Source organism: Phaethon aethereus, assembly GCF_964289735.1.
Source record: "Phaethon aethereus genome assembly, chromosome: 13".
Taxonomy (NCBI): Eukaryota; Metazoa; Chordata; class Aves; order Phaethontiformes; family Phaethontidae; genus Phaethon; species Phaethon aethereus.
In genome coordinates this window covers 11,808,468-12,096,825 of record NC_138589.1, presented here as the reverse complement: position 1 = coordinate 12,096,825, position 288,358 = coordinate 11,808,468, and the positions used below count along the sequence as shown (strand labels likewise).

At 42.3% G+C, this 288,358-nt stretch overlaps 3 protein-coding genes across 3 annotated transcripts; 2 read left to right on the top strand and 1 right to left on the bottom strand.

Annotated features, from left to right (window-relative positions):
• Positions 1 to 95,053: 95,053 nt before the first annotated feature.
• PEPD (peptidase D) lies at positions 95,054 to 241,119 on the top strand (the record flags this gene model as incomplete). The annotated part of the gene is made up of 15 exons (XM_082005932.1): positions 95,054 to 95,097; positions 100,371 to 100,554; positions 101,830 to 101,957; positions 118,091 to 118,154; positions 120,517 to 120,564; positions 122,669 to 122,730; positions 130,128 to 130,172; positions 137,151 to 137,226; positions 138,660 to 138,706; positions 178,914 to 178,982; positions 185,740 to 185,817; positions 203,003 to 203,151; positions 221,066 to 221,250; positions 232,367 to 232,558; positions 240,878 to 241,119. 15 exons carry the CDS (start codon positions 95,054 to 95,056, stop codon positions 241,025 to 241,027), a joined length of 1,521 nt encoding a protein of 506 aa, XP_081862058.1. The 3' UTR covers positions 241,028 to 241,119.
• A 5,520-nt stretch (positions 241,120 to 246,639) lies between these two features.
• On the bottom strand, positions 246,640 to 247,092 carry CEBPG (CCAAT enhancer binding protein gamma; the record flags this gene model as incomplete). Its single annotated transcript, XM_082005576.1, has 1 exon — positions 246,640 to 247,092. One exon carries the CDS (start codon positions 247,090 to 247,092, stop codon positions 246,640 to 246,642), a length of 453 nt encoding a protein of 150 aa, XP_081861702.1.
• A 24,085-nt stretch (positions 247,093 to 271,177) lies between these two features.
• Positions 271,178 to 272,632, top strand: CEBPA (CCAAT enhancer binding protein alpha; the record flags this gene model as incomplete). Its single annotated transcript, XM_082005812.1, has 1 exon — positions 271,178 to 272,632. The coding sequence occupies exon 1, from the start codon at positions 271,655 to 271,657 to the stop codon at positions 272,630 to 272,632; it is 978 nt and encodes a 325-aa protein (XP_081861938.1). The 5' UTR covers positions 271,178 to 271,654.
• Positions 272,633 to 288,358: the final 15,726 nt, after the last annotated feature.

The window sequence follows — 288,358 nt, the reverse complement described above, 5'->3', positions numbered from 1 at the left end:
TGTAAAACCATCCAGTCAAAGCTTTCTAAGAATTGTATTTGATTACCTGGTATAAGCACTTCCCTTTTCGTAACCTATTTACGCTCTCCGCATGCCCACGGGGAGGAGGATGCTCCTACCCCAGTTACAGGACGGGCATGAGGCAAGTGTCTTGCCCGAGATGGTACAGAAAGGCGGTGCCGCAGCAGAGAGTTGGTGGGTGTCCCAGCCCCCGGCTGGCGTCGGCGGCGCTGCCCTTCCCTGCTGGGAATGCCCTGGCAGCTGGTGCGGTAGAGCTGGCAAGGAACGGGCAATCATCATGAGAGCGAGCGGCTTAAAAACATCCACTCCCAAATAACGAGGGGTTTATATTTGCTTAATGCTGAGTTTTAAGGTCATTTTTTGAATGAATTATGTTTCTAAAACAATTATTATTAGCTTAAAATGCTAAACCGTTTTCCCTGGTTTTGATTTGTTGAAATGTTTGTGTTTGAAGTAGAGGCTGCATCAAGAAAGAAGATCCCTAGCCGGTTTTTAATTACTGCAAGAAATGGTACAGTAGCAGTTTTTAACAGTTACAATGTTTACATTATTCCACATCCTATAGGACAACTGTGTTCAGGATCACATAACCTCTTAGGTTAGACATTACAGTGTCCTTGGGACACCTCAAGATGCAACAGTAACGAAAGCTAGATGAAAGCATATATTGAAAGAAGAAAAGGGCACGTGTACTTGCATAACTCTAAGAAAGACTTTGGTTATTGCCTGTTGCCATTGTACATCTTTGCAAGTGGTGAATATAGAGGGAGTCCAAGAAGGAAAAAGAACACCTCTTTCCTCTCAACAAAATTATTACCTCTCAACAAAACACAAACTTCAGGGATCTTTAAATTATGGGTCTAGACGTTTCACCTCCCTATTCTCCTGTAATTATTTTTTCAATCAGTTGACTTTAATTAACGGGTCCTAGGAGAGCAAAGCTGGTGAATGGGAACGGCTGTTTTATACATGCTGAGCATGTGCTTCCTGAGCCCTCCCAGGCTGGTCATTGAGTTACAGGACAGAGGACCTCTGAAAGCAGTTAGCACTGACTGATAAATGTGAACGAAGTATCCTCATTAAGGAAACATTTGAAAATACTGTTTACACTCAAATCACATCATTTTAAAGATGGGTAAGATAAAAAACCTACAAAAAAACCTTAGTGGAGCATCAGCTCACAGTTTCTTAAGGCAATACTTCCTCAGGCATGTGAGGGAGAGGGATGCTGTATGTGAGAGCTTTGGATTGATCCATGCAGAGCCCCGGCATCTGGGAGGCAGAATTTGGACAAATCCATAGCCTTCAACTTACACTTTGGATTTGCAGTCACATACCTTAGCTGTGCTCCTCACAGTGGGCAATAACATATTTTTATAATTCTTATTAGTATTAATGAGAGTGCAAGAAGATAAGGTTGCAAGCAGCTTCCAATCTAAACTCCATTTTCAGCTGCCTGAACTTATTAAACAGATGGAGAGCAGTTCACTAGAACATGCAGTAATGAATTGAAACATCTAACTTTTAATTTAGTCTTCGTTTATACATTTCTGTAGTGGATAAAACTCTAGGTATCAATATATGTTTTTCGAAGCTTTCCCATTACCATGGTATGTGAATGCTCTGCCCTTGAAAGCAGCAGAAGTATGTGTATATGCAAATAATAATTAGCACTCAGATAGCACTTTCTAGTTCAAAGACATTTATTAATCACTATAGTGCTCCTATGAATAGTGAGGTGAGGAAGTATTAGCATTGGGTAGGAGAATAGGTGTTGCATCATTAAAGCAAGCCGTTTAAGGAAAAAGGTGTACAGTTTAAGGTAAAAACCATACAAATACATTTCTGGGAAATATTTTTATATTATAGCAAAATTTTCAGGCACCATATCTTTTATTTACAAACACAGAAGCAGGACTAATTCCCCCCTGCCCCCAAGCAGTACTGAAAGCCACTGCAAACCAGTACGATGGGAAAGATTTATTTAACTCTTTTGACAAGAGTGGCACTGAAGGTGGTGCTTTGTAGGTCTGCTTTTGCTCAGTCTCTGCCTGGAAGCCCTAATGGCCGAACGTTTTAACTGTGAGCAATTTGACGTTATGATAATGGCTCAGTCCAAGAAAGACAAAGAGCCAGTTTTCTACCAGTGTCTCTGTTGTTGGGTTCCCCATCCGAGATGGGTCAGCCAGGCTGCGCTCGGGCTTGTGTCGGATAGCACATGGCTGTTCATGAGTTGTGCAGACATGACATTCTCTCCCTTGTCTGCTAACAAGGCTGTGTGAAGAATGGCATTGATAAGATAATAATTGAAGGGCATGATGTAATTCTTAGATGGAAACTCGGGGGATTGTCTTTGGTCCATCTAGAACTGGATCTTTTCCTAATAGTAGCCATGTTGGTGCTTCAAAGGAAAGTAAAAAAAAAACCTTGCAGAGCAAAGCGGTAGGATAACTTGCCCCCAGGGAAAAGGTTTGTTGATCTTTAGTTAAGGTCATCTTCTTTTTATGTGAGTAGCGTATCTGGGACCGGCTGTCTTAGGAAAACATGATGTCAGGGTGTGCAGCTTTCACAGCACTACCAACAAGTGCTTTCCGAGAGCTTGGTCACTCGCAGAGAACAGGAGGGACGGGGGGCACAAGATACCTGCAGCCCCTCATTTCTCTCTGTTGGGGGCTCACAGAGTCCCTGCAGAACCCGAGCTACCTGACCCTCTGTGCAATTGGGTGCCAGTCTGCTTTCGCTCCCCCAGAGAGGTGGTGACCAGCTGAGCTAAATTAGCCTGAAGATTAAAGGAACTGTGCCAAGATGAGAACAGAGAGGCTATTTTCCTGTGTGGAACCGGGGGAAAGGAAGAGGTGGGCCAGAGACCCTGTAAAGCTCCTGCCCACAGCAGGACACCTTTATACTCTCCGTTCCTGGGGCTTCACTGCAAGGTCCCGTGCAGCTCCCAGTGAATCATGGAATGCAGACTAATGCCAGCGTCAGGTTTACGTTACCATATACACCAGCAAGTCAACAAAACACCCAAGTTGTTTGCAAACATCTACTGATTGCTAAATTGGACAATTACAAATCACCTGTGAATGAAGGTAAAAGCTTGGTTCACATGTACACAGTAAACTTCATTTCTCATGCTGTGTGAGCTTTAGTTGATATTCCTCTAGTTGGTAGCAGGCGGCCGGTTCAGAGCAGAGTCAAAGCCGGCTGTTTCCTCGAAGGAGGGCAGCAGTATGCCGGTATCTTTGCCTTCTGACAGCCGGGATTGATGCGTTTCCACCAGGCGCTTGGTGTGCTGTTGAGTAACCAGGTACTAAGCCGCAGAGATTAGCTGTGCTTGTACCATTCTCGGGAGGCAAACTGGGCTGTCTGCGTGGTGCTGTGCAGCTCTCTGTGGAGGTACAGGTCCGTGCAGCGCTACCCAGGCGCTCTGTATGGAGAAACGTGGTGCTGCCTGGGCACAGCCTCAGCACCGTCTTTCATTTTTGCCAACCTGTCCTCAGTTAACAGCATGCATTGACTGGTAGTATTACCAATTCAGAGAGGGATGTTTATAAATGCAGAAATGTTTTTTAAGTCAATATTTACGTGATAGAAATAAAAACTACTCGTTAAATTTCAGCACTCCTCTAGCTGATCTGGGGAAGTTTAACTGTGAGCTGTTGGCAGCTGGGAGCCGTGATGGGTTTCTGTCTTCTATGGGATTTTGTTTTGTGCGTTCTGAAAGACTGCCGTACTTTATGCATTATTAAGATAATTTTACTTAGATCGTGTAATATAGTTAGAGTGGGATGGTGACTGTGGGCAATTAATTGAATAGAAAAAAAAAGGGAATACTATTGCTACAAGAATATTAGAAAAAGATTTGCTGTTATTACTGAAATGATCACTTCTAGCTACATTAGCTGTGTTTCTGAGAGTTGTGTGAACAATGGCTGCTTCTCATCTCTGAAGCTAAGCCAAGCACGCATTTCCTTGCTTCAAAGCACTTACAGAGACAAAAGGCCCTCAAACACAGGGCACTAAGTTTTCCCATCACTCAAGTGTCCACTCTCTGCTTTATCCCTGACTTCTAGATCAAGCTTGTCATGACATTTACAGAAGAAAAAAGGATTTATAAACATTATTCGTATTCACCAATAAAACTAACTTTTTATAGCAGTTTTACAAATGCAGGCACTGTACTAGAGGTGGAGATATTAAAAGTCATATTATTCTGTAGCTATCAGCACTTCTTCTTGGAAATAGGAAATGCAAATGAATCCCAAGTATTATGCCCCAAATCCTCTGGCTTCTTTAGCATAGAAAAAGTAGGAAACTATTAATCCTGTGGCTGCTTGCATTCACCAAACGTTCGTCTTTGGGTGCTGGATTTTCTGTCATTATATTCTTGCTCTTGTATCCATAGAACAAAAACTTTGATTTTTCTTGAGATTTGGAAAGAACAACTTCGTTTCCAGCTGATATTTCAGATCAAAACATTTTGTCTGGCTTCCTTCAACCTCATATGTTATTATGTTCTTCTTTGTGTAATAACAAAAAATAAGTATTTTCAAGAAGGGTGAAATCAGAAATTTTAGGTTGAATCTGTTCAAAATGCCCTGCCCCTGAAATCTCCCCAAAACTATTTCCTGAAAAAAATCTGGATTCTTATTTTTCCTTCATATGGGGAAAGGAATTAAACCTGCTTCAATGAAATCATAAGTGAAGTTAAAGGTTCCTCTGGCTCTGACAAGTCCTTGGAAATCAGAAGTGAAATACTTGAGTAATACCAGCCGACGTCCGAAGGGTGATGGTGAACCCTCGCCCCCGGGTAGCTCCACTGGGTATGTCCTGAAGCGCCCGCCGGCGCCGACGGGTGCACGGCCCAGTTTAGCAGTTTCAATTCAAGAAGCGAAAGCATAACCTGCCTTGTGTGATTTCATGCAGCACTACTTTGAGCTCTCGGTTTCCCTAAGAACCACTTGCAGAGGCAGGAATTGGCGCTCTGATCGGGTGGATCAGACCTACCGACTTGCCCGATGAGCTGGCACCTCTTCTTCCCTGCAGCTTAATTAGTCTTTTCTGTGTCCCAGTGACCCTGAATGAAGACGCTGAGCTGACCGCCTGTGTTACGTGCCACCCAGCGCACACCATCAGTGTTGTAGGAAATTGGGCAGAACTTATTGCCTTTTAACAGCTCTATTCTCCAGTCACTGATGTCATTATGCATCTTGGCTTTCAGCATCTCCTCCAATTATGCAAAATGGGGATTTCTCAATGTGAATAGAGTCCTGAAAATTGTAGGATCCTCTTTTGCTCACATATATAAATCCATATACCGCAAAAAGTGGGGAGAGGGGGGTTTAGAGGCTTTCTTTTATTCTGGTGGAAACTTGTTTTGTCAGGTGTCAGTGAGTCCAGTTCTACTCTGTTATGTTATACCAGTTTTGTCCTTTGGACCTGCACAGTGCTATGTAATGTGCCAAAAGCTGAATATTGGCATGACTGCAAAAAGCTATGATACTGTTTTATGTAGCTGAAGTAAGAGTGATAACATACGACCCCTTTTTCTCATTCCAAAACCCCCGTGAAAGCTGCTAAAGCTGCTCCTCTCATTTCCATCACATACTGCAATAGGAAGTGGACACTCCTGGTTTCCACTTTCATCTACAATTTAAGACCAAAAGGGACAGCACTCAGTAAACAACCAAAATAATCCTTTCAAAGTCGAGAAGATTTCTTTCCTATCTTTCTGGGCACAATTGTAGCAGAAGTCATGTGTTACTAATCTCCTCGGTACTGCAGCAGGTCCTTAGCAAGTTAATACATGCACCTCTCCAAGATCCTCGAGGGGTTATAATACTGTTCCTAAACTAAAATATAATCTCTAAAGCAGTTTGCATTTGAAATAAAAAAAGTCTTCTTTACTTTGTTTCAAATTAACATCTCACAGGAGATGTACAGTGACAGTGTAAATAGTGAGTGTCAATAATGAACTTGTCCAGCTTTCTTCCACACCAGCGCGGAAGACACACAATTTGTACGGCAGATCTCGCGCGCAGGCAGCCTGGCCCTCCCAGGCTCTGCCTGGCAGCAGGATTTATAGGGGTATTGTCCCACTTACAATATTTCATACAGAAAATTGTGCTGAATGCAGTGAACTCCGTTGTAAAATACAGTGGAAGGGTTCCTAGTTTTTGAGGTGCCTACTTGGTTCTAGTTAGAGCCAGGTCTGGAATGCTTCCCTCTCCCTCCGCTTGCCTCAGTCTCGGTTTTATTTGAAGTAACTACCACATTTTCAAAAGTTGTTTTAGATGATTGCACCATCGTATGACAGTGGTGGTTGCACATCCCTGAGGGTGCTTCATTTGCCTCTTCTATAGGTTTCCTGGCTATTCTGAATAAAAATGTCTTCTTTCAGAAGCTATGATGCACCTGGAGTAAGCTGGACTTGAGAGGTACCAAACAAGTAATTGCCTCAGACCTGTTCTCTCCTTCATGTCAGTATGAAGCATATGTACACTGGAGTTTGCTTTCATAAATTCATTTTTCTGTGCAGTTTTAGATGTCTTGTGGTAAGGAGAAAAAGATGACAAAGCTTAAAGATTTTATGAGCTGCTTTTATATATATATTCTTTTTTGCATATGTATATATACTTATATAAGCAAACTTAAACAATATGTTCCTAGCCATTGGGTAAAAGTTTTATTCACATGCCTAACCTCTTGACGTCACGAGATTTTAAATTGTTTTTATAACAACAATTTTGAGTAGCTTTAGGTACATATATGTGCAGGGCCCCATCCTCCAACATTACAGCTTAACTTTGTGCCATACGTAACACGGTTCATGTAATATGGTGTGGAGATTCATGATTCCTCAATGCTATTTCCTTTTCCTAAAAGATAGAAGTATCTGAAGTGGAGATTCTTTGTCTGGGAGTCATAAGCAACCAAGAAAACCAGGAAAACTGTGAAATGGTCCCTGTAAGCTAGGAATTAAAAACCTTTGTCACAAGTGAGGGTGGTTTTAATTCTGCACTTGAGGAAACAAAACACAGCAAAATTTCTGCAAAAGCAGAAAGAAAACCACCTCCTGGCTCACACTGTGCTGAGTTCATTGTGATGCTACTATGGTTACTTCAGGGAGAAGGAAATAGCCCTCGTAACCTTGAAATGGAACATTTTGCTGTGACAGTGGAGTGGGTTCCTTTATTGCCTTGAGCAACTTTTGTAACAGTGTACATCTGACTGTTTTCACCTAATAGTGGCTCTTAAACCTTCTAGCCATGATGACTAATTTGTTTCTTATTGAAATGTTATGAATGCTTTCTCCCTAATGAAAGATCACCATCTGTTTAGTCAAGGTACTTTTTCACTTAGACTATGCCCGTATGTCAGAGATAAATTATTTCCTCTTGTTCTTGATTTGGGCAGCTGAAACCCAGCAGCTAGTTGAAAGGAGATATTATGTAAGTAGATCTAGTTAGAAAACTAATTTTTTTTCTTCTCTAAAATACCTCTTACATTTTCTTTCCAGTTGAAAATTTTCCCCCAGGATATATTGCAAAGCAAACTGAAACAAATATTTGCATTTTATTTTTAAGTGCAATTTCTAAACAAAATGAAATGGAATTTGTGTTTTGAATTCAGTTGTCACGTTACTGCAGCGTATAAAGGGAAGCTGCACTGAGCACTGAAGGATTAGTTGGCTGGGTGTGCAGAGACATAGCGGTGACATGCCACCGTCTGGATGGGCTGGCAGGTCTGAAGCAGGCACTGAGCCCCTCCAGCTCCCATGCCATGGGGGACCAAAGGGAAAAAGACCTTCTGCAAGCTGAGCGATCTCCTAGGTGTGTATTAGGGAAGAGAAATATCTGGGGGTTTTGCCATCACTTAAAGAGGAGTGAAAAGATTCTGTATAATCATGAGTGAGGGAAAGTACCTGTGGAAGCCGGTGGAGTTGCAGAGAGGCAGAGCTGTGACGTGGTCAGGAGCTGCCTGGGGAAGCAAGCCGAGCATCTGCAGTAGATGCTGCCTGTTCAAAGGCAGCGTGAGGGTATGTTTATGCTCAGTATTATACTGGAGCATTGCTTACATTGGGTGGTGAGCATCTGTCCTACCCTCATACTCGCTGGCTTCCCAAAGCTTTGTATTTCAGCAAGGTCAGCTGTGAGGAAGGGGTGAGATACCACCTGCAGCTTCAGCACCGTCGTGCTTTGAAAGACAGGAGTGCATAGCTGCCGACAGAGCCACCGAGGAGGCAGACGTGTCTGTGTCCAGAAATGTGGCCGTTTCATTAGGTGGCGGGTGCAGTAACTGCAAGACTGGGTGAGAAAGGAAGCGCAAGGTTGCCTGGCAAAGGACGGTATGTCCCCATTTACAGAGGGGAGCAGAGACGCCAGTATGATGGTCGCTGTACAAGGAACTGGGACATCTATGTACGATGCACTTCTAGTTCTTCCTTATCTGTATGCAGCTATGCACCAGAATTTCAGACACTCCAAATTTCAGAGTCGTCAGAGGAAGCACATGGATTTTGGAGCAACTACTCAGTGTTCTAAACAGAAGGGGATTTTCAATAATAGGTTGTACAGGGTTCACGCCTATTCAGGATTCTCATTAAAATCAGTTCTGTAACGTGGAAGAGTAGAGTGGGAGAATATTACTATTTGGTTTGCTGTTATTCAATTACTTTTAAGCACCTTTTGTCAGATTTGTAATAAGAACAGATAAGGCAACTAGCTGCTAGGCATACTTGTGTGCTGTAAATATCGGAGATCATTAAGTGTCACTGGGGAAGTTCCTGTTGTTACATTGATACTCTATAGGAATGGATAGATTCTACTGACTGGATGCATTTGACATCAAACTTAGTTTGTAATTGCATCCCTTCTCATCTTCTGCATTCACTGAGGGGAAGGTAGACACAGCCTCAAAACTTCTGTTCTTTCCTCCCTCTTTTTTCTGTAATGCAGACAGGCATAATGATGCCTGCTCCAGGACATGGAACAATTGGCAAAGTATTTGTGACACAGGGGAATCCTCCTGGGGAAGAAAAAGGGTATTCTGGTATTCCCCTCCCCAGCACCAATCCTCTGGCTGTAGTGTTGAGACACTTACCAGCGTGGTAGTACTGGTGGATTAGGCTCAGATAACTGAACAGCAAAGATTGTATAAAATAGGGATCTTTCCCTGTTCAGTGTGTTTAGCTCTGTACCAGGCAGGGTTATTCAAACGCCAGGGGATGGCTCTCCTGTGGGTTGACACTGATCAAAGTTCTGGCTGAGGCCTGGGAGAGAAGTTATGGCAAACACAAATATTTGCATTCGTTACTGAAATTGGGTCATTCTCATTCAAAGAACCTGACTGAAATTATTGTTAGTTTTCTGAGGTCACTCATGTTTAATGGTTCTGTAAGAGGTACCAAAAGAATTGGGTTTTGACTGTAGCTACTGTGTTACACATCACAGGCAGTAAAGGAAGGCTGAGACTTAATAGGTGCAAAGATGACTTGCCTGAATAAGACTTGGTAAGACAAATTCCAAACACATTCTGCACACACAGAGGCATCAATACTAGTCCTGGCACCAATAACAAACACCAAAGTTTATCTTTGTTTTTTGTTTGGTTGGTTTTATGTTTCACATCAGTGTATTTATCTGTGCCTCACAATCTTCAGTGTTTCCGCCTGCAACACTTGTCTGAAGGGAAGAAGTTACTGCATTGACTTCGTATTTTTTTTAACATATAGATGCACTGTTGCACAGGGAGGAGTTACATGATTTGCATGAAGTTATTTGGGATATTTCTTTTGAAAGCAATAGCTGATGCTGGCTTTCTCATGGCACAGATAAAAACTAATCATGAATTCATTAGTGATAGATGAAATTAAACTACTATTTTTCTACACCTGTTTGTCAAAGGCTCGATCAAGTATTTGTCTTTTAAATACAAAACCCATATGGAGTAAAACGTGTATCTGAGGGGAGTATTTCCTACTAGTAATATTACTAGGGTAGCGTCACTATAGATATACTCTTAATTCCACAAAGCTTGAAGAACCTTGGTTACAAAAACCCAAATACTATTGTAATGCAAAAGGTGCCCAGCAAAAAGTCAAGGCTGGAGTCAAGGACCGGGGGTGCTGCCAGATGCTATAGGTCTTATTCTACATCTGCAACCTGCTGACCACTGCAGCTCTTGCAGAATTAAGGGACGTCTAATTCTTCTCCTTTCTGTGCAGTGTCTGGCAGAGATATGGTTCAAGTTAGTCTCACTGCTTAGCTTTGGATTTTGTTGGCTACATCACTGTAATATCCCTTTTGGACTTTAATTTCCCAATGATAGCCCATTGCTAAATGGTTTTGTTCCTCAGTCATACCAGTTTGTACTCCATGACTTCACTGGGGTTGCCTAGAGAACCCAAAAAAGGTGCAGTCCTGCAGCTCCAGCACAGGAGCTTCTGGGGCTGGGTGAGTTTATTATCCTACGTGCAGAGTTTTATAGGAAAAAAAAAATATTTCCACTTTCAGATCTAGGGTTTCCTTAAGCTTTCATTAAACAGCAGCTAACAATTACAAACAGATCATGGAAAACAGTGCCAGAGGGGCTGACAGCTTTTCTGGTTTGCCTGCAGTGTAAGTTATCCCCAGGATAAACTACATCAACTGTATTTAAACCAGTGCTAAAAGATGCTTCACTAACCTCCCCACAGAAATAGCCAGGCACAGAGATTCCACAGCCTCCTGGGACTTTATAAAGAAATGATCATTTTTATAATACCTTCTGCTTTTATCACTCTGTAATTACTTCCACGATAAAGAAATCGTGTGTGCCTGAGCCAGGACTGCTGAAGAGTACGCAGAGCTTGCCATCAACGTACCAATAACAACAGTTTCATTCAAAGCAGGATGATAGAGACAAAGTTTTAACTCATCGTTCCATGAAATTCAGTTTTTATATCAATGTCCACACATCCAGAAAACCACCTTAGACCCAGTCTGGTGCTTGACAGCTTCTTACATCTTTCTCTTTCACAAAAGCTTCCTACAAAATCACAGGTCTGTCCATTTACAAACTGATTATGCCCCCTTAGCCCCAACTCTGGTGCTGGCAAAATCCTCTGAAGCTTAATTCTGATTATTTGCATTTCCTACACTATCCACTAGTGCTACATCATTTCACTTCATACCCCTTCAGCAAGCATTTCACAGATACAGTATTTTCCAGTGAAGCAGATGTGAACATTTACATTTGCAGCTCAAAGCCTCTCCTTTGCTCCAGTTCCTGAGAATTAACCTTCCCCAATCCATCTGTGCACTTTCCTCTGTGAACCGTCCCACCACTGAAAGAAATTGCTAAGCCCACAGTGCATAAGTATTTCTATTAAGCTGTCCAAATTTAAAATCAAGATCTTAAAAATAAAATAGTTACTGACCTTTTAGCTCATTTATAATTAAAACCCGTTCTAATGTTCTGCATATAAATAATAGATAGCTGTTTTCACAGATCAATGCCTTCTTCTGGTTTATAAGAAATATTTTTAAGTAAAATTACTGTCCCTTTAAGTTTAATAGGAAAATTTGATGTGTTAGCAACTATGGTTTGATCTCCGTACATTTTTCAATTGTAAATTGCACTTTAAAAATGCAAACAATTATTAATATTGATTTGGACTAAAACAATATTGAATTTCAATATATTTCTGGCTCTTTTATGAATTACTCTGCACAGCCAGTGTGATTATGATGAAAGAGTATTTGCACGCTCAATTTCTTTTCAGCAAGAAACCTTGAGGAGTGCTAGTTGTGTTCAGGCTGATAATGATATACCCACGCATTCAAGGAAAATAAGACTACCTTAAAAATCTCAACTGAAGCATAGTAAATTAATCTTTCATCCTGTATGTGCAGTTCTTATATCATGCTAGCTGAACTTCTGTTATTAACAAATACTGAGGATTTAGTTAGAATGCAGCTCACTGCCCGAGCCCTTTGTTTTGGTTGTGCATCGCATGCAATTATAAAATGATGTCAATCCATCACTGCAATTTCCTGCGACTAAGCAAAGAGACGAATATATTCATGTCCTAGAATGCTGTAAGATGCCAATTTATTTAACTGCCATTAAAACCATGTTTCCATGCTGCGGCTGGAACAAACATTTCATAGCTCTGTTGGTAGAGGGTTTTGAGCTTTCCTTCCAATCTCAAGGCCTGTTTGCTAATTGCTTACTCGGATACCCCAGCACCTCCCCAGAGGCCTCACCTCGGGGACAGCCCGTCCCCGTGCGATGCGGCAGTGGCTGCGGCCAGCAAGGTCACTCCAGCGGCGTGCCCTCACTGCAGCGCGCGGGAGTGGGCGGCAAGGGGGTCTCCCGAGAGCCCTGCGGTACGTGGACAGAATCGTCTGGGAAACAGAAGCCCTTTCCCCTGGGGAAAAGAGGTGTATTGAATCAGGACAAAATGTCAAAGTGAGATTTTTGTAGAAATGGATTCTCAGAAAAATTTAATTTCTTGGGCCCCTAAGTGGCGTTTTCATTGTGCTTGGCTGCTAACCACTTGGACGGCTGTGCAGAAAACTTGCGAACTGCCAAGGGTTTTCTAGGCACGTGGAGGGCTCTAATATTCCCCACTTCATCCTCTTCCTCTCCCTTTGCAGCCGTCCGCGCGCCAGGAGGGCAGAGAGCTGGGGACTGTTAACCTGCAGCAGCGTGCCTGGAAAGCGGCTGTTAAATTCACTTTTTTCCCAAAGTGGAATGGAGGAGTGCGTAGCAGGCAGCAGCCAGGCGAGCCTTCATTTTGATTCTCCCAGGGAAGAACGTATTTTTCCAAACTTTCTTTTTCTACATAGAAAACTTAGGTTCTGTGAAAAGGGCATTTTCTTATTGAAAATCCTTTGGCTAGAGAATTCCCTAACCAGCTCTTTTTCTGGAACTTACTCCCACATAAACTGAAAATAACCCAAACTTGGTGACTTTCCAGTTATGTTACAAAAGCTCATGTTTTGCTAAAGTCCCTGGAGATGGCTGAGTTGTGCTACTTATATTAAGAAAGGGGTAGCAGCCATCTAGCAAGTGTCTGCAGGACTGGCGTGAGTGCTGCTGGCCCTTAATTCAATCACATGTAGTGAATGATTAATAATATTAAGGCACCTAACCTTGAATAGTGTTGTAATCATTTTGATCATGAAATAAAATCCATAAAGCGTTTATAACATTTACTGTTTTTAAACCTCATTATTTTGGAGACCGTCATTCAAGAATTTTGAACACTTGAAATCAGTAAAATAGAAAAATGAAATGCTGCATGATTTTCCTTTACCTGACACAGGTGCTCTCCAGTGTGATTTCTTTCTTTTGTGGTTGGAGAAGTAGGTAGGTAACAGCAAGTGCCCTTCTGTTCTTTCATTTCACAGGTAATCTTGTTTCACCATTTTAGGCTCAGATGCCCAGAAAAGTATAGTCACCTCTCTGTTATTTCATTTTGTAATAGCATTGTGGTTTTGATTAGAGCAAGTCAATTTTCTTTGCCAAAATGGCATTTTAACAAAATGGTACCTTTCAGAAAATGTGTTCTTTGGTCATAACTTTGTGGTGTAAGAGGTGCTTTCCTTGACAAAGTTAAGTTCTGTGTCCTATAGTGCCAAAACCAATACTGTGAATATTACTGTAATTTCATAATACATACATGTTGCATGGCATATAGTGTATTGATATAAAATACTGTTAAGGACTCCAGCCTCCAGGAAAAAACCTGGAGCCGTATCAGTTTGAGGCAGTAAATGCAAGCCGTAATACTTCTCAGAAGAGAGAAGTCTGGTTTGTAAGGAGGAAGGATATTCTTCCTGTTAATTTTTCCTTCGGTTGATCCAGATCCTGCCCAGTCATTACATACTCTTTAGCTAGATTAATTTTGGATACACAAATGTGCCTTCCAATCTCAAGAGCTGTGTCCAACAGCTAGTTCTGCGTTGCCTGAGAACAGGCAGCGTGTAATGGCTACTGAGGATTCCCCACCATGTGTCTATTTAAACAGGAGAGAGCATGTCAGGTGGTGGGGCTCTGTTACGCTAGAAGGAGGTACCACTAATAACCATGCACCCTAGCTTTGCTCTGTGGTGCATCTCAAGGAGTTCCTTTCATCGTCCTGGTTTTAGGTCACGCATTTTAAGATTCTCCGTCAGCGCTCTGCTTGGTGTCTCCCAGGGGACGTTTCCTGACACCCTAAGCTCGTATCACAATTCTCACTCAAGTTCACCAAGAGCAACTTCTGGCTCCGTAGCACCTTTCTTTCCAGACTGATGCCTCTACTTATCACAACAAGAGGGAAATACCCAGAGCCTGAAAATCTTACCTTCTAGTAATTACTGTACGTTCTGTTGCCTCATCAGATGACAGCTCATGGTTGTGTGACTCCAATAGAGGAAAACCAGCGTAAGATTTGAGGAAAATACATATTTTTTTAAAGTCAGATCAGGCAGCACATTGTTTCTATCCTACTTGCAATTAGCAATGCGTGGGCTGATGACTAGCAATAAGCTGTGGTTAGAACTGAAACTTAGCTGTGCCACTCTGGGTGTCACATGTTGCTGTAAAAGTTTAATCTAATAGACTGGAGAAGCCATTAGAGGAACTCCTGTGGTTCCAGATAGCAATGTTTCAGCTCTGCAGCCCTCTTTCAGGGCTAACAATAACTGGAGTTTATGTACATTCACCGCTGTGAAAATTACAGCTTTGCCCATATACTGACTTGCTGTGTGTGCCTAAGAGTGGCTGGACCGTGGTGTTAGATTCCCAAAATACCCAGGTATAACAGAGGGGTTAAGAGCACTATTTTAGACTTCATTCTGGACTTTCCCAGCTTACAGCCAGCCCACTCCATTACTTTTTAAAAAAAATTGTTAATATTTTTTATTACTTGTTTTTACAGATTTTGCATCCCTTTTCAGTAGCATCGTGACTGTATTAAATGTTGCACTGCAACATAGGGAGAATCTGAGACCTCTTCAAACCATTAGCTCTGCTTTAAACACTTCCAGCACACACTATGTGAAGAAAGCACTAAAGAGCTGCTTTCCCACAAAAGTATGCTGCAACTGCAGTATCATAATTGTGTGTAAAATATTATTAGAGATCAGTAAAACAGAATCAATTGAGAGCATCAAGACTAACATAAATAAACTGTGCAACTGATGGCTAATGGTTGTGATGTATTTGTGGTTTAGAGACCTACTGAAACATTAGAAAAGCTATTTTGGCTTGAACCATTAATGGTAGCTTCTTTGCTGCCTCTATTTATCTTTTTCTCCTTTGTGCCTCACCCTTTTTTTCCTATTCTGCCTGTGTATAATGGGCAGCTTCCTGTTAGAGTCTTTTAATGTCAAAGACATTAAAGTGATAACCCAGGGGACTTGGGAGACAATGCAGGCAAACAGTAACTGTAGGCAGAGCGCAGGGACTGCGTGGTAGAGGAATTTTCAAGCTAAGTGTACGTGGACTATTTCTGAACTGTTCTGAAAAGTGTCTGAGAAAAGCAGCCTTATTGTCATAGACTTGTTTATCTGCAGAGGCATTCGGGCACTCTTGAGAAAAGATTAGGAGTCCAGCAATCAGGAAAATAAACAAACCCCCAAAATGAAGATCTGTCTGAGGTGGTGAAAGGGTTGAGCCGCGTCAGCAGCACCACTTGACCCTCACTGCCGCAGCTCTTCCCAGTTCAGCTGCGGGAAAGGGTGAAGCTGGGCAAACAGATCCCTTACTGTTAAATAGGGCTTGTATTATATACTTGACTGACTGCTTACTACTGACTAAAGCAGTAAGTCCTAATGATCAACACCATCTCTTCCCTTCACACTGAAAACCACTATAAAAATTGTCTTATCAGAGAAGAAATACACAAGATTGCAAATGAGATGCTGAAGGATACGGTAGCACAGAGTGTAAGTAGAGCGTGGTCCTCTCTGAACTGGCTTCTTGTTGCTTGGCTGAGATGCCCAAGAGTAACTGGAGACTGTATCTTGCAGAATGAGGAGAAGAATTAGCAACTGTTTTTCTCCTACCTTGTGCTCCTGACTGTGGATTTGCTGCCCTTCAAGATGTTATGACTAATGCATAAAGCATTGCTCTTCTCCAGACTCTCAACTTTTTACTAGCTTGAGACTTAGGAAAAAAGCCATGAATCTGTCTCTGGCTGTAGGTCTCCAGGCATGTAACCTTTACTGTATATGCCATGCTGGCATTCGTTGTCTAGTCTGCGCTGTGTTTATCAGCCTCGTTTACTTGCTGTGTGCATTGCAGTCCCTTAGATCCTTCTGTATTTACTCTTTGCCACCCTCCCACGTAACTACAAAACTAAATGGGAACAGGATCGCTTGGAGAAACAGCCCAAAAGGACCTAGGCAATATTTTGCGCTGAATTTCTCTCCTTGGACCTTCAGATATCATTGGTGTGTCTTTCAAGACACCGCTGGGGTTTTGAAACTAATTTTCCATCATCATTAGCGAGAAACTTATCCTCGTGCTTCCTTTCATTAATGTCTAATACAGGAATGAGAAGAAGTGCTGTATATGCGCACTCTTTTTAACTTCACGATGCCATATGCAAATAATTAAACAAGAGACAGGAGTGGTTAAAAATTCTGCAAAACTTCCCCATTAAACTGAGCAATTATCTGCAAGAGTAGAGACATCTGAACCCTCTCCCTCCACACCCATGATAAAATCTCCACATCTTGCAGATGTTTAATTTTTGCCCAGGAGGAGAAAAATCACATTTAATTACCATCAAGGCTGAGGACAACATGGTGGGTTCATAGACGGTGACACTCAGTTTGTATCTGTCAGTGAGGTGGCTGTGACTTTGCATGTGATCTGGTTGCATATTGTATGCAAGGTCACAGCCGTATGCAAAATCAGTGGAAACATTAATTGAGTTCCAGCTATGTCATGTGCTACTGTGCAAAAAAATGATTCATGAAACTCCGGGGCCGTGATTTGCTGTTTGGTGGTGGTACAACTCAAGCAGTTAGTACTTCCAGCCATCTCGTCCTGCCTGCTGCATTACATTGGCATAATGTCTTTGAGCTGGGTAGTGAAGTGAACTGAGGAAACGGATTCAGCTGAGAAGCAGTCCATCAAAAGAGAATGGCACCAAAAGAAAGTCAGATTGTGAAGATAAATATATTTTCAAAACATTAAATCAGATTAAACCCCTCCATGTTCTGTTCTTGCAGTACAGTCTATCTACTTAGTCACCTGCACCATCCCTGTTACTGTAATAGCTGAGATTTTCACAACCTGTAGTTGTGAAAACAATGTTGTTGCTCCCATTTTACAAATGAGAAGCTGAGGCAGAGAAACCTGAAGAACTTGCCTAGAGAAGTGGGAAATCTGTGGACAAGAAGAGGCTGAGTTTGGACTTTCCACACTTCAGGTTAATATTCCAGCTACTGAATCCTCCTCCTTTCCCTTAGTTACTGGAGAATAAGAAAAAAGGTAAAATGTTTGGGTTTTATATGAGGAAACTGAATATACAAAACTGAAAACGGGAATAGATTTTTTTAAACTTAGAACTGGAAAGTGTGTAAATCTGCCAAGAACTTTAGTTAAGCAACTGTTTTGCACTAGCTAGGATGTAGGTTAGTGGTTTCAGCAAATATGCAGCTAATTAACTGGAACTCCTTTTGTTCTAGCTGACAACACAAAAGCAATGAGAGGAAGGAAGAAAATCACTGGGGACTAGTGTGGTGTCGTGCAAGGTTTCCAGTGCAATATGTACAGGATTACCTTCACGAGCTTTTCTAGCGCTAATGAAGGCTTGCCAGACTGGCAACACCAAAACCTGATGTATTTGCTGAAAAGGAACAATATGAGAGGAGTAGCTCAAACTTACTTTTCCAGACACCAGTGAACAGCCGTGAAGGGAAGGCCACGTGGATTTAGCCCGTCTGTCAGCAGTGGCACAGCCTGCTGCACGGGCAGCTGGCGACCGAGAGGTGGGCAAGTGAGCAGGTTCTTAGGTGTTGCCAAGGCTGTGGCATAGAAAAGCAGTTTGCCTGTAGGGAAGGGAATCTCAGCTGGATAAGTGCAATATATAGTGCTATATTATTATTACATATTATGTGCAACATATGGCACATAATAATTATATATTATGTGCAATATACAACAAGGATGTCGCTGCCATCCCTCTGGAGTGTCCCTGCAGGTCTAAATGTGTACAGAGAGGGTCTCTGTTCAGTGAGGATTGCAAGCTCCTCTCTTCCCCACTCCCTCCAACAGCTGGTAACAGATTACTAAAGCACCCTATTAATTTATTGCAATAGTGAATCCTGTGGTTAGCAAGATGTGAACTAACGAAGCACCTCCCAGAAAGCAGGAGGTACTTTAACCCAGCTTCTCCCATAGTCACCTTGCATCGTATTACGTTATTAGTAAAGTTGTTATTAATTTTCCTTATTGTAACGGCAAAGCCAAAACTTTTATTTACGTAACAGGAAGTTTTATAACAGAACAAGCAGTGACCGAGTTCCCTAGTCAGGTCTGTGAGGTGCTCAGCAGCTTTTTTGGATGTGTTCCCTCTAGGTGTTTTGTGAGGAGCAAGGTTAGTACTGCAGGATAAACATAGTTCTGAAGTTTCTGGAGCAGGCTGGCAGGTAGATGTAAAGTGTGTTTAACAGGCAGCAGCAACAAACAGAAAACTACCACTGGCAAAAGCACTTGCTGGGGTGTCTGTTGCTGCAGCTTTGTTTGCCAAATAAGTTGTCTGTAAACTCTTCCGTCATTAAAATTCTCCACGGTGGTGACAGCGCTTTCCCTGGAACATTTTGTTGAAGCTTGCAAATGGAATTATCTGCTATGACTGCTCTTTTAAGCAGTGTAAATCTTCAACAACAGTCCTAAATAAACCTGTGATATACAGTGCATGGAACACCTATTTTTATAACTATCTCTGCAGAGGAATGCTAGAGGTAGGAAAAATAAATTACTAGTAAGAAAATGGCATTTAAAAATGTCCTCCAACCCTGTTTGCTCCTACTCTCTCTTGGCACTGTTCTAAATTAGCTTAGCTTAAGCCCCTGGAAAGGCAAAGATCACAGCTTTTATTTACATAACACAAAGTTTCTAAATAACACACCTTAAAGAAGTGAAGCTTTGCAGGGGAAAGAAAAAAGTACAAATAAGAAATAATAGTTTAGCCTCTGTGGCCAGAAAGATATCAGCACTGGGAATAATACACCATTTTAACAGAGATACATAAACGCTATCACCTGAATATAGTGCAAATACCGGACTCCCTGCTGGGGAAATCATCTCTCATTTCAGCTGAGGGACATCAAATTACTCTCTGTTGCCTTGTAAGTGCTCAGTGCTCAGCATCTCACCATGCACTGGACAACTGTGTTTCTGCTTTAGGCTATGACTGCTCCTCAGAGATCTGAAACAACCTCCCCGAATTTGGGTGTAATCCCAGGTATGAAGTACTTCTTAGTCTAATCCTAAACTATTATTGCATGTAAATAGCCAAAGCTGAATTTAATGCCTGGAAAGCAAAGGGAAGTTTTTAGCAATGGCCCTTTGAGCCCCTCTGGCTTCTTACACTGTACAGCCCTGCCTCACATCAGTGAAGTTTGAGCTATTTAGAAAGGACCAGAAAGCTTTGGCACAACCCACTGCTGTAACTCAAAAGAATCTGCTTCATCTTGCACGTACAGGAACAGGGAGCTAGTGTTTCTCTCCCGCTTCGCCTCAGCCCTTCTCATTCTAACGCTGCTCATTTTGGTGAGTTTTAGGATGACAGAGTCTGGTCAGGCAAAAGAATCTATAAAGTTGGTGTGGGATAGTGATGGTCCAGGTGTCATCTTATAGAGCAGGTTAACAAATACAACAGGCCTTATCCATAAGAGAAACAGTTGCATTGTACTGTCCAAAGGAGATTCATAACTATAACCCAGTGTAGAGGTTATGATGCTGCTATACTGAGTTAGCTGGTATAACTCGTTATGCTATGCTATTGTACCTTCAAATAACACAGAGCAGGTAGGATAGATCCAGCCATGTGCTATGGAGCTTGTATCATTTTCTACCTGTCTGGAAGATGACTCTTGTCACCCTTGCAATATAACTCCTGTGCAGCTGCTGTGACTGCTAGATGTGCTGCTGCCAGGGGAGAACACACAGCTTTTTAGGCAGTGGCCGTGGTGAAGGATGACTGGGAAGAAATACAGAATTCATTTGCAGGATCACCTTCTACTCACAGCAAATGAGAAGTACATATGGATGTTTTCATTTTTCACGTTATACTGCTGTCCCATGTGGCCCAGGCTTTGTAACTACTGTCAACTCAACAGTCAGTTGGTATTCATTACACCAGAACCAGAGCAAGAATTTCTAAAGACCTTAAGGAAAGCATATTTGGTTTCTCATGCTAAAGGGAAACTTTGGAAAAGTCCCAAGTGTGGAAAGAAAATGGGGTAAGAATTTTTGACTTTCACTGAGCCCTGTCTACACATACATGTTTCCTGTGTTACTGTATTTTAGAAGGACTTTTGAAACTGATGAAACATGACCTACCCCCACCCTTTCCCAGAGATGTAGTGGAGCTCTGTTTCTCACAATTCAGGGCTACGGTAATAATACTTGCATCATACGCTCAGTTAAATTACCCTTCCCAGAGGCAGTGCTGCAGCCTGCCCCTCTGGGTACCAGAAAAAATGCCACCTGTGAGAGAACAGGCGAAACAAATTCTGGTCCAGGCCATCCTTACAAGCCCCAGCTGGTAGGTATTGCTCTTATCAAAAGCATTCAGAGCCCTTTGCTGCAGCCCCTCCGTGGCTAGTCCCTCTTATTTACTTGCCAAAGCTGTTAAGGTAGAGACAGCAGGATAGAGAGGAGGAAAGGGGCATGGCTGGTGCTGGTGAGTGGCACTGCAAAGGAGCCAGAACATCCCAGAGAGGATGGGAAGGGCAAAGGGGGGGTTGCTGGCTGGAGCACATGTGATGCAGGAGTGTAATGGAGAAGAGGCAGCTGGAGACCGTGTTAACAGCAAACGTGTGGAAATAGAAGGCTGAGATTGCAACAGGGAAACTGAGCCCCAGGTGGGGGAATACTGCCTGGATAGTAAAGCTAGTGAGGGAAGAAACGAAGAGACAAGTGGGACTCCCAGAACAGGAGACGCTCCAGTGGTATGAAGACAAAGGGAGAGAAAGCTGTGGGTTTTGTATCCTGACTGTCCCACTCAGGTAAATCACATTCTACCTCTTTTTTTTCTCTCCGTCATGTGTATGGCAGTCTCTCCTCCCTGACTGCACAGCTCCTGAGTGCTCTGCATCGCCAGGCTATTGCCGTACAATGCCTCAAAGGTGGTACCTTCCTGGGATGGATGATGCGATCTCTGCTAGCAGCACACTGCCCTCTTTGGTTTGGAAAACATTTTGGAATCCTCTGGGTTGAAAGGTGCAACACTGATGTGTTATTCTCTGCTGAAAGGATATACCTGAGAAAGAATAAATAGTGCAGCCCCAACACATCACTCCTTACATGGGAGGCTCTGGGATCCTGCCCAGTGCTTGTAAAGCATGTATAAATTAATGAATGTATTCATTATTAATAATGACACAAACATATGAAAACCCCTTAAATAAATACTTGAAAGAGTACTAAGCCTACTACCAGAATGAAGTCTATGCATTCTCAGCAGCAAAATGCAGTAGAAAATTGTGGCTGAAAGGAACAGATGTTTAAAAATGAATGTTTTCAGTGTGCTGAACAAAAATATAATTCAAACACATACAGAAGACGTATAGACTGGCTTTCGGTAGCACAACCCCTTGAAATACCTATACAAGTAACCTTGTTTTGGATCAGCAAAGCTTATTCTATTTATTAAATCAATAAGTGTAAAGCCCATAGACTATTTTAGTTATCAGCCTTTTCCAAATTAATATCCCAAGCATTTCTAATCACAACCACCTGATTTCCATTATTTTGACCTCCTTCTTCTTTGGCTGGATCAATAATGTCTGATGTAATAATTTATCAACATATACTAGGAAAATTATTGATTCTACTTGCACACATTAGCTAGGAGAAAAATATGCCAGGCTCTCCCGTAGTCTGAATGCCTTTCTAGATTTAAATTAAGCTGCATTCGGTATTTGTATGAAGGATATTAGCACTGTATGTAAAACAAATCACTGTAGCTGAAATCGATGTTTTACTTGCTCCAGTTCCCCTGATACTTTTATGGCACCCATCACTGCAATATCTGTTTTTCATACTCTAATTGCTTTGTGAAATCTCTCACTCCTCTGCCTCCCACCCCTGTGCATTCGCACAGCGTACTGCACGCAGTCTGACACTTTTCATCCAGCCTCTTGGGGAGGCTGAATTTAACGCCAACGGGAGATTTTATTTAGTTGAGAGATGTATGATATAGGTAGAAAGCTTTCTTGTAAATCCTGGATGTTCACAGAAGGTTCAAAAGCTTACATGTCTGACATGGTATGAGGCAAGATTAATATTTGGCCACGATACGTTTTTAGGTGTGGGGTTTATTGGTGAAAGTAGTATTTGAAAGAAGACAATGAAGAAAAGCTATATGTTATGTATGTTACAATATGCTATATTTTCTAACAGCACTTGTCTGAGAACTATCAACTGTAATTCATCTACAAAAATCAAACACATGGAAATATGGCTAATTTAATTTCTTAACAGCTCCGTACTAATATACCTTGGGGGGGGGGGGGTGAGGAAGATCAAAATACTAGAACAACGTGCTGAGTCATTAAGTGGAATGAACCACTAGAACCATTCTTTCCTCCAGCAGCTATAATCTGTCATCAAATTACTTACCTAAAGCATATGTTGTAATAGCCAACTGTAGTTTCTTTTTCATATCCTTGTGTTTCAGATGAAGTGACTTAAAAATTGCAAGTGTTCTCCCCTTAGATGCAAGAGCATAAATCACGAGTAATACTGAGCGCTCTGCCTCATATTGATTCTTTCGTGAACTAAGCCAGATGGGTTCAGATATGAGCATGATCTAATATTCCCCTTAGCTTGATTTATAGATTTCTTTGTGCATTACCTGACCATAAATGAGTCTTGCATTATTTCTTGTGTGCCTGTCAAATTAAAGAAAAATATTCTCATTGACCTTTAAACTTGGGAGAAAAAAAATCAGTCAGAGACATTGTACTGCATGTATTACAGTGATCTTAGTGCTTACATGCCAATTAAGAGTGTGTGATTATAAAAGAGGTCTAGTAATTTGTGTTCTGTGTAATGATTTCATTTTCCTGTAAAGCACGCAGTAGATACACAGACAGTAGCATAAACTACATTGCAAATAACACTCGAAGAGAGAAAGAGGAGAACAATTTGGCACAATTCATTCCTTAATTTACAAATATGAGCACTGATTGCAAGAACTGAAATGTTTTTCTGGAAGAAAATAATGTTCTTTAAAATGTAGGCACAGCAAGCAGAAATGACTGCCACACGAGGTGTTAATGCCATTCAAGGGAATGAGCATCATGAGGCTTTTGCTGACCCCAGAGACCTCTTCTATGAATGAGTTTAATATGTATGAAAAATAATGAGCAATGTATCATGAAGCTATCATTAGGGCACAACCCTGGGCTGAGGACTTGCAGCCAAACTCTGGTGAGAGATACTAAGTTTTGTCTGAGCAAAATGCTCATGCTTAAACTGGAGGGTCTGACCTCAAGGATCCAGCACCTCCTCCCCCAGTTTTCAAGAGTTATTCTAATAAGCCTTTTACCTCCTCTGTATTTATTTGTAATTAATGCTATCAAATCTAGGCATTAGGAGAGAAAACATTTCCATCTTTGCCATTCTTGGTTTTTGACCAGGTGAAGTATGGTAAACATGCTCTGAAAGTGCTCAGCAGACCAAATCCCTGTCATGTTTCTATTCAGGCTGTATCTCTATTCTGTATCTGTATCAGGAGATGACATTTTCAGTAAGAACAAGATTTTAGCTTCTGTCTTCTAAGAAAGCAGTTTTTTAACGAGTGTTTCCATGCTATGTGGGCATGCCACAAAACCTGGCTGGTAGCCCTGGCCTGGGCTTTTCTAGGAGCAGGCAGACCTGTTTCTGTTCTCTGCTGTCTCTTCCAGATACTCCCAGGTGTCTGTATTGCCTGAAAAATCACTTTTTAGATTCTTCTCCAGCTCAGGTGTGTTTAGACTAGCCAACCTGTTCCTACAATTGAAAACAGGGCTTCAGGAACATTCACGTTCCTTTCCACTCTCTTGTTAAGGTCATTGAACTATTGAGTACCCCACTTCCTAGCCTGAGGTCTTCATTATTTTATTCCTAAATGGCTCTGCTGCGGCAAGAAAGCTTTTCGTAACACTTCCAATTGGCCAAAGCTGAAGTGTAGCCAGTGTTTTACATCTGTGCAGGGATGCACCTAAACAGTATCTCTGTTTTGGGGGCCAGTATATTCATGAGAGAGGGTCGTAAGTATAGATTTTCTTTGGTTTGGATGCTTTATTCTAATTCCAGCGGCTGATCCCATTTCTTTATTTTTATTACAGTAAGCTTTCAGTCCCTGAGAACGGGCTCTGTGGTGCCAAAGACACTTTTTATTATATATGAGACTTCGAGTGATAGTCTTTGCCCTGAGGAGCTCACAATAAAAATAAGCAGACAGATAAAGAGATAAAAGACATGATTCAGCATCAGATGTAATTTGCTGTATGAAGCTGATCCAATTGTATTTGAAGGATTTATTTTACAGATGAAGAAACTTAGCCGCAATGAAATGAAATGACTTGCAGAAAATACCACAGAAGTCTATGGAAAAGTAGGAACTAAAACTCTGATCGCCCCATAGCTCCCAGGACAGCCCTTCTCTCTGTAAGCAGGGGGAACTATTTATGCATTATGTGAACACAACTACACGTGCTGTACATCCCAGTCTGTGGAAATTATACAGCCCTACACAGTTATGCCATGCAGCAGATTTTTTTTTAATCTCTCTGCTGTGCATAAGCCTGGCACTACCTCTTCTTTCTTCTGTGAGTAGTTCTTATTCAGAGATACTCTTGACTTCTAGCGTAAATGCTGCTTTGAAGAGCTATGTTAACTGCATAAAGACATAGAAAATACACCTCAATTCCCTATTCTGGTCAGTATATTTATATGAAAAGTATTGTGTCAATAAATCAAAATGCAGTGATTGCCATTCCCCTTCCCACAGTGATTTATAATTGTGGATTTACATCTGGCTAAATGACACTGTTCAGACTGTCTGGCTTGCGTGGTGACAACAGCAAGCGCTCCTCTATTTCCTTTTAGAATAGCAATGGAGACTGAGAGTCCCTTCACTTCAAACAATTCGATGAACACATAAAATGAGAGCTAAAATCTTCTGCAAAATACAAAAGTAATAAAGCATGATCAGTGAAACCCTAAATCATAATGACAGTGTTATCCAGTGTCAGCTAGAGACACTGACTGACTACAGTGGAGTTTTAAGTGAAGCATTTCTCTATCTGATAAACAAAAAAAGAAAAAAACAAAACAAGAAGACTAAGAGGAAAGAGGCAGGGAAATAATGTTCAAGAATTTCTTAATAGAATTGATGGATTAACAGCAGAAGAAAACTATCCACCCTCTGGTACTATGGAGTTTTGCTTTGCAGAAAAAAAACAGGACGCTGTAGGATCGAGACATCTTGTTCCCTTTAACAACATTTCTTAGTCTGGGCAGTATAAACATCCACAAGTCACCTTCACATTTATAAACTATAAACATAATTATCTTCAGTTCCCTTTGTTAAACCCACTCAGAAAGGTTTTTTCCTTCAGTTGCCTAGAAAAGCAAATACAGAAGGCTGAGGGCTGGTAGCTTGCTCTTGGTAAGAGCTGGATGATGGTATTCTCATTTGAAAAGTAAAACAACTGACTGACCTGTAAGACCTTTACTATAATGAATAGGATCTTAATAACAGACTGTCTGGTGGAGGAGCTTTGTGCGGGTGTCAGGTGTTCAACTTTTTTCCTGTCCTGAGATCGGTAATGGACAGCCCATGAACGTGCTTCAGGCTCGAGGTAGTCCTCAGGCTTCCAGGGAAGGGCAATGCTGTAAGCCATGCATTTCCCGGGAACTCTCCTTTCCCTACTTTAGTGTTTTTAGAGCTGTATGGACAATACACGAGTCCTAAGATTTGTTCCATACCGAAATACGTCTTGGAAAGACTGACGATAAGGACAGCAAGCCAAAATTTGCCTCTTAAGTTCATACAGATATTCAACACCTGAGCCATCCAAGCCGAGCATCTTTGCAATCCAAGATACCCTGCAGAGGGACTATGATATGCCCTGTAGATATCTTTGCACAAGAGAGGAATGCTGCTATTTTGCTGGACACATACTGCCCCTTATAAGGCAGTGAGGAGATGAACTAAGTTGAGCTTTTTGGTAGTATCCATCACTACAGTCAAAGCATTAAATCCTTCTTCTTGTCCAGCGGTTTATTCCATAATAGAAACATAGATACTAGTGACAGAGAAAATCACTTGGGCCATCTAGTTTATCCTTTGCTGGGAGAAAGATTGTTTCTTGCATTTGTTGTCTTTGCAGACAATACCTCACCCAAAATTACCACCTGACCTAAAGTCTGATAGAGAAATGGAATATTACCAGGATAAACCATGCTCGGGTGCCTGGTTTGTTGTTAGTGTAGCAGCAGAGAATGAGATCAGGGTGCAGCTTACAAGATGAAGGGGCAGGGTGGGGAGAACTGTAAACCTTCCTCCTGCCCAGGAATACCAGCTCAGGGGAGATGCTCAGGGAAGGAACAGGAGAAAACGCAGCGTTACGTGTCTGTGAACAGTACTGTCCTAAGGGGGTGGTAATCTGTGAAAACTGTTGGGAATCACTGGAAAAGGAATAAATGCAGTAGTGGTCTCTAGGGAGCTCCTAAAGGACTCTCCTCCCCTGATCCAGGGGATTCTCTGGGAAAGGACTGGGAGTCCTTTTCTTCCCTCTCCCTTTTCCCTGCAGGACTCAGGAAAGAACTCGCACTACAGTGTTGATCTCTTTTCTTCCTGAAGGTGTAAAGGGGATTATACGCCACAAGGCTCTGTACAACAGCAGGAAGTTACAGTTGCTCCTTAGCACCAGACCCTCAAAGACGTGATTTTGTAATGTCAGCAATGGTTTTTCAGGGCTTTATGCATGCTCTTATACCACAGGTTATGATTTAATTTCCAGCAGGTGTTTGCTTTCATAACGTTCAAGGTGACTCTAGGACAAGACCTAGGGCAGTGAGAGGGAAAAGCAAGGCTTTGCCATGCTTTGACTGATCCAAGGTCCAGGCCATGGGGAAACTCGCAAAATACCCTGTCCCTGCCACCGGGAATTGCTGCGAACTGAGACTAGGTCTCCTTGAAAGGAGATTTTCACGGCCGGGCTGCTTCCTGTTCTCCACTTCCCTTGCAGCACGGATGGCAGGTCTCCTTTCAGCTCATCTGGCTCCTTCTCACTCCTGCATTCAAGTCTCAGCTCTTGCTCTCAAATTTACACCTTCTCCTTGCATGCTTTTCCCACCTTTGCCTCACGTCTGTTGCCTCACCAGAGCTTCAAGGCAGCCCCGATCCCTCTTTTCTTGCCTTTAGCGGTTGCACGTTGTGCTGTCTTTGGCTGACTTTATTTCATGTATTTTGCAGTCTGGGAGGAGATACAGAACTGACTATGCTGAGAGCAATGTCCAGTGACAGGAGGTCAGGAAAAGCAAAACCAGTGAATGGATTGGTGTCTCACCATGGACCGTGTGCTCAGGTTCTCCCTGCCCTGCTTCACCCCTGCTCTTCACCCCTTCTGCTCAGCAAGCAAAGAGCAGAGCCATTCCCCGGGTTTCGGACCAGGGCTCGCGCTGGGGCCCCAGTCCGTGCTTCTGCTCCAGCTTGCCCAGGCTAAGCCATCCCTGTCATCTGCTGAAGGATGACAAAGACCTTAGTACTCCTATTGCACAAAGAACTGGGCTGGGCAATTTTTTAAACAATAAATTGAGAAAACAGTGATATTTCGGCCCAAACAGGGTGGAGATGGAGATAAGAGGTTCATGTTCTTGGGGACAGGGAGGAAATGCTGCTTTCCAGATAAGCTTATTTTGCTTATGTTTCATCACAGGGTTTTACCTTTCCTTTCTGAGTGCTGCCAGAGCACAGGGACAAAAGACAAAAGGTACTTTGGTACACTGTTGTATTTAGAACAGCCACAAAAACTAAGAATCCAAATCATATCCAGTCTATCATGTGATTACATGGCGAACTTGCATAGCCAGAGATCCTCTGTGCCACGCTCAGCCCTTGACAGAGCTCTTGCAAGCAATGTGAATGATGAGCTCCTATTTAGGAACTGACAAATTTGTGTGGATCAATGATTATTAAAAAGAAAATGTCATTAAAGAGGACAGTTTGGTGCCCTATCATCCAGGAACTGTCAATGTCTCTGCTGGGAAAATTAAAATAAAGTCGTCTTACAATGCGTATTTCAAACATTTTTAGTTTTATTTTAATTAACTAAAAGACAGAAGCAGCAGCCTATTTCCAGGGTGCATTCTGGTGTCCATTAAAAACACTGATCCTCTCAAAGGCAGGAGATTATAACTTCTTGTAACTCTTGCTAAAGCTTGCTGGGATCTTTCATTTACGAAATGTTTGTAAATTGAACTGGATGTTTTGGGTTTTTTTAAATGAGGGTAGCGAGTGACTAAACATCTTACAAATTACTCTAAATTTAAAATGTACCCCAGATGTTTTATTTTGGCACTTGTAAGCAAAAAAAGACCTTTGTATTGGAAATAATTTTTAATTTTGAAGACTTCTGTTTCAGTGATAAAAATGAAACAGTCGCTTGTCTTTTAGACATACCTGAAGCAATTCTTCTCCCCATTAATTTTGGTTCAACTACTGAACAGAAAAATTAATTATTCAGAGTGTTCAATTCTTCTCGCAGGAACGAGCCCTGCAGATGTTAGCAGTCCACTTCGTATTGTCATGTGAAACCTGTCATGGCTGTGCTGAAACAGTGAGGTGAAGTGCTAGTAAAGTCAGCAGTATTGCTGCGAATAAATATCTGTACAGTATGAAGACGAGAGATCTTTTTGGAAGTTTGTCATGTCCTATATGACAGCAGTCCTCATACACATTGCTATTATTACTTATTGGAGGAGTTTTTTCAATAAACCAATGTAGAACTAAGAATTAGTTGTTTTAAACACAGTAGTATTATTGCAGGTATTTTTCTTCTCATGATCTTTCAGAACTGAGACCCTAATTGCAAATCCAGTACAAGCCCAGGACAAAATGAGACAGTTGTTTCGAACAATAAGGAACTAAGTAAAAGCAAAGGACTGGTACAGAGTGATGGGGAAGTACAAGGAACAAGCTGGAGAAGTACTGGTTAGCTTGATAGATTGTTCTGTCTTGCAAGGGACATCATTAGTGTCAGGTTCTACACAGGCATCGGAGTGAATGGGAGATGTGCAGAAATCTAATCCTGGGCACATCCACAGAGCCACACATGCTACAGTGTCGGAAGCTTTTTCCATCTTGCAGTACTTTGACTTTGTTAGAAATCTTAAAATGGCCTAATTTTACACATGTAGGTTCAAACTTCTCCCTTCATCTCAACCTTCCTATTGCTCTGGGGGAGCTGTAATTCTTTCCCCATACAAAGGTCTCGCTCCCAGGCACGCTCTACTTTTCCACGATGTGATACAACCTCTTCCTGAGACTTTCTGCTTTTTACACTTGTCATTTGCAGATTTGTTAGAATCTTTAGAAGCAGCAGCAAGCTGAAAAGAGGCAGTGCTGCGTGGTGGAGCCCAGCGCCGGCTGAGCCACGGGCTTTGCTGGGGACAGCTCGGGGCAGGGTGGGCTGGGACCTGCGGCTCCTGAGGGGCACTCGGCTGATGAGCTGAGCTGAGAGGTTGCAAGGAGAGGCAGTGCAGCCAAATCATAGTACCCAGGTTAGATCAAAAACATCTAGATGGAGCATTCCTACTTTCCCAAAATTGAATTTCCTTCCCAAGAATTTTGTATTTCATGACAAGTTTTAAAACTGAGACTTTTAATCTTAAATGAAACCAAAATTAGATTTTTCCGTAGGACAGAAATTAATATTTCAGCAATAAAGCAGAGGAAACCATGCTAAATGGAGAAACTGCATGGCTGAGGGCAGGTAGCTAATTTTACTTTCCAAAATGGCAGATACACGGGGCACCAGCATAATCCGGAGGACAACCCTTCCTCCCGTGCGAGCACCTGCCCTGCACAGAACGCTGCACGCAACTCGGGCAAGAGTGTTGCAGCTAACAAAAACTGACCTTAGGAGTATTTACTGTCAGTTGCCTTCTTTAGCCTTACTGCCTTCTGTTTGTAACTCGGCAGCGAAATGGAGAGTTATTTGGTATATTTTAATTTGCAAAATTAAATTTGGAGAGGAGAGAGATATTTCATAAAGTAAACCAATACAAACAAAAATAGCCCCACTGGGTAAGAAAATACAGATAACTGGGGGAAGTGCATGTAAAGCCATATAAATAATGGCTGTGTAAAACCATGGTGCTGTGTGTGTCTAGTAGGCAACCTTCAAAAGAAGAAGATGAAAACAAAGGAGGGCAATGATACGTGGATTAGAGAACATAACGTGAAGAAGCTGAGAAAGCTAAATTCATAGAGTCCAGTGAAAGAGATGGCTCAGGGGGAACATGATCACAGTCTATAAATACCTTCAAGGTAACAATAGAAATGAAGGGAGGGGATTATTCACAGTCTCAGAAAATTGTAGGCCAGGGAGCAATGGCCTCAAGCTAAGAAAGAAAAAGTTTAGGTGAGATATTAGAGGGGAAAAAGAAGCCCTGACAAAAGAAAGCGACAGGGCAGTTTAATAGCCGAACAGGGAGAGTGCCCAGTGTAGCCTAACCGCCAGATTTATGCAACCAGTGAGATGGCATATTGCAGGCAAAAAAGAGGGAGAGGCTTTAATCAGGCACACAAGAGACACATCATATTGAAAGAGCACTACTTGGTCTCACGGGCCGTGCTCCAGGTAATGTCATATAGTGCTACGTGGAATTACAAGGCAGAGCTGCTTCTCTGAACCAGCCCAGCTATCAATCATATATTTCCCTTATCCATCACGCATCCTCCACATCCAAACATGGATGAATTCTATATTGTCCCCCTCTTACCAACTTCTGCTTTCCGTCCAGCTGACAGAGATGTCAGAACTGCAGGAAGAAGGAGCAGTTGTTACTAAGGCAAGTCCAGCCAAGAGGGCTGCTGATATGATGGATTATAGAAGGAAATCCCAAAGTCACTTAAGGATGAGGAGCTGGAGGTTTGCATGAATAATACCAGTAATCATATAAAAAACTCTCTGCAACACTGAAAAGTTGGAAGAAATTGCTGCCTCTGCTCAGAGCACCTCAAAAGCCAACTCTGGTCTCCACTGAAGAATGAGGAGATTTCCAGGGCTGAGTGGGACTTCTTGAAGAGAAGGCTCTTCCTGGAGGAAACGAGTAGGACCCTATGAGCTCTGGTGGTGAGTCCTCACTGCGCAAGCTCTCCCCACTACTTCTCTTTGTCCTAGAAATGCAAGGGAATGGGGTCAGCCAGGTCTGAGACAGGCGGATATTAATTTTCAAACATGTGGGAGAAAGGTGTTTCTGACGCGTGCCTAGCACGCTTCATAAGGTGTGCTAATAATAAATGACAGCAAGTTCACAGTCCAGAAGATACCTTGGAGTTTGGTTGCTCGGAGGAGTGTGGGAGGAAGCAGAAAGGTTGTTGCTACCCACGGGCACAGGGCTCCCGCTGCGAAATGATACACGATTATCACAGAGCTCAGTGTTGGTTGGCATCTAGTCAAACTCCTGGGTACACAGCAACCAGTACCCAGGATGGTTTACGGCACAATTACAGAGCTACTGCCAAAATAAATACTCAGTGTACAGCACAGGAACCTCTTGTATAGAAACCTTTCATAAATACTGCCCGTCGCACTTTCCCTTTGGGGAACCACAGCAAAGGTACCTGCACACCCAGCACTGCTACGGTCTACTTGTGGGCACTGCCCCTAACTTACCAGAGAAGAGAAGTCTTTTTGCATGACGCGCCTCTCTCGGTGCTTTTTTTACAATGAAGTACCCACAGAGCATCACCGCGTGACTGCTCGGCAGCTGCCACCACTGCTTGCAGGACTCGGGGGCAAACCAAGGGCTGCAGCACATTGTGCAAAAGCAAATAGGAGACACTAAATGTGAGCCTGCTGCATCTTTAATGCTAGCCCAGAAGAATCATTGGAGTAGCAACACCGTATCTGAAACAATTTTGTACTGTTTTAATAGTGCAATTTTAATTTTATTATTAGCAAACCAGAAAAACCTAATGAATCTATGCTGAAGTTCTCCAGTTGAGAGTCACCACTTTTTAGACTAATGCAGATAGCTGATGAATGTTTTGTCAGTGGTATCTTAGTGGCGAGCATCTTGCAGAGGGAGTTATCTTGGTTTCATTGGTTTCTTGTTTGCAAAGAACTACTTAACGTAAGGATTCTCTGATGTTTTCACAACAGATGCTAGTAGAAGCATTTCAAGAGAGATCTATGTGAAGTTGGGGGTACAACTGGGTTACAGAGAAGGTTCGTTTACGGTAAATGCTAATTGCTAAAAATATCAGACACAATACTTCAAAGACCAAAAACCATGATAAGTTGTGCTCTTCTTTGGTTTTAAAGCTAAATCTCTATCAATTGCTGTGCTGAAAATCCCTGACAAATACTCGTGAAAAAACAAATCTAAAAGACTTGAAATAATGATTTTAAAAGTCACCCTGTTTTATTAGAAAAGTATTCCTTATCCTAAGGAATACAGATAGGTATGTACAAACAAGTATTTCTAGAAGATATGTCCTTCAAAAATCTGGAAAAAATAAAGGAACGAAAAAGGCTGCATGGGTCTGCTGCACCTTCCCCAAAGTTGCTTTTGTTCAATAACTTTGTTAAAACAATCCACAGTTACACACAAAAGCTCAAATGATCATATTTCTGAGTAGCTATTTAACTGAAGGGAACTACAGTAATTCTAAAGACGTATCTCTGTTACAGCCTATAATGAATGTAATCTTCAAGGGGCAATAACTTTTCTCAATTACACAATTTTTCTGTTAGAAGTGGCGTATGTTACAATCTGGGTTGTCAGCTCCTCTGGCCATGGACACACACGTTTCTCAGTAAAGCATCTTAGGCACCCCCAGTACACTATCAGTGAGATGAGTAATAACGTCACAACATTTTTTTTTTTTTTTAATCTCATGTTAACATAATCTGTCAAGTTATTTTTCCATTATAAATATATAGGGTACAACAGCTGTTTGGCGATCTCCAGTTAGAGCTGTTCTGTGGCCATCTCTACAGAAAATGCTTTTGGCTAACATAATTTAAACCTCTTCTGTTAATTCATTTCATGCTTTGAAGTGAGCTAATAATTTCTGTCATTCAAGAACAATGTTCTGTGATTTGCTCCTGTTAGTAAAAGCGAGGAAACGAGCGCTCCCCTCGGCTCCCTGCGCCCCGCCGCCCGAGTGCCGGAGCCCCGGTGATCTGCTGCCCTCGGCTCACCCGGGGCTGCCCGGCTGCGGGGCTGTGCTGCCTGGGAAAGGGGCGAGGACTCTGGGATGGTGTTTTTCCAAAGAGTGCAAGCAGCCAGGGGAACTTCAGAGTTAGGTCCCAAGGTCACAGCCAAAATCGGGAAGGAGAACTACAAATTACAAAGCGCTGGACTGCAGCCAAGCCCATGGGAAGCTGCATTTAGCATATCATTCTCTAAGCAGCAGGATGAAACCTTAACTCTCTTTCAGACAGAATTTGAATGGAATTTGTTATAAGAACACTCTGATTGAAATATCACCAACTGACTTTCCATGACAACTCAGAAACAGCTTGCAATCACGGCGGGGTCCTCTTCCAACCAGCCCAAAATGATGATGAGGATGGTGATAGAGCCCTATCAAATATTTATGAAAACCAGATGAATTTCTAGCATCAGCTAGCGACATGCTGATACTATAACAAAGACCTCAGATAAACTCCTGACATTAACCTAAGCTCAGATTTCTCCCAGTGTAAATCAAAGGTTGAACAACAAGCTATTCCTAATATTTTGAAGCAAAAATGCTGCAGCGGAGGTTAATAGCAATGTAGTTAGAACAATACAGTGCAGGTAAGCATGATGATTTATTACTTGTAGATACTGTTTACGCAGTGCCGTCAGTGCTGTAGACCTTCTCTGTAAGGTGCAGAATTAGAAGAACTTTATGCGAGCTATAGGCTCCATGGGCAGCGGCTCCCATGTGTTACATACATAGACAACATCTAATGCTGTGGGGATATGCTGAGTCCTCCAGAAGTTGCAGCCTACACAAAACAATATGGCCAGTGCTATTCCAAAGCATTAACAAAATATAGTTTTTATGAGAAGAGGATGAATTAATTATTTTAAGGATGCAAGTTACTTTAGATTTTAAATGTTTAAAAAAATACAAAAAAGAAATGGTCTATGTAAATTTTCTGTATCACAATCATAAAACCTCTGCCTCTGCATCTCACTGTCGCACCATTACCTCCGAGACCCATACTTAAAGATGTGAGATAATATTATTGTCAGTCTCTGTGAGAAAAGGGGCAGCTTGAAAGCAAATCCCTTTCCCCTTGTCTGCAAAGGAAGAATACTGGCATTAAGTGCTGAGACAGCTGCTATCCTTCCGTCTTGGCACTAAGTTAGGTGATGGAAAGCAGTGAAGATATGCTGGAGAGATTGGGGAGGGCTGCGTAAAGGCAGGCAAGAGTAGTAATTTATTGGACAGCAGCTTCCTCAGATGGACCGTACAGCTGTAACTAATAAGTATATGTGAACTGTTTTGCTAGTAAGTTATAACTGATCCTCTAAAACACTGTCGCAGGGCTTTGTGCCCAGGGAAGGTACTATTAGCAGGAAATGCTAAAGTGTGTTCTGAATAGCTGTTGTGGAGAAAAGCCAGAAAAGAAAGAAATCAGCTTCTGTAGTTGGAGAGTTGGCTTTTTGGATGCGAGTGTCATAAAGTCTACTTTTGGGGAAAGCTGAAAAAAAGCATCTAAGTATTTGTAAAACATCGCAGAGATGGCAGGGAATGAACTTTCCCCAGCGCTGGTGGATGTGGAAGTCTGTGTTGGAGGGACTAAGTTCTGGAGTGGGAGATGCAAGGATGAAATAATAGTTGGTCATGCTCTGTCTTAGACCCCGATGCCGTGATACCCTCCAGATGAACAGGTTTTGGTCACTGCAGATTAGGACAGGATTATCCCTTCTCTCACTTGAGAAACCAGGCAAATACATTTCTGCTGCAAGAAAGGAAGGGCTGCGTTCTGTAAGTACCCCTTTCTCTGAGCCTTTGGCGTCTGCTAAAATGAAGAAAATAACTGCTCTTCTGAGCTGCGACACAAAGAAGGTTCACGGCATCCTCCCATGTATGTGCCTGCAGATTCATACGTTGTATTGACCGGGATGATACTTCTACAATTTCTTCCTTTATTTGATAGATCTTTTCACAAATGGATTTTGTGATCCCTAGGAAATGAGATGTCCAAAGGTTCACAAAACAACAATCTTCGCAGTTTTTTGCCAAATGAGAGCGCAATGTAGTTTTCATCCCTTATGCATTAGTCTAACTTCTGATGCACCCCTTAGATTTCTGAATTTATTCTACTAATTCAGCTCATACTGATTTATATCCTTTAAGCAGATCAAGCAGCTCATGCAAAAAACCCTGGTAAAGTATAAATTAAATAATTATTTATGTAAGCTCTTCCATTAATGAACTTAAAAGCAACAGAAAAAATAATTTATCATCTTTGAGCTAAGAAGTATCCCCATTTCAGGATATAAAAATGAAGGCATACTAAATCAAATATTCAAACATAGGTGCCTAAACTTAAACATCTAAATATACATGTCACTAGCTAACTACTGCTTTGATTCTCCTGACTCAGAAGGGGACCATTTTTGCATTTGAGGGTCACACTGAATAGAATGAGAAACCAACATTTCTCAGACTATTTCTGTGCAGGTATTAAAGGGATCCAAATTTAAAAACCAGGGTCTCCTGTGGCTTTGGCTCAAATTAGCAACTGCAAAGAAATAAAGCAACTTTCATTTAGCTCCTAGCCATAAGTGGATGTCAGATTGCAGGCATTCAAGTTCAAAAACCACTCAGAAAGTTTATGTAACTGATCCTGCCACCTTTCCCAACACGAGTAATTACGGCTCTCTCAACAAGTGTCATTTACTTACATTAACTGACTTCCATGAGGTTGGTTACTGTATGAATGGAGGTTGGAAGATCCGGCCCTAGGAGATTTTATCGTGGTCGTGCTGAAGACAGAGACCAGCCCCCCCGCCTGCCTTCATCACAGGCGCAACCTCCAGCCCGTCCTCCCTGGGAGGAGCAAGGACTCGCACCTCCCAGTGAGTGGGGCTGCTTGCTGGTGAAGAGGGAAAGATCATTTATGGATGCTGTGATACACATTTCAAATTAAGTATTTTAAGGGAGGTGCAATAATAGTCAAGCCTGCATATTTAATGGGCCTTGAGCTATAAAGATGCTCAAAAAGTGCCTAGTTAATATCGGTTTGACAGTGAATTGGCACGGTGCTGAGCTCCGATGCATCAAATTAGCATCGATCCACAAAATGTTACTGAAAGGTTTGTTACATCTGCCAAGTTTTGAAATCAATTCGAGAGAAGAGGGCCTCTCCCCCCACCCCGCCTTTTTTAAAGTCCTTTCTCATTCCCTACCAGGAGTCCAAGGGCATTCCTTCAGAACTGCTTTATAAATGTTCATTCTTTTCAAACTTTGTTTACCCATCCTCATTCCAGAGTGATCAATTCCTCTCCGGGTGTTTCTTCGGGGTACAATTTTAAATCCTCTCCCGCTCGCTCTGGGTCAGGAGGAGCAGAGCTGTGACCCCGCGGTGCCCAGCCAAGGTTCAGCTGGGCTCTGTGCAGATGAGGTGTGTTGGATGTTCTGGGTTGCAGGTGCTCCGCCGCCTCCAGCCGATGGCTCATAACTTCCAGGTGGGATTTGAAGGAACTGGCACTGGCCCCATTACATTCCCTTATGGCTTCGCTCCTGGCAACTTCAGCAGCTTCCCCTCTCTCTGCGTGGTACTAAAACAGCTGCGCTCCGCGGACCCGACTACGCTGGAACACCCTCAATAAACAGGAAAGCTGGCACGCTCTGCTCTCTGAAGGGTTCATGACTCCGCTGCAGTTTCAGCTCCGTCTGCCAGCGCTGGGGTTTGTTAACCTTCCTGGCAGCCTGCAAAGCCACTCTGCTCTGGGGCGCGCTGCTGGGGGACTGGCAGAGCCTGGCCCACAGTCTGCCACGGAGGGGAAGAGTTTGAAGGAAGCTTACGCTGCTGGAGGAGGCTCGTCCTGGTTGGTATTAGCTCACTTTGCTTGCATTTCGCTCTGTGGATTTTCAATAACTGTGATAGAAGAGTGTACATTGAAACAAAAGAATTATGATGTAATGGTGACATTTTTCTCCCAAATTTTTATCTTTGTCTAAGCAAGGATACAAATGGTAGAGTAAGGCTCCGCTGTCTAATCATAGAGCTTTCCTTGAAAACATGCTATAACAGCTATTGAAATGTTTTGCCAGCAAAAGTCACGTAACAGCACCTGGGAGAGAGGCTCATGACATTGGTTTTTATTCCTTGAAAGAATGGAAATTGAATGGGCTGATTAACGGTTGCTTGCTACTAGGGATGCATGCTGTGGCGTGGTTACCATGATGTGGCACACGCCAGCACCTAACGGCTCCAAAAAGTGGCGTTGCCAGACCTGGGAGGTTGTCCCCAGCATGTGTGCTGCAACAGTACCCCTCCTTGTTCCAACCTTTCTCAGCCGTCCTCCCACTCTGCTCTTCACCAGTGGGGTCATGCTGTGAAGACAGGGCCCTGCTGTCCCCCAGCTTGCTCTTCTCACGGCATGTACCCCACCGCTGAAGCCACGGCTCCAGGTTTCAGTGGTGGCCCTGGGAGTGGAGGCTGCGCCTGCAGAACACCTCCCTGTGGAATGGCTGCTCCTACGCCTGTTGGACTGCCATGGTTGTGCCTCCCGGAGACGGAAGACTCCCGGAAGCATCCGTGGGACCTTGTTTGTTTGTGGTTGTCCCCACCAGCTCCCACTCAGCATCAGAAACAGGAGAAGGCTGAAGGTGTTGCTCCTGTGGCTCATCTGAAGCCAGGGAGAAACGTCGGCTGCTGTGTGATGACTAAAGCTCACATGCTTATTACTTTTATCAGTTAGAGCTCTTAATCACGTTGTGCTGTTTCATCCTATAACATGAATTCACTTCAAGCTGTGAAATTCACCATTTTTGCCATGACTAATTTGTGAAATCTGCCACCTTCCTTCGTGGTTCGCTTTGTGCCCTAGTTAGGCATCATCTGTCTGACGAGGGAAATCTGCGATTTGTTTCTTGCAGTTGAGCCAATGCAATTTCATTCCCCTCCTTTCTCCTCTTTGCACTCAACTGTGATTTAATCGTCACTTTTGCCTTTTGATGCGACGGGGACGGAGCGGTGTGGAAGCCGTCTCTGCAGGGGTTTGCACGCAGTGGGTCCTGGCTTTCCTCCTCTACGTAACGTGTGGGTAGGGCTCAGTCTTGCGTCGGTGGGATTCAACCTGAGGCTTTAACCCTGGCTTTGGTTAAAACTGCTTAGGTCTATTATATTATGTTTACCATCTTATTACATTTCTCCCAGCCTGGCTGCTGCAATATTTTGGAAATCATTTCCCACCTGCCTTGCCAGTGCCTTGTTTCATGATACATTCATCTGTTACTCTTTATATTGAATGTTGCTGGCATTACTAAATGCTATAAATGTACCCAGTATACCATAAAAATACATAAGCAGCTGACTGGTCTTGCCTACAAGAAATACTATTAATCTTTCATTTTTCACATGCTCTGGGCAAGATCCAGAGGGTGCTCGAGGAACATCTCATAACCAAATCGGGTCCTAAATTCCGATTTTCTCACTGATTGGTTAATGTCTAAAAATATTTTCCCACACTCTTAATGTCTTAATTGTTCTTTGAAGACATTGCCAGCTCATGCATCCTTTTACCCATGAAGTACACCCTCTTACAAACCCAGTGAAATATTATTTTAGTATTTCTGTCACTGAAATACAGTGATAAATGGTCGTCTTTTAAGATCAGTGGGAACAGTATAATGGACGTGCAGGAGAGCTTATCGACTTGCTCTTGCCAAAATGGAGTCCTGCCATGAAGTTCAAAGGGATCGCGAGCTGCCCTGGATACTCCTCATGCTTCGAATAGTCCTTTTTAATGGTAAAGCTTATGGGTTTGTGCTACACAGAGTTTTATGAGATAATGATAAGAGAAAAAAAGAAACCTTCTTTCCTAGCTCTACTCGTTTTCACCAGAACTTTCCTTTCCATCTCTCCCTGTATTCTGCCTTTTTTTTACCAGTTTCACTCAGTCTAAGTTAATCACCTCCCTGTCTGAAATGCAATCATGTAAATAAGATCAGCAGCACCATTTCTATTAACAGATAAACAAATGGACAAATCTGTGGGAATCCCTGGCTGTAATTAACCCTTGATCGGAAATCTGGAGGAGGAGGAGGTTCAGGAATGTCCCATGAGCGCGTTCATTACTTTGTCCAGCTACGGGAAAACCTATGGGCCTGATCCTTCTCCTGCTCATACAGTTGATAAAATTTCTTTGAATGACTCTGAGAGCAGGATTATGCCTGGTGCTCAGCACGCTGTGCTGTTCTCTGTATCTGCTGCATTTAGCACAGGAGTCCTGCAGCCATACTAGCCCAAGCTATTTACTTACCACCACTGTGGACTAATCAGATGGCAATAAAAGCTTTTTCTGTGCCATCCTGTTTGTGATCAGCAGAAACATAAAAAGCATGTTAGCAAATTGATTTTTGGCATTAATTGTGAGCAAAGAGCATTATACTGAGTCCAGATAGGGTTTGTTTGTTGGCTTTTTTTTTCAGGCAGAAAAATTTTGGTTTAGTATTTTAAAAGTGATTCTGGAAGACGCTGAGCTAAGCCCAGTGGACATATTTTTCAAATACCATAAGGCAAAGAGTAGTTACTGAATCTCCTCAGTCTTATTAGCTTACATAAGCATAAAAATTTGAATAATATTAAAAAAGCTAAATTCTCCAGATAATCCATAATCAGTAAATGTTCATTACTGAGATGTAGCAAATATGCATGAGATTTCCCCAGTGACATTTTGGTTACGTGATTTAAAAGGCGTAGCAAAACCCTCCTCCACGCGGGGTCGGGCAGAAACTTCCACGGGCTCCAAAGGTCACTCGGCCACAGCTCGGACCTTCCTGGTCCCCTTCAGGAGCGAGCAGGAGAAAATCAGAATTCACTGTCTCATTTTACAGCTCTGGTGATTTATAAATAAGTCATCCCCACACAATGATTGATGTCTCCATATAAATAATTAAGTCTTGACCTTATGTTATGACACCTGCTAAATTTTTTGGCACTTGAAACCAGTGCTCAGGAGAGATCCTTGACACCAGATAAATAAAGGTGGGACTAGATTCAGGGGGCGGGGGGGGTCGGCAGGTTTTTATTCACCCTCATTTTGTTCTGTGTGATTCCATCAGCTAATTGATGATGATGATGATTATTAATCTCCATTGCCATCTACTCTATGGATTTAATTCCAGCCTGTGATTGCTGTTGGGAAGTTTGCTTCATTAAAAGCAGACTTTGGTTAGATTTCCAGTAGCCACAGTTTCCCAGAGCTCCCCCAAATCGCTGTGTGACTTTGCCTGCGCACTTTACACCTATTTTTGTTTGCGATCTACTTTGCTCGGTAGCAGAGCTCCAGTGGCCCGGGTGACGCTGCCATTCTGTTCAACCAGGCTAGGTAGCAGGTGTCAGCAAAAGTTTAATTTGGAAGCTCATGAATTCAAAAGAAGAGCTTAACGGCTATCCCCAACACAGAGAGCGGCTGTGGCCTGCTCCTGGAAAAGAGAAAATCCCAGGGACATGGAAGGAATTGATGAGACGCCAGGCTTCTGACAAAATGAAATCTTCTTGGGATAAACTGGGGATAGCTTTCTCATCAAATGGTAAGCATCATTAACAAACACAATGGATTTGGCAATTGCATTTCCGATTTTCACTTCTGAGACCGTTCAGGTTTATCTTTCATCCTCCCTCACTGGTACTGTATATACAGTCTATTCCCTGAAGAGCTGCAGCTTCTAATCTTGCAATAAAACACAAGCATTTCAGGGTAAACGTCTAACATAAAGAAAATGAGCATCTCTGGGTTTTTTTAAAGCATGTTAATCTGCACACAGCGCAAGTCGGCTACAGACAGAAAGCAGCATTATAACACGATTACAATAAGGGGCTTTCCTAACCCCCCCATAACGCTTAAGAAAATAACGACTGGGTACCGCCCTGCCCCGGCTCCGTCGCACCCAGCACCGGGGAATCCCCGATGTCGGCGAGGGGCCCGGTCGCCCGGCACACCGGTGCTAGCACACTTGTGCGGAACTGCTCGTGGCTGCGTGTTCGCCGTGTTTGGCCTGTGTACGTTTCTAAGGGTTGAGCGAGACGAAGGGCGGCATTGCAAGGTCCGGGTTGCCGGTACCAGCGGGCAGGGGCAGGCGGGGTTGCGGCGGAGCACCCGCGGCAGGGCAGCGCCTGAAGCAAAGCCCTGCTGCCCCGCAGACCAACTCCAGAGAGGAGGGAGCGCCTCGGAGCCCGCGGCTGCGTGCGCGCAGGCTGAACTCCGGGTGAACTGGGTTCCCGGCCCGGGGAGACGCCGGCATTTATCACCTCGTTGCCCTTGGATCACGTTATTTTCCTTGCAGGAGCCCAAGGCGGACCCGCACCCGCGAGCACCCAGACGCCGGCTCCTTCCCTCCCCTGAAGCTGGGGTCCCGGTGCCCCGCGAAGCCCCGTGTCCCCGCGGGGCTCGGCCCGGCTGCGGCGGCTGCGGAAGGGGGCGGGGGGACACGCCGCACCCCGGGCAACGACCCGCACCGCGCCCGCCCCGGTACCGGCACTCTTAGCTGCGGGGCCGCCCGCTCGCCCCGCCGCCGCGGGCCGGGAGGGCAGACCCGAGCGGGGGGACACGGACACGGGACGGGGCCTCCGGCGCGGCCCCGCCGCAAGTTTGGGCACTTTCCCGAAGTGGTGCAAGGAAAAGTTGGGGAGCGGCCGGGGGTCGCGGGGGGTGCCGGGGGGCGCAGCCCCGCCCGGGCCCGGGGAAGAGGAACTCGCCACTGACCTGCGCCGCGGCCGCGCCGCCTCCACGCGCTCAGCGCATCCTCCGCGCCGCTCGCGCCCGCCGCCGCTCTGCGCGCCGCAGCCGCGGCTCCGCGCCGGCGATCCTCGGCGGGGAGGAGAGAGCGAAGCGGGACAGCCCGCCCGGGAACGGGAGGCCGCCGCCCCCCTCCCCGCCTCCCGCCCCCCCACGCCCCCGCCGCCGCCGCCGCGCCCCGGCCCCGCTCGGCCCGGCCCGGCGCTCCCCGCCCCGCGCCCCGCTGCGCACCTCCGTGAGCAGGTGCGGCGGCCTCCGGCGGGGAGCGCAGCCCGGCCCTGCCGCGCCCGCGGCGCATCGTCCCTCGGCGCGGCACCGGCAGAGCGCGGGCGGGGCCGGGGCGCGCCGGGGCCGCCGCCTTTCCAGGGGTGCCGTTCGCTCCTCAAGTTAGACACGTTTCCGCGGCGCCGGCCGCCCCCCGGCCGCCTTCAGGGCTGCTGAATTATGCATTGTCTGAAGGGCGAATTACCGCCGTGCGGAGCTGGGGGCTGCCGAGAGAAGTGTCTGTGCGTGTGCGTGTGTGTGTGTGTGTGTGTGTGTGTCTGCACGCACAGGCGCGCACACAGCTCCTGCGTGGGGGCTTGTGGCTGGGCGTCTCTGACCGAGGTCTTGCACCCCCGAACGGGAGGTTGCGGGTGGGAGGACGGGTCCGGCAGGGCGCTGGGGGGCTCTGCTCCTGGCCGTGGTCTGGGGGGTACAAGCGTCCTACCGGGCACGTTCTCCTCTGGTCCGCAGTTTAACGTTATTGAAAATACATGTATTTTAAAACCAGCTAGGAAGATCGATGGCCGACACTTACTCCAAAAGAAGGTGGTTTTGAACACAAACCCCAAGGGGAGAAACAGTAAAAGTAGTGGGAAGCAAATTGAAGCGATGATGCTCTTGAACAATTGGAGCAGATGCGCCGTAGCCAGGGCACAGTGGGGACCAAGGTGCCTTGTCTAGAGCCTGCAATGTGAATTCTGGAGTAACTGTGCAGAAGGTGCCTCTCCCACTCTCTGCTGGCTGCTTTCCACCCTAAGATACTGAGAGGCTTTTCCCGCACAACTGCGCAGCAGAATAAAGAGTCTAATAAGAGCAAACCCAGGGTATGGCTATAATCCCCAAGAATGGCCTCTGTGGCATGCCTGGCTATTGCTAGGTGCAATGAAGTGGCCGCTGGATGAAATCAAGAAACACCAGAGTTAAGTGAAATAGTGCCCCCAGAGCCCATGCATCAAGGAGGTATCTGGACCCACTCCTCAGCTGCGGGAACGGCAGGTCGCAGGAGCTGCCCGTTCTGCCAGGGAATCGGGAAGCTGAGCTTTGGCAGCCCGGAGGGAGCGGCAGCGGGGCTTGCCGACAAACAAAGCCCGCCGCAGTATGCTGACATACCTGCCGTCCATCCTCAGTAAGGCGTCGTGCGCTTACGGTGTTAAATGCGTGTCAAGGTGGATGCTATCTACAACCCTCTGAATAGTTCCGGGTGTGTCTTATAAATAAACTATGACATTTATCCTTTGACTAGATTAGATTAGCAGAAATACATTATACTTAGTCTGCTCCCTAGCAATCAATTGTTCTGACTAAGTAAGTGTTATTTATTAAAGTATTGATTAGGGACCCAATCCTGTAGTCTTTAAGCAAGCCAGCTCTTTGCTGATGAATGGAATATTTGATTGAGAATTTTGAGATCAGAATTTATGTAATTCTGTTGTCATAGGAAAAAAAAGTGCACGTGATAACAGCTTTCCCAGGGGAGATGCATTCATGCCACTTGGAGTTCAAAGGAACAATAACACACGTTCCTTACATGAAAACTGCAATCATTGCTTTACCTGAGCTCCTTCTGTCATATTCTTTGTGACGCAGGGCGCATAGGCTTTAACAGCAAAAATAAGTAGGTCTAACTGGGGAAAGTGCATTGTGTTACATATTATAAACGTAAAACGTTCCTCGATGTCTGGTGCTATGGCAGGTGACCGGGGAGAATACTGTCCTCTGAGGGCCAACTCCTGTTCGTGTGGCATAAGGAAACTTTCCTGCTACATCTGTGGTGGACACTTTTGTGAGCAGGGTGAGCAGAATGTGTCTCTGTGTTCTTTGTTTAGGTTGTGTTATGAAAAAGACTTTAAATGAATGACCTTGAAAACAAAGCCCAAATAAGAGTCCTGGCAGCAGGTCCAGGTGCAGCGAATTCTCTGCCCCACTCCCTGCAGGACTCACGTTTTTCTTCAATTTTGTCTCCATTACTTACAAAACATTCTTGCAAATTTGAAAAAAAAGGTATCTATCTCAAAACAGTGACTTCTGGGGTTTATTTTTGTATTTGGGAGGATTGATTTTTATTTTTTTCCCTCTCTGTCTCCAATGGAACAGAAGGCAACGTGAATCCCTTTTGTTTACTTCTTTGTTTCTGCTCCTGACTGCTTAATAACATGAGCAGATACGCGTATGGCTCGGGCTGCAGTCTGGTGCTAGTTAGTGACTATTACGAAGTTAGGAGGAAGAGGAACAGTCAAAAAGCCTTGTTTTGTGAGGGCAGAATTAAATAAAAGGATAGAATGGAGAAAAATTTTAAAATATTCATATAAGAATATACTTGATACATGCATATGCTATAATAATAATAAAATATTTTCATTCAGCTATTTATATGAAATGAGATTTCTAATTATTTTGAGATTGAAATGTGTTAAAGCAAATTTGGTATTTACTGAAAGGAATCTTTTGTATTATTACTTGTACAGATTCATACACTCAGGGTGTAAAGAAACATCCCAGCATATAATCTCACATTGTTGTTGTAATCTAGTGATACTAGTACTGTGCTTGTAATCAGGATTGCTGGTTATCATACATCACAAATTGTTACTTAGAATCCTATATATAATCCCACTTCTTTTAAAATTGAAAGGAATTGTTTACCTTTGTTTAGTCACAAGCAAACGCAACTTATATTTTCAGAATATTTGCTATAGAAGGCTGGAAAACATTTGGGGGAGGATGCAATTAACTGTAAAGTTGGTTTTGGTGCTTAGACACATGTAAAATATTTCTGGTGAAAAAGACTGGAAATTATTTCTCTCAGTGATTTGGAGCCTGATATTTACAGCAATACTATCTGAATGCTTTGGAAAAAAAGATTATTTCCCCCATCCTGCCAATTATTTGGAAAAAAAAGTCAATTTTTTTTTATTACGTATTATAGGAAAGTTCATCTTATATTGAGTCTTTATTCATCTCTCAGAAAATAGCACAGAGAAAAAATGAAGAGAACATATGGTGTCTTCTATCAGTCAGTCATCATTACTGCTTCTTCACACTATGTCATCACCCCACAAATAGCAAATGAGTGTGAATTTCTCCCTGCTGAAAGAGAAAAGAGAAAACGGGTTAGTGCAGCCAAGTAAAAAAAATATTAATAAATACTACAGTAGCATCAACTGGAAGATTATATAAAATATTAAAAACAATGAGAATGCAGAGGGAAAAACCCCTAAACTGTCAAACAATAGTATCAAACCTGCAAATGTTGAGCTGGAGCAGAACTCATGAATTTCTCTTGATTTGATAACCAAGCTTGAAATATTGATGGGACACAGTCTCTCTTGCCCATTCTTTATGAATGATTCTGTGCTATTTGAGGTGCTCAAACAGACAGTACTCAAAAAAACCTGCAAGGAATGTAATGTAATAGTTTGTCTCTGGGGCATCCATAAAATCCTGAATTTCCTTTTTAAGCAGACATCTAGGAAAAATATAATTTTATTGAATTCCCTGATGTTCCTATTACACTTTAGTGTAAAGGTTGCAATTCAAATCCTTATCTGCAAATCCTCTCTGCCATTCTTAAAGTCTCTTGCAAAGAAATATATGACAAAGTGGCCTTGGAAATAGCTGCCGTAGGAACTTAATAAACCCCAACACTGGAAACATCCATCCCAGCTTTGGAAAGGATATTTCAAAATCAACCTATAGAAGCAGCAAAAGCAGTTGAGGTTTATGGGGAAAAAAGTATATATATGTGTGTGTGTATTTATCTGCAGCCTGGTAGCTTTCCTGAGATCAGGCAAATCCTCAGGCCAGAAAAATCTAAGTGCTCATTTTCAACTTCCACCTTCCTCCCCTTCTCCCCAGTGCTGTTGAAAAACTGCAGAGACCCAAAGGTAGACCCTGTCAATAAAGCTCCCTGAGCGGTACGTGCAAAGTAGTGCAACAAGCAGAAAATTAAAAGCCTTATAGGAAAGTCTAAAGCAAATCTAGGCCAGATTGTCTCCCAGATCTCTAATCCTTCATTCCCTTTGGATCCTTCCCTCGAAAAGCAGCTCGTAACGGGGTGCTAATGCACCTGGAATTGAGTCCCATACATGGACTACATGGGGAAGCAAGCTCATTTGCCAGCTCCTTTCGTTTTGGTGCCCAGCTGAAATAGGCGCATGCAGGTTGGTAAAACTATGGTTCAGACAACTACCTGGAACTATGTAAGTAAATTGGACTACAGTTAAATTTTTACTGTCACCTGATCTGATATGAATTTACTGATGCTGCTTTCAAGTAGCCGTGCCTGACTGTGGAAACAGGGCTTTCCTCTAAAGATAATTTTTAAAAAATTGTTTACACTGCGGAGAGCCAGTGAGGGTGAGCTTGGCGGGTTGGGGAACGGGACAGTGTCAGCTAGGGTCATGGAAGAGGGAAAAGCACAATGGTAGGTAATGCTAGGGATAGAAGAAAGCATCTGGGAGTTAATAAAAAATAAGAACTTTTTGATTTTCTGGAAGTTAATCAAAACTCTTCCATGCACTCTGCCCCTGGAGCAATGCTTCTGCGTGGGTAGTATCTGGAAGGTGAGAGTGGCAAGGCTTGTATGGAGAGGCAGTATCTTTATCAGACCAAGGAATATCAGTGGGACAAATTGTTGGGTACACAAACCATTCCTTGGGAACAAAATAAAAATCTTGGGAAAAATTATAGAAATCTCAAAAGGCAGAGTTGGAAGAGATGCATTAGATCATACGGTTCATCTTTGGTAGCAGCAGCAAATTGTCCCCTAGAGACAGAGAACATGAGTTATTTCATAAAATACAGCCAAAAGGCCCAGAAGGAAAAACATGGTTTAGACAGGGAAGCCTGAGAAGCATTTGATTTAGTCTAAGTGAGAACAGGCTTGGCATCCAAAAATCGTCCCCAAAACTACTCTTTGGAAACTCCACTGATAACCTCATTAGCTCATTTTGTCCTCATTACCCTGGGTAGGTGCTGGAAGGGATTCTTTCAGCGGGACGTACAAACATGTATGTTGAGATACTCCCCACGACAACGTATAAGGGTGCAGGTGTTTGGAGTATTTTACTGCTCCTGTTTTGTCCGTCTTGGAAGAACGGTGGTTGAGATGGAGTAAGTGCTGATGGCCCTTTGAAGGACTGAACCTGAAGGGCTTGGTTCTGTTGGGTAATGTCGCTCTCTTAAGACATAATTCAATGCGAGTGAAATGATGCGTTGTTCTAACTTTGAGTCTCCACTAGATGTATTCAAATCCCATCCAGTTCTGGCTTTCGGGGCCTGGGGCTCTTTAGGAATGACTTGGCTGTCCTGGGTGGATTTGCTGTGTCACTTCCAGAGATAGTAAAACTCAGAGACAGAATTTGTATGCACCTCGTATGCAGCTCCTTATTGTCCGTGTTTGGGCAAGAAATTGAACCCTGATCTATCAGTATAGCGATGGACTTCGCTGTGCAGCGGTTGGGATGACCCTGAGCATGTTTTTCCAAGTGGATGAGTGGAATGAATCATACTGGAAAGATGAATTGGAGAAAAATATGCTTAACGCTGGCCAGCAAAAGTGATCCTACTGGGATCATTTAATCACTGAAGAAATGTGTCACAGCTCTTTCCCAGGTGACACAAACAAGTTCCTTTTTAGACTGCCAGGAGCAGGGGCAGATCTCCTGACACTTGTATTCATCCTCCTTGATTTTATGTGTGTTGCAAGTTGGTAGCATGACTCAGCAGAGAAGGAGCACAGTGCAGGCATGTAACCCTGCTCCTGAAAAAGAACCATTCTGAGGACCAGCCAAAGCAAAATAACTGCAGTGGCATAAAGAGCGCTCTTCCTAGCCTCAGCTTAGGCCTGGCTCCTGCTCCCTTATCATGGACCTTCCCTCTCTTCAGCCTCTCTTGCCTTCCGCTCCTTTGCCCCCGGGAGCGTGCCGCTGCGCCGTCCGTCCCACACACCTACTGCAGAAACAACACCGCCTGCGACCCCATCTCCATGTTCTTTTCCCTCTCATGCTACTATTACGGGTTCGCCTTTTTTTTTTTTTTTGACATACAATGTGAAGAATTGATTTTGCGCGTGCTTCATGCCGAGGGGGGCTGAGTCTGTGAACAAAACCAGTATTTCTTGTTCTTCCTTCTGCCGTTCTTTTGCATCTGTCGTGCTGTTTTCAATAAACAATTAAAGGAAGCACAGGTATTGCAGTCAACTGGGATGTCACCTGGTCTGCTTGCTTGAATAGCCTTCCTGTGAAATGGGGACGTCTTGCTCTGGCACTGCTGTATGTTTCATTATATGGCACCGTTCATTGTTTCTCTTCTACTTTCACTGGCTGGAATACTGAGAGGAGAAAAAGAGGGGCTAAAGGGGAAGCCTAGATTTAGTTCTGGCTTTGCATAACCTGACTGGTTGGGTTTTGTTTGCAAACCCAAGGGTGCTTGAGATTCAGGTCACTTCTCTCAGTCCCCTTGCAGCGGTAGGCGTGTGTGTGAATGCATGAGAGAGAAGAGATAAATGACTCATATTATGATCCATCTTTATTTCAGATAGTACTCAGCAAAAGTGAGAGGGTGGCTTTTGTGTTGCAAACCCCTGTTGATTTAATTTTTATTTTGCAGAGCCGGGCGTGGTTTGGGCAGAGGTACTATATATCTTAACACACAGAGGGTGAGGGCCTGTGATTTTTAGCTTGGCCAACTTCTCCAAGGAAAGCTAGCAGATCAATTTAGGGGGGAAAAAAAGTAAACTCTCTTGGCCTGTAGATTTTTCCCTGATTCTTCCCTCTCGGTTTTCATTTCTCAACAGGCGTTGTCATCTCATCTCATTAGAGGTAGTAGAATCTGAAGGGTAAGAAGCCAAAAATCCTGGCTATTGACATATGTGATGCAAACTAGCTCCTATTTCCTTTGTAAATCAGGGATTGTGGAATACTGTAGCAGATGTCTTGCCAACTGGCGAAAGTCTGCTGTTGTCCTTTAAAAATCAGCTGCTGCCTAGGGGCACTGGTTTTCTTTAGAGCTAAAGCAGTGATGCTTCCAGCATCAGGCTTCCAGTCTTCCCTGAATTTTCAATCACAAAAAGCATCTCCAAGGGCACTTCCTGGAAAACCGTTAGATTTTCATCACTTTTGTCCATCTGGACTGGATGAACAAGGTGCTATCAGTGAACTCCTTTGTGAACAGCTATCCGTATGACGAAGAGAAGAACGTCTTTAAACATTGTGAAAAGGGGAGGCAAAAGCTCAGGGCAGAATCAGGATTTCAGTTTTATTTTCAACCGAGCAATGTAGCCTTTCAAATTCACAAAGCATTGTCAGCTCTTATAATCCTTTATTAGTCTGCTTGGTTTTGATTTCTGTTTGTATTTTTACTATCTAGGGAAAAACAGATTTTGGCATCCTTTAGTCTGAACACTGTCAACTGTCGTCGTAGGAATAAGACAAGTAAGACTTACTTGTGTGAGGAAGTTCTAATTGACTGGGCACTTAGGGAGAAGAAAAAAGGAGGAAAAAGAAAAGGGAGTATCTGTAGCTTGATTCAAGCATTCTGTCTGTTCTGGAAATAAAGGAAGAGAGAACACAAGCTGCCGCGTTTGTGTGATTGCACTAAAATAGCAGCTTGTGTTTACATTTTGACTTTCCATTACGAGGCTGCTGGCTGCGTAGCTGGCAGCACAGATTTAGGCGAGTACCTGTTTTGTGGGCCCTGTTACAGTGCCCCAACCAGGCAGCACACAAACACTTACCCTTCTGATGTGAGTGCAGCTTCTTGGGCAAAGGCTTATGGTACTGGGGATTTCATTTTGTCTTTGTAAGTGCCAGAAAAGGAGAATATTCAGAAATAAAAGACACACAAATAATGTTTGCTCTGGCACTCTCAAACTTACTTTCTTTGTACAGTCAATGTGGTCAGTGACTCCTTCTGCTACTGTTAATTCAACACAGCATTGAAATTCTCCTTTATATCATCAGACTCTGCCCTCACGTTCATTTGGGATGGTTTCTTAGTATGTCAAATGTCTTGTTAGGCTCCAAGTGCACTATGGTAAAGCACGAAGCGTGTCAGACCTGAAGCACTAATTGCAATGTAAATGCTCTCAGTCTTGTATCTCATCCATTCACACTGGTCCCTAATACAGGTGATCCCCTGGATGGCTTCCCCAAATACTGACGGCAAAAACACAGCTGTATCCTGGAGGTGCCGATGGCTTTTCTTTTTTAATAATTCCTGTACTAGTTCCAAAGCTGTTCTTCGGGTGGAAGGAACTCCCCTCTTTGCTCTCCTCTCTCCCCAGATTTTTGGAGAGACTGAATGAAGACCCGACTCTAGGTTGTGACTTTGCAAATCAAACCGTTTTCTAATCAACACAACACTCAATTATTTGCCCTTCTGTACCTTAAAAAGCAATAATACAGATCACTGACAGGAACTCAGTGACATGTCATCCCTTTTTCATTAAGCATGCCAGCTTGCATTGTAACCTCGCTGCTGCTGCTGTCAGAATACAGTAAACTTTTTGTTTGATCCCATAGGGTCTTTGAAGTTTATTTCATTACGGTATATAATATCTCCTAATGGAAACTAGGTAATAGACATACCAAGAACTAGCAAACAGGAGATTTTGTGTCAAAAGAGAATTAAATTTTAATTAATCTTTTCAGAGTAATTCAATTGAGTCTTCAGGAGGAACCTATTTCTGCTTTTCCCCACAGTCTCCTACACTGATTCTGCATATTTTAAATCTGCAATTCAGTAGTCCGAGAGTACCTCTAAATAGAAAGCAAGAGATACGTGTTAGACCACATCTTGGGAGATTTGCTTGTATATAAGGATTGGATCTTTTATATTAACAGGACTACTGCGTTTTGGTGGCAGCAGGAAGATCTTAGTTCTTCCTGTGTCTCATTCTCCCCGATTCTCTCCTGCAGTGTGTGTACAGGTATATGTGTGTATACGTGAATGCATATGAACACATATATAAATATTCTGCAGTTTTTCACGGGTGAGAAGACTTTACTTTTCTGAGTTTTAATTTAAATGTGAGAGACATGTTTCTTTCTTATTTCCTCTGCATCCATTTAGCAGCGCAAGAGAGACTTACGTGTCGGCATGTATGGGTGCGGTGTATGGGTGTTTAGTCTCTGTATCTACAACCTCCTGAGCCTGATGTAATAATTCACACACAGGTAACAGCCAGTTTAGAAATTATTCTCTGTAAAATGGAAAGAAAATACACAGAACGTATAAACTTGTAGTATTACCTCCTTCTAGCTAGTTCTTCTCCACTCTCCAAACCACTACTTCGTACATTTTTATTCTGATCATCTCTAGGGCTGAAAACATGATCTCTTGGCATCACTCCGATTTTTCTGACATGGCTTTCAATTAAAGCATTTTTATTTCACAGATGATATTGTATTGATTATGATGGGAATGCATGTGTCTGATGTGCTCTGCCCTCACTGCAGCTGGGGAGGGTCTGTCCTAAAAGGATGTGGGTAGAAGGTAGGTTAGGATTCACTTGCTTTGGGTGTAAAAAGCACAGAGTCATGTAATCTCGGCCTATTAGTTATTTTCTGACACCCGCTTTATGCAGAAGTATCTAAGGGTTTACCACGAAAGCAAGGGACCGGTCGGCCAAGTGTGTGCAGGAAGGCAGAGTCTGTCTGTGGGGCGACGCGTGGTTCTGAGCAGAAAGCCAAGAGCAGAACACGCTCCCTCTCCCTCTCTCATTCGTGCTGCAGCCTGTAATAGGAAATAAATTAACATATTCATTTTAATCTTAGGCAAGGAAGAGCGACATATATTGCTTATCTGGAAATACAGGGTGTCCGTATCATCTTTGGAAGAATGGGGAACACGCAGGCGAATAGAGACACCTCTGCAGAGCCGGAGCCTGATGAAAGGTGTGCGCTACGGCTATTGAAGTGAGAGGAGCTGAGTGCTCTGGAATCAGGCATTAAATGCCCAATTTATTTTCCATTTAATTCTCTCCTTAGCTTTATTTAAAATTGTTTTGATAATGGGAGGCTTCTGGATTTGGGAGTTTAGCACAGGGAGGGAAGAACGCTAAGATTATGTGTTGCTGTTTCTGTAGGTATATAGAGTATTGCTTTTGTTGTATAGTGCAACTTGAATTCAGATGCTTTGCTTCCCCTCACCGCAGAAGGTAATACATCTAGCTGGAAAGCTTCAGTGGGATGGGGCAGGGAGAAAAAAGAGAAGCAAAGAGGTGAAGGGAAGAGGGAGAAGAGAAAAATGGATCAATATAAAAATGGGGGAAAAAACAGTAAAGGGAATAAGAGTGGTGAGCAAGAATGAAGGGATAGGGTGTATGTTAGAAAATAGAAGGGAAAACATGAAGTGGCTTGAGGGTGCCGGGAAATCTCATCCTTCCAAAAAATGAGACTCTCCGGGAACCAGAACACGATATGATGCTAGAGCATTGTCTCATGGGCTGAGCAACGGCAGGAGTGAGAAGGGAAGCCTAAAAGTAAATTGAAGGGAAAAAAGGGAGAGTGCTTTTGAAAGTAGGTGCAACTGGTTAAGAGGGAAGTGGTGCAGCTTTCTGCTGGGGTGCAAGATCTTTTTGCCGAGGATCGTGATGGATACAAATGTGAAGCTGGACCTACCATGAGAACTCCCCATTTTCTAAGAAATGCATTAAAAGAACTTGACTATATTGTACTTATGGGCTATTTGTTTGACATGCTGTAGAAATTTGCTTTTCATTAAGTGAAGAGAGAAAGTGAATCTGAGCTAATAGCCTAATTTATAAAAGAAAGTGTCTTTTCCTCAGCATGCTTAATGAAGGAGTTGAGCTAAAGCAGAGAAAGCAGCAGAAGGCAGCTTCAGTGAGGTCTGAGCGAGCCAGCCCCACGTGTTCGGCATGGGATAGCAGTGGCCACTGGGCCAGCAAATAGTTACATCTAGCAGCTATTAGCTTTTATTTTGGGGCACTTTTGAAATCTCTGTTTCAAGGCGCATGCCTGCAGAAGCAGGGGCTGCTCGGGCTCCCGGTGGCGGCTGGCACCGGGACACTGAACACGGCTAGCAGTTCCCCCGGCGGCGATGGGTTGTGGGAAGACTCTCCCTGCGGCCCCTGCACGGGCAAGGCGGTGTTCTACTAACACATGGTACGGCGTAGTACTGATGGTGGGCCTCCTTCTGTGGGCCTTTTCACCAGCAGGTGTTAGTGGCTGTAATTCGATTTATCCAGGACTCAGACTTCCTCACCTAGGGCTCCTCTTAGCCCAGGTGAACCAGGCTGCCCTGTCTACGCTAACGACGAGCGTTACCACATAAACCCTCACCTTCTGTCTTCATACCCGCGCTGCTGTGCGGCTGGGAAACTTACCCAGGGCGTAGATAATGAACGAGTGGAGCTAATGGCTACACAGAGGAGCGAGAAGGATGGGTTGCAGTGTAGAGCAAATGTCTGGAGTCGTCGTCTTCATCCAGACAAAGGGCTGTGTCTCTCTGAAAACAAAACAGATCAACGAGGATGAGGATTGTGCGTTCAGTTGCTTTAATTCCTCTGGGAATACTGCGACTGAGAAAAACTGGAGAAAAATATAAAAACTTAGAAATGTCCATGGATGATTCTTGAGAAATGTGCTTAGAAAATCAGATAAATAATAAGGGATCCAAAGGAAAAATCCAGCAGTGTTCAGAGCTCTCCATGGCAGGCTGCAAAGAGGAGGCTGCTTTTTCTTGAATGGAAGTGAAGGAGAAATACTAGGAAAATCTGCTTGGATTTTATGCCGTTGTACAGTATGGCTGGCATTTCATCTGCTACCTGTCAACGAACAATGTTTAGTTACAGCATGCTATTTACTGCCATCCTTTTTTATTTGAGCATGTGTAATTTAAAGTCATTTTAAGAACTAGCAGTGTGAAACAAACTGTCTGAAGTGCACAAGGTTATTTCCTTAAAATTTGGGCTTTAATGACATGCAGAAAGGGGCTTGCTTATTTTCCCCCAGGCAGTCTTTGATTTTGCACGGTTCCTTTGAGCCCAGCTTTGTCTGAAGGTGCCTTGGCAAGGCAATAGTCATAACGTTTCCTAAGGGGGGGGGACACCAAGTCCACTTCTGCGCACCGCAGGGACACGGGGTGGCACCAGCACTGCCTTTGGCCCTGTATATGAAGAAACCTATTTCTGAAGATGCTTTGTTTAGCAAGCAGGGCTGAAATTTCTGCAGAATAAACTGTGAAGAGTTTTCCTCTCTCCCCCATCCCCATCTCACAAGCGCTTGGCTTAAAAGTCGCTCTGACTCACTGGCCAGTGGCTGGTAGGTGGTTCGGCGCTAATGTCTCTGCCGGGGAGAGAGGCCAGCGCTGTTTGAAAAACCTTTCTCTCAGTGCATGCAGCCTGGCGCGGGGCTGGGACATAGATGCTCCGGGATCTTCCCTCTCTCTGCCACGGACTTCGCCTGGGGTGTCATGCCTATTTTAAAAACCTCTGGGTTGTTTGCTTATGTTTCTTGTCAGAGTGTGAACCACCAGCCTTGTGCCTTGGGTTGCCTGCCCAAGCTGTGAACTATGACAATTAAACCCAATTCCTGATTTGTGCAAAATACCCTGGTCTTTCCATCTGATGCGGGGTTTAGTGACATGCAGCTGTCCCAGGTGGACTTTCCGAGAGGATGAGCAATCTCCTAATGCACTTCCCATCCAGCGTCCTGCTCTGCAGCTGCGCTGATCGTACAGCCGAGAGGTGTCTGAATGTCACCGGTAAAGGAAATGTGTCAGGTGCAATCATCCGTACTGCCTTTAGCAAATGCAGTAGTAGGATCAAAGGTCTAAAGCACCATATAAATAGAACAAAACAACAGATAAAAGGTCTAAAATAAAATGTTCTAACTCGGAGCTCATGGATAGGCTCATCCTTGTCCCGACTTCAGCATTAGATTTTTCTTTGCTCCCTTTACTTCTGTCTTTCTTCAGCTGGCTTTGCTATCCGTCTTCAGTAGCATTCTTTACACTGAGGGTGTATGAAATAAATGATTAAAATCCTCACCTCTGTTATTTGCCTTGTATTGACGAAGCCTGATAGCTTCCCCGCTGAAGGCGCTGCCAGCTCTCCAGCACTGGCATGGCTGGCGGAGTCGGGGCTCTTGGCTCGGAACATAGAGTTACTCATTCTGGTGAACTTTGCGTAAACTCTGCTGGAAGTTGCTTTTATTCGAGTCTCTCTGAACCCAGACCTCCTTGAAGACGTCCCAGTAGCACCAAGAGTGCCATTACGCCACGGCACTGTGAGTTCTCCAGGACACGGACTGTCTCATCCCATGGAGCTGTGTCCTGCCCAATGGCCCTGACCCTGTGTGCGGCTCTAAGAGCTGTTGCAGCACGTGCACTACGTAACTGCAGTAAGTGACATGATAATGATGTTCAGGCACTAGTATCACTGAAAGCTATTCCCGTGCCAACCGTTTCAGCCATTTTGCTGTAAAGCTCTTCCAACAATGACAGGGGGAAATAGGAAAAGGAGTTTTATTTTTATTGGTTTTTACTTTTGATAGTCTTCAGAACAACAAAAGTTATTTTTATTCAAGCTGTCAAGGAAAAAATTATTGTGTTGAGGCAGAGGCCAAGCTTAAGACATCTCAGGTGGAGCAGGAGCTGAAAGAGCAGTTCCCCATGTGCAAGTGCCTACTGGGGCTCTTGCCTCCACCGTCTCTCTGCTCCAGCCAGGTTTTGTCCAGGAGCTGTGGTTGCCTGACCAGAAGAGGTCGGGGACACCTGGACTTCAGGAGGCAGTGAGAAGAGACAAGAGGAATCTGGACAAAGCAGTGCTCCATCAGTGGCTAGTCCATGGTACCTGGCAGCAGAAGGTGCTCTGTACAAGGGGGGCCAGGGCAGCACCATGGAAAGCTGTGGCCTCGCTAATGAGCAGCATGTTCTGCTGTGGCTGCCCCAGCTAACAAACGTGGTATAAGGTTCAGCTGAGGCTGGGCCATTGGGGATCAACTGCATGGCTGGAATGGGGAGAGCCAGAACTTCTGTCATAAAAGCAAAAGGAAAGAGCGCTATGTGAGGTCAGATACTTGCATGAACTTGTGTTTTGGAAAGTGAGAAAAAAGCTTCAGTCCGGTTCTGCGTCTTCTCGGAAAGCAGGCAGCATGCATGGAAGCCTGCTTCGAAGCACGCTTCAGATGGAAGTGTCACCACTAATGCTCGGTAATTGCCCTATCTTGTCCCTGTAATATGTTGCCTTCATAGCCAGGCAGTATTTTACTGAAAGCATAGTAGAACACAGACCTGATTTAACGCAGCCTCATGTGTGTTAAGGATGGTGAAGGGAGGCGTGGAGAGCAGCGGTGCAGCACCCCAGGAGCCAGCCGGAGCCGGGCTGTGTCCCTGGGGCTCCCTGTGCCACCCGTGGCCATGCAGCGACTCCTCGCCCCGCTCGCAGGCTCGTGTGCGGTGGCTCCTGTTCGGAGTCCGATGTTTTCTGTCCGACATGTGAAATAACTGAATCAAGTACACCTGGCGTGTTAACAGCTCATTTGGAGAAGAGAGAGCCACAGCGCAGAGCAGGGAGGAGAGTGGCACACTGGAAGATGCTGGTAGCTGTTGTTACCGGTGCGGTTTGCCTGGGATCTGAGAGGGTTATTAAAAGCTGCTGTGTTTTACATTTTGTCTACCCATATCTATATTTTACTAAAAGCGTGACATGTGAAATGTAGATGAGGATACTTCAAAACCACCCTGTTCCAGGAGCACTGACTTAGTTGTGAACGCCTGAATTTCATCAGATTTGAGGATACCTTCCTGAACAAAGACAGGGTTCCCAGCCACTGGAGGAAGTGAAACATAAGGGAGAAATAATTTCTTTGTTCAACTGCTGCCAAACAATGAATACTTAGCAACGCACGTGTCTAAACAAACATCCTTGATATTTTTCTAGACATGTTTAATAACTATTGCTCTTGAGACTGGTGGTAGTCCGAAGGACAGGCATGCCAAAATTCCTTGGTAAAAAAATAAGAAACTTTGGGATTTGAATTAATTCTATGACTGTCTGCCTGTGCCCCTCTCCATCTCCCCCATCCTGCTCCGTTCCCCCGCCTGCACTTTTATCCATCATTGCCCTGGCCAGCCAGAGGGAAGCAGCATCTCAGAGAGCAGAGAAAGATGCATCTTCCTCAGTGACTGCAGACTGTGCGTTAGCGCTCTGCGTAGGAACAGGTAAATGAAGAACCTGATGGGGAAGGATAAGTACAGCAGAACAGTCAGCAGTACCAAAGATGCTCCGTAAATGGCATTCCTTAGATGAAAGTAGCTACAGCTACTACAGAGATGTGATGGCCATATCCTGCTCCCAGTGGGACCCAGCAAGTCAGGATTAACTTCATGGAAGTTAGCAGGTGCTTCAGATTTGCATCAGCAAAATCACAGATGGAACTGGGTTTCCTGAAATGTTTGAAGGAGAGAATGCATCTCCCGGCAGACTGAGGGTGGTCGGATTCAGCCCAGGAGCAGCAGGGCTGGGGTGCCATTTTACTCTTTTCCGGTTTTTAATAACTCTGGGTTTTAGCACTTCCACTTATTATTGCAGTGGCTGACAGGGGACCTACAGGAAAATCCAGTTTTATTGAAACTGAAAAGGTCAGTTTTGTTGAGCGTTTCCATGGTGAAAATAATAAATTAAATATTTGCAGACTTTTCAAGCTACTCGGATCCATGGGTTGGGCTGGCCAACTGGAAGGTTTTCCCACACGCTATTTTAATAGTATCTTATTGCATAGCTTTTATTTGTGGGGTGGGCTTGAGTTTTCTTCAGAAAATATTTTTCTCTTTGTTAAGCTGGATTCTTCAGTCTCTGTAGCGCTGTCCGTGGACAAACCACTGTCAGGAAGCCTTGCAAAGGGTTCTGAAGACCGCTGGGAAGGCAGCTTTTCGGTATCGCCATTTCTGTCTCACCGCAAAGGGCCCAGTTTGCTTCCCCTTCAGTTGCGTGTGCAGGCTGCTGTTGGCTGTGCCGCTACTAGGTGTTTTGAGCAGATACTCCTCCATTTGCCTCTGGCAAACGCCACCTGGGACTCGGCCATTTCCTACTGACGTCAGTAGGTCTTTGCTTTGTGTTTGCTGTGGGTTGGGTTAGTCCGTAACAGGATACGTTTTGTTAGAGCTCAGATTGATTTTGGTTGATCGGTCAGGCGAGTATGATCTCTCTTTCATTCCCTGAGCATTGGATGGTATTTGCAGCTACTGTCAACTTGGTAAGGAGAGATACAGGCACCCTTCTCTGCAGTGCTACACCTTGAAACATCCCTTTTCTTGCCTGCAAACCTGCAGAAAATCCCTGCCCCAGCAAAGGCATGCTGGAGCCCCAGAGGCTTCTCTCTGTGCAGTGACTCCTAGGATGGAGCAGCCAACGCATTTCTTGTTCAGTGGTTGTAACCAAATGCCCAGTCCTGCTCTATGAATTTTCAAATAATTTCTCATCAGTCTCACGTACTTTCTATATTTCTTTCCCTTTCTGCTTGTTACTGAGGTGCCATAGGCATAAAAAGTAAGGTCTTCCCTTTTAAAGAGTTCATCTGCTCCTACTACTCACTGCTAATTAGTTCTTTCTTCCCATAATTTTGATAAAGCTCTCTCAGTAACCAGGTACGGTGGCATCTCCTACAGGGTTTCTTACCTTCTGCCGTGTACAGCGCTGTCACTGTGGAAGTCCTTCACATGATCAGACAGAAGGGGGTCCTGTCACCTCCCCTGGCCATTATGTAGACACCACCATATGTGTGAATTATTAAAAAGGTGTAGAGAAGAGATGGCACCGGGGATGGGGAGCTCTGCTTCACAGTTAGGCTATCATCCCTATCCCGATCTCTGATGTCAGGGAAGTCGGGGCTGTGACCCCTATGTCATACTACTGAAGTCCTGTGTAACTCATGCTGGATTTCACCCTAGAGACTGCCGGAGTGCACAAAGGCTGTGGCCCGGTGGGCTGGTGTCACTGGTGGCTTGTCCCCATGGGGAGCCTTGGGCACCAGCGGGATGGCGTGAGATTGCTGCCACCCATCCTGCTAGCCAGCTCCAGTGGATGCGGGGTGCAGAGAGGAGGGGAGAGCGTGTCAGTGGGTCATTCCGCAAAGACCGGGACCGAAGTGATTTTGTTTTAGAATATCTTTTGCGTGGATGTTTGTAGCTTGGGATAGTCCCTGAGCAGGCAAGCCAGTGCCAAGGAATCAGTCCTGGGCTACTTGACTGCGCCCTGGTACCAGGCCCATCACTTCTGTATTTTGGGTGCTGCCCACACTGGCCCCGTGGGCGCAGGGAAGCTGTGAGCTACCGACCCCTCTTATCCCAGCACCGGGTGGCACCGGGGACTGAGCCCAGCCAGTTTGTACAGGCAGCAGCCCTTGAGGAGGCAATTGTCATGTTAATGCAAGACCTGCCTGCGTTTTCTAATCTTGGATCTGTGCCCTTCGCTCCATCCTACCCCAGACTCTTCTTTTTATCACGACTTCTCCTTCTGCTCTGGTTGCTGCTCACCCCTGCGCGACCTTTTTACCACTCGAGCAGCTTTTCTCTTGGAATCACAAGAAGCTGGGAGCGGCTGAATCTTGTATTTTACTTGCAAGGCACAACTGTATGTAAATTGAGGGTATTAGCTTCGGTTGGGTTTTTTTCTTTCTTTCTCTTTTTTTTTTTCGTTTTTGCCCACAGTAGACTGCAATATGTATAACATGGTAATCCTTGTATAATATCCTCACAGTTTTTATAGCTCCCAGTTTTCCTATATCCTTATACCTGCCAGTTTCTCTGTGCAGTACCATACACCATATGGCAGTGTGTAGCTGGTGGGAGGCTGGGTAGTGCTCCTCGTCTTACCTACCTTTCCACCCTCCACCACAGCTGCTGGTTATGCAGAGTACTCTCTCCGGTGGGTTCTTCCCACATTGCACATGCATTAAAAATTCCCAAACTAATAGCTTTTAGCTATTACCGCTGACTTCAGCTATGCAGCTATAGACTGTTCTTCAGGCTGTACAGCTAAGAGCTGTTTCATTTTGCATTCAGTGTGACATAAATTGAAGACTGAAGACCTGGAAAACAAGTGGATTGCAAACTTTCGTTACCCACTGCTACTTTGAGTTTGTATTGACACGTGTCTGCGCTGCACACACGTACATGTACTTGCTTGCTTACTCACTAGGGTTTGGTTGTTTATTTCTCAGGGCAGACAGTTTTGCTATTAAAATCTGCAGAAGTTTTTGCTTTTAAAAACAGATGAGCAGTTGGTGTACGTGGCTTTGGTCCTCTTTGCCATTTCCCAGTGACAGAAGTTTAAATGTAGCCAGCAAACTCAAAAGGGACCAAACATCTTTGTGATCAAAATGACAACCTAGCAAGTAGCTGGTTTAGTTTCAGTTTCTGAGGGAATATGGTGAACTCTGCAGAATTATTCATTTACTACACAAATGAAATAAAATGGGTCCTTGCCCCTTTCTCCCACCGCATAAATCCAATCTGCTGTGACAGAATATTACTGTGATGTATGGTATTGTAGGAAGCAATTACCGAGATGGAAAGAAAGAAGAAATACTCAAAAATTATTACTACCAAACATTATTTACTTTCCAGCTGAACTGGAGGGCCTGCTTTTACTCAGGAACTGTACACGCTGATAGAAAGACAACAAAGCCCAGAACGGGAAGGGACGGAGAGGAATTATCCCCATTGTGAAGGTAAAGACGTGAGGAACAGGGACCTTGAGCAAGTCATTCAAGATGAAGCAAGGAATCTGTGGCAGAGCTGGAGCTTGCTGCAGAGTCCCAGTGCAGCAGTGCCTTATCTGAAAGATAGTCTTTCCTCTTATTAATAATGAATATGATCTTTCAAATAAGATTTTATGTATGTTTAAATTTAATAGCTCATCCTTCAGGAAGGGCTCAATCCTGCTATGTACTACATCCAATTTAGGCTGGTTTAGATCTATTGGGAGCTGAGGATGCTCCTCTTTTCCTGAATCAAGCCCTTAGCGAAGCTGAAGCTATTGACAGATTACCATTTATATCTCTTTATTGCTTACTGTAGGTTTATTGCAAACTCCTCTTCTGCTTAGTTCTCATTCCCTCTCTCAGAGCAAACATAATGTACAGCCCATGTAAATATAAAACATTAAGCAATTACTGGGTTATTTCAGATGCAGCGCTAATAATACATCATTTCTGAAAACCACAGCTTCAGATGTAGGACATGCTGTACCGGTCGCCTCATACGATACTCACTGGAAAGTGAGCTCAGCCATTACTGTTGTATCCCTGAGTTATTACTCACTCACCCCAGGAAACAAAGGGGAGTCCCAGAGGTTAATGTGGTTAGTAAAGCAATGTGAGGAAGCTGAGCTAGTACCTGCTTACACAGTGTACAGAAGATATTTAAACAGAAGACTTCAATCTCCTGCTCTTGTCTGCCGACTCCTACATCTCTGTCTTGCTTTTGTAATGACTGCCAGTCTTCTGCTGAAATACGGAACGGTGAATGTGAGAATTTGCTGTGTACAAAGTCCCTCAGGCAAATTGCCTGGCACCAGTTTTAAGAGGCTAGATGTGGGTTTCTTCCTGACTTCTGAATTTGCATGGCTTTAATGCCCTTCTGTCGGCCCTGGGATACGCCCTGGAAGCAGCCTGAGCGGCGCGACGTGGGAGGAGGGCAGCGTCCGGGCAGCCGTGCGTTTCTGAAGCGGACGAGGGGCAGGGATGCGGCCATGCACCCGCTCCCCCGGCCCTGGGAGGCCACGTCGCACTGCTCCTGCCCTGCAGCCGTGGTGCTCCACGTCCGCGCAAGCGCTATGGCCTCTCCTCAGGACAGGGGTATTGCCCCAGCCTTGTCTGGGGAGAGGGGCTTGCAGTGCTCTTAGTCTGATGCAAAGAACCACTCCAAAACCCTCCTTGGGGCTCGGTGGTGCATTAACGCTGGCGTTAACACTCCAGTGATACTGAGCAGTGGTATCGCCACACCTCTCCCACTGCCCCTGCGCTCACATGGCAGCGCCGGCGTGTCGCAGGCCCATACGATGTCAATCCGCGTGCGATTAGTGCTGCCACACGGCGGGTCGCTGCTGCCGGCTGAGACGCTCGGTGCTCTAGCCTGCTTCTCTTCGCAATGCACGCAATGTATTTGAGGGCGTTAAATTTTTTAATAAGTGCCAAAGGCACATTGGTAGGGAAGGCTCAGCGAAGTTTGTGCTGCCTGCGTGACCCTGTTCAGTGGGTAAACAGCAGAATGAATCTCCGGAGCTGTCAATCCATCGCCTCCACCAGCGCTGAAGTCCCTAAAAAAGATGTTTTTAAAGAAAGGTACGGATGCGTTGTGCTTCCTTGGAGTACAAGGTTGAAAAAAAAGGTAGGATGTTCTCAAAAACCGTGCTTGCTACTATTTATAGGCTTCCTCGCTCCACCACATAATCCGTCTTCTGAATTTCTGAAGTTTGTTTGGTAAAATATTAAAATCCACGCAGTGCGGGTCCTCGCTGTATAGCAGGCTCAGGGTGACTTAGCGGCAGCACACTAACCTCTGAGCGTTGCAGATTACTATGCCCTGCGCTAATTATTTCTGTTTTAATAGATTTTGTTTGGAATAGAAACATGGCCGTTGCCAGTGAGGAGCAGCTCCTTGATGAGCCCCGAAGACTTGCTCTGCGGCACGGACCCATGCTCTGGAGCCTGGCCTTTGCGGAGAAGGGCTGGCCGGCTCCGCGGATGCTGGCCTCGGATGGCAGCGCTGGTTTTTCCTTTAGCAGTGATAAATGAGTTTTTACTGATGGATTTTTGGCTGGCCTTTCCCAGGCATTTGGCTCGCAGCTGAGCTAGTTGTCACAGCAGTAATGGGACTGCCTATGATCCCGATAAGGGGTCAGTTTGCTGACGGATTATCTTGCCCTTTCCTTTTTTACTTGGAATGTGAAAAATGTGCTGCTTATGTTTTCTTGAAAATACCTGATCCACAGTTTCAGTTTGGGACCCTTGGTATATGGATGTGCTTAGATGGGAAGGGTTGGTATGACAGAAAGAGATGCAAATCATAGGAGTGGGCTGTGATTTTAATCTTTGAACCTTGTTCAATTTGGAGTACTAGAGGGCACATCTCGGGTGCAGTGTCCATGTTTAATTTGTGTTTGTGTAGGAATAAGCAGTGCTCACTTATCTCTGCATAATTTACCAATTACATAAACAACATTTATAATTATGATTCATTTATTTAGATTTTCTCTTGTGGGTTTTCCATGAGCACAGAGATTTAGAAAGAATTAAAAGAATATGGCTAGGTTACTACCATGGCATTATTTCAGGCTTGCTCTGAGGGTATATCATTCCCATTTGATTCAGCGTGCGAGTGCAGTGGCCACAATCTAATGTTTTATGGACATGATAAAAATCTTCCAAGCTGAACATTAATTGACAGCCTGTTTGGTTGGCCCTGATTATAGCCTGCAACAGGACCAAGGCAGGTTTGTTTCTGGGGAAAATAACTAAACTTGGGGCACCGTAAGCAGGTCTCCACAAGCTGTGCTTATAATGCGCTTGAATTGGGAACATACAGAAGTTTCCAGTGTCAGGCCTGTGCTTTTGTTAAATTCAGAATTTCGGTGCATTTAAGCAGCGGTGATCAATAGTTCTTCACATCTTTCTGTATTTCTGATGTGCAAAATGTGCTGAGCAGGGCTGAGAGGCACAGCTGTGAGTAACAATGCTATTCATTCCTTTGGGAGACAGTGGCCTGCTTTGGCAAAATTATTATTTTTTGAAAGAAAAATTTTGATTTCTCATAGAAGCCTTAAGAAGCTGCAAAAATAAATATTTTTAGTTCAGAACTGGAAAAAATTAAAATGTTTTCAGCTTTCTTGTAAAAAATGGGCTTCTTCAGGAGAGAGAAAAAAAACCCATAATTCTGCCATTTCGTGTTCTGTAACCCTCGCCTTGGACATCCCCCACAAAAATTCCACAACTCATTCATAGAAGAAAATTAGAAGGAAAAATTTCAAGCAACCTTGGTATTTACAAAGGGAATTTTTATCAGCTCGCAGTTTGCAGATGAAAATCTCATTCTTGCAGGAGAAGCAACCCAGACATATCTCTTTTAATGAATTTCAACCACAAGCATCAGTTTGTGATGTATTGGCCCAAGTCTAGTCAAGAGAGTGAGATACCGGTAAAGCTGCGAGCGGGGCAGAGATTGGCAGGTAGCCTTTCTCACATTTTGCAGAAGAAATGACAAATGCATATTATTTACTAGCCTTAAATAACTCGCCGTAGTCCAAAGCTCCCCTCTGTACTTAGCCGAAGCTCGTGGTGACCCGCAGTAATGTCACTGCGTGAGCGAGTCAGCCCGAGAACGCTGGGACTGAGCCCCGTACCAACACACCAGCATTAAGCTCCCAGTCCCGAGCGTTTATAACTAGGGCGGGAGAGGAGACGACCCTCCAACCTGCTGCCCCTCCCGGAGCGGCGCCGCCGCCCCGCGGGCGCCTGGGGCCCCGAGCAGTTAATCGTCCAGTGAATGGCACGCGTGGGAGAGCGGGCGGCTGGGAGGGCTCCGGCCCCCGCCCCAGGGGCACCTCTGGCAGTCAGGCGGGAAAGGAGCCTGCTCTGTCCATGCTGGCACCCAGGCTCTTCTCGGGAAAAGCTTCGATAGAATAGATAAATTCTCCTTTTTTGGGGGCTGGGGAAGTTGATTAATTGACGTTTTCTGACAAAACATGTTTTGCCAGAAAATCCCTACCTGCTCCTAATTAGAGGGGTGTATCTGGCCTCCGTGTTTCAGGTTTATAATTCTGTTTGGAGATCAGATGGTGAATTTTTACCACTGAGAGCAATTTCCTAAAACTCTGTTTAGTATTCTGGCAGTTTGCAGGATGGGGAAAAAAAAATTTAAAAATGCTTAGGGGCAAATTTTCTGCTTGGTGCACAGGGAGGTTTAACACATAACAACTGCAGCTGGGTGGGTAACTCGCTACACTGGAAATGTACTTCTTCATATCTTGAGTTTATAAGGCAAGGTGGTTTTCTACATAAACTTTGAGGGTTTTTGCGTTTTTAGATCTCAAGTTTGTAACTAAGAGGAAGCAGATGAAGTTTGTAATGCAGAGAGAAGAGAAACTTTAATCAAAACCGGCTGAAATACAGGTAGGGAGACTTCTGCTAGTTGGCAGTGTTACCAAAAATCATAGGGGAATTGAATTGAATGTTTGTGGTGAAAGCTGAATGTATTTCAAATGTAATTAGACCTATGTAATGCAGAGCAGGGGTGCATAGGTAAGGTGCTTCACAACTGAGATTGTTAATTTGCATGATACTCCCATTTTCAAGGCATCTGCAATGTTCCTCCCAAATGAACCCCATTACTCTAAGAAACTTTCCACCTATTTGGGACAGAGGAGAAGTGAGGGGGATAGGACCTTAACACGGGGGCTTAGGTGGGGGCAGCAGCGCACTTTGAAGTGAGTGATCTGATGGTCTCTACTGTTTTAACGGGACATTGGGATCTGAACTGCGCCGTGGACCATAAGATTATTTTAGAGCGTACCTAATGCTTTTTCTCTTAAGAAAGCTTTGATTCCCTGAGCAAGGGGAAGATTTGTTCTAGGTGATAAAGCTAAATCTAGTCCAAATTAAACCCAGGATCACACATGCCAGAGACGTGAAGGGTATCAGCACCTGCTGCTTTGGTCTCTTGAAGCCACTCCAGCTGAACCAAATTACTTGCTAATGGAGACACTGCTGAAACCATCTACATGGCTGCCTGATTTTCTGTTTCCTTAGCACTGGGTTGGTCTCTTGGTGGGAGTAAAAACAGCCTGGAGGCTGCTCTGAATGTTTCTGGTGAATGCCAGCCTCCAGAAGAGTACCAGAAGGGACACCGGGGCTTGGGAATGGGGACTGCAAAGCTGGTAGGTGAAACAGCAAAGTTTGATGCATAAAGAAAAACTGAGAGAAAATGCAGGTTCTGTTCTACCAAGATTAAGAAGAATTAAATTTTGTCTTCAAAATACTCTTAATTAGAGCTGACTGGAAGACCTGATAGACTTTAGAGGTTTTGACAGTGACTGAGACATGAATAACTTGGGGTGAGCGTTTTTGTTAACTTTGACTTCCAGATTGCTCTTGGCAATGGTAGCAAGTGTGTTGGGTGGGTTATTAATTTTAGTTTTAAAAGTTCTCAGATTTTCACAAGTTTTTACCACACTTCTATGTTTCCTCCTGTTCAGCATATATTACTAAGAATATAGAAGCTGTAATAATTTTAAAATTTCCTTAGCTCTTATATTTCTTAAACCAACCTAATCTGGCAAAACAAATAGTTCCCCATTATTATACTCAAGATGTAAGGAAAACCCAACTAGCCTTTCCCAATCACTGCAGAGGGATGAAGATCATACTAAAAAAAAAAAAAAATCTTAGTTTTAAAAAGCTTGTGTAAATTGGAGAAGTTGTTCCTAGCCAGCACTCACAGAACACAATGCTGATGTCAGAAGTCCCTGCACAAAGAATTGTGAAAGAACAGCGGAACAGAACAAAACATTACCAACAGAGCTCTGTAAAACGCATATTTCACTTCATAAGGGCTGATGCAATAATTTTCTTCTGATTTTTGACCCTTATGCGTTTAACATTACAATGCTGTGGCTGGAGCTTTGGATTCAGGTGAAGACAAAAACCTAAAAATAAACCTGATTTCTTTTAAGACAGAAAACTGAGGTCCATGTAACTTCAACACGCAATTGCAGGTGTGCTCAAAGTTCACTCAACTAGTACCTATAGAGAATCAGTTGATAACACTTGCAGCGTTAATTTAAAGCTAGTAGCAGAGCCTTCTAGAAGACAAATCAGGCAGGTTTCCTGCAGCTTTATATTGCTCCAGAAGCCTTCTTCCAAATGAGTAGTTTTCTCCTACTGCTAATTCATTAATGTTACAGTATTGCGCATTACGGTCAGAACAAGATGTGGGAGTTTCTCAGGGTGAATATTATCATTATGGCTGTAAGCAGCAAAAAGCAAGGTGGTTGTGAATCGGGCTTTGTGGGATTTTTGCTAGAAATGAGTTTGACCCGTAACAGTTGTGTCTAGATGGTTCAGCACGGCTCCAGACCGGCAATGCCAGTGCTGGATCCGAGGAGGCTGCTGTGGCCAAGGACGCTGCACTTTGCTGGATCCAGAGGTGGGTCCCGGTGAGAGTGTGCTGGTGTGCTTCAGCTGGAGAGCCATGGCTGTCAAAGTGCTTGATCTTTTTGATGGTTTGCAGGAGTTTGAGGGGTTTGGGATGGCAATGAAGGGCTCCTTACCCCACTGCCTGCGTTTTTAAGCAGCAGTCTTCTGTAGGCTTTGTAGTAGGCTCTACTTAGTGTGGCTAACGCAGAAGCAATCCCCAATAAACAAGGCTAGAAAATAAGAGGTGAGGTTGAACAGGATAGATGTCCAGCAAGGGAGTGTTTTAAGTGCAATTACACAAACTTGTCTGATCCTAAAATTTGATTAAGAATAAATAAAATTATACTGCTGGGCAGTCGGAGACTTCTCTGAGCACTTTAAGCCCTTGCCTAGGGCAATCTATGAATAGTCAATGTGATGACCTCTCTGATAATATTGCAATCACCTGAACATACAAATCATGACTTTTTTTTTTTATCCTTGAAGTAGGATATGTTTTTCATTATTTTTTCCCCTTGATTGACTGGCACACCTTGAACTCAACTACTCGGTGGTTAACACTGCCGAATCATTGTATGTTGATCTTGGCTATGCCTTTCTCTTACTAGGATTGATTATTTAGAGTCTGAAGTAGTTCTTGTGAGCACCTGCTAAACTGGTTTCAGATTATCTGAGTGGTTTTGGTGTTTTGGGGTTTTTTTTTTCTTTTACAAAAAGACTCCCTCTGCAGCGTCTGTATTAGCCAGCTCTGCTGCCTCTCTCTTTGCCGGGGCTGGGTTCCCACTGCTTCCTATTCTGTCAGCTGTGGACAAAGAAAGCATTTGATTCCTTGTGTCTTTGCACCAGAGCATTAGGCTAAACAAAAATAGTCATTCACAGCTTCCATGTAGGCCTATTTCCTGGACTTTGACCTTTCCCACTGCTGTCCTTCAGACTCTTATCAAGTGGCCCAGGTCTCTCCTGAGGGGCAATGCCCCACGCTGGCTAAGCTTTCCCAACAAAAGCCTTGTTACTCTGCACAATTTGCAGACTATCCCCTTATTTATGCATGCATGTTTGTCTCTTTCAAAATTGTGGTGGTCTTGATTCCCACTCAGTGTAATTTACTATAATTGCTAGATCCTTTTCTAAAGAACTTCCAACTAATCAATTTTCCTCTATCCTCTATTTCTGCAGAGGAATATTTTTGCACGCTCTAATTGAAATGCACCCTATTGTTTGTGCTAGTTCCCCAGCTTGTTGGGACATTTGCAGTTCTGATCCTATCCTCCCACACATTCGCAGTCCCTTCTGGCTGGGGCCATTTGCAAATGTACTGAGAATACTCTATATCCTGCCTTCCAGGTCACTATAATATGGCACTGAACAGAGCTGGCTCAGGACAAATCCCCAAGGAATATCTTTGTTTTGTGCATCCTCCCATTTGACAGTAAACAATCAATAACTCCTCCCTGGCTTAAGTCACCCCGTCTTTCTGGCATCCACCTACAGTAGCTTAATCTACATTGTGTATCCATAGCTTATATAGAACTATCGTGGGAAACAGACTCACTAGTTGAAGTATGACATTTACCCTTTTCCCTTCACCACAAGGTCTGCTACCTTGTTGCAAAATTAAATGATATTGTTTTGACATTATTTTTATGTGACAGATTCATGCGCGCTGCTGTTCATCTCCTTCGTGTCCTCCATGGCCTTACAAATCACTTGTTTGTGTGTTGCAGCAGTCTCGACTGCCCTTTCATTCCTCACTGTGCCTCCTCCCCCGTGTTCAGCACAGGCACTGTCATTTTCCAACTGCCCTGTGCCGCCTCCGTGACTTCTTGAAGGTGAACTAATGACGTCCCTGCCTGGTTCTGCGTAAGGACCTACAGGCTATTTACCTGGGGAACTAATCGGCTGAAGCAATCGGAAAGATGTAACTTACTCGAGTACCCTTCAGTCTGGCTGGTTTTGGTTTTTTCTTTCCCTTAATGTAGATGGTGATAGTTCCTTCTGTCATAGGTCTTAATTGTTAACCATCTACATGGTGTTGACCTTTCGATGGAGATTATTGGTCAAAAGAAAGCCTCCAAATCCTCAGCATTCACCTCTGCTCAGCAGCAGTATGTCACTCCTGGTTTTCCTCCAACTATTCAGTTACTCACCAAATTTCTTGGTTATACCATGTTTTGTGATTTCACTGACCTTGTTCCAGCCTACTTTGCAATTTGTTAATGCCTGCCCCGGTAGGCTCAGGCACTTTGTAAAGCCCCGTCACGCAGACCGGCAGGGGGTGCAGAGGGAAGACCCTGCAGTGGGGTGCAACAGGGGTTTGCTGCCCACTTCCCTCCTGCTCGTCCAGGGCTGCTCAGCGATCACACAGTCATAAGTGTGTCTTGCAAGTTACTTCCATCCCTTGTTCTAGGTATATGCTAAGTCAGTGTAGACTAATTAGATGATCTGGCCCTCATTCTACCATTTAGGAGGCAGAAGGGAACTGGTAAATATCACAGACAGCCCTTGTCTTCATGCCGAGCCGCTCTATCGCGTTTCTGTCGCACGCGGCTGTGTACGGCGGAGCCAAAGGACCGCAGCTGGGAGGAAATTGCAGACAATGAAAGTCCTCTGGCCCAACCGGTCATTGTGACATACGGAAGAATTGTGTTAATTTATATAAAGTGGCTTTTGCTAAGGCTGCTTCTACTTGAATTTGATTTTGAAAAGAAGAAATTATTCTTCCTCCTTACTGTAGACTTCATAATGCTTATTGTATTCTCCGGTCAGGTCACTTGGTACCTGAAGCATCCCACTGCTTTTCTGCTGCAGATAAAATAGTGCCTTTTGTCTCCCCTTGTTCCAGCCTGACCTCTCCTCTGACCGTGCCATCTGCATCTCTCCGATGTCTCAATTTTTGTGGGCTCAGCCGGTTCATGAGGAAGCCTTTGATTTAAAGGAGACAATCTCGCAGGTCCTGACACCCCCCTCCTAGTTTCAGTCCTTGGCCTCTCTCAGCTGCAGCAGGGTCCTTCCTTCAGTGTCCCAATTCAGCCCGATTCATCTTCCTTCCAGCAAACCTGCCCTGAGAGCCCCCTCGCCCTCTGCGCGGGGAAATGGCGCTGCCCGGAGTCCCCAGCTCCCCCGGCTGGCTGGCAGTGCTGAGCGAAGTTCAGCTCAGAGGGTATTTCAGCCACCCTCAGCACTGCAGCAAATTCCCACAGGAGTCAGTCCTCTCCTATCCTGAGATTGCAGTGATCCTTCGATGCTTGAGGGGTTATAGGCACGGAGTAGGAAGCAGTGGGGGGATTTTTGGATTTTTATTTGTACTGCTTCTCTTACAGGTATCAGAAAATCCCCGGGCCCTGGCAATGCTCTGGAATCGCTCTGCCTGCATTAGGCCGTTTAGTCAATATGCATTCACCGTCAAAGTTCAGGGATACTCATCCTATAGGAGCCCTTCTCTTTATGGGATAACACAGGATTCAACATTAGGCCAAGACTGACTTCTGATGTATGAGCTGAAGAGAGGAGGTGGTTTGAATGTTGCCCTTGACAAGGGCAGCTTCCTGGGGGAGCGTTTGCCAGGAGCAGCTATATCCTTGGTAGGACCTTAGTCTGCCTTGCAGCTGGACAAGAGTCTTCCCTGGGGTACAATATTATCTCCCCTCTTTAGGAAATACTGTTTTCTTCCTCCTCTGGACTTGCCAGCTCTTTCAACCAGGGTCCATTTCCAAATCTTGGTTTTTATTTCATTTTCACTGCCTCCTTTCTGCCACTCAGTGCCTGAGCTGGAAAAAAACTATTAAACCCTTTACAACTAGTAAAGCATTGCTACTCTCGCCCTGTGCTGTTCTCCCTGTACCTCTGTTTTGTCTTCCTTTACTTATAACCCCTTCACCTCATTTTCTTTCTTATTACTCCTCTTATGCCTTTCACTTGCCCATTTTAAGATTTTTCTGCATCTGATAGATCTGGTAAATAAGAACTGGATTGCTAATAATTAGATAAATTTATTTGTGAAGACAGGGTTAGAAGGTCAAGACTAGCTAGTTCTAAAGAAAACTAGTAGGAGTTAATGTATAAATCAGAATTTGAAGTAAAATTTCTTCCTATTTGCTGTTTTAAAAAATAAAAGTACATGGAAATATTAAATTGCATTGAAAGGCAACAATGTAAAAACTAGTAATTTTTTTTATCACGATACATCATGAGTATGTGGAACTCACTGCTTTTGGGTATCAACATACAGTGATGTTCATGGGAAAAGGAGTGAGACATTGATTTCTATGGCTAATGAGAATTCACACCATTAGAGAAGATTTAATAAATAGAAGAAATTTGTAAGATGTAAACTTAAGCTATATTTATAACTCTCTGTGTGTGCATTTAGAAATAACCCCCCTGGCTTCAGAGCATGAAGCAGCCACTGACAGGAGAGAGTTTTGTTATGAAATACCTATCTGGGCAGCCTGTGGTCACAGGCACTGCCAGAGGGACCGCTGCTCTGCCTGCAGCAGCTCCCGGTGCCCGAGGCACCCGGTGGAGCGTCTCCTGGCCGGTGAAAGCGTACGGCGTTTCAGGCAGCCTGGTTGCACGTGCCTGTTTGGCTTTTTTCAGGGCGGTAAAACTGGCGTCTCTGTATTTCAAAGAAGCTTCAAGAGATCTCTTAATGACAACGCACAGCTGGATGGGTTTTAGTTATCTGCAACTTTTGGTATTAAGTACACAGAATAAGGCTCTGAAGGAGTTTGTGCTTTGCATTCCCAGCGCACGCCACAAAGCCCTTCTGTCCGGGAGAGCTAATACCCAGAAGATTCTTTGCTGACCACACACCTTGAAACATCTCTCCACCCCCAGATGTGTGCACATGTATACAAATATATATGCACCTTAAGAAGCATTTTCTCCTATTATCTTGTTTGAATATTAAACATCAATATTATTGTCACTATTTTCTTTTTCATTACCTCTTTAAAGCTGAGGTTTACTAGCAAATTAGACCCAAAACCAACCACAAAAAGCTGTCCCTGACTGATGCAGAACAACATGGTATTTAATTGGAAATAACCACAACTATTGCAGCGATAGCATTGGCAACAGAGTAATAAAACTAAGCGCATCTCTAGAGGGCTCTACATACTGAATGATCTAAGCCTTGTAAATCTTCTGTCATGTGGCAAAATACCAGTATAACTCATTTACAACAGACAAGCTAAGGTAGAGACTGTGAGTCAGTCTCCAAGAGTCAAAGTGAACTCTCATCAGCTGCGGAAGATGGCTGATGGTGGGTGAATGCTTGCTGCCTTGCCGGTCTCCAGGTGCACAGGCATGGTGGGCATCTCCCTGTGCTTGGTGCTGTGCACAGCAAACTGGAGATGTTTCACCCGAGGCGTGTGCGTACACGCTGATACGGTGGAGGTGGGAGGTGCATGAAGTTACCCCGCAGGGCTGTCGGCCAGGGGTGCCGCTGCCCCGCAGCCCGCGCTCTGCGGGTGTCGCAGCGGTATGGCCAGCCCGTGACGAAGCTGAGGTTTCAACTGTGGAGGCATCTGCATCAACAGTGTTAGAGAAATAGGTATTACTGTAACTCTTTGATAAATAGCTACAGCAAATAAGGGGCAGATAAGATGCTGTGATAAAAAGACAAATAGGTTACATGAGATACGCTAGGAAGAAAACAAGTTAGATAGCTTTATAAATCACACCAAGGAGTTATGTGGCACAAAAGTTTGCTCTTTGCTAGAGAGGCTAATGGGGAAGTATGGTCAGTACCTACAACCAGGAGAGCAGGACAATGGTAAATGAGAGAAGCTACGTGTAAGGAGAGCCTCCAGGGTTACAGGAGATTATTATTGTTTTATCAATACACCATTTAGACCTGGCAGCTTAGGCAGACCTAGGCTCACATCTATCCTTCTGCTTTTATCAATGACTTCAGCTTAAAGAATAGCAAAAACGTTCACAAAGGACTTGGGGTCCCTGCAGAAATTCCTGGTGATGTTAGTGGTCCTTGGAGCAGACCCCGTATTTTGCTTCCCTTTGCTGTTGAAGTGCCATGTGTTTCTTGGTCTGGGATCATACCTCGTGCTCCAGGGAAGCAGGGTCAGGGATTTCATCCGCTGTCAAGCAAAAGGATGTGTCGCACAGCTCTGTATGGCAGCAGAGTAAAAATCTTGGTAGGATCCTCTTTTGCAGGGACGTGGGGACAGGCAAGCCAGGAGCCGAGTGGGGGTGTTGTCAGGATTTCTGAAAGTCCCTCTGAAGCTGCTGTGTTTCATCCCTTTTTATAATCTTCTTGAGCTAAATGACACATTGATAAACTGTCTAGGATAAATAGTGCTTTCCAGACATTATCAGACAGTAGGGACTTTTTCAGTGATCCTTTGTCACTGTTTAAGATCAAAAAGGTTTGTAACCAGTGAAATGAGAGGAAGAAAAAGCTTCTTGATATTGCAGTGAGTGTTTAAGTATCCCATTGTTTAGTGAACATGTTTTGACAGATTTGGTTTCAAGATGCATAAAAGTCTAAAAAAACCCAAAACGACAACCCACCCACAAAAAACCCCCAAAAAACAACCTATATAAACCTCATCGGTCGAGGATTGGAATCTAGATTTACTTCTCACTGAATAGAGCTATTGTGTCGTATCATGAAGCTAGTGAAAATGCACAGCCATAACAGCGCTTGGATTTAAAACACTATATACCAGGTGGACTTGCTTGGAGTGATCAGAATACTAAGTGTCACTAGTGGTTTACAATGAGACTGAGAGATTATTTGTCTTAGGAAGAAAGATGAGTAGGCCTGCTGTAAAAGTGTGAAGAATCTCTGATTGGGGGACACATGGTAGACAGGCCAAACATCTTTCATGATGATTAAGCAATATCAAACACGAAAGTTAGATTGCTTGTTCTATTGATGCTCCCTGTGTGTCATGGCAAGTTAATCTGCGCCTCTGGCTCAGCAGTAGCTGGGGGATGACTTTTGGCATTTGGAGTATGTTTTATCACTTGTTCCCCTTCTCTGATTTCTCTATTTGAAGTAGGATCTATGTGTGAGAATAGTCAGTCTGAGCTTTGATCCGTTTTGGGATTTGACCCAACGTCACTGTAGTGTCCACCATGCAGCACAGAAGGCTTTAAAAAAAGAGTATGGCACAATCTTCACCAATTTGCTGCTGGGCTTTGATAAGGTTTGTACTGCTGTTTGATTTTCCACCCTGCAAGCCTCTGCTTGAGTACCTGCTGTGCTAGGGCTTCGGAGTGGAATCTCCGGGGTCCTTGCCTGTTGCTGAAGCTCCAGCTTCTAATCTGGTCCTCGCCTCACTCCGGCAGAGGAAAGGTGACATGCAAGCATGTCACGCAAACGTGTCACTTGCGTAGGACTTCATCATTTTGAGTCTTTCCCAAGCAGTACAGCCATCCTAGCCCACGATGAACAGAAGCAATTACAGTACTGCTAAACATCAGTGTTTGTAAAACGGCAGGTTTTGGCTAACTGAACTTGCCAGCGCGGTCCTTCCTCGTTGGCCGGCAGGGCCTTCTGGAAGGCTGGCCAGCCCTGGCTGCAGGGCCGTGCTGCTGGTACACGTACCTGGCAGAAAACCTTGCTGGGAAAAGCAGGTGCAGCTATCAATTTGGGTGTAGTTACGCTTGCTTACACTTGAACTGAGTTTGATCCTCAACTCTGTGGTAGTATTTAGGTTTCTGGTGCTTTGCTGTGTCTGCCATGTGCTGAGGCCACCTACACACAGAGGCAATGCTGCAGCTCCTCGGGGCGTACAGCAATCCTGTTAGTTAGGGTTTTGTAGGGGGTTTGCTTTTTTCCCCAAAATACATTTAAACAACTAGTAGCATCATGCTCTGCTTTACTAAGCCAGTAGCAAAGGAACTGAACGCAACGAGAACAGCAGGAAACATACAGCAAAGATGTTGGGCATTAAACAAACAGGCTTCTTCTCATCTTACCAGCAAAGATTTTCCTGAAATACCTTTACAGAAAGAATTTTAATGGTTCTGATTTTACACAGAATAACATTAAAAATAAATGCAAATTCTTAAGTATCTTAAAATTTCAGTCACTAGAATACTTCAGGCTCTGGCAATATGTAAATATAATTTCTCTTGTTCACCAGACTGTCGCAGTGGTTTGGGTATTCCTAGGGCAAAAGGGGGAACGGTCCTCATGGACGGAGTCAGGGTGGCCACTGGTGTGTTGTAAGTCTTCTCCTAGCTGCTAATGAAGACATGCTTGCTGCTGTTCTTTGTAACCAAGAAGGCTGAGGGCTCCCCGAGGCCCTGATTCCTGTGCTCCTAGCCATCTGTAACTTTCAGTATAGCGGCATGACATGAGGAAGAAAATGAAAAGGAAAAAAACATTTGATATCTATAAGCATTTTTGAAAAATCGATCCAATAAAATGTTCAATGAATATATTCACTAGTCATTTATGCAGGTCTATCAGCTGAAAATAAAGATGGGAAGGAGGAAGGTGAATCATTATACGCCTTATTCCAAATAAATAAAAAAAGTTATCAGATCAATTATTTGTCAAATATGAATCGAGCAATTTTTTGGTCCTCTGTAGTAGTATGTCAGAGAAGTACACGTAATTAGCATTACATTGGCTCACCAGTGCATGTTGTCTTGGCCTTGAAATTCTGTAGGCCAAATTATTAAGCTGCTCAGATTCTTCATGAATTTGTTTGCTCATTTTGGCTACATATTGCTAGACATCCAAATAGATGTATGTCTTCAAATTTACCCCTGAAGCGTTCAATTTTACCTTATGCCCTTGGCAGATCCTTCATAGCAAACTGCTGAAAAATAATTTCTGCGAGTATCTTCCCATTTGCTTCTACTTACTGTAGCTGGTGCCTTGGAAATTTCTATTCCTTCATCTCCTTGTTACCCAATTTGATTTAGTTATTAGCCTGTAAATGTCCCCGAGAAATTAAAAATCTTGTCCAGATGGACTGATGGCTCATTATTAATAGAAATAGCTTTTCAGAACTCATTTGTATGTTTTGCTGGTAGGTTCTGCCCTATTCTTAACAGTTGATGTCTGCTCTCATTTGAGAAGAGACTTTGATTCTTAATTTTGTACCCAAATACCGGGATGCTAACTGACAGCGTCTCCTTGCTTTCCTTTCCATTTTAATATACATAGCATTTAAGGCCGAATCAGGCAAAATCATTCATTGACTCTTTAACTTGTTGACTTCAGTGGAAGCTTTGCTGAATGAGTATGGAAGGTTTTGGCTAGTTACCAGTTTTGATACAGTACATGGCCTTCCAATATTTCGGCAGTATCTCCCACACCTTAGACAAGCATGATGGAGGGCACATCACAAAAAGGAGGAGATGTCAGAGAGCAGAGGTGGCAAAGCAGCTGCAGGATATGGAAAGGGAGAATATACAGATTTGGGAAGGAAGATCTGAGTACAGAAGTAGAAAGGAGACTTTGAACAAATGGCAAATCTCTCTAATACCCAGCACCCACAGTATCATCTTCAGAAGCAGCTTCTTATTTCACTTGGCCTTCTCAGACTTAGACTCATGTACATTTAATATTTGATGACTTTGGCAGAAATAAGTCTATTTTCAAAGCTAATCTTTGCATTACATATTGAGTCCATTATAGATTCTCTTCTACTTTAATGAAAAGCCTGCATGAATGGCTTCAAAAAAGAACTTGCATCATAAATTTGACTGAGGCGCTTGCCTGAAAATTAGCATTAATATGTTGCTGTAAATACTGTCCCAATCAAATAAATGGTAATGCTCAGTAGAACTATTCACAGATCTCAGTATGAGTAAGAGAGACGTAAGTATATTCTGCATTCTGTGGTATTTTGTACACGTTCATAAGGGGCAATATTTCCTTAGCATTTAAAGGACACGTTCTGTCTTTCTATGTTGTGATGCAGTCTCTGACATGAGAGCAAATCCCACTTAAGCATAGTACTTGGATCAAGAGTTTATGGCTTGTGGGTTGTTGTTTTTTTTTTAAAAAAAAAGTCTGTGGAAGAGATCTGGAACTAAGATATAAATGAAGTTCTCCAGGACTCATAAGTAAATGCATGGAAGTACCTGCCTCAGTGTACTGTATCCTCACAAGGACCTGTCCAAAGGATGTATCACAACAGTTGTTCTGGTGGTTGCCTGTATAGGAAAAGGGAAGGAAAAAAAAAAAGGCCTAATCCTGTCCTCATGCAGTTTTTTCCCTCCAGACTACTGTTTTACAGTGCAGTCCTCACCTATGGAGGCGAAGGATTGTGCAGCAGAGTGAAATAATTGGGTCAGGACTGTGATTACACTGTGGTTTTGCTTTGCTAGTTAAGCCAGTATTTTACCCCTAGATTCAAGAATTTTGGATTGGTACCAGAAATGAGCAGAGAGATACGAAGAGCAAGCAAAGTAAACTTGGAGCCCACTCTGTGTATCGTTTTTCTGTTTTCTTTCCCAGGGTTTGCTGGGCTGTACAAATGTTGCCTTGTTGTCATTCCTGTAGCCAATGCCTTTCTCCTGCTTGGTAAGGGAACAAGCCTTTTCCACTTACCTGCAAGAGCAGCATACTCAAAGTAAAACTGTTATTTATTTATAGGACAAATGGGAAGGTACTTAGAGGAGATCAAGTATGTAGAATGAAATGGAAAGGTTTTTTTTTTACATCACAGATGGAAGTGATTTGCTGTCATCCCTCATTTGGACGAGCCTCCTCATTGTGTATGTCGTAACCTGTCTGTCCCCACACAGAACATCCAGGCCTGTGCGCACCGCGTTGTCATGGGTACCTGTGCTTATCCATGAACTCCGTTCAAGCAGAGCCTAAACAATCACATACCTACACAGAGAGAAAATCTCTTTTCATAAAAAGAGCTGAATTTGCGCTCACACTCCGCTTGGTCTCTGCAGAAGCTTGTTTGCTCAAATGCAGTAATACGGAGCCAAATGTCAGTATAGCTGCAGCTTTTGAGGGTGGGAGGAAGGATGCCTTTTCCTCAGAGAAGTGGTCTCCTGCGCTAGCCTGAGTGCATTGGTCTCGTGACCTTGTAGAAATGAAGGATGCCCAGGAAATTCTGGGGTTCAGTTCTGCTTCCTGACTACTCCAACATTGGTGGTCATGGCCAAAGGACCAACTGACTGCCTACCCGCTGGCTGCCAGCTCCTCTCCCTCTCCTAGGAGAAGCAAAAGCAGCAGATTGGAAGTAAATCAACACAAAATAAAGTATCACGTAAGGATTCAAGCTTCCTGCCCCCCTGTTCCACCTACTCTAGAGATATTTCCCAGCCCATGGCCTATGGTTTCCCAATTTTTGATGGAAAACACAGGCGATCTTGAAATGTGACAGCGATTCAGAGGGAGGAAGGAAAGGCTGCCAGATGGCTCTGCTTTGCACCTTCTTCAGTTTGCAGGATAACGCTTCGTGATTTGCCATAAATTTATCATTTTCCCCCATCTCTGTGCTGTAGAATGAAGGTAAACTTTTGGCCTCTTGGCTCCATCTTTTCACATAAGTAGCAAAATGATGTGGTATCGTGGAGGGAGGGTGAAGAAAGTTTGTCGTCTTGTATGCATATGTGCAAAGAAGGAGAGAAAATGGGGGTGGGGGTGCTGTGGAAAGAAGGAGAAGCAGCTCATGAAGAATATAAGTAGCAGAGCTGGAAACACCCCCACAGTGAGCATCTCATTCCCTGAGAGTCTGGCTGGAGGTATCTTAAATCCATGAGAGATCAGAAGGAACTATTTATTCACATCATAATCTAAGGCAGAATTATAGCCTGAATTAATGAACTTCTTGAGTTATGTTATTTGCTGCTATACAAATCCAAATGGCACTTTCTTTTCCAATTTTCTTTGCTCTCTTCCTGCTAGTGCAGCGTAAAACTGAAGCAATTCCACTGGGGCATGGTGGGCCACTAATCTTCACACAGGGAGACAGCAGGATGTGCTGTGCTTTCAGATCTGCGTTTCATCGTCCTCCTCTGTCCTTCTTCTGGCCTCTCTTCAGAGCTTCTACAGAGGAAATTTTAACCATGTTATCATTCACTTTCCACACTGTAACTAGTAGGAGTGTGATAATGTCACATTACGTGATTATTTTTGGTGGTTGTTATACCATAGTTACTTACCAGGGACTAAAAGAATAATGGGACTATAAATACCCACTGCATGACCTTAATACAATCTTTCTGGTTTATGAAAATGTTAATTTTCTTTTATGATAATATGCACAAATATAGTACGTATAGCAGAATGGAAGTCAGAAACTTGTAGTTGGGAGCTCTGATTTTTCCAGGTTCAAGAGAGAATTCAGCACAGAAAACATGTCAATAAGAGGCTTTTGGAGCATGTGTCACTTTTGCAGAGAAACTAAGTTTATGCATGTAATTTCCATATTCTGACAGAATTCTCAAGCAGGCTTTTAAAATTACAGGCCTAAAATCTGAAGTGATGTTTCGGCACTTCCAAGTTCAAATCGAGTTTTGTGCATGCACCGAGTTATTTAGCAGGATGGTGTGGCTATATCATCTGCACACAGAGAAAACGGCCTCCTGCAGCCTTGCTCCCCAGCATTTTGCGTGTGTTTTGAACAGAAGTCGTCTTGTGTCACGGGTGGAAGGAGGAGTTCAGCCCAGGAGATGCAGGATGGTCGTCGGCTCCAACACTGTCCTGCTGCAGCCGAGGAAAGATTCGTGGCCCTACACACCCCTATGCAACCATCCCAGGTTCACTTCACAGCAGTCATCCCCAAATCCCACAGGTCCTTTTGACTCCCTTATTTGTGCCTTTTCCATTGTTTTGGTACCTGTGCAGCAGTACAGCACATAACGTGAAGTGTTCTGTCCCCAAGGGCAATGAATTTTTTGCAGAGCCCTTTGTTTTTTGTGCATGTCCCAAAATAAGCTGTGAGCTGCCCTGTGGGCAGGGCTCCTTCAGCTGTCCCACCCAGGCAAGTCACGCAGTTGCGTCAGGAAACCAGAGGCTTGGTGTTGGCAATCGTATCAGCAGTTAACTGCGCTTAGTATCTTGGATGTCATCTAGATGCATTTTATAAATAAGTCAGACTGTAAATATCTATTGGTTTTACACTCTAAAATCTATTCTGCTTTTCAGTACAATGTTACCTTAAACGGCTTCCTACTGAGCAGCCTACCGTAACAACTTGCCCTCCGTTATGGCGTAAGTGCACATAACTCAATATTTGCTATTGTTTCAGATACAGATGTCTCAAACATGCCGCTTTTTTCAGAGACATCCAAACTTGGGTTTGACTGTAAACTTACTGTAAATGTGCAAGCAAATTAACTTCTACTCAGAAATGCATCTAAAGCATTACTTTGCAAACAACTGTATGTGCAGAATTTTTGTTTTCTCAAGAGAGAAACGTGCAAACATGCAGCCGAGGTAAGAATAATGAAATCCCTTCTGTCTGCTCTGGTTTTAGAAGTTCTTCAATGCTACTGCAGTGGCTACAAGGACAAAGCTGCTTTTGCTGCAGAACGTATCTAAATGGAAATGAAGATAGCTACAAGTATATGTACTGTGCTGCATACGTGAGCTCTGGTCAGAATAATAGCTTTAATATAAGAATGCATACTTTCCTGACAGCTCCTGCTATATTTTTGGTACCCCGACAGGGATTCCAGACACTGAGAACAAATCCCTTTCTCTATCCAAAAATACTATTCAAATGAAAATTGTAATTTAGATGCAAAGGCTGTGATTTAAAATAATCTGTGCAGGTTGTAACAGGAGTCTGTCCTTAATAAAACATTGATCTCAATCTTACTTGTCACTGTTAACATGTTTTTTCTTGCAAAGTAAGAACTGTCTCCAGAAGGTCTGGTTTAAGCAATAAAGCAGGATGAGGTTCCCTATTTTGCAGACTGAATTTGTTTTATGGTGGAAAATTGTATTAAGCCTACAGTTAAACAGAAACTCAGCAGGAAGACAGCAGTGAAAATAAGAATAATTTTCAATCAACTACGATTTGGAGGGGTTTTTTTGTTTTTGTTATAAGACTTGGTGGCAATTCTGCTGGGACTAAAAATTTGCAGTTTTTCTAAAAACAAGCTCTCTTTTTTTCAACTCCATCTCCAAAGTGTTTTCAGGCCCTGGAGTGAGTTGGGATGGTTCATTTGAAACAGGAGGTCTTTTGATTGCTTTTGTCATAGTTCTGAGCAGTATGTCATGACAATCATCACGACAGGTGGGCTCAGCACTGGGCAGACAAGATGTTCCCCAGGAGGCTGCTGCGGTGCCGGCTGTGTGTACCCAGTGGCTGACAACTCTCCGACCCTTGCAGGGATGATCTGGAGCTCTCTCTTCTGGTCACTGCCCCACAAAGCTGCAACTACTGAACCTTGGAAATAAATAAAGCAATGCCATGTGTACCCATGTGCACAACCCTCCATTAGCTACTGTAAATAAAGCCATGGTGTTAGAGTATGGTCTGGAGGTCTTGACACAGTTACATTGGTGGGAGGTTTTCCTGATTAAAGCCTACAGCCTGAGTCCTTAGCACAGGTGTGTCATCTTAGTGCTTAGAAAACTACACAAATCACTTTCGACTGAGATACTGCTAAAATATTTTTAGCAGATTGGAGTGATTTCAGGAGAAATGGGCATTTAGGCAGGATTTTTGGGGAAGTTGTCCTAATGCGGGTCCTGGTTTCATACTGCGGGGATAGGCAAGGCACGGAGCGGGAGATGAAGCCTGCACAGGTCTTCCCTGCTACCACAGGTTGTCTCCAGGAAAATGCCACCCACTTGAATTTTCCTCTTATGAAGTGGAAACTGGTGTAGGCCAGGAGGCAAGGACTTCTTCATCCTAAAAAGGGGTCTGAACTTGCATCTCCCATGTTCAAGAGGCTCGTCTGAGGCATCTAAGATTAGAATCTTATTTTAAGATGGTATTTTCCAGTTAGCTTTCTCTCAGCAGGTTCCGTGCTTGTCCACATGTGAACAAATAAAGGCCATGCTCTAATTCAAACTCTCAAAGCTTGCATGTGGGAGAGAAGCTGCTCTTCTACACAAACCTTTGGTACACGCTCCCGCACTGCTGTGGCACCAGTTTGCCAGGAGGATTCCCAGTTTAAGTGGAAGCTGTTGAATAGCAGGAAACTTTCTGGTTTTGCAAATGCCAGGGGTAGAGAGAGTTTTGGAAATGGCATAGCATTTTTGTGACAAACAGATCAAGATTTAATACTTCTTAATCATTGCTGTATGTGACCAAAAGGACACTATTTTGTAGATTAAAAAAATCTGGTGAGTGGCATCTGTTTCTTGTTGGTTCTGAGACGCAATCCGACATTGCCTTTCTTTAAGCTTCCACAGCGTAGGCCTGTCACAGTAATGCCAGGTCGTACTATGGCCAATATTGATTGTTCCAGGACTACGCAAGGTAGTAGTTGCTGCAAAGACTTTGATCTTTTCACTTCTCCACAGCATGTACACTGCTTTTATGAACGCTTTAGAAAATCCAAAATAAATAGTTTTAATCAAAGGAACAAGGGTGAGAGAGTCAATCATGGTTATGTACGTGTAGGCGAGAACATGAATCTTGCACCTGGTATGGGGAGGCTTGTGTGTTTGTATCACCCAGCCCATCTGTTTATCAATGTTATGATTGCTCAAGAAAAACTCTGTGTTCTTAAATCCTTACTTTTGATTGTCATAGTTTTTTCAGCGGTTTATATATGATTGGCAGAACTTTGGATATAAAAGCCTACTTCAAGCACAGAAACATTAGATCAATCGTGAGATTTTATAGCCACTATATTTGGATCCTTTTCACTTGCCACCTAATGCTGAAACGCTGGGGATTCCCATTTGCAACTTGTCTAAAAAACCTTAGCAAAAGAGTTACACAGTATTTGTATACTTTGCTGTAGATTTTGTGCTAACCTGATACCACATACGGTCTTCACAAAGAGCACAAATACTGCAAGATGCATAATCATGAATCCTGCATTTGCAAGATGGGTGCAAACACCCGAGTTACCGCTCCTTGGTGAGTTGTGCTGGCTGGTTGTGTGTGCTCTTCAAGCTGGCTGTACATGGGGAGTCGTACACCTTAGCCTTGACCTGCTGCGTGGAATAGCCTGATTTAGTATTGGCTCTTCCAAGTGATAGTAGAGGTTTGACACTGCATGTCTGAGTACACCCTTAATTACATTATTCTTTCTCTGTTTGCTACTGGTACAGTGAAAATATTTTTTTCATTTCAGTGATTGAAGTCTCTGTGACATCTAACCAGCGCCTCACACAATAAAACTGTCGGTCCTTTTATCTCTCCATTATTCCTCAAGTAATCTGATTCTCTATTTTTCATTTCATATGTACATTTGCTGAAAACCTCAACAATATTACACTGTAAGTTTTATCTATTTTATGAGGTAGACTGCTCCAGTGCCTCTCCAAATAATAGCTATTTCTTTTGCAGGTTCTTTGCTTGAAGACTTAAAAGTCTTTGTGTATCTGCAATTACCATCTGCTAATCCAAGAGTGTAATCAATCTAACACCTCCATTGTATTAGAAATGGTTTGGATGTTTTCTCTAATTTAATCTCATTTGCAAAATTTGAAATGCAGCTTTCAAGTCCATCGGTCATGTCATTTCTATATATGATAGTACTGTGGAAGGATTGAGTTCAAAAGTTCAGGCATGTAACTTGTTTCCAAGCTCTTTTTGGATTACATGTTGTTTATGCTTTCTGCTTAGTCCTTCTCTTTAAAACCCATCTAGTTAGATTTGATACTTTGAAATTCTATTCTGATGTTTTTATCTCTTCTGGTAATTTTTTTTTAACAATAGAATTTCTTTTTTTTCCATCCTGGTAATAGACGAAATTAGGGTACAAGGGTCAACCAAAGTCTTGGGTCAAGTGGAATCTTTCCGTGAACTTCACTGAGTTTTGGATCAAGTCCTGAAAAAGTGGGATGGAAGTAACTGAGGTAGCAGCTCAGCACCCCTGGCGTGCCTGTTTGGGCAACACGCCAGGACTGAAGAAAGCAGTCCTTTATCTTGAAAGCAAGATAAAATTGGCTACATGCTCTCCCTCCAGCATTGTGTGGATAGGTAGATGTAAAGTATTTGATTTGAAATATTTCTGTAGTGTTTGGGGCACTTGTTATTCCAATATCCTACCATTCTGCCCCCCAAATATTCACCTTCAGGCCAGTGAGCCTAACAACATTCACTTGGAGATTTTGGTAATTGGATTTTTTTTTTAAAGTATTTAACATATGAAAATAGTGTTGATCGTCACTCTTTCTCTAATCTGAATTTACGTTTCTTTTTTTAAGGCCAACTGGCTGCTGCCCATGCAGTCTGCATGTGTTTGAGAGGAAACGTCTGTCTACATGTTTGGATCAATATTGTCTTTCCATGGAACGTCCCTGAGCCCCTTTCATCCGCAGGTGCAGCAGCACTCTCGCACCAGGTACCTGCCTGTTGACACCCACGCATCGCTTGCTACTTCTTCCCTGGCTTTTTAAGGAAAGACCTATTGGTCAGATGGAAGCTTGGCTAAGATCACATAGCTTCAGCCAGAAAAGCGATGATGCTTGTGTTCTGTTCCCCGGGAGCAGCTGGGAAGGCCTGTTTGAACAGAAAATACTGTCTGTACAAAAGCTGCCTCCTGCATGGGGTTGGCTGGGAGCTATTGCCGCTATCAAATGCTTGCAAGGAGAGGGGAGGGTGGGAGGGAGAGAGGCATGCAGCCTGCTTGCGGGTGACCGGCAGGGTGTCTGCTGCCTGGCCTGAGGGAGAGGTCTGGGGAAAAAGAAGGGGGAAAAGGAAGAGGCGAAAGGAGACCCTTAAACTGCTGAGGAGTTGAGCCTGCGTGTGATAGTGTGTAGATTAAAGGTTATGTCCCACGGATTTTGCTAGTCCCTGGAACCTCTCAGGGACCCAGCTGGCTGCCCAGGCACAACTTATTGCAGGATTGAACCCAGCTGATTGTATTTGAAATTCTTTAAATGGGTAAATCCATTTTCTGAAGGTCTGTCATGTTAGTAGAAACCTAGTATCTTTACTGAATGTATTTTTTATGTGATCCTGAGTTCAGAAGAGAGCTTGTTAAACTTCTATTTGCACTGTTCCTCCCATCAAGGTTGCTTATCATCGTTGCACAAGAAAAGGAAACATATCAAATGAAAAAAATCCATTTTATAGTTGGCAAATTCCTGTATTTTGTCTTTGTATGATGTGTTGTCATTCATCATCTAACCTTGGGGAAATCATGGGCAATCTAACAATGTAAGAGGCCAATAAAAAAGAAAATTATTTCAGTAAAATCATAGCTAGGGATATGTAAGAGAGAAATGCCCCTGGGTAATAAAAATTACCCATGCATAATGGTTGTGAATGTAGCAAGCACGCGTACTGTATACAGCGTGCCGCACCAGCTCAGCTACAGGACGTCCCTGCTCACCAGGCTCAGGCTTACAAAGACGATGGGAGAGAGGGAGTCAGGAGAACACGAGGTCAAGCCCAAAGTGAAGGACTGAGAAGCCAAGTACTTGGTAAGTGCTTGTGTGTCTTTACCTATCTCTTTTGCCTCTTTGTTAGAGCTGTCTCCTTTGATCTTGCCTTTCTCGTTATTACTCTCTGCTACAGAATTTGGGCTCAGTTCCAAGGTCGAGGCCTACTCCTGCTGAACATCTCCTGTATCTCCTATATCCTTCCCCCATTAGTCAGCCTGTCTCATTAGAGTCTGTCTGGCTTGCACTGTGCCGTAGCAATGGCATTCCTCACTCTTCAGCACCCTGTAGGGACTGTGCTTCTCTCAGTTAATAGTTGGATATGTTTTCTACTGTCATCCCCTTTGGGTTTGGCTGGCATAGCTTTAGGAGGCTTTTTAATGCACAGCTCTTTAGTCTTCACTTTAGTTTTCTGAGGATCTAGCCCAAATCCATGCTTTAGCTGTGGCCCTAAATATTCTGAACAAGGCGGCAGTCTTTTGCAAGAAACTGCTTTTTCCAGCAAGTCCTATTCTGACAGATTGTGATCTCGGCAAGCAGTGCAGCTCATGATGGAGATTTGAAGTTTACTGGATGTTTTAATTTTATATTTTACTTTTTTTTAATTGCAGTTTTTAATCTTACTGACTCTCAAGCTAGCAAGAAGAATAAAGCTAAGATTAGGGATGGGTCAATAGGTTACTAGGTAAGTGGGACTATGTCCTTCCTCTTAGCCAGGAGTTATCACATGATGAGCATTTGACTGCCTTGGGCAATTGCCTGTCCTGCTTGTCTGACCAGCCCCTAACAAGCAAGACTGACATGCATAAAACAAGTCACTGTTGATAAGAAATTATTACAAAGGGGTAGTTCTGCTAGCTAGCGCTGGGGATGTGGGAAAGGTCCCTGAACACTCAAGTTAGAAAAGTCTTCCAGAAGCAGTAAGTCAGCGCTCTCGCAGCACATAAAGCGCTTTGCAGATAAACAAGTCCAGACACAATCCCTCCTCCTCTTCTACTGCACATTACCCCAGTGACTCTTTATACCCCAGTCTCCTTCTTTTCCATGTGACATTTTCCATTTGCAATGACATAAAGGATTCACAGTGAAGGCCAGACCCTTCCCCACAGCAGCCACTGCGTTTACTGGCTCCCTGCCTCCCTGTTGTCCACTACAGCAAATTTAAGCTTCTTGTCTTCATCTATGTAGCCTGTCACAGCTCCTAGTGTGAGCAACTGTGAGTTTTCTCTTTGAATCGGACTGTTGCTGAATCAAGTCCTTTGTATCCCCTTTTCCTGATTTTAAAAGGGGTTTACTTAATCCTGTTGGCACCAATATTTGTGCCAAAAAGCCGGGTAAATGAATCCACGATGAGCTCTGTGCTTCTGTAGCTGGCGTCTGCTGGTACCAAGCTAGGTGGTTTAAAAATAGCTGGGGTACCAGTACGCTCCAGCACAGCCATTTCTGCGCCTGGAGCAGAGACATGCCCAAAGAATCTAAATCGGTAACAACTTTGCTGATTTTATTCCAGCTGCACCAGCTGTTTGTTTATGTAGATAGCCAAGCAGCAAACACCCACAGAGTTGTTAACTCTGCAAATCTTCAGTAAGTATTTCCTAAACTGCTGCTGACAAATTTCTGACGAGACCTTAATCTCTGTAAAATCTATTGGATGTTGTCAAAGCACCATTAGTCAGCCTGTCATCGGGCCCGCTTTGCGGTGTGTCTCAGATTTGCTTTCCCATACTCTCCCATACAGAACAGTGAAACTGGGAAAACCTCACACAACAAGGGAGCTGCGTGCAGCCCCGAGCTGCTGATGAGCTGGTGGACGGTACCAAAATGCCCTAAAATACGATGTCAGAAAGAAGCCTGAGCCTGGAGAGGTTTTTTCTTCTCTGTTACTTATGTCTTTGGAAACAAGTGAAAATTACCTCTTTTCAGTCTTGGGAAAGCAGCAAATATTATTGCTTTTCTGCCCCTACTCCATACAATGCAAAAGGGGAAGGGTCGTATTGCGAAAGGGGTGCCGCACAGTTAAAACATCCAATTAGCAGAAGTAAAACAACACATGAAGTCAGGTCCTAAATTATCACTGCTGTGTCATGTTTAATACTGAAACTGTTTGGGTTTATACCTGATTTATACTTCCTGATATTCAGTATAAACCCCTAAATATATTCATTGAGAAGGGAGCTGGGGCTGGAGGAGAGTAGGCTGCCTGCCACACCTTGTCGGCATCCTTGGGGTGATGCTGCTGCTTGGCATCTGCCGAGTTCTGGAACTCAGTAAGAACCCATGTAATTTTCTGAAGTTGAATTCTTTATCTCTGGCCGTTATATGATGCCAGCCTGGACTAGAAGAGTTGTTGCTGTCAACAGTAATAGTAGCAAAAAAGTTACCACATCTTCTGAAAATAAAAACAAAATAAAAATACCACCTCTCCTGCCAGCATACAAAGCAAGGACACCAGGCAACAGTTCAAACAGAGCCGCTGCATACAAACACAGACGGATGCCTGTCAGGGCTTAAGGGGGGGAAAATGGTACAGATGTGGCACCACATTAGTGAAATTGTATGAGCCTTTTTATTTTCAAGGATGCAGACAGATGCCACCTGAAACACAGGATGCTCGGAAACACCACACACACACACTTAAACCACACACTTTCTTTGCGCTTCCTTTCGGAATCTCCTTAGCACAAATTACATTAACGCTGCTAATGCTGATGGAAACCAAGTGAAGCTGTCCTCTCGATGGTTTAACCTTGTACAGAACTAAAAGGTAGAGTTTTTGAGACTGCAAATAACCATTTCTTAGAAAGCGTGTTCTACGTTTGTGAAGTTAAAACCAAACAATGGTATTTTAATTTCAAGGCTAGGCAGCAGAGGATGGTGATTGTGGATGTTATTTTTGTTGCCCAAGTTGAATCTCCTTGAGTCTAATTTGAGACTCGAACTTGAGAATCTTATTGAGTCACGTTGTAGATACCTGTGCTCAGCATAACTTGTGCAGGGAGGCTGCCAGCACGAGGCAGCTGTGCGCGGGGCGGACAGGCCCGCACTCTGGAAACGAGGGCTGAGTGTCTCTGCAATAAACCGAGACTCACTCTTATCAAACTGGTAGTCATTGAAAAATGCCTTTAAATATGACCCATTTTTAAAATAAATGTTAGTCAGTTGATTCATTAAAAGGCAAAGAGACATATAACATCCTTAGTGCACTTTGTACTTTTGGCACAGTTTCCACCTCCTGGGAGAAAAGCTGTATTTTGTCTTTCCGGGAGAGTGTGGTTGTGTAAAATAGCCATTTTTTACAGTTCAAAAGAAAATTGAATTCCCTGATTCACAAGCTCTTGGGTTTTATCTTCTCTGTCCTCTGGCATGTTATTGCACAATCCCCTCCCTTCCTTCCTAAGCTCCCAGGTTAGAGCTTGCTCATGGGAGTGGGCTTTGGACACTGGGTAGCGCAAGTGGTCTGACCGAACTGAAACAGTGCTGTAGTCACACGACATAAAATGGGACTAGATAATCTGATGGCCGGTTGCTTATCACTTTGGTTTTAAATTGAAGCCAGGAGCCAACTGGGCTAAGTTTCCAGTCGGATGCAAAGGAGGTTTAGATGAGTGGTTTGTACGAATAGGAAGTCGTGTATCTCATCTTGTGCAGTCAGCGCTGAGGGCTAACCCTGGGAGCCACTTTGGAGCAGGAACACTGATGACTTTTGGCCAGGAACAACCACACCACCGAGTTCACGGCAGTGGCAGACATGGCTCCGTGGCAACCCCACTGTCACTTGGGCTTAGACCGACTGTTGCCACACAATGGAGCAGTGTAAGAAAGGAAAAACTGAAGCAGCGGTGGCTTCTGTCATTAGAGGCCAGCATCAGAAGAAGCAGGTCTTTCTTCGTGGCAAGGAGAGTGGGATTGTTTAAAGTGGACAAAGGAAATGTTGCCCATGCAAAGCCTGAAAGAACTCATTTCAGATAACTCCGTGTAAGAGAAAGCAATTTCTTCACCATCAACAAAATGCAGATCGTGATAAACCAGTGGCTTAAAATTTTAATGCAAGATCTCAGAGTGGAAAATACTTTCCATATAAACAGTAAATAATTAAGGAGGGTTTTCTTACCAGAAAAGTGGGGAATCTGACTTTAAATCGGTGTGAAAATATGGATCGTAACCTGCAAAAACCTGAAGGCATTAATCTTTTGAGAAAATATTTACGTAAGCATATTTTAAGCGTGTTTGGGGATTTGTTATGCACTGGGTGGAGAGTATATTATGCAGACAGTAATGAAAGAAAACTTAAGATTTGTAAACATGTTCTGTATTATAACTGTACAACACATTGCAAGGCTTCAGGTACATTTGTGGTAGAGTGGGAAACCTGCATGAGAAGCGATGCTTTCCCATTGTACAATTGGTCGTATGTTCATACATGCAGGGTAGATGAAATTTTCTGACACACAATACAGGAGCTTCATCAGCTTCTTCCCACACTTCTACTCTAGAAAATGGTGCAAAGCACCTTTGGTTTTGCCCTTCAACATATAGCCAGCATGCCACTCCCCTTCATAGCAAAAGGCTGTGCATTTGAAAATGAGATATGCTGAGGCAAGAAATCAGGAGTAATGCGACGGAATTTTGTTCTCAGATGTGTCCACAGCAACAGTGGTAATGCTGTTGGGGTAACGGCTGCATTGATACTTACTCCATTCATGTCCTAAACCCTGTGTTGTAAAATTTCACTAGAGCACTTTCTGTAAAACTTACTTAGAATAAACAAAAATGCCTATCTATCGTACTAACTAGTAACAGTTGTAAAAAAGAAAATACAGGATAGTGGCTTATCTCTTATATCTGGCAATTAGCTATGACTGAACTACACTCACGTCAAACAGCACATTTTTTGTGCAGTACAAGGGCACACACTGTGTGAAAAAAGGAGGTGTGGTGCTGGACATTATGCAAAGGACACCCAGACAGATGTAAACTGTGCCTTCATGTCCGTAGGCTAGCAAAAAAAACAATATATGGGCAAACAGACTGAAAATCATCGAGAAGTCTCCTTTTGTTGAAGCAAAACAATATGTTGCAATATACAAAAATTGATTTTTTCAAGCTGCCAGAGATATTAGAGAAACATTACAGAGATCATTCTTAAAAGAAACCCCTAACAAACCAAAACCCCCACTAAAAATAAGTCTTCCAAGCCATTTTGATAGTGCTTTTTAAATACATTTTTATGACATAATAGTTCCCATGGCAGCAACTTATAAATACAGATTGATTTAAATGAAACAATGACAGTCTATACTAAGGAATTGTAAAAAAAACACCCCAAGAAATAAAATTCTAAAACTTAGTAAAGACCAATCAATAGCCGGAGAAGCTACCTTAGACTGTCCGATCCTTGATGGGCGCATTTTGACTATGCTAGATTTTTGTACTCTGAAATGAAAGTCAATGGGGAGAGTAATGAGGCAACATAATGCTTTACCTTTCTTGTCTTTTATAATAATGTAGTCCAAGCAGGCTTTGGGAAAAATCACACTTTTAGTTCAAGATCCAAATGATCAATACAGCAGTATACACTTAGTACTTGAGAGAAAATTTACTCAAAATTGTTTCATGATGAAAATGCCAAAGGCAGATGCTTTAGTTCAATCTGTTACTTTGAAGGGACCTTGTAATCTTAATTCCAAGTTAAAGACTTGTGGCCATTGTATCAAACAAAGGCAGCACATGTATCTTTCAGTGATGAAATGCTAGGGATCTATGTATAGCAATTCGATGAAAAAAACCCCCAGTATTAACACATTTTAACATAGGAAACTGTATAATTACTTTGGACTAGTAGCTGATTCTACAGTGTATGAAATACTTTCACTCACATACCTACAAACTCTATCTGTTGTTCTTTGCCTAGCTGGTGCTCTCCCATCCAAGTGAAGAAGGTCAGAGAGCATCTCAGCCAGAAATGCTCTCACTTCCAAAAATTTGGGGGAACAAATCAGCAGAAAAACAGTTCAAGCTGAACTTAGAAAAATTTCTGTGCTGATAAATCAGCATTTCAGCAGTTGTTTCTCCCTCCCCAATGCAAGGACACAACAAGCCAGGGGATGCTTGTGTTCCAGTGTGTTTTTGTTTGCTTTGTCTTGTTCTGCAGATTTTAATTTTCCCCATTTAAGCAGCATGTTGCTCTACTTGGTGTTAAAGATTAAGAGCCCTTACCATGCTTCTGGTATGCTCACATGGCAGTTTTAAACCAGACTTTTGAGCAACAATCTGTCCAGTGCAGAATCCCATCACATGTTGCGGTGTTGCATCTCTTGTCCACCCAGGCTGCTACAGTGGATATTCCGAAGATACCAAAAGTGCGAAACCAAGCCTTCAACATGAGCGAGGATGTTCTTGACCACAGAGAGAAGTCCTGTTGGGAGATAAGTTACAGTAATGGTCAGTCGAACCTTGTTTTAGAGGGAAATGCTCTAAACTAGTCTCTCAGATATTAATGTCTACCCCTGCATTACCTCAGTTGCAGAGTCACATGTGGTGCAGAGATAATCAGAATTATCTATGTGTGCAATAAAGCTAGTCTTGCTCCCAGTCTGGCTGCCAGTATCGTTCCTGTGGCTGGCATTTCAACTGTCTGCCAGTAGAGCCACCTTGCAAATGAGTTTAATTTGTGCATAGTGCAGAAGTTTCATTCTTTCAAATCCTGAGACAGGGTAACAGGATATTTTAGGTAACAAACAATGTAAAATACAACATGTTTGTTTTGGGTTTTTTTCCTAAGGAATGGAGTCTTATTTTCTGCTGAGATTTAATACAACACAGGTAACTTTTCTGAATCTCAGCGATTGTTTTTGGAAGGCAGGTAAAATGACCAAGGGGAAGAGATGAGGAAATTCAAATAAACAGGACAGAGAGACCCAGAAAACCCATTTTAGAGAGCAGGTACTACAGTGCAGGAGACCTTTTCTTTAAGGAGGGCAAGTGTATGGGTAGGCAAAGGGGAGCTGGGAAGGATGAATGCCCAAAGCCACTAATGATAGTATTTGGAAAAATGCCTTGAAGGCTTTAGTCTTTTCTCTCTACTCCTGACAGGAGAAGGAAAGGCAAAGTGAGCTTCTCTGCCTCCTCCCGCTAATTCTGCTGGAGTCTAAGCAGAAGCGAGCACCACTAAGGGACTGAAAACAGTAAAATATTTTGCTCCAGTTTACATTAAAAAACTTTTTCAGTCTGCATAAGCTGAAGGAAGTTCCTTGAAACTCAACAGCTTATCCATGATAATGTCTAAAATGGGGCTTTATCCGTTAATCTGGAGCCAAAAATAAGTATTGTTCCTTGTCAAACGGGCAGTCTGTGAAAGATGTTCTGATTCTTTCATTATATATTTTGTAGTAAAGGTTTGTGACCCTTGGGCATAAAAACGTAAAGAACTAGAGGATGACTGCTTGACTTTTCTAGTTTTCTTAATTTACATGCTCCTCTCCAGACTTTCTGAAATCGGCCTTTCCCTGTCATTGCCCTGCAGCTTTCACGCACCACTTCAGAGCCAGCTGTGCATGAGTAGCTGCAGTTTTCTCCCAACTTCTAGTGGACAATTTGGCCAACCAAAAAAGGGGGTTAATCAATCATGGACATTTCTTAATAACAGTGCACTGATTTGTTATAACAAACATGAACTTCAAGCTGCATGTATTTTATGATCCTCCTTCTGCCCTCTTTTCTCCTTGCCCTGCATTCCTCTCTCTTTCCCAAGCGCCTGTGGTGGAAGCAGACCCTCCAGGTGTATTAGCCAAATATTTTGTGGTATCACAGGATTTTGTTTTGAGATCAGTGCCAGAGCAACAGAGAAGTGGCACTGCTCAGCAGCAGAGCGGGGACTTGCGCTTTCCTTCCAGGAAGGGAGGGCAGCGGTACCTGCGACGAGAGCAGGACTTAGCAGTGTCGTATTGAGGCACCGGGCAGTGAAGCAGCATATTCAGGTCACAGAGCAGAGTTCCTCTCTCATTCCTTACCTGGTATTTCACGCTTCTGGGTATTTTCTTTTGCTGCTGTGTGGCAGTTACCGGCCATGTGAGCCCTGGCCTATGAATTGTTGGCTTCTTCACGTAGCTTGTAATTTTGAGGCAAGAACAAATCAACTGAAGTTCTGAAGGAATTTGTGCAAATAGGAGCAAAATTCAGCAGAATGGGGCAAGTCCAAGGACTGGTGTTGGCTACAGCAGACCGTGCCTGCCACCTCTATTTCAAAATGCAAGCACAGCACAGTAAAATGGATTTTTTGAGCAACCATTTATTTAGGGGAGCTCTGTTGTGAAAGACGTAAGTCCCTGTAAAAGGTTTTATTTCCATTATACAGCTTTTAGCTTCGAGGACTCCAACTGTTTCTTGTACAAGAAGCCAAGACACAGGCGATGGTTACAAAACCCCCTCTCACGTCTGGGAGGCAGCTGCAGAGCGTTCCCCACGACCGCCAGGCCGCGGGTGCCAAGGGGCCCAAGTCCCGGCCCCTGCCAGGTCTGTGGAGAGGAGCAGCCTGGGGGGGAGGAGGGCAGCAGCGGCCTGTCAGGGCCTGCAAGGCCCGAGGGGAGCGCGAGGACCCGCTGCCGGCGGCGGGCCCTGCTCCCCTCACGGGGGCGGCCGGGGGCACGTTCCCCCGCCCCGCCCGCCATGGGCTGCCCGCGCTGAGGCGGCGGCGCCGCGCCCTCCGCAGCGCCCGGCCCGCCGTCACATGACAGGCGAAGTCCGGCGAGGCAACATGGCTGCGGCGGCGGGGTAAGCATCGCTCCTCGGCCGCGGTCCTGCCGGCGCTCCCCCGCTCCTCACGGGCCCGCCGGGCACTGCGGCGAGGCTGCGCGTCCTCCCGGCTCTCCCCCTCCGCCCCGTTCCTCCCGCGGGGTGCTGCGCGGCGGCGGCCCGGCTCTGCGAGGCTGGCGGGGTCTCGCTGAGGGGCCGGGGTGGGGTCGAGGGTGCCGGAGGGCGGCGGTTACCCCGTCTGGCTGGGGAGGGCCAGGCCCGGCGGCAGGCTGTCGCCGCGCAGCCTGCGGGGGAGGCCGGGCCGCCTGCGCTGAGGCGGGGGCTCCCTGAAATGAAAGCAGGTGGGACGGCGAGAGCTGTGGAGGGGTCCCAGGGTCACCCCGGTGGCCTCTTCGGTTCCTGCCGGGCCGGCTCAGCAGTGCCTCCCACGAGCCGTGGGTTATCCCTTAAGTTCCATTAGGTTTGGGAAATCATGCTTAAAGGTAGTTGTGGGTTACGTAGCGCAAGGTCTGTCCCGCATTTTATAGCCAAGTTGATCCATTTCTTCTGTTGCTTTAAGAAGATGCCATTAAAAATGTATCAAAATGAGGGGAGAACTTTTCATAGTTGCCAAAAAGAGGTCATGGTGGGACTTGGCTCTGACTCCTTCGTCTTTAGGTGGAGATTGCAGCCCTCTGAGGTCCTCTCCAGGCCCTGGCTTCCCCCAGCGCTGACCGGGCATTCCCTGTGCAGGGAGGCTGCTGCCTGGCCCCGCTGACAGCAAGGTTGTGCTGGGGTAGGTAGGTAGGACATCCAGCAGGGCTGGGACTTGAAGTTGTTGACTTACAAGGAGCACTGAGCTGGCCATGAAGAAAACATCCAGTTTACACCTTAAAGAGCAGTAGTTGCTTTTGTGGTTTCCCTTGTATCACTTGCTTGTGCTGCTGTTAGCGTAGGCCTCTTTTGCTTCACACATTTGATGTGGAAACAGCATTAAAGATTGGCTAGACTTCAAGCTGATGTTGATGACTTTGCTCAAACAAGTAAATAAGGCCTAGTCAACAAATGAACGATAACTTCTTGAAAAGTAGTTTCAGTGGTTTCTTGTCTTCATTGAAATCTGGATCCTGTCTGTGTGACCTCAGTAGAACAGAAATGGCAGTCTGTGAGTTTTCTTCAGAAAAAACAGAAGTACAAAAGGTTTACTGAAAAATGTTGGGAAAACCAGAAATAAAATAGGACTTTCAGTTACTAGTGTGTTCTGGTGGTTGCATCGAAACAAATCCAAAATATTAGATGGATTGTACAGTAATAAAAAGATAAAACTTACAAAATAAGCATTGAAAATCAACAGTTCCAGGCAAAAGAAAAATACCCTTTAGAGGAACAGATGTAGTTTAATGATCCTAGCTACAGTTAACTTCTGGTGTAACAAAATAAAAGAGCTCTTGTGTGGGCTTGGGCCTAAGTGATCATAAAAATTGTGTGTGACAGCGAGCAGGGAAACTGTCAGCTACTGTGGGAGGCCTTCACCAGACTGAGCAATGGCTGAATTCTGGTACCAGGCTAGAGAAAATGAGGAAGCTTCGCTTCGCTTGTCCTGTCCTGGTCTTGCAAGCAGCAATTTCTGACACTGACTAATGCTTATTTGCAGAAGCTTGCATAGCTTCAGAGGCGTGCACCACAAAGCAGTGCTTGCATTAAATATGTTTCATTATCAAATGTATAACCATACGTGAGAGTTTTGAGTTGAGTTTGTGCTGGAGACACCAGAGAAGAAACAGACCTTGAAGGACCAGCCAACGTATTGTGCTAATTAAGTTCTGATATTTGTGTATCTTGTGTTTTATAAACCGAGGGATTAGAGATCACGGACCAAAATTGAAAGCTTGTAATTCCCTCTCTAGAAAAAACTTTGTTGTAGTATTGTTAGGAGGTAAATAACAGACAATTTTACGCTGATTCCACTGTAACTGCGTGTTTATTTGCAGGCATTTGCATATATACATGTACCTGCTCAAATTATGACAAGTGGCATAGTGATGACTTCTTATACTTGAAACTGAAAAAGTGCTTAATAATAGTCATGGCATAGACAGTACCGCGTAGTCATGGAGGTTTGTAACAGTTTGGCTGAAAGGAACATGGAAAAAAGACCAGGCCAGCCATAACCTCCTTACCTGCCATGTATTTCTTAGCAATGGTCACAATAGAGCAACGGTTACACAACAAGTCATGTGTGTGAAGACTTCTCTTGTGACCTTGAGTACTGTGGGAGTTCTCTTCCCAAACCATTGTTTGCAATAGAAAGCCAGGTGTACAGCCATACTGTTTTTGTAAGACTTAAATTCCTTTGTCAGTGCTAGTCTCTGAAAAGAGCTCTGTGCAGAAGTTGTGGGGAGCTCGTGCTGGGCTCATGCGTGCGGAGTGACCCAGCCTCTGCAGGACAAGCAGCACCTGTGGGTGTCTTGCCGTGGTGTTAGCCCATCTGTGGGGGTGCCGTTGGTTTGGTACCTGAGTGCTTGCAGGAGAACAAAGGCTGTGGAGGAAGCAGACCTCTCTAAGTTGAGTCCTCTCTGAAACCTAGCTGGTTTTCTCTGCAGAATTTCAGTTGTGAAAGTAGGTCTGTTGCCTGGCACGCTCGTACAGTCCAAGGCATGAATATGAGTGCTCAGCAGAGTACCTGAGGAACGGAGCAGTATTTGCAACAACACTCGGCCCAGCCCTCCTGTGTCCTGCAGCCCTTGCTGTGGGGTCCAGCATGCTCAGCTGCTGTGACTGTTACAGCAGCCTTAAAATGGAGACGAAGGCCACGCCTGTGAAAAAACTGTGCAAGTCTAAAAAACTGTACAAGGCCAAATTTTGCTGTTGATGAATATTGTGACATCAAATTCAAGCAGGGAAAGGGGGGATTGATTATATATAAAGAAGAACACAGTTTTGCCATGGGCTTAGATAAAATGTGCAGAAGAACCATCATTTTGCCTCAGAATGCATTTCAGCTCAAGTGTTAAGATCCCAGTAAAAGACACTCTTAAAGTAGCTTAGTGAGGCTACTAATAGGAATTGCTGACTGACATCAGTATTTCTCCTTGAGTCTCATTTTGGTTGTCAAAGGTTCTAAGTGCAATGAAAGCATTAATAGTAAACTTAATGGAGATGAAAACGTGCCTTTGTAGCAGCTTCCTACGAGCTCCAGGGTGCAGGAATAGGCCTGGAGAAGGAGGGAGGTCCAAGTCCCTTTTTTTTTTTTTTTTTTTTTTTTTTAATCACAGCAGAAAAAGATTGTGAAGAGGGTAAAATTACAACTAAGGTGACTTTTTTCCTTCCTTTGAAGCAAAACATAAGACAGGTTGTGCTACAACCTCTGCCTTTTTTTTTTTTTTTAATCAGCAGGTACAAAGATCTGAGAGCAACCTATGGTAGAAGGGTATCTCATGATGTTCTCTCTTCCCTTTTATACTTGCAATAAGGTGAGCATATGATTTCCAGGCCCCTCCAGCGGATGATCTTGCTTGGATAGCAGCGTTTTCAACCCCTTGTGCATTGCTGAGTTGCTGATGCACAGCTTTGCACCCAAAAAGCCTTATCCATATTTAACTTAAGATTTGCTATCTGGTTTAAAACTTCCAGTAGCTTTTGCTAGGATTGTATGAACTTGATTCATTCTTCCTACAGGTACAGGTACCCCAAAACGAAAGCTTACGCTGTGCTTTCCATGCTCTGCTGATGTGCTGCAATAGGTAGTCTGTAGCCCTTGTAATGACCACCTGCCATGGTGCTGGGGGGGGGGGGAGTAATAAAAATAAACACATTTAGGTTTTGTGCACCATCAGCTGAACTCCTAGGCAGACAGTTTGAAAATTGTATTAGCAAGAGCAGCCTTTCACCTTCTAAAATTACTTATGCTACTATATCAAGTAGTTATAAACAAGTAAAATAATATATTTTATTAGCTCTTTCATGCTGTGTCTGCAGTAAGAAATTACAGGGTTTACATTTCTGATGCTGATAAAGTCTTTCAGGAGGTTACTTTATGCAGCTATAAATCAAAGGTTACCTTTCAGATTGCCTAGGAAAACCATATAATAATTAAAATGTAGAACTCTGCTTCTCTAAGATTAAGTCCCTTCGTGGTTAATTTCTCATCATTTTAACATAGTAACAATTTAACTGCTCCTTTCTGTCATCTCTAGAAGCATATCTAATAGAAAATGACCATCTAACCAGTCAGTCTTCAATAAATTGAGAGAGGCTGAGGTGGAGGGACAAACTCGACTTCAATCGTAGGATTTTTTTGATAAAACAGTATTAATCTATAATACTGAAGCTCCAAAGCACAACTTTGCTATATTAAGCATAAAAAAACCCACCCAGAATGCTCTTAGATTCTTCTCTCCTCATCTGATATAAAAAAAAAAAAAATCCTACAACAAGCTACTGTACTTCTACTGGTAAAGGTCCAAAAGGTGCAAGTATGGATCTATAACAAATGTGAACGAATCAGCAATATATTCTTGCAGTACTTAAAACACCTTACATTAATGAATAACTAGTTTCTCTTAAGAGAGAGCTCTCTACTTTTAAACTGCATTCTCCCAGTTGCAGCTCTGTTGAGTGCAATCTTTCAGAAACTTTCTGGGCTGCCTCAGAACGTTTGGGCTGCCTTACGGGCAGGTGGTGATATGTAGCAGGAGGTTGCTGGTACCCAGGACATCCTCTTATGGCCACATGTATGAGTTCACTCACTTGCTGAAGGTGCTTGTATGCATGCAAGGATAAACATACATACATAGAAAAGAAATTTGCAGATGCTGTGTGAGTACGGGAAATGCTGTTGTCCTGAGTCTGCTGTCATCTTTTCTCTCCAGTCCCTGTTTCAGCTACTGAACGTTTCCTAGAAAGACTCGTTGAAGGTTGTCAGACTTAATGTAACCTTCCACTTCTGTTTTCAGTAACTCAGAACTCATTTTCTTCTCTCCTGTTTTGCCTTTACTCAGCTGACTTAGGCTGTTGTTGCTTTCTGCATCTAGTTTTCATGTTGCTTTACCTAAAGGAGTATAACAAGTGACATGCTGTGGGCCATAGCTGCAGCCAGCCCTGTCTGTTTCCTTTGATACTCGGATGTGCAATATTTGATCGTCGCTCGAGACAGCATCTCTTCCCCTTGAGTGATTAGCATCTTGTTTGTAGAGTTGAATTAAACTTCCTTTTCTGTTCTAGACTGAAGTAACAAACACTGTGCGTCTGGATCATGCTAACCACTGTCTTTGCCTTCCATTAATTGTCAATTAAAAAAAAATATTTTCTAGACCCTCCTTTTGGCTGGGGAATGAGACCTTGAAAGTGCCTGTAGCGCTCTTTGCCTTGAATAGAAGACGACTGTGTGATCGCCTGAGACAGAATAAGGATGTCCAGAAGAATTCGGTTGTTCTGCTGCAGGGTGGAGAAGAAACCCAGAGATACTGTACTGATACTGGTATCGTGTTTCGCCAGGTAAAAGCGGAATTAAAACTTCAAATCAAATTAAGAAACTGTCACTTTAACTGCATGAATTTTTAAATGCTTTTTAATTATTTTCCCTTTCTCTCTCATGTGCGCATTGCCTTGCTTCACTTAAATAAATTTGCTTCTTTGTAACATTGCCTCTTTACCTTCGAGTTACTCTCTCTTTCAGTGCTTTAGTATGCAGGCTCATTATTTGGTTTAAAGGGCATTTAAACCTGTTCAAGGCGCTACTGCCTATCGTGTTTAATGTAATATTAAAGACAGCAATGGAATATTTCTTAGTTTTTTCAGTCTTGTTTGTAACCCAAAAAATAACTTTCATTCTGTAGTGAAACACGTTACAGTGGATCTAAACTGAACTAATTCATAGAAAAGCATATTTCAAGCTTTTATAAAGAGTGTATTCCACAAAGCAGGATATATCTTAGAATTTACAACATGTATCTTCTCAAATTAGACTCTTCCTTAAGTATCCATGTGTTCTGTGTCACAGATAGGACTTAATAACTTGTTTATGTCATGCTGAACTCAGTCTTTGGGAGAGTTGGTGTAACAGAACTCTATGCGTACCCCTGCAAAGCTGTGTGCTTTGGATGGCTGCTACAGTACTTTGTTTTGTGAATTTAATTGAGCTGTTGTATGTTATTAAGAAACAAACCCAATAAATTCTAATCTAGATAGCACATATCTTAATGTAGTTATTGGTCTGTTTTTAGAGGAGATGCACCTTTCAGGGTATCGGAGCATATGTCTGTCCTTAGCAAAATTAATCTCTGTATTGTTAGGTGTTTTGTTACTTGTTTGCTTGTTCATAAAATAACTCTTGGCTAAAGGCCTCTGGGGGAGGCTGGGTCTTCACTTCAGCACTCTGCCATCACAACCCAGTGTATCTGCACTCTGCTTTTGCCTTGTCGCATGTGACATGATTGTTTCTTCCTGATACTACATTCCCTAATTCTCCATTGTAAGAATGATTTTTTTTTATTGTGGTGTATATTTATTGTGCTGAGTTGACCTGTTTATTTCTTATGATAGCTCATTAATCTCTGATCCTTTCCAGTTGCCAGCAAAGGGATTTGTATTATTGTAACCTAAAACTAATTGGTCTGAAGAGCTTTAGACCTAAACCACTTCTTCCTGTCCAAAACTAAGAGAGATCTTTTTCAGATACATGGAAGTGGGAATTAGTATGTACTGTAGTGTATTTTCAGAGCTGGTAGAAGTAAGGGTTTTCTTTTAAGAATATATTTTGTCTTAACCTAGGAATCTTACTTTCACTGGACTTTTGGAGTAACTGAAGCAGGCTGCTTTGGAGCAGTAGATGTTGATACTGGAAGATCCATGCTTTTTGTTCCACAACTCCCTGAAAGCTATGCGGTTTGGATGGGAAAGTAAGACATACCTTTTAACTGTGTTCCGATGTACCTGGGTACTACATGTAACATAACTCTCTGTAGAACTGGAATGCTATCTCATTGTAATCAGCTGCCACCAAATCATTCAGTGTGAATCACAGTGATATGTACATACAATGATACAAAACATGATCAGTTGGTATTGATGATGTGATATCAAATGATCCACCACCATTTGGTAGAGAATACATTTAGAGTTGCAACCCATGGATCTCATGGTATTCATGAAAGGAAGCTGAACCATAATGAAAAGTAGAAGTCTCGTGTTAAGACATAGTAAGTTAAATCGTAAAGCAGACTTTTTCAAGTTGTTTTACCTGTTTGCAGCCGCCTTATCTAATGAAGTGTTTTGAATGGCAGAAGGTGGTTTAGCCTCTTCGATACTTTTTTTGATATGAACTGACAGACTGGGGAATGTTATTTTAATTCTATTCTGTGAGTATGCCATAAACATCTCTCTCTCTATGCACATTGGTAGTAAATATTGCTCAGTGCCATGCTAGTGGAGGAATTGATTTACGTGTTCATTTCTTTTCTCAGTCTTAATTATATTTATACCCTCTAACAAACTGTAATTTTTTTTCTTGGCTACATTGTCTCAGAGCATTGGATTACTTCTAATTTAATATTTTGAGCTCAGATTCCTTCACTTCTAATTGAAGCTATCACTTATATTTTAATGCTAATTTTGGGAAAAGGAAAACAATCACAACCAATCCCATATGCTGAACTGTGCCAGACCATATGGTAGGGCATGGCTGCTGTCTTCTCAGAGAGTTTATATGAATATCACTGTCTTAGACCTGCCTGGGAACTGAAATTGTTTGTGATAGCAGTATTCACATTTTTACGCTGTTTGAAATATTTCAGCTGAGAGCTGCACCTGTCTGGGAGGGTACGTTCTGTTTAACCCCCACGTGTACTCTCTGAAGTTTGTTCCCTAGTGGTCCTTGTTCCCATTTATAGACAAAGCATTTTCTTCTTCCTAAGTTCTTTTCTGCTCGTTCAAATCATGTTTCATATCCATCCTGATTGTGCCTAACCTGAAAAGGCCTAAAAATATTATTGAAATTGCACTGTCTCATTGTGCATTTTCAAACAAAATATTGTGGTATTTGTAAATGGTGGTCTTTTTTATTTATTTGTGCAGCACTCCTTACTGGTTCATTTACAGAATTACAAGCCTAGTTAAAAGTGGTTTATTGTTGTTGTGTCTTCTTGCAGAGTATAACAAATTGTCTTTATCACAGTATCCTTGTTTTCTAAATTCTCCTCCTTATCCCTCCTGAAGCCCTCTGTTTGAATCTTTGTTTTCTCTTCTCTCAGCCGTGGTCATGTACTTTTTCTGCTTGTCAGAAGGAGGATGGATGAATAACTCGCTTGTGAGTCAGTAGCAGTTCTGCTTCATAAGTTGGTTGGCAGGGGGTACTGCACACCGCTAGGGATTGTGTTCCTTCCCAGAAGACTCAATTTTAAGTCAAAATTAGCACTGAAAGAAAAACACAAATAAGTTTTGCCTTCTATCCGCTGCTGTTTATCTACTATAGTTTGTCTTGGAAGTGCTTGTTTCTGTGCATGTGGAAGGCACTATCTACCCACTGAAGAAACATTCATTTAACATAATTGAGGCACAAATCAATCCAATGCCTTGTACGATATTGGTGAGGTCGGTATTTTACAGAGGTCTACAGCTGGTCTTCTATTCACAGTGCAGGGTGCGGTTGCTTTGCCTGGTGTTTATATTGCTTTCTATTTAAGACAGGTGTGGGAATCTGCTGTGTGAGTTTAGGCAGAAATGCATAGATTCTCTTAATGCATAAGGCTCCTTACTACTACTGTATTACTAAATGTATTGTTTGATGTACTGATGTGCTTTCACTTCTGAAGCACACATTTTTGGATTGTTTTTTGAAACGTAATGTGGCAATCGGAAGGGTTAACCTTTTTGCCTTGAAGTAATGCAAAAATGAGGCTTCTTGGCTTCTTTCAAATTGCAACCTTTGTTTGGCCAAAACCAATAAAGTGTCTGAGAGCATTTGCTTGGAGATGAGCAGACTATTAGTTTACAAATGAGCCCATGAACAGTGTAATTATTTTAGTGTCGCCAACTGCACTTGTTTTTATGAACAGTTTTTCATGCTGAGGTGGTGCCTGGGGACTCTGAAGAACAGGTCAACACAGAGATGATGAATGCACCACCCTGGGATGTGGTCTGCTGAGAACCCAGTGCTACGTAGTACTGGTGTTGAGGGTGACTTCTTGCTGAATGTGTACGCTCTGAAGATTTGTAAATAGCTTTTAGAAGTCCTTCAAGGCAAAATAACCTCTGCAGTTCTAAAAAGGAGGAGAGATTTCATTTAACTCACAGACTATGGGTGTTCTCCAGAAAAACCCACAACCTCTTATGGTGGCAATCACAGAATTGTTATGAGGGTGATTGTAGGACTGGTGGTCCTACTTTCATGTTGGGAAGGGATTGCAACAACAGTCAGTCCATTTTTAAATTATGAGTGTGAGCATTTCTCCAAATGTTGGGCTAGGCTGTTTCTTAGTTGTTGACTAGGAAAATCTTTTCAACTAAGAGAACCACTTTGCCTACCTCTTGATCTGTACCTTTGCCCCCTGCCCCTCCTGTTGTTTGTAAGGCAGAAAGAAAGACTTGCACAGGGTGGCTTAGAGGGTAGGCTTTTGTGCTTCTGAAGTATTTGTCTATTCTTACTTTTGAAGGAAGAGTTTAAGAAATGAATCTGGTAATGTAAGATTGTAGTAACAGAAGTGTAACTGCATTGTAAATGCCCCTCTTTCTCCGCATGGTCTTCCCTAGTCAAGTTTGTGGTGCAAAGCTGTTAGCAATCATTTCTATTCCTAGGAAGCATTAAGTTGATATGACTGCATGTCTTGCACAGAGACTTCAATTTCACTAATTAATGCTGCACCTGCCATTTACCTCCTTAATTATAAATGACAGAACTAGTCAGTGTGCTGATTAAAGATATTTTATAAAGTAAAACATACTGTAGAGCAGCTGCTTTATGTGGAGTGGATGCCAAAATAACTTAATTGCCTTGCCATGTAAAGAGTGTTTTTAATGGAAAACAAAAATATTTAACACTTTCATGCTCTAACTTTAGAAATACATATTAAATGGGACACAGCAATATTTATATGCAATTTCCTGTGTTTTCTTTGAAGCCCTGCTGGCTGATTGGTAAGTATAACAACATTAATCTAGTGTTGCATCCACTGTCAGTAACATTTTTCCATGAAGTTGATTGGAAGCTAGCTGTATTTGCAAAGTTGAACCTTGGTGTGGCACTTTGGAGCTATAATAAAGCACAATGAAGTGCTTTACAAATACTAATAATTTCTCAGTGACCTAATGAGGAAGCTTTTTAAATACTGTCATCATTTTCTAAGTAGTTTACAACCAAAATCAACCTTTGGTTTTAGTGATTAAACTTGACTGACTTCAGCAAAGCTGAGAAGCTTTACTGCCTTTGGAAAAAAGCGCAGAAGTATGTGGTTGTTTTTTTCGCTTGTTTGCTGTCCCCTCGCCCCAAATGCTTTTGTACATTAAAAAAAAAAAAAAAAAAAAAAGCTTTTCAGGCTATTTAGGCTGTTAACTCCCCCCCTCTCCCCCCCCGTAGACTGTATGTGGCCATGAAAATTAGAAGCTAGGAAATCGCTTTCTCAATCTCTTAATGGGGATGAGTGAAATTTTGTGGCATTTGTATTTTGAATAATTGTATTAAATTGTGTACAGCATGGTATATTTATCTGACTATATCATGGTGGCTGAGACTGGTGCGTTAATTAGCTCTAGGTTTGGCTAGAAGGCAACAAGGTCTGTAGTAAGCCCATTCTATGTGACTTTTTGGAAGGGTAGTGGGATGTATGTGGGTGCTGTAGGAGACAAACTCTAAATCAGCTCGGTTGCTCCTGATGCAGATTTTGCAGGAATGAAGGACGTTCTCTAGATGAGTTTTATTGATGAGGTATATACAGGTCGTCTTCTCCGTAGCGTGCTCCGGAGCTGTGTATTCAGATAGTATACTCTAGAATGGTTTTTGGTTTTGCCTTCTGAACTGAGCTGCCTCAGTTTTTTTTTTCTTGAAATTTTTTCTCTAAAATAAAAGTATGTTTAATATTTTCTTTTTCTGTATCTATCAATTTGATCTCTTCCCACCATTTGTCCCTTCCCTCTACGCACTTAAAATCTTTATTTTGCTGTTTAAAAAAACACCTCAGTTTTTAATCACTTTAGGTCATCTTACTACTGTTTTGTACCAACTGCAATTGCAATTTATCTGCAAAGTTTGTTACCACCTGCAAATGCCATCTGTGGATCTCATGAACATATTTAGTCCTGCTTCTGTTTCTGAATAGCATCAGAACTAATTTCAGTCTGCAGTATCCCACTAATCAAGACTTGCAGTCCATTGCTGGTTATCACTTTAACTTCTGAGAACACCAGTCTAAATTGATACAGCATTTTTCAGTGTGGCAGTTGGAGGGTTTCCCAGCCCTTGAAAAGCTCATCTTTTTATCTATTTATTTATTTTTCTTTTCTGCTTTAGGCGTTTTCACTTTTTTTATTATGACTAGTCATTGGGTTTCAGGTCACATCGTAGTGTTCCTGTCCAAGACAATTTGAGTTGATTTTGGAGAGTAAGAGTCTTGAGAGAGATTTTTATCAAATATTTTACTATTATTCAGATAGTACATCTGTTGCTTTACCCTTCATCCGATCCTTTCAAAACCGTACAATAAAGCTGGTTGCTCTTGATTGATGAGACTTACTTGTGCAATTCCCTGTGCCGCTTATTTTCCATGATTCCAGTTCACTCTGTAGTACAGTGATGTCCATTTCTTGTCTCCCATTCTTTTATTACGGTATTTCTCTGTGGATAAAAATTACTTTTACAGAATAATTAGTGTCTGGATTACTCCTGCCACTTTACTGATGATTGTTTTTCTCTAAACGGTGCTGCTTGAATGCTCTGACTTCACAAATGGTTTAGTCATTGTCCCAGTATTCTAATTGTCCACAAGCCTTGCTGGTACAGGATGAATGTATATTGTTTCTATCACTTTTACTTCTGTAACTGTTTTTACAAAGCTTCACTTTCTAGCTGCTTAAATTTCCTTGTATTTCTTGTTGGGAATGTTTTAAACAGTAATAGTAATTTCTAGTATTTATACTATTGTACTATTTATTGTACTATTTATAGTAATAGTAATTTTTATCAGTCCATTGATTTCCAGTCTCTATCAGCATACACCTTTAACTGGATGCACCATTTGCCGATTTATTAAGTGGTCAAGTGCTTCTTTTTTCCCTCCTCCTTTTGATTCAGGTGTATTGAGAAATAGAACCAGCACTAAGTAAATCTGCTTGATGATGCTGAACCAGAGTTTTTTTTAATATCTGGATGTAACTTTCTCATGCTGTGGTTTGAAGCCACACCTTGCCTACGCAAGTCTCATGCCTGTGGTATGAGGGGGAATGTTGATAACCCTCACCAGGCATTTCTTATTTTATACTTTATTTAATGTGCCAGCAGGAGTATTGAGTTCAGTGTTATAAACTCCTGATAACATTTTGAAATATTGGAGAATCCAAGTTTTCTTTTGATTAGGCATGTTTTTCCTCCAAGGACTTGGCTGCTGCTGGTAGGAAGGTAAGCTGCAGCAAAAGAAATGCCTGTGGGGATTTGCCAGCGGTGCTCTGCCCCTCCATACTGCCTTCTGCTGTGCAGCTGCCTGCTTGGACTGCAGAGCTCCCTGTTTCTTTTTGGCCTGGATTTGAGAAGGCACTTCAGTGAAAAAACCCTCAAGTGAAATATCTACAGTGGTGTCTGTATTCTTGCACTAAAATTCCATGTTCTCGGCTCTTGATGTTAGTTGTTTTCTTCAGGTATTTTTATTCCCTGCCGCCTGTGCTCTGTCTGTACGCTCAGGAAGGACTCTCTGAAATCAGAGTGTTGTCTGTGTTGAAATGTACAAAGAAGAAAAAACAACTGCAACTGTTTTGTTAAAACAGGATAGGGAAAAGTATAATCAATATTAATGCCTCTTAAGAGCTAATGTGAGTGAAAAACAGACAAATTGTGTTTTACTTGCTGCATATCCCTTTGCCTGTCTACTTGCTAGAGTTCTGGGTGTCCGAATGCTTGGCCTTGACCCTTGTCCTGGGGGATGCCTGTTACTTCATTGTCTTACAGGGGCAACGTGGCATAGTGGATTGGGTTTGCATGGGTATGTTCTGCCTTTTCTTTGTGCCCAATGAGTTGTTGTGGCAAGTTCCTTTAACTTCGTTGTGGTTTAGTTTCCATTGCAAGTTATAAGATGGGAATGCTATCGTCCCCGTCTTAAAACTGTTCAGGTCATCTTAATGCTGCTGTAAACATCAGTATTTCTTCCTTTCATGCCATTACTGAATAATATGGGAGCTGCAGGACATGCTGCACACATTCCAGAGCTTGTTGTAGTGCTTTTATGTGTGGGACATAAAATATTGCTCATTTCCCCCCCAGTATAGGCATTTTTCCAAAGTAAAAGCAGAGCATCTGCTACTGACAGCTTTAGTATGTAACTTTCTCCATTAAGAAATAAGAAGCGTGAATTGAGACCAGTGTTACTATATAGTGACCTAGAAATTACACTTACTTTCTTAACCACTGTAACTTTTTTTGAGCCTTTTTATTGGGAGGAGAGCTTTCTAATGAGTATTTGTCAGCAGTGTTACGCTACAAGAAATCTTTCAGGGATCTCAGTGTATAAACATTTCCTTTGTTACAGTTTTTTCTGTACTAGTATAGAGCCCTTCTCTCCGAGGAAGAATTTTATTTGCAGAAAGAAATAAAGCAAAGGTTACCAATTGCATGCTTTCTGTGTTTTTTGGAGTTTTTTGGGTAGCTCTTCATAGTATCTCTTAAATGCCTAATCGAGGCACTGCCTCTTGAGGTAGAATTTGTAGAAAAACTGAAGAACTTCTCATCTTTTGGGAATGAATGTGGTGGGAATAGCTGAGCAGGAGCAGTGAGACTCTGTATTTGAAGTAGATGAAATAGGTAGTTCAGAGCTTGGCTTTTATTAGGAAGAACTGTGAGAGTCTCCTCAATATTTATTTCTGATTTCATAAATCCAACGGTCTGTGTGTTGCTTGTAGTTATTCTGCTTCTGCATAGTCTGTGTGTAGCACTGGGAAGTCCAGCATCATATACCCAGTATCTTGTGTCCAGCATCGTGCATGGGGACTCTACCATTCTGTCCCTCTGCTAGACATGGCTTTGGTTACAGCCCTGGTTACCTTTTCCAGTCAAATCAGTTTGAGTCTTCATCTTCAGTTCAGTTTCTTTATTTTCTCAAAATCCATCTTGCTCTGGACTGTATCAAAAGAGCAAGGAGTCTGAGTTTATGTGCATGCAGGTAGTTCTGTCTTTCAAAGGATAAAACAGAAATCCAGATAAATGTGAAAAGGGAGTTAAACATTAAGGTATTCAAAATATTGCTGGAGGCTGCCTGTGATACCAGTGAGCCTTGTTTTTTTTAAATCTAGCTTGATGCCTTTTAATCTTCTTGTTTGAGATAGTGAGATTCCTTTTGGATGTATAGGTGATTGCATTTTTTTTGGACAAAGTCAGGAACATCTGCTGGTATCTTGTAAAGCCTCCTATGTTGTTCTGTGTAGCAGTTCTCAGCACCCTCTTGTTTGGTTAATGCTTTGCCATCTGTTAACTTGATGATATTGTAATGAGGAGGGAGTTTACTGGTGCATCTCTGGCAGTTAAAACACTGCTTTTGTATCCCTTTGCCTCCTCCAGCATTACATGCTTTGCTGATGTATTTTATGAAGCTGGTTTAACTTTTTGCCAAGGTTTGTATTCTTTGTATGCAGTCTCACTGAAACTTTTACTCTGCATTAAGTTCGTTCTAGCAAGGCCTGAGAAGTGAGTTGTTGACTGTGTGAAACTTCAGTTGCTGAAGACTACACTTGTCCACTTTATTTCTTGTGCAAGTATTTCCCCTCATGTAAGTGAGGAAAAACATGATGTAACTTGTGCAATGACTTGCTGGGCAGTAAATGTGTGCATGCCACGGTGCCATGTACAGGCGCTATGTGCAGGCTAATGTAGGCATTTACTTTGCTTAGTAGAGACTATTTGCTCAAGACGAAGTGAATTTGCTGTAAAGTGGTGTTTTATATCTGTTACTCTGAATGTGAAAGTGTGGAATGGAGGAAGCAATACTGTTGTATCCCTGTAAAGCACAAAGCTTTACTGTGAAGTTTGCTAGTTGTAGCTTTTCTGTCTCACTGCATCAAGAATCTTCCTCTTCTGATTTTGTGATACGGCAGTTTTTCATGCATTTTAGGCAATAGTATTTCTTGTACCTTTTAAGAGAGCACTGTACCCTGAACATTATTGTGTAGAAACCCTTTTGCTTTAGACTTTGTCATGAAGAGTGTCTTTGATATTTGCCTATTCTGTTATTGTTCTAACTATGTTAATTCTTACTTTTAATTACTGCTTGTAAGAACATAACTTTCTGGTAACTGCCAGGAGCTGCGGATCTGAAAGGCGATAAGTAGTGGACAAGACTTGTGGATCCGTGTTTTAATTGCAGGAGATAGTCTTTAGTACGGCATGTCTTGTTTTGTGTGAGTACTTGCTGTGTTCCTCCCTGATGTGCTAAGAGATCCTCAAAGTGGTTGTTGACTTTCATTTCCTACTGAACCTTTTTAAAAATACATTAAATGAATGATAATGGTTTTTTTTGGCTAAAGCCAGATTCGGTGCTTAGAAATTGCAGGTGTTCTCATTATTTGGCCCTAATATATGTTCATTGATAGCACATGTAGTCAGACAGCCTGGAATACTGCTTTGTTGTCTGTGCCATGTGGCATTAACTTTGTATTTCCTTTTGCAGAATGGTTACCTCACATTGGAGCTTTTGTTAGGATATACCTATAGCTTTCTTTTATGTGTAACAGTGCAGTAAGGCACCCTTATTTCGGAAAAGCTTCAAAACACAGACAAGGCCAGGTGTGAAGACTTAAGGAATTCTGTAGAACCATTCAAATCTTAATATTAAGGGTTTGTTATAAATTGTGTAGGTGTAAAGCAGCAGAAATGAAGAACTGTTTTTTGTAATGTATAAGTGAACATAAAACCTGTAATACTTACAAGTGTGCTGATGGTTCTCATGTGTCTGCCTATTCTGACAAGCTGATCACAATAGAGCATAGCTAACAGGGAGCTCTGAATGGTCCTGGGTGGCTGACAGGACAAGCTTAAGGCAAAGAATTAGTACAGCACAAATGAGAAAGCAAAACCGGTCATTTCTGAGGTATATACGTACATATCTATTTGAGTGTGTGTCTGTAATCATTTAGTAACAAAATGTAGAATGTGTAGAAAATGTTTTGAAATTAGTCCCAACAGGAATTTCTAAAATTTTTGTAATGAACGTACCATTAAGGACATTTTTTCCCAACAAGAAGTACTTTTACATTTGGCTATGCAGTAAGAGAAATAATCTCGAATACGGAACTCCAACTGAAACGCTGAAGAAAAGCTAAATTGGACTACTTCAGGAAAAGCTGAATTTCATTTTACTTTTTACAGTGGATCAGCTCTAAAACCTGTCAGCTCTGAAAATCTGTCCTAGAGGCATTAAAAAATGCAAATACAAAGTGACCAGTACGAAAAAGTTGTTTTTTATATATATATTAAAGATTGTCTGGAAGAATGTTTAGATGCAAATGAAAACATATACATATGAATGTGTATCAGCAATTAGGTTGCAAATACATTAGCAGTTGGCTTAGATGTGTTTCTTTTAGGAATAGCTATCAGCTGTTATAAATTCTGTTTGCAGTTTTTCTTTAGCATTTGGGGTTTAGATCAATCTTATTTGTACCTCTCTTCTGAATGCATCTCTGAAAACTAGAACACTCTTTTATCGTGTTGGTATTAGGAGGCTCTTGCTCCAGGGTCCTTTAGAATACAAAGAAATGTTGCTTAATGGGATTCTTACGGTAATGTCAAATTTGTACAAATCTCTTAAGATTTGCTGTTATGAATTCTTATGCAATGTAATGAACAACAGCTTTTAAATGGTTTTAGACAGTGAGACCAAGTTTTTATTTGAAGTAGAAAGACAACATGGTTAATAAAATATTGTAAAAAAAATTGAGGTTTTAATGTTGTCCAACTGTATAAAAGCTTCAGAATGTATTTTTTGGTGTATTTATAATAGGCTGTCAGAGCTGTTTATCTTACTGATGGATAAAGAAAAGAGTCAGTATTCCATTCCTGTTCAAAGGGTTGCATTGAAGTGGAGCCAGTCGTAATACTGTGGTCTGTCAAAGTTGGTGGCAGAATCTGCACTGGTGTGATTAGGTTGTGATTTGGTGAAGCATCTTGGTTTTTAAACATTCCATCATATACCACTGTGAGTTTAGTTAAACCAAATGGAAAAGTTTACTCTAAACTTGAAAGTTTTCACTAAGCTGATCAACTGACTGGGATTCCTGGTTACCAGTTTTTAGTACTAAGTCTCCCTTACTCTTTTGCTGGTGGTTTTCATGTTTGATTGATGTAGAAGGGAAATGAGGTATAGCTAACGTGGGGTATTACTTTACTGTCTGACTTAACGTTTCACACTGTATTTTTGTAGTCATAGTATTGCTGCTCCTCCTTCTATTCTTTTTCCCATTGCTGCCTCAGTAGAATTTTATTTATAATAAAGTTGTCACTTGTTATGATTGAAAGGTAAATCTTAATATTTGGTGCTTTAATAAAACCTTAGCTGTTAAAATGACATGGTTCATCAGGATTCGAATCTTCTCTTAAAAATGCAGCTTCACATCTTTTGGCCATCTTCAGCATTTCTCAATTGCTATGAAAATATTGAGAGTAAGAAACTAAGTAGGTGAACTAGATTGGGTAGAAGAAGAGGGAAGAGTTACATAGGAAACATCAGCAGGATGTAAACAGCTTTGATGTTTAACCCGAAATAACTCAAGCTTTTTCACTGGACTGGGAATTGTGATGAATTGTAAGTGGTGAACTAGAGACAGTCTCTCTTGTTTAAGGGATCCTTTGGTGACCAAGAATGAGGACTGTATTCTTGTAAATAAATAGAAGTCCTGGACTCTTAATGTTTTCTTTCTAATGGCCATAAACTGTGACATGCCCAATTTTTGCCTAGCCGCTTGGACATGCATAGTTGGGCACAATGCAGTTCTAGGAGTTTGGAGTTGCTTATTTCCATTGTAAGATAAAACAATGACTCCTACTATTCTGAAAGCTAACTATTGACATTTCTAACAAACACTGGTATTTGCTTGTTTGGAGTTATAAAACTATAGGGAAAGCATGTTGAGGCTTTTTAGGACTAAAGTGCATTATTCTCTGTAGGTTTTTGCTAATTTATGTTGCCAGGGAATTAAACATTTTTGCACATCTTCCCCCTGCTCCACAAAAGCCTGTAAAAATTAGGCCATTGCTTCTGTTCACATATGTTTACAAAAGTTTTGGGTTGTTTTTTGTTTTTTTTAAATACGTAAGGAGAGATATGATTCAATAATATCTGGGATCATATTTTCCACTTGGGTAATCCTTCTAATTAATTTATGACTTGCTGTGGGTTTTTTTGCATGTAGTCTCCGTAGTGATTAATCAGAATTTTGAAACTGGCAATCCATAGCAGCATTACAAAAGACAAAGACAAACGTAAAAATTGTAACTGATTAACTTACTCTACCTGCCTGAGAGTCATTTGAAGAGAGAAGTATTCCTCATCTCTGTGAAGTATCAGATGTACTTGAAATTATTGTAACTGAATGTAACTTCTGATTTTCATGATGCCAGTGAGCATTCTGTGGAAGTTACCATTCCCTGTGGCAGTCAGTCATGGTCAGTGCTAGACTTTAGCCTGTTTTGCATTTAAATTGGATAAAAATGAATACTGAGCCCTGCCTCTCCTAAGGAACTCCGCACTGGTACTTTTTTTACAGTCACTCCAGTGATGGTGCATAATAATCTTTCATAGATTCCTGCGAAACTGGGGGGAAAAAATGAAGAGATGGAGGGAATATGCAAAGGTCTCAGTGAGGGTAATCTTTGCTCCTCTTTCTCCCTGAGCTTTTGTTTTGCCTTCTATACTGCTTTTCCATATGTGACAGCATGGAATTTTTCCACTTTAATGTAGACTTCCATGTGCACTTTTTCCTTCCACCTGTATGATTCTGCAGTAGCATAGGTCTTTGCAGAAATATTCCCAGTGGGAGAGCTGTCTTCATCTCTGAAACATCATGGCTCCCATGGGATGCGTAGAGAATGGTAGTTTGTGGGAAGTATATGTGAATTTATTTTACCATCTAGTCAGAGGTGCTAAATGGCTGAAGAAAAGAAGTGAGGCAGAGCCTTGAGTGCTTCAGAGAGGAGCTGGGAAGTCTGGTGCTCTACTTTGTACTAAAAGTCTTGCAGACTTCTGAGCAAGGTAGCAAGAACAAGACCAGCAAGGAGGTACACATCTGTGAAACGTGGCAGCTGGTCATTTGGTGTGATGGAGTTCGAAAGTATCTGGAAGATGACCTAGTTTAATAGCTGACAGAGAGGACAGAGGATTGTGGGAAGCTGCTGTTTTCTTCCTCTCCAAGTAGAGAAAAAAAATCCTCAGCCTTGAAAGGATGATGAGCTACTTTTGTTACTCAAAAGAGTGATAGTGTGTGTAAGAAGAGATGTTGGAGGGATTGCAGCTGGTGTGGAATCAATAACGGATTAGTATTAACCATCACCAAAGAATTAAATTAGCAGCAGTGTGCTGTAGACCACACAACTACAGGAGGCAACTAACAAAAGAAAAGGTTGAAGAGCAGTTGGTGAAAAACCAGAAGATTTCTTATTGGCGTGACTCTGACTAAAACTGCTTGGGGGTTCATGAAAGGCAGGTCCTGCTTGACCAACCTGATCTCCTTCTATGACCAGGTGACCCGCCTAGTGGATGAGGGAAAGGCTGTGGACGTTGTCTACCTGGACTTTAGTAAAGCCTTTGACAGCGTCTCCCACAGCATTCTCCTGGAGAAACTGGCGGCTCGTGGCTTAGACAGGTTTGCTCTTCGCTGGGTGAGGAACTGGCTGGATGGCCGAGCCCAGAGAGTTGTGGTGAATGACGTTAAATCCAGCTGGCGGCCGGTCACAAGTGGTGTTCCCCAGGGCTCGGTTCTGGGGCCGGTCTTGTTCAATATCTTTATTGATGATCTGGATGAGGGAATTGAGTGCTCCCTCAGTAAGTTTGCAGATGACACCAAGTTGAGTGGGAGTGTTGATCTGCTGGAGGGTAGGAGGGCTCTGCAGAGGGATCTGGACAGGCTGGATCGATGGGCCGAGGCCAACTGTATGAGGTTTAATAAGGCCAAGTGCAGGGTCCTGCACTTTGGCCACAACAACCCCATGCAATGCTACAGGCTTGGGGAGGAGTGGCTGGAGAGCAGCCCGGTGGAAAGGGACCTGGGGGTGCTGGTTGACAGCCGGCTGAATATGAGCCGGCAGTGTGCCCAGGTGGCCAAGAAGGCCAACAGCGTCCTGGCCTGTATCAGGAATAGTGTGGCCAGCAGGAGTAGGGAAGTGATTGTGCCCCTGTACTCGGCACTGGTGAGGCCGCAGCTTGAATACTGTGTTCAGTTTTGGGCCCCTCGCTACGAGAAGGATGTTGAGGTGCTGGAGCGTGTCCAGAGAAGGGCAACGAAGCCGGTGAGGGGTCTGGAGCACAAGTCTTATGAGGAGCAGCTGAGGGAACTGGGGTTGTTCAGTCTGGAGAAGAGGAGGCTGAGGGGAGACCTTATCACTCTCTACAACTACCTGAAAGGGGGTTGTGGTGAGGTGGGTGTTGGTCTCTTCTCCCAAGTAACTAGTGATAGGACAAGAGGAAATGGCCTCAAGTTGTGCCAGGGGAGGTTTAGATTGGATATTAGGAAAAATTTCTTCACCAAGTGGTCAGGCATTGGAACAGGCTGCCCAGGGAGGTGGTGGGGTCACCATCTCTGGAAGTGTTCAGAAAACGTGTGGATGTGGCACTTCAGGACATGGTTTAGGGGACATGGTGGTGCTGGATTAATGGTTGGACTTGATGATCTTGAAGGTCCTTTCCAACCTAGTGATTCTGTGAAATGAAGTGAATAAAATCCAGTACATTTGTGGGCATACTTCTAAGAAATATTTACTTTACAAGAAACAGTTCTTGGATTCAAACAATGGTGAATGGTGCTTTATAGGTATTGCTCTAAAGAACCTATGTTACCATAAATTACTACTAGCCGTAAATTAGCTGGTTTTACAGTTAGGATTTTTCTGATACCAGATGAATTGGTTGAAACTGTAAAAGAGAAAAAAAATGGAAAGTGCTAAATCTGTGATGTTTCTGGAATATTAAAGTACTTGAATGTGTGAGGAATGAAGGAAGGGAAAAGGAGATGCCTGTAAGAGAAACAGAGTATGCAAAAGTTGGAGGTAAGGGAACTATAAAGTACAGGATATAGGAAGATAAGAGGATACAGTGATTTTTTTTTTTTTTTTTTAAATTATATGTGAAATTAGCCAGGGAGAGAAGATAAATGATAATTGCTTTGAAATCTTCAACAGTGATGGGAAGAGTCCACAAAAGGAGCATTGCAAAAGAGAACATATAATGAGATATTTTTTGTGTTACTTTTGGAGTAGTATTTTCACAGATAAGTAAAATTTAAAAAAATAATCTGTGTTTTACTGCTTGAGAACACCATGAATGTTTTTATGTTGACATTCATGTCTCAGACCAGTACTGTGTGGAGCATAAAGGAATGTAAAATGAAAAAGGAGTGCACAAGATTGAAAAAATTATGTAAATCAGAGCTCTAGCCACCTGGTACTGTGGGCAGCTACAGCATATGCCTTTGTTATGAGCACCTCCTAAAGATGCTGAGCTGTTTGTCCCACCACTTCTGCTGTTTGTCACTGCAAGGGTTAGAAATGTTCTTCGAGCTCCAGCCTAATTTATTCTTTCCCCAGTTGGTCTTGTGCTCTTGTAGTCCTAACGTTTAAACAGCCAAAGGTTCAGTCCTGCGCTCACCTCTTGCTCTCCTGTTGTCACTTGGGAAGCAAAATGCACTGGATCCTCTGACCACGTTTTTTAACTCCTGTTTTCTTTACTCTGTGGAAGGATGTAAGCTGGGTGGGTTTTTTTCTTTTTTTTCTTTTGAGATTACATTTTCAGAATTACACTTTTTATGTTTATTTCAGTTTGGGGAGGATAGAGATTGTAATCAGCACCTGAAATCTCATGAATAACTGGCTGCTACCATAAGGTGAAGGAATGAGCAATGGTACAGCCACTGGTTCAGGGCTGGTGGGAGAACCCTGGAGTGTTGATCCATGCTGGGGTCTGCCCCAGCTGACTGCAAGTAGATCTTTCACAGGACTCTCACATTCTTTTGGCATTTAGGCAAAAAGTCTCTGGTTGGGTATTGGGCTGAAGACAGCAGAAATTATTTAATTTTGGATGTGGACATGTAAAGTTGCATATCCTGTTGGGTTAGAGGAGTGGATCTCTGGTGTCCTGAGGAATAGAAGTGGCACAGCCCATGTCTTCATAGACCTCAGTCCACTTCATGCTCACCTCAGAGGGGTTACCAGTGTAGAAAATGAATGTTTTGTTCATTCTTTGAATATAACACAGGGCAAACTGGTCATCTGCTATTTCCATATCCTTCAAATGTCTGCTGAGTTGGAAAGTTGTATAGAAACAGAATGCATGGAAAAAGTCTTTAACAAAACTGTCTTGGGTAGAGTAAATGGGGAAAAATTACCCTTTAATTTAGGAGGAGACCATGAAATCTAAGTATCAGGCATGAACTGGATTAAAGCACATTGATTTTTGTAGCTGTGGCAACTTTCTGTGTAATCTCCTATTTTGAGAAATGGAGTCAAGAATAAGATTATTAAAACATTCCTCATATCTGATTCTATTGTTGTGATAGTAGAGGACATTATTTCTTTGTTTATGGCCTTATTAAATGTAACAGTAAAGCTAAAACCAAATGGTTTTTTTGTTGTTTTCCAAAGGATTCATCCCCCTGAATTCTTCAAGAAAAGATACGCTGTGGATGAAGTCCACTATGTGAACAAGGTGAGTTGTCTGTGTCTCTGAATATTTTTCTGTGAACACAAAATCAATATATGGCAATGATTTTGCTTAATTTTAGTCCTCTGCTTACTGGATGTGTCCTGACTTGGTGGGACCTTTTTCCCCACCACAGTTACTTTCCAGTTACTGGAAAGTGTCCTTCATTCTTACAAAGAACTTGTAATTTTTTTTTTTTTAAGGCTGCCCTTTTGAGCTGAACACTAAGGTCTTAATCCAAAGACAGTCTCATAAACATGTTCTGTGCATCATGAGACCTGTCAGTCTGTGTCTTTATCCAAGAGAAGCATGTTGCTAAATACATTTTTTGCAATGCCTTGCAGATTTGTGGAATTATGTCAAGGAGGTTGCATGTCCTAGCTCTAATTTTGGAACCTACATTTATTTTATGCCTCCAAAGACCTGTGAGGAAAGGCCACCTGTCTTACTCTTAGTTTATGTTGAATCGTGCTAATAGCTGTATAAGAAAATGTATTCATATTTTTAAATGCAAATGTGACTTGCTTAGGTTTCTCATTTCATTTTTTCATTTCTGAGCAGATGTTTGTATACTTATGCACCTGGCTAGTTACCTTTTCTTTGGTAGGAAGGCTCAGCAGGGTGAGGGCAGTATTCCTGCCAAGCTCTGTGGGTGATTTTTGTGGAGAACAGCTTGAATAGGAAGACTCTGATACTTCTGTCCCTGCAGAGCGCTAACTCTGACTCGCTAGACCAAAAATTTTGCTCTCATGAGCTGTGAGGATGTTTCATTTTCATAATGAGCCCAGCTACGAAGTGAAGTTTGATCCTATATTTCAGTGGGTAAAGGTGGAAGAAGATGTGGAGGGGTTGCTTTTTGACATGTGTGAGTTGGAGCCATGTAGAGTATAGGCGCTCCAATGCTCATCTGTCAGATGGTGAAAATTGCAAGTGGAAAATACATGTTTTATTTTTTAAAATCACATTTATTTTAGGTCACCTTAGTTGTTTTGGATCGCTTTTCACAACACATGCCTTTATTGCAGTTCTATTCTCTGCTTCCTTACTGCTTAAACTCATTGATGGGAAAAAGAGCTCTTTATGTGGACCAGTGAATTGTCCCAACATAAAGGCTGTTTTCCACCTGGACTACATGGATTGAAGGTAGAAGCTGTTGAAGCTTGCAGTGAAACTGTTCAGCTTTCAAAAGTTCTGTCTTTAACTTTTGCCTGGTTTGCCAAGAAATTGGTTTTCCACCACCAGGACACTAGGGGCCTTATTCACAGGATAGTTTTATGTCAACAAATGACCAGCCTGTGTGAGTGTGTAATCCTGATATTTCATGGGGAGAAAAAAATAAAATAAAATGGGAAATTTGTATTTTTATATCTCACTGCCATATGCTTTCTTTTGTTAATATTGTTAGCATGCTGTTAAGCTGGTTTAAAGGTGATAGAACTGTGCTCCATGGAATTACATCATCTGTTCCATGCCTCAAGGAATGTGTAATTCAATGCCCACCTTTCTGCAGCTGCTCTGAAAGCCCAGTTCTTTACAAACCCAATGATTTTTGTTCTCAGTTTGTAAATGTTTGAAAGATACTGAAGGAGCGTAATAGAAGTATGTCAGTAAAAGATGATGCAGTGAGAGTAACAGTAAACATTCATTACTAAGTATTTAGAACATTTTAACATAGTAATCATAGAATCATAGAATGGTTTGGGTTGGAAGGGACCTTAAAGATGATCTAGTTCCAACCGCCCTCCACTAGACCAGGTTACTCAAAGTCCTGTCCTGGCCTTGAACACTTCCAGGGATGGGGCATCCACAACTTCTCTGGGCAACTTGTTCCAGTGCCTCACTCCCTTCATAATGAAGAATTTCTCCCTTATATGTAATCTAAATTTACCCTCTTTCAGTTTAAAGCCATTACCCTGTGTCCTATCACTACATGCCCTTGTAAAAATTCCCTCTCCAGCTTTCTGGAGAACAGTTATTTCATAATGTTAATGCATGTGTGTTTTATATGCAGCAGTACATTAAGGATACAGAGTACCCCGTTCTTCCTTATTTCTGTGTGACATTGCAGCTTTTTGGCTCATATTTCCTCTGTCTTACAAATGACAATAGACTTAAGTTTAAGTTACAGTTGGTATTTATGTCTTTTAAAGGACACCACCAACTTAAGCACTGCGTTTCTAAATATTTTGTGATTTACTGCCTCTTGTTGTAAGTGTCAGGTAATACTACAATATCTGAAAGATATCAGAGGAGCATTTTTTTGTCTGTATGGCTTATTTACTTTGTGTACAGCAAATGTTGATGAAATTGATATCAATGTGATTTTAAGGAAGAAAAAAAATAATAGCAATCTAAAACTTCTTTTTAGATATCCAGTGTCTTGGCTTCGAAGAAACCTGCTGTGCTCCTTACTTTGGTGAGTCATATTATTCTGAAGAATAACTACACATTTTCTTCAATAAGGAGATCAGTTTATTCAGTATTTCTTTGTACTTTCATTCCCTATCTTTTCCTCTCCATCTTTGCCAGATTTGAAGCTACCTGTGTATAGTTGTCAAGTCTTCTGGCTCCTCCATGATCTCAAGATTTGTAACCTCTGGCCTTCCAGTCTATATTATCTCTTTCAAAAGCTTTATCTGTTTTCTGGCAAGACATGACGAGTCTGTCTAACTTCAACCGTGCTATCTTCCGGCCTATGTACAATGACTCCCAACTCCATTTTTTTCTTCTGCTGCTCTGGTCATGTCATGAGCATCTTTGGGCCTTTCTGTGGGAATCCTGTAGGGATTTGGGGAATACTTTTTCTGTATTGGGTGGGTTGGTAAGAAAAACTTCTGGGAGGAGGGAGTGATATCACATACCTGCCAAGTATTTTTAATGGTGCTTGCTTATTTCTCTGGAAGAAGGATGAATGAATGGATGTAAAGCCTGCAAGTTTCTTCTTCCCCATCACCTCTCCCTGAGCTTCTTTTCTTGACAGATGTTTTGTAAACCTCTTGCTATTAGGAGTATCTTATTTCTTTTCTCCAATCTATATCAGAAATGATTTGCTGACTCTGAGCTTTCCCTTACAGCAAATGCAGTGGGAGCTCCTGGATTTCTTGTTTTCCCATGATAGTTGCCCGACAGAAGTCTTACCAGAAATCACTCCTTAAGCAGTCACATAGCATGAGATCCGATTTCTTTATCCATTAAGAACAGAGGCCTAAACAGTTTTCAGTCTTTCTTCCACTTACATTTGTATACACACACTCACACACATAAATGATAACCCTATAGCTTTTCCATGTTCTTTGAGAGAAATGAATGGGAAAGGGAGTATTTGACCAGCTTCTGCTTCTTGCTGTTTTTTTCTGCACAAGTTGTTGATTAGTTGTCACTCTCTAAGCATCCTGTTGTAATGGGGAATTTTCATCTAATTCCTAGCTGAGGGGATGGAGCTGTGATGCTTTCACATTCCTCCCACTGCCGTGAATCATAGAATCATAGAATAGTTTGGGGTCGGAAGGGATCTTTAAAGGTCATCTAGTCCAACCCCTCTTGCAGTGAGCAGGGACATCTTCAACTAGATCAGGTTGCTCAGAGCCCCGTCCAACCTGACGTGGGATGTTTCCAGGGATGAGGTATCTCCCACCTCTCTGGGCAACCTGTGCCAGTGTTTGACCACCCTCATTGTGAAAAATTTCTTCCTTATATCTAGTCTAAATCTACCCTCTTTTGTTTAAAACCATTACCCCTTCAGCAGGCCCTGCTAAAAAGTCTGTCCCCATCTTTCTTGTAAGCCCCCTTTAAGTACTGGAAGGACTGCAATAAGGTCTCTCCAGAGCCTTCTCTTCTCCAGGCTGAACAGCCCCAACCCTCGCAGCCTGTCCTCAGAGGAGAGGTGTTCCATCCCTCTGGTCATTTTTGTGTCCAGAGAAGGGAAGAGCACTTCTCTTCCTGCTGGCTGCATGGAAGCTTGGTCCTCTTCCCATGTGGTCTCATTCCACACACAGAACTGTAACGCTGCTCCACAGGGTTTCCCAGGCACATGTCAGAAGTGTTCATGTGCTGTGTAGCAGCCAAAATAGTCTTGCTTATGCTACTTGCTTGAATGGAAAGCTGTAGGGAAGCAGCATGCAAATTTAAATAGTAAGCATTGCCAAGGCAGTCTGTAATAATTTGTTTTTAAATTAAATTACTTCAGAATAAACCTTGCGCGTTTGTTATTCCCTTGCCCTTTATTATTATATAGGTCTCCTAGTTCCCTCTCAAGACATACAGGAATTAGAAATCAAAGCTTGCTATTTTCCTAAGCAGCACATCCTAACCGGAGTTCTATGTTGGTCACTTATGAAACAAATAATTTCTTATATTGGTCTGCATTTGAACAGTCTGGGATTTTTATTTATAGTGATTCAAATAAACTTATACATAAGTTTTCCTAAAGACTTACTGCCATCAGTTTCTCCCTGTGATTTAAATTTTAAATCCTTCTATTTGTCTCAGAATCATGGTCCTTTTCATCTTTTTCCTCCCAGCGCGGTGTCAATACTGATAGCGGAAATGTCTCCAAAGAAGCTTCCTTTGAGGGAATCAGCCAGTAAGTGACAAGGCCTTTTTATACATCAATTCTCGCATGGTTATGTTGAATTCATTTTATGTTTCACATTAAATGATGTTTTTTCCTAATGGCAGGATGTTGAATGGCAGATCATATGTATTGGTATTTCTTTGGAAATGAAGTACTTGACAGGTTTGTAACGACTTAAAATACAATGGTGCTTTTTTTTGGTCATCCAGTGTTTGTCTTTCTCTGCGTTTGCTTTAAGTATCTAAAACCAAACAGACACATCCCCTTACCTCCATTTCTACTTTTGGAATTGGAATATTTGGTTTTCAGATTTCAGAAGAATGAATCGTTAAGAGTAGCTTCTTTCTCTTAGTGACTTCCTTGTACCGTGTTAAGGTAGATATTAGGGATTCTGGTATGCACAGCCTCTGAAAAGATGTCACATTACAGGTGTAAAATAAAAGACCACCTTTCTACCTAGATGTGATCTTTTAGTGTCCCTTGATGTTGTCTTTTTATGAAGTTTGGCTATCAGTGGGGTGAAAATGTCCTTCTACATGCAGTATTTTGAAAAGGCAGCAAATAAAAATACATCACAGCCTGCTCTGGGATGTGAGTATGACGACTTCAATGTTGAATGAAATACAACTGTCTCTTCTGTTATGATATCCTAAAATGAGATCATTTTCGATTTTAGCTCGTGTATGGCACAAAAGAAAGAAAGCCTTCCATTAAAAATCCTGTTAAAATAAGCACTCCTGCTGAGATGTTGAGTAGATGGCCTTTTTTTAATGATCCTTGACTTCCAGTGACCCCACTGTATTTTTCTCCATCCACCTCTGTTGACAGCACATTAATTTTGCAGTGATCATCGTAATGCACAGAATTTGCTGCAAGTCTGGGCACTCATTTGTGTAGTCTGAGAGCACGCTTTCTGCTAGAATCATCTTTTCTCTGTGTCGTGTGAACTGAAATCTGGAATCTGATTCCATAATTACTCTCCTCTGCAACCTAAATGGAAACTTAAATGATTCTGTCAGGGATATTGGGGACCAAGGTGGCAGACATTTAGACATCTTTTGCTGCCCAGTGAGTTAAATAGAAACTATTCCAGAATGTAAGCAAGCTGTTTTTAATGACTATTTGGTGTCCTTTCTGCTGTTACAGCAATAGCATGTTCTGTTGCTTTGACCAAGTAGATACTCAGTTACCTTACCCTCTCTGGGTACAGGTGGACTCCAAAATCTGTGTGGATTGATACCTCCAGTTTTATCTGAGACACCTCCACATGAAATATAACAGTTATTAACTCCAGCAGTAATTCATTATGGGAATAATGTACAAAGGTCTGTCTGAAGTATCAAAAAGACCTTTTTTCCCCCCTGAATGTCACTAAACACTAGAGTTTAATTAATAACGCATTCTATTACTAGTCAACATTAGGTTAGGAAGCCACTCCATTTAGCACTTGATTTGAGATTTTAATAGCATGTCTCCTGCAACACTTAAAGGGATTAGTGATATTTTATTGCTGGCTTTCTGGTTTTTGGTAAACATGCTGTCAGTGTGCTCGGGGAGGAATGCTTTTCCATTCTTTAGGGGCTATTTCCAGCTGTTTAACAGATACTTCTCTTTTGAGACCCTGGATATGCTCATCCCTCTCCACCCCTAGGCATCAAGATTTTCATTTTGCTGCCTTTGACAGATCTGGTTAGAGTCTTCCCCTCCCGTGCCTGCAGTATGGAAGAGCATGCATTGATTTTGTTGTTGGATGTGCCGAAGATCCACTCCCTTCTTCTGACAGATACCATGCCCTCAAACCACTTGTCACTCCAGCCTTCCCTTGATGTCCCACACTTTGCTTCTGTCTTCTCCGGGGCTGTCATGTCTGTTGCGAGAGCAGGCATGGTCTGTGTGCCAGCGGTAGGCATGTGGAGAGTGAACGTTGCTAATTGAGGGTGCAGAAGAGGGGGGGAGCTTCCTTTTAAACTCTGCTTTCGTCAGATTGTTTAACTGCATGTAAATCAGCCCATTTTATATTTATTTTCAACACAGACCCAAACCAATTTCAGGATTCCTGCTTTTCTGCTTCTCCACCTCTCCTGTATAAAATGTTTCCTTTATAGAAATGCATGTATTTTGGATGTATTGATTTCTCCCGAGAGGACTAAAACCATGGAGTTTGTACTACGCAATGTGCTCCTTCAAACTGCCCTCCCTCCCGTCTGCCCACGACTGTGCCTTGTTGCTGTCATCTCTGTCCTCCGCTCGGCTGGGCTCTGCCCTAGCTCTGGTGCTGTATTTTATTCCTGGGTTCTTGTTTGTTTCCAGTTTCTGGTTACCTGGCCAAGATGTATTTGCTTGCTAGGGCCCTTTTTTGTTCCTCATGGTCCCATTTGTCTCTTCTCCCAGACTGACTGTGCCCCAGTTCTGTTGGGTTTTTTTGCTTTTTGGGATTTTTGGTGATGGATAATAATAGAAATAATGTATCATTTCCTGAAAAAGCTGAATCTTGCTCGCTCTGCTCTGTTCATCTGCTCCCGTCAGAAGCTGCCTTTTGCTTGCCCTAATGATGTTGCTTCCCTGCCTTACTTCTTGAACCTTTTGAACTTCTTGTGGAACATAATTACCTAAACTATTTGATTAATTTTTCCACTGTAATAAATAGTCATTTGAGACAAAACGACTACTGTGGTCATGGGTTATTTATATGCTCACCCTGAAGATCACTCCTAAGTTATTTTTGTCCTGCTAGCAATGATCAAACTTGATTTTATGCTGATAATAGAGCCCATAATAGTGAACTATATCATAGTTTCCATTAGTTTATGTATAGTTCTCATATAGCAAAAAGCTTGTATATTGCTGCAATCTGTAAAAATGGAGAATGGCTGTACTTGGGAACTCTCCCCGCTTAGCGGTGGGTAGTACTGTGGTTCAGTGGAGGGAGCAATCTGGGACAGGGACTTAGGAGACCTGGACCATTTACTAATGTTGCTTCTGGTAACTGCCCTTATGTCAGCTTTGTTTAGAGATGTTATGAATCCTACAGAAATGACTTGCTCTTACTTGCTCCAGGTGGCCTAAGGGTAGAAGGCAGATTTCTAAAGTTACTCTAATGCATTGTTTTCTAGAAATATGTATTTCTGTTTGCTAATAAAGGCTAGTTCCTTTTTTCCTAATTCATGGACCCATTTTTCAGACTGGAAAGTGTGCAGGAATTTTTTAAGTCTAATCATGTAGTGGTTTTGTGTCACTTGTAAAAATGCTTTGAGATTACTTGATTCACCATACAGAAAATGGATTTTGAACCTGTATGGATAAACAGTAATGCGCCACATACTTTACAACACTGTTGAATAAATCTTTGCTGACTGTGTTGGGGGCTTTTTTTATCCTCAGAATTGATTGATGTAAACGATAGGCGGTTTAAGCAATTGTACCTAATGTTTAAAGTTTTTCAGTGAATTCCTTTGCCTCAGAACTGCACTTGTTGGGTATGACAGTGGAGACCATTTAAATGGCCTCTTCCCTATTGCATAGCGAAGTCAATCATTAGGGGGAGGACTCTCCATTTTGAAGAACAGTAGAAAATTCTAACATTGTGTATGAATATGTTTTAGATTTTTATCACCACATACACACAAAGTGTATTCATTAAACTGACAAGAAAGGGTCTCATTATACAGTATTGTTATATAGGAAGTGTAGATTCCTAGCTTTTTTTTTAAATTAATGAAATTGTCTTCCATGTTAAAGGACAACTGAGTATGAAATCAATTTGGACGTGCCTTTCAGTGTAGTATTTCTTAGTTCTATGTCGATTAAATAGGAGTATTAACATGTTACAGATTGCAACTGTAGCAAAATATCAATTTGTTTTCTTCCTCAAGACCACATATCACATCATCTAAGTATTGGCAATTTGCAAATTGCAGGAAAATGTAGAATTGGATTGCAGTACATGACCTTAACGTTAGGGCAGTACATGGTTTTTAAGAGTAAGTTGTTTATTGTCTAGCAGGATAAAAACTTTGCTGGACGGACAAGGTAGGGTTATTTTATGTAGGACTTTGTGCATAAATTATGTGAATTATTTGTTATGAACACTATTTATGTTCTCCTGTTAGTGACAACAAGCTCTTCCCCTTGAGCTTATTATTTAACCAGTAGCTTTTAGGATGTGGTTTGTTCAGCTGCCTTGTTGGTAAGTAAAGTGAAGCATAGCTTTAGAAGTCTAGCAGCTGCAAACAAGTGGCCTTGTGGCCACTAGCACATGACCCACAGCTGTCACGAGCTAAGCAGAGTTGAGACATCAATCCTTAATAGTTGGCTTCCTTGAAAAAGCTACATGCAACAGATTGGATTCTCTTCCAAGTCTGTATTCATGCTTGTCCTAGAGGTCTAAGATCTTGTTTTATACTTGACATTGCATCAGAAAGTCTGTCTTTCAGGTGAGAGGTAGAACTGCCATTCTGCTGATGACCTCCTGCCTCTTCTCCACACCCCCAGCACTCCCTTGTTTTATCCTGCTGCCTTTCTGTGTGTTTAATTAGCTTCCCCAATTGACACCAACTAGAATTTTAAGAAGTTGCCACATAGTAGGTGGTCCCAGCCAGTAAGTAAAACTTGCATTTCTGGCGGCACAAAGACAGTTTAAGCAGAGCCTTTAGGGCTGGGATAGGTAAAAAGCAGGGACTGCAACAGAGATGGTACGTCTCTCAGCTGAAATTTATTTTCTGGAAGAGCATTATTTGAACTATTATAAGGCTATGCTGGTGTACAATCCCCTCCTCCCTTATTTTTTTTAATAGTTAGATGCTCAGATGAGATGCAGTCGATGAGGTTCGTAGTTTTACTGATTGATTGGTTTGCTTTTAGTTTCATCTGTTTGTGCCTGTGGTTAAAGTGTGTGTGTCAGGTTCTTGACAGAAGAGATGTGAATTTTCAGAGTCTGTCAGCTGCCTTCTCTACCTGCCCTTCCTTGCCCTTTATTTTTTTTGTTACTTCATGATAACCACAGTTTATACTTGTCTTATTTGCATAGAGCTGGTGCTGGAGCTTTCTGCAGTGCTGCAGTGTCTTCTTACACTTGCCTTCATTGATCTGTTTTCTGTTTAACGTACTGATGACAATTATTGAAAGTCCTTGTATCTGTTGTTACAGCTGCAACGTAATTCTTCTGTGTCTTGGTTTTCTGTGGTGGTGTCAGTATGCTTTCCAGCCAAATAGAGAACTTGGGATTTTGGGTTTTTAGAGTTTTTATAGATCAATTTTACTATATCATTCGTATATTTTCTTCTGTATAAATTTTTGTGAATTATGTCTTGTTAAGGGAGCAGCCGCTGCCCGAGCATGCACACACCGATCGCGGAGTCGCACACACCACCACCCACGGCTGTAACTGCTCGGACCGGAGTCCCTTCGCAGCGGCGACTCCAGCGAGCCGACGGTGCCCTCTTCCCCTCCTCACACACACACTCACTCCCTCTCGGGCACCTCCTCTTCCCTCAGGCTCGACCCTGGGTTTCCTGAAGCAGAATCTCTGACGTGACGTACGCCAGAGGAGTTTATTAAGTAGTACAGCAGTGGAAAACAGCTCGAGCTGGGTGCCTCCAGAGAGGGACCCCGAACAAAGAATCTCTGGGCAATTACACCCTTACAGTCAAAGTTCCCCTCCCCTCGTGAGATGGTTTGGCCCAGTAGTAGCATTTGGGTCTGGGGTCTCCTTGGTCCTCGCTGGATCCCTTCACTGCCTCTAGGCAGGCCGTGCTTTATCTACTCTTGAGGAGGCTACTTCTGCTGATGGATGTGTCTGTCTTATCCTTCTCATTTACACCCGGGTCAGGGCCTTCCCTCATGTAACCAAGTAAGAGTTCAGTGTAAGTTCGTCAGTCTTCTCGGTGAACGTTCACAGCTTGCGGCCTAAGGCTTTTTGCTAAAGCTATATAATGGATTCCCTTTGAACGAGGAGGTGACTCCTGTAACAGTCTGCATTGGCCTACATAGGTAATAGCTGTGGGGATGGTGATGATTAAATTGAAGTGCCCTTCTCTGATTTTACAAGACTTTCTTCTTTCCAAGTATCAACTGTATTCTATAATGATGCGGTATTCTGTGACTTGTGGCTTTTTGTATTGGTGCTTTTCCAGTGGTTTTTAATTAATACTCATAATACTGAATATCATGCAGCTTGTCCTTGTTGAATGTTGTCATAACTTGTTGTTTGCTATCCTGGAGTAGAAACACAAAACTATTAACTTTCACTTTGTTAGGATTTTATAAGTTTGTATTCTTGAAAAAGAGAAGCATAGGGTTTGGGTTTTTTTTGCTATCTGAGGATGCAGGAAGACCCTGGTACAATCAAGTGACTTTCAAATAATTCTTTTAATTGGATTTGTGCTTTAGTTCGTCCCTTCTGTGGCATAAAGAATAGTTAATAACCTGAAATATATTTAATTTTTTCTTCAAAAGTGTGGGAAAATGTATTGTTGCCTTACAGCATTCTTCTGAAGATCTGTTGGGAGCCTTGGAGCATTTTAATTCTCTTAAATGCCCTAACTGAAGAGCCAACAGTCCCGAGTCAGACAAAAAAATATCTTCGATGCAGAACACTCCTTAGGCATTTAAATTATAAGCAAAAAACCTCCCTTGAACAATGCTTGAAAATCCATTTATGTTCCACTTAATTACTCAGCTTCTTACTCTATTGGCCACTGTAATGTTACTGTTTAGAGAGCCTCAAAGTAGTTCCAAGAATACACGCATTGCTAATGTAGAAAATAAACAGAAAAACAGTTAAGTGAAGCCAAGGTGAGATGGAAGCTTTTGCTTTGCCTCTTCTCTGGATCAGAAAAGACAAGGAGAGGTTGTTTTCCTTTTCACAGTCCTCTGAGCAAGCTTGTTTATCACGTGCCATGTTCTGTGCCCACAAAAATCAGAAGGTATAAAACAAAGGAGGAAATTAGCAATTCACTGTGTTTCATTTCAGTGCAGGGTATTTGAGGAGCAAAATTAAAATCACAGAACAATTTTGGTTGGAAGGGGCCTCTGGAGATTGATCTGGTCCAGCCCACGCTCATAGCAGTGAATTGATAACTTAACATTTTATCTTTGTCAAAGAAGTTTTTTAAATATGACTTGAACATACTGTTACTGTAGTTTCTGAACATTCTTAAAATTATCTATCTGATTTAGTCCTATGTATTTCAAAATTAAACAATTAAACACCTGCACAGTGAAGGTGAGCGTGTGTGCATTCTCCTCAGTGGGATCTATAATGATCTGTACTGAATTCCAGTACAATATTTGCCTTTGCAGGTTTTCACATCCTCAGAGAAGACACATTAAAAAAAAAAAAAAAGTAAATGTGCAGTTTCTTGCTGTTGTGTGCTTGGCTGTTTTTTAACATTTGTGTTTTTTTGTAGATTTAATGTGAACAACAAAATCCTTCATCCTGAAATTGCAGAATGGTGAGTAGCATAAAATCATTCTCTTCCAGTACTGGTGAACGCGCTTATATTTATATTCTGTACCATTGCTTCAGAGAGATTCCCTCAGCAGAAGCCTCCTAGTCTACTATATGAGTTTCAATTTCAAGCTGATTTCATGTTGTGGGATAGAAATAATGTACAAAAATAGAAACAGGGATAGGTAACAGCATTGAAAAGTCAAGAATTTATGTAACATTTCTTAAGCCTTGTATCTGGATATACATTTTTATAGAATGTGTTTGGAGTTAAGTCACGTGTAAATGTGAATTTGTATGAATAGGAAAAGAACTGAGGATAATTCTTATTCTAGCAACAAAAATAAAAGGTAGATGAAAACTGTCTCTGAACAGGTAATATTTAATAAGGTGTTATTACTTTTCTAGTATTTATTTTAACAGCATTAATTTTGTTGAATTATTATTTATCTAACTGTGCTTTGTAATTCTAGGGGAAGTCTGCGGTAGCCTGTCTAGAATAGACAAAATTAGAGAGTGTGACTAAATGTATTAGCAGCTTGCAAAGCTACTGTATTTTACCAGTTTTCCTCTTTTGGTCAGCATTGCTGACTTTGTCCTGAGGGCTGCCCCATAACTAGGGCTTTCTAGTTTTCCATTTAGGAAATGAAGTGAAGAAATAACCTAGTGGATTTTTGTTAATGAATTAGTTTTTTTTATCTAAGCTTTTTGAGTGTATTGATCTAGAAATGAGGAGGCAAATCCTTAGTTAAGACAGATAAGCTCAGAATCTTAAAATACAAACAGGAAAGTGTACACTCTGACTAACCCTGATGTAGCTGATTGTATTATATTCTTTCATGTATTATTCTTTTTAATATTTATTATTAGCACATGTGCTGAGAACAATCTTCTGTCTTCATCTACATCTAGTTGCCAGCTTGGAAGTTGGGGAGATGTTTTTTGAACAACAATGCGATTTCAGAATGTGTAGAATTTTAATAGGTCACATTTCTGTTGTTACAGCCATTTTTCATTGCTTGGCATGACATTAAAAAAGTTGTAAAAGGAAAGTGGGAAGCGGGGAAACTTTGCTTAGACATGTTTGCGTCACTAAGTCACAGGTGGACCTGGAGATGTATAGTAGAGGGACTCAGGGCTTGCAAATCTTGCTGAAGAGTGCAAGGGGGAATGTGAGTGCTTTGTAACACAGAAAATTGCTCAGGGTACCAATTTTTAAATCTTGCCTATTCTGTCCTTTTAGAATTTGGACCCTTCCTTTTCCAAAACAAAGAAGTTACTTTATAGAATTGATTTCTGAATTTAAGAGTTGGTCAGCCTTTGAGGTGCAGAGTCCTGAGTAACGTAGACAGAACCTCAGTTCAGAAGTTGATGTGTAGGGCTGTACAAATTAAACACAATTAGGAAGACTGGGTAAAGAAGGAGCTTAGTAAAACCTGTTTTCTTCTCAAAATATCATTTGTATTTAATTAGTCCAGCTCCTGTCATTACAGGTATTGATAGGGAAGATCTAGAAATGTTCACACATGCTCTGAGACCCCTGATGCTGTGTTACATTGCTTACAAAAATAATAGAAGGCTACAAGTTAGAAGTTCATCATAAAGTCTTATTTTCCTGCAGAGGTGGCTGCTGCTGAGTTCTAGTTGGTTGGTTTGGTGTTGGGGATAGGGGTTTTTTATTATTTAAGGTAACTTTCAGCCTCTGACGCCTCATTATCATGTGCCCAGCAGCCAGAGGAAGGTTGTCTAAGTGACCTTTTTAAACAAAGAGCAGAGGAGGGAGTTATGTCTTTAACCTGACAGTGCCATTTTTGTGCTCCTCTTGTTTGGCCACGTTTTTGTAGTCTTGTGAGCAGAGAAAGGCAAGGGGCAGGAAAGGGGACCTGAAGAGAGGCCTGGTCTAACTTCCAAGCTTTGATCTGTAGATACAGCAGCACTACAGGGAGAGAGATGACAATTTTAGCTGCAGAAGGCTTTGGATTAGGGCTGCAAGCTCGTTCCCAAGTTAGCTTTCATTCTGGTTCCATTCACCTTAGCAAGGTGTCACCTGATAAGCTTTTCTCCTCTGTGTTTTGGGTTAATGTGGGTTTAAATCCTCTTCAGGAAGCTCAGGGATGGACAAACATGAGGTCTGTGCCCTGGAGTTGTACTGAGATAGATGGAGCACCAAGGCAGTAGAAAGGCAGCACTTGGAGCTGTTTATTTTTGGTGTAGAGAGAATCTCTCTTCTGTGAATTGGGAGTGCCAGCCCAGAATTCCGATTTTGTCTCCCTGCAATCTCGCGGGAGAGAGATGCTTGGTATGCACCTTCCCTCCACCTGGCTTTCTGGGAAAAGGAAGTGAAGCCAAAGGTCAGATTTGCTTTCAGAAGTGTTTTAAAAGGTTTTATAGAGTTTGGTGGCTTTCATTTTAAGTCAGAAATATGTTAAAGACTGTTGTTAGGATTGAAGTGTCTGGTGAAATCAATATGTGAATTACAGACTATGTGTATTAAAGCTTCCTAAAGTAGAAATTTCCTTGGAAGGCCAAGTTACTGCCCAAGAAACTTTCTTTGGAAAGCAATAGCATTTTTAGAATTAAGAATATTTTTCTTTTAGGAAGATTAATTTTTGGAGGGTTATATTCTAGGGTAGGAAATGGCTTAGTTTGAATCGTATGCTTGCATGGATGCATATAATTTCAAATTCAGCAAACTCTGATCTATTCAGCTTTACATGATACTTGTCAGAAAACTCCAATCTATACCATGCTGTCAAAACTGCCAGCAAGAGGTGAAATGGCTGAGCTTTCTGAACCAGCCGGGGAGAACTGTGAGCTACAAAAGGCAACTCTAGTATTATACAGTCTTCTAATAAAATGCAGAGAAAATGGTTCGATACTGACATGGGGCGAAGCGTTTGTGATCTGTTGTCTCCCTTCTTTACTCATCCTTTTTCAAGATTTCAAGGTTTTCTGACTTGCTATAAAACAAGGATAAAACATAAAAGAGTTTGACCTTAGAATGGATTTCAGCAGTTTGCAGATGGGTGTTTTCACTTTTATTTTTTAAATTGAGTGAATGTGTTTTCAACCACATTTAAACACTTTAAATTTTAAATACTCACATTTCAAATTTGATACTGAATGTATATGCTAAGTATTGATTTCACTGTTTTGAAAAGAAAATGTCCTCTAACAGAAGACAAGCTCCAAACTTGTCCAAATTATCTCCCTAGTAATCAGAAGGAATTTTTTCTACACTGGCAGTTAGCAAAATGGTCTTTTGTTACTTTAGTATACCAATATCTGTCTACCATAATTGTGGTGGTGATACAAGATAAACATTTAGCAATGTATGGCTTGTTTTGTGCCTGTATATACTGTATTTTCCTGTAACCACAATGAAAATGGGATTTGGTATTTACATGTGTAAGATTTCATGTGTTCTGTGTTTTGCATTATTTTGGAAAGCTGTAATTGTTTCTTCGGGAAAAGTGATCTGTATGTTAATGTCTTAAAGCCGGGCATATGCGTTTTGTGTTTTCAGAGGGTTTTTTTAATTTATGTTGTAAACCTCTTAGCATCTTTTTGAACTGTTTCAAGATTAACTCCTGTGTTTGGTGTTCATGCAACTGTCTTTCAGAATTGTACTGTAGTGCTTCTCCTTTGCATATATGCATTACTACATTTACTGGCTTTTATGCTAATCCAGTTAGCAAGTTTTTATGTGAAGGCTTGCAGAAGTGCATGAATATATCAACTATGGTAGAGAAGTTTCTATAAATAAAATGCGGGAAGGTAACAGCAGACCTGAAAAAGGGTGAAGACAAGGCAGGACTGCAGATTCTGTCTATGTGGGCAGCATCTATACTTACTAGGTGGCCCGTAAACCTAATGTTTCCAGAAGGACAAGGAGTGGATGTACCCATATGTTTTCCATGCATGTCACAGAAAGCAGCCATTAAGGTTGCATGCATGTACTAAACCCAACAAAACAAGACAGCTGATAACAAATACTTCTGGTGGCGTGATCAGGAATGGTGAATGTACATAGAGAAGCAAACATTTGTGTATCTTTGAGGAAAGCACTGGTTTAGGAAAATGTAGTTGAGTTATGCAAGTTTCACCCTCATAACTGCCTTGAATTCTGTGTGCTCTTGACCACCTGATTAATGGAAAATAGGTTGTGCATGAAATTTGGTATCCAGCCACTTAAAATTACCAAACTTAATTTCAGGATTGAAATGATAACTTGTTTGTACTAAAGCTTCGCTCTTCTCTTGGATGACTGACATGCATGAAAAGGCCACCTGCTCATAAGTGCACATAAAAGCACAAAGTGCATGTAAAAGAGGAGAGTGAGAAAGAAGAAATGTTTTTACACTGGTAAAATGAAAAGAGTTAAAAGTTACGGGTCAGCCCTGACAATGGGAGACTTGTGCTTCTATTTTAACTTGATTGCATTGAGTGGCTTGCCTGTTAATCTGAGAGCTGTGTTACATGCTGAATGTACATTTGTGCAATTGCATTAGCTGGAGCCTGGAAATTATTTGTTTCCATTAAAATATTCATGAATGTATACAGAGTGTGTAACTGGTCCAAAGAGCTGTTTTTAATAGAACGTTGAAGTTCACATTTGTGAACAAAGGTGGGTCTTTCTTCGTAGCCTTATCTTGGAAGTGGGGGGAAAACATCTTGAGAACTGTGGACCACTCATCACCCACAAGATTGCCCTATAGTGCTAACCACAGTCCTTGACTAGCAATGCTTTAAACCTGGCTTGGGAGAATGTTGCTTTTCATGCCATCAGAACAGTGAGGTGGTGGTGAAATACGTGCCCTTCTGCTGGTGGGAATTCCATCAACAGTACCACTGCAGACAACATAGCAGCCCAGTGACTTTTTGTTTTCGGTATGTAGTGGAGGGTGAAGTTCATCGTGTTCCCTGCACAATTGTGCATCTTCCCTCTCTTCCCTACTAACGGTTGGGTAGTGGCTTTTGTTGGTCTCAGAATGACTAAACATCTTCTGTAAAACATTTCAGTGCTTGGTCTTGTGTAAATGAAGGTGATGCATTGCATAAAAAGCCTGTCTGAGGCTGAGTGTGAATTTGTATATGCAAAAAGATACCTGAGAAGTTATGATCTAAAATAAATACCTTGACCCTGAAGCCTTATGACCTAGTCGAGTAAAATAGGTTCTAATGCTGTTTGCACTTGCCGTTGAGCAGTTACTAACTTGTATTACTAGCAGATCCCAATAAAGAGATTAGACAACTGAATTATGAAACAACCTATTTTTTCAGGCACTTGCAGATCAGAGATATGTACTGTATATTGAAAATAATACAAAAGCACATCAAACAAGTATTAAATTATCCTTCTAGCACATGCAGTCTTCCAAAGAACAGGATTTAAAAAAAAAAAATCTATAAGCCTTTGCTACTTCATTCTAACATGAATATATTTGAGCTGCTGTTTTTCATGTCTTGGCTGAAAGGCAGAAGCAGAAGTTTGTTTCCTCATCCATGGTGAGCAGATTATACCATTCCAGTGTAATTTTTTCACTTTGGTGTGCATTTTAAAGCCTTGTACTTCTCATTCTCAATGTGCCTAGTGATTATTCTGTGTCATATTCCAATTGACTAACAGTGTCAATCCATTCCCCTCTGCTGTGTTCCTGTTTGTAAGACCTTTTTGATTGATACCAGCATTTTTACAAAGGTACTGTTATTCTTGCCAGAAAAGTTGTATTTGAAGGGGAGTGGCTGTGCCACATAGCGATGCAGTCGCTGTCTGTAGGAAATGTTCTTATCGCATGTCAGAGGCACTGATGGCTGAGAAGCCTGTTTCTGGACTCGTTAAAACAAACTACAGGAGCAGAAATACAGTAAATAGTTTTCTACAGCAGTGTGGGTAGGACCATGTTATAATAAAAAAGGGCTGTCTTGGTGACATTTTCAAAATACAACAGTTGTGGTACTTTCTAACTGCTGCAAGCTCTGGAGTGGAGCTGGAAAATACAATTTAAATATTTTCATGCAATTCAATAGATGTAGTTTTGTTCTTTGTAAACAGTAAGTATGTACTTCATGGCTGCCTTTGAGATGAGCATGAGAAATATTAGGAAGTCAAGTGCGTATAGCAGTGGAAAGAGGAGGTGATTTTTAATAGAAGGTATGGAGCTATCTCTGGTTCCCTGTTCATGTCATCCTAAATAGCTAGTTTTATTTGAAATACATGGTAGAAAGCAGTGTAAGTACGTAAGAGTAAATCTTTTGAGATGAGTTCAGAACAGAGTATCAAGGTTCATAAATGGACACAAATTCAGTGTCTCATAAAGCATGAAAAACAGGATGGGGGTTTTGGAGGTTTGTTTGTTTTGGTTCTTTTCCTTCAGAAGCATGTGAAAGAGAATGGACATTGTGGCTGTAGTTACTGTTGCTGTGGTTTCTGAATTTCATGTTTTGCGTTTTTTCATACCAAACAGAAATAGCATTTCTTCACACCCCTTCCCCCTGCTTTTTGAGGTATTGCAAATAGGTGGGAGTTGGGATTGTGATGAATAGAAATTCTGGAGCTGTAGGAATTTCATTATGTAAACTAGTTTCAAATTGTCTTTAAAAAGTAAATCAAGTATGCTTGTAGAAATGTTCTGTCTGAAGTAGTGTTTGAGCCATGACAAATGCAGAAATGCATTGCTCCTAAGGTATTGTAGAATGAGTTGAAAAAATGTTGGTTGGACCACTTGTTTATTAGTATTAAAATGATGCAGGCTGATGATTGAAATGCTTGTGACTTCCCTTTGTAAGTTTGTTTTGCTAATGGTGAATCAATGCCAACAAAACTTCGCTGTCATGAATACTGTAATAGCTCTTCTCTCTTGAGGTGTACTTGATCTAATTTTACCATAGCTGATGCATATTATTTTCAGGTTTTCTTATTTCATATTCTTAAGTTGTGAAGTTGCGACCTAACCTGATACCTGTTCTACTTTTCTTTAAGTCGTGTGATTAAGACAGACATGGAGTTGGAAGTTCTGCGTTACACCAATAAAATCTCCAGTGAAGCTCATAAAGAGGTAATGGATCCTTTACTGTTAATAATTTTTGCTCTTAGTGTCGCAGTGGTACTCAGAAAATGTTCCCAGCAACCCTGAATTGCTTAGTAATAAAATAATGGAAAGGCTGGATAGAAATAAGAGGATAATATCCCTCTTACTGCAGCCCAGTAATATACCTTGCATTGTCCTTGAACTCACTGGTGCATTTGTGATGTGTGAGAAATCAAGTGTGGTTTTGGATAAGAGATTCAGACTCAGCAGAAGGTGACCTACTTGTAATCTAGCTGTCCTGTATGCACAAATACCTATGTAATGATGGAGAAAGAGGAGATCAAGATTATTCTTCTGGCCTATGTCAGCACATGCAGCTCTGAAAAGTTTACCTAGCAAGTTACTCTCTCCAGATCCTTACAAACTGAAGGAGTGTTTCCTTGTACAGTGGAGGATAGCTCAAGGATTCCTTAGGTTACTGCTCAGAGATGGGTATGTCCCCCAATACAGTGCTACATGATGCTATTCTGTTGACATAGCATTTGGCAAAGACAAATCCAGGATCTCAGCAAGGCTAGTCAGGTTGGACCTAGCACTGTACCACTGGAATTCTATTGCTTTACTGGTGTTGATGACAAAATTAACTTGGGTGTCAATCCTGTACTCCGTATAGTGATGCAGAGATGCCATGAATTCTGAGCGATGATCAGAGGGAGCTTGGGTAAAAGTAGCTGGTGAGGTTACTGACTCAACTAATATCGTTGCTCCTGTTCCTCAGATTTCTGAACTGTGAAGTGTAATAATATTCTAAAGAGAATATTGTAAAATTGCAGAGCCTAGGCATAGTCATTTGCATTCATTCACCTTGGTCCTTCATCATCCCTGAATAATCTTATCACATCTGAGAGAATTTCTTCCATAGAGCAGCTGCCTAGAACTTTTATAATACAGAAACAGGCAAAAGAATAAAACTGGTGTACATTCTCAGAAATCTGAGAACAAAAATCAGATTTATGGGTTGTAAGAGTGTTAAATTTAGTAGCTTTCTGTTGATTCAGATTGCAAAGTACAAAAGAGGATCTTCCTTTGTGGTGTATTCCAGTTCACAGTTTTGTTTTGCTGGTGTTTTATAAAAGCAAAACAAAAGGACTTGCTGCCAAGTTCACCAAAGCTTTCAGAATTAAGCATTGGTATCTTGATGAGCTGCACTTCATTAGGATATAGTAGTTTGGCAATTAAACTTGCTTTATTGCTGCAGACTGCAGGCATTTATAAAGATTAAAATGAGTTTGATTTCTAATGTAGTTTGAAAATGCATGTACTGATGTAAATTTAAATGAAGTACAGATGATTTTTTTGTAATATAGGTTCCTCTGGAGATACTCAGTCATAAGTCATAAATTTATAAATATGAGATTCCCTCCTGCTATGAATGTCCCATGTTCATATGTATTTTACAGGTAATGAAGGCAGTGAAAGTGGGCATGAAAGAATACGAGATGGAGAGGTAAGAGTTTTTTGATAATTGTAATAAAAAGGAGACAGTCTCTAGTAGGGGTAGAAGCAATAGCTGAGGCAAAGCAGCAGCATTGATTCAGTTGAAACTGAGAGCTCATTGCTGTTTGAAGGCTGTTGTAGGCATTATTTTATTATTTTGAGGTGGTACTTCATCATGTATTCAAACATGTATTTTGGTGATAGTTTAGTGTACCATAAGTTTCTTCCTGGAGTTTTAGTAATTTACAGAAGCTTTACAAAATAGCTGTTGTTATTGTTTGAAGCCATCCAATAAAATGGTGTTTATAGATAAGCATTGCCCTTATCCTTGTTATGCTTGGAAGACTGCACGTATGAGTGCTTATGAACCTTATAAAAGGCTGTGTTCAATTACATTTTGCCTGCAATTACAAGTTGGCATTACCTGTACTTAGCCTGTACAAGGAACTCATCTCACAAATAGATGTTACTACAGCTGCTAAGAAGTCAATAAGAATACAGCATATCTCTTTTATGTTGAAGAAAACATGGTGTACAGGCATGACTTGAGAGCACTGGGGCGACTGGTCTATGGAGCGGGAGCACAGGTAGTGTTTTCGTCAATCCCTTCAGTGACGGGGAAGAACGCTGAAAGGAACAGGAAAGCACACCTGATCAACACGTGGCTCAGGGGCTGGTGCCGTTGTCAGAATTTTGGGTTTTTTGACCACGGGGCGGTTTACATGGCACCGGGCCTACTCGCAGCTGATGGAGTGCAACTGATGCCGAGGGGCAAAAGGATTCTTGCTCATGAGCTGGCAGGCCTCATTGAGAGGGCTTTAAACTAGATTTGGAGGGGGGAGGGGCTAAAACCGGGCTCACTAGAGTTGAACCTAGGGGTAGGTTCAACGTGCCAGAGTTGAAATCGATAGCCCGGCTCAGGTGCATCTACACCAATGCACGCAGCATGGGCACCAAACAGGAGGAGCTGGAAGCCATTGTGCAGCGCGACAACTATGACGTAGTTGCCATCACAGAAACATGGTGGGATGCTTCTCATGACTGGAGTGCTGCAATGGATGGCTATAAGCTCTTCCGAAGGGATAGGCAGGGAAGGAGAGGCGGTGGGGTGGCTCTGTATGTTAGGGAGTGTTTTGATTGCATAGAAATCGAAGACTGTGAAGACCAAGTAGAGTGCTTGTGGGTAAGGATGAGGGGGAAGGCCAATGAGGCAGATATCCTGCTGGGAGTCTGTTACAGGCCACCCAACCAGGATGAAGAGACGGATGAGACATTCTATAAGCGACTGGCGGAGGTCTCGCATTCGCTGGCCCTTGTTCTTGTGGGGGACTTCAACCTACCGGACATCTGCTGGAAGTATAACACGGCAGAGAGGAAACAGTCTAGGAGGTTCCTGGAGTGTGTGGAGGATAACTTCCTGATGCAGCTGGTGAGTGAGCCCACCAGGGGAGGTGCCTTACTGGACCTGCTGTTTACAAACAGAGAAGGACTGGTGAGAGATGTGGTGGTTGGAGGCCGTCTTGGGCTTAGCGACCACGACATGATAGAATTCTCGGTTGTGAGGGAAGTAAGGAGAAGGGTCAGCAAAACTGCTATCATGGACTTCCGGAGGGCAGACTTTGGCCTGTTCAGGTCACTGGTTGAGAGAGTCCCTTGGGAGACAGTCCTGAAGGACAAAGGGGTCCAGGAAGGCTGGACAGTCTTCAAGAAGGAAATCTTAAAGGCGCAGGAGCAGGCGGTCCCCATGTGCCGTAAGAAGAGCTGGCGGGGAAGGCGACTGGCCTGGCTGAACAGGGAGATTTTGCTGGGACTCAGGGAAAAGAGGAGAGTTTATCACCTCTGGAAGAAGGGCCAGGCAACTCACGAAGAGTACAAGGATCTCGTTAGGTCAAGCAGGGACAAAATTAGAAAGGCAAAAGCCCAGCTAGAGCTCAGTCTGGCCACAGTCGTAAAGGATAATAAAAAATGTTTTTACAAATATATTAACAACAAAAAGAGAGGCAAGGAGAATCTCCATCCCCTACTGGATATGGCGGGGAACATTGTCTCCAAGGACGAGGACAAGGCTGAGGTACTTAATGCCTTCTTCGCCTCAGTCTTTAATAGCCAGTCCAGGTATCCACAGGGTATTCAGCCCCCTGAGCTGGAAGACGGGGATGGAGAGCACAATGTACTCCTCATAATCCAGGAGGAAGCAGTCAAGGACATGCTAAGCCAGCTGGACACCCACAAGTCTATGGGGCCTGATGAAATCCACCTGAGAGTACTGAGAGAGCTGGCGGAGGAGCTTGCCAAGCTGCTCTCCATCATTTATCAGCAGTCCTGGTTAACAGGGGAGGTCCCAGAAGACTGGAGGCTTGCCAATGTGACGCCGGTCTACAAGAAAGGCCGGAAGGAGGATCCTGGGAACTACAGGCCTGTCAGCCTGACCTCTGTACCAGGGAAGATTATGGAGCGGTTGGTCTTGAGAGTGCTCACAGGGCACCTGCAGGACAACCAAAGGATCAGGCCCAGCCAGCATGGGTTCATGAAAGGCAGGTCCTGCTTGACCAACCTGATCTCCTTCTATGACCAGGTGACCCGCCTAGTGGATGAGGGAAAGGCTGTGGACGTTGTCTACCTGGACTTTAGTAAAGCCTTTGACAGCGTCTCCCACAGCATTCTCCTGGAGAAACTGGCGGCTCGTGGCTTAGACAGGTTTACTCTTCGCTGGGTGAGGAACTGGCTGGATGGCCGAGCCCAGAGAGTTGTGGTGAATGACGTTAAATCCAGCTGGCGGCCGGTCACAAGTGGTGTTCCCCAGGGCTCGGTTCTGGGGCCGGTCTTATTCAATATCTTTATTGATGATCTGGATGAGGGAATTGAGTGCTCCCTCAGTAAGTTTGCAGATGACACCAAGTTGAGTGGGAGTGTTGATCTGCTGGAGGGTAGGAGGGCTCTGCAGAGGGATCTGGACAGGCTGGATCGATGGGCCGAGGCCAACTGTATGAGGTTTAATAAGGCCAAGTGCAGGGTCCTGCACTTTGGCCACAACAACCCCATGCAATGCTACAGGCTTGGGGAGGAGTGGCTGGAGAGCAGCCCGGTGGAAAGGGACCTGGGGGTGCTGGTTGACAGCCAGCTGAATATGAGCCGGCAGTGTGCCCAGGTGGCCAAGAAGGCCAACAGCGTCCTGGCCTGTATCAGGAATAGTGTGGCCAGCAGGAGTAGGGAAGTGATTGTGCCCCTGTACTCGGCACTGGTGAGGCCGCAGCTTGAATACTGTGTTCAGTTTTGGGCCCCTCACTACAAGAAGGATGTTGAGGTGCTGGAGCGTGTCCAGAGAAGGGCAACGAAGCTGGTGAGGGGTCTGGAGCACAAGTCTTATGAGGAGCGGCTGAGGGAACTGGGGTTGTTTAGTCTGGAGAAGAGGAGGCTGAGAGGAGACCTTATCACTCTCTACAACTACCTGAAAGGGGGTTGTGGTGAGGTGGGTGTTGGTCTGTTCTCCCAAGTAACTAGTGATAGGACAAGAGGAAATGGCCTCAAGTTGTGCCAGGGGAGGTTTAAATTGGATATTAGGAAAAATTTCTTCACTGAGAGGGTGGTCAGGCATTGGAACAGGCTGCCCAGGGAGGTGGTGGAGTCGCCACCTCTGGAAATGTTCAAAAAACGTGTGGATGTGGCGCTTCAGGACATGTTTTAGGGGACATGGTGGTGCTGGATTAATGGTTGGACTTGATGATCTTAAAGGTCCTTTCCAACCTAGTAGAAAAAAAGGAGAAAAAAAAAAAAAAAGGCATATATAGGAAGGATTGGCTGCTCCTAACTGATAGAGTAGTGATGTGTCTAGATACAAGGAAAACATTGCCTTGTCTTTTAAATCAGTATTTACATTAGATCAGCAGCAGCCTGTCTTATAAAGCACAGTTTTGATCACCAAGTGAATTTATTTTTAGCTCACATACAGAATTTAATGCTCTAGTTGAAGATGTGCCTGCTCATTGCAGGGGAGGTAGACTAGATGATTATTAAATGTGCCTTCCAACCCAACCTATTCTATGATTCTGTGATTTTCAATTTTCTAAGTATTTGCATAATGAAGAAATAGAAAATAGCAGTCATATCTCGGTTACTGTTGTTTCTTGACAGTAATTTTTCAAACGTTAGTAAGCAGCCTAATTCGGCACCCAGTGAAGGGGAAATAAAGTGACCTCAGGATTTGTCATCAGGGTTTCAAGGTAGCTCAAAAAATAAATAATGCCCTTAGGACATATGCAATATGGAAAAAGTGTTGTTACATTTAAGCAGTTTGAATTTCTACAGACTCTATAGGCCTGTGCCTATAACTTGACTGTGCTTCAAATTGCACTTATATGTACCACCCTGTAACAGAGAAAAAAATGTTGTATGCAATACATTCCCCTGTTAACTTCATTAATGAACCTTGTGTTTGTGTTCATTTTACTCACTGCCCATGCCATACATGCTGATAGTGAAATTTTCTCTCTGGAAGTCAACAGGAATAAAAAATTTCCATAAAGCAGTTTGTTCTCAAGTGCTTTTAAATGTCACAATTCTGTCAGTTTGGTTTAAATGTCATGCAACAAATACATATATATACACACACTCTTCTGTAAGTCTGTGAGGTATATTGCATTTTCCCTCCAGGACTTACTTTCTTCTCAGGCTAGCTTCTTCCATACATGTCAACCTTTTGAAAAGATTATTTGTCTTTCAATTAAAAAAATAAATAAATTAAGCAACTGTCTATTAAACCTATTTAAAATTGCCTTCTGTTCTTCCATATGTCTTGATAGATTACACTTCTTGAAAGAGTTTGAGGTTATTTCAGTAATGAAAGAGGTCTTGGCAGACTACCTCTGTAGCGTCCGCCTTAGAGACTATAATTAGAACCTCAGTTTCTGTTGCTGGTGGAATTCATCCCTGCTCCTGTTTCCGTTCCCTTATTGCTTAGGCGAAAAGGGTCCTAAAAATGTAAACCCACCATTTCCACACCTTTCTGGGAAGAAATGTGTTGAAATGTTTATAAATTAAGTTAGAAAACAGTCTAGGAAATCTCTAATCTGTATGCAGATAAACCCATTAATGTAGTCTAAGAAGGGTACTTTCAAAGACCTAAAAAGAGGTAAGATCCAAAACCAGACCAAATTTTCATTGAAATAGTAGAGGGTTTTGATTGTTTGGTTTTTTGGTTTGAGGGGTTTTTTTTGGCAATAGGCTGGATAGCTTGCATTTGGCTGCTTTGGTAGATCTGAAATCTAAGGGTGCAGAGAACTAAAATTCTTATCTGTATAGGTTTATCAAAAGTATTCACACTTGTATTTAAGGGATCAATTAAAAGTTAATTAAGCTTTTAATTTTCTGATGTTTCTAGGATGTCCACTCCCTTTGCAAATGCTTTCTGAATTGTGTGGCCCTCTTCGCCAGGTGAATTTACAGTTCCCACTGATAGCTGTGAAATTGTGCATTTTTGAAATGAGTATAGAGATCTCTTGAAATGTGGCAAATAACCCCCCCTTCATATTGTTTTACTTCATTCATTGACCTTGGTACAAGTCATTTTTGGTACAGAGCTGGCCTGACCCTGTCTGCTAGAAATAATAATGCCAGAGATCTCAAAAGCAATTAAAATTTTGCATTATTACGTGTAGGACCTAAGTGTTGCCTTTTCTTTGTTCATTCGGTTAGGCGGCCTTCCTAGAAAAAGAGTCATTTTACTTCTACTGTATCATACAGCAAGAACATGTTAAAATACTCTAGGAAATGTATCTAAGTTGTCAATATATAAAGCAAGTTATACTTCTAGGATTAGGATTCTCTGAGAAGTAATTTGAAGGAAATAAGTAAATTATGGAGAAATCTCTACATAAGATAATGTCTTTATTTTGAGGGTTGAAAGCGAGCTTTAGAACTATGCTGGAAGTATTCTTTGTGATTAGGGTCCACTGGTAAAAAATTTTGAACCAGTAATGCATTAATGCTGTGGTATATAAAAAAAAATTAATGCATTTAACTGCAAGTCCAGTCAGCTCTGGCTTCTTTTTTTTGATTTGATGTTATTTAATATGTGGTTGGTTGACTTTAAGGAGACAGCCAAGGCAATTATCTACAAACAGTAATTCACAGCATGTGTAAATGCATGTAGAGTCATTTTGGTAGGTCAGATCCTGGGTTTTCTCTGAAGTAGTTTGTTTAGTATTTGTGCTTATCTCATGTTTAATTAATCTTCTTTAATTAAAGGCTTTTAATTATGAAACTGCTCTGTAGTGAATATATTGTTAAAATACAGCAAAATGATAAAAGAAATCTCTTCAGCTTGAAGTGTGTGAAAAAAATTTGTGATTTCAGCTAAGTTGTTTTAAGTGTGTACATATAAACAAGAATATTTTGTGCATGTATATAGATATATACATACACACTGAAAGTACTAATTAGGACCTACAATCATCTGTTTCAGCATGCTTTAAAGCGCTGGAGATATCTTCTCTAGATCAGTGTTTATCAATTGCTAGTGTGTTGCCTATTCATCTGCTTAGTATTTACCAAATGAAGATTTGAATCTTCTGTGCATTTTCTCATTCCTTCCCTTTTTTTATTGAAGAGTTTTAAGATTAGGATGGCTATTTGGAATTGTTGATTTGATTGGGGAATTTGATTGAAAGTGTATGCTGTAGCAACAGAAGAGCAACTTGCTACATACACAGTATTGGACACATAGCTATCGTATGCATTGCCCATTTTTGTGGGGTTTTATCCTATTCTTCAGTGCTATTGCACTGAAGGCCCTGTGATAGGAGTGTGTGCACAGTCCTGAAATCATTAAATGATAACATATTCATCGTTGCCTTGATGATACTGGGCAGTGCTAAGCCAGGCCTAAACGCTCATTCCCTTGTACAAGATCTCCGTAGATTATTTGACTCCCTGAACCCTCGGCAACTGCTGAACGCAGGAGCACCTTAGTGATACCATGGAAATAACTGTGGTTCTAGTACCTAGGATCCAGAAACTTGGATCCTAATCCTGTAGAGTGGGCTCTTCTAAAACAAAGGAGCAATTAGCTAGTGTAAAGGGCAGGTAGTGTAACAGTACTTTACATGTGATTTCCATCAGTAAAAGCAGCAAAGTAAGAAGAATCTGACCATACCTGCTTATAGGATGCATGATCCTGTAGCTCAGGCACTGTTGCTTTTATTATTGGCTTGCTGGGGGAAGCCACTTCATTTCCATACATCTGCTTTCCTCTCTTTAAGGTTTGCCTGCATTTCCTTCTTATGACTTTAAATGCTTCGGCGCTAAGGTTGGTACAAGTGATGGAGTGCCATATATGTTCCATATGATCTCGCAGCAGCTGGTTACCACCAGGCAGCTGGAGAGGTTCCTGGGTGCGACACCCAGATTCTCCAGGTGTGGTTGTAGAGGGGGGAGTTGGAGTTTGTTCAGAGCATGTGCCAGCCAGGTCAAGAGCTTGTTGCCCACCTGTACAGATGCCCCCTCTGTATGTAGGGCAGTTGATCTTTTAGGTCTCTACAACCATACGAATAACTGTGGTGATTTTGTAGTAGTTAATACTAAAATTAAACTCCACTCTGCTGTAACAGCAACAATATAAAGAATAAAATGGCAAGAAGGTGGCTACAGTGGTTTTTACTTATTGGTTTACAATGCTTACAGATTGTTTTTACACCTTGCCTCTCTTACCAGCCGAGGCTGATAGGAGTTCTTTATCCCTGTTCTTTTTAGTGCTGTCCCTGATTCCAAAGCAGAGCTTAGACTCTGAGATGAGTCGCTGCCATACCTGTCAATGTTAAGTTTCACTATCTGTGGAAGTCTGAGAGTGCTCTCATGGATTATGGCACTCATCTTTCGTTTATTTCTCTCTCCTCTGCTCCAGTGGAACAAACTGAAAATAAACCATACATGTTATTTCACTAGAAAAGGGAAAATAGCCAGAATAATTTTAGTTTCCCTTGGGTATTTCCTTTTAGTGAAATGCTGATTATTTTAGCTAATCAGGATTTGCCATTTACCATCTCCTGATAGATTTTGCTCTTTGAATGTTCTTGAGAAAGTCACTGACTTCTGCAGCAAATAATCTTTAAAAATATTTCTATTTTTGACATGATCCAGTTTTTGTGTTTAGAATTTCAGCTGAAGCATAGCCTTTTTAAGTCCTTCGCATAAGGGTGTGTGGATAGTATACAAGAATGCCCATTGCAGATGACAAAAATACACAGGTGAATTCTTCACAGTTGATTTTTGACATGGGAATGGTGTTGAATTGTGCCATGACCCTCACTGGTATTTTGTATAGGATTTATTTTTATTAAACAAGAGAGCAGCACTCCATTAATCCCAACCAGCATGTCAGTCTGCTCAGTTACTGAAATGTGTTTTTCTTTTCCTTTCATTTTTTTTTGACAGTTGGTAGCATTGTGTAGCCTGAAAATGGTTTGACTGCCTTGTTTCCCAAAGCTGCCTCACAATTAGAGGTGATGGGCTTTTACATGTAGGTTACTACTATCAAAAGGCTGGATTTAGAACTCGAAAATACATGAAAAAAATCTGAAAGAGAGGAGGAAGGTGGCCTTTCCCCACGTTTTGAAAAACCAAACCAAACCAAAACACTTGTTTTTTCTTTGTTTCTGCATGCCTGTGTGATAGGACTGATGTATGTGTCTGTCTGCTGTCTGGGCAGTATTTTGGTGCTCAGACATCCTGAACTGGATATTATTTATTTGCCTTTATATTCAGTTCTAGTAGAAGGGTCGAAGGAAGAAATGGATCAGCAGCAATTTCTGGTTTTAGCAAAATGTCCACATTGTGCAGCGGCCCAGGAGCTTCTGTTCAACAAGGATTGTACTAGGCCTGGCAGGGAAGCGACTAAATGAGCCGGTGGTTTCATACCTGTGCCGGAGGAGCACCTGGTGGGAGGCAGCAGCTTGGGGTCACCCAGAACTTCCTAAAAATGGTGGTACAAAATGACCTACAGCTGTCCAGGGCCAGGTAGGCAGCTTAGTGCAACTCTGACAGCACATGTCGGGTTGCGGCTAATTGCTTAGGTTGAGCGAGGCACTGCATCTCAGGTGTCCAGTGCCCAGAGGGGAGTCAGATGTAATATCTCTGCTGGGAAGAGCAACTGGATCCAGAGAGACACCTCCTGCAGCCTTCCCCTCCTGCCTACCTTCCCTCAGGTACAGCTGGTCCTTTGATGTTTTAAATCAGGCTGTCTCTGCTGATTTCCTAATCCATCTGAATTAAGGTTATAAATAGTCTTAAAATAAACCTGAATTTAAAAATTGGGTTAGAAAACCCCTGAGCACTGTTTCGCTACTGTGACACACAGAGGCAGAAATGTGTATGTACATGCACTTGTCGCAGCAGAAGTGGGGTGAGGATTACCTCCTGAACATGGAGGTTTCAGCACCTCATCTGCTTCAGAAATGCTTCTCTGTGGTAAATCCACTGAGAGGTTCCAGCTGCCCCAGCCCTGGCAAACACATACCTGCTACCAGTTGCCCTGCTCTCCCCCTCTCCCCAGCTGAGAGGAGAAATATGGGGGGCAGAAACCTCCTGGGGAGAGGAGCATGGGGGCACTGGAACCTCTGAGACCAGATTTGCCTGAACTGCTGGTCTGTGTGGTCATAGTGGTTGGTGGTGGACTCCATTAACTGCTGGGAGGGAGCAGAGCAGTTCAGGTGTATTCCCAGTAACCTCTTGGCGTTTTCCCTTTGCAGGAGGTCCCATAGCAAGCTTCTATGTTCTTTCTTTCAGTAGAGGACAGCTTGGTTCACCTCCTGGATGTCACTTTAATTAGCTCTCTGTGTAGAAGAGTGCTGTTTAATTGCACGGGTCTCTTCTGTGACTTGTGATTGAAGCTCCATATAATTGGGCTTTATCTTCTTTAAAAAAAAAAAAAAAGTGGAGTCAGAGTATGTGAGAACTTTAAAATAAAACCCTCTATCAGCCCACAGATACCAAAGAACAATTACCATGCTGGTATTAGAAAACAGTTCCCTTCAGAAGGAGTGCTGTGGAAGGATGTATGCAACATGCATGCGTACAGAACTGGGCTTGCTTGCATAGCAAGATACAACCAACTTTAAATGCTGTGTCATTGTATGTCCTTACAGGGTTGTTAATCAAGTTAGTGCTGTGGTAATTTGTAATTACTCTTTTTATTATCATTTTGGAAATCAAAAGGTAGTTGCAAATTTTATTCAAATTTTTAATCTGATTGAAAATGACAAGCAATATTAATTTCTGTGGGTATTTTGTAGAGTGAGTATTACTCTTATTTATATTAAGGAAAGAACAAGCTTTCTTCTCAAGTTAGCAATGATCTCAGTTTTTACTGAATCTAGCATGGCATTGAGATAGTGAACTAATTAGCATTACTAATGACAAGCTAAGATTGGAGATATGTGAAATGGAACTTGTAAAAGACAGCAGGCTGAACTGATTATTATTTGCTGTGGATTTTGTTCATGCTTGTTCAGACAAGTCAAAAGTAAAGATTCTGCCACGTGTGAGGCTTTGTCTGCATTGTGAGCTTTAGTTCAACAATTTTTGCTAATTACTATCGAAGCAGAGAGCGCAGAATTTTGAGTTTGTTGGCCCTCATCTTTTGATAACCAGAATTGCTACGTGGTCATGCTCAGAGACTAAAAGCTTGAAGGAAATGGGTAGAATACCAAGACTGTCCATTAATAACATGATGTCGCACACTGACCTTCAGAAAATAAAAACCATTTTACACAGATGAAAACGAGCAGATTCTTTTCCTTGCTGCTGGCATGCCCCCCGCATAAATTCTTTTCCAAATTGGTTCTTAGAGCATCCTCATCGCCGTAGTGTGCAGATACCACCTTCCAGCTTATTAAGCAGCGTTTCTAACATCTATCCTGATGGTTCTTTTTTTTGTTGTTTGTTTGATTTTGTTTGATTCTCTAGGGGAATAATTGTGCAGAACTGTGTACTATTTTGGCAGGTGGTAGTTTTTTTTAGTGTGCCTATTAACAGCAGTTATGAAAAACACAAGGTCAGGATTATAATTACAGGATGATATGTGATAGTATTTTTAGTTTGTTTCTCCATGCAAATGAGCTTGGTCTCATTTGCAGAATGCTATGTTGCTCTCAAGTGTTCTAATTTTTTTAACCTAGGTCTTGGTCATGGGGTTTTAAGTGTTTGTAATCTAAGCCTATCATCTCCAAACAACAATAATTGAAAAAAATTGTTGTACGTATGGGAAGTCAAGGAAGGCAGCAAAGGACAAAGCTGCAGGTGGTTGTCTGTAGTGAGAGATGCATGAATCCTGGAGTTTGCTTAGTGCTGGAGTCTTTGTGCACAACTAATGCTGCATTTCTGCTGTCTGAGCAGAGCTGAAGGCAGCATGTGTAACTAAGGTTGAGTCTTATAGCAGGGCAGAATAAAGTTGAATGGCCAGGCAGAAGTGATGGAAAATGAACTCTAAGTGAAACGTAGGATTGGGGAGGAACCTGAATCGTATTAGACCGTAGAGATGATGTTTCTGCTAAAATGAATTTGCCCCTGTTGAGAACTCCTCAAAACCCAGTATTATTTCTGGGTTGTGTGGATTTTGCTTTCAACAGCTCTTCCTTAGTAGATCAAACTGAGCCTTGAGGCAGTCTTGGGAAGTGAGGGATACGAAAAGCTTTGCTGACAACTGAGTGTGTGTCTTCCAACTCATCTACTGAAGCCTGTATATTTAAAAGAACCAATGAGATATGTGATATTTGCAGGCTCCACAAGTTAATCCATTAGTGTAAGGTACAGTTTTGATCATTTCTCACTTGGTACAATCCTCTTGTAAAATGTCATATCTTTGAGATGTATTGGACTGGATTTCTGCTGCTTTCTTATTGCAAAATGAACGTGCTCTGTCCTCTTGGTCAGCACTGAATGCCAGAGGAGGGCAGGCATTCTTCTGTCTCTGGCTAGCAGCTAATTTGTAAAAATTGTGTGAAGTTTTTTGGGTGCAAGGTGTACCTGTAAGTTGTAAATGATAGGATTGTGTGAAGTTTAGGATGTTAGATGTTGTTTATTAATAATCTTTTGCCTGTATAATGTCTAGATTTGGTCTGTAATGGAAGGTTTGACACTGGGTATAACACATTTGATTGGGCCAACTCTCCAGGATAAATTTTTTTCTTTATTATGTGTTTGAAGGAGAAGAACATCATGTCAGTGATTAATGTGGTGTTTGGGTTGGAAATGGCAACAGCATTCAGGAGTTGGCTTCCCAGTCCTTCAAGATTTGGGGAGATTTCAGAGATCACAGAATCATTAAGGTTGGAAAAGACCTTTAAGATCATCAAGTCCAACCATCAACCCAACACCATCATGCCCACTAAACCATGTCCTGATGTTTGTGTTGGGGGAGGAGTCATCTGGTTTGATCAGAAATTCTGTCTATGAGAAGGAAGTCTGTGTTGTATGACAAGAAACCATTTAACTGAGAAAGGCCCTGGCCAGTGCGGTTTCTGTTGCTGTTGGAGATCAGAGGCATGTGTCTATAAGACCTTCTCAGGGGGTCTAGAATTTGTTCGGGTCAGGTGAGCTTGTTGGTTATTTGGGGCCAGTGGGACAAGGAGGTCTCTATTACTTGGAAGAGTTCCTGAATGGGTGTTGTAACTTCTTTCTGGTAGTTTTCTGTATTACTTTGTGCTTAATTTTCATATTGGTTCTAGAACTTGGGATCAGTGTAGTGGTTTTACCACCTATGATAGGCCCTTGGAGCTAGATTTGGTGTTTTAGGAAGATTGCTAAACCGCTGCTCTCTGGGCCTCTAGTGCAGTTTAGAATAAGCATTGAAACTTTATCCGTTCTTACATTTCAGCCCATCAGTCTGCATTAACCTCTGATTTCCACTGTTGGTGTTTGGTCTTTCTGCACATCTCTTCAGCCAGCTCAGGTTCTGGAAAACAGCCTAAGCTCTGGGAAAAAGGAGCAGCATTTTCAGATGTGGTGTGTGGATGCTTGTGGCCAGTGAATGGGGTCAGTGGGACCCTGTGAATGGGGTGCAGCTTGTTTGCAAATGAGCTTGGGGACATGCAGATTTTGTGACCTGCCTACAGAGCACCTGTGTAGTCGTTTGTTTGGCCCCTGCATTAAGAAAGGAGAGTTGAAATGTTCCGGTCAATTGGAGAAGGTGTCGTGGGTAGACTTAGTCACAAAATGTGCCTGCATCTTCCTGAACCAGGTGGAGTCCTGCTTCCTCAGCTTCCCTTCCCAGAAAAATTCTGACTTCTGCAGCTGCCTAAATCTGGTTCAGACATTGTCATTGCAAATTGAGTGTTACATCTTCTATTATCCTTAAGGCAATAGGTTTACATATCCCATAAGACAAATTACTGCATTATTCTCTATGAACAGTTCAAGTATTCAAAAAAGTATTGAGGGCAAATTAAGCTCTATATTGGGACCCCAACCTCCTTCTAAACCTAAGTCCTTACTGCGCTTCTGCTTACTCTGTGTTGTTGAACATAAGTTCAAACTTCAAATATTCAATTTGAAACTGAAAGGAAGATTATGAAGCATTGGTGATTATGTTGGCATTCTGTGTCACTGAATAGCACTTGTGTGTTATGTGCTATGTGGGTGGCTGTGTATTTGCTAAGAAGCATAACTGAAGATGAAAGTTTAATTATTTCTTCAAGGCAAATCTTCTCTCCCATGGACTTAAACTTGCATAAGAAAAATGAAAATTCATAAGGAGTGTAAAAATCGGCTAAAATTAAAAACCATTTATTTTTACCCTATTTATTCTTCTGAATAATAAAATTTCCCCATGGGTTTTTGGAACATATGTGGAATAATTACACTGTAGAAGTGGTGCTTTAGTTCAGCTTCTAGAGCTAGGGCAAACATTGTGATTATGCTGCAAGCCTAAGTCTGGGTTTTATAGAAAATCTCATTCAAGGCTCTGTTGCTGTCAAGTGCAAAAAACTGTGACCCATGGATTGGTCCCTGTGGGAGCAATTATTCTTTGCAGAGATTTTTTTTCCCAGCACTGAATATTATAAATGTCAGAAAAAAGTTTAACCCTCAGTACCTCTTAAAGAATGTTTCCATACCTGCTGGCAAGAATGTAAATTTTTAGCTTGTATTTGCAAGCATTTTATGTTTAAGCCAGGATTTTTTTTCAAAACTTGTCTTTATAAACAATTCAAAAGTAACAATGCTGTCTTTCAGTTATACTCTGCATGCCTTGGTGAAGACAAAACAGGGGCTGAAGCTGCCTGATGCTGCTTAACGCAGTGCTGTGACCAAGCCTCTCATGATGGGATTCTTGCACGTTGGGTGCAGTGTGAACCGATGATTAAAACCTCTTGTCTACCCGTAGCAGAGGGAAGGGAGAATGTGGAGTGAGTGTGGGGTTGCTTAGGAACACAGGTTACCATCTGATATTCAGTATGCATGAGTGAAATGTTTTGGTGAACAAGAGGAATATGTCCATCTTACAGCCATTGGTCTGTGGAAGGCAGGGAGTAGAATCTGGAGTAAAATCCCAGGAGACAATGCTTACCTTCAGGGGAATCTGCTTCCTCTTGCAAAGATGCAATGTGTGCATTTTCACTACTTTAATTCTGGTGTTTGTTTAAGTCTTACCAATCAAAGCATGTGCATCGTTCCTAGCAGAAATTAAAATAATATTTGTCTATTACTTAAAATAGCAGATCCAAATCCAGCAGATTTCCTGCCCCCATCTCTCTCCCTTTTCTCATGTATCATCTTCAGAGCTTAGCACAGTTTGGTCATCATCTGTGATGAAATGGATAGAACTTGCCTCAGGTGTTCAAAGGTTTTGCAAAGTGAAAGTAGTCATGAGATGCGAAGAAGGATGTTACACCACCTATCTCTGAAGTTCAAGTCTGACATGGACAGAAGCACCTTTCTCTTACCATAATACTGCACTGAGGCATAAAGACAAATTGGTCCTAAATATACCAGCCCTGGGACAGGAAGGATCACTTTCATTTGTACCTTTTTTTTTTTTTTCAGTTGGTGATTTGTATTTATTACATCATTTGACGCTTTTCTAAATTTAAAATATTGATGATACCTAAAATAGTCTCAGGCAGTATTAAGTGAAGAGCTGCTGGTTTTGAGAAATGAAGAGAGGATGTTGAAAGTAAAAAATGGATAAGTTTTTTCAGTTGGGCTTGTGCTAAAGGATGCAGATTCATTTGTGTGGGCAGACACAAGAGATATCTTAGCTCTTGTGTAGAACTTCCAGTGAAATTTGTCCTTTTTTTTTGTTTGTTTTTTTGTTTGTTTGTTAGGAAAGGTGCATTAGGTTTTGGTTCAGTTATGCTAGGCATGCATAATTGTAGGAAGAAGTAATTTTTAAAGATTTTGTGAGGCCTTTCAGCGGTTCAAAAGTTTATTCCAAAACATTATGACAAACACCTAAAAGTTTGTTCCAAAATATTATGGTGAAACGCACTGTCCTGAGATTGTGTGCCATGTTATGGAGCTCAGGTGAGATGGCTAGTTCTTTTGTGGAGCTCCATACCCTCCTGTAGGTTATCCCGCTTGCTCTACACAAAAAGTACTGCTTCTCTACAGGCACCCTGGCTGTACCTACATCTGCAGGACTGATCCCTGTGTATTATTTTTTGCTATGGTATTATGTGTTCGTACTGTGCCAGGTTGCTTAGCTGTGGTTGGTGTGGCTGAGTGGGGAGCGCTTAGGGTGCTACTGGAGCCAGTTTGAGTACGGGGTCCTGTTCCTCCGTGCGAGCCAGCGCTCTGCAGCAAGTTCATCTTGACAGTCTGCTGGTGGCGTTGCATTGATCCTCAACACCGGAACGGGGTGTGGGGCTCCCGGCTTCCAACTTACAGCTACAAATCATGGTAAATCACAGCTCTCACCATTGTCACTCCAAATAAACGTCAGAAAATTACCAAGTGCCATTCATCTTCCTTCACTGCTTCCACACCTGCTAATTAGCTCTCGGCTAGCATCCAGTGCCCCTCACCGTGCAAGTCCCCAGACTGCTGAGATATGCTCAAACTCCTGTATGTACCTTTTCTTGCATCCAACCAGCTACAGCTGCTAGGGCTTGTGCAGCAGCAGTCTGGGATGCTGGTGGAAGCCTGCCGTTTGTAGCAGTGTGCACTGTTTGTACGAAAACATGAGCACAGGGCTTCCCAAAGCTGGCAGCTGGCTGATGAAAACTTGGCTTGAAGTATTTGCTTTTATCTGGAAAGAACCTGAGTGAAGGACTGAGTGCTGTTGCCTGCTGAAGGGCTGGAAAAGACAAGTGGATTGTTTGAGCAGTGCCCTCCAGCAGCACTGGAAAGAAGAGGCTTGATCTTTCCTGGTATTTCAGAGATTAAAAAACACCGGAAAACAAAACTTCCCATACCATCTTTCATACATCAGGAAGAAATTTAGAAGCTGATAGGGATGAGCAGGAAGCATATGTCTTTTTATGTATTTTTCCTTGCTGGAAGCTAACTTTCACAGTGGCAACAGTAGTTCTAAATCTTAATTTTCTGGGGGGGAAAAAAAAAGAAAAAAGCATTACTTCCTTTATTTTTCAGATGGAGCATAGGCAATCACAGCTGGGCAAGTTGGTCTACACTAGTAGACCACGCACTCCATTTTCTCTGAGTCATACATATATTTTTCTTTTTTTCAATCTGAACAAGTATTTTGAATCCATGAATCATTTATCTTGGTGGTTCTCTTTAGAACTGGAAGCAGGTGGAAATTCATCAAGCTGCTGAAAAGGGATCTGGGAAAAAAGTGTATCAGCTGCCATAATAGGGAATGTGCTTGTAGACATTGCCGGTGGCCTCGAGATCAAACAGCAAAGAAATAGCTTCACAGTAAAAGCCCAGGAAATTCTAACTAGGTAACGAGTAGTGGCTTTATTTTGATTTACAGCATGGCTTTGCAATCAATCTATAAAGCTTTGAAGAGGAAAAAAATAAACCTCTAAGGGAAAGGGAAGGGCCATACAATTAGTTGTTACTGTCTGCTTACTTGTCTTCTCTATTCCAAGAGCCTGTGCTGAAAATGGATGATAGTGTGCAAAAATCTCAACTATTGGCCAATTCCTTTGTAGATTCAAGCTGAGATATGGTTCACGTCATGCTGGTTCTTGGAGAATTCTCATTTTCATCTTAGCTATAGATTATGTGTAGATGGGTGTAGTTGGAGGAATTTGACAAGGGTTGCATGGGTGATGTAACTTTCAGCTCTTGTATATCAAATCCCTGCTCTGATCTTTTCTTTCATCTCTAGTATATGTCTTTCATTAAAGAATTGGATAGTGAAGTGGATGTGATAGCTTGCAGAATATTTCAGAACCACATGCCACAGTATTTTTTTTACTCAAGTAAATCATTACAGTTCAGAAAAGTTACTCAGGAATATTGCGCTGGAACTTGGATTTAGAAATGCAGTTTGTAATCGTCAAAACACCGTTTGGTTGAGACTGCTCGGTCGTCAATTTGTTTGAAGTTGACACTTGAGTTGAAAGACTAATAGCTGCCTTGGTGCATTGCTCAATTTTAAATCTAATCTGCTACAGAGTTTGGGTGTACTGTAACTGTGGATGTAGTTTGTCATTTTTACAGCCAGGGGGGCAATACTATTGTTTGGGGACCTGGGGGTTTACTGTAGACATGCACTGTACATTAGTAAAACTTAGACATAGTGAAGAGCAGATCTTTTCTGATCTGAAAGTTTTAATATGTGTATTATAGCAGTTGTTTCCACTATTCAGAACAATTTATTTGCTATTAAAATCCAGAACACTTGTTATTTTCATCATCTGAAAAATTGAAAGAATTGTTCAAAAGTGCAGGTTGAACTCTTGTTGTGTGCACTGAGTGCTATCAATGTCATTATGTGCACGTTAATATAGGAACAATGTCAGGGCTTTTTAGCGCATACGACAGACTCTTCTGATGTGACTTTTAACAAGGATTTGTGGGAGATTTTTTTGAAAAGTGGCTACTAACTTGCATATATGATCTTCATTGCCAAAGTTAGTAATTTTGCAAACTGAGGTAAGGTTTTCATTCCTAGTAACAATTTAACTAGTGTTATTTCCTCCTCATATTTTAATCAATTATGTTTTATTCATAATAGTTTTTCTCAGTTCACATAGGACTATTAATTTCTATGTAAAAGATGGTATAGGCATGAATGAAAATATTTCCCCACTCCAATACTAGAAAGCTGCTACTTCATTAGGAACTAATTTCTTTTTGTCTCTCAGCTGTTAAATGTTTCCCCAGTCTGGCTCCTGCTTTACTCTGTAATGATTTAGGCTGGCAATAGTCAGCAGACAATTCTTTTTTGTTACTGGGTTTTTGGTTCCCCACCCCCCTCCCCCCCCGCCCCGCTTTCTTGCCCATACCCATTCATTATTTCAGTATCAGGAATATTTGAAATTCGGAGTGTAAACTGTGAAATATTTGGTGCGCTGTCTTTTACGTAGTTAATAGATGTACTGGATTCCCAAAGTATAAATCAAATTACGTAGCCTATTACACTTTACATAGGAGAAACAAAATATGAAATATTTTACAGTGCAGAAAGAGCATGTGAATCAAACTTTTGTTGTTCCTAAGGGATACAATTTTGACAATTTTATGAGGTTGCAATTTATTTGTAGGGTGAGTTGGCACATGGCTTTGATAAAAGTAATGTTCACATAGCATATTGCTAACAAGAATACTTTTTTTAAGCCACTAGTCTTGCTGATTTGTATTGTTATAACAAAGTATCTGTTAAACTCCCCACAAGCTGCCTCTCTGAGATATAGTTATAAACCCTGCCTGGTGATGCTGGTCTGCGTGTGAACAACATAAGCTGTTGTTCTGTACTGAGGAACATTTTTAAGGAATAATTTAAAAAAAGAAAGCCATTAAGAATTGGGGGGTGGGGGGGGAGCTGGTTTTTTTCTGATATAGACTTGATCTTATGCAAAAGACTTGGCAAAAAATGTTGGCCTTGAAACTCTTGTGCTACCTCTTGCTGTGAAAGAGTGGTCTGATGTGACTCTATAAGAAGAGGACTGTCGATAGGAATGACATTTCCTTGAACAAATACCAAACTGTTGTCTTGCAAGGTATTCCTCTAAAAATATAATTTAAATTACATTGCACATTGGACTGAATATATGTTGCTCAGAATTCAAAATACAGCTTTTTACGTGCAGGCTACATGTTGCTTTTTGTTCCTCAACGAGATGTATAGAAAAGATAACATGGAAATTCTGTACCAGTCACGATTGTGTTTCTAACTGCTGACATGGAGTTTGAAGCAGAGAGCAGAGTTCTGGTAAGGCTCCTGTACACATGTATCAGCGAAGAATCATGGCTGAAACTATAGCTTCTCTTTTTTTCCAGACTTAGAACAGCGTTAGTCTTCAGTTCAAATTTCCAGCTTCATTTTTAACATCTCTGTTTCCATATCTTGTTTCTTTGAAATTGTTTAAAAATACTTGGCTAGCAGCCATTTCTGAAATGTCTGTGAAGACACGCTATTTCAGAAGAGCCAGCCTAATAACCAATATTTGTTCTTTTAATTTTATTTTTTACTCTTCTTTCCCTTTCTGCTATTTAAATTGCGCCAGAGAGCATGTCTGCAAGCATCCTTATTTCCTCCTCCTTCCCTTCCTCTTTCTATCTTTTCAGGCTTTTTTTAGTCTCTCTTCAGCCACATGCAGTGTACTCAAACAAGGAAAGGTGTCTCGCAACATCTGTCCCACTCTTTGGGATATATGTTTCACAGAAATACTGTGGTCAGATTATAATAGGCAGTAATGAACCTGAGAGGGCAGAGTTCAGAAAATAATGGTGAAAGGAGTTTGGTAATAAAATGATTTATGAAGTAGAAAAGCTGAAAAAAGTTGAAATCAGCTTAGAAATTAAAAATACCTGAACTTGGAATTTTGCTTCTTATCAGCCTGATCTTTTGTTGTTCCCACCCAATATTTTGTCTTTCTAAAAGCGTAAGGTAATGACAGTCTGTTATTGCAGGGAGAATTTAAGACCTCTTAACTTCATTTCTTTCAGAATTTAACCATGTCTTATCAGGAGTGTCTTCAAGATCTGGGTACTTGGCATGGTGCTTGCTCTGTTCAATATTGCAAAGTTCAGAAATATTCAGGAGGGCTTTCCGCTGATACATGGGCTGTCGAAACCTTTGTTAATGAGGGTTTATACCAGTTGGGTGGAAAGAGACCAAAAGGAATACTGTTATTTTTTAAATAGCAGTAAGTAGCCTCCAGGATGCATTTTTGTCACTGGTGAAGTTGTTAGAAATACTGATCACAGAAAGTCTGAAAGGTATGGTATAATGAAATAGGCTCTGTGGGTGAAAGAAGAATGAAGATCAGGTACTTTAGCCAGGTTCTATGTATGTTTAAAATATTCTTTGTATATATTTCAGTTCATAGGGGATGTGCATGTGTGCACACACACAGAGCTCTCTGTGAAATTGCTTTTAATAAGCCCTGATGGAGCACAATGTATTAGAGGCTTTAGCAGCTTCAGGAGTTGTCATTACAGGTACGAAACATGTCACTCCAAAAAGGCTGTTGGAGCGGCAGTGCCCTGCGGGGTTTTTAGTAGCTTCCGAAGATTCTTGCAGTTCCAATCCTACAGTCACAGTTTCAGGGAGAGAAGACACATGAACGTTGCCAAATTTTTCTTGGAAAGACCCATTATTCCCTATTTATCCCTCCTGACTACATATGAGAGGCTGGCAGAAAACTGTTAAACAAAGTCTTCAACATTTGTATCTGCAGAGGTGAGAAGGAAGAGGCCAGTGAGTCTGGCCTTTGCCACGATACTTCACTCCTACCCGAGGGTTTGTTACACACGTCCATAGTCTGCAAAAAACATTTGTGTGCCGTATACAGCCTGGGAACCCTGGGTTTTTTCTTGCAGCACAAGGATGAGGACCACTGAAATAAGAAGAACCAAGCAGCACGCCCCAGATTTCAGTATAAGTAAATACAAGTGGGAACAGTATATTGTAGGAAAATGCCTCAGTGGCACAGAAAGATTTAATGAGAATTTAGTGTGTAGTTCTGATCTCTTGTCATAGAAGCCTAGGCAATATAAAAAACCAAGCATCTATAATCGCATTCAAAGGTCTTGATTTTCAGGGTGATTAGAGAAAGAAAATGCTGCTCTAAGTCAGAGTGCAGGCTTATGAAGAGACTTTGTTGAAAGATACAGAAGTCCAAGAGATTAGGGAAGAGGAACGCTATAAGCCATATAAGGCTACTAAACCTAATAACAAGTACAAGAAAATGTAGACATGCTCGTTAGCCAACAAAGAATCTACGCAGACAAATTTTACATAAACTCACTGTTATTGGAAAAGGTCAATGTAGAGTAAATCAAGATGTCGTAAAAACAAAACCAGATTCCTCATGTTAACAGGGTTTTTAGGAAAGGGCAGTGGGAAGTAGGAAGCAAAAGGAAGCATTTTACTTTTGAGAGTGTGAGAAGCTACTAGGATTTCATCAGGTTAGTAAGATATTATTTGTTTGCTTTTTTGTTTGTTTATTCCTCCTTTTTATTCAAAGAAAATTCAAAGAGAGGTCATAGTTTGGTAGTTGTAGATAACAAACTCAGAAGCTGTATACAGCTTGTATAATTATCTTTATTCTGAATTAAAATAGGTAGTTAGTAGAATATTTTGTACTTTATCTTTTTCCAACTAGGAGACTGTAGCAGTTTACTTTTCTGTGAAGTCTAGTGGTATTCTTTAAGGATTTATTGCATATGAGAATCCTTAATAAATTAATTACATATTGGCCTAAATGTGTGATTTTTCTCTGTGGCTAAAGATTGCTGTTGTCTGGGTGCGAGTGCATCAAAGTATCACTGACTGCCAGTGTGACAAGGCTTTTCCCACCTATATGTCCCATGGTATGAAAATATTTGGGTTTTTTAATACTGTTAATACAGGTGATTCATTAATGGGGTAGATGAACTTGCCTTGTACAACGGTTGTTGTAAGAGAACAGAACAGAAAACTAGAATTACAATAAATGCTCATCTAATAACAGAAGTCAAGAAAGCTGCCAGCTGAGACACCGCCAACTTGACCAGCTGGGACAAGGATCAGCATATCCAGGGGCTAAGGCTTGGACCAGAAGCTAAAAATGTGTTTCCATACTGAGCTCTGCCAGGAGATGCTAAATAAGTCTCTCTGACCACTTTATGTTTTTCCTTGCATTATTTCTCTTCTCTGTGGAGGCGGAGCAGAAGCTCCAATTCTCTGTACAGTACTATAACAGCAAATGGCCAACCTCAGCTGCATCTCTTGCTCCTCTGTGATAATAGTCAGTGTGCTCCAAAAGCCAGCCGTAAGGCCCACTTCTCTTTCAAATGCAATATACAGCTTCTGCAGTTAATGCTCATTGAGTACATGAAGGTTGAATTCCAGTTTTCTGTTAAGCTAATCAGATTTGCTTTTATTACAAGTTTTTGTTGTTGTTAGTCATTAAGAGGTGAAATAAAAGCAGAATACAACTCAGGAAATTACTAATTAAAGGAGTGGTAGACTTATTTTTAAAGATTCTTAATATAGGTAGTGAATATAAGGAAAACAAAATTAAACTGCTGGTAAATGATGAAGTAGGAACATGAGTCTGGGTAGTCTCTAAATTGCAGTTCACCCTAGTGCAGTAATTGCTGCAAGTACTGCAAGCAGCTGGAATAAATAGGTGAAACTTTTTTATTTTCCCCAAAAAGCCTAGAGTATTTGTAAAAGAGTTTTGCAAGACTATGTACAAAACTCACTCAAGAGAAACATGACAATGTATTATAAAAATAGTAGCACAAAGAAAAACTGCCACTTTTTTTTTTTTAATCTGTGGGTGAGCTTTGTACATCTTGGTCTTGTTTGACTAGCTGTGATCAAGAAGATGAAAATCTGAGTGATTGTACGTTTGGAAAAGATTACTTGTGACAATATAAAGAGCTTTTATCGCATTGATTATTTTGCAGGAAAGTAAACAAAATAGCTTTGAGAACTGCAGTTTATTTCCGTATTGTGTGCATTTTAACAAAGGTGTCCATTTTCAGTTCCAATGGTTAGAAATTCAAAAAGAGAAATTAAAAATCTGTGTTCTTCCCACAGAGTCACCGCAATTGTTAAATGTTATCCTTAAGCCTCTCCTTTCCCGTTTTTTCTAATGAAGACTGATAGAAATTACTCCATTCACTTGCCTGAGGAAACCTGGAGGAGCTGTGCTTTCCCAAAGGCAGGCTCGGGCTGTGTTGGCGGCTGGCAAGCTCACCTAGTACACAAGAAGCTGCAAGTGAAATGGATTCATCTGGTTTCGTTATCCAAGATAACAGGGAATTAAAAGTAAGGCTAGAGAGCAAAAAATATATTGGATTCCTTTCAGCTTAGATTATCAAAGGAGCTGCTGCTTATGTAAGGAAAGACCTTGGTTTCAGTTTTGAAAAGTGCTGTAGCCCCACTTCAATAGTGCCTTTTCAGTAGAATTTAAGCTTTTAAAGGCTGAATTTTTAGAGGCAACTGTATCTTTTTGGATAGAGTATGAATCAGTGCTTCAGTATTTTGGGGATGTGGGCTTAAATGTCCCAAGATATTTAGATGCTTTCTGAAATTATCTTGTATCTTCTCAGCTAGTATTGATTTTAACCCCTTACTAATGGTCCAGGAGGGGCATAAAGAGATAGTCCTGTCAAAAAGGAATGGCAAAATTTTGTGCATTCTGCTTGCTGGCCTCTTCCCTAGTACCACGTTAAAGAAACCGGTGAGCAGCAGCGTAGGTTCACTGTGCAGGTCGCCAATTTGGTGGAGTGAGTGTGGGGCAGCTCAGAGGCAAAGGCAGGTCCTCCGGAAGAACCTCTCCTGCCTCTTGTCCCAAGCAGGATTATGGCACTAGGAGAATGCTGCATAAAGTGGTCTCTCTTGAAGTTCATAGAAGTAATTAGCATAAAAGCATGAAATACTTCAGTAAAAGTGATTTTCATATTGTTTGTTCTATTACGAATGCTGCCGTGCTGCAGAATACAAACCTGGAGCTTCAGAGAGCAACAAGGGGAGCTTTGAACATATTAATAGTTAAGAAGAAATGGCAGCATTTCTGTGATCACTTGAGCCCTTATCCAACAGCTCTTTGGGTTAAGTTTATTTGGGTTTGGAGTCCTTTGCAGTTTTATATTGCTCTATATTTTACGGGGTTTTGTTTGATTTTGGGTTCTTTTGGGGATGGATGGTGGCAAATCTGTCAGAAATGAAATGAAACAAGTTTGAAAGGAAAAGGAATGTTAAATGCTATCATGATCACCATGCATTTTGTTAAACAAAATGAGGAACTGCTGGGTAACAGCTTAGTTGCAAAGGTTGCTTTGATTCCTTTCTTAACATGAATAATACTGATGTCCTATCTTTGGCTTATGAAAACTAGGTATTTACCCATTATGCTTTATCTGTCATGAAACTTGGGCATCTGCCCAATTAGAAATTATTTCTCTTTGACTAGTCCATTTTACGTACAGATGGCATAAAACCAAATCATGATTTGATAGCACAGGGGAGAAGCAGAAAATGTTCTTTAAAATCCAGTGATATCTCTAGCAGAGCTTCTGTATTTTCTCCTTTCCTCTAGTGATTTTATGATTAGTTCTATGTCAGATGATCTCCTTTACCTCACACGTTGTTGTAGACCTTTGCTCAAGTACCTGTATTAAGTAATTTTAATTTATTATGATAAGCCATAGACAGTTTGCTGCTTAGCAAAGCGCTTGTCACTTTGATGTAAACCATCTCATGTGATGTGCCCTAACCAATTCTGACAGCAGAGAGAGTTCAACCACAATATAGAGTTTTAAAGTCATTTACAGTCCTTGAAGGTCTGTGTACAGTATCCACTTAAATCTAGGGAGCTGTCTTCTGGTCTTGCCACTCTGTCTAATGGCTGTTAATAATAGCTGTTCTAGTCACCCTGTCTTCTGACTAGAAAATCTATCTGGAGCTCTTGCATCTCATGAGGCAGATCAAAATTGACATTTTTTATTGATGTAACGGTTTCTGCTGAATACTTGGGGACAAATAAAAGTAACTGAACTCAAAAGTGAAGGGGTAAAGTAATTTGTTTGGTGGAATTATCAGCCAGCTGACATCTGTGGTTAAATTAGTAGTCCTGTAAAAAATACAGTTTAAAATACACTTGAAAAATGAAGAATTAAAATTAGCTTTTTAGCTATCAATTGCTTTAATACATCACATTTATGTTCTTGAATATAAAAATAATTTCATGATTAACTTTATTAAATGAATCCATGTTGTAGACAGATCTCATTTAATACCTCCATTTCTTCTCCAGTGGATGTAGTATTAAAAGTGAAAAACTGCACATTCATTTCATGAGAAAATGCACAATCTTCGTTTGCTGTTACTTCTTCTTAACTATTTTAATATTGATATATGTAAGCAATATAGAAGATCGAAAAAGTGGTTTAAATTGTGGCAGATCATCTGGTTTTGATTCACACTTGGGGCAGGGGGAAAGGGAACAACGAGTAGGTGCAGACCAGGGTTATGGGAGATGCTACGTTCAATTCCTGATGAGGGAAGCTTATTTGGCAACTATGACAGTGCTGATATGAGGTTCCAGTAGTGGAGGACAAGTATTTAATTAATTTGAGTTAATGTGGTGTTTTGAAGGACATCTTTTTAAAGAAACCTGGATTTAATTTTTTAAATTAGATTACATTTAGTTGATAAAGTTAACTCCATGGCTGTAATATACTTAGCCTGCAGTAATTTATTTGACTTACTATCACACAACATTCTGATTAGTTGTGTACAATATTAATAAGGTACACATTAAATGGATTAAAACCTGGCTAACTGACAGAAGTAGTTTTCAGGAATAAGTCATCTTCTAACGCTTGTTCGTTTTTCACAAGTGGGATTACAAAGGAGTTGATATTAAATCTGATGGTGTTTGACTTCTCGGAAGTAATTTCTGGATCCCAATAAATCATATAGACGTAGACTTTTGAGAGGTAGTAGGTCATCAACATGATGGGAAGGTTGAGCAGTAAGATCTGGATCATTTGATCAGCTGAGCTTATTAATACTTTTTTTTTTAATATAGACAAGAGAGAGGTCATAAGTTTAAGAAGAAAGAATTTAGGTGAAAGCTAGAGTATACTGGACTTGTGATCTGGAAATAATTTAGACGTGAGAGTTTGCAAACAACTGAACATGTCCTCTATGTAGTGAAACTCTCAGAAACAGCTAATGAGATTTTTATACATACATCAGAACAAAGGCTTAATTACCTCAGGGGGAATGAATCTAGTCCAAGGTAACGTTTTTTAAATCTCTTTCTGTAGTACTTTTGTGTCTGATGTCTGTGTAGTCACAGCTAATGTCTTCTAATGTCAGTTCCATTTTGAAAGTGATGGCAAGGAACACTTTTTACTTGAGAATTAAGAGTGCCTACACACTGAATTATCCAAGAACAGTCATTTTGGTAAATACAGACAATCCTTTAAAGAGTGTACAGGTACTGTTGGGGGCTACTTGGGCACTTAAACAAAAAGGCTCCACGTGTTTAGTAGCTATATGGTGAAGCCAGACAAACTCAAATAGAAACTGAGGTACGTAAGATATAAACCATAAAAAAGGGAAATGGAGATTTCTACCTGTTTACAAGATCAGGATTTTTTAAATGGAAAACTAGCTTATTTTGGCAAATACTTTTACAACTAAGGTCTTAGACAAGTTACATGTAAAAACACATGTGTCTGAGCAAACCGGTGGTCAATGTTTCCTAAAGTTTGCCCTGAATTCAGAGAATTAAGTAGCCCTCACTGCTCCCTGATGTGCCTTGGCCTTCAACAGTATGTCTTGGTCTTCTAACATCCCCCCTAGTCTTGGTCCTTGGTCCAGCGCTTGGGGCATGAGCCAGATCTTTTTCCTTGTGTTCACGGAGACCTGTCAAATCTCATGGTAAGAGTGGCTGCTCCTGTAGCTTGCTTATGGGGTTTCAGCACTGATCTCATCTGATACATGCTTTGTCAGTGAGGAATGGCAAATGAAGCCCATATTTCTGTTTGTATCTCATAAGTTTACTGAATCTGGTGAAAGAGGTTTAGCTGTTCTGTGTGTAGGCACCTCCAGAGAGAGATGAAAGTTATAATATACTAGTGAAAAGAGAATTGCCAGCTGAATCAAGAAGTATTTAAAACACTTTTTGCGTGTTTTAGCTAGGGCCTATGGCTTGTAGGCATCCTGGACTGTCTGTTGGAGCCGCTTACATCCCTGTTGCAGAGATTTGCAAAACAAGAAATAAAAGTTGAGAATTTTACAGATAACCCGGTGCTGCTTGGATGTGGCATTAAACCCTGGGGCATGCTTTAAGGCAGTGTGACTATGTAGATATTTTTCCACTGTCTTTGGGGATGTGATTGCTTGTCCGTCTACATTGGCAGGAAGCGCCACAGACCTTGTGGGGTTAGTCTGGGAGCTGTTGTACTGCATGTTGCCTTGTTTTCCGGTGTGCCTTCATCTTCCTCTAGGGAGAAGGAGCCATGGTTGGTGGGTAACAAATCTTCTATACAGAGAGAATAGATGATGCCATTTTGGTGCAAGTGTATGACTCTGCCTCCTGGCAGATGTGGCTTTGCTATGCAGTTTCACATCTTGACATGAGCAGTTTTGAGCCCTAAGTATACATGCAGTATCAGGACAAAACTTTTCAAAAATTCTACTGTTGGCCAACTACTGGAATTCTTGTTTTATTTGCTGCTAGCAAAGGCTCTGCAGTGCCAAGAGTGGAGCAGCCAAAACATCCTCATAGTTGTAGGCATGCAGTGAAAGGTTAGGCTCGTTTATAGTTGATTGATGTCATCCTTCTAATCCTTATGGTTTTAATTCTTTCTAATAAAAGCAGTATATCTGCAGCAACTGATGAGCACTGATTTGGGCAATTTCCTGTGTGTCACTTATGAGCAGGCAAGTGGATTTGTCAAGCCTAGCATGACAGCTTGAATTGTTGAAAGTTCTGTTGAGGGTGTATTTTTCTCTTCCCTTTCACCTGAATACTGATTCGTACTCCACAGCATGGACTAAGGGAACCACAATCAGTATTATGGATTTCTTCTTGAGACTGCAAGAGCTTGAGAGCTGTTGGAATCATCTCTGCTGAATGCATTTGATTTTGTTTCCCATGTCTTGCAATGGTATTTGTTTTGAAAGTTGCATTTTGTCATTTTAGGAGTTGAAATTTTTAAAGCTTTATTCTCATGAGTTCAGCTTTGCAAAATTCTCCATGCAATGAGCAGAAAAACATGCATGTTGGAGTTTCCATGACAGCATGCAGGGGAGTGTAGCCTCTTCTGCCTCTTGAAAACACTTTCTGGTTCTGTTGTATTAGGTTGACTTGAATTTAGCTTTCTGGTCTGTTGGGATAGAAGATTGTTGGAGGCTCAACAGATTAATCTGGACACTTTTAGCCATATAATATTAAAGTGTAGATACATGTTTTCTTTACTTCGAGTCTTTTTCAAAGACAAAAGTCCTCTCTAGATTTTTATAACAGATAGGTCATAGCCCCAAGAGTAGATCCTTGGAGTCATCTATCTCAGGCTTGGCTCTCAAAAGAGTAATTCTACTGGATTGGAGAGGCAAGTGTTTGAAATTCAGGAGACTATAAAATTGATTCTTCCATAAAGAAGTAATTTGTGGTAAATGGCGTAGTCCTCTGGGTAGCTATTCACTCATTTTATATGGCCAAGACCCTTGAAACATGGTCAGAAAGATTAGAGAGGGACATCTCTGATCTATCATGTATCTGCACAAGCCAGGAAAACTTTTCTTTTGTTTTGATGATACAGTATCTGGGAGCAGACCAAGCCAAACATACCGTCTTACTGTAGGCTTCTGGGGGCAGGGAAAATGTGATTTTAAAAGTTTGGATAGTGTTCTGGAGTTAGCTAGATTATGCTGAAATACTTAACCAGGTTTTCAATAGTTAGTTGCATGTTCTCTGCGAGGGAAGCAGCAATGCACTGCGTTACTCCAGAAAGCGTGTGGGAGATCCAGGTGGGATTGCAGAGTTCTGCCTTCTGGGAAGGAAAATTGGCTGGCATAAGCTTCTGCAAAAAAATATCCCTGGAGAAAATGGTAGTCCCCTCTCCCTTCCTGCATTACTCTGCTGTACTAAGACTCACTCAGCATGAAAGCCAGTAGGCAGCTGGCATTTGCATGGTGTGTCCTTGCTTTGGTAGAAAGTCTGTGTAGACAGAGAAGGAAACCATAGCACTTAGTGGCCATCTTAAAACAAAAGCAGTTACTACAGTTCGCATTTAAATACATCAGGAAATTCAATTGAAAGTACGACAAGCAGTTGCTTTCATCCATATATATCTGATTAGCTTCTATCATAATGTTATTTCTGATATTGGCCTTATTACTGTCCTGCCCCAGTGCTTCTAACAGCTAAAATATTTATTCTTCTTTACTAATACTGTACATGCAGTCCTTAAACATATTTGTCCTTGGCCTCATACTGGGAGGCACCATAAGAGACAGTAAAAACAATAACCTGTTTGGGAGGACAGGTGATGTGAGGAGGTACAGTCTCATTTGTCTGCTTGTTGCTTGTGTTGGCACTACAAGACTCCTGACATGGTGGAACAGCAACTGGATTCCATACGTAATAAATTTAAGAAGTGGTTGGTTTTGGTTTTGGTTTTTTTTCAAGGTAGATCTACTGTAATCTTTTAAAAAGTAGGAAGTGTTCTCAATAAACCTTGATAAAGCACGTTGCCACGTCAGCATTCTGGACATCTGTTAAGTATGAATACTTAAATATTCAAAATGACCTTTCCAGATACGCGCTCTCTCGAGGAGATACAGTTCATATACTCTTCAGAATGAGCTGTTGTTCCTGTTATTTAATCAGAATATAAATGGGCAGTGCACTTTAAGGTAGTAAAATATATTCCTCTATAGTTTGCTCTATAAGCAGAAATAGACAAAAAGGGAAATGAGAGGATTTATATAAACCAAACTATGCAGAAGTTTTAAGTCTTGTTGTGTGGGTATTTCAATATCCGTATGTTCAGTGACTTCATTATAGGCTATGTCTATGATCTGAAAGCATTTTACTACCAGAGTTAAATGCTGAATATTTTTTAGAGAAAACTTGAAATAAACCACAATATCAGCAATTTCATTAATCTATCCAAACAGCAAAAATGAGCTTATGAAAATTAAATTTAAGATATCTGAGTCAGTAGAAATAATGTAATACACCTTTTTGAATATTTGTAAAGTAAGATTTAATGAGTAAATTAAGCAGGCTTCTGCCATAAGCTTATTAGTTTCCTCATGCCAGATTCAGATCACTGAAAGCAGCAAAAGCCTAAGACTGAATCTTCTGTATTATACAACTACTTGGAACATGCAGAGTTTAGAAATATGTTTAATAAATGTAATATGTTGAATTTTAGGTTGTCTCAGCAAAAAAATACCTATTGTAATAGTATGCAATTTTAAAGGTTGGATTGCTACATGATATTGAGCATTCCTGACCAGCTCTCTGTGCTCTCTGTGATTCAGAAAGAAATAATTTGTTCCATATTTGCATTAAAAACTGACTTAGCCATAGTAAAGAACAGTTAAACTTCCATCACTTTCCTATTTATAAGTCTCAGTCTCCCATTAATGCAGATAACGGGGAGTTGGCTGCAGTCATCGCATTATGTTCATCTACCACCTTCCACTCCCAGATAGAGGCAAAGGTATACCCTAAATAAATGAAAATTAATGGCTCCTGCAATAACTGAAGCATCTCTTGGCTCGTGTTGTTTCCTAAAATTGTAAAGGAAAGAAGTAGGAAAATTGGTACAGATGTCATCTTATATGTTTTCCTCAACTAGCAGGTTTCTTAGTGTTGAAGAAACTCAGATGTGCAAGTGTAATAATAAGGATAAAGCATTTCTCTTTATTATGGTCAGTTACCACTAATCACTAATTTTAGAGTTTTAACAGGGATTTATAGGGATTCATTTGTGGTTCAGGTTTGGAGATAATTAAGTACCTTTCTGCTGCAAAGAAGAAATGGAGAGAGAATTGGCTCAAAGCTAAAACAAGATTCCTGTACTAGCGCATATATTAAACTTCCTTTTATTTGGTTGTCACCCCAATAGGAATGATTAGTGGGTTGTAAAGAAAGAAAATGTATTGCATTACATCTATTAGAGCATGTTTTATATGTAACAGTAATTAAAATATAATTGAAATTATGAGTTCTTCTAATTATTGGCTTTACATAATGCATAGTTAAAGAGTGAGCATCTATAAATGTGTCCTTTTTACACATCCAGAATTGGTTTGCTGGCAGCATTTTAATTAAAGATGGATTAGTTAAAACGCAGTTTAATCATTCTGTCATCAAAGGATTTAGACCTCATTAATTAGCTGTTGATAAATAGGTTTAAACTACGAAAAATTTAATTTAAAATATGCCAGTTGAGATCTAGAATTATTAGAGCTGGAAATGGATCAATGAGTCTAAGAAAAACTCATGCCACCGCTTTCCATAATATTAGATTAGATTATGACATTTAGACCAGTGCAGAACTTAGTTCTGCCTTGTTACTAATGGACGTGACTCCAAGTGGACTTTAGAATAGGTGAGGAAATAAAACGGAGACTCTTCTTAATGATCATTGCTTTATAGTGCAGCAGTGGGACCTGTTTTCCATTTATGTATTTGGTGAAGATTGAAAATTCATTTTAAAACCCTTCTGCTATAGAAAATGGATGAAAATAAATCCTGGATTCCAGGTTTTATAGCTTCCACGTTGCTGTACAGGATCAGTGCACGAGGAGATCCCACTGCCATGTTAGCTGCCTAAATACAACAGATGGGGAGTTCCAGACTGACAGGCAGGCAGGAGCATGAAGCAGCATACAGAAGGTGACGTTATCATAGCGTAGAAGAAGGACAAGTTCCCACCTTGAAACGCATGCTCTGCGTCCGTGTTCTCCCCGATGCCAGCGTTGCCCCACGCCGCCGGAAGGCAGCTGAAGACTGCCTGCCTGACTTGCTGTTGCGGTAGACTCCAGAATTGCACGCAGGGTCTGTTACCGCTCTCGGCTGCAGGGGTGGTTATTCACACCAGTTCAGTGTCGGTGCTTACGACAGTCCGGACTCTCAGCGATGTTCTTGTGCTATTTATCTACAGATATAGATCTGTATCTATCTATAGATCTCTTGTGGTATTTGTGCTTTTTCTGTCAGTTAATGAATGGTGGTTCTTTGACTCACTGGAGCTCTGATGCAATCCTTTGGGTAAACCTTACTTGTATTCTCTGTAGCAGCCCCTTGGCAGACCTAGCGGCTCTGGAAGAGAGGCGTGTTCCTCTCCTGACAGAGCACGCGCTTCCTGCAGGTTGAACTTCTGTGTATGAAAAAAAAAGACAGAGAGGTAGACCTTGACTTGCAAGTTTGTCAGAATTAACATTAAAATCTTTGCAGGTTTGTAATATGAATATCTTAATCACTTAATTGCTATGAAACAGTAACTGTAAGGATTTTGATAGTTCAGTAGTCATAATAGTTGAATCCAGAAGTCAACTGGGTTTTATGTGGATGAATCAAACAATTCTGACAAATGATAGATGGATTTTCCAAGTAGAGTTAAAAGAGTTTCAGGAAAATAATAGTTTGACAACCATACTTGAAGACTTTCTTAAAAGGCTTCTTGAATGTTAAAGATTGACTTATCGAAAAGGGGTATTTACAGAGCGCTCTGGCAACTGTCCTATCTCTAGGGTATCTGTTCAGTTGTCTTGCCAAGCTTCTGGAAAAGCAGCAGCTAAGTATGAGGTTATAGACTTACATAATCATTGTTTGCATTTGAATGTTGGTAATGAAATGGGTTAGCTGAACTTATGAGAAAATGTATAATCTGATGAATTTTTCAGAGTGTGGTAGAGAAATGTCGCACCAACGTAGAATTACGTGAAAGACTAATCAAGTGAGTGGGTATATGCACTTCTTTAAAACTGCATCTGTTAAAAATCTTGCCCTTTCCTCATACTGGGGAAAAAAATAGATTCTCAAACAGAGCTGTTAGAAGAAACTTACATCAATCTGTCTGGGAGGGAGAAGGGGAGATAATTCCACAGGCATTCTTAAACTACTGCGGTATCATACTCATGTTTTTTCTTTGTTCTCTGTCCCAAAAAATGATTCAAAAATTTTAGGTTTGCAAAATGATGGGGGAAAACTTGCTTCATGCGGAATAGTTAACTGTGACAATACAAGGACAGCCATGAAATTAAAACAAAACAAAACAAAGAAAAGAAAATGTATGTGTATGTGAGGAAAATGCAATTCCAGATTCTTTGGATTCACCAACCCATATAGTTTAGCCAAAAAGATGAAATACCAGCTAATGTCGTATAATCTCTTCAGTTATTCTTTACATAAGACAGGTGATTTATAATTCCCAATTATGCAATTAAAATGCTAATTACCCCCACATAAACTCTGTTCTTGAACTGAGATTATCAATTACCTTCAGTCATTGCAAATCATGTATGACATATGTGACAGTGCCGAGTTTTATATTATTTATGGACTTTCTGTTTAATGTATCTGGTTTACAGGTAGCATTAATGGCTGGTGAAATGGCTTTGCCTTGGTGGGCTTTGTCTCCTGAAGGAATGGCATTCCTTCTGATCTGTGTTATTTTGTATTCTTAAAATATATCTGCATTTGCGGGTAATCTTACTCTCTGTACCTGCCATGAACTCTGGCTTGTCACCTATTATAGTAAAGGGAAGTAGCATGTTTAGAGATATCAACATGAATTTTTGATTGCAAAGGTGAGACCACTCACTTCTATGCTGCTTCTACACAGCTTTTCCTTATTTCATAATAGATGTTCTGCACTGTAGCTACATTAATATGCCGCCAGTTTCATGTGTTGTACCTGCTTCTTAAAGTTACATTTCTTCTATCCCTGCTGAACTCACATTTTTCTCTTCGAAGGACTTATTATCTAGAGTTTGCTGCATGTAAATAAAAATAACTTAGTTAAAGAAAACACATCAAAAATGAGAACAGAATTTAGATGTTGGAATTCAGAAGGATCAACATCTTTTTAAAAAGTAACACATTATTTCTGCTTGTGCATGATACAAATTAGGACAATTTTAAATAGAGATGCTTCAAAGCATAGCTGCTTTCAGTGTTTCTGGATGATAGTAAGCTTCAGCAGCTCTACTCTCTGAGCATACAAAATAACCCAGACAATGGTTTGAATCTCTGAAATTTTCATTAGAAGTAGCGTAAACAGTTAGATTTAAGAAGTCGATGCATAGAAGTGGTTTTGTTTCCCGTTGTTCATGGAGCAGTAAAGTTCTGTTCTAAACAATTTCGAATCATGTAGATCACTTAAATAATAACATTGCTTTAGTAAATCTTTAATGATGCTGTCTCTGAGGTGAAGAAACCTTTGCTCATTTGCAAGTAGTGCCAATTTTCTTGTTCTGGTGCAAGTTTGTAATCCATTGTTTGTTCATTAATAGTGAACTGGATTATTTCTCCTACTCTTCTCCGCTCCCCTTCTTTACTCTTTTGCAATGAAGTACTGATTTTTTTTGCATTAAAACAACCTCAGATGTGTTTTGCAATACGGTAATGTTGTGTTGTGAATTAAATGAAGATAGGGTTGGATAAACTAAGCCTTAAAGCATCTAGTTGCCCATGGAAAACAAATTACGTTATCAAAGTAAATTGGTTAACAAAGAAAAATGCCCTGTATTTAAGAACCTCACAGTGTCTAGCGTGAGTTTAAAGGAAGCACTGCTCGCCTTGCTCGTATATCCACTGATGGGTTGTTACTTATACCTCCTTTTCTTTGCTATGTGCATGGCTTTTCCAGCCTAGTTTGATTCTAAGTATAAATACTTTAGATATTGTGGACAAATTATATTTACTGTGACTTAACAATTTTGTGTTATTTAGGCTTTATAGCTTTCTCATGTGAAGATATGTGTCTAAATGATCAAAACAGTGGCTTTCAGTCCTGGTATAAATAGAGAGATCAGCTTTGGAAAATTTGGCCTTCTGTGAATTCTTTAAAAAAGTTCTGGGTTTTAGGCTGTCTCATGGCTATGCTTGGTATTTGCAGAGTACAAAAGCATAAGGGCATGTTCTAGTTGTAATTCGAAAGCAATTCGATGCACAGATAACTGATAGATATTCACCTACATCTTCCAACTGTACACATTAAAAAAAAAAAAAGAAACTACAGAAAATCCTCCAAGTTTTGTACAGAATTCCCTTAAGCTGCTGTGGTTTCCAATTTATAGTTCAAAACCACCTGCTTGCATTTCAAGGCAAGTCTCAAGGGCTGTGTTCAAAGAATACTATTTTTGAAGTATGTAAAGGTTTCTTTTTATTAGGAGGCAACTTTCTCAAAGATCCACTGAGGAAATTATTGTGGATCTGAAACATCCTCAAACCAGTGAGTGATCCAGTGTGAAATTTTTTTTATATATTTTCAATATAAACACCTTAATGAGATACTGACCCATGAGTGTCCTTGACTCTGTCGTACATTGTACGCTTCACAAGGCAAGTTGCATTTCCAACAGCAAATCTCTCTGATACTCAATCTGGTTCCTGAACTAGCAGTATCCAGCAGGTGTTCTTGATGTGGCTCCAGTATCTGGGAATAGTGAACAGAGTTACTCAGTGGTTTTGATCTTCATTCATCAGAATGAACCTTGGAATGAGTAATTCTTCCTCCATCCCAAAGTGATGTGCACATCTCATTGTGCAGCGCTTCGCTGCAGTTACTAAGGATGTGGGACTGGGGTAGAGTGTCCCTCAGAAGATGCCACTGAGGAATGTATTTGGCAACATTACAGAAACTTGGCTTACGTTTTTAGTAGTGTGTTTTGTCAGATATTCTTGCCACTTTTTGTTCCCTCTTTATTTTCTTTCCTCCATACTTACTGCATTTTCTGTAATTACAATTTTTACTTGTTTTCTAAGATACTGGCCAAAATACTCAGTTGGATTTTTATTTAGAAATTGAACTTTTTCGATCTAGTAGTGTCTTGGTTTTGGGACTGAATGGCTGAGAAATACAAAATGTTGTTTTCTTATAATATTTATTGTAACTCAAGAAGAGCTCATTACAAGAGTTCAAATTAGAGATTACTTGTTTGCCTCTTTTGGGAAATAAAAATCGCACTCTGCTGAGTGCGTATGGATGTTGTGTTCTAGTGATGAGGAAGATCTGAAAATAAGCGAAAAGTATGAGGGAAGTCATTACAGATAGTTTCTATCCTTCCTGCTTTCAGTGCCTTTATTCCATAAATCCACTTAAGTTAGGAAAACTGTTGACATTAACTACTTTATTTAATTCAGTTTACATTCATAGCACAGATCTGGTTGTAATTGTCAGCATGCATTAGACAGCATTAGAAACTGGACTAAAGGTGGATCATAAGACACAAGTATCAGAGTCAGAGTGGTTCTTGTAATTTGTCAGAAAGACTGTCGATAGCAGGTTTTACTTTAATGGCTTTTTAGGCTGTTTTGAAGTTGAGGCTTTTTAAGCATTCTGGAGTTTTGTTTGGATGTATGCAATACTCCATAACATCTGAAAAATAGCAAGTATATACTTTTTCCGTTATTTCTAATGATGAAGAACCAATTATTTCTGAAAGCAGAGTTTTCTTCTCTCTCAAGTCAGTATAGTCAATAAAGTAGTCAAGACTCAGCAGAGCAGTGGGGATGACACTATCTTGTGTCTCAGCAAATTTGCAAGGATGGGGACAAGTAAATCATGTGAGACTTACTTGAGTTGATGGCGGCTAATACTTGCTCCTTTTTAAGTTAATGGAAAAAACAGTGAGGTTTTTAGAACTACCTTCCATCTCCAGGTATTGTCAATCAGTTAAAGAAGCTGATGTTTTTGGCAAAAAGGAAAAGCACCAAACCCAGGATGTACCTCTACATTAAAAAAAAAAAAAAAAAGTTGTTTCAAAAGCCATGCAAAACCCATGCCAGCTCAAAGAAAGCTATATGCTTTTAAGAGTTAACATCTGACATGCAGATACAGCCAGATGATCTGTATACACCACCAAGGTAGTACGTGCATGGTAAGTAATACATACACACCCTCTGGGAGAATATTGTATACAACATGATGGGAAGCTTTGAAACCCGTGAAAGAAGGAGAAGGGAAAGAGGTCCTTAACTTTCATTTCTGTGTTGGTTGCATTGAAAGCTCCTGGTAAAGCATGCAGCACCAGTATAAAACTGCCTAAACACACATATCCTCCAGTCGAAAAGACCAGGCAAAGTTCAAGATACAATACTGGCAATATATGTGGAGTGCCAGATTAAATTATATTCCACCCAACTATTTCAGACTTTATACTTTTGTATCACACTTTTGGGTAAAGATTCTTGCAGTGTGTAGACAGTGAAACCCTGGCGTGAAATCTAGTGGCAGAATCTGCCTTAGCTTCAGTGGAACCAGGATTTTAATTACAAAGTACAGTACTGCCAGCTTCTCTAATTCTATATATACATTTTTCAGCTATGAAAAGCCAGCATTTGCTATCAAAGGGATATGCAATCCTTCACTTAGATAGGAGAAGTTATACAAGGATGTTGGCTGTCTCCAATAGAAATGTTGGATTTTTTTTCCAACTCCAGAACATGTTTCTCATGAGTCATAGCCTGAAAAAGTAAATTCAAAAAAGTGATGCAAGTAGCTTTACTAGCAGGAAACTCATTACCTGGCAAAGCTGTACTATCTTCAGCTCAGTCACATAAACAACCACTTCTTACTTAATCTTAAAAGAAAGTCTATAATGTTTGATGAAACAATCGGGTTCCTTTTTTAGAAAACAGAAACAAAGTTCAGGCAAACAGCTGGATTATATGAATCACGTCTTAATTTATTTACTACTTTTTACTGCTAGCCGGGGAGCACTGCAAAAGTTGCATACTGTTACTCGGCTGCACAGTTTCATATAAATTGCAACCATGAATATGTAATCAATTGTCATATGGAAAAATAAACCCTGCTATCCCTGCATCACCGAGGGAAAGATGTTTACAACCTTCATTGTTTCATTTTTAAAGCTCTTTAGAAGGTTACTGAAAGTTGCTGCCTAGTGGAGGTAGTTTATTCAGTCATTTAAGGTGAAGGGTCTGTAAAATACACTGAAAGTTGCTTCCTAAAATGTAACTATACATATAGAACAGTATAATGTATTATTGTGCACAGCGCTTGCGCGTGGTGTCTTACAGAGTAAACCTTGCCTGCAAGCATGCCAGGGAAGAGCAGATCTGTAACTTTGTTCCCACATGAAAGTCCATTTGGTGAAAAAAAAAGTCTGAGAGCAAATGACTCTTTAGGTGATAGATTTTATTAGCTCAATTTAGTGATAGCTCTGTTGAGCCCTCACCATGTCAGAGTTTCTCCTTAGCTTCTCTGTCATTTGAGCTTCTCTTTGCCATTACTGGTTTCTAGGGCAATACAAAGTTAGTATTTCTACCTTGTAAAACCACAGCATTTTGAGCAGAAAAGAGATCTTGTAAACTCCCTACTAAAGCTCTAAATGTAGGCTTTTCTTTTTCTTTGTGTGATTAATTTGCATGTTTTGTTTTGTTTCTCTTTAAATACTGCCATTTTGTGTAATTTTTAAATCTGGTTTGGATTTACAAGCATGTAATGTATTTAATATCCTTCAAAGAATTTGAATTGTGTTCTGTGGATTGCTGCTGCTGAAGGACAAAATCACGACATCTCTATTCTTTGACTAGCACCATTATCACTCTGTGTTAATGAAATGATTTCAGTATTACAACAAATGAGTTTTTGAAATTCATTCCGTATTAAAGGGAATTGGATTGTAATTAGAGTGTATTTCAAAAAGAATAAAAGGATCCATGATATGTGCTTAGCTCTTAAAGCACCTAATCCTATATTAATTGTGCTTTGGGCACATCTGCCCTCAGGTGAAGGGGACTTTGACAGTGAAGATGAAAATGTTTTAATGCTTTTAAGGCCAAACAGCTCCTCCAGCAGGATGGCAGCACAAGAGGAGGCCTGTTGGAGAGCACGGGGCTGCTCTTCTTTCCCTTTCCTGTCCCTCACACACACAAAAGCAAACAATGTTGTGTTGTAATGTTTGTTATAGCTTGTTGAGGACTGAGCCTAATGTTATCATATCTTGCTGTTGGGATTGAGTCTGTGTTAATTGGGGGTGGGGGTGGCGCAGGGGAAGATCATAGAGGTATTTAAGTACCACAATCTGAAATTAAGCCTTATGTTTTCTCTGTGTCTGTTGTGCTACAGACAAGAAAACATGAGACCATCCATTCCAGCATGGACTGTGACACTAGCAGAAAGTGCCTGGCTTGACCTAATGGGAGAGCTCTGCTGGCTTGTCTGGAGAGGAGAGCATACAGCGTGGGCAGATGCGATTCAGGCTTCACATATATGTAGGGTTACTTAGCTCAGCTTTCAGCAGAGGCTACCAGTGAGGTGGTAAAACCGAGAGTGCTTCAGCTGAAATTATTTGAAAGAAGAGCTTTGCCCTGTCTGGCGAGTTCCTTCCCTGTGAAGGTTTGGTCAGACTTCACTTTTGTTGAATCTACACACCACAGACTGAAGGCAGCAGGGTTGTAAATAAGGATCATGGATGTGATTTGTGTACCTGAAATGCAGCAAGAAGTGGTTTTCTCAACTCCACTTCGGACAGTTTGGCCAGCTTCAGCATTTAACTGTTCGTTCAACATCCTGTTCATTCTATGGTGAGACGCTAACTACCAACATTTGCCAACAGTAATTTGCCTTTCTATGTTGAGTTGTTAAGGAAGGCAGTTTGCGATTTGAAGTTACCAAGCTGCACTGGAGCCCTTTTTCTGTGGCGCAGAGTTGCTTAATGGGCTTTGTGGAAATTGCGTGACGCTCCGCAGGACTGCTGAGCTGTGATGTGGGTGAATTTGCCTGCTCAGCTGAGCAGAAGTGGGCAGAGCACCTCGTCGGGGAGCTGGGGATTTGCACCAACACAGCTGTGCTCAAGCAAGACTTGCTTTTCTCCCTGTCTTGTGGTGGTTTTGAATATATTATTAATTACCACCTTCCTTTCTTTGCAGCCTGTTCCAGCACTACTGCTACACTCGAGGTGGCATGCGCCACACTTCCTACACTTGCATTTGTGGCAGGTAAGTCAATGGTTTATACTGAACTGCCGCAGTCTTTATGGTCAGTTTCCCACTGTATATTTGCAAAATTGTTCCTTTCAGGCACCCGATGTGTTTGCAAGTGCCACCAGAGTGAGTTTTGAACTGTTTCCTCTGGAAAAGCCAAAGAAAGGTGACTAGCTCTGTGTCTTAAAGAAATAAATCAATTACAGATTCTGCGGCACTCAAGAGATTCCCCAATGACTGCTGCTACTGCCAAGATCATGTTTATGCTCACATCTGTGCAGCAATCGGCTTTTTTATTAAATAGCATTACAGAGAAGGGCTTTAGAGCTATTCTCTGTTGCTCAAAAATACTCTCTCTGAAATACACCTTAAGTATTTCATATCATTCTCAAAATCCTTTGCCTTAAAGGTTAGGATGGGATTAAACTAATCTTTTTGGAATTTGGAAATTTTTTACTCTCTCTTTTTCTTGCTGAACTGCTACTGTTGAAGGTACTGTATTTGGGAAAGTATAAAAGATGTCCCTGCAGTTGTAGAAAGGCACATTTTTAATTTGCAGAATTTCAAGAGAATAGTGTAAGGTATGTGTTGAAGGACAGCTGTGTGCTTTGTGCAGAGATTAATCTTATTTTGTCAGTAGAATTAATCTAATCAGAGATATATGACAGATGAGGCATATATGTTGGTATATGTGTTCCACTTGTAGAACTGCTGCTACTCAGAAACATTTGCCCTACACTGAAGTCACATACACTTATAAAAAAAAAATTTTTACGTTAATGACAATAATGTTATATTGCTTTGGAGGTAATAAGGACAATTAGCATTTTCACTTCTTTTTGGTGTTTATGCAATTGCTTATTTGTAAATGCAACTTCCCAATTTATACGCAAAATTGCAGTAGGAGCACGAGCAGTTTTACGGCAAATTGTGCATCTAAATTGTCTGAAAAGTTTCCTGTTTTAAGTAGCGTCATATAACTTGAGAATTAACATCCCATTGAAATGAGACTCCATCTCTATGGTATTGTCACAGGCTGTGATGGTAAAATCAAGCTGTCTCTGTGTATAGTTTTTCACAACCATTACAGACTTCACGTTCACTTACAGTAAATCAGAACCCGTGCTGCAGGATCTGCTACCTATAGAAACGCCTACCGTGTGCTTGTGTAGTTGGTCCTTGTGACCCCATGGGGACAGACTAAACTCTTCATAGGACTGAAAAACCCAGGACTTGCATTACATGACTCGGGGAACCCACGAAGAGGAAAGCCCCAACAGTAGTTCAGAAGTGGGCGGTGACAGGACTTCCTGGTGTCCCATCCCACCATGCTAGAAGGGCTTAGCAGGGCATGGGAGCGATGTTTGTGCTGCCTCTGAACCACTGGAGGATACATGGAGAAGGGCTGCCCTTGAAATGCAAGATCCTAACAATATCATGACTCACTGTTGTAGCTGGGAGCTGGCATTGTATCCTACCACTACAACTAAAAGCGCAGATAAACTTGTTGGGGGAAAAAAAAAAAATTACATAAGATAGACTACAAAGGCCTTTGTCCATAAATTGCTGTATTCTGACTATGAGTGATGAAGTAAGAATGAATAATATTAACAGTTTTAAGCTAGGTCCTAATAAAATGAGTGTAAGTAGATCTATTTGATGAATTCAATTAACATAGTAATGGCAAAAATAATAGGCATTTTTTATTACCATGAAAATGTCATGCATTGTAAATATTCCACTTCACTACATTCGTGATTAAAAATAGGTTTTGCAATTAGGATTTTTGAGTAGTTATTTTTTTTATTTTATTCATGCTGAGTGTCATTGTTTCTCTGACACTTAAAACTGTGATATTTTGACAGGATCTTTCCTTTTTAGATTACAGGCCTGATAATATTTTCTGTAGAAGAGAATCATGCTTTTAAGTAAAAATCAAGTTTGTTACTCAGATTTTAGAAAAGATGGTCACTAAGCTGGAAATCAAGAGTAATCAATACTATATTTCAGTACAGAAATAAATCACTTTGCACATGTTGAGTGCATGCATTTGTTGCTGTCCCTGTCCAGGGTTAACACTCTTTCAGGAGATGGTAAATGAGTATTTGGTGTGACCAAAGTATTCGCTCGCATCTATTCACTCTCCAATCATTTGAGAATAACAACACACTTATATTAGTATTACAAGTTATCACATAACAAGGTTAGTCCTGCAGTTAGCGATACTTTCAAACACTGTCAACTTGTAAATGGTTTGAAGTGCAAACAGACGTCACGTAAGTGCAATTAAATGACAGTGGTAGTATTTGATAAACGTACTTGGATATATTTAGTGCTACAATGTGTTGACTTCTGAGTAGTGTTCAAATGCTAATGAAATACCCATTGTGGTGTCTTAGCGTACCAAGTAGCCATTTTTACAAAGGGGAAAAAAGAGATTACCTTATGTGCACAGTGCGTCCTGGTGACCCTGGGATGGATGGCATCCACTGGTAACCAGGCACAGAAGCTTCCAGCTGGACTTAGGTGGAGGCATCGGTATCTCTGCAACCACTACAGAAGCCATGGTCAGCTGCTACTTGATACTGCAGCATCTTAGACTTAGCTTGGAATCTTCTTGACAGATGACTCCAGGCAGATGACGGCTCTCAGCAGATGACCACCAGTGATTAGGAATAACATAGTGCAGTGAAAGGCCTTCCTCTATCTGAGGGATCACCATAAGTAAATATTTTTGGATAACATTAGGATACTTACTGAATCTGGTTTGGTTTTTTTCCTTCCTTTCTTTTCAACACAACTTTTTAAGATTTCATCTCTTAGATGAAAACATGAAGAGAAGGCTGTTAGTGCTTCCTTCTGGATTGATTTTAGTATTTAAATTATGATGGAAATAGTTTGCTGGTTTGGTTGATTGTCTGTTGTTTTTTCTTTAGATGTTCTTAATGTAGAGCTAATAGCTGCACTTTTTGTAATGCTTGATGCTCAGCTTAGTCCTGTTCTTACAATATTGCTGACATTCCTTCTCTCTCTTCTAAACATTTGTTTTCAAGGTATTTTCTGATCTAAAATATATTTTGGGGACTTTTTTTTCCCTTTCCTAATAATCTGAATCTATTCCTAATGTTTGCATTCTCGGTGTTAATTTGCAGCTTTTCTGCTGCTTCCTGCAATTCTTTCTGTAACAAACACATCTTTGGCACCAGTTAGAGGCAAATTATTAAAGGAATAAAAATAGATACACAGAAATCTCTTGGAGAATTTTTCAAGCTGGCTGCCTGAAGGCAGACATCAGCGTACCCATGCGCGGTGGTTTTCCGAGGTGCTGACCTCCAGGAAGGCAGCGGAGCTGCTGGTGATCCTCACCTCACCACAGCGCTTCATTTTAAACCCCAACTTTGGCGGTCTAATGCCAGACCTTTCAACTGTTGCTCCTTGGGAAGAAAAGAAATAGCTTCTATAGGAAGGCTCATTTGCTTTGCTAGTGGCTGGGGGTTTTGTTTAAATTGTTTTGAAGCCACCTTGAAAGTCTAAATGAATCACTATGAATAACTTCTGGCTAGCTGTAGCATTTACCTTGCGGGTACACATCAATTCTGTAGCATTGCTCCTGAAGCATCTTTCCTGCCTTCGTCTTGGGATGGTGGTAAAGACGCTTCCTGGGAGGAAGATTGGACTTGCAGCTCTTGGCAGGAATGAGCTGTTTTAATTGGGGTCAGTAGTGCATTTCTGAAGCAAGATCTCCCACTCGTCCCCAGCTGCAGGCCTTTGCTGAGAGCCGGGTACCAGTCCTGGAGTGCACATGCTGGATTTCTTTTGGGTGAAAAAGAGCTAGGAGAGCTTTCAGGAGCAGATCTGCTGTGCCTCGGTTGCTAATGGGTGTTCAGCCCTGGGGACCTGCCCAGAGCCAGTCCCAAGTGAGCAGACCTCCTCACCCCAATCACTTTGAACAGACAAAAAACCTGAAATGCATATGGTGTGCATATCTGGTCTTCAGCACCAACTGTGCTCGCTGTGGTACGATTCCATTTACGCGACAGAGCCAAGATGTGCATGACAGATAAGGAGTCTCAAATGCCAAGAAAGATTGTATGCTGCTTAACGCTTCACAAACGGTGCTGAAAAACAGATTTTTCATGCATCTTCCGTAACAGTTGGTGCCGAACCTTACAGAAATATTTTGTAAACTAAAACCTTTAAATTAAAATGTGCAAAAGAAATCCTTTTCTTTGTATTTGCAATGTCTATTGTTGAAAGCATTTCTGCAGTGCTCAGATTTGAATATATGACTTGTTTATGCAGCTGGTATGGTATATGGCACCGAGGGTGCCCACGTAGGATGATAAGTAAACAAGCTATCTGCAAATACATTAGCATGGAGTCATGCCCTTAAGCTTCATGATAATTTTTTAAAAGTTGATCGTAAATATATGCATGTGCTATTTGCTTCCTCTGCTTTATCCCCATTTTTAGAGGGAGATAAGGAATAGTACCTGCAGCTGAAATCCTGACAAACTGCTCTGGAGCGTGTGTGTGAGCATGTGTGCACGTGCCAGGTGTGGGGTTTTAAAAATTTTTCTGTGTTTTTCCTTAAACACCAAGCATGTGGGGTCACAAACAGTGTCATGCATAGCACCAAGAACATTCCAGTTGTTTCCAAGTGCCACTCCCCAAAAATTGTAGCCCTCCACCTGGGAAACAGTTCTTCAGGCAGGAGATGATGCTCTCGCCTCTCGTCGTGCTGGTAGTCCAACGCAGGGGTAGGAGCAGTCTCCGCTGCTATCATCTGCACGTGAAAGGAGATGGCTGAGGCTGGAAACATGGTTCCCACTGTACACGTCGCCAGGCACAGGTGGCCCTTTTCTTTTGATTGCAGTCCATTGCCCTATTATAGATCTTTTTTTCAGACAGAACAAACTAAGTTTGAAAGTGACCTGGTGTGGAAAACTGGAATTGTGGCCAGAAGGAACTATTCAACCGGTGCACAGGAGAGAGGATATCTCAGAAGGAAGCTCACGTCTGTCTGCATCCTGTGTGCAAGCTTTATGGGGCTGTTTTTAGTTACCTGCACAACAGCATTAGGTTCCCAAGTCAGACATCCAGGAACTAAAAAGCAGCCAGCTAGTAGCCAGTTGTAAAACTGTGCTTAAGCCATTGGCCCAGCATCACAGAACAAAACTGTTACAGCCTTAATTCTGTGGCTTCAATTTTTCCGTTTGGAGGTGTGTATAATTTTAAGAAATAACACTTTGTGTTAAAAAATCATTCCCATGATTCTGAGACATTGTCCTTCACTGCCTTATTACATAGTGATTTGTCTATGCTAAAAACTACTTAACAATAAAAACTTACTGCTTTCAGTGATCCAGCACTTTAGATTGAGAGCCTTCAGAAACCTAAGGCAGCATCTACTTTCTCCTCCATAATCATTGCTTATGGAGTTATATCTGAATGACCAATTGTGTATTAAATATCTAATTGATCACAAGTGGTTAATGTATCTTGAAGGTAATCTCTTTTTGGATACCGTGCATGTTTACGGGTTTTGTAATTGCACATATCAGAAGTCTAGTATGAGAAGTGTGTGAAATGGCACATTTACTCCAGATACAACAAAAGATTCCTTGAAATTGAGCCACAGATTCCTTTCACCTAAGATATGAAGCTGTTCCACCATCACTACTTGAAAGAATCAAATTTGAGCAGAATGACCAATACATTTTTCATGAAAGGTGAGATACAGACTAGCAAGTTAGCTGGAGGGGTTGGAGAGATGTAGTAACCCTGTCCCAACACTTGTATTTTTGGATATGATATAATTCTTGTAGCTTTTTGAAGAGAAAAAGAGAGCAGCTATCTGAGGAGAACAGTAAAAGAAAAAAAGGTAGAGCTTGAGATCTTTGCCAGTCTTTTAACTGATGTTTGATAGACCAGGGGGAATATCAGTAGACAAGAGAGGATGCCAAAGCCAAATATAGGTTAGTGAATGGATCATGGAGCTTCAGAAGCGCAGAACAAGGGTCCATCCTGCTCTTGAGATGTTTTATTCCTGTGAATCAGCAGTTTAGTCTGAAAGGTTTCCAGGAATAAAAATCTTTTCTTTGTAATGGGATTTTTTTAATAAGATGTAAGAATGGAGCGACAGTTCTTGTGCCTGTTCTTGCTGCTGACGTTGTATGCGGCACATGCTCCCTGAGCAGCGTGCAGTGTATCTGCTCCAGCAGAGATCACACGTGGCCGTGCCAGAGGTGAACTGGAGCTGTTTACTTGGATAAGTATGAAGCTGGATTTTTCCAGTCTCGGTGACTCCTAGAGAATTTCAAACAGGTTGGATTTTACTCCAGTTGAAGTTAGTTTTTTATGCCTCAGAATGTTTAACCGCAAATAGGGAAACATATCACTTAGTAATTAAAAAAATCCAGAAGGTAATAAATGGGTATAGGTTGAAAAATTAATCTTGCATAGTTGCTTCCGTAACACTGCCATGGATGTGGGAAGTATTTATATGAACTGCGCCAAGTTCCTTCTGCAGAAAGGTCATCTCTTGCAGCCAGAATAGCAAAATGCCCATCTCATACCCATTTCTCCTGAGCAAGCTGCAGGATATGCTATTACAGCCTACAAGAGAGCAGAGCATATGGCAGTTCTCACACAGCTCCAATTTCGTGCTTAATATATGAATACACTGATGTTTACAGTGTTCCTTCTCATCTTGTGTGTGTTAATGTTTCTTCTTCCATTAATTCTGCTGAATTTTCTTTTTGGCTATCAGTGGGGAGAACTCATCTGTTTTGCACTACGGCCATGCTGGAGCCCCAAATGACAAGACTATTGAAGACGGAGACTTGTGGTAAGTAAAGGGTTAGAGTTCGTTTGATGTCTTTGTTACACTACTGCTGTTTCTGTACATGCATTGTATGTACTTTTGGACTTAAGTAGTAAAATGATGGCTGCATAATGATGAGAGTCTAAATTTTTAAAATAGCATAATTTTGCATGCCAGACTAGGCTGGTTTCTTCCAAAGGTCCTGTATACCTGCATGTCCAGTTGAAGGGGAAAAGAGAGATTGTATTCAAATACTCCTGTGCCAAAGGCACTCAGAATTTAGTTTAAGAAATGGCTGGCTTCTAAGTGCAAGGGCAGTTGCAAAAATTGACATCTGAGTTTGCTCTTGAACCTCAGATTCAACCCTCAGGTCTGATGGTGGGGCGGAGGGTTGGGAGCGCGTTGGCTACTTGTAAAGAATTGCATCAGATTGCAATATGGATTAGATCTTCCAAATGTTTATGTGCACCCAGACACCCTGGCCTGAACGTAGACTTTCGAATGTGTGAGGAGATCAAACTCAGTTCAGGTTAGGCCAGGCTCCTTCTAGTTCTGTATTCTGGCAAAAATTTCTAAAAAGATTTTGCTTAGAGTTTAGCATTGCCATAATGCCATTGTAAATATCATACATTTTTCTCTACTTGTATTACGTGTCCACATGCTTTGCAGTATCACTGCAGGTAAAAGCAACGTGAATGAAGGCACCAAATACATTGCTATAAATTGAAAGACAAACCTAATTGTGTGGCATGTAGCATTGCAAAGTACAGCTTTTGTACTTCACCTGCTAAGACTATGGTCAAAAAGCTTGCATTTATAAAAGTGCAGAACTAGTTTTGGGAGGATTTAGTCACTGAGATTCAGCGGAGGGATACGTATTAGGTTACTTCTGTAGCATGTGCAAGAAGGTGCAGGTATGTATTTTCACAGTTGAATGTAAAGGTGTGGAGTAAAGAAAATTAGTATTATCATAGATAAGCTCAAAAGCTAATATGGAAAACAAACAATCTCAGAAGTAAAAATTATGCCATGTTGGCTAATGTTCTGGGTGCATCTGCAGGTGCTGCAGGATTAACTTAGTGAATTACAGATAGGCCATTTCTTTTTAATACTGTAAAAACTTTTTTAAAAGCTTCTTGTACAATAGTTTATGTATTATCTTCATCTGTGGTGAATAGCTTACTAAACCCATCGAATACTAACATTACTTTATTGCAGGACAATAGCTTTGACTTACGATCATACTGTGTTTGAGCAGATAATATGCCATGAGGGTTTTTTGATCAGGCAGGATACACCAACATGATCCTGTATCGGCTGTGGCATTCAATTGGATTTTCAAAAAAAGTGTGTAACCTACAGGAAATCTCAGCATATGTTACTAACAGAAGATATGCCACAATGCATTGTGATGTCCTTGATTTAAAATTGAGGCCTTTAAATGGTGAGGGGAATAGTATTACTGGGAGACCTCAGGGTGAAGGGTATATATAGGACCCTTTTACTTACAGTCTCCGAGGACAGTTTGCTGGATGGCTGAAGTCCTTCCTAAACTCCAAGAGCACGTACCAAGACTCTTCACAAACTCGTATTTCCTGCTGTGTTGTCAAAATCTTTAAAAAATGCTTGGGTTTTATTAGCCTCAGATATCTGGATGTCAGAAAAGCATAATCTACCAAGTACATTGATCACTTCAGCATTTCAAAATTACAGTACTGCAAGCCCACTTTGTAACCATGTCAACAAAGAGAATAAGGTTTAACATAGTTTGAAATACCCTCTTGCTGAAACGGTCCGGTTGCATTTTTGTCTCGATGAGATAAAGTTTGTCAGTTGTAGACTTGCTTCAGCAAATAAGTGCTCCATGTGCACGAGCAGCCACCTGGGCTTCAGTCTCTGCCCTTGCCTCTCCCACTGGCTGATACTCACGTAACAGTCAAACTACTCCACATGATTTTCTTAACACTTTTTTCAAGCGAGAGTAAAGAAATTATAAGAAAATGTAATTTCATTTGTAAAGAGGATTTAAAAATACACTCATCTTCCACAGTTAAAAATAGTGTTTTGGAAAAAATCCTGAGCTAGCATACTTTAGCAGCATACAAATTATGACAAGGCACTACCTGGGTGGTTTTACTGTATGATTTTACAAATTAATAAATTGGGTGTAGGTGCATGTATGTGCATACAGAACAGGTTATTAAAATGACAGTACGCTGATTTGTATGTGTATGTTAGAGTTTGTATATTTGGCTTGCAATTAAGCTTTTTAATAGCTACTGGGAGCCCTCTGTTGGATAATCGTAGGAAGCCCTGAACATAGGAAAAAAAGTAGCTTTACTTTTGGTGAAAAAGAGGTAGAAGTGTTTTAAGGATTATTTCTGCTTCTGCCAATATTTTTCTATAAGTCTAATTTAATGATTCCTATGCTTGGAATTGGAAGACTGGGTACTTTATATGATTTTTACTAAATTATTCAGTAGAATTTCATGTCCTTTTCTTAACTTTATTTAGTGGTTATGAATAATATTCATGAGTTTTGCAGAAATGTGCTGCTTAGGCTTTTTATGTACGAAGCAGTGCAGTGCAGTGAAGTGTCAGTAAATAAGTCAACAAAGCACTTGAATATTAGAGAAAATACATTTGGAAAACTACTGCTTTGCTGCTTTGAAAGACTAGAGTGCATGCATTGTTTGCTCTTAAAAACGTAAGTTTACAAGGATTTGGTGGTATCAACAGGAGATCACAGGGAAAAATACTTGTGTTATTGCATTTTTAATTTTTTTAAGACTTATTCTGACTTCTCCTTCAAAAACTGTGGCAGGTTTAGAACAGCCTGGTTTTATGATATTAATTTTTGAAAATTAATCTACATCAAATGGGTTTATTGCTTCTGTAAGAAACTGGTATGGAATTATATTGCATCGTAATGCACATTTTGCAGGTAGAGCTTATATGCTAGAAGATCTCGGTGCCAGACAAGGACTATAAAAACAGTATCTGACACTTCTTGTTAATCTGGACTGTCTTGCTAAGCAGGGCTGTCATTTTCAGTCTATTAAATACTACAAATAAAATAGCTAACACAAAGCATTATGATTGACATAGAAATCAATGTTCTTAGCGAAGTTTAGGTATTTAGATGTATGCACTTAACTGATATTGATATTAAAAGTAAATATTGCAGTAACAGCAAGTCAGTGTTTTATATAAAAAAATCATGTACTATAACATCTATGTGGTGAACATTCAGATTTTATGATCAATGTGGTCTAAACCAAACATTTTTCCTAAGCAAGTGTCTATTGTCTCCATGGTGAAAAAGATCATGCAGAAAAATGGACAAGCTGACCACCCTTGTGAATCGCATCCCAGGCACTTCACCCTTTCACTCGGTATTACCTTGAAATAAAATCTTCTACTCAGAATATTGCAAATCATAGCCTGCAGCGATGATGTGTGCAGTCAGGCTAACGTACAGGTACTGATTTTCTTCTGTCATCTTAAACCTGTGACAGCTTGGATTGAAACTGAGCCCTAGACTGAGGTTTACTGCCTCGTCTCAAGGTATTGCATTACTCATTGTGTGCCAAGGCACTGTTTCTGTAGTGAGGCTGTAACTACATTCTGTAATATGGAAAGTGGAGTCATAAGCAAAAGTGCTTGCTGTAGTTTGTAGTCTCCTGCCCTGTATATGAGAGGCTTCCACCAAGGCCAGAGCCAGAAAGTAACAAAACTAAATTTTCGAGGGGTTTTTGAGCCACCCTCCCAACCCCTGCAGTCCAGTTTAGATAACCAAAGGTCCCTCAGAGTTTGGTGTGGAGTAGAATGAAATTAAAAGTTGATACTCATGAAGAAAAAAAAGCAAATAAATTCAAGGAGCAGAGATGGAACTCCTGCTATGCATAAATCAAGAGCAAACGAGCATCTGGGGCTCCTGTCTATGAAACAGCATCTCCTGCATTCCTTGTTCTTCCTGGGCAAGTGGCTCGTGATCTCTTGTTTGCACTGGGAGAGATTGGTTCAGTAGCCTAGAGAACCCTCGTGGGAGATGGAAAACTCTGGTTTCAGCTCTGCTGAAATTGATCTCTGACTTTGGCTGGAACTTGTGACTTGACCCTGGGAAATAGCATCTCTGAAAACCTCAGTCAAAGCCAGTGTGTTTCTGTGGAAAGAGATGGTCTCAACAAATCAGCGTCTGCCTCCTGAAAAAAAGGAAAGCATCTGCTTTCTTAAAAATGAAGGAACCAAATGGCCTTGGGTCCTCCCTTCTGTCTTCTGCCCCTGCCCCACCAGTGCTGCAGCATGGAGCCGCACCACGGCTAACCGGGAAGGAGAAAGCTGGCCATCAAAATAGATAGTGTGCAGCAGAGGAAGCCTGTGGCAAGGTAAATGTCTCTTCTCACCTTTGTGGTTTGGTGGTTTGTTGTAGGAACCATTGGAGGTGCTGAACCCGCAGTGTGTACTTTACACTTCGATTTTGAGAAGGTGTTCAGGAAAATGATAGTTTATTGCATTCAATTTGCTGCCTAGCAGTTTGTGCAGCCTGCCTTTGTGGATTCCTGGCATTGCCGTGCACTGAAGGCACGTTGGGAGTTGATTGTTTTATTGCAGTTGATCAGCAGGGCTTCTGCAATGTTTGACAAATAGAAAATGCTTCTATGATCTTAAAATAAAGATTGATTCTTCATGATGAGGCTCAGACTTAAATAATAGAAATGTGAGAAAAGCCTGACCCCAGATGTCACTGAAACAGATACGGCTATTACCTGAGCTAGTTTTTTGCAGGTGTCACAAGTTGCAGGTCTTAGTCTTTTTATGGCATCTGACAAATGTGTCTCAGTGAAAGTTCAGCACTTAGTGAGCAACTTTTATTGGCAGGTTCACTGACCTTCAAGCACTTGATGACGTTTTGGAGGGTTAGTTGGTCCATTCTGTCTTTGCAAGGTACTGAAAATAATTGTCTATTCTGCTGAAGCACTTGGCATTTTTAACATTTTGAAATACCTTCCTAAGTCACAATGTTAACAAAGGTCTGGCAGATGCATGGCACGGTCCTTCCCCATGCGTGAGCAGGTCCCTCGCCAGCGGAGCCCCGAGGCTGTGCTGCGTCTGCTCTGCGCACCCCAAGGAAGACGGGCACCTTGGTGCATCCACCTGCACATCCGGGGCCTGATCCAGCACAGGCAACTAACGGGGGATCCTAGTCCTCCCTGCAGTGAGGGCCAGAGTGTAGTTTATTAAGATGGTTTGGATGAAACTATAAATAACGCAAGTACAGCATCAACTGCTGTGAGGTACAGCGGACCTCAGAGAGAGAGGCCACTAACCTTGTATTCACAGTGGGCCTATCTATTATTTTAAAATAAAACTAACTTTAGACGTTCAAATGGAAGCAGGTTGGATCATCAGATGGTGTCTTTCATTTTCTTTGACTGTTTCTTTTAACACTCTCAGATTTAAGCTTGCTTATTTCAGTGAAAGCATTGGGAAGAGTACGGTGTCCTTGGTGAAGCAGGATGCTACCTGCTGCAAAAGCTCGCTGCTGTTTCCATGACCTGCTGGTGATGGCAGTAAAATGAGTTTTAACCTGCAAATAGTTTTATTGCATTCAGGTACCAGAATTTAAGCACTAGGGAAGTTTTGTTAGTGTCAGAAAATCAAACGCATCCTGTCATAAAAGTACAATCTTAGCATAATGCATCTATGTTAAATGTTTTAAATATGTCTTGGTTATATTAACAGGTATTATTATTTGCTTAGCCAAATACTATAGCTAGGGGTATGGAAAGCAATCTAGTGTTGCAAAAAGACTTTATCAGAATAATTTAACTCTGCAGGAATATTTTTGTTACTATGTCTTTCCTTAATTTCCTAATAAAAATGGAAGGCATCAGAATAATATTGACACCAGGGGGCACTAAAATTTAAGTGCTCTCTGGAAGGAGATGATGATTGTCCCATGTTTTGATGTTTGTTTGGTTGTTGTCCCATGTTTTTGTTTTGGCAATGTGTTGTACTTGCCAGAGCAAAGGCACAGCAGCCTTCCAGGAGCATTGCCTTTATATGTATAATGTGCATTCCACTCAAGTTGTGTTAAACTTGCATTTGTTTCCTTCCATTTAGCACTTGCATGTAACCTTTTAATAAATTTTCTATTATTATAGCTTCTGGTGCTGTCAAAAGATTTATTTAGCTTCTAGTGCTCCTCTTCTTGTCATTTCAGAGGCTTTGGTCATCATAGGGAATTTTTCTACCTGCAAGTACAGGTAGTTGCAAAAAGTTGTTCTGGATGAAACAGAGGGAAGTTTTCAGGGCTTTTTATTTTGTAGTTACTCAAAAGAGATGAAGGACAGTTTTCAGGATTCCTGGAGATGTTGGTCACTCCAAGGTGCATGAAGAATATTGCAAAAGAAAGTTGCTTATTGCAAGAACTGGTCAGATTCAGTTGTTCATGGTTATTCATGAATGCTTAAGCCTTCTATGAAGTAAAATAGAAGTTACTTTGCTAATTTTATTTCTTTCATCTAAAAGCATAATATATGGGTTTCTATAATCAAAAGATTTGTCACTTTTCTGTATAAGCTATATGCGCTTTTATATATACACACAGTATGTATATGCAGTATACATATTGCATTGAAACTATATCAGCATATTTATGTTAATCTTATACAGTGTTATTTGTAGAAAATACACTATTCTCTGTTTTCAGGAATGAGTAAGTGTATACTACAAAAGGACTTTTTATGACTACTGAGCAGCTATCATTCATTTCAGGAAAATACTGAGAAGACTTTCAGTAAGTCAACTAAAAGACTTAGGTGAACTTGAAAAAAGTATACTACAGAAGATGATAGGAGTTTGCTGTGACTCTTCTCCAAACTTTTTTGGCATTTACACTGTATTTTATCAAGTTTTACAATACTAATGCCAACCTATAAACCAAAATTCATTTGTCCAGGCGGGGGCAATGTTGCATTAAAAAGCAGGAACTGACTGATCTTTTTGCATCAGATAATAGACGTCCTCCCTTTTCCACCCCAAGTACTTCATTATCTGCTATTAAAACAATTTATCCTACGGAACAAAATACTGTATTTATTACTTCTTGAAAGCACTGCTTTTAAGATCCCAGGATATTAATGTGTTAGATGTAAATGCTCAACTATTTTATGTGGGTGAGACTAGTATTTTCATTTGGCCTTGTGCATTTTTTTATGCATTTTGAAGTTTGGTGCTGTAATAATATGCAAAAATTATGGTTAGCTTTAACCTTTCAGTCTGCAGTTTTGAAACAACTTGTTGTTAGTTATGGTTTTGTTTCTAATAATAATACGAAGTACATTGCTACTACTTACTGGTTGATTGCAAAATCGACTGGCTGTCCATTTCTGAAATAATTCCTTTGGCTTGATTCCTCTGGTTTGATTAGTATTTACTATTTTCATCAAGTGTAGGTATTTTTCCTTTTGTTGTACCTATAAATGATATTAATTTTATGCTAATCTGGAAAAATAGGATTTGATTAAAAATAGAAAAATATATATTCTAGAATTAACAATAATTTTGTTCTAATTGAATATGTGTATAAGCCTTTTAACCAAAGCAGAGGTCGTGAAGTATTAATAGCATGTTTGCTGTAACAAATTTCAGCTTTCCTTTAAGTGCTGTGTTATGGACTGCGTCTTAATTTTATGCCTTCCACACATTATAGTGTATGTGAAATGTCTTTTTAATTGTCACCTGTAAATGAGTTTTATCTGTCATAGTTTTAGATTAGCATTCCCAGCGTAGTCTGAAAAAACCTGAGGGCATGAAGTTGCTTTGGCTGCCGTTGGACTGATTTGACTAGGGTGTTCGTCTCTTTAAATTAAACAAGCAGGGTAAAACCTAGTATATTTTTAAAAGCTGTTGATTTAATATTGATTATTTACAAATACTGTTCAGTGTAATCCACTTTTTGCAGTGGTCTTTGTTAATACAGATACATGTAAAGTATGTTGGAAGTACTCGTGATGGATGTTGCTTATCTTGGAGGGATTTCAGTAGCAAAATCTTCCTCTTTGCTCTTGATATGGGGAACTCAATTGTGTAGGACAAAGTACAATTTTCAGGGGAGTCTGCCTGGCTTTTAAACCACTGCATGGCTCAGAGGGAAGGTGCAGTTAGTCTCCAACACACCCTTTCTGTATCCCTCCTGAACCAGGTGTAATTCCCAGTCCCTGTGTTCAAGTGCAGCGTGGGGTCTTCTGTTGTGCCTGTTCAGAGAAGCACTTGTTACCCCATGGTGGAGCACAGTCTTGCAGAGCCGGGGCCTCGGGAGGAGTCCTCGTAGTGTAATACTGCTCCACATCTAGGCTGAGCCAATTTAGGTCTTTAAGGCAAGAAATTTCTGATTTCAATTGTACGTTCCAGTACTACACTTTTGGCTTGAGGTGCTGCCATGAAGAGCAGGTATTTCTTCCAAATAGGAAAAAAATGTTCTTACTGGCAAAATAGCATGCTTAGCGAGGGAATGGGCAGCCTTCTTTTCTGAAATACTAGTTGCTGCCTGCATTACTGTGCACTTGGCTTGAACATTTGGATCTGTCTGTGGAAAGGCTAGCAGCTGTCTTGTGTGTTTTTGCATTCAGTTGTCATCTTCTGTAGAGTACTCTGAAACCCCTGTCTGGTGGATTCCATTTGAGAACTAATAATTTGGAGTCTACTTGAACTATAAAATGTCTAAAAAATAAACAAACCTGTACCACTGGACACTGGCCCAATTTTCATCATGGAAAAAAATTGGAAGCATTAACCTTTTACTTACATGGACAGATGCCTCTGTGTGTGAGAGTGCGCACATACACACATAAGAAAACTTGACAGTATTTACAGAAAAAATCAAGAAGTGAGGTCTGACACTTTACCTACTCCTGTGATCTCTGGTGGTTGTTTGTCCAGGCTGGGGAACACAAGTCAGAGTGTCCAAAAACAACTGCTGAAAGCTAAGACTCTTAAGTCTAAATGTTAGCACCTAAGAATGGTGGCCCACATTAGAAGTATCAAACTTCTACAAATGATCTTTAGGAGTACTTTCCACTTCTCAGTAGACATCTAGAAATTGAGTGTTTTAGTTAACTGCAAAATTTTTTAACTTTAAAATGTAGCTGTGGTGGTGTTACCCTCTGCTGGTATCTCATATTCTGGTGAGAAGCTGATGAGGTTTGCCCTCCTTGGTTTGACTGGGAAGTACTCGGCTGCTGATACTGGTTTCTCCTTGCACGCTGCCTCCTCTTCCCTGCAGCTCTGACATCCTTGCTCCTTGTTTGAGCAAGTCAGCCGGAGCCGTGAATGCCCCAGATACTGCCTTTCCAATGGGGAGGCTCCTAACGGATGGAAACTGGCCAAGGCTTTGGGTTTGCCGCCATCTCTGTTAGGTTCACTTTTCAGCAAAGGATTGTCTCTGCTAAAGAGAGTACTGTTGCTTATTAAATGTGCCAGTTAAAAATGGATAATAATTAGGATAATAAAGCCAGGAAAAAATCACCCACTCAGCAAAAAGACAAGTCAAACAGGTAACCCTTTTGTCAGAACCTCACCTGAGACTTTTCCTGATCTCTGGCGTATTGCCTGCGTGCGTCTAGCAGAGGTGTTAAGCGGGCAGTACTAGCACTTTTCCTTCTGCATCTTGGGAAGCCTCCATTGCTGCTGCCTCCTCCTAACCCAGCAATACCAGCTTGGAGTTCCCGATGCTTTATTTATATGCAGTACTTCTGTGTTAGAGACGTCCCTCTGCTTAGCAGAAATGCTAGGAGATGGCACTTGGGGGCAAATGTAGCTGTGAACGAGCTAATCAAAAGTTTTTTGTCGCTTTGCTCTGGCTAACATTTTTAGTAATACGAACTGCATGGGGGTGGAAGAGGGGTGATACTTTACAGGGAAATTAATTTATTTAGTGCAGACGCTTAAGGCTGTTGTCTTGGATTTCTTCAAGAGATAAATACTGTAAGCAAGGGACTCCTTAACCTGTGTGTGAAAATTAGCACATAAAACCTTACTAGAATACATGGGTGTTTAGTGAACCAACTCTTACATCTAGCTCATTTGGTGAATTCAGCGAGACTGAGATTTCATATCCTGTGAGATAAATGGATCTGAGGTTCCTCCACTCAGCTCAAGGCATTGTGAGAGAGGGCACTCCCACACACTGTTGCTGGTTGAGGAAAGCATTTTTTCTCAGCAGTGGGGCTGGAGCAGGAGGCTGGGGAGGGAGGGCACACCTTCCCTGTGGCACTGGGGCAGAGCAGGGCACGCCCACCTACTGCTGCTCATCTCTGCATCATGCTGCTGCCCTGCTTCTGGGAGCCCTTGTCTCTCTGTCTTTTGTAGTGAGAGGAAACCCTGGGCAGTGCAGGGCACCAACACCTGGAGAAGGCTTTATTGTTTGGTTGCACTCTTTTTTCTTTTCTTTTTTTTTTTTTTTTGTTTTTGTTTTTGTTTTTTAATCCAGACAGCTCAGACTTTTGTATATTCTTGCTACAGCCACTGAAGTCTCTGTAGTTGGCGTTGTAGAGGTACAGGCATGCAATCCTCTCTCCTTCAAAAGTCAATGGATACAGGTTGGGTTTTTTCCTCATTTTTCCTCCTCTTCCTATCTGAGGGAAGCTTAGTGCCATATCTTGTCATCATCTGTGAGAGAAGGTTGAGATGAGCCTCTATTATCTAGCATAGCCTGGGAAAGCCTTAAATGAGACAGTGCTACAAGAGGAGCAAAGATGAGAAAGTCATGGAGAAGGTAGGCAAGATGAAAAAACACGGTTGAGGACAAACACAAAAAATATGGGGCCACGTAGTCATGTAGACTGCAGCTAGATGAAGAATAGTCATGTAGCTGTTTTGTGTCTCTGTAATTGCATTTCCTGTGTGGGCTACAGGATCTTTTTTTGAACAGGAGGCTTAAACAAAAACTTAGTGTTTTCTTGTGAATATCCAGAACCTCATCTCCTACACAAAAAATATTCTCTAGCATTTTTCTAAGGTTACTCTTGACTCCAGGGGTGCTGACAACAAAAAGCTGGCCTTAAATCAGGGAGCTGAGCCTGGCTTCAGGACAGAGCCAGTTCACGCTCTCTCTGTACCATGTCAGATGGAAGCTGGTCACAGCAGGGCACCTCTTAAAAAAAAAAAAAAAAACAACAACAACAACAAAAAAACACCCAAACCAAACAAACCACCACAAAAACCAAAAACCTTCCTGAGCATGGTAGGTCTTTATGCTATACTGTTCCAGTTCTCTGTTGGGGTTTGCGATGTTATCTCATTCAGTGTTGCTTTTTAAATTGATAACTCTTGGCTAGTCAGGATGCAAGTGGATGAAAAAGTGTGTGTCACTTAACTCTCCATTTTCTTACTTGTGGTATCATTTACTATAATTCATTCTTGTGGCCTACTATTAAACCACCCTATTTCCAAATCACTTGGCACGTTTCCAAAGATGTATCTTGGAGACATGCTGATACCTAGTTCCCTTAAGCTTGAAATGGCTTTAGAAGTGTGTAACCAAACAAATGGCTGGGTTTTGTTAGTGCGTGAATACTTGAAGATTTAATTGCTGCATGAAGTCTAAAGCACAGAGTGCTTCCTGTGAACTCGGAGCAGAGTACGGCAAGATCACACAGAATAAAATCTTCAGCTGGGGATGACTTGCTCTTATCGCAATAAGAGGAGGAAAAGGTTGTGTGTACCTTTATTCCTGTTGTCCTAGGACGGGGCTGGCACCAGTTCCTCTGTGTGGCTGCTCATAGGTATGTTGGTTAATAATGGCTCAAAACCCTAAAACCTCAGTAAACGTCGCTGAGTAAAGTGCATCAGTATTCATACCTGTTTACCTTTAACCTGAGGTACGAGGAGGGCACGGTAAGATACGGCAATATCAGTTTTCTAATCGCTGGTCTTGCAAACCCACTCGGGGGAAGGGAGGGTTTTGTCCTGAGAACAGAAGCTGGGGAGGACGTGGGTTGCAGGTGGGTGCCACTCAGTACGATCCCGTGTCAGGTGCGTTGCACCGGCAGGAAATCCACCTGGGTTTTAGCGCAGTAATTGCTCTGCAACGCTAGCAACTGCAGAGAACAGAGAGAACAATTTGAACAGAAGAGCACGATTTGTAAAATAGTGAACAATTTGTTTTTATAACTATTGTGAGGAGATCCCGTTCTGAGTCTACAGACCAAGCGGATCTGTAGAGCAGGAAGTTGACAGCATTACGTGTTAGCTGGTGGGAGTAGCTATAAGCTTCCCGAGAAATGCCTGCAAGAGCTTGTCTTTGGGTTGGGTTGGTAGTTGGACCATAACAATTTATGCACATGGCTCAGATATCCCAAATAAAGTATTGCTTCCCATTGTGATATTGGCCATAATTTGCTTCATTGCCTGGCAGCCTCAAATTATTTGACAATAAAAGTGTCAGCAAGCCTATAAAAGTAAAACACATGCTTAGAGGAAGATGATGCTTTATTTTAAAAAAAAAGGGTATATAGTGACTTTATGAAGAAAAGAACCGTGGCCATTTATAGTCCACAGTTTTCAAATCTAAAGTGTTACTCAAAGTGTTTGTGATGCTTCACAGTCAGAGATTAAGAAAGCTAAAATCAATACCAAAATGTGTATTATTTCTCTGAGCTTGAAAGCCAAAACTGTATCTATAAATTTGTATTTTGTGGTGCCAATATTCTGTGAAAGTAACACAGCCACATCTTACTCATCCGTATTGTTTTAGAGGGACGGGAGGGGAAAAGAGCTTTTGTGCATCGCGTCATGTAGCATTTCAGTTGCAGTACTGATTTACAAACCTGTATTCACTTTAAAATCAAGAGGACTTGAAATATTTTCTCCAAACTCCTGTCCTGGGTTCCTGCACAGGAAGCAGAACCTCAGTTCGGTTGGACATGGAGGGGCCGCTGCCAGCAGCACCGGGGACCTGCTGGGGAAGGGCTGAGAAGCTCCTGTGAGGAGAGGCACCGCCAGCCACCCTCGCTGCAAGGCTGTGGCATGTGACACGTATTTCTGCTTCTTTTCAACTTCATACCATTTTATGTACGAAATAATTTTAAGTTGTGGTGTCAGACCTTTTCCCTGTGAAAGGAATAAAATGCTCTTAGTAATTTTTGAAGTTGACTTCTAAAACAGATGCAGAAGGCAACTTTTTTTTTTGATGCTGTTGGCTAACGTGTTAATGATACATAAGAAAGTCATTCTGTGCGTAGAGCAACTGACGGGTTATCTGATTTTTCTCATACTTCACATTGTTCAGTTTTAGTTAATAATGTTTAGAGTATTTTGCAATATGTTTGGGAGGAAACATTATATATACACACAGAACTGAAGCTTCCCTTAGGAGAGCTATGCCCATGCTTCCAAGAAGCAGTTTGGAATATTTTTGCTATGCGTCTTTTACTTGTGGTATAGCTTCTTATTAATTCTAGAAAACACATTGGAACAGTAACATGGAATTTTTAGAGGGTGCTTAGGTCTTCTGACTGTTAAATCTGCTTTATACACCATGCACTTTTCACCCTGAAATTAAGCCAGATAGGTTTTCGTTGCTTTTGCTCCCAACGAAGTGATGCAAAACAAGATTAGCTTTTCTCTCTGAAGGTTTTGAAAGAGATTGAGCTGTGAAATGAAAGACTTCATCAGCTTCAAGCTAAATCAGTGAGCACTTTGACATACGACCGTGCGCCTTTCTCTGATCAGCGACACTCCTCCTCTGGCCGCCTTCCCGTTCAAGGGGCCGCGGAAACCTGACAACCTAAGACACATCATCTCTGCGTTCATTGAAATCAATTAACAGTTGCATCCTTGCTGAAAAAGGAGTGGGGAAAGGGTTGTTTTGGAATGAAATTTTTCTTCATTCAACAGAAAACTGAATTCACAACTAAGTTTTGTTACAGACAACATATACAGTCTGCTAGATATGCAGCACTGAATTTGTCTAAAAGGGAAATATAATAGATTTTGGAGATACTTTGTTATATTCTTGCAAGTGTTACTCTATATTAAAGAGTTATTAAAAGGTAAGCCATAGATCAAGATGCCTCTAAGGCCTATTTTCATCTGTGCATTTAATTTGTTTAGATTGCTGCTACATTTGATAACAGTAACATTAAGTAGTTGTTACTGTACGTGACCCTTGTGAGACTGCGTTATCAGGCAGGTAATTTTGTACATGCAATTGAGAACATACTAAAATACATTAATAATACCTCGTTTACTAGCAGTTTACTAGCAGTTACCATCTAATTTCAGGGTAAAATAAGTCTATTTTTTCTAAGGAACTAGGATTTAAGGAATCTGCTTTTAGAAACTTTTTCCAGTTAGTCAACAGGAGAAGACAGAGGCTCACATGCATTTTTATTTGACTTAAATGTGCTTCACCACTTATTTTGCCTGGCAAGCAAAGATAGGAAACTGGGATCTTCTCAGGCTCCCATTATTTCCTCAGGATAACTACAATATTTGGGCTATTTCCATGTCTTGGGCAACATTTTAACAAATGGATATGTTCCCATCTGAAGTTAAATGGAAGAGAATTCCCAATAAGAGCCAAAATATCTCCCAAACGTACAGTTTGGTTTGGATGTTTTTCACTGAAGCATACAGGCTGGATGGTGTGTTCTGCTCTGAGGTGGGATTTGAATGATCATCTTCCCTCATGTCTCCTCTTGTATGGAAGCCAAGAAACCTGAACAGATGGTCCTTCCTAGCTTCTGAGCCTTGTTTTGGTGTACCATCAGCTTTGTGATTTTTTTTTTTTTTTCCATTACTCAGTGCTCCAGTAACTCGAAAAACTATTTAACAACCACTGAGTGATGAATGGGTTTGAGAAAATGCTGATAATTGTAAGGTTAAAGACATAGCTAAAATTTTGCCTGTGGTAAGTTCAGAATAACTAGTCTCCAGGTAAAATATAGAAAGCATAGCAACTTCCAGTAGACAGGGACAGGGAGTTTGGAAGTTGTTGGTCACAGCTTTACCATCACCGTGCTGAATGGACACTTGCACTTGTAAATGCAGCGGAGGCCACAAAACTGCTGCAAATCCCACAAAGCACCACGAAACTTGGTTTGTGATTTTGAAAGTTTTCAGTCTGGGATAGGTTGAAAGATTTATAGCTAATCTGAAATCTGTATTTTGTTGGCATGTTAGAGAATGTAGAAGCTTCTTACATGATTCTTAGTTGTTGCAACTAGTTTTCTGGATCCTTATATTTTCTCTGTGTGTAATTCATTATTTTTAGAAGTGAGTATAACCATAAAATCCAAACTTCGGCAGTGTTGATGGGGTTTCTGATCTTGAGGTTTGGCTAGGCTGGTTTACAGTTGCTATGTTGGTGTCGAATTGTGGCTTTTTTACCCTGTGGGTCGGATGTTTGCTGTCTATTGTGTATCTTTTTTCAATTAACATACCATATTTTATACTTAAGTGAATGTATATAGTGCTTGCATTAGCTCTGCGTGTAGATATATAAACTTGCAGTTCTCTGTGTAACATTCTCCTAAAGAGTTTGCTCCTGTAACTTTAAGCCTCGTGCAGTTCTGAGTCTGTAAAACATGGGGTTTGTTCCTGAAGTTCCAGTCCTGCAAGTCTCTCTGCAGGTGAACCTTGCCCAGTTTGGGGAGGCTGGGATGACTTCAGCAGGGCTTCTGCTCAGTGCAAAGATTTGTTCACGGAAGCAATTGTAGGGTGGATTTTAAAATTTCTTGGAGTAAATCTTCATGAGTATGTGCCTGTGTATGCAGTGCAGCAAGAAGAGTCCTAAGCCTGCTGAAATAGTATTTAGCTTTATCAATATTGCCTTTGTTTAGTTACTGTCCATTGCTTTCAGAGGCAGTGAGGTTGGAAATGGTGAATATTTACAGCTGAGTGCTGTAGCACTTTGTGGTAGCTTATACTTACTTTTGGCTAGCCATGTATGCTGGCTGGGGACAGAGCTATGCTGCACAGCTTTCCTAATTACAGCTGTAATTAGGACTCGATGGCAGAGAGGGTGCCCCCGTGGAGTGTCCTTCCTTCTGCTTGTGTTGTCTGACTAACCCAGCTTGTGAAACAGAAGCAAGAGGAAGAAAACTCCAAGGTTTTCAAACACAGAGAAGGAAAATTATATTTCTTACTATTACAAGAGTCTCATACGGTTGTTTTAGGTGCTTTGAAGAAGACTTAAATTAGCAAATTTCAACTCTGATTCATTACCTAAGAAATCAGGTCATACAAATGCTGTATGTCAAGATCAAAGTCTTATATGTAAAATGTGCCTTCTTGTAATCAAGAGATGATGAACTATGCAGGTTATTTGCTCAAGTACTGTTTGGTCCAAATGGTTATTTGGTTATTTGCTAATTTTTGAGCCTGCTGAAACCAGTGCAGTGCCTTATCAGGTAGGCTCAAGAAGCATAGTATTGCAAATACGAGGGTGTAGAGACCCACTTGCTATTCCTGTAGATTGATTTCTGGCAGCTGAGCAATCAGTGGTGAATCATTGATTCATGTATAGAATAAATACGCTTCTCAAGGGGTAAACCAGGGTTTTTTCCCCATAAAAGAAAGCACTTATTCGTTTATTTCTTCTACTTCTGATGCAGAAAACTACTAAATGTTCTTTTCTGCTTGGATCTTCCCATAATCCTTGTTTCTTTAAGCCCTGTAGGCAAGTTAGTCTTCAAGGAAAGTTTATATTGTGATCAGCGGCTGTCAACCTTTATTGGGGATGTTTTGTTTAAACCATCAGATGTGTTTTGACACTTAGATGCAAAAGGCTATAACTTAATGAATATTTCTCTGTTAAGTTTTGAGTTTAGACCCTTCACGTGTTGCTAGCATTTTTCAGGAAAGAAAAAAAGGACACATTTTTTCGTCTGAGAAGGAGTCCTAGAAACTGGAACTGAAGAGCTTGAGGTGGATTCCTCATGTACTTCTTATCGTCCCCCATGCGTTCTCTCGGTGTTTCCATCCAGGACCAGCACAGCCCATGAGGGCGTCTATTTAAGCCGTGTGTAATGCAGATACACTTCTGCTAGGAGATTCATTTTACTTAGGAACAGCATTCAAGTGGTGATTGGCCAGCTACCAAAATACGGATGACCTAAGTGCATAACAAGAGAAATGTCTTCTGTTCTACTATTTCTTTGGAATTAAGTCTTCATTTCTTCCCCCTCTGTTTCCTTTTTAGCCTGTTTGATATGGGAGGAGAGTATTACTGCTACGGCTCCGACATCACCTGCACCTTCCCTGCAAATGGAAAGTTCACTCCTGACCAGAGGGCTATCTATGAAGCAGTGCTGAAGTCATCGCGGGCTGTAATGAAAGCAGTCAAGCCAGGTAAAAGATCGGTACATGTCAGCAGGAATTGAGGAATTTGTTGTCAGCATTCAGGCTGTCAAGACAATTATGTTTGGATTGTAGAAAGTGCTGGAGAGAAACAAGATGACAAAACTAATTGCCATGTTTAAACAGCTCCTAATGGAGAATAGAGGTAGGACACACAACATCTTCCATACAACACTTTTAAAGAAATAACACATGAACAATTATTAATAAGATTAAAAAGGTATTTTAATCTTCCACTTTTTTTTTTTAATTCCTTTAATCTAGTGGTGACAGTTGTTATTCTGGTGTGCATTTACACTGGCAGCCATCTTTTCAGGAAGCTTATGCCAAAGACTGAAATCAGAGTTTGAGTGAACATGTGTGTCGTGCTTCAGTTTGTTTCCAGCATTTTCTGTATTTTATGTGTAAGCTCAATAGAAATATTCTGTTGAAAAAGAAGATGGAGTGTGCATCTTTGGGAAGGATACTCAATTAGCCTTAGAAAGCACTGGCTCTTGCCAGTGTATGCCTTGAAATTGCAGGCAAGCTAATCATCAGGTATACATTTTCATCTTGAAACGACTGCCTGGCTTGGTGAAAATCTTATGTTTCTCTGATTCTGCTTTCAGGGCAGCAAATAAATGCTTTTAGAGCTAATTGCTGCTGTGATTTTGAGTATTTCACTGGTGAAGGTACTTGAGCATTTCTCAGCATTACTAATAGAACAGCTTTGAGAAAAATTTATTTAATGCACAAAGTATACTTTAAATTTACCATATTAGCTTTCAATCATGGGGCCTTGAGTACACGGGTTTTCTGGATTACCAGTCAGAACGTAAGTAATTTTCCTGTAATACAAGCTGGCAGCAGCACTGTTCATTTGAGCAGCTTGGAAGGGAGCAATAACACTTGAAGCTTATCTGTAAAATGAGACTAGGTATTTTTCCATTTTTATAACAATGTGTATACTTCATCATCTGCTGTGTCTCCCCTGAAGAATTTTGTTTCTGTTCCTTTTCTTAGTTTGCTTTGCATGTCAGTGCCGCCTTTAATTGTTTCATATAACATTTTTGGCACTATTTCATGCTAATAAGTTGTGGACTGTCTTCAGGACTTGAGACCTAATACGATGCTGTACTCAGGATGGTGTAGAGAATCCCTCAGTTTACTTAATACTTTATTTACAGTGTCAGAAAATAAGGACATACTATGTTAAGTATTTCTGAAAATTAGTTGCAAGGATCCTTAACTAGCCTGAGGAGTTTGAGATTCATAGATAGAACAATCATTCTTAGTGTCTGGCAGGAAATGGTACTGAACTTCTGTTCTCACTGTGCTTTAGTTGCCATGCCTGTTTAGAAGAATGGCGAAAATGCATTTATGCTGTTTTTGAGACTAGTTTTTTACTTTTTTGGCTACAGAAAGCAGGTTAAACACATGTTCTGTGGACTGCTTCATTGGTTTGGTCTGTTTGGTACCTCTGTGTAGTGAAATGCAACCGGGACCTCTCACACTCTGTTGAATTACAGATCTGGGTAGAGTCCTGCATCATGCAAAAATTTTCATCATCTGGAAAAGTCTGCTTTTTAGGTCCATACGGCTTGCACCCTAGTTCTTTTGCAGCTTTTAACCCACGTGTCCACTGGTGCAAAAATTCTGACAGTATCTTTGTATTTTCCTCCTGTGAGCTCTCAAAACCACACTAAAAGCTAAAGACTCTTTACTGCTGAAATTGGTATGACTTAAAATAAGTAGTTGGCAGAAAAGTATTTACAGTGTCTGAAATGGATTTTCAATGGTCTGCAGACAGTTGCAACTGAAATGATGAGTTGGAAAAGAGAGAAATCCTTTTTTACATACAACTTTAATTTATTAAACTAGATATTATATAATATTTAATTTTATATTATTTAAATATTATTCAAATAGCTCTTTAGTTACTTTATCACACCCCTTTTCTTACAAAAGGAGACGTAGGAGATAAGACATTTCTGTAAAAGACTTTCATAAATCCTTTTAAAGGAATGGATCTGCTTTGTACCTTCCACCAAATTCCTTTAAAACGTTTTGGATAGCTGTTTTAATGGAACACTGAGACAGACAGAAAAACTGCCATGTCATGTACCATTGGACTGCTGGTTGAAAGTGGCGTTGGATCCCCTGGAAGGCTAATATTCCGCTGTAGAAAAGGAAGAACTAGAAACGCTGACTGACCTTCATAGCATGGTTAGTGTCACATACTTCTCAGGCTGCTGAGAAACCCCAGAGCCCCTTGAAGGGGTGGGTACAAACTGAATGTATTGTTAGTGCTGCCCGGAGAAAGCCGTTTCTGTGGGAGAGGCTTCGTCTTGTTGAACAAACTTAATTTGTTCGCTCATTGACTAAAGCACCGGGATCCGCTCCTGGGGGAGCCGGGTACTGTCACCGAGGGGAGCAGGAAGGGGTGATGTGAATTCAGCTCTCAAGTGTCTCTTCTCCTTGTCTGATGGAAAAGTCCGTACTTTAGGTCTCCGAAAAAGGAGGCAGAAAAGCTTGCGGGTTTAGAAGCACTAAATGTAAAACCCAGCCCCATCATGTTTTAGTCAGATTTTCTGAATTACGGAGCCCTTGTTCATTTTGTTATTATTTTTGTTTGTCTTCGTTTCCCAGAGTTCCTAAGATGAAAGACAGTCAAGTGACTTGGCTCACATGGCAGTAACCATTCCTGGGGCAGGCTGTGCAGAAAGAGTGTATGCAGCTAAGTCAGCAACTGTAGAAAATGGTATTTCTCTCCAGCTGCAGAACTAGGGCCTTAATTATTCCTTGTGGCAAAGGGTCACAGGGGACGTCTAGTTGTTGTCTTCAGAAGGTTAATGATTCCTGGAGTCTTTCTCGTTGCAAGATAGGGAGCGAGTACTTTAGGGAGAGTCACTAACTAAATACTGGGTTACATAACTGTGTTTATGGAAGGACACGTTTGCTAGCAACCTTAAACATTTTATACAGATCTGTGTCATTCATAGATCTACATTTCATTTTTCAATTTGGCTCTCATATGAACCTACTTGAAAAGTGAAGTTACTTTCTGAGAGATAATAGACCTCCTAATACATTTTCTTTATACTTCTATACAAAAACAGTTGTTGTAATTTTAAAAAGACTCCAAAACATTGTATTTTATTGTGGAAAAGCATTCATCTGACTACATCCTGTGCACGGTCCAAACATGCAAATACCTCAAATCACATATATGGGTCTCCATATCTTCCAACTGAAAGGATTACTTCTGCAAGCCAAATAATATATTCTGAAAGTTAAGAAATGCTCTCTGTGGGATTATAGCCCAAGTTCAGGGCAGTCACCACAACTCCTGCCACAAACCAAATCTGTTTAAAATAAAAGGAGAGAAAGACATAATGAGTCTTGCATAAGCAGCAGTTTTGAAACTACTGAACATGGATCTCTTATGAAGACAGTGATGCTTGTCGCTGAAGCGAAAGAGTCAACAAGGCATGCTTGTGTGGCAGTGGGATAATTGTCTCTTTCCTACAAAGTCAGGCTCATGATCCAAAATGTCAGAGAGGAATGTTGCATTTCTACTTAGGGGATATTTTTAATGCGTCAAGTCCATCTGGGTTAAATTTGCTTTTCCACAGAACTAAAATACAGGGACGGATGTGCAGAATATTGACACTTACATTCGCTTTGGTGGCTGAGGCATCTTCTACTTCATACTCAGAAGCATGATATGGAAAACAATTGTCTTTACATAGATATTCTACATTTTAAAAAAGTACTAAAAAAGAGTGAAAAATTGTAAAAACAAGTATCCCAGACTTAGAGTATTCCAGAAGTCACTGGCCTAATTTGTCTCACTTGTGCATTGTTTTTTAATCTCATTAGATACACTGAATTGGTTCAGGCACATTAGGTGCCCTCTTGGAGCACATCTCCTAGTTTATTTTAATCTGAAATGAGTTCAGCTCACACACTTCAAAACTCCACTGTGTAAACCAAAACACAGTAAGTGGGGACAACCAAGAGATTTCACATCGAAGGATGATCAGAACTAAAATCCTGTTGCAGATATATCCATTGTTTCTCCCTCTGCTATCTTCAGGCAATGTACATAACAGATAGAGCTGAGCTAATGAGCAGCTATTTAGAATTTGCTTCAACCTTTTGTTTTATGCATAGCCCAGAGCTGTTTATTGCCTACTGTTCAAAACAAAACCTGCTCTAAATCCAGACATCCTCACCAGTTCTTCTCGGAGTGCTCATTGTAACAATACACAGGTGCTTGGCAGGCAGTAAGTTTGCTTGCACTTTATCTTAGGGATGTGGAAGTGTGCGGCAGTTTCCCTTCTGCAGGCAGTGGCAGACAGGCTGGAGAAGCTACTGTAAAAGTTACTGACTCATTTGGGATTCCAAGACTGAAATTCATCAGACTTGAGATACTATTTTTTTTTTAGGGAGTTGAACATTGCTCTTGCTCAAACCCCAGCTATTTTGACCTCTGTTACAGCTGTGAGTGCCCAGCATTTCTGCAAATCAGACTCCCGATTGTCAAGCCAGACACTAGTAAAATGAAGGAAAATTATCCATAAACATATGTAAAATAAATAAAACCAAAAAATTGTGTTTGAAGCAAGTTGCCTAGCATCCTGCTGGGAATCTAAGACTGAGGCAAGAATGGTTGTCAATTCCCAGTGACAACATTCATGTGTGTTTGCCATACTTGCTTTTTTGTGAAGTCTCTTGTTTCTTTTCCTGCACACTTTCAGCTTTTGCAGCAGATGGAAGAGGAGTTACGTGAGGAACAGGTATGAAGATACCTATGGTTGAGCAGGAGATGTGCTTGCCTTGGAGTTAGTCTTCTGGAAATGACGTAGCCCTAGAACTAAATGAACTGGGGGCTTCCTGTAGATTTGCACCTTGTGGTTGGTAGGAAGCTTTTGTTGGTCTGATGGAAGTTTTTCCACAGGCCTGAGGGACTTCTGACGCTCTCCTCCACGTCGACTGTCCTGTCTGTAGTAATGCATGAATGGACGTTGCAGTTTTGCTTACATCAGGGTTTCTGTCTTTTAGCCAGCTGTCTACATTGCAAAATGTGGCACTGGGTCTGTTCCTCTGGTGAGTGTTACTGAAAATCTCCAAAAGGTTTTAAAACTTTTATTGTAGAACTGAAAAAGGCAGCATCATGATAAAGGCCTTGCTACTATTGAAAACCCATCTAAAGGAGTAGATGGTCATGTAACTAAAGGACTGGACCATAACACGTCAGCACCAAGGGTCCAGGCAAAGCTCGCACAGACAGCATCAATTGATATTGCCTAACTCTGGAGTCCTTGATGCTGTAACCGTAAAAATAGTGCTTTTAGTGTAGCTCTTCCCTCACCCCTGTAATTGCCCAGGCTTAAAAAAGCAAACTGTGGCAGTGGAAAAAAAAGTATTGTGTAGCACAACATCAGTAGGCATAAGGCTATATAGTGTAATGGTTAATGGCAGGATGTGAGATGTCAACTCTAATGTCTGTAGTACCTCCAATGGGCAACTGTCATGGAAGCAATTGAAAGCCTGAACTGCAGGGATAGATTAGACCCTTTTGTGAGCAAGTTGGGCATGTCTGTTGATAGTGGAATGATCTAAAGAACTTGAAAGGGCACATGTGCATTGTTCCCAAATCCTGTCTCACTCCATTCTTTATCCAAGTTGCATAAGTTACATCCAGTGTCAATGTAATAGCTTTACTAACCATCATTTGTCAAGTTACACCTGGGAGACCAGTATTATTTGCCCTTTGTCATTGACATAAATCTGTTTGAAGAAACATGTAAAATAATTGATTTTGCTGAAAGTCCCTCTCTGAAACTTTTAGAAAACAACTTGTTGAAGAAACATGATCCAGATTTGAAGTAAGCCCTACTCTGAGCCAGGGTTTGGACAAGATACCCTCCTGGCATCCCTCCTAACCTAAGTCACATCATGCCTCTAAATATGTTCTGAAACATGCAAGTGAAAATGTCAGTGGTGTAAGAAGAAGAAATGTTGATGAGAATTAATGCCTGTGTGCTGAACTCTAGCTCTTAATAGGGGAGGTAATATTTTGTAAGCCAAAGATAGGGATGTGCTTCCGTTTCTGTGTATGAAGTGCATTCATACTTAACCCAGCTTTGAGTATCACTCTGTTCTCGTATGGATGCTTTACTGTCAGTGAGTCTGGTAGTGTTTGGGAAGTTGCTGTGGCGTAGCTTGGTTTTTATTCTTTAGCAAATGACTGTGTATTTATACAGTGTCCAGCCTCTGGCATGATTTCTGTTATTTATTATTTGGATTCTTATCTTGAGTATTTGGAGACTATTAAGAATTTAAGTTCTATAAATTTAATTCCTAGTTGGTGAGGACAATATGGTTTCTACATATAGAAAGTTTCTATATAGAGTTTCTATTTATAGAAACGTTGAAGTTTCTCAAATATATTAAATCTGCTACTGTGTTGAGAAGAAAAAAAAAAGGAAGTATGCTTATCTTTAAGCTTTGCAATTAAAGCTAGTTTGGATTAATGCACTAGATCATAAACAGTCTTTAAGATTAATGAGCTAAATATTGGAGCAATCGCATACTTTCCATTTTCATCCCTTTGCAGTTGCACACTGGGACCTCTGAACATTCCTCCCTGTCTTCTCTGTAGAGTAATGGAAAGTCACAGGGAAGGGGAAGGAAGAGCTTCTTGTGCTTAGCATTCTTGGTACTACTGCAAAACTTGTATATGTTTAAACAAAAAAAAGAATAGAAAAACTTTTTTCAAACTCTGTTATACACATTAGTATTTGTGGGAGAGGGAGAAAGAATTAAAACACCTCGATCAGTAAGGTCTATTGTCCTAAATTCCATTAAAAAAAAAAGATCTCTTTGTCTAGCAAACTGCTCCCAAGGAACAGTTGAGTAAGGCCAGGTTGGCAGCCACTCAATTCCCTATCTCTACATTTATATGATTTAAAAAGCTTGTATATCCAAAGTCCCCATTGAACCGAAATTGCATTCAGACATTAGCTATGCAGCTGGGAATATTTGCTGATTGATGTTTGTTTGTTTCAATAAAATGAAAAATAAAAAATAGTTCCAAATATGCACAGAAGTTGTTGTTCACCAAGTCAGTTCATGTGCAGTGTGAAAGCTTTCTTCCTTGGGATGCTGACATTACTATAGGGTCTCCCTATAGGATTTGTATGTCTGCATTTTTTCAAGTTGGAGCTCGTGCTCAGGGGTGTATGTATATCCCCAAGTTCGCATTTTACTATCCAAGAGAGTGAGTATTGTGTTGCCTCTGGCTTTCAGGCTTTGCTTTTCTGATAAATACTATGGATGAACAGCTTGAGTGTTGAAAGAAATATGTCCCAGGACTAACATCTCTGATAAAGGAAGGTGGATGTTTCTCCTTAGTAATCTTGGCTCCTTATAGCTTTCCCAGAACTCAAGTTTCACATAAAGACATGAGGTCTTTAAGCTCTTAAATCCTTTCTTCCAAGATTAAAGATCAGCCGTTGCAGATCTCATGGATGCCAGAATTGCCATATAATCTTTGAGCAACAAAGTACAGTCAAGTATACCTCAAAATCATTAAAAAACAAGTACAGTCAAAAACATTTCAGGCAAAGAAGTAAACCCACGTCAGGCAAATAAAACGTCCTTTTATTAGTCGTGTAGATATCAGCTGATCCTGGGTCCCCTTTTGCTGTAGGTGCTGAATAAATGCAAAGAAGTAACTAGTTCCCAAAAGACTAAGGTCTTTTGAAGGAAAGAGGCCAAGGGGAGAGGGTTGGAGCAAATGGCCAGTGAGCACAGGCCAGCAGCTGTCTGGCTTGGACTACAGAAAGTTCTCTGTAGCTGATGGTCCCTCCTCTGTCCCTGCTCTAGCTGCCTCACCAGGATGAGTCTTGCATTTTGCAGCTGAGAGTAGGTGTTTGAAGGTGTTTCTCTCAAGTTAGCAATAACCCTTCCACTCTGTGATTTCTTTCTCATGTTCGGTAGATTTAGGGCCAAACTGTGGGAGGTGCAGAACAATTCAGTGAGAAAGACATTAGACCCTTCTGCAGGTCTAACTCGGAGACCAGGAGAAAAGGTCCTTGGGAGTTCACTAGGATGAAACGTGATAACTCCATGGTGTGCCACCTGCCGTACACAACCTTAAAACCAGGCTCAGCATGGTTGTGCTTAGAGTTTGAGTGTTGGCCACTCCTTTCTGGCTTTCTGGTTTCCCCTTGGTGGCAGAGGACCAAAGAAAGCCTTGTATTTGTAGGTGCAGGATGCTAAACAAAGTTAATCCCACCTGGTCTTGATCTTTATAAACTGCACAAGTGTTGAGCTGCTGTGTGAAACCCTATGCCCACTTTTTGTGCCTTCCTCCTGATTTCTTCAATTTTCGTTCATTGGTGTAGCTTCCTAATCACTTTGTAATGGAGGGGCCTGCCTTAGCTACTTTCCCTATATACATCCTTCCAAGGAATGTTGTCAGTTAGAAGGACAAACCAAAGCAGCTGCTTTATTTTCCAGTGTTTTTCCTCCTTCCTGTTCATCTGCTGCTAAAGGATTCAAGTAGTAAAGCTCATGGAGTTAGATAAAAACCCAGGTACTTTAGAGCATGAATGGTCTATATTTTTTCTCCAGCAGAATGTAAACTTTGGATGGTGTGTATTCCTGAAAACATTTTAATGTCTAAATACTGAGGCACAGCTCTTTCAGTGCAACTGTCAGAAGGAGGTAGGTTCAGTGAACAAGTACCAGTTTCATAAATAACCTATTTTATACGGCAGAACATGCTGTGATTTGAATTCAAAGTAGGAGTATGATTCTATGTTCTAATAGCATGTCTTCCAAAAAAAGAAAATGGAGAATTTGGCGTAGGTAGGATAGTACTAAGACCAGGGATTAGAATAACCCAAATAATTAAAGAACTATTTAATTGGAAACTAATAGCTAGAGTATTTGACATAGCAGATCATATTAGTGGGAGTTGTTCCTATTATTGAGTTAAGCAGAGTTGTGCTTAGGAACATATGGAAATTTAAAATTTGCAAATTCCCAGATTACTACTACTTTTTGTCCATGACAGTTCTGTAACTTCTTAAGAACTCAGATTTATTTTTGTTTGCTACTATTCTGAATACTGCTTTACAGTAATTGTCACTGTATTCAACTAGATTAAAATTTATTGTACTTAAAGAAAATAATTGTAACTGTTATTAATATTTATTCCTTCCAAGTCAAGTACAAGATTCTCATTCACATGCAGTGGGTGTATTTTGCATGCAAGTCATTTGAGTTTTGTTTTATGTATTCCAGAGTTGTACTTGGTAGAACACCATGTGGGCACGCTTGTCTGTTGTGCCGTATAAAAACAGTAGATAATTTTGATGCATTTTTAGAAAGAAGTTGAACTGTAAACTGGACCTTTTGACAATAGCACAACAGGGGAGGGTGTGGGAACACAATTTATTTTACAGTTTGTATAATTTCAGAATGCCCGTATGAATTATTCCCATTCAGATTGTCATATTTTAGGCGAAGTGCTGCTGATCATTATTAATCTGCTGTAATATCTGAAGCAAAACAATTATTCTCAGGCATAAAACATTAATGACAGAAGTTGAAGATTTTATACCAATTCCTCTGAAGAACAAATGCTTTCAGGGCATGTTGTAACCAGTATACTTGATATTCACAAATCCTGCTGAATGACTCCGCAGTATTATTCCCCTTCCACCCCCCTACAATTAAGAATGTGTTATTGTGTTATAGAGAGATTGGAAAGTAAATTCTGTCAATATATATTTTAAAAAGCTATTTGTAGTCTGCTCTCTATCTTCTTTACTGAGTGGAGTTGGCTGTATTTTTCTTGCTGGCATTAATGTTCATAAATAAGTTTCCCTTTGAATACCAGCTCTCCCAACAGAGGTGGTAGAGCTTTCTATAGTAAGTTAGTTCTGGTTTTGTCAGTATGAATGGTTAAAGCGTCAGCCACCATTTAGGAAACAAAGCTGTAGGAACTAAAGGATGTACAGACGATGCTGACAATCAAGCTGCAATCCTTGATTCTTGCAAGATATTATTAAAAAAAAAATGGTGTCATTGATGAATGGAGCTGTCATTGTTGGACATGTAACCTAACCTTGCCCAGAATAGCAGCAACCTACGTCAAGAGGTGAAAGAAAAAGGCAACATTTTCTGTCAAATTCAGCAGATTCTCCAGTCCCTCTGTGCAAGCAGCAATCTGTTGAAATGCAAGATTTCAGATTGTGAGTCTGACTGCAAACCTTCTGGGAGCTGCTCTTCCCCACTTGTGACTAACGCACAGGAGCTGACCCATGCATACAGTGACCACTCCAACGTTAGGAAGACTAAAATAACGCTGAGTTATTTCCAAGTGTAAAAAACCAGGCACTTTAAAACAGTTGGGCCTTTCTGCCCTGAAGTCCCTCTCGTGTGGAGGTCTCCGAGCAGCCCTTCTGGGGGCAGTGTCTGCAGGAGCTGCTGTGGTTCGGGGCAAACCTGCAGCTTTCCAGCTCGCCTGAACACACAGATTTTTCTACTGCTTTCAGTGGTTCTTCAAAGGTGCTGCTTGTACAGAGCAAATACAGGTAGAAGCCTTTATGGACTTAGAGCCTAAATTGCCTGTAGGTTTTTTAGCATTTCTCTAGTGAATGGGTTTTGGTTTAAGGCTATTAAAAAAAAAAAAATCCCTCCTAATTGTAACTGGTTGTAATACTATAAAATTGTACAATTCCGATTTTAACAGTGACTTTGGGGAGAATAAGCTGCTTTTACATGGTCTGATGTGCACTGATTTTTCTGAGAGATCAGTATTCAGGAAATGCACTCGTTATACATTGTAATTTGAGTTGAAGTACAAAGTTCGTGAGTCCTTCGATCTTGACACTGCATCAGCTGTAGCTGTCAGAGTGCAAACCTGCTAGACATAGATTATGCTGTTTGCCCTGAATCTTATCTAAACAGAGTCTTTTCTAAGCTTCAAAAATTGATAAGTTTCCACACCGCAATCACTCCCTCCAAGCACTTCCCTCCTTCCCCCAATCTTTTTCCTCCTCTTTTCAATGTGTGCCTATCTGGAAGGAACATGCAGTAAAATTCATAGTGTCTGACGGTGCTGCTCAGTTGCGATGCTGTGTCTTTCCAGACATGGAAAAAATCCTTCCTCTTGTTCCACTCCTACATCTATTCAAATTCCTTTTCTTGAGGTTTCAGCATGGTAGACTATTATCTTGATGTTGCCTCTGATGCGTTATAGATCATCATGGGCAGGTTTCATCATGGGGAGGATGGGTTTAGCACTGAAAACTTCCATCATAGTGATGCAAAAGAAGTATTGCAATACAGCTGAATAGCACAACGCTATCCAGCCTTTTGCAGACGAGGTCGGAATTTCAGAGGCGAGGGAGAGTCACCTCCGTTTCCCTTCGGTAACTCCCACTCCTGTCAGGCAGGTGCACCTTCCTGGGGATTGAGGGATGGGTTTTGAAGGAGGCCGTCCTGGTTTGGAGCTGTGGCACTGGGGCTCATGGCACAGAGCAGGCTGAAGTTTAGTAATCCGTGCGGTTGGTATTACAGGTAGCTGTAGGAGTGACACAGCCGCAAATTCAGTATAGTCCCCATCACCTTTTTAGGATGGGGAGGTAATGGATGGCTAGTTGCAGCCATGCTATTGCTGTAAAATACAGCCTAAAATTGCATCCCTGAATTAGGCATCCATATAGCCATCTAATGCTGACTCGGTGAGGCTTACAGGTAGTTCTCTACAGAGTGTGTGAAGCTTTGAACAGCTTCACTGTTGTCCAAACGTTGTCAGTGTTTTGAGTACAGCATTTTGGTTTCTCACTCCCTGATTCCTTGCCCCATCATAGAGTTGCCTTACCTGGTGCTGCAAGAAACCAAGCTCGAAAACTGAGCAACGACTGAGTATTTCATCTAGTGGGCCAAAAGGAAAGCATGAAAATAAGAAATACAACAAATTCTTCTCTAGCACCCAAGTGAAGAGGAAAGAAATAATTGTTTTTAGAATTTAAATGATGTTTTGGTTTGTTTTTTAAACTGGGTTTGATTGGAATTTTTAAGGACCTATTGTTTTATGGCTGATATGGTCACTGTGTGTTGGCAGATTTTAATCTGTTCCAGTGGGTTGCTGGCTGGATGGGGATTGCGTGTTACGTCTGCATTTCAGTGGCACTGCCAGAGGACATCGGGCCTTTTGCCCTTGTCTGTGGACGCTCAGAAATTAAATGTAACTTAACCTTAGCACAATCTGGGGAGAAGTTACTACAACCTTGCCATACTCTTTTTTTTTTTTTTTTTTTTTTTTTTTTTTAGTAAGATTGTGACATCTGTGCTGGCAAAAAAAACCCACCCTACAACAACAAAAAAACCCTGCTAAATCATTTGTGGTTTAATCATTGTCACATTACAACCACAAAGTACCCTAACTAGCAGCCAAAAAAATCCTGTTAGGGCTTTTCAGAGCACTTTCTGACCAAAGTGGCTAAATACCATGCAGTAATTCTAAATTACTTTTGTATGCTGTTTCTACTTCATGTTCTCGAATAGCTTCTAATAAAACATCAGAAAATATCACTGGATATGGAAATACCAGTGAGTTAACAGCAACTGAGGAAGAGTTATAGTGTGATGTGTTATAATAACTCATCTTTTTAATTCTACTGTTTAAAAGGTAGGGATGCTTTTGATTTCTGGTTTCACTAGAAGCATTTTTCTTTTCTTTTTTTTTTTCCCTTTTTTTTTTTTCTTTTTTTTTCCTTTTTTTTTTTGAACAAAAATCTTCCCTATCAACAGTGTGGTCAAAGAGATCACAGCTTCTTGCAGAGATCCTTATACGATGTTTTGAGTCCCTAAAACATGGGTGTTTTATCCAAACTCTGGTGGTTTTGGCAAATAGATAATTAGGGAGGAAATATTTTATCTATAAATATTTAATATTACCTATTTTATCTTTTTCTTTTCTGTCACACTAGTATCTAATAATATGAGATAACATTCAGGTTGATGGGAATAAATTTTTAAAAACCCCTTGTAGTAAACTTAATGCATTGTTTGCCATTCTTAAACACAGTACCGCACACACCTGCAAACCTCTGCCATACTGTTAGAATAGTATCTGAAAACTAAGAGCCTCTGTAGTTATATATTGTTTAATTGGTCCATGATCTGTCACATTTCATTATCAGACATATCCACTGTCAGGTGGTTGCTGTGTAGTTCTTTCACTCTGTATCTCAAGGGATCTCAAATGCTTTGGTTGCTGTAAAAGGTGCTTTTTGTCCTCTCGCCCAAGCACATGCTGCATGGCAGGTAACGAATCGCAACCTAATGAGCCTTGGTAACTGAGCTTTCCTGGGGAGCCAGTTGCTGGTTCAGTGACCTGTATTACCCAGTATCTCGTTTGGCAGAGAATTAAGAATGGAGCAGACACATCATCAGCAGATTTTCCTGAGTGCAGACTCATTTTGGTACAAGCTGTCAAAGTCCAAGGACCTTCCAATCTAGCTTTCTAAACCTCATCTGTCAGGGAAGTATAATTAGTTTATAAATTGGCTTAAAGATAATAACGGAACTAACCTTTTTACACAAAAAGCATGTCTGCAACTATGATAAACTTCACCAAAGCTTAAAAATAATTGTCCTGAACAATATGAGAGTAAAACATCCTAGTGGGTGATTGGTGGTGGGAGGTTAGTGCAGGCTGGTGTTGCAAAACAGTCAGCCATTGCAGTAACTCACATAATTGATGTTAGTGCCACTTCTGTGGAAGTTTTTGTTTTGTTGTGGCTTTTAGTTGTTTTTTTACTGCTTTTTCTTGCTATGAGAATGCTAATATGGTGTTTGATTTCTGCTGCATCAGCTTGCGGCGAGTGACAGAGCTCTCCACTGGACCATCGTTAATCCAAAAAACTGAAGTGCCTGAACATCAAGTAACCTCCATGAATTAAGGATTCTTTGTACAAAATATTGTTCATTTGACATTGTTTAGTTAGTGGTTTTTTCTTTGCATCTGCAAATGCTGTCCTGTTGGGCAGACTGTTGCCTGGCTGCCTGCAGAGAGGCTTCTTTATGATCCGCTAAAGCTATCCATACATAGATATGCACACAGACACCTGAACAGAATATAGGTATCTCTGTGTTTTAACACAGGGATTGACATATCCTCACTGCAAGTCCTTCTGGCACATCCAGATTGTTGAATTGCATATCATGTGAGAGTACAAAAAAATTCTGTTCATGGCTTTCCTAGCCAAGTTATCAGTGATATTTAATTTTTCCTGCCTTCTCTGCTTTTTGCAATTATTGTGAGTTCAGTATTAGATTAGCAGAATTTGAGGACTTTTGCTCTTCAAGTATACTTACTAGTTAACTTAAATGTCAGTTGAGTGCAGGCATGCCAGCCAGTCCCAGAGACAGCCAGGTTTGCATAGGTCATTGTATTATAAAGATTCAGTTGCCAGACAAACCTAATCTAATTTTAGCTTTAAAATAAATTTGAAGAGTTGTATATTTCTGTTTACTGTATATTAAACATATACAACATATGAATATACTTTATGTATGAAATGGTTTAAGAGATCTTTCCTAGATTAGGATGGCTTCCTTTCTTCAGTAGATAGCGTTCTGTACTTTTAAGTAATTGCCTTATTACTGTAAAGTAGTTCTTTCTCTTAAGAAAGTTAATGTTTTTAAGATTATAAGGATACTAGGAAATGTTTGAAGATTTGCATTTAGATCCTTTCTCTTTGTCAAATTGCCTGTTTAAAAAAATGGGGGGAAAACTGTTTGTATCTTATTATTAAAGTTTATTCCTAGCATGATGGGAATCGGCTTACATCAAACAAGGCAAGGATATCACCATTTTTTTAAGTGAAGACCAGTAAGGTCACTCAGCTTAGTTCACTGTCTCTAGTCAGCTCAAAAATATCCTCATATTTTGTCTTGGCACACTAGTAACAGTCTGTGTATGTATGACTCTATAATTCAATGTGTGTAGGTTAAGTGGTTTGGAGGGGCGGTGGCCTAATAATGCAAAATACCACCAGACTGTAGTCATAGTAGAATAAAATGTGAAGCCAGACAATAGAATAGAAAATGCAATCTATTTATAAAGACTTTTTAAAAAATCAAGACTATTTGAACAACTATTTACTTGTAAAACAAGATTTGTACTATTTAGTGGGGCGCCTCCAGCTGTAGCTTAATTTCCCCCCAGCCAGAGCTGTCCCGGTGCTATCTGCAGCTTCTGCAGTGTGCTTGAGAGAGCTGGAGCTGAAGTGCTTCCCATTCCTAGCAAAACTGATGGCACTGGCTAGATGATAAAGGAGTGGTCCAGAGTCGTTTTGCTGGGCTCTGTCCGAAGCACTGCCCTTGTTCCAAGAGACAGCCCAAAGCTGCAGATTTTCCATCCAGCCTCATTTATTTCACAGTGGAGCTTTTTGTTGTCCTCCGTCGCTAATGAAATAGATAAGATGAATAAAAACCCGAAACAGATGGAGAACGCAGAGCTCTGGGTGGGGAGAGGGGAAATAGTCATGCTTTTTCTCAATGAGAGAAAAAGAAAAAAGTAGAGGCAAGGGAAGAAGGAGCTCTAATGGATTTGCTCAGTGCCCAGAAGTACTCGGGATTTACAACCACAGCAAATCTTGTCAGTTAGGGCAGTAGTGTCATTCATTTGCTGCATTAAACTTCTACAGACAAATGGATTTGTGTTTTTGGTGTGTTTATTTCTGATCAGTTTAATCTTTGTATCTCTTGTTAGTTGTATCTCTTCCTTAGTTTGATAAAGGTTGCTCTATCTCTTCAAGTGGAGCCTGTAGGTTTGGACTGAGACAAATAGTGCCTGCACAGGTGTAGAGGGAAGCTGTACTGCAAGCAACAGGCACCTCATTTTAAGTTGATTCAGAGCATCTGGGATATGGTTGTGTTTTGTTTAACAGCAACAGAGTTCTGACCTTCATTTATATCAAGAGAGTATGAGGCTTCAAATAGTTGACCAGGGTCAGACGTTACACGTGGCTTTGCAGTCATGGGGATCAAAATAGACTTGTAGTAATACTCAGCTAAGAAATCATGGGAGAGATCTCAAGAGAACATCTAGTGTCCCCAGAAAGAATACTGAAGACTTTTAGAGCAGTTAGAGTTGACTGCAAAGTGCAGAAGCTGAACTGGGAGTTGCACACAGAAATTCTGTATTCCCACAACTACAGGAAAGCAACTGTGATTCATTAATACTTCCGGTTTGATATCCGTAATATTGATGCAATAGATTGTAGTGATTTCAGTTTACCATGCAATAGACTGGAGCCTTGTGAGACAAGTGTGAAACACAGATGAATCTAGAGAAAAGAAAATTGCAATACAGTCAATGTTCAAAAAGGTAAATTCTTATAAAACATAATTATGTGTCACATTATGCACATGTCAAAGAACAACTGATTATAGTTGTATTAATTCTTACTGAAGGAAAAATCTAAATTCCGTTTTAAAGGAGGGAAAACACAAAAAATAGCGCATTTTGAAGAGGAAGTCTGAGCACATTTTGTGGGTGAGCACCACCTGCTTGGGCACTGCCGGCTTTCGTGAGGAAACAGCAACAGAGAGTTTGTCCAGCGTATTGTGCTGCACACCTCTGTCTTGTGCTCTTGCTTGGGCAAGGAAGGTGCCTCTTCAGCTGCATGCATGCAATGGGCTAAAAAATTTGATCTCTGAGTAATCTGATGGGGATAAGGAGGCTGTCTGTTAACTAACTTACATACTGAGCTCATTGCCAGTGAGTGTTAACGGGACCGTAAAGGTGCATCGGTTTCTGTGCGGACAGTGTGCACAATGGAGCAGCTGCTTGCTCTTCAGTTTGGTTCTGATCTTCATATCAGAGCCATGTAAGACAATTGAATTCTATTTAAGCACTCCCATAGGATGATTTTATTTCAGCCTTTGAAGCTTCAGTACTTTCAGCAAAAAGTGCTAATGTAATTATGATATGACATTCATGTTCACAAGACCCTAGAGCTGTGTATTTAACTGGATTAAAGCAAATGGAACTTGATGGTGTTTTGGCCTTTAAAATTTCTTGTTTCTTATTTGTTTAATCATGCCAAAATTGAACAAGGAAAATATTCTTCTACTGTACCTTAGCCCTAGTTGTCTTGACTCTGCAACCGCTCTGTTGATGATGACTCAAAGCCATGGTGAACTAATTAAGACAGTACTGTGTTACTAACAAAAGAGCTGCTTTCTTCCTCCCTCCTCCCCACAGCAGTTTGTCAAACAAAATTGTATCCTATACCAAAATAATAGAAATCTAATGTATCCTGGCACTCTGTCGCTAGTCAACCAACAGTATTTTGTAATGCTCTTTCAGTACGTGTATTAGAGGACTTGTGTTTTACACAGCCCATTAACACAAGGGAATCATTAATTTCTGGAGAGTGTCTTTGCCAGAAAGATGTGGGCTTTAAATCTTCTATGTACGTAGAAAAGTACTGTCCATCTCAAATGTTCTAAATGGGTATGATAACTATTGAAAATAATAGGATAGTAATATTTTAAATAACTGCATTTTACAGCTGATACTCTTTTAGAAAGCTCACTGATATATTTGCATCTGCGAGGATATGCTTACAGTGTCTTAACATTTTTTCATGTGGATCCTGGATTATAAGGTGCTGCTGTTTCCCTTGTTTGTAGTTTTGTGTCCTTCGCATGCATGTTAACATCATTTTGTCTTGTTTAAAGTATTTTTGTGCTAATGTAGTTGCTCTTTCCACCTTTGTGTTTTATATAAACAAAGGGCACATGTGTTACATCTGCTTTTTGAAAGTAGTCTTTAAAAACTTTTAGCAATAGTTAACTCAGCTGCTTGTTTCTGCTCTCTAAGGGGTCGCCTGGCCTGATATGCACCGTCTGGCTGACAGAGTCCATCTGGAGGAGTTGACTAAAATTGGCATTCTGAAAGGCAATGTAGATGACATGGTGAAGGTTCATCTGGGTGCAATATTTATGCCACACGGACTTGGACATCTACTTGGAATTGATGTGCATGACGTTGGAGGCTACCCAGAGGTTAGTGTTAGTCCATTCTCAACTGCCTTGCAGATTAACCCTTCTCAATTCGATCAGCATTTCTCTTAGTTTATGCATGATTAGCTGGTTGCATCTTCTCAGAGGTGGAGCAGATATGCCTTTAAGTGTGTCTTTTCTGGATGTGATATTTTATGCAGTTTACTTTAAGGGAAACTATTAGTTCATTAAAACATAAATTGCTTGTGGGAAGAAGCCAGCCCATGCTGCCCTTCAGGGATTCTTAATGTGTTCAGTTTCTACATACATTGTGTTGTTCCTCCATGAGGCACAACTGTAGCGTATATTACTCAAGCATACCTTATGCTGTGGCAGAGAGCATGGCAGTCTACCTGATACCTGTAGTGGGAAGACTCACTTGCTCCATTCCCGATGTGAGACAGCTGGGGGATCCCACTGCTGCAGCTGGGCTAGTAAATCCTGATGGCTATGTCATATGGAGACAAGCTGGCTCATATTCCTGTCTTGAACTTTGATCTCCAGTGTCAACATGGACACCAGTGTAGATGAGTTGCCCTGGAATGAGAATAAAAAGAAAAAATCCATCAAGTTTTCCAGTCTTTACAAATGTGAAAGCATAACCTCTTGTATTCTGAGTTTCTGCAGAAAACACAGAATTATTACCTTTTTCCTTGAATTAACATGATTGTTCATGACTGTGGTCTGAAAGCAGAATGGGTAAAATTCTGTAACCAATGAATGGTAAGATGTTTGCAATGATACTACAAAAAAAAATAATCTCTAAGGGGAATTGAACTTAAGGTTTGAATAAAGAAAGGAAGTTTACAGCAGCTTCAGAAAGACTTCAGAAGAATTTTTTTGTGTGTTATGTTTTGGTTATTTGAGGCTAACTGTTTAAGGGTTTTCAATAATACAATATGAAAATGGATCATTTTCCTTCTCTCTTTAAGATGTTCTTTTACAAGAACCAGATAAAGCAACTAAAAACTTTCTAGGTAAGGTTTAAGCATACTTTGGAGCTTGTTCATGTTGGGTGGACAAGCTATGTAACAGCTCCTATTGCTGGATTCACTTTTGCAGACAGGGAAGAAACAGTATATAGTATTATGAGGGTGTACTCATATTCACAGTATAATTATTGTTGAGACACAGTACTGTGATGACGATGTACTGGAATCATCTAATAAACTTACATGTAACAAAAATGAAACAAAAATCAAAAGCAACCCTATTATGATTGTAAGGTCTCTTCACTAGCTAACACAGAAAGGATGGATGTTTCCTGCCAGGTACGTTCTCTCTGTGCAAAAATAGATGTATTCAGCAAAGCACAAGGGATGTAGTAACTTGGAGAGTTCATGGACTTCAAAATCCAGGACCCTGATGTTGCACGCCTTTGCTTAGATTGTTTTGGCTTGTGTTGTGAATAAGCTGACTGAATTTGGTGGACTTATGTGAACAGGAGCACATGTTAAAGACTTGGTAAAGAGATAACTAAATTTTAGGAACAAGTGAGAAGAAATGTGAGAGTGAAAAGTGCCATGCTTGGTTTTTACTTGGAAACCGTATGCTTTTAAAGTTAGAGCAAGTACCTTAATTTCAAGGGAGATTTCTAGAACTGATTTTGGGGGAGTATAGAACAACAGATCTTATACAGCTTCTATCTCTCAGCAGGTTTGAGTAGTGTGGCATATGAGCTACAGAATTAGTTTTTTTATCTAACTTCTATTTATATATGACCAAATTTATAACAGTTAATTATCCGGTGTATTATATAATTTAAGGGTCATTCTTCTGAAAGCAGACCAATCTATCCATAGTTTTGAAAGAGCAAAATCTGGTTTTATCTGTTGTAGATAAAAATGAGTGTAGGGATTGTATTGTCAAATGTGTTAGGCTCTCCACTTTCATACTTAACGTGTGCAAAAATACCAGAGCTCTATGCAGATTGATAATTATATAGCTGCAAATACTAAAATTGTTTGTGTTGACATGCAACTGCATTCTTACATTAAGAATGTTTGCATGGCTAATTTACTTTCAAAATCCAATGCTAAATAGCAGTTTTCCTCAATAGGGGAGAAGCATGTATGTAAGCTCGCAAACAAATAGATAAAGTCTGGAATTTGCATTTGTGTATGTAGATAGAGATGGGACATCAGCTCAGTTTGAAAAATAATGGATTTGGGGTTCTGCAGAAGGGGCAGCCGCTTTAAACTCTCTCTGCGGCATTAATTCCTTCTCTGTTAGACCCGTTACTTCTCTCTGACCCAAATCATGAGGTTCCTTATATTGGGTCGTTTGACTAAGGTGAGGTGCCTGCGCGTCAGAGCGCCTGATGGTGGAAAACCCACATCAAAAGCTTGTCGATGGGGTGAACTTCATTAGGCTTCTCTGGGCTTGAAGCTCTAATGGGAGGCATGGTCCCTGCCCACGGCAGGAGGGAGCTGTAGGGCTGCGGTGCCGGGGCAGCACTGGAAGGCTTCAGGGGACGTGGTTTTCCCCAGGTAAATCCAAACATGAGCAACTGGGCACCTCGTGTCAGTGTGATACGGGTCTGTATTAAATGGGAGAAGGCTTTTTGTCTGTGTCTCATTGTTTCATGAGAAAACACATTTTGAAGACATCTAGTACACTGTGGAACCATTTTTGGTGTGTTTTAAATGTTTACCAGCTAGCAAGATTTTCACAAGGATTTTCATAAAGCCATTTGTGTGTTTATTGTACACTAAGCCCATGCCTGTAGTATCATGCTCTTTTTTCTAGCTGGTTAAGAAGCGAGTTATTTGCTTTTGGCTGAGGGAATTTCTGGGAGTATTACAAAGGATTTTTTAAAAATAAAAACTTTCCAAATGGATATTATTCCATTATTTTTCCTCAAGTGTAAACAGTTACATTTGGAATAATACAATAAGCTTTAATTTCCTAATTTTTATCCGTCACAAAGTTTTGTGTGTTCCAAAAAAACTATTTCCAGACATTGTTAGCTTAGATTAGTTATTCATTAGTAGCCAAAGATTTCTTTTTTCAAAATTGGCAATAATAAGTTTTCATCTTTTCCAGTAAGCTGCTTTCACAGGCAGTGTTGAACAAGCACTTTCTTCCTCTGACAAACACTGTAAAAAAAACTTGCACATTTTCTGCAAAGGATACTCTGGGATATTAGAAAAATATAACATTTCCCGTCCTTTTTTTTTGCCATGATAAAGAATAATTAGTTTTGGCCAGCAATAAATGCGGCTTAGCAACTATGTTTAGGGCAAGATTTTTGAAAGACCGTAACCACCAGTATTTCCCACTGAAGCACGTAAGTAAATGTCCTGATTTTCAGAAGTACTCGGCAGTCAAGAGCTCTTGGGGGAATTGGGTCTCCTGCAGTGTACCGTGGTTTTCCTCATGGGGAAACCGAGCATCGAACACATCTTTGAAAACGTGTCTGCTTCTTTTAAGGGTCTAACTACAATTTGATCAGTTCTGAAAATTCGGCCCCAGTGGTACTAATCACTTCAGAAAATCTGGCCCTCAGTCAGACAGAGCTAGCTTCAAAGGGTGAAAAATCCACTGGGCTTAGCTTCAGCTGTAAAATTTAATCATGGAGACGGTTTTCCCACACTCTTTCATTTGTTTCTGGGTAAATTCGATATGGGATATAAATGAGGGTTTGTGCCTGTTGCAATGGAGAAAATGTGGTAGGTGATCCCAAATTTTCAGACCCTGAGGTAGATGGGGCTGAAGTTTTCATTTAAATCTAGGTTCTGTGTCTCTAGATGCTTGAGTTGATTCAATTTCATGTTATATTAATTGACTGTAAGGCTCTAAAGAATGCTAAGTACATTTGATGACTTTCTATAATAATAAGGCAGTTAATTTAAGTTAGGTTAATAACTACTGTGATTTTAACATCTTGTGAATTGAGTTTCATTTTGTTTTGTCTTTTAAAATTATAAGATTTACCTTAGTTTAAAGTTTTAATTCAGTTCTCTATTCTCATGAAAAGCTGATCCTTTCATCGCTATTCTGCATCAGCAAATTAAGGTTAGAGGTTTGTTTTGATCCTGGAGTTATCCATGTCCTTCCATTACTGTGTATGCTTGGGGAACATCTCTGCTGCTCAGAAGGGTGTACAAGCTGTGTCTGGCTCTAACAGAAAGCTTGCTCCTGGATCCCAGATGACTGTCTGGGGATTTAGGTCACCAAACCTACTAGAGAATACAGGAATAATCTTGTTCCCTTTCTTGTTCTGGCAAAAATTATTTTCCTTATGTATCCTACTTTATGCTGAAGCAGAAGATTTCATTTTTTTTGTGGTTAGCATTGCAAATGATGCATTAATGTTTTTTCCTTTAAGAAGCAGGGGATGAGGTGAATTTACCAAGGAGCCTAAAGCTGTTATGTAGAGCCCCAGTGATGCAAATTGCTTCACTTGGTCATAACCTTGCAAAGCCTTGTTCTGGTGTGCGTACCCAGGACCTGCAAACATGAAACAACCTGTATGGTAGGCGCCTATATGAGCAAGGAGTAAAAGGGCCTTTCACCAGTTTTAGCTCTAGGTTTGGTTCTTGTAAGCAATTGTACATCTTGAGCAAAGATTAGGAGAAAAAAACTGCTGCTGCTTGCTTCATGGGGTCCCCTTGAATCACTTTCTTTTTGATTCTTTGAATTCCTGCATAGCAGAGCCGTATGGTTGTGTGGGCCATTGAGCAGGCAGAGTGCAGGTAAGAAACAAATTGGAGAAGACTTTCAATTCTACAGCGTTTCCATGCAGAGCAGCACTGAAACCCATGGTGCTTACAGTTATCTGTCAAGTTGAACACCAACCAGGAGAGTTTCCAACAGCGTAAGATTCTCCTGTGGGATTTTAAACCCTCCCAGACTTAGGTTGACAGATCTGCTTACCCTGCTCGGCATCTTACATGTGCTCAGAAAAATTGTGATCAGTTCCCTGCAGCTTTTCCGTGTGAGGACTGATGCTGGAGTTTGAGTGTTTATGGGAGCTTGGGACTTGAGCAGAGGCAGAAGAGGAGGGAAGGCTCAGGTGCTGTGACAGTGCAGTGCCATGGTGCGGACCATGCCCTGTCGTACCACAGGGTTTCCCCCCTCCTTTGAGAAAGAAAGTGTCACGTACTTGGGGTTTTTTTGTTGCTTGGTTTGGGTTTCATTAGTTCTGGTTAATTTTTTTGAAGGAGATACTTGCTTATGATTGTTTTACTTGTTGAAGTTTGTTGCAAAAGACTTTTTATCTGAATATTTATTGTCCAAATCTTTCTGAAATTTTAGCAGAGACTAACAGAGCTTGTGTGTTTTTGAACAATTCATTCTAGGCACAGGAGGAGAGAAAAACCAAGATAGTAGAGTTCTGCTTTCAATTATATGTAAAAGTAAAGTATAAAAATATCGTAGGTCTACTTTAGGGGATTTGCTATGCAATTTCCACTAATATTAGTATCAAAAGGTCACAAAAGCCCTTCCATTTAAGGCCATTGCCTGTTTATGCTTTCTGTGTGTCACAAGAAAACCTGTCCATTAGATTTTAAACGGTGCTTGTCATTGATCTCATTTTAAAACAGTGTGGCTGGTAGCTTTTGCAATGCTTTATCTGATGTCTTATGAATTCTCTAGCTAAATATTCTTCTCATCTTCCAGGTTTATGTTGTAGTTGTCAGCTTGGTGAATTTTACTATGTGCTATCTCTTTTTTTTCCCCCACGGTTAGGTTTTAAGAAAAAAAATATATATATAATCTGTATGTTTTATTTCCATTATGATAGCAGTGGAGCTTGGTGGCATTTGAGGATCAGGAAGCAAAAATGACATGGGAAGTTATGCTCAGAACCATGCTGTAGTGGTGGATTGAGATTCATGTCTATCTGACTCAGAGCAGGCAGCAGTACCTTGAGTAAGTGGCAGGCAATTCTTCCTCATTCCCGGCATCAGGAACGGTTACGAGGCAGCTTAAACCTGGTATCACAGTTAATACCTAGGAAAAGACAAAAATGTTTCAAATACAAATAGCCAGTTAAACATCGTGTGCCCCCCATTCTGCCAATACTAACTTTGAGCTGTGTCCCAAAAGCTCCAGCTAGTAATTAGATTCTCCTGCAGAAATGGAAGCTTTGACTTGCAAATGCCACAAGTGGTATGTGATGCTTGGGGCATGTTCTCCTGTAACCTGCTGCTGATTTCAAAGGCAGGACTGACAGCAGTTCCTTCAGGTGACTATAGGCAGCTCAGGCTGTTGGAAAAAAGCAGGATAGATTGAATAAACTAATCTTCATTAGTAGCACTCAGCAAGAGAAACAAGGGTTTGGAGAAAAGGGACCAGGAGACAAGTGAAAGGGAATTCAAGACTTTTGTTTTATTAGCCGCACAGGGCTCTGTTCTTTTTACAACAAATGAGCTAATTAGAAGTTGGGCATACGCAGTCGGAGAATAGGGAAGAGTGAAAGAGCTGAGATTTCACTTTAGTGTTGATTTCATGTAATCTAAATATAATGTTAATCTCCTGACTAATTTAAATACTTGATTGCACTTGATAAGACGGTTAGGACTTTGCTGTGTTGGATGTGGTCCAACTGGGATAGTCTATTTGTCAGGCTCAAAAAAGTTCTGTGATGATTTAGCTGGAAAATAATAGAAACTAGTTTGTGTCGCTACATGAGTCTTTTACTGTGGTTCAGTATTTGTAGTTACGAATAGCTTTGGTGATCTCTGCTGTGGCTGTGCTTTGCTGCCGTTGCTGGCTTGAGGAAACTTTTGGGTGATGCCAACTAAGCGTTGCAGGCCCTGGTTTCAGGGTTCAGGAGGGTGTCCTGGCATGTCTGCACTTGTGCATCCTTAGCTAGTGTCATTGCCCTGTGGGTGATGACCAGCCAGCACAGAGATATCACCTGTGATTTTATTCTGTCCTAATCCAAAGACCGACCCAAGATCAAGCTCGCCTGAGTGGGCCTGGAACTATTTCTGCTTCCGATCAGTTTGCCTGGTAGCTGGTCTGTGGGACAAGATCCAGCATGATACACCTTGCAGTTTTTCCATGGAAAAAGCAACATATACCCCCATTAACCATTGAGTTGCTTAGGAGCAGGCAGTAATGTGTCCTTATACTGACAGGGATATTGCAACTTCTAGTCTTCCACAACCACTTTTCTGGGGGATAGGCATATTTGCATACTTTCTAATTCCCTGCTTATTCCAAAAATAGATCTATATTTTATATTTCTGCACACTTAATTTGAACTTTTATTTTGCTTACATAGTAATGAAAGCAGTTTACATAATAATTCTCGTGCTCCCTTGACAGTCCTTATTGCCTAGACATGCTGTTTTTTGTTACCTTACATGAACCATTAATTGGAATCTGATGTTCTTGGCAGGAGTACAGTCGCAAATGACAGTGTCATACATCTGTGCTTACTGTGGGGGGAGTGTCTCAATTTTAAAATGTGAGCAGAACCTCCAAATAAAATCAGTCTTAGAAAACAATTTCGGATATAGTCTGTTGTTGCAATATACAGGAAAATAAACAGTTGTTCAAAAAGTAGTTTTCCCAGAATTTCACTGGGAGTATTTTTTTAGATGCCTAGGTGTTACTATTTTCTAGATCATTCTCTACACTTCTTGAGGCAAATTACCAGCTTATGCTTTACAGTTGTACAGCACTGAGTGCAACAGAGTCCTGCTCCATGGTCAGGCCTCCAGGATATAACAGTAGTAGAAACAGATATCCACACAGCTGCTGTGCCAGCATTCACATCTTTTAATTTCATCTAACTACAAAACAACAACATGGTTATTGTTGAAAACAAGGTGTTAGTTGTTTTGCTGCAAAATATAGGGAAGTTTCCTCCTCACAAAGAAGAAAATCCATTAATGGCAGAACATTCATACTGATGGATGACAGTGCAAGGCTTTGCTCCCAACAGGGTTTTGGCTTGGTGGAAAACGGCAGTGTCCTTGTTTCAGACCTGTCATCTTCTGATTTCGGGGGTGGTGTTAAGTCATTAAAGAAATCCTCAGCTTGTCCTAGTTTTTATAAACAAACAAAGCAAACTGAGAGCTGAGAACTCTCAGCCCCTGGACGTGATGGCCATGGTGGCTACCATGGTCACAAGTGCCCAGAGATCAGATGTCACTTGGGATGCTGAAGCCATAGCCTGATGTATATTTTAATCCAGCACTGTTCTCAGAAGAAGGCATTTTGTCATTTCCCCAGCTTGGTCACCTTCCACACTCTGCTCATTCCCTGTCCCAGCTCACGTTGTCCTTCAGCCTGACAGCAAGTTGGACTGGGGCTGCCCTCTTCTCAGGGTATGCATGGCCACATACACGCAATAGCCAGAACCTGGTGCTCTCTTCATCCATTTCACGCATCTCTTGGTGAACACCTTGTGAGCCTCTGTTAAAAGGGACTGTAGGTCTTCCTTGCCACAAGCCTACCCACTGGTGTTCTGCTTGCTGTCTTGGAAAAGCTGAGCAGTGTTACCCTTTCTCCGAAAGCCCGTTAGAGATGCTTTCATGGAAGAGATGTAGCTGCTGCCATTTACACAGTTACTTCAGTGTCTGTAAAATCCAAAGATCTGGAGATGAAACCAAGAGCTGACACAACTTAGAGTTGAGATAGGATGGGGGGAATATAAAAAAGAGTTTGTGAATTCCTTCTAGAGGAGTTAAAACTTTACTTTTGGGTGAGCAGGAGTATTCAGATGCCTCAGGGGCCCTCCCGGCATTGCTGACAGCCCAGGGGACCTGCGCTTCTGGAGGAGGTTTCCAAACATGAATCCCCGGGTCTTGCTCCTGGATTGTAATTGTGTTATTAGCTTCTTGCAGGAAGTACTAAAAGCAGAATCAGGCTGTGAGCAGTCCAGACAAAATGTCTGCACCTTGCTTTAATGGCTGTACAGAGATATCTGAAGTGGGCATCGAGGGTCGATCTTCACACCTGGTGTTAAACCCCATTTTTGTTTTAAGAAAAGGCAAAAAAAATGCCTATGCTGTACCAGGGCTGCCTTCAGAGGATGTTTGCCATTGTTTTCCTCGCTGCACATTCATCTTTCTAGCATCTGTCTTGGATTGACTGCCTCAGAAAAGGCATTTACAAGTAGAATTGAAGCGAAGTGTACTTAAAAGCCAAACATGGGTTGTTTGTTGTAAAGCAGCCGATAGATAGTTGGCAAGACACCAAAAGGTCCAGACACTAATCTAATTGTTTACAGCTCATGGAGAGATTAATCCACAAGATTGGATGCCCTCATTTCCTTTACGCATTACAATGAATGTGTGAGATGCCAAACCCCATGGGGCAGCAGCAGAAAGAAAAATGGCTCCATTTCAGTGCAGTTATTGTTTCAAGTTCAGAAATATATTGATTCTCTTTGGGTTTTGATAAGAATATAAATGCAAAGTGCCTTGCTTAATATCAGAGTATTCTTGTTGCCTAGCCTCAGTAAAACAGAATGATGTTTTCTTATTTTAGTGTCATATAATGCTCTGCAAAATTCAGATCAAACATACGAAATAAAATGTATTGAATACACCGTGAAAATGGCCAGGATACACTCGCTGGTTTGTGAGGGCACCGAGAACTGCAAATGCTCTGTGTCTCTGAAAAATGGGCAAACCTACCCGCGAATGTCCAGGCTGGTCAGCTCTGAAAATCTTGGCTGCTGTAAGATGCCGTACATTGGAACAGAAGCTCTGCAAAGGGAAAAAAGCAGCGCCAGTATCGCTTGGGTGACCAGTGAGAATAAAACAAACACTGCTGAGCGGCTGTTGCAAGCAGGGTTTCTGTGAAATAGGCTTTCTCTGAACTGAAAGTGGAGCTCAGGAGCAAACAGTACTGCGGGGCTATAAACAGTTCGCAGAGGGAGTGATTCAGTGAGACGGAAACATGGCTAACCTGCAGGGTATGCCCCTGCCTCCCTCCGCCCCCCTGCATTGCTGTGACAGCAGCGCGGCAGCGCAGCCGTGCCGGGACGTGCTGCCCCGGCTGCCTGGCACCGAGGGTAGCGCGGGGCAGTGGGCTTTGTCCTGGAGGACGGGGATGGCTCATCCTGGGGATCCCGGTCGCACTGCCAGCGATGCTGAAGGGAGTCGCCCCTTCTGCCGGCAAGGAAAATCACTGTGACTTCAGCCAGACGGCTGGGGCATGCTACCTGGAGACCAAATAAGTAACGCCTTGGTCTTGCAGACCTGTTAACCTCTGACTTACTGGAGCAGAAAAGTTCACAGGTGAAGTGTGTGTACATGTTTGCAGGTCAGCCAGCCTGTGAGCTGGTTGCTGGTCTTCATGATATTTTGTTGATGAAATTTTGCTACAGTTGCAAAGAATTTTCAAAAAGCTAATGGGATTGAGGTATATTTATTCCCGATGTTGCAATATCTGGCACATTTGGGGGAAGAAAATTAATATCCTGAACTAGTCTTTGCAGTGTTTCTAATTCCTTGACTAAGCACGTCCTCATATATCATTTTACTGTACCAGCTTTTGGGAAGAAGAGAATGTTTTGCTAGTCAGGACTTGTTTTGACTTAGTTTTTAATAATATCAGTCAGCACCATGTTGCCTGAAAGTCTGAATCTGACAAAAGTTTAGTTTTAAATGGGCTGCTTTTATGAGGTCATGTGTAGACTCATTGCTCCTGAATCAAGATCATAAATGTGTAATTTTAATAACATACAGTGAGAATAAGCATTTGCATATCCTTGGAGAAATTGTTCTCTGCTGCATAGTTCAGCTATTTCTGCTATGACGTGGAGGGGGCATCTCAAGATTTGCACATTGCTTAAAATACTGTACTTTGCAAGGGAGGGTATAAAAAGACACAGTGCCAGTAATTATTTTTTCTCCGTAGTGCAGTACCAAGGTAGAGAGTAACAGTGCCAAGCATATTCAAAGCCAGGATTTCTGTGGTGCAAAAAACAGTTTGTGTGTCGAGTTGAAAGCTGGTCAGCACTGTATTTGAAAGCTAAACGAGGGACTGATGAGAGAGGTGTAACTGTGTAGCACGGTTTCATTCCTCTACTTCCCAATTATTTTTTGTATTTTGGGTGTCTTATGGAGCAGTCAGCATAGGAGGGTCTTGATAAAAGGTCAGCCACGGGTTGCCATTCTGTCTGTCAGAACCGGTGCTTCTTCTGCAGGGAGTGGAGCGCATTGACCTGCCGGGACTCAGGAGCTTGCGCACTGCCCGCAGCCTGGAGCAGGGCATGGTGCTGACCATCGAGCCGGGCATCTATTTCATTGACCATCTCTTGGACCAAGCTCTCCGTGATCCTGCACAGTCCTGTTTCATCAACAATGACATCCTGCAGCGCTTTAGAGGATTTGGGGGGGTGAGTAATTCTTAACCAGATGGTTTTCTGAAATTGGTTTTCTTTTTGTTTGCCTTAGTAGGTACTTGAGAAGAACTCTTTTGGAAGTTGCAGTGTATTGCGCATAAGGCTGCTCCTGAAGCAGCACTTTGGACCATTTGACCCTGCAGACAAACTGGCTTGTTCTTGTTATTTTTAAACGCTGTTTTATACTTGTGATATCTAATTAACGAGAGACACATATTTTTTCATTGATTGAAATTCCTTCTGTCGGCACTGTACAGTGGCTTGCCAGGTAGGTGTTTCGTCTAATGTGTCAAACATCTGTGTTATGGAATATGAGACTGTGAGCCTTATTCCAGAGTTAGCGGCCTTGATGGCAGCACAGTCCGGTGCTCCCTCCCAGGGCAGAAGAGCCTGATGCTCTTTACGTCAGGGAGGCAGTAGAGAAAAATGGCAGTAACTGCTCTTACTGGACTATTGCCAGAACGGTGTGAAACTTGTGAATGTAAAGCCTTCCCTGTTTTCCAAGGGAATGGCCAATGGTCTTCAGGAGCGCTCATGCTCGAGGTATCCCACTGCAGGCTTAGGCAGCAGTGTGCACACAAGAAGGTTGGATGACCCGGGTGGTAGCCGTGATCTGGGCGATCGTTCCCATGCAGGCAGCTGCTGTGCAAGTGGAGGGGCCTTGTTTCTTCATGCTCGCCAGGGCACATGTCCCATTCAAAGCCACCACCCTCACTGAGCATTTAGCAGTTGCAGTGGCTTCCAGTGGGTTTTCTTTTTAGCGGGGTGAGCGTTTGAAGGGTGCCACATTGTTCTCCAAGCTTCCGTATTCATGCACAGAGAAGATAGAGCAGGCAGTTGCAATGCCCCATCCTCCTCATGGCTTTTCTGCTAAGTCTCAACACGGCTAACAATCACTGGCAACAGCAGTGATTTTCTGGTATGAAAAGTCACTCATTAGGAATTGTCTGCCGCTGCCATCGACTAATTCATCACTGTACGCCAGCCATGAGAGGGTAATTACTCTAACGCTCTTGGTCTGAGCTGGCTTTGAACCACCAACCCCGACAGAAAAGCTGTGTGTGCCATCACCAGTCGTGTGAGTCAGCCGGGCTCCTGGGCAGCCGCCCGTGGAGGCTCCCCATACGACGTGTGTGCGGCCTTATTGAGAGACGCGGGACTTTACCCTCGCAGGTATTTAATTCACTGCTGAGGTTTGGGTCGTTATCTGTCTCTGTGTTGTTTCTTTATCAAGACTTGCCAGCCAGCCAACTGAGATACTGGTGAACGAAAGGCAGCTAACTCTGCATTTTCTAACCGTGAGCATGTTCTATATGGCGCCGCACGCTGAAGCATATTTTAAAGAAACACTGTAATGCGCTTGTGCAGCTTGACACCGCAACGAAAACAGGTTTAACTGTCTTTGCTTTCCTTGTAAACACTCTGTGGGAGTTTTTCAGCAGTTGAATTGATTCCTGGTGAGCTTTCTCTAGAAATGCTCAGCAAAGCCCCCTCCAGTTTTTCCATGACTTGCTGTAAATGCCCACTCCAGCTCTGCAGCTTGAGGTATGCACATGGCTCACTTTCTGCCTGTGTTTGCTTGGAATAGGAGTGACAGCACAGGATCTCTACCTGGGTAATAAGTTGCTGGATCAGGCACTTTTGTTCCAGAGGTTTCAAGCAAAGTCTAACTTTCTCTCTGGTTTTTTGCTTAGCTTCCTGTAATGATGACTTGTAAGGAGAGCTAGCCAACGAATTTTGCTCAAAGGGGGAGCTGCCCAAAAGCGATTGAGCAAAAATCTAAATCTCCGATCCCCCTGTGAACAATACATTTTACTTAGAAAAAAATAGTAATACACACGTACCCTGAGCCAGATGTTGTCACTTGATGTTGTCCAGGAGAAGAATGGAAATCAAATCTGAGACTGAAGTACATCTGAATATTTCTGATTTCTACACAAAAGCTGAATTATAATGCAATCAAAATTAATTTTTCCATCTTTCAAATTCTGACTTGATTCTGCATAAATATAAGGCGCAATTTTTGCTGTGTAGTGAGCTTAGTTATCTGCATGCTGGTTCATTCTAGTTTATTCAAGATGAGTGAGTATTTCTCTCAAAAGCATGTCAGAAAACTTTCTCTTTATGTGATTAAAAAAGATCTTGTGATGCCCAGTGCTTTTATTGACAAGTACTAATAGTACAGGGGTTAGTATTGGTGTCAGTTCTAGCTAAAGAGCTCACTACAGCTGGTCCAATCTTCCTCTATGTTTAAAAGAAAAATACATTCTACAAAAGGAAATAAGTAATCCATTTCCCTCTGCAGAGCTCAGCACTAATTAAAATGTTCTTAATTTGGTTTCGTTTAATTCACTTCAAAAATGCACTTACATTAACCAAAGTAACACCACTGTAATTCTGAGTAAGGCTGTCCGCACAAGGGATTTGTGGATTTTAATGAATTCACCTTGAATTCATGTCTTTTTTGGGCTTTGGATAATTTTCTTCACTGTGACAAGTCGCTACATTGAGAACAGAAGCTCTTTTGCTGTGCCAAAAAGGGCAAGACTTGTAGCCATTTATTGTAATTCACGGTGCCCAGCATTAACCATAAAGAGACTGTAAACGCTGCAAGAGCAGGAAAGAATGAGAGACAGCACGAGGTTTCCCTTCGCCCGCCCTGCGTTGCTGCCGGCGTGCGGGGCGTGTGCTGGCGGCGCCGGCAGCGCTCCCGCGCGCACCAGACGGGTCCCCCAGCAGCCCGGCCTCCCTGCATCCCTCTAACACAGGCACCCAGGCTTCGTGGCTGTCAGTGCTGCAGGGAGCTTGTAATTTGGGCTTTTACCAAACGAGAGCTGTTCCGGGTCACATACAGATCCCTCTGGAGGGAGGCAAGGAGTTCTGCTAGGGGACCTGCTTCTGAGAGCACCGGCTGCCCTGTCTGAAGCCCTAAACTCTTTACTTGGCAGCCGTTGAGTTTAGTCCTTCACAAGCTTCCTCGGCCAGTTTTGGGAAGTTGCTCAGTCACACGTGCTTCAGTTCTCCGTCTGCAAAACTAAGGACCAATCTACCGAGGTCATAAATTCTGTGGGGCAAGGGCTGCCGTCGGGTGCTGGCGCAGTGCCCATCCCAGGGCACCTCTGCTCTGCCTGGACTCTGCCCGCGCCGCTTTTGTAAATAAACATAGGTGTGTGAATGGAGGGGTATGTGTACGGTTGTGTATATTGCTCAGGAACAGCAGCCGATTCCTCAGGGAAGGGGAAGTGCCGACTCCAAGTGCTGCCCTGTAGGGTTTGACATTTCCATTCTTCATAAGCTGATTACCGATTCATGTAGTTCATATGATGTTTTCTCAAAGACCAGTAAAACTGTTCAATCTTTTTCTGGCCTTATTCAGTCTCTGTTCAGGCTTTATCTTACCCCAGGATTTGCAGAACTAGCACTAGACTTAATATATGAAAACTCTATGCAACTTAGAGAAAATGCTCAGAGACAGATAAATGTTGAATACATTATTTCATTTGCAGATCTTTTTTTTTTTCATTTAAAAGTTAAATAGATTTATAAAGCCCAGGACCTTGAAGATTTGCTAATATTACAATATTTTTCAAAACAATAGTACTTCCCTTACTCAGGGAAGTAACAAATGTTAAACCAAATAAAAAGCAGGATATTTAATTGCTTCTACCTTTGGTTCACAGAGCCATGCAGTTGTCTCTGTCCTGATTTTTATTTTTCAGAAGGTTGAGCTCTGCTTTTGGGTTTATGGTGAACGTGTGTTGTGAAATGAAATAGTTTACTAGGCAATAAACATTATCAAGCTCATCTGCTTTTTAACATTTCATATTATGCAGCAGTAACAATGCTACACAGCATTTTTTTTTAAAGTTTTCATAGAAGAACAGTTTTCATAATGAAATACATAGCTTGCTTTACAGTTCTTGTAGGAGAAGTGATAGTTATAGGCAACCCAAAACCAGCGACTAGTTCCTTATAAACCTTCTTTAACCTTTTTCTCTTGTCTAATTAACATAATCGGGTTAAAGTCAGAGCAGTTGTTTCTAACCTGTATTTAGCTTATAGTTTATTGCTTCTTCTTGAGTCTGGATGAAGGGACTGTGTGGTGAAGCTTCTTTTTCCAGCTGTATCTGTTAATCTAATAAATTACATGGCCTCACCTTACTAATCTTGATCTTCTATTATAAAATATTTATATGTGGACCTTTAAAATAAAGTGTGCCTGACATGAGGACTTCCTTGTGCATAAGAAGAGGGAAGACTGGCAGCATGGGATAAGAAAGAGTCACTGTTGTAGCACAGAGCCTGTTGGCCTCTATAGAAAATGTCTTGGCATTGCCACTTCATATAACACGGGAACAGTGAAGTGCCTTCCCCAGCCCTGCAGCGTACCTGCCTACCCTGGGTTTGACGTAAGGGCAGCTCTATTTCCTAGCCAGTGCCCCTGAAATACAGAAGTTGAACCCTGCTCATGGTAAGTTTGCTCTATTAAAAATTACTGGTGAGTTGATGACCAAGTCAAAATAAGCCCCGTTGGCTACATGCATCTGCCTCTGTAGGATGTCAGCTATGAAAACAGACACATGGATCCTTCAGCCGGACAGAAGCACATGTGCTAATTTACTTTGTGGGGTAGCATGTGTGGTCCACATCCTGCCGTCATTTCCCAGGCAAGTCTCCTGCTCTAAGATCTTGCAGTGGTAGTATTGCTGCTTTCCACAGCCACAATCAAACAAATGCTCAATAGATTAAAAAAAGTGAGATATGTCACCAGTGGTCTTTTTTAATCACATCTGGGATCTGTCATCATGCAAATCTGGACTATTTAATTGGCAAAAATTGTTTCTTGATTCTCAAAAGCCTTTTATACATATCATCATCCAAAAGAAATGAATGACTGCTACAACCCCCTTCCCTTGGAATATAACACAGGAGACTCTGGGGAGCATGACTATTAGTAAGTCAGGACAAAGTGCGAGGCTGTATATATAGCTGACAGCAGCCTTGGTATTTAACTCCTGTGCTGTCCTTGGCTATGCCCGCACAGCCCTGCTTTGGGGCAGAGTTGGGTACATTGAGTCGAGCCACGTGATGGTCTGTTGCTGGCGTTGGGCAGTTGTGCAATCAGGTCTATCTAGACAGATCATGCCACTACCCTTGATAAGAAAAAGGCATTTTAGGGATGGTCCTGGCATTCCCGGCCACCTCACCTTTGCAGGAGTGCTTTTTGAAGCATGCCATTTCACACTGAAAAAGCAAAACCTCCCCTAGGGTGTTTGCAAAGCGCCCTAAAAGCTGCTGGTACAGTGAACTTCACACCTCGGTTTGCTGTTCCTTTAAGCCGTGTCCGATTCCAAAGCACTCTGTAGCCCTGAAACAAGCAGCACTGTTGAACAAGGAGCCTGCAAACAGGGACAGCTCTGAGAGCAAGTTTCATAACCGCTGTCCCCCATTGGGAAAGGCAGTCCCAAGCCAGTGAGCTTTGCCAAGCAGATCCAGCATCTTTTGTCGATTTGGACAGAAGACAAGACTAAATGCCGGGTTCTCCTATAGGGAAGGTTTTACAGGTCCTCTGAAGCTGCTGCTTGCTGTTGCCGAGTTTAAGCTCAGGGTGAAGCATAGAGGGTGACAAGAGTAAATGCAAAAATTTCCTCCCCCTTGAGAACCTGTGCTCCTCTGCACTTGTGTTGCTTTTAAGCAAAGGAATAATGTGCACTGAGATTGGGAAGTTTGTGTTCTCTCTTACAGCAAGCACCCATTTCAGGTTAGATTCATCCAGGCAGAGGAACAGTTAAATCCTGGAGAAAGAGCTAGGCTTTCCTAGGAGTGATGGGTGAGACTCCATGAGAGTGGTGGGTCTGTGCACCTCCAGCTACATCCTGTAGACCATTTGTAGTTGCTGACAGTGAGCAGGCTGGTGAGACGGTGCTGGCTCTCCCACTTCCCACAGCTATCCACAGCTGTGGATTGATTATATGATCCCTTACAATCTTTCTGTGATACGATGAGTGGCTGTGTGTGGCACTCCAAACTGATGGGCTCCAGCCCACCCTGTGCTCTCCTCATTCAGGGTCTCTTGCTTCCCACCTCCACAGAGATCTTCCTTTCTGGACTCCTTAGCCAGCCTCATCTCTCTTTGTCCCTTCATCCCATTGCAGAATTGCCCATTTCTAGGCTCCAACCGTTCCAGAATTTTACCTCTGCGGCTATTATTTGTCAATCCTGTCTCACCTCGCAGTATCTTCCTTCCCCCAGCTCTTTTCATCACTCTAGGTCCATTTTCCAGCTTTTTCCCCATCCTGATTTTCACTTATGACGTAGATAGGACACAGCATTGGCAAACACCATGTGACATCTCTTAGCCTGGCTTTCATCTGCTCTGCTTTCAAGTCAGTCTGTACTCTGAGAGTGCCAAAGTATTGGTGAAAGCATGAGACACACCACTGGAAAACACCAACCTTTGGGGTTTTTTTGGTTGAGGAGAGGGAGGTTTGCTAATCTTACTGGCTAAGCAGATGAATCGTGGCTGATATTTCGCTGTAGCGGGTACATTGGGGAATTTCAGCTCAAGCAGGTGAAGCTTTGTGAAGCCAGTGGTGCTCGGGAAGAGGCTCTCTCCATAGGCAGGGTTCAGCTCTAGCTTTGGCCAACCTCTCCTCTGCTCTTGGACTTAATAACTAACATTTTTACTTTCCACATCAATGCTGTGCCCAGCTCCATTTGCACTGGTGTGCTTGCCAACATGATGCTTTGGCTTCTGCCATATCACTAGATCTGTCCCCTGGATTCTGGCACTTTTGCAGGGCTCACCTGGTACCAGCAGGTTTTCCGCACGGGCTGGTCCACCCAGGCAGGCTGTGCCTGGGCCTGAGAGCCATCAGGACAGATGTCGGGGGCCGCTGCGAGGCGGAGCGGATGGTTCACCTTTAGATGCAGTGCAACCATCTTGATGAATCCTTGGCTTATTTTCTGCTCAAATTTGGCCAAATTCAAAGTCATGAATCAAAAAACCCACCCTGGTGAAATCTGTTCCAAGTGCATAGAGTTGTTCAGTGTGTCGCTGATTTCCTCTTCTGCAGCGAGGCACCGGCCTTTCAGGCACACCAAGTGTGAAGAGCTTCACGGCTTTCAAATTTACAGCTGCCCAAATCAAATGTGTGAACTCAATGGAGTCTGTTTATTTAATTCTGCTTTATAATACACTTAACTTGATACCAAGTAAAAGAAATAATCTGGCAAAGACATCATTAAACGGTTTAATAAGGACTGGATGACTCATTTTGTTTGAACAAATGGATTATTTTGCAATCAGAAGTACAAATGTTAACCAGCTTTATTTTTAGCTGAGAATGTCGAGGTCAGAAACAATTAAAGCAACTGTAAGGTGGGAATCCCCAGAGTTTGTGTTCTCTTGGATTTACACCTTACTAAAATGGCTTTTATTGCAGCTTAGCAACTTACTAACATTTTTCTGATAAGATAATGGGAAAAAACTGTGTAGGCATATTTACTGGTAAGAAGAGATGAGAGTCAAACAGAAATGGTGCATACTTTTCAGTTTAACAGAACAAGAGCTGAAAAACTGAGAGGATCTCTTTCTTCTTTGCATGATATGAAATGTAGTGATTGTATTTTAATAGGAACGTCTCACCTGCTAAAGGGACTTCCTCATCAGCTCAAAATTCAGTGTTTTGAATATCAGCTACAAGCTATTTCATGTTGCACTTTGTCCTTTGAAAGCTTACTGTGTTTAGAGAAAAGAGAATGTAATGTGCAACGAGCAGCTCACTGCAGCTCAGCAAGAGCACTGCTTCGAGAACAGGCACTTCAGGCATCAGTAGGCACTGCTGTTGAACCTGTCCCTTGCAAGCCATGCACTAGCAGGGCTGGAGGCAATTCAGGGGAAAAAGTTCCTTTTGCTGCTGCTGATGTCAGAGGGTTGAGACTTACGGGCCCCATGTAATTATGCAGCGTGAGCTCACTGATGCAGCATCTGGCCCAGCCTGTCCCTGGTGCACCTGATGTGGCAGAGGCACCACCTGAGTCACCTGTGGGGCCAACCACCTCCTGTGGGGCTGCTCTGCCGGGGCTCACCATGGAGCTCATGTGATCCCAGGAGGATGGCAGGAGCCCGCAGCCCGAGGAGGATTGGACCCTACAGAGCTCTGCACTGCGGTGCTGGTGGTGCTGGGCGATTCTGGTGCTCGCAGAATGTTGCTCTGCCTGGTGACTGAAATACGCGTTGTGCTCCCGCTGCCTGATGTGCTTCTCATCCCCAGCTGGAATACCTTGGTAACCGCGTGTTCTCTGTAACAGGTCCGGATCGAGGATGACATCGCAGTGACAGCCAGTGGAATGGAGCTGCTAACGTGTGTCCCACGTACCATTGAAGAAATAGAGGCTTTCATGGCAGAAGGCCAAAGCAGTGCCAAGTCATTTGACTGCCTCTCCAGCCAAAAGCAGTAATCTTCGGGATGATACTTACTGTCTCACACTAATCAGTCATCGATGTGATTTAATGCTGCACCATATAAAATAAAATGTGTCCAATTCTTAACAGCAAGAGAGGCAGGCAGGCTATTAGCTGCAATGATTCATTCATTAAAAATGAAGGTACAAGGCTTCAGCACTTGGTATCCGCCTAACTCAAATGCTGCTACTTGCAATCAGCAGTTTACCAAGTGCCACCTGAATAACCCTGCTGCATTATTGGTGGGGCTTATACTTCTGTCAAATCTCAGTTCATACATATCTTGCAATTAAATTTGAATTTTGATGATAGGGACACTTTAAAATACAAAATGGATTATCTGAATGCTGTCAGAAATTGTAGCAATCTAAGTCCTTTTTTAAACTTCATCACAAGTATTGCGGAAAACAGAAGAAAAATCAGCAGTTCTCAGTGGACATAATGACACTTTATATATGGATCTTATTTCAGTGTCGATGGAGTAAGCAGAACCAAATTTTTATTAAAATTCATCCTTGGCATCATTTATACTCACAGCTTTGTGCTCATTATGGTTTTCTGCACCAGTTCCTGCTTCTTTACCTGACCTTTCTACCAATTTGTGCTCTGGAGACTTTGACCCTTCATTAGCCAGATTTTTCTTCTCTGGCTAGTGGGTGCACTGATCCTTCACACCCAGCCCAATGCTTATTGGATTTGTCCATCTATTTTTTCCTTAAAAACCTAGATTGCTGTGGTGTTCACTAGCCTTAGAAATTGCAAGAAGGGAGTATCTTTGCTGCAGGGCGCAGGGTCATTCAGCAGCATATGCTGTGCAGAATCACACAGTAACCGTCCGGTGTTAGTTGGTTCAGAATGAAATCGTGTAAGTTTTATTTGGATACACCACAAACATATTAATAATGATAAAATTATTTTCCATTCATGCAAGATTTACATTACCCAGAGAAGCCTTTCTTTACTGTAGGTGTTCATCAGCCTGCAGGAGAATAAATACCTATCTTGCATTGTAAAATAGCACTAGTTGCTGTAACTACATAAAAATAATCTTGCTCACTTTCTGGACACATCAAAATTCCTGATCAGTCTTCAGGCTGTCTTGCGCAGTTTGCCTGGAGAGCCAGTTCAGAACATCCCTCTGCTGTGTCAGGGGGAACTGAAGTCACAGCAGGACATCAGGGCCTTTCTGGGTCTTACCATTTGCCAGATGTGGATTTTCCCACTGTGAAGGAATCGGCTGACTTGATCATCTCAGCATCTGGGTTCTGTTGCTCACATCCTGGAGCTGGCATGCAGGCAGTGGGACTATCTGTGAGCTTCTGGGTGTCTGCAAGTGCCCATCTTACATGGGGCGTACAACACAACATGGACTTGGATGGTGTTGCTGTCTTTGTGCCCCCCACCTGGGACTAGATTTAGGTCTGAAATAATTTCCTTAAAAATTGTCAAATATGTTGCTCTACAGAGAGCTTTTTTGGCTAATTGGGTTGATCTGTGTGATGAGAACCTGCTCTTTATTCAAAACAGCTTGGTGACCCATTGCTAAATAGGAAACTGCGTGTTGGAGACTGAAGAAACACATTGTGAAAGAATCCAGGGGACTTCGCTCCTTATGTTTAATGTCACTTTATTAACAAATGAGCCTATTTACATTTTTTTAAAGGTTGCTTGGCATTGGTTTGTAAGAGGTAAGTGCAGGAAGTCTTCACTGTGAAGGGGAAAGGGTGAGGAGGGGAGGGGGCACGAGATCCGCAGTTTGCATGTGCAACTGTGCTAATGCTTCCTTCTGTGGTGACTGCAAGTCTCTGAAATGTAGTACTTGTGCAGAAGACATCAGGCTTTTTTTTTTTTTTTTTGTAGCTTTGCAGATATAAGAACACAGAAACTACACTGGCACTGCTCCAGATGTGTCTCCCCCTAAAATTTAGGAGGTTTTTCCAGTACACGGCAGTGCTCATGGCTTCAGCCTTGTTCCTGCTGCGTCCAAGTGCGATCCTGTGGCACGCTCTGAACACGCCCATGGGATCACTCACTGCTTTGGGCACTCCAAAACCTGCTGTTGCTTGGGTTCAATAGCAGTTACTATTTTAAAATAACACTTCACAGATTTTTTTTTTTTTTTTTTTAAAGAGAGTTTTGGAATTGTTTCAACTAATCCATAACCCAAGTCTAGTTAATAGGCCTTTCCCTGCCTGTGATTAATCTTGGCAAATATTGGGCTCTGCTGCTGCAGAACAGGTCGAGCAATCTGGCATGCTGCAGGAGGCAGAACTGGTTCTGCTTCGACATGTACCAGCGAACAAACCCTACCGCGAGTTCTGGGGGGAAGCACTCGCTCACGTAACTGGCTTCTCTGTTCTGCTTGCCCGAGATGTGAATGCATTTTGGTCTGCAATGGTGTATCGTCTCCCATTTTCCTTCATAATTAGGCCCATGAACTCAGTGACTATAAATTTCATCCTTCCTTCCAGGATTCCTTCTGTTCAGTAATTTTTTTTTTTTAATCCACTTAAGCAAAAAGTGAATTAGAACTTTTTTCTAAATTGGGGGGGAGGGGGGAGAGGAAGTAAGCCTTTAAAAAAGGCGCAGTGATAAGAGTGCCTTAGGTTGAGCAAGTTTGTGTGTTTAGAAGGGTCTGAGCACTTCTGAACCGATGCATTTAAATTGCTTCAGCAACCTGGGGTTGGATGCACTCTGGTTTATCTGCCAGGCCCATTAGGCTGCTGCAGCTACAGGGTGTAGTCAAAGTGGCAGAGCCTCCCAGTGCTCGTGGAGGCTAGAGTGGACACCTCTTGGTGGTACCGTGAGAAATGGGAATAAGGTTTCCTGGTGAAACGTATGGCGCTGTAATGCTCCTTCCTGCAGTGACAGGCATGGTGTTGTGTCACAGACTATGGCTGCTGTTAGGAAAAATGTATCAAAAGGAAAACCTTCACTTTTATAGGCCTACACTGACATTTTCTTGTGTAGATGTGTATTTACTGCAGCCTTCCCTTAGGAAGAAGAGAGAATCGCCCAAGTCACCTCAGTATGAGTGTCCTCCAGTGCCTTGCAGTGGAGGGGTAAGATTGAGGCATTTTGCTGTCACACAGCCTGGGCTGCTCCACCTTGGGGCTAAGAGAGGGAAAGCCTCGCCTCTGCCTTGGGTCCTCAGGTGTCAGAGACAGCTATTTTGGCAGGAGGGGGCTTGGAGTAATAGACTAATGACTTTCTTGCAACCAACCCCTCACTAAGGGCAGACTTGACTTAAAATGATAATTTAATATGGTCCATGGCTTCACATTATTGAAAGTGATGTGCTGCACACAGCCTACATGCTTCCCTAGGCAAACAAAGCCAGTGCGGAAAGTGCTAAGCTAGATACGTCATTGTGCAAACAAATGACTTTTCATAACTCAGTGGTTTTGTTTTAAACAAGAAGGAAGTGGAACTGGAGCTGGCAGGAGTAACAGGTGAAGAAGTCACCCTCCAGAGCATCAGAAAGAGTATTACTCCCACTCAAAGAGATCTAAGAAATCATTTTCACCAACATGAGAAAAAAATACCAGAGGTTTGGAGCCCCTGTTCTAGTTATCAAGGGAGGACCCCACATCAGCCTGTCAGTCCAGCTGCAGGACAACAGGGCCACATAGTCCCAATTCACAGAGCAGACAACCAGGGAAGAGACTAGCTCCTGCCTTTTGCACCCAGAGTAGGTACACAGTCAACAAATGAGATGCTTTCAGGTCATCTTTTTCCTTGTAGTTTTTGGTGTTCTGTTTCCCCCACCACTTTAATTGCAGTACATTTTCAGTCTTAAATTTCCTTTTTTTTTTTTTTTTTTTTTGTTAAATCAGGAATTAGGCCAACACTGTAATGAGTTTCTGGTTCTATCCACTGAGTAAAGACCTGAGTGGAAGACAGGACTGGAGACTGTTGCACTGATTTCTCAAAGATAGCTGCTTGGGGTGGACACCTCTGCATTTGAGGGAAACAGAAAAGGGACAGGAAAAATGAGGCCAGCACTAGAGGCAAAAGGTTTTTATTAGCTTCTGATATTTCAACCCTACTTACTTAAGCTGCAGCTAGAACCAAAAAACATAGCTTTGTAAAAAGACTACCGTAATCCAAAACAATCCATAAAAGTTTTCTGCATGTATTAAAAGTTTAAATTCAAAAAGAACTTTTCAAGGTTTCATTTTCTAACAGCATCTTCATAGAGATAATAACCAAGTTCTCTTCCTAAGTACAGATACAAGGCAAACAAGCACCCTACAAAATTATCTATGAAAAAAGGTAGTGTAGGAGGGAAATTAAGACAGTGTAATAATCCACTAGCCAGATACGCAGGTTAAATGTAACACAACTATCAATGAAATATTTCAAAATGAAAATAAATTAAGGTTACATCAAAGTTCCTGCTTTACTTTTCTTGTTTAAATCCTCAATATAGTACATACCACTGCATTATGGATCATGGCAGAGACTTAGCACTAGCATTAAAAAAGTTGCTGTAGAAAAACTTTCATGAAAGTAAAACCAAGACTGAAGGTACTCCTTCACACAAGTGTATGACGGCTATAGAAATTCCACTCAATCAGTTATTCAAATGAGGGCTGTTTATTTTTAACATCACTGTGAATTTCTATAAGGTCTTGGTTACAAATCTTGAACAGCCATGAAAATGGAGATGAATGTCAACGAGCAGTGATCCATACATTCTGGCTGAACAGATGCTGTCCTCCCCCTTTCATTGCTTAGACAAGCTGCACATTTTGTACTGCCCGATACCTGCACCCCAGCAAGAATGCAATTTCGCAGAGCACAGTTTTTTGGAGGCATTTTGACATTTTCTGAAAAGAAAAATCTTGTTCTTGTAAGGCCCTAGTCACTATGTGAGCAATGTTAACATGTGAACACAGGCTTAAAAGGCTTTGTCAACATGCTGCTTTACCTGTTATACATGATGTTTCAGACTCATTTCCCATTTGGAAGCCAACTGCCTGTATATATCATCATAGTATATTGCTATTATTTTTCTAGAAAACATCAGTAAGCATCCCAGCTCACTATTACTACACCCTCCCCATTAACTGTAACTGGACAGGAAAGACCTAAGTGATGCTTTATAGGACTTGCTGTACAGATTCAAAGTAGTCCACAAAACAGGAAAGCAAATGCCCTCCATGGCCTCTGCAGTTTTGTAATACGCAATGGAGAAAACACAGGGCTTAAATACACTAAAAGGTATTTAAATAAAGACATTTTATCCAATTATGAGTTTCTGATACTACAGTGAACCATCCTGCTATATTCCTCCCATTACACAAACTGTAAGAAGGTAAGTGAACACTTCTGTGAAATGTTATTTCCCTAATACTAAGCTCCTTGTTGACTACGAATTTAGATCTGAATTTATTAGATAAATCTTTTAGAGGAGAAAAATATTTAAAACAAATACCCTAAGCAGTTTCTGGTTTAATTGTATCAAATCTTCAGTGTTAAACCTACAAAGAAGAAAATCTCCACAAAATGGTGGTTAAAAGAACAGAGTTTTTGCTTGGTTACTGAATGGACGTGGCAGACAAGCTGCTCCTTGAGAGTTCATTTTGTAAGGTTGCAAGGGTGTCTACTGTCCATTGTTTTCTGGATTTGTTGTGCTGGTTTCAGTGCCAACAGGCTGCACATTGTCTGCAAGATTGTGCGCATGCTCAAGGAACAAGTCTTTCAGTACGCTCAGCTCCTTGGTCAGGAGCTTAATTTTCGCCTCTAAACGTTCATTTTCTTCTTTGAGCTGGTTGACCCTTTGCAGCGTGTCTTGCGCTTTCTGCTTGCTTTTTAACCGGCTCTTTTTCACTGCCATGTTGTTTCGCTCTCTGCGCTGACGATACTCATCACTGTTTCTATCCACAAAGGAGTTTTTCTTTCCCTGTTTGCTCGGAGGCACAGCTTTGCCTCCACCACCAGGACTAACCGGCACCAGCTGGGGAACCTGCTGCAAACCACTGGTGTGTGCTTGGGTGTGAATGACGCTTACTCCGTTCGCATCTGTAGCGGTGTTCTGCTGGGATGTCTTGCTCATTTGGACAGGCTCTTCTTGGACACAACAGAATTTATTAGGAGACTGAAAACTGTTACGTTTCTAGAAGGTGTTTCCTTCACATGGATTAAGGACAAGGTGAACCTAGTAGGGTGGAAAAAAATACACTATTAAAGGTTCTGTGTTCAGCTACAATCATCTTGGACATCATGGGCTTTAGCAAAAGGTACTGATGGTACATCTGGCAATAACACATCACAACTGTGCTGGAAGTGGACAAGCTGCCAACTACATTTCAGAAGACTCTCGAACGTATTTGGATTGGAAGGGACTGTTACTGGGTCATCTAGTCAAGCTGTTTGCATTGTTCACTGGCTTTACTCAGTTATTCCAAAGCCATCCCTGATGGATGGGTGTCTAGCCTAGCCTCGAATATCTCCAGTTTCACAACCTCTGTCTTGGCAACAGGTTCCACTGTCTAACTTTTCCTCCAGTTATATAATTTTCTTAATTTTCAGACTGGAGTTTTATTTCTGCAGCTTAAACCTATTAACAGCCTGACTCTTGACCAACAGGAGTACTTGATCTTTGTCCTCTTCAGACCATCCCTCTGGGTGTATGCAGAGACAAATTCCTCCCTGGTCTCTTTTTCTCTGGAGTGAAGGTGCTCGAACTGTCACTTCCTCAACCATCCATCTTACAGCATCTTTCTAGTGCTTTTACCTGCTCTAAGATTGTTTCACTTGCTTTTGGAGATTATGTCCAAACTGATGACTGTTTTAAGGTTTCACTAGTACTGAGTGGAAAAAATGATCTATGGAAAAAGGTAGCGTGTTGTGAAAGCTGTGACTGAGTGACATTACAGGAACCACTTCAACCACAAACAAGGTAAGACAAGCTAAGCCTGTAATGGTACTGTAATGAACAGGTGGGACAGGAACACAGGGCCACAGCAATGCGAGAATCACTGCACAGCAAAGACAGGGGACTGTTGCCGCCCCATAGGAAGACAGTGGCTGCAGCTGACTCATCCACACAATACGATCCCCTACTGTAGCCCCTGCACTGGTCCGCTCTCCTTTCCAGCAGACAAACAGGCCTGATGAGCAGGACACCCTCTCATCTGACGTTCTCCTGCTGCTGACCCCTACTGGGGCAGGCTGACCCTGACTCCTTGTGCTGGTGGCACAAGGAGGATTCCACCACAGCTGCTGCAGGGACACAGCCCTGGCAAGGCTAACAGCTGCTCCCCTTCTCTTCCCATCTCACAGGATGACCTCCTAAACGTCTGCGAGAGAACAGGGGAAGGGTTGTTCTGAGTTCCTGAAACACCTACCTATGGCTCCAATGACAACTACTCAGCAATCAGTCAAACGAGTGTTGATTTCTTGTCATGTTAAAGAAAAGTATCTAAATGGCATAAAACAATCCTACTCTGAGATCACTGCGTTGCAGCTGTGCGGCCTGTGTCACACATGTACATGCAGTATCGTATGACTAGTGTTTAACATCCTCCTTGCCCATCCCCAAGAGGACCCATTGGGAAAGCAGGCAGTTGAGGCTAGCAGTGGGCAATGCTAACCACCCAGTATCGCCAGTGTCCAGCCCACGGATTACGGCTTGCATCAGTAACAGCACGAGAGATGGATGACTGTACTCCTGGGTCTAGCTGATGCATAGGTGTGGGGAGACGTTTGTAAACGACCTGCCTGGTTGGTGCCACTGGTCATTCTAAGCTCACAGGTTCATCAGCTCTTTATTGTTCTTGTCTGTTTTGTTTTTCTCGGCAGTCTGAGTTGCTGCTTTACCTTCTGCTAGGTATCATTAAAAAGGTTAAAATTCTACTGTCGAGGTCAATTGCAAATTTTCTTCCATAATGAAGGAGCCAGAACAATTTGCAGGTGCAGAGGGTGGCTCACTAAAACTCACAGAAAAGCCTAGGAAGTTTGGCTTGAATGTTATTAAAAATTAATGTTCTTTGTCACCAAGAAGTATTCTCACTTAAAACAAGTGAAGAAGATGTGAAAGTACACCCACACACCTCCTATCAAGAAATCTTTTCATTTTCATATCTCAGGGCAGAAAGAGACCACCAACTCTTTTTGACATCTGTATAGCTAAATCTACATATACACATGCCTAACCTTTGTATTTAGTATTTTCCCGATTTCAAATCTTAAAACAACTTTTGTAAATCACATTTAAATCTTAAATTCTGACTGAATAAGCAATTTGGTTCAGCAGTTAAACTGAATATACAGCTAACTACATGTCACTGTGCACAAATACCAGACTGGCAGGGCCAGTTGCAGTAGCTGTGCATGCGTGATTGCACAGACATTTTTAGTCAAGATGCAAGTGTATGCTCCTCCTGGAGCATATACTGGCTTTGTCTCAGCTTTATTTTTAAATACAGGATTTCTGTAGCCCTCAAAGAGTATATAGCTCTGTTAGATAGCCTCTGACAACTGAATTTTTCCACTAATTTTTGGCATCTTTTCAGTGTCAGACAGAATGCTCTCCTGTCCCCTCTATTTCAACACATTACAAGTGCTTGCTAACTTCATCTGGACAGCCCAGTTAAGTAACCTGCACCATTTTCACGATCTGCTTTTTGTGCTTCATGAGATACTACAGAGGAAGGGGTGGCTCTGGCCCCAAAGGCATCCCACCTGACATGTAACAAGTTTCTTCACATGACCATATTCCATGTGCTACTTCTCTCTATGCTACTGAAACTATTTAATATTGCTTTAACATTCCCTTCAGATCTCTTATCAAATTCCCCTGTAATTCAAAGGAAAAATTATTTCTTCCATTGAACCAAATTTTAATGGACTATTTTATTGGGCCATACACAGATATGAGCAGAGAAGATGAACCAGCGTCACACCTCAAGCAAGTGTTCTAGCCCTGCTAGTACAGATCTCCCTCAGTTCCTTCCCACTGGAACCAATCCATTTGGTATCAAGTAACTATTTCTTGAGTGAGACACACTCTTATCTGGCCGGATGATCAGAACTCTTACCTGGGAGAGATGACACTCCCATCCTGCTCCAGCTAATATTTATGCAAAGCAAGTAGCACTAACTGTACTGCATTACAGACAACCCAGGAATGATAACAGTTGAGGCTTGAAACTAATTTTTCCCCCTGGTTATTTGGAGGCTGGATCCCTATTACCAACTGTCAGTTATTCAACAGAATGAGAGGGAAGGATATCCTGGATAGCAACAGGTGCTATGGGGCATCCTTCAGGGAATACTGCAAGATTTAAAGGCAGCAGGTATAAGACATGTGGAAGGGGCTGTGAAGAAGGGTGAGGTAAAGGACACAGGAATTAGGAGAGGCCACGAGCATGGGGAGGCAGATGGATCTCAAGAGTTTGTTTCTCGGACACCATGCCACACAAACGCAGCTGCTCTGCACCTCTCTACAAACAGGTTGGTTTGCTTGTGTATAGGTGATAGCCCTGGCACAGCAGGAGGCAGCTCCTCGGAGAGCCAGCTGAATTTCCTAGCATCTTGTTCCCATAAAGCTGCTCATTAGCTTGAGCTCAGCGACAGCCCTAGGCTGGTTCCACCCAGCACATGGTAGTGTTTCCAGTGGCCAGTTAGAACTGCCTTGTTCTCTCCTTGGGCCACCAACTGGCCACCCAGGACACCAGATGCCCACCCACAAAAGCATAATAGCTGGTAACTCAGAGGTGTCCTCTCAGGCAGAGAGATGTTTCTTACTGTTTGACAGCACTCCTCAGGGACCACAAAGACTCCCAAGCAAATGAAGGCCTTTATTACCTTTGCTTTCACCAAAAAAAACCAAAAAAAAAAGGAAAAAAAAAATTAAACATAAACTTCCAAATATTTGTTTTGGCAAAAAACAAAAGATGTGTTTTAACTTGTTAATTAAATCAGTATTTTTTTGACTTGGCAGCAAAACTACAAAGCACTTCTCTCTGCTCCTTTTCAGCTATGTGACTGTTGATTCTGATCATTAGTCAGGATAACTTTATTGCACAAATTCACTCAGCTGTCCTGTCTAATGCAAAATCAGTCCCAATCTGAATGGCAGTAGGTGGCCTTCCTTCTCTTTGACTTCAGTAGGAATGCCCCAGTAGGATCTGACTCTAAATCCAGGTGACCCTGTACAAAGAACGACAGCATGAAACTCCAGGCGTCTGTTTGCTGAACACGCCTGTGTGGTTTACTGGACACTCTCACAGGCAAGTTAGTAGGAGTTGATGGTTACTCTTGTATACTGAAGACTAGGCAACAATTTTTTTAGACTAGGTAGCCTAAACCTATCATCTGTTGCCATAGCTGACAACATCACTTTCCCATATTCTTCTCATTTTTTCCGTACACCTTATGAGAAAAATGCATGCCAACATCCTTAAAAAATGTGCTGGGAACACCTAAAGTATGCATTTTAATTGCAGGCTAGCAGTGTTGATGACAGAATCACAAACAATCCCAGATGCCAGGAGGCAAGAAGGTATCAATTTGACTCTGTCTTTTTAAATATAACCAAGGTAGCTATTTCTAAAGACAAACCAATTCCTTCACTCCAAAAGGTTTTCAAAACACGATTTTTTACAGTTTCTGAAGGGGCGTTATAACCAGCATGGCATTATGACTGAGGGGAGTATTGGGTTGTCGTAATGACTATTTCCCACCCGATGTCAGAGCTAAAATCAACGTCAAGCTGCGATAGATCTGTTTGGAAAGTTGCGTCTGGAGCTATAAAAATTTGTCGGGAGGCAGAAAGATTTGCCAGGACATTCAAAACTTCCTAGAGGAGCCAGAAAAGGAGAACACCCGTTGGTAAAGCACGGCATTTAGCGTGGTTCGGGGCAGCTCCTGGGACCCCTGCGGCCTTGCGCGCTGCCGGGGAGCGCTGGGAACGGCGCCGGCGGGGCCTGGCGCCCGCTCGCAGGCCCGTCCCGAGGCCAGGCACGCTCGGTAACGGCCGCGCCTTGCGGCGCCGGAGGACGAGCCGTAACGACCGCCCCGGCTTCCCCCGCCCCGCTGTCAAAAGCACCTGGAAGCGTCTCGGCCCGGCCCCGCTCCCCCGGCCGCGAGGCGGGGAGGCTCGGCGGGGCCGGAGCCACCGCGGGGACCGGGCCCGCCCCGCCCCCGCGGGCCTGTGGCGGCGACGCCGCCGCCCTCCCCGGCGGGCCACGGCCCGGGGGCCGCCCGTCCGCGGCCGCGCTGCTCCTCCTCCCCCGCCCGTGCGGGGCGCGGGGGTGCCCAGCGCTGCCAAGCCGTGACTTCACCGGGGGAGGGAAGGGGAGGGGAGCCGGGGCCGCCCGCCGATTGCATCATGCGCTCCCATGCGCGGCGCCCGCCGCGGCACCCGCTGCGACACGGCGGGAGGCAGGGCGAGGGCCGGCGCTGCCCGACGGCCCCCCCGCGCCCCGGCCGGCCGCCCCCCGCGCGGCCGCGCTTACCTGTGGTGGCGCGAGCGGGCGGCGGCGGCGGCAGCGGCGGGAGGGGCCGGGCCGGGCCCGAGCTTCTTTCTTTAAAGTGTGGCGTGCGCGCGAGCGGCGATTGCGACACTCTCCCGCTCGGCCCGCCCCCTGGCCAATCGCTACCCAGCCGGCCGCCGGGATGATGCAATAGCCGCCCGGATTGGCAGCCGGCGCGGCCAATCGGGCCGCTGGCGCTCTTAAAGGGCGAGGCCGTGTTGTGGTGAATTTTTTTTTGGTGGGGACGGTGCGTGTCCCGTGGGGCAGTACCCTGCTGGTGCAGGGCGGCGCTGCCTCTGCCCGCCGCCTCGGGAGCCCCGAGGGCTGTCACGGCCTCCCTCTGGGTTTGTGCTGCCCTGCAGTCGGGGTGGAGGGAATCCCGCTGCATGGCCACGCGTGTCCCCGGGTGGCTGGCTTCGTCCCGGCCCAGCCTGCGGGCGCCATCTTCCCCTCTCCAAGGGGGGAGGGAACTGGAGGAGGTGTCTAGAGGCCTCCCTTGCCGCCTCGGGCCTTGGCGGGAAGGCGAGGGAGGCGGCCGTGTCCCCCGGGGCCTGAGGAGAGTCGGGCGGCCGCCCCGTGCGCTCCGGGCTGAGGAGCCTGGTGGTGCCTCCAGACAGGCCCCCCGCCTCCCTTCAGCCCTCCGCCTGATGGGAAGAAGCCGAACCCCTGTTTCCCCGATAAGTTCCCGTCACAGGCAGCGCGGGGAGCTCGTCCCCGGGCCACGCGTGGGGGAGAAGGCAGTCTCTGTTCCCCCTGAGGCCGCTTGCCCCCTTCCCGCCGGCCGGGGCGCGGCGGCTTCTTGGGGGTAGCTGGCACGGATTTGGCCAGTGCCCCACGGGCATCAAAGGAGATCGTGCTGTGTTTCTGGGCTGATTGGCATCTCTTAATTGTTCCTGGGCTGTTAATTAACACCTGGCAGTGTATTTTTACATCTCCATTTAGCTCCTCTGTGGTTTGCTTCTGCAGGATGTGGAGATACAGGAGGAGGAAGGAATACCAAAGGCATCAAAGAAAATTTTGACAGTTCTCTTGACAACAGGAATTATAGCAACACCCTAAATTTCATCGATTATTTGTTCATTGTTCTTTTAAAACATCTTAAAAAAAAAAAAAAAAGGCTAAACCCAGGCAGATTTGTATCTAGATCACAGAATTAAATGTCATAGAAAGATTATACACCATTTCATTGGTGTATGTTTGTTTTATAAAATACTTCACTTTTTGTAGAGAAGAATTTTTGGCGCTTAATATTTTCCAGATATTTTTGTTCACATCTCCTGAGCTCTGCTTAAACAAGAACTGTATAAAATTATACATGCTCACATCTCTTAAGTTGTACGTGTGTAAAATGTATTTACAGCTCTTCACATGGGAAATACACACCTCAACACATAGGTGTGCATATTTGCAGTAGGCCGTTCTGAAAATCATTGGTTTATAAGGTAAGCAAGTTTTGAACAAGTTTAGGTGTACAGACGGTGAAAACAGTAGTGTGGAAAAAGTCGGTTTTGTTTAAATGCAGAGAGAAAAAGTACCAGTTGTATGCTATTCCAGTTTAGCACATAGACCTGCTTGGGAAACATGTCTGCAGAAGAAGTGAGAAGAATCAGATTTGTAAACACAGTTGCAGAGCTCGGTACTGTAGATGTAATTATTTGTATTTGCCATTTTTATGGCTGTCTGATGTTGTGTGGGGGGGTGGTTGTTGTTTTTGTAAAGCCCTGTGGAAAATAAACCACATTTGCAGAAGAATTCTGAGGATTAGTCTGGGCAAACAGTTTTACGCAGCGCATTACCATGAAGATACTTTTCCTTGTCAGTCATCAAGTATTTGCTTTAACATCTCTAATGTTTTTCTGTTTCTCAGTTGAAACTGTTACATTTTCTGTGACAATGACTCATCCATTTATAGCTAGAGCGAAATTCCAGGTAAGCATTAAACATTATCCTTTGCTCACAATAGTTAAGTAAGTGTGTGCTCTTAGAGTGCTTTCCTAGGATTTTAGAGCACTTTATGACCATTCATTCATTAATCCTCATCAAAGAAAGCTGAAGAAAATTAAATGTAGACCAACTTATTCTCATAGAGTCTGATTGTTTTAAACATTAAAGCTCACACATAATTCCATGCACATAAGGTGCTCCAGCTCTTGGTTGGCATTGTGTCCTATTACAGGAAAACCATCACACAGTGTACTTTAGTGTTTGCAGGATTTATTTTTTCTTCCCCCACAGAATTACAGTAAAAATAGAATATGATGGAAGCAATCTAAAAAGTAATCACAGCAATATATGGGCACCTGCTCTTGAGATGTGGCATTGACATACATACTTTACCTGCTTATTTACAAGTTATGTGAGCTGTGCAGTAGCTCTGGCATCGGGTGTTGCGAGCAGGCTGGTCCCTGCTGGGATGGAGTCCTTTTCACTCTGATTCTGGATGTGTTCCTATAGCAACAGTCTACCTATATGACTATAGATAATATTGTAATAATATCTTATTTTCACATGCATAATCCAGTCTCATGATTCTTTAAAGATTTAGTCCTTGGAAAAAAATTACACAGGTATTCAGCATCTTCAAGTTGTTTACAGCAAATCACAGTTAGAGGCAGAAAGGCTATTGAGGAAATAGAAACTATCTCTGGGAATTGGAGGCAGAAGGTGTAAAGAGGAGAGGAGCCTGTTGGGGTAAATGGCCTGGTTTATTACTCACTCAGTATGTTCCCTTAACACTTACAAAAACATTTAAGAAGTTCTTTGCAGCCTTCCACTTACAGTGTGAAAATTATTTTGTTGCTGTTTGAATCATTTCTATTGTGTCTGATTCCAGTGTTTATGCTTGTTATCTCTGTCTTCTTGGGCACTTATTTCTTTGTCCTAAAGTAAAACCCATGCAAATACACTGGACTACAACCTACACTTTAAAAAAATCTGTTTTTCTGTAAGCTTTAAATTCTTTGCCTCCATTTCCCACATGGATAAGCCTTCACTGATTCTTTTTTTACTTCAGGTTTGCACATTTCTGTTAAAGGTTTACTTTTCACACATGATGCTACTGTGTAGTTTTTCCCTTTGATCTAACATCCATGCCTTTGAATTCTTCTAGTTGAGAAGTCAGTAATTTCCTTTCCAGTGATTTGGAAGAGAGGAAAATAAATGTATTTGTATATATATTTTACAAGTGGAGATAAATAGGCCTCTTGGGTAAAAAACACACCATTCCAGGCTGTGATGCAAGTGTGTTAATGTATTTGAGGGCTAATGCACTGAATTATAACAAAAGAAAAGCTTTTCTTGGTAACTGCTACCCCTATTCTTTCAACCTAGATTTGTTCAAAACTGGACAGAAAAGCTCTTTTGAATATGATCGCATTCCTTATAATCACCAAGCAGATGACATTCATTCAGGAATATCCCAGAAATACAAAGTCTGTAATAGAGGTTTTCCCTAATCTTATTATTGCAAACCTCCCTTCTCTTAAGAGCCCTTACATTTTAGTATTACAAGAATTACATTTCGCATTCAGGACTGACCTGAAATCAGTCAGGAAAGACCAAAATCCTATTGTTAGAAGTCTAAATTTTGCAGAGCTCAGGTTATAAAAACTTCAGAAGCAGAAGGATTGCAGAGTTTCATTTATCAGGAATCTGGCTATATTTCAAAAAACTATTATTTTAAAAAAATAAAAATCAGAAAGAAAAAGCATTATGAATACCTCTGTCTATTTGTTTGAAAAAGCTCACACTTATTAAGCACAGAATTTCTGAGTGTCTCTTCTATCCGATTTGATAATTAAATGATAGAAACTTGTCTATTAATAGATGATTTGTCAGAGGTAGCCTTTTTGAATAGGTGAAGAGAAAGGAGAGGAAACATTGCTTAGTGGTGACTGCTATTTCAGGATTCTACTTCTAATTCTAGCACTGACTCACTATAGCCTTGGAAAGTTACAGCGCTTTTGTTCTAGAAAATACTAAGTAAAGAAAGGAGCCATTCTGTTCTAATAGCAAACATCCATTTTATTGTAACACTGCCTGGAGTTCATTTACAGGAAAAATCCAATGCCTTTGTTCTTTCTCTCTATGCAGCTAATAAGTCTTGCAACTAAGAATTTCCAGTTTCTAGTTCTGCATCTTCCAGTACTACTTCCCTTATTTGCAGTTATCAAAATATTGAAGTTATCCAGATATCTAGAGTTACTCATACTGGTTTCTGAGAAGAGATTAACTCAATTACATGTGCAGAATAAAGGGAGTGTTTCTCAAGTGGAGGAGGACAAAAGAAAATAGATGGCTCTTTCCCTCCCCTAGATCTTCACTAGGCTATTGGGTGATAGCAAAATGGATCAGGCTAACAGAGAAATCTTGGAGTGTCTGAGAAAACAGACATCATCTATCGATGATCGCTTTCACTAGAAACCCAACCTATGTCACTTCCATAGGTGTTAGATGCCATACTTCTCTCCAGCTACAGCTGGTCCCATTTCCTCTACAGTTTTAAGTGGAGGATTGGTACTTCATAGGTAGAATCTGCATTAGTTTTGCCCTGAGATATAATTCCTTAATTGCCATATTTTTGTTTCATGCTATTATCAGGAAGTTAAACTTTTTAATCAGAAGCTTTTAGCTAGCACTTTTAGAATTAGCCAGCTGCATAGGTAGAGGAGCTGTGTGTGCCCATTTTTGCAAGTTTCACTTTTTTATGTTGTTCTGGTTAGTAGGCTGGGTTCTTTATCAGTCAAGTATCAGAGGCTTCTCTTTCATAGCTAGAAAATACTTGTTGATCAGAAATTTATTTTTTAGTGAAACTCCTACCCAGCCTATGCTTATTCCTCATGCTGTCAGGAATTTCTGCTTCAAGCCAAACCAGATCAGGTTCTCTAATACCAGTGTTTCATTTCACAAGATGGTACTTTGATCTGAGAAGCATACCACTACAGCAGTGGCCTCTTGAGGGATTTGGTGGTAGAAAGCCAGCTCATTACCCCAAGTAATCCTTTGTCGTCTCGTGACAATTCTCTGCACATAAAAATAATGTCATAAAAATGTGTGCTTTTTCAGAACTTAACATATAACTATATCATCCTCTCTCTTCAGCATATTCCAGAGGACTGCTTAGAAGATGACCAATGTATTTTAAGTAAATAAAGATGACCAGATATTCATGAGGGCTGAGTAGCCACAAGTCCCTTCAAAGTGAGTGAAGCAGCTGGGGTTACTATCTGTGACCTTCTATAGAAATATCAGAATGTGGAATTGCAAGCTTTCTGGTAGGTATTTGAGTTTGAAAACATCAAGTGTGTTCCTGAAGAATGCCTGGTCTAGGAGGAGGCTCTAGGTGTGTCACATCACTGCAAAGTGTTCAGATTTCTGGAAGAGCATCTAACAAAAAGAAGGAGCACCATGTTCCTTTACAGTTTTTTACAAGATTTTATGGTTTTTACCAATCAGCCTGATTGTGTTTGAGTGTTCTCTGGCTTTGCTCTGATGTCTAGTTATCCAAGTAATAGTGGTATAGTCATTGTTGTGAATTTCACTGGGGCCTGACTTGAGTTTTACCCAAACTTCTTCAGTAATTGTACTAAACAATGCAAACTGTGAGTCTTCTAGTATCTACAGAATCTGGCAGGGATCTGTAGACTGCCACTGATCAACACTGGGGTTTGCTGCCATGCGTCTGTAAAATGTTAGGTAAGGTGAGGCTGCATAGTTGAAGATGAGTAAAAACAAAGTAGATAAATGGATTGAAAGGAAAATGCTGTGTAACGTGTGCATGTGTGTATGTGCACATACAAAATCTGGTTCAAAAGAGACTTGTTAGAACTGAACAAGTCTGAGCGAGAATTAATGACCCACACCTGGGAATAAGAGGTGAATTCTCAAGTATCCAGGTTTAGTAACTGCCACACCTGTCCTATATTCCCAAAAGCATAAACGAGGTCTGCAAGGATTTAGATAGCTTAGCTTCTGAATGCACAGTGCCATGGCTTTTTTCCAAGGCATCATCAGTCACCGCATGAAAATCCCCACCCATAATTACTAGGGCATTATTTGTCACGGGGTATACTCTAGTGAAGAACTTTACCTTATTCATACGGTATCAAGAAGAGTAAATAGTTTTAGTGATGAGTTTTATCCAGAGTTTTAAATGGTTCTTCAGAACAGAAGCCTAAAATAAATAACCCTCTAGAAAAGCAATTAAATTGGAGAGGCATAGCTCTGTTTCTTCTTCAGTCTCATGGTGTTGGGAGAATGAGGACACAAACTTCTTTCTTATCAATGGCTTTATTATTCCCTGCAACCTATATGGCCTCTGAAATACCATAAAAAGCTCAATGAACAGCCACTTGAAAAGAAAAAAGAAACTGAGAGCTTGTCACCTCACAGGGGATAGTCCACCAGATTGTTTACTCTGCCTCACTTCTGTTCATAGAAGTGAATAGAAAATGAGTTATTTATGCCTGGATGATACAAAATATGTGGGAGGACAATTTGAGAAAGTGTTTTGGCAATTACAGCATGTCTGTCATTGAATTCCTGCTACTAACATCTAGGAGAATTTTGTGTTAATCAGTGACAGTGATACTTTTGTCAGGAAAGTAGGGTCTCTCTCTTGCCCCGACAGAAGAGAAGTACTTATCTCAACAGTGCCATCCTCCTTCCAGAAAGTTGATTCTCTGTGTTTGGCGAGTCAACTGGTTTTTCTTTTTCTGCCTCCTGAAATGGAAGCCAATTCCAAAGAAACAGTGGGGCACAGATCTCTGCTCTCTGGCTCTGCATACTTTCTAATACACTATAGACTCACAGAAGACCAAAGCAATTACACTTACACTTGCAGGCACCTGAATATCTTTGGCATAGTGAACCTACCAGTCACAATCTAGTGTTAGGTTTCTATTGAATATAAACACTGCAGACAAATTTGTAGAAAAAGACACTTTGATAGCATGTCCCAGGGACAACAATGTCACTGGAGAAGGGCTCATCAGATTTTCTGTCCTCTCGGCAGTAACTAGATCAGATTTCCCTCTGATAGTCAGGAGAAGCTTTATGCTCCCTCCATTGCTAGCATGTCTTTTGAGGTCATGTTTCCACACCTCACTGGCCTTAAAAACCAATTCAGCAAATCTCGGTACAGAGGAAACTCTCCTCCTTGTTGTTTAGCCGTTGTGTGGGGTTTTCCTGCATCAGGCATGATTTAATAGGTCAGAAGTTCTTACACAATTAAGACACCAACTGAAATTATCAAGAGTTTTGCCAGAGAAAAGAATTCAGGATCAGCAATATTACAACAAAGTTGATGTCGGTGACTTAGAAGGGAACAGCCTGTCTGCAGAAATATGGGACAAAAAAGAGTAGCATGCAAAGGAAGAGTTGATGGGAACACAGAACACTTCAAAACATATTGAACCTGCTCTCATAGGCTCCCAGTGCTGCATGTGCACTGGCAATCAACACAATGCCAGCAGCCACTTGGCAGAGACTGAGACTTTACTAAAGAGCAGTGGCTTCGCTGAAGACTGTTTCTCTGCATACCCAATATTTGCTGAACGTACACGTTCCAAAGAGGACTTTACCAAAGTGTACACAATCATAGAAACCTTCAAAGCCCACAATGAATGAGGTAAAAGTCACAATCGTTTGTCCAGGTTTTTGAGGCCCTCCTCCAGGGAGTACAGGCTTGCTTTGAACTCACCCACAGTCCCGGTGGAAATGTGGTTTGGCAGTTGGAGAAAAGGACTTTGCTTACCAGGAAATTAAATTCTTCAAGGTACGTTGTTTATGTGTACTTTCACCTCATGTCCTCTTTTTCCTCTTGTGTAAAGCCCTTTGACATTAAGGGACTCAGCAGGTGGGACAAACTGAGGGGTGTAATGCACATGCTGGTCTTTTCCTTCCTATGAACAAAATGAAAACAGGATGAGCGTCCTGTACTCAGCACTGGTGAGGCTGCACCTCAAATACTGTGTTCAGTTTTGGGCCCCTCACTACAAGAAGGACATTGAGGTGCTGGAGCGTGTCCAGAGAAGGGCAACAAAGCTGGTGAGGGGGCTGGAGCACAGTCTTATGAGGAGCAGCTGAGGGAACTGGGGTTGTTCAGTCTGGAGAAGAGGAGGCTGAGGGGAGACCTTCTCGCTCTCTACAACTACCTTAAAGGGGGTTGTGGCGACGTGGGTCTTGGTCTCTTCTCCCAAGTAACTAGTGATAGGACAAGAGGAAATGGCCTCAAGTTGTGCCAGGGGAGGTTTAGATTGGATATTAGGAAAAATTTCTTCACCAAGGGAGTGGTCAGGCATTGGAACAGGCTGCCCAGGGAGGTGGTGGAGTCACCATCTCTGGAAGTATTCAAAAAACGTGTGGATGTAGCGCTTCGGGGCATGGTTTAGGGGGCATGGTGGTGTTGGGTTAACGGTTGGACTTGATGATCTTGAAGGTCCTTTCCAACCTAGTGATTCTGTGATTCTGCGTACGTGTACTCCTAGCAGTAATATGCACATAGGCAGCTAGTCCCAGAGAACTCCAGCTATGAGAGACTACCTGACTGCTAACAAGCTAACGTGGGATGTTGCGCTTTGCTGGTGCCATAAACAACTGGAAAACCTTGGGCACAAATGCCAACAAAATATTTCATTTGTGTGAGCACTGACTTAGTATAGGGACATTTATTCAACACTGGTGTATGGCATCAGGAGAGAATACTGCAGCATATTCTGAAACAATTTGTATGTCTTTGGCTTTCATCATGACCACCTACCTGTGGCTGTAGGTTTAGTGAGAATTCCCAGACAGTTCTCAGGTGCTTCATGCTAAGGCAGCATTGGTAGCTGAGCTATGGAAAACTGAGGAGTGTGCATGCTTTTACTTCCTTTCTGAGTGTTTTTAAATAGGTTTCTGGAAAGATTTTCAGTAGGCTTAAAATTTGATGTGTCACCTGTTCTGATAGTCTACTACCAGATGGATTTTTTTTTTTAGCCCTAAATATGTAAATCCAAGGACTTAGAATTATTTCAGTGCTGCCAGGGAGATTTAACTGAATAGCTCTGACCCCAGTGAAACAAATAGGCCAGGGGCACTGGGGCAAAGTCTGGCTTCCTGAATGCCGAGTTTGCAGTTGAAAATCTGGGTTCTACCTGCAGCATTTTCCACAGTTTGAACATTTAGCCTTTTCTCATAATAGGGACACAGATACTTAGAGTTTGATTGTCCTCCGTAAAATACAGGCACCAATTTTTGCATATCCAGTGGAATCAGCAGCTGAGCTTGTACAGCTATGTGCGGGGGGCAGCTATAGTTAGCACACCCACAGTGTCTTGCACTTCCATAAAAGAGAAGGGAACGGGAGCCTCAAACTTTTATCAATGACATCCCGAGCTGGGTGAGTGACGTTTATTTCGGTTTATTAATAAAGGACAGAAGGAATTCCGATGTGGTCTAGACCCTACCATAGATGCAAATGATCTCTTGATGACTTAAGTCAAATGTAAATGATCCATAAGCCCTGCACTTAGTTATATAAATACTTCCATCTACTAAGCCTTTCTAAAAGGCCCCAGGACATTGATGCTGCTGTGGAATAGCTCCTTTTTTAATGGAAAATACTGACCCAATATCAGCGGTACTGTCTTATCCAACCTAAATATCAGCTGTGTTGGCTGTGGTAGCTGTCAGCAGTTGTTTCTCTGACAGGGAGCCATAGGGTTCTGTGCCAAGTTACACTTTTCTGTCCTTCTCTTTTGGCAGCTGAGTTGTCAGATTGCAGACAACCGCACAGATTCATCCTCCCCATGCTATGGGTTCTGTGGCATGCAGCTTTTTAAATCGTCATCTTCCTTTTAAAATCATATCTTTTAGTAAAATAAAATCCAGTACTGTAGCACCCAATACCAAAACAGGTTGCATGAATTCTTTTTAGAACTGTACAACTCATATAATTAAAAATCTGGAAATTTTGCCTGCTTTTAAAGAATATAGGAGTTATTTTTGTAAAATTAAATTTTACTTTGCAATGTTAAATTTCACTTTGTTATATTTACCACATTTGTGTCATAAATGCGAGCAGTTTGTACTGCTCATATTCCCCATTAATAGAATGTTGGGGTTTGTTAAGGAATGTAGGATTTATGCTCATATTAATATAATATATGTAATTTGCATAAAAATAGCATATAGTTTAATTGTTTAGGCTTAGACTTATTCAAAGTAAACAATTTAGATTCCCAAAACCCTATTCCCATTTCCAAGGTTTACTTACAGCAGTCAAAGGAAAAAAAATAGACATTTTTGCAGTATGGGAACCCAATTCATAGCTGGTTCATTTTTTTACTTAGAAACTCAAGTAGTTTGCAAGGACTTTTTGCTTGGAATTAGAAACCTCTCAGCCCTGGACTCTTGCTGAATGATTAGCTTTGATTGTACTTAGCTCCACTATTAACTATATGGCCATGTAACTCACGTGACGTTGTTGCTACTTCCTAGCTGAAGGGCAGTGCCTTTTCAGCATTGCTTTTCAAGGATTTAGATACCAAAACATCTTGCAAACAGCTTAGCACTGTCACTGGCTTTTTACTTTCTGAAATATTATTGCAAACAAAATATCATTTTAATGCTTCCATAAAATGAGTGAAAAAGATGATGGCTTGCATCAAAAGAAGTCTTCTGATTTTACTCATGTGAATTCTGATAATATTTATTTTAAGCACTCTGTAACTCAGCTGTCAGCTGCCCTTAAACACTAGGCAGAAGGAATGGCTTGTTCCAAGCATCATAATTTGAGTTAGCCAGTCCTGTTTTCCTCTAAAACTTTGAAATGTCCTTGCAACCTCCCAACTTTAGTTTCTAGATTTTTATGGGACTCTGACCCTTTCAGGAGAAACCTACTGATCATTAGACTCACCTGGTTTGGCATTAACTCTTATTGTACTTAAGATTGTTTTACCTAAAGCATGAGATTCCAGTTTGAACAGAAAAATGTAACTATGAAGGTCTTGTGGAACTCATGCAGTGGTGAGTAACGTCTCCTTGTTTTCATGAACAGGAGCGGCATGCTGAATGTTACTGTGTGCAACTTCTCCTTCTGTGAAGGCTTAGAAGGCAGAATAGGTGTTGCCTCAGCAGGCAGGAGTGCCGAGTCCTTTCTCTGGATGTTTTCAAGTGACCTTTGGAATCCCTGCAGGCAACGAAGGGCCGAATCTCACATCGCTCGCCAGTGGTTGCAGGAGAGCCGGTGCTGCCCCATCAGCCTGCTGCATGGTCAGTCTTGAGGTGAAATCACTCTGTGGCAGGGTCAACATGCCGCAGATGGGAACTTCAGCACCCAATGCCAGCTCGTAAGTGTAAGCTGCCTCTTATGTCTCATCTTTGTGCGGTGGTTATTCTTGGGAGAGTCGGGGAAATTCTGATGCCAGAAGCATCACTATTACTAGCTTGAACCTGATAACAAAACTGCAATCGTTTTCAAGCTAAGATTGCCTCTGACTTGGCTTCCTTCCTCTGTGCATCTGTTGTTCCCCAGTGCTGGCAGTTGCTTTGATCATGGTTTGGATTCACTGATGATGTCACCGAGTGACTCTAAGAACTTTGCAGAGCTTCCTTCTGACTCCCTTCCCTCTCACTGCCTTTGACATTTTTCATTTAGTAGGCCAACTCCTGCTTAGATTACTCATGCCAGTAATCCCTGGTGGAGGTAATTAGAGTGGGATAATTAGAGAAAGCTGAGTATAGCTCAACAGGGAGGTCAAATTTTCAGATACAAGACGGCATCCACACTGAGCAGTAAAAGTGCTTTCTATTAGCATAGAGTCGATACTTAGAAAACCTGACGTTTTAAAATATGAGTTAAGCGTGGCCCCAAACCTTTCTGCCACTGAAGTCAAATGCTTTATGACATTAGTAAAAGAAAGGTTGCACCAAAGGTGTATTACCTTCATATTTCCAGGTCTTAGTCCCTAATTCCATAGCTACTTTGAGCATCGAATATTTGCAGGCTGGCAATCAAAAACTGTGAGCTACTGGGTAGTGAGGCTGTCCCATTGTCTGACTTGTGAACCACACAATCGCTTCAATGCAAGAGAAGTGTTAAAAGACCACCAGATCCTTGAGCTCTCTAGAGGCCCCGTGCAATTCTCATCCCGCTGAAGTCTACCGTGGATTCAGCAATATGTTCGTCTGTGGAATAACAGCATGAGGCTTTCATGTCCATACTATACTACAGAATGTAACTTTTTACCACATTTTTACGCTTTAGTTTGATTTTGATCCTTGTAACAATCTCCCCTAAAGGGAAGTAAAGTTGATTTAGAGAGGAAGAAAACATAGAACCTAGTCCATGTTAGGGACTAAGTTTTGTGACGGGGTGTATCACGTACTAAAATACATACTTAAGAAATTGCATGATTCTATTTTTATAAGCTGGTCTTCCTCTTCCTTTCCAGTCCCATCGCTTTCACTTTTCCTGTCTTGTTCTTCTGATTGTAAATTCTTTGTGCAGCAAAGGGTCCCTTTCTATACTTTTGGAAAGTGCCTAACATATTTTGGTATTTCCATAATACAAATCTTTTTATTTTATTTTTGCAGATACTCCCAAAATAATGTCCACAGTGCAGACATGAACTACTTAGAGTGATGAAGCCTGAGCCATGCTGTACCACCTTCTTTTTGAAAGTCTTTTGAGGTCAGCAAAAAGTAACATCTAAGTCAGTGGCAAGGTTCCTCATTACTTAAGTAGTCTTCTCAAAATATATTAGCCCATCTTTGTAAATGTACCTTCTGAAAACCAGATGATTTGGGATTGACTATATATGGTGTCCTTACACATTGCCAAAGTTATCCTTACCCTGGTAAACTACGTTTTGCATTAAAAGAACAGGTGTGAATAATGTTACAGGAGGACTACATATTTTCAAAGGATGAATGCAAAGTCAGAACACATGTATAATAGTCAAACAAGGGTATTTTCTTCTTGTGTGATTCAGTGTTACATTGCAGTGTTCACATAGGTGTGCTCCAAAACAGTTACCAATGTACGTGTTCAGCCTTAGCTGATACTTTAGTTAGTATTGCAAATTAGTATTTTTAAGGGGAGCTGATAATCATAATATGCTTTGGGTATCAGAGTGAACTACTCATACAGTGAGAAGATGCTATTGCTCTAACTAGCAGGATTTTGTTAAACAGTGATGCTAACCCAGGTGTGCAGTCCAGCAGACTTCATGCATAACAAGACTATCAAGACCTGTTATTTTGGTATCTAGTTGTAGGTGCAGTTCAGGACATTGACATTTGTGAGACTAACTTCCCTGCATAGTTCACATAGGCACTTGGAGAGCGTCTGAATTAAATGCCTGAAGTTGATGTTACCTGTGTGGTACAAGTTATGTTCCAGTTTTCTGGATTTACAAGGAGGTTAAATCTCTGGTTTTGGATTACATCTTGAATAATGCCATGAGAAGTAGCCAGCCATGTTCTAAGCGTTATAAACTTCAGAGAGTATTTTGGGAACACACTGCCCTAAAAGCAGAGTTGGAAACCGAGTTTGGAGTATGATAACTACCCTATTAATTACTATTCTGCATAATTTGTATGCCAGCTAAGGGTCTGCACCAGTTCCTACTCAGATCAATGACAGGGTCTATCAATTCAACAGACTAGGGGTAGGGCCTAGAAAAAAATAAGCTGTATTTCCTATATGGTCTCTTAAGGATACAATGGCAAAAATCAAAATTAAAGGAATGACATTTTCGTGGCAGTTCACTTCAGAAATAAATTTATTTCAAGATAAAAGTTAGTTTAACTTTTCCATTTAAAATAATCAAAAATAGCAAGGACATGTATGAAAGAATAAAAAGTGTTTCATTTGTAGGGAAACAGTAGTTAAACTTTTGCATGCTCATTGGTTATGATATTAGCTCTGGACATAGGAGAGATGAAATTCTCAGCTTTTCTACTTATTTCTTGTGTGGCCTTGGCAAGTCATTCTGTCTCCCAGCTCTCTAGCTGTGAAATAGAGAGTAACAACACTGCTCCACCTCCCAGGGAGATGTAAGCATGAATGAATTAAAGATTGTGAGCTATTCATGATGAGAGAAACCACTGAAGTTTGTAAGGTAGACAGAAGATTGGAAAGTAAATTCAGGTGTGAAAGAAGGGAGGTTATTGTTTAGTCGGGGGTAAATGATTAGAGAGAGAATGGATGATGTGTGGATAGGCCAAATATTGAGCAAAGGGATAACTGATGCATACCAGTAGGAGAACTGTAAACATCATTTGGGGAAGTCTCCAGGCAAAGGTGATGGCCTAATACTGCAGAAGAAAACAGTACAGTGTGAAGTGAGAAGCAATACTATCACATTCTTATACTGTCACATTCTTTTTTTGGTGGTATTTCAACTGTATGTTCCTTGGAACAGAACTTAATCCTGTATCTGAAAAGCATTCAGAATACTATGGGCACCATGAATATGGTCAGTGAAATATGGTCCTAACTGTAAGAGAGGAACTATGTATGTAATGGCTCATTAACCATGCAAAAATTGTGAGCGGATAACAACTTCACAGGCTGACTACAGGATTATGGGTGACACATTGGAAACAGATCAGTCATGAGCGCCATTTGAACGGAGGTGAGCAGTAATCGGGCAAATGGAATCGAAAAGATGCTCCCACTCTGCTTGCTTGCTCCCTTGCAAGGAACTGAGCTCTCAGGAGAGGAGTCAGAAATCAGCAGAGCACAAGCACAGCAAGGGTTGAGGACATGGTCACAGAAACCCTGAAGACAAGGGGAATGGTAGGAAAAGGGAAGAGGAAGATAGCATGGATTTGAGTTGGTTCACCTTGGAGTTGTAAACAGTGTTTCTCCAAGGGAGAAAAGCTGTAATAGTAATTGAATCATCTGTCATTGGACCAAATGGCTCGTCAAAAATGGTAATCAGCCACCAGCTGCCTTTCCCAGCCGAAGGGAAGGTCCTGGTTGACTTGTCATACCATGCTGCATACTGATCTACCAGCCTCCAAGGCTTTGGCACGTAAAGCCTTTTCCTTTGAAAATTGTCATGTGTGGCAGCTTTTATGTGCAGTATCGTGTTTCCCCTCCCTGGGGCAGAAAACACAGGAGAGGGGAGAAGTTTGTGTTTCATTACACCACAAGCAGTAAGATGGTAGATTGCCAGCTCTTTATTCACATAGGAAACTACTGCTGTTCCATTCCTGCCTACTCCCCTAGTGCACTCGAGGCAGAGCACTACGGCCAGCTGCGGGTAATGTCCCCTTCTCACTCCCAGGACAGACATATTGTCCTTTATGCTTCACAGTGCCCATCCCTGCCCTAGCCAAATCCCTTTCCCCCTGACACCTTCTCTAGGTAGGAGAGAGGAGAGGTTGGGCTGTGCTGGCAATTCACCCTAAGAAATTTTGTGTGCATACAGGACATTCTGGAGCTTTGTCAGTAGCAATGAAATATTCTAGTTTTAACAAGGTAGTAAAATAAATGTGTAATAGCACTCTGATTCTTAACAGGGCTGCCACATGCCGTGTTCTGTACATACCTCCAAGCTGTTGGATCGGAAAGCAGAGCGCCGTACCGCCCCGGCAGCCTCCAAAACCAGCCTGGATCCTGTAGCCAGGTAACCTGTTTTGCAGTCAAAGGCCTGAGAACAGCACAGGAGCCGAGTTCCAGTGAAGAGCCTTCAATGTTCCGGTGTGATTAAAAAACTCTTAACAGTCACAAAATTCACTTTTTAAACAGATATGCATGTTCCACCATGATGATGGTTTTCTGTTCAGCTTCCTTCCCTGCTAGCGGAAACCAGCACAGCTGACTTTGTATAAACGACGGCCGGTGCCGTTTAGCGTTGTGGAGCACTTCCCCGTCTCCCCTAGCTTCTAGGCAGTGAGATCTGCTTTGAGATGGAAGAATAGCACCCTCAAGAGTTGACAGCCACGCTGCTTCAGAGACCCATAGTGTGCAACACACATCCATCCTTTTTTAGTTAAATTGACTCCCTGACACATGTACTGAAGCAACGAGAAGGAAAAGTCTTCTATTGACAATAGATTTGAAATATTTGGGATCGGTCACTTGTTGGTATGAATGTGGAAATACGCATCTGTGCTTGTCTGAGGGATGATCAGCTTCTAAACATTTTATTTGCCTTTGAAGGAGGGACAATAAAACGACTAAGAATTGTCTTATTTGTCTAAGTCTGGGAACCTCATTTTATACCATATTAAAACAATTTGAACAGGAATTTATGTTTTCATGTGAAAGGAGATTATTTAGAAGTTCTTAACTTAGATAAAAGGGGCCTATGTAAAAAAAAAAAGAAACTGAGCAAACCAGTCCTTAAATTGTGGGGACTTGTTTGTTAATTACAGTAATTAGGAATGGAATCTGATCCTAAACTTTTTGATTTACTTTGAATTTCTTTTAATATGTGGTTAGGCCTTAATTTCAGAATGATTATAAAATGTGAGAGTATTCTAAGACTACAGAGGCGTAGGTATTGTTATTAAATGACAAACCTAGTTATATGCTTCTGCTGTTTGATGCAGCATTGACCTTTTATTTTAAATGTCCATGGCCTATTCCTGTTTCTGCTGACTTCAGAGTCAGATAAGGCCCTTCGAAAGCTCCGAGTACAAACTACTCACCAGCCACTATTCCAGACGGTATTTCTCCCAGCAGGCAAAAAGTCCAGCTCTGGGTTTGTCCCTTTTCTGTGAACGGGTTCACTTGAGTAGAACAAGCAGAATTTGGACAGTCAGATGCAGTTGGGGACATTTGACACTCCACTCTGAAGCATCCAAAACTCACTTCTGTCACAGACTTGAGGCTTTTCCTCTGTATCATGACTTTGTTCAGAGTTCTTCTTACTAGTGTTTAGGTTGTCCAGAAGTGCTACAGCTCACCACGGACCACTGAAACACCCCTTCAGTCACTGCTGCTGCGTTGAAGCCAACATGTATCATTTTAGAAAACACCCATGGTATATAAAAAGAATTTAGGATTGATTTTTTTTCCCTGCTGATAGTGAAAGGTGAAGAGTATATTCTGTAGTCTGTAAATTAATGTTTCCCTGCTGTAATTACAGAATCCATTCTCCCGAGAGGATACTAGCGTACAAAAGCCAACTGACTCTGCTGGCCTTGCTTTTTGCTCATGAAACAGAGGTTCACATGTGCATTGTGTGATACAAAAACATGGGTTCCTGGTACGTTGTAATTTTGTTTCCTGTTTAAGACTTTGTCAATTGTTTTTAATTGCAAGGGATCTGTCAAACCCTTTCTGAGCAAGGAATTTACTGTCACAGGTTTCTGGTTTACTAGAACATCCAGGACTAAGAATTACAGCATTTTTTTTTGTCCAGCCATTGCTATGTTTGAATAATTTTCTCTGCAAATCTTCCCGTAGCAATTTTAAGCCTGCACCTGCTCCAGCAGCCTTCACTTGTCCTTTCTCTGTGCCGGTTTCAAAGGGACCTTCTGGACCAGCCGAGCTAGATGCTGGTGGGGTGTCCTAAGGTGGGAGGTGTGCAAGGGAGGACAGGTCCATCTGCTCTGCAGGCTGCGAGGGGTCGCAGCAGGAGGAAATTATGTGCATCCTCACCCCTCCCGAGCTGAAGTTTGAGGCGAGGGCTCCTAGGAAGCCTGTGGCTCTGCACAGGAGCTGCCCTGGGAGAGGGGTCGCCGTGGCTGAGAGGCGCAGCTCCTCTCTCCAGTCCCGCACTGCGGGAGCACCCATCGCCTTCCCCGAAGCCGCCAGGACGGGGGCTGGGAAGGCTAGGAGTCTCCGCGGGGGCTGCCGCCGCGGGGCCCGGCCCACGCCCGCGTTCCCGGGCTGCAGCCGCGCTGCGCGCCGGGGCGAGCAGGGCTCGGCTGCGCCGGCTCCGTCTCGGGTAAACGCGCCCGACGCCGGTTGAGATTGCTGCCTGCGCCTTTGGGGAATCTGCAGTTAGATTCGCGCGGGGGGAGACCCACGCGTTTATCCTACCTTCCCTGCCTACGGCGAGAGCCGCGGGGCCGCCGGCGCCGGGAGCGCACCGCACCGGGCTCCCGCCGCGGGGCGGCCGGCGGCACCGGGGCCGCTGGCCCGCAGGTGGCCCGGCTCGGGCTGTCCCGCCCCGGGAGGGCAGCTCCTCCGGGCTGACGGGCCGGCAGTAAGCGCGGGAGGGGGCCGGGCGGGCTCCGTCCCGCCACCGCCGAGCAGCGCGGAGCTGGGGGGCCGCCGCTGCCCCCCGAGGCGTCCGCCTCGCCGGGCGCCACCCCCGTACGGGTCCTAGCGCCGCTCGGGGCCGGGCGAGTCCCGCGGGTCCCGCCGGTGAGGCCGGGCCGCAGTGGGATGCGGCGCAGCACGCCCTGCTCCAGGCCCGCCCGGCGGCAGGGCGCTGCCGGCAGGTAACCGCCGGCGAAGCAGCGCCTCGGGTCCCGCAGGCACAAGCGGCGGGGCGAATATTCCCGACCGGCCGAATATTTGCAAGTACGCGCGGGTGATGGCGAACTTCGAGACTTCCTCCGTAGCGCGGCCGCGGAGCCGCTGGGTCGGAACGCTCGGCGCGGGGCGGGGGGAAGCGGGCGGTGGAAACGCACCAGCCGCCTGCGGCCGCTCTGCCCGGGCAGGGAGGGCGCAAAGTCCCCGCGCCGTTTCCTCCTTATCAGCGAGGACCCTCCCCGGCGGGCGTAGCCCAGCACCCTGCGTCCGCCGAGCGCGAGGGGCGGCGGCGGGGGGCCGGGGCGGCCCGGCCGCTCTCCCCGCGGCGGCTGCCGGGGGCGGGCGGGCGGTGCTGCCCGCCGGGGCGCTAAGACCCGGCTGCGCGGTGGTCAAAGGTTCCCAGCAGGAGGTTGGACACTAGAGGGCGATCCCCGGCCCCGCTGCGGGGGTGTATATATACGGCACGCAGGACCGAGGCAACCCACTAGCAACAGGGCAGGCAGGCAGCGAGCGGGGCTCGGGCGGGCTGGGGCGGGGGACGGGCTCCGGGGGGCTCCGGGGCGCGCCGAGCCGTGCCGCGCCGTGCCGTGCCGCGGTGCCCCTCGCCGCCGAGGGCCGGGGTGCCGCGGGCTTGGCAGAGCTGCTGCCGCCGTCCCGTCCGAAACCTGGATTGCAGGAGCCCTTCACCATGCCCGGCAGACTGTAGGTGCTTCATGGAGCAAGCCAACTTCTACGAGGTCGATTCCCGGCCCCCGATGAGCAGCGGCCAGCACCACCAGCTCCAGACTCCCCTGCCCGGCAGCGCCTACAGCTACAGAGAGGCTTCCTCGGCGGCGGCACCTGCTGCGGGCGGCGCGGAGCTCGGCGATATCTGCGAGAACGAGAACTCCATCGACATCAGCGCCTACATCGACCCTGCCGCCTTCAACGACGAGTTCCTGGCCGACCTCTTCCAGCACAGCAAGCAGCAGGAGAAAGCCAAGGCCATCCTGGCCGGGGATTTCGACTTCCACAGCATGCATGGGGCCGGCGCCGCCGCCTCGGCGCCGGGGCACCAGCAGCAGCACCACCAGCAGCCGCTCTTCGGCTGCGTGGCCGGCTACATGGACGGCAAGCTCGACCCCCTCTACGAGCGCATCGCCGCGCCCGGCTTGCGGCCGCTGGTGATTAAGCAGGAGCCCCGCGAGGAGGAGGAGGTCAAGTCGGCGGCCCTGTCGGCCCTCTACCCCCACCACGCTCCGCAGCAGCACCCGTCCCACCTGCAGTACCAGATCGCCCACTGCGCCCAGACCACCATGCACCTCCAGCCCGGGCACCCCACGCCGCCCCCCACGCCCGTGCCCAGCCCGCACCACCCGCACCACCCGCACCCCCCCGGCGGCCTGCCCGCCGCCGGCGCCCTCAAGATGATGCCCGCGGACCACCGGAGCAAATCGAAAAAGACAGTCGACAAGAACAGCAACGAGTACCGGGTGCGCCGGGAGCGCAACAACATCGCGGTGCGCAAGAGCCGGGACAAGGCCAAGCAGCGCAACGTGGAGACGCAGCAGAAGGTGCTGGAGCTCACCACCGACAACGAGCGGCTGCGCAAGCGGGTGGAGCAGCTCACCCGGGAGCTGGAGACTCTGCGGGGCATCTTCAGGCAGCTGCCCGAGAGCTCGCTGGTGAAGGCCATGGGCAGCTGCGCCTAGCGCCTGCCGGGACTGGCGGGGCCGCCGCGCCCGCCGCCGGGCCGCCCTCGCTCGCCTATAGATGCTATACGTGCCAGAGCGCAGCGATCTCAGATTGTTTCGGGGGGGGGGAGGGGGGCGGGATTTTTGGTTTGGTTTGGTTTGTTTGTTTTTTAACAATTAACGACCAATACAAGAAGCCAGGCAGCTGTAGTATTAAAAGGTTTGTGCCTTACGGATGACACATGAATAAGCTGAAAACATGGTGGGTTTATAAGGAGGAAGGTGAGAGGAAGGAAGACATTAAAAAGCCCACGTGTCTACACAGGGTAAATAACAATAATAATAATAGTAATAAAGCACGCATAGCAATCCAGATGTGCCTTAAAAGCTGGCTGCAGGAGCTCCGGGGCTTTCTGCTCCCCCCAGCCTGGCAGGATGCGAGGAAAGGGGTGAGGGACGTGCAGGCTTGCGGGACAGGGCGTCTGGGGGTGCTGGCCAGGCCCCCCCCAGCTGGCCCGTGGTGCAGCGGGCAGGGGCAGCTGCCGGCAGGCCGGAGAGGAGGAGAGGGCTGAGGCTGAGAGACATGCAGCGCCGGACGCCCATTTGGAGCACTGAGGTGTGGGGCAGCTGCCGGACTGCTGCCAGGACTGTCCCAGCCTGGCTGGGCTGCCTCTGCTGAGCCCCGTCCTCCACCTTGGCTGGGAGCAGGGCAGGGGCCACCGCCACCGCGGGACTGACGGACAGCCTGGGACTGATGGAGCAGCAGCTTGGGAGGGAGTGTGGTGAGCTCCCTCCATCAAAAGGAAGAGCAGCAGTGTCTTGTACTGTATGTCACAACGTGAGGAAGCACAAATGAATAAATACCTATTGATGCGGGTATTTACTATGAACTTTCAGTGTACTTGCTTTATTCCAGGACATTAAGCTCCTCTTCAAGTCTCTGTCTGCCCAAGCTGTGCCTCATGTAATGTGAAAGCCTTTCTGTGTATACTAGCTACACTTTATTTTTATTGCATTACCTAGATCTTTGCCATCACACGACTTTCTTATCTGGTGACAGAGACTATGCCCTTGTGCTGCAATGTTATTTTATTATTTGTGTGGGTGGGTGAGTGTGAGTGTGTGTTGTCTTCTGCACGTTGTCCTGGGCTGTCCGCTGCCTCCTGACCCCGAGGCAGGGGTCCCTGGGAGGGGGCGCAGGCCGTGGGGCTGCAGGACGCCTGCGGTGTGGCGAGGGGGCTCGTCCCTGGTGCTGCAGCACCTTTGGACTCTGGAGCTTCTCCCAGGGTGAGAGAGAAATAAACAAACAAACAGGCTCCCTTCCAGGGAGCGCTGGTAGCCATGCAGCGCGTTTCTTCCTCATGTCGTAGCTGCGTAAGAATTTGTCCAGTTGAAATAGTCGTGATGGGAGAGGAGACCAAAGTGGAGGCATGAAGCTGTTTGAAAGCGTGACAGGGGAGTGCAGTGCCGGGGGTGTGTGTATGTGTGTACCATGTGTGTATGTGGGGTGTGTGTGTATGGGTATGTATACATGTATGTATATGCACACACATTTTTTTTTTTTTTAATTGGGGGGGACAGACTGCATATAAAGTTTGTCGGAAGTCCTGGTTACATTCATAAATAAACAGCATATATTCTACCATAACCATCCGCCTCTCTGTGTGTTTCCAGTTCTTCTTCTGTAGCAGGAGCACAAAAACCCTCCTCTTCCTCCGGACCTCGCATCCTGCTCTGCGCCAGCACCCGCTTCCCTGCCAGGACTGGTGACCAAAATGCCTTTGTGGAGCGCAATTCCCTCGTTTTCGCCCCAGAGAAATAAATACATGGTTGCCTTTAAGAGAACGGCAATTTCCTAAACGCTTGTGGTGTCAGATGTGTGCCTGTGAGTCACCCGTCGCTTCACCCTTCTACCCGCGCCCTGCCTGGGCCGGGGGCCCTGCAGCCTGCCACGGGCCTGCCGCCGCTGCCTGGCGGGCTGCAGGGCGCGGCGGAGGGCAGCCCGGCGGGGACGAGGCAGGCGTCCGGGCGACCAGGAGGCGAGGCGCGGCCCGCCCGCGGGCCCCGCGTCCGGCCTGGCAGCCCGCCGCCCCGTCCCGGGGACGCCGTGAGTCTCCAGCGGGAGACGAGCTGTCACCCGCGACACGGCGGGGGCTTGCTTGAGGGGGGCCGCGGGCAGCGCCAGGCCCCGCTCGCCCGCCGGCGCTGCCGCTGCCTGTCCCTTCCCGGCGAGACGCGGCCCGGGCCCCTCCCCTCCCGCGGGGGAGTTTCGCCCCGGCCGGGTCGGGCCCGGGGGCGCCGCCCCAGGGCTCCCCGGTGTCGGCGGGACGTAGGGCACGGCGCGGGCTCTGGGGGGCCCCGGCGGCGGCTGCGGCCCCGGCCGCGCGGACAGCGGCTGCTCCAGCCGGGTCCCGGCGCTGCGCGCGACACGCCGGCACGGAGGCGCGCGGGCGACCTGCCCCGCTGGGGGCTCGCGCCCCGCCCCGCCCCGCCCTCCCCGCGGCCGGGGCCGGCGGCGCGCGGAGGGGAGGTGGCGCGAGGCCCGGCGGCGATAGGGCCCCGCGCCGCGAGGCGGGAAGAGGCGGCCATGAGCCGGCTCCGGCTGGCCCTGAGGTAAAGTAACACTCGGCCCGGCCCAGCCTGCGGCGCAGTGCCCGGGCGTCGTGTGGGGAGGTCAGCGGGGCCTCCCCGGTTGTCGCTCGTCCTCCCCTCCGCCGGGGCTTCGGGCCTGGGCGCCGCCGGGCGGCGGCTGGCCTGCGGCAGGGCTGGGGCTGCGCCTCAGGCGTGTGAGGAAGAGCTGCCCTGGGCCTCCGCCCCTTCAGCAGCACCTGCGTCCACCCCTTCCCAGGGAGGGTGATCCACGCGGGGGAACTGAGCTCCCTGTGGCTCATTGTCCCCTTGGTGTGTCCAGCGTGGCACATCAACAGCAGAAGTTGAAACACCCCAAAGGGAGAGATTTGGACCCACAGGTGCCTGGCCCAGTGATGCCCAGGTCATGAGGAAGGCCGTGTCCTCACAAGGACTGCCAAAGCACCTCAGCCCAGTGCTGGTGTGCGAGTCCTGCCTGGCCCTTAGGCTGGCAGCCGCCCTGCCCCACTGTCGATGGGGGCAGCTCTGAGAGTGCTGAGGGGCTTTGCCTCCTCCCGACAGGGTTCATTCTGGTCTGCGGAGTGGCGGAAAGGTGAGGCTGCTCCTCCAGAATCCACCATGATGGTAGGTCTGCAAGCACTTGCTACTTGGGATGGGAAAGAGATGAGTGTGGGTCAGGATTAAGGATTTTATTTTTCAGTTTGGTGTAAATTGGGGGATTCAGATATGGTAACTTTCCAAGAGAATAGTTAAGTTCTAGTGGTGTTGGGCAAAAATAATGACTTTTACTTGTGCTTCCTTCCTCCCCCAGCCCTTCAGAGCTGTATGATGTGCCTTACTGAGTAATGTCGTCCAACGTGTAAAGTGGGGAAATGCTGTTATCATTTGAGCAAAGATTATTGCAGGGTATATGTGGGAGGGACTGTAATCTAGTGGTTAGAGCATGGGAATACAGTCCTGGTCGTTTGAGTTATGTTCTGAACTGTGACTCACCATGTGTGTGTGTGTGGTTTCAGCAAATCATTTATGGCCTCAGACAAAGCAGATTTTTCCATTAATTTAAATGAACTGTAGATTAAACAGGTCTTCAGTGGCAGAAGAATCAACCATTCTATGATTCAAAATTAAGATCACCTATCTACCACAGAGGTGTTTCAATAGTTATATAAACACAGCGTGCCCTGGAATATTACGAAGGGTAAATTATTGATAGCAGAAAAGTGTTTAGAGACACTTGCCTTAAACACAGTGCCAAAGCAAGCAGCGTTCCCTAATCCTAACCCTAACTGTAGGCTGAGCCTTCGACAAGGCCCCCAGCCGTGGCCTAGACAAAAACTTCTCGCAGCACAGCTCTCTGCAGCTTGCGTTTTGCTTTGGCAGCCCTCCCCAGCTGCACCTCTGCATTTTCTCTTCCTCTTAACCTGAACCCTTACCCCAGCACACAGCTGAGCCTTTGACAAATCCCTAAGTCACTGCCCAGATGAAAAATTTCTCACAGCAGTGTGTTCAGGGATGTTGCCTTAACGCCAGGGTCAAAGCTAGCACTACTTGCAATGCTCTGGTGTCATGTGTGACCCCATGCCTTGCCTGTTTCAGCAGTATTTAGGCATGCATTATAAACACTGGGTGGTGGAAAGGATTTTTGTGCACCGTCTACTCCAAATATCACAGGGCAGTTGGAGCTGGAAGAGACCTCTGGGGATCGTGTAGTCCATGCTCGGGTGAAAACAGCTGCCAGTCCACACTGCTGCAGAAGAGGACGGCAGGTAGAGGCTGTGCTGCTGCAGTGTGCCCTGGATGCAGCGGGTAATTGTGGCAGGACTATGGGCAGGGGCTGGCCTTGCATGTGGCATTCCCACTCATTTCCCCACATATATGCACCCTGCACCAAGAATATTTTACCCTGGCTTGGGCAAGGGCTTGAGCAGCTCCAGCGCTGGGCAGGGTGCTATGGGTGTGTATATACTCAGCAGCATTTGTCTTCACGACCGCGGGGTGGCTTTTTGAAAGTTTCCCACCGAGCCTGTTCCTTTTATATGCAGCCCTGCTGCGATGCTGCCAGCCTCTGCCTGTCCTGCCACACAACTGTGGCTATGCAGTCCTTTCTTCTCCACCCCTCACCCTCACCAACCCCAGACATGGGGTTGGGGACATGGAGGGGGTGAGACTTGGGGGTGGGCAGTGACTGAGAGGCTGAGTGAGTAATCACATGTTGGGAAGGAAGGGAGTAATTGTCTGCTAGCACTGTGTACAGAGTTGAGAGATTGCTCGCGACCATAGCAAAGTCCTGCAGCAGGTTGAGGGTGGCAGAGGAATGTCAAGATTTCTCAGTGGTTTTTTTTTTTTCTCCCCCTGCCCCGACCTGTGGTGGGTGAATTGCCCCTGAGGAGCTTGCCTCATCCACCTGCTTCCGCGGGTTGGAGGATAGGAACAGTGGAGTGCTCCACATGAATTTTTGCACTGAAGTGGGGCAGTAGAAGACACTTTGCTGTTAGGAGAAAGCAGGTGCTTCTCAGTGCTTTGCACTTACTGGTTTGAATTTACTGGCTGAATTGGGTTTGACCCAATTCAGTGGTGGAATGAATGGCAAATATCTAACTGACTAAAGGGTGGAGGAACAGGCCCACTGCCCTCTCTCGGTATAATAGATTAGGTAAAAAATAATGGTTTATATATTGACAACTTGGTTCTGGGCATCTCTTTGTTCTCCTGTAATGAAATCCATGTTTATACAAGTGAAATTGCATACAAACACACACCTTGCATGGAAGTATCCGTGTTTCAGTGTGATTTGCTGTATCATGTCTGAGGTAACTGCATTGTAAAGCCAACACAACACTTAGTAATAATAAACATGTCAGAAGAAACTTCAGAAGAATCAGAAAGTCTGTTCAGATAATTCCTTCCAGTCCATATTATATTAATATTTTTTTTTTTTTTGGCACTACTTATTATCCCAAACTGAGACTATGGATCCAAAGAGTCATCCCTTATCCCAAAAAGTTTACAGCTTTGGTGGAAGATCAGCATGTGCTCGTAGTTTATCAAGAACCTGTATATCCAGACTAACCCAGTTCTGTGTAAGTAGCCTGAAATGAAAATCAACTATTTGGAATACAGGGTTTTTTATGTCATTTCCATTATCAGGTTTCTCCTCAAGCCGTCCTGGTGGGGTAAAGGCAGTGTGTTTACACAACCTTGCCTGCCAAGTACTTTGCTAGAGAATTCCACAAACTCCCTCTCTATGCAGGAGCAATGGGCTGATGTCTTAAGGACTATGTGGGTATACATATATTCCCTTTAATCGGAAGGGAATCCTCACAAAATGGAATCTGATTCATGTACTCTAAATATTTAAGTGCAATTTTCTTAGTTTAACACCATCCTGTTTTACTGCAGTATTGCATCTTGCCTCTGAAATTAATAGTTAACCACGGAGAAAGACAGGTCTGGCAGAATGGAAATCAGGCATTATATTATCCCATGAGTCACATACATGCAGAGAACCAAACAAGTGTCAGCCAATGGCTTTGAGCCCAAAATATGTCAAAGAGGAGATGTGTATCTTCATTTATATTAAGTAGATAGAAAGCTTGTTGCCGTTCCCATTAAACAGGTTGGAGCTCTGCCACTGACTTCAGTGGGAACAGGATTGGGCCCATGCAGTAGAAGCTGGCTCCAGTTACCTGCACTGACTCTATTTTCTGTGCAGCAGGGCAACTTATATTTTAACAACAGTTCCTAGTCAACAGAGAGATTCAAGACCTCCCCTAGTTTTAGGCATTACTTCTTCCTTTATTAGTCTGATGACCTGACTTCTTCGAAATGTGAGGATGGACTGTAGTAGACAGCAATGGATGCTTTTCTGAGTGCAGCTTCACTGAGTGTCAGTAGCAAGTGACTATAGAGAGGGATTAGCACAGCACCTTTTCTGAGCAGGGTTTTGTGATTTCTAATTATTTACATTATTTATAGAACCACATTTAGGAAGTAACCACACTTTCAGCATTCAAACCACTTTCTCTGGCAAAATCCCATTGGATTCAGGGAAAGTCTTGGCTGAATAAATGCCTCAAAATGTTTCAGAACTTTCTTGAATACCGGGGAACTTTTGTACCTCAGTTTTCTCACTCTGAGTATTCCCTCCACAGCTTCTAATGCATCTGGCTGTAGACCTGCCTCAAGAACCAAATAAATCTTGGGCTGCTGATAGGTATTGGATTCACCGTGTGATTTGTACTGAAGTCCCTCAGGGAGAGGAGGCGATGCGAACAAATACCAGTAAGTACACCCGAACCAGTAACTGTGAGATCAGGGCTGAATGCCAAACCTGCTGTTGGTCACCAAGTGTCACATACTCTAGCTTTTATATACAACCTTGTAGTCATCTCTGTTACACACATATTTTGCCTTCGCTATGTTGTCATTTATACATTAGGGTTTAATTTGCTTTGGTGGAACGAAGTTCAGTTTGATGAACTGGGAATGTATATTCACTAACTTTTAAAAAGTTATTTTCACATTTTTATTGACATGCCAGTTCAGTTAAAACCCTGATGACAGAGTCAGGCTGAAATGAGTGTCTGTTGTTGATTCATAATTGTGCAAATTAGCATTTAGGGTTCTCATAAAATAATATAAAATTTGGAAGGCTATGTGCCAGTGCTGCTTGCTTCATTCCAGTCAGCAACCCTCCTGTGTTTACTGGAACTCATGTTAAATATCAAAAGAATGGGATTGCCAGGGTTTTCATACCAAAAATTTCTTGACCTATCTTATTATTGGTTACAGAATTGGCTTATTCCAATTGTTTCTGGAGGCGAGGGGGGTTGCTATTGACTGCAATAAAACTAGGATTTGATTCTTTAGACTGCAGTTTTAAGCATAGCACCATATTATTTGGCTTGCTGAGTGAGGCATGTATATAATAACTCTATTGGCAACATTTATTTGAAAAAGTCAATATATGATTACCACATAAAAGCCTCACGTTCCGATTTTAAGTGAACATGTAGGTCATGTAAATAAATAAAGCTTTAGATATACTGCTTTATGTTTGCATTGTGAGCAATAACATTTGAAAATAACACATCAAGAATTCTGAGTTGATAAAACCAATTTAGAGGCATCCTTAGCTAAGGCAAATTCCAAGTGGTTATTTCATGAGACCTGTAACAATGTATAGGTCATTATATAATATGTGAAGAATGTAATTCACATTTTTAATTTGGCTCATTTGTTTTTTATTTATTTTGTAATTTGATTACCAAGCGGTGTAGGAAATCTGATTTTTTTAGCAATCAGTAATATAACTGTAACTTTTATTAGCTAATTTGTATGTGGATGATTTCCTTAGAATTTTAAACAATGACAGATGTTTCTTAACATGACTGGTGTTCGTCACAACTTTTGTTCAGTAGCTGGATATATTCCTCAGTGTTATGTCAGTGACCTGGATTATCCCTGCAGGAGCTCGTGAGCAACCAGTTGACAGAGAGAGTTTTCATGTATTCATTTAATAGAGTGAAATTTGCTCTTCCTCTTTCAGTAGCCAACATGAGAAGATTTCAAGTAATGAAAACATTTTAGGGCTCAGCTGGACAGTATATATTTTTGTATTTGTATTTTGTGCTTATAATGGAGCAATGGTTTTTAAAGGCTTACTACTTATGTGCAAGACGCTTGCTCCATGCCCAGTATGGATTACAAGTGTCTTTTCACTGGTTTTGCTAGCCATTACTGGTTGACTCGGAGAGAGCTTCCTGGAAGGACACAGAGTTGCGTTTACCTTTTCTTTCTTGGGTATGCTGCTAACAGGGAGAAAGTTTACATACTGATGCAGCTGCTCTTCCCTTTGCAAATCATGCAGTTGACGGTGATAGAAGCTCAGCTGGTGTCCTAGGTCTGCTTGTTCACGCTGCAGCACGCACTGTGCTCTGGACTAACTGAGGAAACAGGGCTGAGCAAACGAGCACAGCAAGACTCTAACATGAGTCTTAACAATGCTGTCTCCAGTGCTGCCGCGTGTGTAAAACATACATGAACAAGAGAGCAAGTTTCCCTTTGTCAGCATGGTGCTACAGCACAGCTCCTTGCAGGCCAGCTACAGGCAGCCACCAGTGAGCAGCAGCATAAACAAGGCCATTGGAGACAAGGGGGGACATATTTGGAAGAAAATGGGATACTGAGGGAAAGTTAGAGAAGAGAGAAGAAAAAAGGCTGCAGTTAGGATACAGAAATGAGGATATTTAGAGTTTGATTCTGCCAGTGTGATTCTGGCAAAATTTGTATTGAATTTAACTGGATTTGGAGCAAACGTTCAAGGAGAGGAGTCTGGGAGAAGGAGGGAGAGGGCCTGAGAGAGAACAAGCTGTCCAACACCTGCTCTTGGAAGGCCTAGCACCTGAAACGGTATCCAGCCAAAGCTTGGGCATGTGCGTGTGCTTGGTGATGGCAGGCAGGGTGTAGGCGTGCTGAGGCTGCTTTTATTTTTTTAGCTTTCATGCTATATAACATAATCTGTTTATTTAGAAAAGCGTATTTTTGCTCCAGTCAGAGTCATTTCCCATGAAAATCAAAGTGCTCTTGCTGGAGGACTGCTGGGTTTTGTGAAACATGAGAACAACGAGAAAAGTTTCAGAAAAATTTTGAAACATAGGGGAATCCTTCCCCGCATTTCTTCCATCACAAGTGTCCCACGCATAGTTCCAGTGTGATGGGAGAGCAGGGTAAGGGAACAGTTCAAGTTTGGTGTATGTGTACATTCTGGGCACCCTTTTATGATAGAATATATCCTCCCACTGGAGGGGGAAACACATGGATGCAAGTTAAACTGACTAGCAGCTATCATGTTAGCATGTAACATAAAACTGGGAAATAAGCTTTTACGGAAGGTTTGTCAGTTAGAGTGTGCTTGTGGTCATAGGGCTTAAAATGCAAAAGTTACCTTCTAATATTGCTATTTTACAGCAGCAAACTTGCCCCATAAGCAACTGTGAATCCCAGTCATAGCATTTGCATGGCTGTGTGTGTACGGTGCAGCTAAGTAGTATGTATTATTGCTGCAGTTCATAGGAAAATTATTCTTACATGCTGAAAATCTGGCACATTGTTGCACATACAAATTAAGCTGTTGTTTATGTGTATATAGACTTTTCTGATTCAGACACAAAAATACAACTTTTCAGGAAAATCTTGCCTTCTGATTAAAATGCAGGTCAAAGGATCAAAAGGTTTTCAAGCCAAATTATATTTTCTGGGGATTTAAATGTATAGGCTGTACTAGCTTTCCTTTTAAAATGGGCTTTATAGATTTTGTATGTGACTGCATTAGTAGAGTCTATAATCTGTTGGCAGTTATGACTTCTGGACTTTTGCAGTAAATTTATGTGCTAATAAATGGCTCATAGGCAGCTCCCTCTTCTTAGCCAAAACAATAATGCTGACTGAAGAATCAGGAGACTTAAAAAGAAACGAAAAAAAAAAAAAAGAAGAAAAAGAAAAAGAGAATCATAAATGAGGAGATCTTTTTTAAATTTTTTGTCTCACTCCTTTAGCTTAGTGCACTTGAGCTGGATTTTCAAACTTTCACTATCTTCATGCTTTTTGATAAAAAAGCATTAATTTGGAGGTCAGGAAAACATTGTTTTCTGTGAGAACTGTGATCAAATAGTAAGTTGGCAATATTGCTGAGTATCATCTTGCATACCAGAGTACAGCTGATGTGTATGAATTGTCCAGTGCAAATCTACCTGCATTGCTGTAGGGCTTTGAGTCTCCAGGACGGTCAGCATTCATTCAGTTTGTGTGCGTGGATGACAAGATACACCTGTGTGAGGAAGGTCAGCCCAATACTTCCCAGGCGGTTCTTGCTTAGCGGTGTACGGGAGTCACTGGCAGTCAGAGGATGGGTGTGTGTGCCAGACACCATCCAGAGGCATAGAAGAGGGTAACAAGCCCAGACTACCTTAACTGTGAAAGAGTGACTCAGCTGTTTCTGCAAAGTTTTGAGTTTCAGCAGAATATTTTTTCCGCTATGCTGACAGCTTTTCCACCCACGTATTGCATATGTGGCTTTGTGCCACAGAGGTATTTTAGGATTATAAAGCCTAGTGTAAATTTTTAAAGTTATGTATGAAAAAAGGTGCCTTCTGGATCTTGAAATTTATAGATTGTGTGTAGAGTGTAGGGAGTAGAGGATGTCTTTGGAAAAACTCAGGGCTTGGGGGATACATCTGTCATTTACCTGTTTTTCTGTATTCCACCAGAACCCAGTCAATGATATTTTCAGACAACCTGTAGCTACAGCAGTAGAATTACTCTGAAATCCCCCCAAGTTTTTGCATTGTTTTTATCATGGGGCAGACTTAGTTGTTCACGTACCTGGTATATACTATTCTTTTCTTGATCCTGTTACTGTAAGGCATTCCCAAACAATCCTGCAGGGAAAATAGAGAGATATGCAGGGAATTAAACCTAATAAAATAAAAGGTTTCTTAATCTGTCAAGTGTCTTGCAATATTCAGTGAATTACTACACTCAGCTGAAGATGAAGTTGGACGGAGTGTGCTTGTAATATTATACCAGCACATTGAGCCATTACGTGTGAATACATCCAGTCTGCTTTGAGCAAGTAATTTGTCAGTTCTTTATGCAGGACTGTAACCCTTGCTGTCACTCTGTGACTGCTGCATGAATCAGGCATGGGAGGATGGATGCAAGAAGACAGGCGCTGGGGTTGTGCTTGGTCATTTATGTCTTTAAGCAACCCAGCTGTGGAATCCAAAAGTTTGCTCTATTGTCACAATTTTTTTTTTTTTATGCCACAAATGCTGATACAGCAACAAAGGCCTCTATCAAGGGCCTCACCACATCATGGGACTGGAGAAGAAAAAGAGCAGAAATCCAGGGAAGTAATGTTAGTGACCAGTAACCACCACTCTATGGCAGATCACTCTTGTAAAGCAGCAGGGCTATTGCTTCTTTTGACTCTCTGTCAGCTGAAGGAGCAATAATTCATTTGTGATGTCTGCAGCAGTCCTCAGCTTTTTTTGGTGTTTCGATTTTGAGGTTTGGGATTTTGGGTTTTTTTGGTAATTTATGAAGTTATTTCCAAAGAAAAGATATAATACAAAATCACAGCGTATATTAAGCATAAAAGCATCATGGTCCTCTGGGAGCTGTCAGAGAAGAAAACGCAGAGCCACTGAAATGCAACCCGTCAGCTGTCAGAAGTGCCCACCGGCAGGTCAGCAAATCTCTGTGGTCATTGCTGGGCAGATCTAAGAGAACCAAAGGGACAAGTGACATTTGTCCTTGGCTAGCAGGAAGATGCCAGCCAGGGAAACAAGCTTACCCTTTGTTTCACCCTCAGGCTGCAAACGGACCAGGAAATAAGTCCTCCCAACACCTTGCACTAGATGCTGATCATATTTTTCCTGTGTCACAGTAGGGCAACTTAGTTCCTCCATTGTTTCATACGGTAGTGTTAAAAGGAAGGAGAACAGTCCTGCTCCGTAGCTGGAGCCCAGGCTTGGCACAGTTTATCACTCTAGGCTGAGTTTGGAGATTTGTGAGGCTGAAATTCAAAGTGAAACTCAGTGGATATGAGTGCCATGGGAACTAGAACAAGCAGGAGGTTTGCATGGATCCCCTTAGGGCTGGAGCTGCTGAGTTTCATACAGTGCTAAAAAAAAAAAAAAATACAGTGTCTCTGGAAAAAAAAATCTGTCTGTGTCTTGAGGCAACTGTGGGCACCTTCAGCCAGCACCTGATTCACTAGCAAACAGTTACCTACAAGGCATTTCATCTGGCAGACGCTTGTCCTAGGTGCCGTAGGCCGTAAGGGCTGTTTTCAGTTTAATCTATTTTTAATGTGGCGCCTTATTCCAAACTGCTGAGTTCTCACATTCCCGAGCTGTCATGGTAATAGGATTGTGCAGTCTTATTGGCTAAAGTTTTCCACCCCAAGTGCCAAAAGTTAGGCTCCTAAATCCATATTCAGATTCCTTAATGTGACTGACGAATCCCGCAGGAGTCAGTAGGAACTGGACGTGGTCTGCACCTTGGAAAACAAGCCAGGCCATTCATTAGGTGCATCAACAAAGCCTGGCTGCAGGCACCTAGATTTTCAGATGTGGGCCACCATATGAGTGGATTGAGTCCAGACTACAAACATGTATCCCCAAAGGTCAGAAAGGTTCAAGTGCAGGGTTCTTTGTTCAGCCCCACTGTACCTGGTTTGAGATGAAATTTTGTAGTGTGGTGAGCGTGTGAACCATTATGCAATGGCTTTGAAAGGGCAGGTTTAAAAGCAGCCATTCTCCTTCCTAGTGTGGCTGCCTTTTTATCCAGAATGGCTACCAACGTCAATATAAAGAAAGGAGGCAAGGTTAATGCAAGTGGGAATTTTGTCGGGGTTTTGGAAATAGAGTACGTTCAAAACCGTAGCAAGTGGCAGGGAGCAACAGCATGCCTGTCCCTTTCATTGACTTCCTGTCTGTGCTACTTCTCTACCCATGATCTAGCACTGCATATTTTTACTCTACTACCTTCTTCTGCTATTTCTATTTGTAGCACCCTGCTAGACTTGTATCCAAGCCAATCCAAAATTCTTCTGAAACTCCCTGTGCTAGCACAAACATGAAAGCAGAACTCTGCAGTGGCTGCAGCAGCTATGGTAGGGTTTAACTAAAGTTAAGAGTGGTGTCAATCACTTCAGCCTTTTGAGAGACACTGAAAATGGAAATGCCATCTGCCAAGAGAAACAGCTTGCAAAAAATGTGTTAAGTTGCCTTTTTTCATAACAGGCCTAAAATACTCTATGTGGAATTACCAGACAACGCTTGAAACTGATGCCCTTTTATTGCTTTGTTTTATGTGGAAGGTTTGTTTTCTTGTTGTTATTATTGTAAGATAACAGATAAGGCCATGAAAGTACAATGCACTTTCACCCATATGAGGCAGAACTCAGTACACTTTAAAGACTATTTTACTGCAGTTGAAAGTGTCATTTTTTTCTCCTATTTTCTACAAAGGGGGGAAAAGAAATTTTCAGTCTCCTGTGCCACTAGAAGACAAAAACATAGAAGAGCCAAAACAAATTCCTGTAGAACATGTCCATTTGCTAGCCAAAAGGCCTGTAAAGCTTCAGTGAACCACATTCTTTCATTCAAAGAGCACAGATTAAATGAAAGACCCTTGTGCTAATAGTGCCCCCCAGGCACCTCAGTCCCCTGAGCCATAGAAGTGCTAACTGACTGGAGGCTGGGGTGCAAGGCTCAGTACAGGGCACAGGCATCCTAACAGGAGGTGCCGCAGTCACTAGCCTCAAGAGCCAGACTCTGGAGCAAAAAGCAGTGCTGTTGTGCCAAGGCTTCTTAGCCGGTGGATGGGGAGGAGTCAGCAGGCCAGGCTGCCGGGACGGGCTGAGGAGATCATAGCCAAGATGAGCCTGTGTTCTCAGGGACTGGAGCAGAAATGCTGTACAATGGTATAGCCCTTCCTTCCCCCTCATTCTCCCTGTTTACATCAGGGCTACATCCAGACTTGGCATGCTTCTCCCCAAGGACAGTGCCAGCAATATCTTGGAAGTAAGAGAGTAGTGTTCCTTCCTTCTGGGTAGTGTCTGTCTTCTAAGTCACTGCATTTTATTTTAGAGCATTCACTGAGGAAGTGGGAGACCTGAGTTCAATGCGTTCCTCAATCTGAGAGTGCTTGTCTCACTTCCCATGAGACTATCTAAGTGCTGGCTGATCAGCTATTCCAAGTGAAGCTCTTTGGGGTGAAGCCGTGCCTTCCACTAACTGGATGTTTGCTCTCCCCGTCCCACTGTTGGTGGGCAGCTTCTGTTTTAGAGTGGTCAGAGCTTCATGGTGTGAGGAACCTTGGGCTGCATTTGGTGTTCTCAGAGCTGGTTTGCAAGACCCCATGCCTGCCTTAGGGCGTTCAGAGAAGGGGCGCCTCATCTCTGGATGCCCATGGAGGATAGCGTAAAGTGCATCTCCTTGGTGATGCTGTTCTGGACAGGTGCGGAAGGAGAAAACTTGAATGTGAACCAAGAAGAGACCACAAAGTGCAGGTGTCTGAGAGGTAGTGACCTCTGTGACTCTGGACTTCAGTGCCTGAGTTCAGTTAAAGACTAGTTTTATGCACTTAAGTTCTTTATTGGTGGTAATTCCTTAAAACCCAACTCTACATTTGGCCCCTCCATGTGGACAGATCCTGGCAGATCACCTAGGACCTTTACTGCTGCTTTGATAAACATTTCCAAGGTTTATTAAATGTGCTTTGTGACGTTCTTTTGCGGAGATGGTAATTTGACAGTCATCACGTGAGAAACTAAGAGTTTGCCATCTGGCCTGGCAAGACTTTTTTCTCCTTACTATTAATTAAACTGAGGTTATTGCGAAATTTTATTATGATGGTTATGATTTGTCCTCTGATAACACTGGGGCTAATACTGAGGCATGCAAAGCACCTTCCACGCTGGTGACGTTAGTGGGAGGTGCAGCTGAGCAGCACCCCTTCGGACTCTGGTGTCAGCTCTAATAACAAAGTTTCAGGGCCAATTCCTGCTAGCCATCTTCAGGCACTTTACCCTGGAGCGAGTTCTTCTGGTTCCTAGCGGATGGTTTCACAAGTAGGAAGATGTAGCTGGGGGGGAGGAAGGGGGCAGCTGCTTGGCCACAATGGTGTCATATAACATGCCCTGGCAGGAGATCTTACTGACCACAGCTTTGCCCTGCATGGTGAGACTGTGACCATTCATGGGAAAGTAGATCGGCAACAACAGATTGTTAGAGCACAGTGAGAAAAGAAAGGAGGGAAAGGCAGTAGGGCTAAAGCTGTAATCATCTGCGAAAAACAGGTGCTGATGACGGCTGAAGTGAGGAAGAGGGAAACGAAGCTTTTCTGGTGATGGGACAGGAGGTGGCTGTAGCCTGTCTGGGATGGGTGTATGGGGTATTTGGCAGCTTAATGTCAATTTCCAATCCATGCTCAGACCCAGCTCAGGGCCCTTGAGTGTCAGAGGCTCTCGCTCATTCTTCAGTGGTCTCCAAACTGACTTTGCAAATATGCTTATACTGGTAGGTTTGAAGAAGGTGGCTGGGTATGAAGTTGATGAGAAGTCATCCCCCAGCAATAACTCTTGAC